This window comes from Phyllostomus hastatus, unplaced genomic scaffold (genome assembly GCF_019186645.2).
Source record: "Phyllostomus hastatus isolate PE091 unplaced genomic scaffold, TTU_PhHast_1.1 phas_contig_196, whole genome shotgun sequence".
NCBI lineage: Eukaryota > Metazoa > Chordata > Mammalia > Chiroptera > Phyllostomidae > Phyllostomus > Phyllostomus hastatus.
In genome coordinates this window covers 12,070,937-12,318,908 of record NW_025333709.1, presented here as the reverse complement: position 1 = coordinate 12,318,908, position 247,972 = coordinate 12,070,937, and the positions used below count along the sequence as shown (strand labels likewise).

The following is a 247,972-nucleotide window of genomic DNA, read 5'->3' as shown; positions in this document are numbered from 1 at the left end:
TCAGCTCTCCCAGGCTATCTGAAACGTCCATTTTATTGCTTTAGACTAAATTATACAAACTCATCGTGCTAATACCAGCTTCTCATGCATGAAAATGCACAAATGAATTAGTAATAACAATGCTCTTGGTTTCTTAGTAGACAACCTGTCAAAACATGAAGTTCAGAGAGTATACCAGTTAAAAAATTCACTTGTGAAAATTCTGACAACCGAGGGGCGTGTGTGTGTGTGTGTGTGTGTGGTGTGTGTGTGTGTGTGTGTGTGTGCACGCGCGCGCTGGGAGCAAGCCAGGGGGCAGCAGCAGGCACTAGTCTGGGCCCCCCCGGATTCAGCCAACTCTCAGAGTTCTCTTCATAGCACTGTGCTCTGCTCTGGGTGCCTGCCTTTCTCCGCTGCAGCTTATGGGCTTCCGGAGAGGCTGGCGCCGCACCCTGCCCCATAGTCAGTCCCCCATCCCCGTGGATCAGTGAGAGGCCGTCTCCGTATCTCATCTCACTTTTACAGGGACTGGATGAGAGGTGGCCTTGTGACCAGTTGAACAATGCAGCAAGAGAAAATGTACATTGGGCTTCTGAGACAGCCGCTTTCGCCCCCTTCAGTAGAAATGATCTAAAAAGGTAGACCCTTCCCACCACACAGGAGTGGGGAAGCTTGGGGCAGCCATTTCATAAATAGCTCTGGGATACAAAGGAAAAATGGAAGGAACTGAACATTTTAGAACCAGTAAATTTCCTTTATGGTTTAGGCCTATTTGGGTTGCTTTTCCTGTTACTTGCAACCCAAAAATTCATATATGGTATACACATATATTTGGGATATGTGTTTCTATATCTTTATATTTATATATGCATGTATATACGTGTATATGTATATATATAAGATATGTGTGTATGTTATGTCTATGTATTTATACAAGTGGCTGGATGCAGATAAATGACTACATACATAGACATATATGAAAGTAGATGTGTGTTATATGAGTATACACAGTTCATTCACCTGCATGTCTACATATCAAAAGCTCTGTCCAAACAAAGGAACTTTGCTGGGTATTTTTCTAGCTGACTTGAACGTTGTCCCATACCACCAGCCCGGAAATGAAGATATATGTGGGCTAATTAGTGGCAGGCTCAAGTGGATTCAATTAGATTATTTGCATTAATTTATTGAAGGCCATCTACCCCATAAGATTTATCATGAAAGCGATATAAAACAACACCAGTGCATCAGTCAATATTTCAAAAAGGCATATTGCTACACAAGTGAGGATTTACCATTGAGTAATTTTCAAAACAAACCCCAAAATGCTCCCCTTTCAAAGTGTCGACAGGCTGGTACTAACAAGGTCTCACAAGTAGTCACAGAAACCACTTGGTACCACTCAAAGGTCTAAGAATAAAAGGCAGTCAGCAAGCCCTGGCTGGAGTAGTAGCTCAGTGGATTGAGCGCAGGCTACGAACCAAAGTGTCACAGGTTCGATTCCCAGTCAGGATACATGTCTGGGTTGCAGGCCATGACCCCCAGCAACCACACATTGATGTTTCTCTCTCTCTCTCTATCTCCCTTCCGTCTCTAAAAATAAATAAATAAAATCTTTTTAAAAAAAGGGCAGTCAGCAGAGACAGAGCCCTCTGGAAGCCTTTTCTGGGGCCTCCCAGCAAATACCCACGGTGTGGTATCATGTTCCAATAACAACACATTTTGGGGCATTTTCCACAGTGCCGCTGCCAATGATTCCATCCACCTCATTCAGCCAATCAAAGCATCCTCTACCAATACAACCAAATACCAATACAACCTAAAGTACCTGTGTTTCTATGCAGTATTTGGAGAAGTGTTAAACTGAGCTGGAATTCGGTTGCAGCAAGTGATGCATGTAAGACACAAAATTCAAGGAGGTGATCTGACTCAGTCCCACCTCCTGATGTTAATGACCATCAACAGCACACTCAAGTTCAAAGGCCTGGATACAGACCCGAACTAGTTTTCCATCTAAACGTCTATGTCAATGCACAGGTGTGCCTTTTGCCTCAGGACTAGCCTGTAACTAATCCACTAAATCCCAGGAGTGTTTGCACATTTGAGAGCATCTTTGATTGCTAATCTCACTTCAGAGATTGGGTTTGGAACTTCAAAAGCATTTTCTCGCCACAGTGAATAAAGCAAGGTGTTGGAGGCCCCCAATCTGGAAAGAAAGCATGAAAGAGTGGAATGGAGCCAAAGAAAATATAAAACCAAAGTGAAAAAAAAAACAATTTCAGCGATCATAAAATTATTGTAGATGAACTATATTTGGAACAGTGAGCAATGCTTTCTGTATAGCACGTAACAATCGAGGAGAAGCTACCCTGAACTTTCTCTTTTGGGCCCTCAATCAAAGACCATTAAGCACCTAGCCTGGACACCCCTCTGAACCCTTCTCCTGTCCCCTCCTACTTCTGCCACAGCAGCCTACCGCCAGGCTCTGCCGACTCTACAGCCTGCACGTGTGTTACCTGCGTCAAGTGACATCCATCTCTGGGGCTTCTTCTCCGTGCAAAGGGAACAGAGATCCTCTCAAGACTGGAAAGTTCCACATGGATTCCCAACTTCCAGTTTTTTTTCTTCATCCAATAGATTTTATTGCAGCCTTATCCATCCTTCTAAAACAGAAATTGTTCAGAGATTGTGACCCTCAAGTTCAAACTAACTGACCTATACAAAGCCCCCACGACCTGCTTTCCACTTCCTTCTGTTCGTATCCCCACCAGTGTTCCTTTCATCAGCTCTTCTTTTTTCAGCTTTTCAAATACACCATGCTCCAGGGTCTTCCTCAACACTGATTCTTGACCAATGATGCACCTTTGCCTAGAAATCTCTCTCTGTTGTTCTGGACTATCTTCCTTACCATCCACTGGCCAGCTTAAGGTGACTTTTTAAAGACACATTCCCTAGGACAAGCTAAGTTTCCATTTTGTGTGCTCCTTATCATAACACTTGTGAGATTTTATTTTAAAATGTGTTCAGTTGTCTGACTTCCCCGTCAGTCTATAACTTTTCTGAGAGTAGGGGTTGTCTTAAACTGTCGAGCTAAATGTGAAAGGCTCATTGGGTCTATTTTCCCTATATTCACCAATTCATTTGCTAAATGAATATTGAGCAACTGCTATGAGCCAGGTACCATGCTAGACCCTAGGGAGAAAGTGCTCAGCCAATCCTACCAAGTCAGCCCCTGAATGAACCATAGGGGTTGGAATCACCTTCCAATCTCCTATTTCAAGTTCCCCAGCTTTGTTTTAGTAGCATCCTGTTTTACCCCAAGTGCCTCGGGGAAAACCCAAAGAGCAAGTGGAGTTACCTATAGTTTTCCTAATGTATTATTTACACTTCTTCCCCCAATACCTTACAGATTCAGGGTAGAAAAAGGACAAGGATAGGGAGGAGGAAAGAGTGTGCCAAAAACAAAGGAATGTTTCATTCTATTGGGCCATGTGATTGATGGAGAGAGAACCATCTGGAATCACTGCCTGAGGTGGGTTTAGGGTTTAAGCTAAGGGTGCTATGAAAAAGGATTCCCATATCCTAAAAGTTGTCTGTAAAGCTTTTCAGCCTTAGGGTGGCTGACATAGAGATCGTCTGCCCAGGGATGGTGTGGGCATCTCTCAGCCACTCTACCACACCAAGGAGCCTGCCCTCCCCGTCTCCCAGAGGGCAGCACTGTCGTGTACTCATATTCCATCTGGGGGCACCCCTGCATCGAACAATGACATGTTAGTACAGCACAAGCCCTCAACTTACATTTCTGTTCATACTATTTAGAGCTAACATATACTCTGCCCATTTTAGTGACTATAAAAGATGAGTACATTCTCATTTCATGTGTGAGTTTTATGTAGTTGCATTATGACTAATGATGTCTTGCACTGTAATTTTTATATATGACAATCAAAAGGCATAAAGAATGAGCAATATATTAATATGATTCATGAAGTCAAGGTGAGCCCATTCAAATATGCCAAGACAGTTCAAGTCAGTGGGAAGGAGCCTGTGCCAAATGAGAATTTTCCCTGGAAACTTTTCTGGATAACATGCACTTCATGTGCTTGGAGTTGCATTACACAGACTGACATTCTATACACAAACAAAAAGACCCCCACAAAAATCTACTTATAACAGTGGTAGAAACAGAAGCGCTGGCCTCTGATCATGGCAGAGCAGTCTGAGTCAGAGTTATCCTTTTGCCAGGTTCGATGGCAAACTTTAAGCATAACATCGAAGACAACTCTATGAAGGAACTGAAGGTGATGGAGAAGTGGGTGTACCCTGGGGAAGAACAAAGCCATGAAGAGGGCGGTGAACTAGAGTGCAGTCCCTTCGTGCAGGTGTGGCGCCTGGGGCCACTCCTCCTGGAACTCCAGCAGGAGACCTCTGAGGGGAGGGAGCGTGAGGGGTTTGAAGGAGGAGATGGGCCTGTACAGTGAGGGTGGAAATCCAAAAAAGGAGGAGCCAAAACTGAGTAAGATTGCCATGTTTTCACTATATATATATATATTTTGGAGGGTTACCTTTTACTTAAAACATGTAATACTAGTTCCACACATACCAGCATGAAATAAATTTTCTTTTATGAGTACATTTTTGATTAAAAAAGGTGAGTCAGAGAAAGTAAGTAGTAATGCAGGTGTCAGAAAGCTCTGGCAAAATTAACAGGTGGTACTCAGGTGTCTGCGACTTAAGAAGCTCCGCCTCAGGCTGTTGTTTTCACCCGTGTGAAGCCCAGGCCCCAGCCGATGGCCGCCTGGGACCTCGTGTGCCCTCCAGCAGTGAGGGTGACGTCTAGTTTCACTGGTCACTTCGACTGGGGAGGCAGCTGGAACATCGGCTGTTTTCAAACTGCAGGTGACACCTCTCTTCTGGAACAGGGAGCGGCAGAGGCGTGTGGCTGCTGCCGGTGGGCAGGTCCCAGGTGAGGCATACCTGCGCTGTTTCCTGCATACAAAAGCATGGACACACTTCTTGACATCTCTGAGAGTTTTCCCACCTGCGAACTAGAGGGCATGACGCCTAGTTCTGGGCATTGTTGTCAGGGTTAAACAAGACGATGTGTGTGAAGAACAGGGACAAATGCCAGGCCCACAGCTGACACGTCATCAGTCACAGGTCAGACACTGCCATCTCTACAAAGTCCTTCAACTTTCAGAGTGCTGTAAAGACAGTGATACGCTGGCATGGGCAGGGATCCTCTCCTGTGAAATATAACCAACATCCAAAAAAAACTAGTTCCCCGAGTCAATTTAATATGGTGGCAGGAGGGAGGCGAGTGGGCACCTCTTCGGTCTTAGAGTGTTCAAGCTCACCGTGATGACCTGTATCGGAACAACGTTTTCCCGTGGTTCTCACCACCCTCACTAGACACTGTTTCTCCGAAGGGGATTCTCCCACTTCTCCAGGCACCTGCTCCTGTTGGCACAGTCTGACCAAGGAGACGGGCCAGAAGTTGTGTGTGTGTTAGCAGTTCACTGCCAGTTCTCTCCCAACGACACTGTGGGTCATCAGGAGCACCCCCTTTTCCTGGACTTTGGGCCTCCTGCCACTTGTCAATCCAACCAAGTCCCAGTGCTATCCAGCAAACATGATGAAAATAAGTACCTCCGTTGTCTAGAAAAAACACACCACATGTTCCTTGACTCCCTCCCTCACAACACTTCTGGCGCCAGGTGTGCGGGGTTTTTCCACACCAACCTGCTCTCTGACACCAGCTAGGTGCCCTACCGTTGGATTCCATTCCCACACTGCCCGGAGTCAGTCCCCGATCCCACAAATTCAGCCTCGGTCCCACAAGGCTGCCCTCCACTGTACAGGCCAGTCTCAAGTCCCAGGTGGTCACCTATACTTCTGACCATCTAACTGTATAAATCGGGATTCCCTATACGCCCCCCTTATTTGATAATGTGTTTGAACAGCTAACAGAACTCCAAGAAACACTGTTACGTTCACGACCGTTCCATATCGTAAAAGACATGATACAGGATGCGGACGGAGAGCCGGATGAAGCGGTAGCAGAGTGAGGTCCAGCAGGAGCTCCGATGCAGATCTGTTCCCGTGGAGCCGGGGCCGCCTCTGTCCCGGCTGGGACGTGTTCACCGACCTGGAAGCTCTCTGAACCCTGTGCTCTTGGGATTTTTAGGGAGGCTTCATCATGAAGGCATGATCAATTATTAACTTCACTTTCAGTCCCTCTCCCCTCCCCTCCCCCCCCCTCCCTTCCCTCTCCAGAGAGCTGGGGATGGGGCTAACAGTCCAAGCTTCTAATCATGCCTTGGTCTTTCTGGTGACCAGCCCTCACCCAGATGCCCACCAAAAGTCACCTCACTGGAACAAAAGTTGTTCCTGCCACCCAGGAAATTATAAGGGTCTTAGAAACACTCTATTAGGAGCTGGGGAGATAATACATACATACATATATACATACATACATACATACATACACTTTTTAAAAAAGACACTGAATCTTTGGGCTCACTCATTTCCATATTCCAAGCAAGATCTGCTACACTTGCTACAATTACATTTTGGTGCAGTAATATAATTTGAGAAGTTCTTTATGTGGCTTTGTTATGGGGTTGACCTGAAATTCTTTGGTGTGGCAATCAAAAGCTCTAAAAATAAAAGAAGAAATGGGGGATATTCAGGAAGAGGTCCAGTCCCTCCTTTCTCAGTGTGCTTGGACATTACCTCGGCTAGGACAGACGCCGGTGTGCATTGCCCCCTCCATTTCTGGAGCTCGGTCCCCGTCCCGTCCTGCAGCTTGTGTGTTCCCCCTGTGTCTGTTCTCTAGAAGCCTGGAGACTTCGGCCAAACATGAGGACTTTATTTTATGGCATAACAGTTAATGCACAAGGCAAATGTTTAGTTTAGATTGGGTTTTTTCCCTCAAACTAATTGACCTCTTCATCAATAATTGTTTTATTTTTAAATTGGATTGCCAATCATTAAATGGCAACCATTGTTAAATTCCCTCAAATTGCCTTTATTTCCCTATAACGTTAATCTATTCCATTTTGCCTCTGGTCTGTTGAGCTATGCCTGTCCCAATTTTTTTTTCTCATTCCCTCTTGTGGTGCCCTTTTCTCTTCCTCTCATGTGTATAGATCTAAGCTTCCGAAAACTTTGGTGACTGGAATTTTGTGGCAATCCAAAGGAGGATACTTACCAAAGAGCTTTTTTTCCATATATATCCCCACTAAGAAAAAAAACAAACACCCATTTAAAGGAAGTGCAGTTCTTTATTTTACCTATATTTTTTTTTCATGCCTTAAGCACAACTGTCCATTTTGCAGGCTCTGGAAGAAAACATTTTTACTTGCAATAATTTCCACAAATATGGCTCTTACAGTTAAAAACGCATCATGTCCTCCAAGTGCAAATATTTTCTTGGGATAAGAAATCCTCTAAAACCACAGGTCCCTGGCCTTTGTGGTTGGTAAAAACAAGCTCTGTTTTCAGAGCTTTCCGTCTCAAGATGTGACAGCCACGGTTTTCTTCTAAAGGTTATTCTTAGCATTTAAAAAAAAACGTTTGCAAGATTTATTCATATGTGGTTCAATGTTTCCACATCTCTGAAGTCACCTGCTAGGGTCAGCCCCACTTTACATATGGGAAATCATTTATGGGAAGTGAACAATATTTCCTTTGTATCTACCACAAGCTGGCTCAGCCTTACCTTCACAATTAACTGAGTTTCCAAAATTATTTTCCTGGCATGCCCTGTGATTCTTTTCTTCTCTCAGACACGGAGGACAAAATTGCCTTATCCGAAGTCCTTGCTTTAGCTTTTGAATGTCAGCAATGCTTTCAGGCTTCTCACAGGTTCAGCCGAGCCCCTGCGGATGTGGGGCATGGGGCACAGGACGTGGGCTTGTCGCAAAGGTTCCTTGACTTCTCCAAGTCTGTTTCCACAGGCACATTGCCTGCCGCCCAGGTCCCTATGGCTTCTTGTTAATATGTTTCTTAGATGTTTTATTTGTAAAATGTGGTCATGTTTTAGTGCTGAGGTTCTGATATTTATCTTCACTGTCTTCTGCATTTTTTTACAAATGTTTGACAATAGCTATATTATCTATCAGGAGGAAGAAAGTGTTTTTCTTAAAATGAGACCACATGAGGAATAGATAAATTCTAACGAGCATCACCAGGCCCTGATTCTCGCCACTAACATTCTTCAAAGCAGGAGGTGTGTGAATTCCACTCTCCCACGTGGGAAGAGAGGAAAAATAGAGCTACACAGGCCCACTGTTCTCTCTCAAACACTTCCAACAACTGTTTTGAATGGCAACATGGATGCGTTGTGCAATAATGTCACAGCTGGCTGCCTATCATTTAGGGCTAAATAAAGCTAACATTCCAGAGGCTCCTGACCTTCCACTGCTTGGTCTTTCTTTGTCCACTTCAGCACATCGTTTTGAGGAGGAGAAATGCTTGTAGTGCAGCTGTTCTTTGTGGCACACGGCGAAGGAGTTAACTGCCCACAGCCCCTCTCTCCAGACCTCTCTTCTCCCTTTCTACCGCGGTCAAGTGGAGGCGAGACCTCCTTCCAAGAACTGTAAAACATAGAACTAAAGGACCCTGTTCGTGGAGTTTGGAGAGGAAACTTCAGTGAATATCATAGAGTCTTGTGAGCTAGAAGTGATGTCAAGGTCACTCAGTAAGGTGCAATCATTCGTGAAAAGGAAAAGGGCCAGAGAATTGCCTGGAAAAGCACTGTTACAAGTCAGAAAAGCCAGGACTCGAGTCCAAGTATTTCCATTCCAAGACCTGTCTCTCTTTCCAGCATTTTTATTCCATTCGAAGACACAGGCTGTTATTATTCTAGAAGGCTGGCCACATTTCTTCCCTCGTGCCCATGGAAAAGTGTTACCCAAATTTTCTTTGATTTTTTTTTAGCTTGCTAGGACATCAGAGAATTATATATTCCTTTTCGCAGGCACTTATCTTTACATGGTGGCTCTGCTTTGCAAAGGCCTGAAGCTCACAATGCCCAGAAGGATCGTGAATACTCCACGTGAATACTCCAGGCCAAAGTTCCTTCGCTCTGTGCCTTTTTCTCTCTCATTTTTTAAAAAATCGCCTTCTCTACCCTTTCCCTCTCTCTGCCTTACAGGAAGGTAAAAATGGCAAAGGTAGAAACAAATCTGGAAATGTGTGTTGATAGATGCTTGGCATGGGGCCCCTTTCACAGCACGAGAACAGAGGAAACTGATGAATTCATAGTACACGAAATGAATCCATAGCACATGGACTAGAAACCAGTGAACCAGGCCTCCAAACCAAGAGAAATATTTCAAGGAGTCGGCATATTTAGAACAGAGAGTTCTTGCCAGGATCAACATACAACCAGAATGCTGGCACTCCATTTTTTGTTGGATTGGCACTATACTTAAAAAAAAAATGTTTTTTAAAAAAAAATTCCCCAGATTACCAACATCCTATGAAAAAAAAGACAAAGAACCTACTTGGGTTAATTTATGTAAATTAGAATAATAGTTGCCTTTGACAGGATGGAAAATGTCAAGTTTCCCGGAACTGGTTGAGATCAACTCTAGCCCTTCAATTTTCCACTTCAGCGTGGACCTCATTTTCCAAAGCACAGCCTGATTCTAGAAAACTGTACTGTAAGATCATGTTTGAATAAGGGAGTTTTCCAAGCCAAGAGGTGACTGAAGAGTTTCAGAACAGGCCTCCTTAATATGTGCTACTTTGGAATGCGGATTATTTTGAGCTGTAGGCAATTGAGACCCCATAGGTTCAGGAGAAACGTCTGCTCCTTCCTTAACTACCCAGGAGAATCTCAAATGGGAGGCCTTTCCCATAATAAAAGTTATTATCAGAAATAACTTCTCATGGCCTTTCTATACGGCAAGGCAAACATCTAGCTACTGCACATCTGCTCTTTTTATTGTCTTGCAAATGACCTTCCTCCCCTCTGAAGCCCCAGGTACCTCCCTTCAGCCTTAGCTCATAATGTGATATACACCGGATTTTAGTTTTCTGTCTCTGAATCTCTCGTGTGTGTGTGGTCTTTGACTCTCTCATTGATGTGGGGTTCCCACGCATACATATATGAATTACATGTATTTATTTTCTCTTGTTAATCTGTTTCATGTAGATTTAACAATTAGACCAGACAAACAACTGTGAAGACTAAAGCACAATGTCTTGCTCCCAGACTTGAACACTTACCTTCCTTTTCCTTTCTCCCTTCGTAAATACCTAACGCAACGGCAAATGGTTGGTGAAGGCACTGCAGATGTTTGGGGGAAGGAAGAGAGATTGGAATAATAGACATTATTCTTTCAATGACGGTTGGTAATCTGTATGGGAATCATTCGCATTGCCGACAACTTGAACCACTCAGCTTGGCTTAAAGCTCTCCCCATTCTTCATAGGGAAACTGGGTGCACATGGGGAGGGTGAAGGAAATCAACGAGTGTAGACCAGGGGTCATCCTATCCACTTAGGCACGCAGACTCAGTTCACGTTAGTGCTGAAGGTAAAGAAGTCTTATTTCCTTTTTAAAGATTTAGAAACGGAGGGTTATCAAGGTTGAGCTACTTTGCTTAATCCAAACCTAGAGAGAAGAGTGGTATTGGGATTTAACAATAATGCTTAATAGCTTTGCCCCAAATCATGACACTCAAAGCTGATCGCCCGTGTATGAAGACCATATGAACACCTGAACTCTGCACTCCTAAGTGAGAAGATGAGCCCTGTGGCCACTCCGATTCTGCCTTTCTGTGAATCTGAATCCTAAAATGTCACTGTTTTCCATTTAGACAAAAGCTAGACTCTTCTAAACAAATGGTGGCTGGGAAGGAGGCTTAGACTCTGGAGTAGGATTGTGTGTTTATGTTGGTATGTGGGGGATGGGGCGGGGAGCCACATGGGGTGGGGACTCTGCCTAACTTACAGGCCAGGGTCACAGGAGACAGGACCCCCAGAAGGCCCTCTCCCCTTTTATTGGAAATCTGCTGTGGTACAGAGCATCTGTGTTTGGAGCTCTGAATCCCGACTCCTTGGATAATTACCACCTTAAGTGAAAAAGCTCTATCTCCCAGAGACTGCTTCCTTTGTATAACAGAGGCCTTGCCCTCTCTTTCCAGAGGTAGATGTTAGACCCCTTGACTATACTGGCCCTGTCTCAAGTATTCTGACATCTGCAAAGAACCTGAACTGGCACTCTGGTAGTGTTTTTGAACAAAGCAGCAAGGAAGGGAAAGAGGATCAGAGGGAAAGTGCTGAGGTTTTGCTAATGCAAAAAATAATAATAATAAAACTTGCCACTTTTCTCAGTTTTCCAAGCTCTACCATATTTTTTCAAATCCATTTCCGTGAATCACTTTGGTCATTCTCTTTCTCATCTTGATGCTTCCCTTTATCTTTTACAAACTATGAGATAGATAATCACTCACACATAACTCACATGTATTTCATTGGCAAAAACTCATTCTCTATTGGTTGACAGGCCTAGACCCTAAAGCCTCAGGGTGTGTGACCTGTTCACGAGGTGTGTAAGTCACTCTCATGAGGTGTGTAAGTCACTCCACTGGATGCAATGCCCGTGGCAAACACCACATCTGTGGGTGGATGTGCCTCCCAGTGCAATGGTGTGACGAGAAAGCAAAGAAGGGGAGAATACTGGTTGTTCTTACATGTGATGAGAAAGTTTCTTAGAAATTATCTCTGCTGCCCTGTTTTACGGGTGAGGAACTTAAGACACTTGCAGGAGCCACTAAGACCAATGGGAGTCAATCCCGTAACTTGTCACCTTCCACACGTGGTCACTGCTTGCGGCTCTAGGGAAGCGACGGGTGCCCATCAAAGGTTCAGAACGCCTCGGAGGTCATCTGAACAGCCACTGGGAAACCTATACATGTGAATTGTTACTCTCAAATAAGTCATGGCGTAGATTTATATACTGTGATTGTCATGACAAGGCATTGCTATGGATAGGTGGACAAGCCCAGGAATAATCCTGTTGAAAATGCTTCTTACTTTGCATTTGTGTCAACCAAATCCCTCCCAAAACTCTTGCTCTTAAAAAAATGTAGTAAAGTGTGGCTACCACAAGGCTACATGCATGTGCCCTGATCTAAGGGCTGAAATCCAGGCTCTGTCACTTAATGGCTGCAAGTACAGGGGGCAAACTGTGCTTCACCTTCCTTATGTATAAAATGGAAATGGTACCTATTTTGGATGGTTGCTATGAATAATTTATCTTGTTCACAGGGACCATTTAGGACTGTGCAAAATATATAGCAATCATTAATGTTAGCTATTACCATTTATGCTAATGAGACACCTCAGACTTTTATCAATTTCTTTGTGAGAAGAAAAACAAGATGGATGGTTTCAAGAAGAAAACAAAGAGTGTAAAATGCCAGGGCCTACCATGAGGATACTCAGAAAATTGTGAGCCTGGAGTCAGAAGATTCAGCGGCACCTGTAAGCACAGGGTGGGCTGGGGAAGGTCACCTAAAAACCCGTTTCTCAAGGTTTTCATCCGCCTGCATCCAAGATTAAGGATCAAATGAACCCTGAGCCAGAACCTGTTACAACCTGAGAAACGTGATACAAACATCAGTTTAGTTTTTTGTGTTAGTGTTGGTTTTTACCGAAATTATTCTGACATGAATTCTCACTAAAGTTTGCTGTAAGTTGATTCTGTGCCTTCTTAGAGCACAGTTTTGATCATGTCTCCCCATCAGTGGTTCCTACCAGTGAAATAGCATTTGCTCACAGACTGATTATTTTCCTGTTCCTTTCCTAACACCATCCCTGCCATGTGCAATGCTTCCCTCTCTCCATCTCCATCTGTCCAATCCTCGGTCATCCTTCCAGGTCCCAGTGTCACTCCTATGAGATCTCACCTAATTTCCCCAGAGTCAACATGATTTTCTTCCTTCCCTGCACTCCGTCGTCGCTTTATGTATAATGTCATGGGAAATCAGAGCTCATCCAGCATGCCGCTGCATGTCAACAGCCATGGCAAAGGACTCGCTCTTCCCCATATCGACTCTGCCCCTCTCTCCTGGGAATCCTTAGACATCCGGGCTCTGCAATCCGAGATGCCCTCCCTCCTCTCATGCACTCTGTGGACATCCAACCCTGCAAACCTCAGTCCAAGTGCGACCCTGTCAGCCAGGGCTCCCCTAGACAGAGCTGAGTCAACCCTTCCCACCATCTCACAGCACCGAACAGATTCTGAGCACCTCGGGAGCAGTAGGAGGCATCATTTCTGAAACTTGGCAACCCTGTGTCTGAATCCTAGCTCAGTCACTTGTCACTCTGGTGATTTTGATGAAGTAAATTAAACTTACACTAAACCCCAGTTTTCTCCACCAAAAATTGAGAAAATGATTGAAAGAGAGAAAGAATATTAATGTTGGGGAGGAACTGCTACAATAGCTTATAATGTCTTAAGAATTTTCAGTATTGGGAATAAAGTGTATGGCACATTTAGTACAAGTCAAATATTTTCAGATAACTCCATGTTAGTTCCCACTGCAATATATCACAATTTTTAAATTGATGTTCACCCGTGAGGCTCTGGAAAGCAGCTATCATGGAGCATTAGGGTCTTAGAGGCTGACAAACACCTGGACTTGAATATCAGCTCTGTTGCTTAAGAGCTGCAGTCATTGTAGCAAGATCCTCCATCTCTTCATACCTCAGCCTCACCACCTGGAGCATGCAGGTGGCATTTGCTATGGGGGAGCATGCAGGTAACGTTCACTATGAGGGAGGGCTGTTGTGAGGATCTGGTGGATATAAATAAGAAGGTCAGAAGAAAATACAGGACATAGTAATTTCTCAACACATGGCATTTATTTGTAACACCAGTAGCTAAATATAGAGCATAGTCAATACTAAATAAATGTCTTGCATAAAGAAATGAGAAGACTATAAAATATTGTATTGATATCAATATTATGACTATTGAGTTAGTAAATTATTTCAGCTCTAAAGCCAGTCCTCAGCTTTGTTGGGCAGGAAATTTGATTTCATCATTTACTCCAGTCCCAGTGAATTGAGCTCCAGGAGGCAGATAAAGCAGATTCAATCTTTTTTTTTTTTTAAGTGCACTAGAAATATACCGGGACCAATAGTCAACATTTATTTGTATGCAATGATATCATTTATCTAAGTATCTATGAGCAGGCTCTCTATGGGTCAAAACAAAGAATGTTGCATCTTACTTTCATCTGGAGATTTTTTTTGTAAGAACCTTCTAAATCCCTACAATAAACCATGCTATTTGTTGAGGGCCTCAAGTTTGGCATGAGTAATGTAAAAGCTTTTGAGTAACTAGCTTTTTTAACTCATTGAATTTATTGGGATGCCACTGGTTAATAAAATTATATAAGTTTCAGGTGTACAATTCTATAACACATCATCTGTATATTGTACTGTGTGTTCACCACTGCAAGTCGAGTCTTCTTCCACCACAATTGATCCCCCCTTTACCCTTTTCTCTTCCCCCACCTCACTCCTCTCTGGTAATCACCATACTGTTGTCTGTCTATAAGTTTTTTTCTTTGCCTAATCCCTTCCCCTCTTTCACCCCGCAAGCCCCCTCCCCTCTGACAGCCGACAGTCTGTTCTCTGTGTCCGTGAGTCTGTTCCTATCTTGTCTGTGAGTTTACTTTGCTCATTAGAGTCCACATATGGTATGAATACTTGTCTCTCTCTGACTGGCTTATTTCACTTAACGTGACACTCTCCGGGTCCATCCATGCTGTCGCAAATGGTAAGATTTCCTTCTTTTTAATGGCCGAGTATTATTCCATTGTGTAATCGTACCACTAGCCTTCAAGGTTCTTTCTGGGACGTGAAAGTGCTCAGAATTTCACTGGGATCCATGGAGAGATGACAAAACATGAGGCACGTTCCCTTCCTTCAAAGAGCACCTAGTTTTCAGTGTTAATATTTTTAGATAAAATAAATATAAGCAACTGACTGGAAGCAGAGCCCACTGGTTCTCAATTCAAGGCGAACAACATGGCCTGTTTCACTCCAGACTCCAGCATTGCAGTATCACCTGTGCCTTGTTAACACTGAGTTTCACAGGACAGGCGTTTTCAACGGCCGTGTCCTGCCAGCTCCCTGCTCATCTCCCGCGTGTTCCTGACGGCCGAGCAGGGTGCCGCCCTTCTGACATGGCTCGCTTCCTGTGGACTCTGATGTCTTTCTCAGCATCCACAGTGTCTCAGCTACTTGTCCCTTCACTTCAGTTATAGCCACATTACAGGTGGCAGTGAGTTTTGGTGTGAACAATAGGTAAATGAAGCACCATGTTATTACTTTTGACTTCATTGGAAAACTTTCCAGACACTTCATTTAGTTTTAAGTTTTTGAACTGTAAGAGTTACCTATGTTGTATGATTTATGTTACCGTGCACCTTTCTTGAAACTTTCTTAAATAACCGATTGATTTTTTGCAGCCATTTCATATTTATTATCTTTTACTTGCATAATTTTAATTTTATGCTAACAATTTAACTATTTGTATCTTTTCCCTACCTTTCCTGGAGAAAAGCCATTATTTTTAAGTACTTAATAGGCATCAGACACTATTCTATGAAATTTAGTCCCTACAACCACCATAGAAGAAAGGTATTGTTATTATTAGCCCATCTTATAGCCGAGAAATAGGCTTATTAAGGGCATATAATTTGCCCAAGAGCCTACAGCCAGGAAGCAGAAAAGCAAGAACAGAACAGTTTTTCTGACTCCAAATCCTGCATCTTTAATCACCATGTCTTAGCAGCTCCCAGACCATGCAGAACTTTTCTTTAGACCAGAAAGAGGTATTTCTCTGACCTCTATATCTCTTCCCAAGTCCTAGCACAGAGCCTTTCCCCTAGTAGCTTCTTAATAAATATCTGTGAAGAAGAAGAAAGAGGAAGAGGAGGAGAAGGAGAGAGGGGGAGGGGTGGAGGGAAGGGGTGGACGAGAGGAGGCAATAAATTCCAAGAATGGTGTAGCAACTGCACTGAGGTTTCTTCTCTCTTAAAGGTGTCCCCCAGGCTTCCCTCAACACCTTGGGCCCCAGCCAACCATGCCCACTCAGAGTGTGGGGGTGAGGATAGGAGGTGGGCAGGCAATGCATTTCTAATTTTCTGCACGGATGCCTTGGTTACTATTAAGATATTGTTAAAGGGAAGTAATTTCAAAGAGGAGAAGCTAGCCTGATTAAGAAGATCGATTAAAATTGACTTTTGAGAGAATATTAACAGCTCAAAGGAGAAAGAGAAGATTCAGATCAGGAGGCGTTAAAGGGAGCCCTCAGATATCGGGATGACAGAAGACAGCTGCTCATGGGCGCAGCAGAGCCTTTATACGGGCCCCGCCCCTCATCACAGCAATCCCAGCCCCAGTGCGCACCCAGTGCGCACGGTCAGCTGCCCGAGACCACCCAGGCCTGTGGCAGCTGTGGGTCTAAGCCTGCCCGGCTTCTTCCTCTTGCTGAGCAGATCAGGGCTTAGACCCTAGTGGTAGCACATGGCCTTTAACTTAACCCTGCTCCTTAGATTCTGTGACTATTGCTGTCTTCTCTTCTCAGAGATTAGCTGAAAGCAAAGTAACCATGCCAATGACCTCTCATTTAAGCAAGTGATACATTACTTTTACACAAGGGCATTACCACATGTCGAGCGCCTAGCTTGTGGAGTCCTTGGCACACCGACTGGATTCTTCTATACGCCCTTCCCTCCCGGCCAGGGCTGCCTCATGGTTGATGTTGTGGCACTGGGCCCCATGAGTGTAGCCAAGAAAGGACATCAATGACAAGTCACTAGGGGATCTCAGAGACAGATCCTCCTGGGACAGCTGACGGGGAGATCCACACTCCTGGACCTCTGCGAATCGTCCCTGTTTCCATGTCTGGGTTTTGTATTTTTAGCAGCGTTTGAAGGCTGTCATTCAAAATGGACTCTGGCCACTCAGGCTCCGGTCAGGCCAAATGTACTCCAATTAACTGCTCTTCACACAAACAAGTGAGGGGAGACCTGTCTGGTTGGCCAGTGCGGGAACTGCAGCCAGCGGCGAACGGCTGGGAACTCTGTTGCCATTAAAACACCCAGGAGGGACCGGGGCTAGGACATTGGACTTACCAGGAAACTAGAGGGTCTTTTAAAATTTTCTTTTCCTACTTTTTCTTTGGCGTAAGCAGCCAGTCCCTGAGTTCTGAAATCACACATTTCCCACAGAGAAAGGGGCTGGTGGTATTGCCACCCTCTAAGTTTGCAGTGACAAATGGACATGAGTTAATCGACTTTCAAAGGGTAGCTTTGCTGGTGAGGCGCAGCAGTAAGATTTCCCTCAGTTTACCTGGAGAAATGTGGGACTGCACCTGATGAGGGTGTGCACATTTCCACGGCCTCCACAGCCCTGTGATAAAACCCTGCTCTCAGAAGCCCAAAGAGTGAGCCTGTTTGAGAATGAGGGGGCAGGCCAGAGACACACAACTGGCCGTGAAATCAGGCATGAGAATCAGCTCATATTCTAATGTTACATCTGTCTCTCTCAACTCACGGAACCCCCACATCATTCTAGGTTAATGCTTTTTGATTTCTTTTGGATGTATCAACCTACAATAACTTTTACTTTCTTATTTCCAAAAAAATAAAAAATTGAGAATGATGGCAGATCCATTAGAAAGAATAGGGAAGCAAAAATAAGAAAAGAGCAATCCCACTCCCAAGAGGTAGCTAAGATGTAACATCGTAGAGCAAATACATCCTGTCAGCCGGGTGTTACACTTTGTTATTTTAAATATAAGAAACCCATTTCCTTACATATCTGCCTCCACAGTGCTCTTCAGTAAAACAAGAGATGACTGTCCTTAGACCCACTTTTAATATCGACAGAGGAGATCTGAGGGGGCAGATGGATGGAATGTAGCATCTGTTCGTATTTTCACGTGCACAGAGAATCGAAGAGAACATTTTAAAACTAAACTTCAAATTTGGTTTGACCCTGTTAGGCAGTAGGGAAATGACCCCTCTTTTTCCGCAGCTAACGAGCGGCTGCTGACTCTGTGAAGACACCCCAGACCCGTGAGACCAAGCACTGATAGCTGGCTGGAGAGGCCGCCCGGATATCTTGGCTCTTTTCCCTAGGAGCCTGGGACTTACACACAGGTCTGCTCCCTGCATTTGCAGAATGCAAGGCAAGAGCAAACGTGAAGGGCCACCTATGACATGGCTAAATATTTAAAGTTTAAAAAATAAACAGTTAATATACTCTTAAATTAAATTAAATATAGCCTGCCCTCTCACCTGGACAAGAATGTTTCTTTGTAACACTACAAAAGAGCATGCAAACTCACAAGTGTAAGATGCCATATCCTTCTGCTACAGGATGTGAAGATGGAGGGGCCGCAGGCCGGGGCCCCAGTGCCCAGCTGGCTCCATCCCCCGTGGAAAGGGCCTCCTCGTGCTCATGCGTGCAGACACCGCCGCCCACACATTCAAGCTCCCTGTGCACCCCATGAACAGCCACCCCAGGCCTTCCCCTCAGACCTCAACACTGAGAGACTGGCCATACAAACAGACAACCTCCAGAACAGATACAAAAATAAAACGTCGACCCGCAACCTGCGGCAAACTGCCCAGGAAACCAAGCCCTGTGTCTGCAGCAACCCAAGGAGCCAGCATGCCCTAAGTCACACTTGCAGCAAGCCACACGGCTATCTCTAGTGACACTGCAGGAAGCTAAATCAAAACGGCTGTAACGATTGGCCTTTAGGGGCCAGGGCAGCTTCCCTTAATTTTGTTCCTGCTTCCAACTTTGGAGACAGTTTCACAGGCAGTGCTGGCCAGTAACAAGAGTCAAGGCCAGGTCTGGACATGTGTCCAGCTGCAGGAGCCTGGGCTGTCAGAGCTGGGCTGTGGGTGTGCACAGTAGGGCTGTTTGAATGAGCCACAGACACGCACGTGGCGATGGGCTCTGCTGTGGTGGCCTGGGCAGGCCTTGTGCACACACCTGGCTGCAGAGTCTGGAGCTGGCTAGTGGCGAGAGCCTGAGTCCTGGGGCCCGGAGCTGGCGGCACCCCGGCCGCACAGGCTAAGGGAGGTCTGGCAGAGGGTGGAGGTGGAGAAGGACTCAGGCAACAAATGCCAAGAACCATGGAGCCCTCAGAGGAGAAATCTGCCCAGGTCTGGGTGGCGTTGCTGGCATTGGTGTCATCCGTGGGGAAAGCTGCTGCAGTCCTCTGCGGAGCAGTCCCCTGGGTCCTGCTTGATGGAGTGCACAGTGATAACACCTGCAAATGGTCCACTGTGTCTGCCAGGGCTGCTGAAGTCCTCAGTAGCAAAGAACACCGGGGTCCTCTGCAGAGCAGCCACTGGGACCTGCAGTCACTTCCACCTTGCAACTGACGCTGGTAGCCCCGGACTTTCTTCCTTGTTCCTATCTCTGTATGTCTCAGTTGTACCTGTCTCTGGGCGGCGTGGCAGCAAACAGGGCCCCTTCTGCAGAGCCTGAAGGCTGGGGAAGCTGGGAGTTCACCCTGGCGAGAGATGGTCTCTCTGGGGGGCAGTTCCTTCTTGGTGCTGAGCTGAGCCAGCCTGGGGGATGGATGGAAGGCCAGCAAAATGCACCCTGCAGAGCGTGGGGCCAAGCACAGGGCTTGGAGGCGGGGAGACCAGGGTTTGAATCTGGGCTTCGCTACTTAGAGCTGTAGGATCTTTTGCAAATTATCCTCGTTAAGGCATTTATCCTTATTTATACCATTTCCTCTCGTATACAATGGGTATACTACGTGATTGGAGTGATCAATGTTTACAACGGAGCTGGTTATGTCATGGTGTCTGGCATAGAGCGGCTGTTCTGTAAATATTTTCTGCTGCTGCTGCTGCTGCTACTGCTGTTGAGGTTACTGTCCACCCTTTCCCTCAGCGTTCTACTGGTTCTGTGTGATTTGGTTGAATGCTTAGTTCCTGTCAAATTTATCTAAACGAGTGTGTCAAATTGTGTATTTATGTAGCTAGGAGAGAATTCACACACATGCACACACACACACACACACACACACACATACACACACTGCATGTCACAAAACAAGCTTCCCTTGATGGGACAGAGGACAACCGCCAGCAGGTCTTCTCCACTTCTAACTTCAGTCACCCCATGGTCCTGCGATCACGATCACCAGCTAACCAACTAAACGTAATTACGCACAACTCCAAACACGTTATGCACGTAACGTAAAAATACGGCCTTTATTTTTCCTTGTGCCATTAATGCTTGCATCGTTAAAAACGTAAAAACAGAATTTAATTTGGGCCCACAGAATGGGAAGCCAAAGGAATGAAAGAGAAGATAAGACAGCCTGAGGCTTTGTTTCCCTTTTTAGCACTGAAATATATACACACATGCATCAAATTTTAAATGTGTGTTAATGCTCTCAAAGCTTCTAGATCATATGGGGGAATGCACCTTATTCAAGTCATATTGTAGTGATTTTATCCTGGAACCCTTTGAGATCACCTGTAAGTAAGTGTCAGTAGTCTCTGATGAAATGCAAATAATCCAAAATGTTCTGCAAAAACTCAGCACGCCTGTACCAAGGTCACCGGGACGTGTCTCAATCGTCCCACAACCTGGCAGACATGTCTAACTCCACAGCGTCCTAAGTCCGGACTGTGTGTCTAAATGGGAAAAAATAGTTTCAGAAGCACATTGCTGAAAAACGAGTCAGAGCACAGGCCTCTACACAGTAGTTATAACTCCAGTAGCATATCATTAAATGAAATAATGAACACCGCCCAGCTGTAACATCTATAACATAGTGGATTAAGTCTGAGCATTATTATCTCCAATGATGACACTTAATAAAATTCTCACAGTGAGAACAGAACTAAATCATACATCTTAGCCAGTGTCTTCCACACACGGCCCAGTATGTACTTTGTGGAGAGACCAAACAAAACATTGCATACACTTTCAAGACGAAAGGAACAGAAAGTCTCACCACTAATTGGGGAATTATTTGAACAGTTCTTTCTACACCAGAAGCTGGAATACGGTGGTACTGAGCTCTGTGTCCCAAAATGAACAAAACTACAGGTTCTTTTAAATTCTAGAGATGTTAGATCCCAGCTACCCTGCAACCTGCTCTAATTTTAATCAGCACAACAAAAATGTATCCCGTGTCCTCTCAGGCCTGTCTTTGTATTTGCTATTTAAATTTCCACGGAGAACCCTGAGCATACCTAACCACTCATCATTCTCTAGGCACAAACAAGGCATGAATATGGATTCCAAAGTCTGTCCCCTCAGTCTGCCCTATGTGGACATACATTAATTCTGACTAACTTCATGAGGTCCTGTCCTGAATGAGATAGGAAAAAAAAAATTAGAAGTGTTTACATCCAACTAGTTGGAGCTGATGTTTCAGGATCCAGGAAAGAAATACCTTGTATTTTTCCTCCATCTCTTTATTCTTATGTACTCCCGTTCTTCTAGAAGTTAGAAGAAGAATGTTGGACTTAACATAAAAGATATATTACTCTCAAATAGGAATATTTATCAGAGAAAATATTAATTGGTTGCTGGAAAGCAGAGCTACAAAAATTAAAGAATCTGGGTTGAAATGAGAGATAAAAGCTGGAAAATGTCGCTAACGAAGAATGGAATGTCCTTCTGTGCATGTGGGAGCTTGCGTGCCTGTGTTCGTTTTTCCCCCAAACATAAACTGTTGAGATGAGCAACGGCATGTCATTAGCTTCCCCAGGAGGGCTTTACCTTTGCTTCCCCTCTGTGATGGGAGACTTTCTCCCCCTTACCCTCCTGACACAGTGTCACAATTCTGCTCTGTGTTATAGAATTGCCTGTGTTGCTGCTGAGTCCCTGGCAACTGAAGCCGGGGATACAGAGGAACCACACCCCCACTTGCGATCTGAGCTAAGATGTACTGACAAGAAGCATGATACAAGGAGGCCCCTTTGTATCCGGACAGAACATGTAGGTGACTGAGAACCTGCCGTGTTTCAGCAGGGGGCCCGTGACTCCAATCCAACACATTGCAATCTCAGCACAGAGGCACCCACGTAAGAGTGGGTTTGGGAGGGAGTGCGTGAAGACAGCAAGGCAATGGCCTTCAGGGTTCTCAGGAACATGGAGCAGAAGATGAGTGCCAGCGATCCTTCTTGCTTATTAATTTCTTTGCCTAATAAAACCCCAGACAGGGATTAGGGGTCACAGAATACAGGACATAACAGGAGTGAGGGAGATAAGTGACTTTCTTTGCTGTACCCCAAACTTCAGATCACCCTTTCCTCCTGCCCTCTTCAACTCCCCACAAGACATACACACAATTATCGGGGTTGGGAGATATAAAAACCAACCTGAGAACTTATCCTTGCCTCTTCATCTTTCTGCTTTCCAGCACCACGTTCATCTGCAATCAATTCTAGAGCTTTCATGGCCCAAAGGTATTAGCCTCAATGTCAATAATCATATTGATAATTAATGTTTACTGAGCACATATTACATGTCAGGCACTATTCTTACTGTCCTTTATCCTTTCAGGTCACTCAAGCCTGGGACGCACATACTATCACCACCCTCATTTTATAGATGAGAAAACTGAGGCTGAGAGATTTCAAGTAGCATGCTTATGATAATAGAGCTTATACGGGATGGGGCGAAGATTTCAACCTTGATCTTCTGACTCTGGAGCCTGCACTTTTAATCACTGCTTGCAGTACCACTTTTCCCACCCCTTTTTCTCCTCATCAAAACGTAATGATCAATCAGCATCATCGTGAATGAAACTAAAGTTATGTAAAGTTCCTAGACAGTGGTCGGCTATCCTAGGGGCTATATTCATATCCCTTCCCCTCTTTTCAATAGTAAATGATGAACCAGCCAGACACCTTGTTCCACTGTAACTGTTCATCCCCAAATATCAATGCCTAAATCGCTAAGGAGCAAAAAGGATACTGAGACTCTCAGGCATCCTGGGAGATGAAAGGAGAACTCTTTCAGAGCCTCATGGGTTATAGATTTCAATGGAGGGGGGCACACTACAGCCGGGTGGGCGATACCAAAGGATATGGAGCTACTTATGGGTTAGGGAGGAGTGCCATTGCCCGGGTAGGGGCCTAATTCAGGGCCTTTATCTAATCATGACCAGGTGCTGGACACTGGGGTTTATGAATGAACAAGAGAGTGTCTGGACTCCAGCGAATGCTCAGGGTTGTTAGACAAGTGAAGAGGCCATTACTGAGTCACAATGATGAAGTGCAAAAAATGCCACTTCTCCTGACCTTTTGCTGTCTCAGCTCTGATGTCAATTTTATATGAATTAACATAAAGAACAAAGGAAATTGTTAGGAGTAGCCAAGTAAAGGGAAGAGGGAGGTTTTAGATTAGGAGGGAAAAATAGGTTCAAATGTCTTCAGGTGAGAGAAAGGATGGCACATCTAGAAACAAGAAAAAAACCCAAGTGGAAATATGGTTCAAGGAGTTCAGTGTTTTAGGTATTTGAATCCGTATCTCTTTATTTTCACAAGTCATACTTACTTGAGCTTAGTTATAAATGTGGCCCCAGCCTTGCATCTCACATGCATCTGGGCTGGTCCAAAGAACTCGTGACCAGTGTGTCTGAGAGGGGAAACATTTTTGACGAAAGAAGAATTTGCTAGAGGATCTGGCTCATGTGCTCAAAATGAAAGGAGGAGAAAAGGACGTTGCCGGATCTAACTTGGGCCTGTCCCCAGGATTCACGCTTAGAGAGAACAGCTCCAGCAGAAGCTAAGAAACTATTTATTAAAAGGACTCACGTATGGGCGCCCCAAACACACGCAGTTCTTGGTAAAGAAGTGACTCCAGGTATCAGAGCTAAAGTAACTTGGCTCCCCCATCTATGGGATACCCACGAGCAGACATCACGGGAAGAAAGATTGCTTTCTTTTTTCCCACTCATATTCTGGCAAATCCAATAATATATGGCCTTCTCCTCATGTGGAAAGTACATATGGATGGGAACAAGGGTTTGGAGGAGTTCCAAGAGCATGAGTCTCCTTTGAAAACTGTCGATAAATAGGGAAGACGGTGCAGGCTTAGACTGCAGTAAAAGGGATCTCTATCCTGGGTTTCACGCTTTCAAAGGGCCCCTCAGAGCCTAAACTCACCCTTGCAACAATGTCTGAACAACACATGGCTCATTAAAAGAAAAGGTTCTCTGAGTTATAAGATGTCACTAAGAAAATGAGAGCCCTGGCTGGCGTAGCTCAGTGGATTGAGCTCAGGCTGTGAACCAAAGTGTCGCAGGTTCGATTCCCAGTCAGGGCACATGCCTGGATTGCAGGCCATGACCCCCAGCAACTGCACATTGATGTTTCTCTCTCTGTCTCTATCTCCCTCCCTTCCCTCTCTAAAAAATAAATACATAAAATAAAAAAAAGAGAAAAAAAATGAAAAATGTCAGACTGGGAGAGAATGTGCGCAAGAGACATGGGCGTGGCCCAAAAGTGTGGTTGGATCTGTCAGATGGCTTCAGCAGCACCACCTGAACTAACTAACCGAAGTTAGTTGCCTTTAACTTCATTGGAAACAATTTTGTTAGACTGTATTGTGACAGCTGTCCTATCAGTGTGCATTTAAGAAAACTTATTGGAATTAGTGAATTTTTGTGTAGCCATTTTAATATTGAAAAAGAAAATAAGCAACATTTTTGGAAAATTATGCTTTATTATTTCAAGAAGGGTAACAATGCAACTGAAATGCAAAAGAGGGTTTGTGCAGTGTGTGGAGAAAGTGCTGTGACTGATCGAACATGTCAAAAGCGGTCTGAGAAGTTTCGTGCTGGAGATTCCTCACTGGATAATGCGCCATGGTCAGGTAGACCAGTTGAAGTTGACAGCAATCAAATGGGAACATTAATTGGGAACAATCGACATGATACCATGCAGGACATAGCTGACATACTCAAAATATCCAAATCAATAAAGTTATTGGCGAAAATGAAAACTGTGTCTTTTATTTAATAGAAAAAAAACTAAACAGACTTTTTTGGCCAACTCGATACATCAAACAAAGGACTTGTATCCAAAAATATATAAAGAATTCCTACAGATCAATAATAAAAGACAAATAGTTCAATTGTTTTTAAATGGGGAAAAGATACAAGTGAATACTTCACAAAAGAAGATACACAGATTACTGATAAGCACATGGTAAGGTCCTTAATGTCATTCATCATCAAGGAAATGACTATTAAAACCAAAATAAAACACTATTTCACAGCCAGGAAAATTGCAAAAAAGTCAAAGGGCTTGAAATGCCAAGTGTTGACAAAGATGAGGAGCAATTGCAACTCTCATACAAAATGATAAAACTTCTTTGAGAAATTGGAAGTTTTCTAAAATGGTAAATATATTCCTACTGTAGGACACCCCAAAATTCTACTCCTAGATATTTACTGAGGGGAAATGAAAACCTACATCCACACAAAGACTTGTATAAAGATGTCTGTAGCGGCTTTATTCATAACAGCCCCGAACTGGAAACAAAGTTCATCAACAAGAGAACAGATTAAAAAGTCTATATGTATCTATCTATCCATCCATCCATCCTTATGTTGTATATATACATATAAGTATGTATGTATTTATATAAATATAATTTCATTATACTATAACTAGTAAATGTATTTTAAATACAAATTCAGCAATAAAAATATCTACAAACTACCCCAGGTAAGGTGGATTAATCGCAAAAATATTACCTCGAGGAAAAGAAGTCAGACCCAAAAGAGTATGCAGCATACAACCTCATTTATACGAAGCACTCCAACAGGCAAAAGGGACCTATGGCGACAGAAACTGGAGTCCCGGCTGCCTCTGGTTCACACAAGGATTACCCGGGAAGGGCAGAGAAGACACTCTGCAGTGATGGGCTGTTTCATGTCTTGAATGAGGGGGCAGTTGAACGAGTGTATACACTTGCCATCATCTAAGTTTACACCTAGCATCTATAATTGTATGATGTAGTGAAGTATGCTACAATAAAAAAATAAGTTTGGAAAAAAAAGTATTTTCTAGGAAGAAAAAAAAATTATCCAAATTCAGATTTACTTTATTAAAAACATTTGTCTCCTAGCCCTGGCTGGCGTAGCTCAGTGGATTGAGCATGGGCTGCGAGCCAAAGTGTCACAGGTTCGATTCCCAGTCAGGGTATATGCCTGGGTTGCAGGCCTTGACCCCCAGCAACTGCACATTGATGTTTCTCTCTCTCTATCTCCCTCCATTCCCTCTCTAAAAATAAATAAATAAAATCTTTAAAAAAAAACACTTGTGTCCTAAAACAATGAGTGTGTCCATCACTCAGGAACTGGTGTTCAGCTCTGACAAGGTGAGTATACCACCCCTGTAGGGAAAGAAAACTTCTCTCCCCTCTTAGGTTTGGTGGCTGAGGCCTGCAAATGGAACTGATGAAAGACTAATGGGAGAAAAAATAATTTATTTGTGTACACTCAGAAGCCAATGAAAGAAGCAGCTCTCTCATTGAACGGCTGAAGTTAGAGGCTTATATACAATACACCTAACTCAGTGAGAAAAAGTTCATTTGCCTCATTACTGTCAAGAGCACACAAATTATCTGTAATTTTGATTACAACATTAGTGATTTCACTGAAATGCAGACAAGAAAAAGAAGTTTTATAGTCTATAAATCACATCTTTATTATTTATTCATAAATCTCTGCTCCATCAACAGAACATCCAGCCATGCCTAAAAATAACAAAGTCAGTCATCCTTACTGCATACGTATGTATATTCCCACATATTTTTCCATTCTGTCATCAGGAAGGCACATTTTTTCCGAGGTAGAAAACATTTCATATGTTATTTAATGATCTGTTATTGGATTTGTACCATTTGGATACCTAGGCAATAGTTTCGAAATCTCCATTTTACCGATGCCCAGGGCTGTGTGAACGGCAAGAGAGTGAAGACAAGCGCCCTCACAGGCCTGCGCCCCAAACCCTGCCTCTCTGCTGAAAGGACCACTTAGGTGGTGATTGGTGGGACAACCTCATGTTTGCTTTGACGGGAAAGGTCTTGGGCTCTTTGATGCCTCACCAGGATGGGGTGAGGCAACCTCTTCATTCTTCCTATGGTCTTCTGACATCCTGCTGAGAAATACATCGTCAGAGGGGGCGGACATGGGGCTTCTGAGAAGGGGACTTTTTTTTTCACTTTATGGGCTTTCTGTTCTCCATAAGGCAAGTAAACAAATCATTATGTATAAAGAGAATGACTTACAGAAACAAGTAAACCTCCAAGGCTTCCCAGCCTACAGAGAATTTCAGTTCTCATCGCTTCTTCCTTCTCCAACCTACTCACAGAGTTTGTCCTATGCGTAGAGAAATTGGAGCCTTTGCAATAATCTCCACCCTGCCCCTCCTCATCATTCTCCATTCTGTGAAGCCTCAACAGAAGCTTGGAAATCTGTTTTTTCTTCTGTCTTGGCCTAGGTCCAATTCCTAGTCAGGGTTTCTATCTACCAATATTCTTTGTAACCAGAAAAAAAATAGTACAAAGATTTTTTTCTCAATCTTTAGAGTAAGTCATTATGAATTTTCTCCAGTTATCCAGAATGTTATAACCTGATCAAGAATGAAGGACAGTTTTCTCTCTCTTGCAATCTACATCCCTACCACTCTGTGCCCACAGATTCCTGCTGCTGGCCGAACACTGTTGCAGACTGGCAGCTGCTCCACTCCTGGAGGACATCGCCAAGGAGAGTGTGGGTGTCGAACATGCTGGATTTGCTGCAAAGCTGGAGAAGCTCACTTCAGGACCCCTTGCTTGCCTAGGTCCGTTCAAAGCTCTAGAAGAGGCCCTTGTGATGTGTCCTTATGCTCATGGATTTTTGTGAAATTTGCAAAAGGGAGGCCACTGGGTACCCTCATGGTGACCTCTTCTCTGCACGAACCACTGTTTAGGTGATGCTGAAACAGCGAGAGGCATCTCTTTATCAGCTCCAGCGAGGAGAAAGCTGACTCGGGATCCTCTTCGTTTGTGTTGAGTGTGATAGAGTTACGTGATTTGGAATCGCTGTCATCTACAAGTAAGCTGTTGCTGCCTTTCCAGTGAACGAACCCTCCTTTCGCTCACCGTGCGGACTCAACCAGCACGACACGCTGAAGGTCAGGGCTGGAGACCGCCTCGCCTATGATCGTCTTGATTTGTTATGATTTTTTTCTCACTTACAATGAGTAGTTGTTTACATATATAAATTGGCATGGAGGAATTTGTATGCTTTATTTTAAAGAAGATCTCCGAAACATATAAGGTTCTGGTCCCGTGAAACCCAGATATGTCCGTAATGGAGGTTCTGTAAATGTTTGGTGCAGGAGTGAATGATCCTCCACGATCAGATAAATTGAAATTTATCTTATATAGCACCTTATTTGTATTTAAATAATTAAAAGCAGTAAATTAAATGCCTGAATCTTTAAATAGTTTAGTACATTGGGAAACGACTGAAAAAAATCATGCAATTTAGAGTCATACAGAAATGAGTTTCTATTCTTCATCCTTGCAGTTTAAACTTGATCGAGTTCTTTTCCTTGCTCCTCATTTCACCTACCTGCAAAAGGAGGACAGTAATACTAGTTGAATTATTCTGAGAATGAGAAGACATGAAATACGTATAGCCTCAAGTCAGACTGCTAACCATGTAAAAGTCACTTTAAAAATATTGGAGGTGTCTTGGCCAGTGTGACTCAGTTGTTTGGAGCATCCTCCCATAACCGAAAGGTTGTGGGTTCGATTCCTGGTCAGGGCACCAGCCTGGGTTGTGGGTTAGATCCCCAGTCCAGCCACGTACAGGCCCTGGTCCAGGACATATAATCCCTGGTCTGGGCATGCATGGGAGGCAACACATCAGTACTTCTCACATCCTCACTCTCTCTTTCTCTCTCTAAAAGCAATGAAACAAATGTCCTTGGGTAAGGATTAAAAACAATGTTGGAGGCATTCTGGAGAGTTTGAGCACAAACAATCCAGAACAAATTATTTTACATTGCTGTGCCTCTGTGTCCTCATCATTAAATTGGCAATAAAAGTGGTATTTTTATTATAAGGTGATTATGAAGATTAAATGATTAGTGTTTCTAAAGCCCTTAGAATGGTGACTTTGGCACAAGATGTGCTATATAAGCATATATTAAGTGGTCGGCTATTTATTTACTGAAAATCTTTATTCCACTGGACCACAACTGTTCCATTAGGGGCATGCTATAGAAGAATAATCATAACTATCTCTGAAAATGTGTGAAGTTTATTTTCATTAAATCCACAGCTCATTGTTCAGGTTTCTTGTAGTTGCAGAGTCATAGACAACCTTTTAAAAAGCCAAGGTTTTGAATTTATGGCAACATGTTCTGCCTTGTTATTCTACATAAAGACCCCAATTATACTACTTGGTTACTGCCTTCAAAAGTATTTTTGGTAACAGGTTTCAAAAAAAAAAAAGAGTTCCAACAAAAAAAACTATTGTTTTCTCTGGGATCCAAGAAAGTTTAATTAAAATGCCAACATGATCAAGCAGGCTAAGAATGTTTTCTCATTATTCCAATTAAGAGTCAGTAGGATTTGATTAATATTATTCTGACTGCTTTGGGCTCTGGCAGATCTGTATGTTTTCATTTAGTTATTCAATGCTAGTATATCCTATTAATTATCTCTCTTTCTCTCTGCCTTTCTCTTCTTCATTATAATCCTTTTTTTTTCTAATGGCCTCAGGAGTTTTTCTTAAAATAGTAAGAATTATTTAAAGAGCTACAGTTAATTTTAGTCAAAACTTTAAATATCATTTTGAGTTAATTCATATTTCAGATTCTTCATTTAAAAAGAAATTGTAAGTTTTAAAAGATGGAACTTATGCAGTCTTGATATAATTTACTGTGTGATTCAGTGTCTCCCAGAGAATTAAAATGATTATTTGTGTTCCCCAGACTCAGAGAATTAGGGAAATTCAACTGTGCTGACTTTCTAAACACAGTTGGAATTGTTTAGTAATGCTTCATTTGTATGCCAGCAGTCCAACACATTAAAACAGGGACACACTTCAGTGCTGGTTTCAAGAAAATGAACTTCAGCCAGTTTATCATCAAAACTTGTATATCCATATTCACTACCCTCCCCCAAATTATATAAATGCAGTGGCATGTTTGAAATATTAATTGATTAGAAGTCTAAAATCCAAAAGTATGGCTTCCAAGGAAATGATAACTCATTCTTTTATATATTTACAATATTAAATTCTTGACTTAGTATATAATTCTGAGTAGCCTGTGAAATAGTTTTCTATGGGGAAAATGCCGAGTGGGTGCTTTTGTTCAGTCTGGAAATTTTGCTGGTATTTTTAAATATGTTAGGATACCCGGAGGTTTTAGAAATCATCACAAGGTTTCTAAAAACATGAAGAAATGTGAGAGAATTATGCAGCAATTTCTGTGAAAACTGCAATTCTGAATTGAATGTGTTTCGTATTTTTAAACCTCACCTGCATAAACATGAAAATAAAATGTGAGTCTTAAAGGGAAAGTCATCTGTACTTATATTCTAGGTATTGTGTGTGTCCGTTTCCTGCCTTTGCATGTGTGTGCACACACATGTACATGCATTTTTGGCTTCTGTTCTATGAAAAAAATCCACCTAAAATTACATTGCTATCAAGACATAATGTATTATGCATGATAGCATCAAGAGTTTATGCTTGTTATATTTGGTTTAGTTTGTTTTTTTAATTTTATTTTTTGTTTTCTTACTTAAGAATTAGAAAAATATATATACTTACCCTTCCCCATTTGCCCACTGTCATCACAGCTGGAAGCTGTCACGCCTGGCTCATGTCATCCTCCAGATATGCATTTATGTCCCAGGAAGCTGGCATTCTTGATGGTGATTTTATACACAAAATGTTTTGTAACTTCATTTACGCAAGCTGCAGTAAGCAAAAAATGGAAAGAACTATTATGATTTTAATTATTATAATTTTACATGATAAAACAGTATTAATTTATCCAGCTCTTTAATGATGACAAAAGAAAAGAACTCTAAGTGAAGAAGTATGTCTTTCAAGAAAAATTAGCCCTGGCTGGGTAGTTCAGTCAGCTGGAGTGTCATCCCAATACACCAAGGGTGTAGGTTCGATTTCCGGTCAGGGCACATAAAAGAAGAAACCAATGAATGCATAAATAAGTGGAATAACAAATCAATGATTTTTTCTATCTCTCCCTTTCTCTTTTTCTCTAAAAATCAGTAAGTTAAAAAAATTAAAACTTAAAGCTCTTGAGAGACACTGGTGGCTAGGAAACTTTTCCTTGAAGGGACTGAAATGCAGCACCCTGACTCACACTTTGATGGCCAAGGGCAAAATACGATGTGATATGTTGGTCTTATGATTGTTTGATTTCAAAGTACATGCAAGCCAGTCATTAGTTGTATTACATCCTAATTCTTCCCCTTGCTGTGCATTTGTTTTAACCTCAGGTTTCAGATTTAATGTAAAATGAAGAAAATATACTGTTATCTGTGTTGATGACAGACCTCAGTAAAATAACTCAGATGAAGTAGTTAATGCCCGGTATAAAGGGGTACTTAGCAAGTGATAGGTCCCATTTCAACACCAGGTCACAGAAGTTTACCTTTAACAGCAGGTGTCTTTTCTCTGTAAAGCTCTTACATTACTCCTATGCTTATAATGCACAACAGTGTTATCTTAACAAAATATTTACCATCACTTTGTTATAATTCCTTTTATCTTACTATTTATTTCCTGTTAAATTTGTAATTGTAAAAAATCACACTTTTCTTTCAATTCCAAAATTGTATGTTTATATTTTTATTCACTACATATGTTTTGAAACCAAGTTCTTCTCCTTTGTGTATTAATGACAGAGAACATAAGAAGTTTCTTAATTTTCTTCACAGATTTTTCGATTTTGTTGATAAGAAATAAACAGTGGCACTCTTCTAGCCTCCTGAGCTCTCAACAATTAAGCTAAAACTCAGACTTAAACATTTTGGAAAGAAAATGAAATTGTGTTTAAGTTTCACAGTTAGTTGGAATTAAGACCGTGAGAAGGAAAAATTGAAAGTAAAAATTGTATACTACCCAACCATATGTTGTCTACAAGAAACCCACTTTAAATTTAAAGATACAAGCCCTGGCTGGCATAGCTCAGTGGATTGAGCACGGGCTGTGAACCAAAGTGTCGCAGATTTGATTCCCAGTCAGGGCACATGCCTGGGTTGTGGGCTATAACCCCCAGCAACCGCACATTGATGTTTCTCTCTCTCTCTATCTCCTTCCCTTCCCTCTCTAAAAATAAATAAATAAAATCTTTAAAAAAAATAAAATAAATTTAAAGATACATATAGATTAAAAGTGAAAGCACACAAAAAAATACACCACAAGAGAAACAACGTCTTATAGTTTAACTTAAAAGTGTCCCTTTCTGATGGGGCTTAATTTTAACTGCATAAATTGCATTCGGGATGCATGGCTCCCTCATCCAGTCAGAGGCCGCCAAGGCCCTGTTTAGGCAGTCACCTGGGTTAACATGCATATTATTGTTCTTCCCTTCAGAAAGTGAAGCTTCGCACAGAATCCATTATCTGTGTTTGCTGGTTTGCCTCAGGAATTGTTTCCAAAATGCTTATTAATTGTATTTTTGTTATTTTTAGCTCTGATATAACTAGATCTTTGTGCCCTGAGTCCTTGGATAAAAACAGCTGTGACAAGTTCTGGGAAACTGAGAAATGGGTCCCTGAGTGTCTCAGACTGTGTCACTCTCGGAGACCTTGACCATCCTGAGAGTCTCTCTTCCACCTGGCGAGGGACCCTGGGCAGCAATCACTGAAGACATTCCAAATGTCTCCTCATTATCCATAGTGAATCCCAAGAAACACTAGTCCCCCAACCGCCAAGAAATTAGTGGTCAAAAATTGGGAAAAGCGGTATACTGTAAACCCATGGAGAGCTGACTTCTACATTGCTGATCACCGTGAAGCTCTCAAAAGGCATTTAAAAGTCTTAATTAACTAAGATCTCCCCAAATTTGTCTGAGCATGGCACCCTTTAAACAGCCATAAGACTTCCTCTTTTTTACCTTTCCCTGTTTTCTGAGTTTTCTGCAATGAACAACTGAGACTAGAAGAGAAGGCAGCAAACGTGTGGAAAATGAAACAAAGTGGCCACACAAAGAAAGGATTGCTGGGAGCGGGTGTGGAATTCTCACTCTCCTCACCACCTTTCCCCGACCTGTAAAGCACAGCTGAAATCACATTCGCTGACCCAGTTTACTGTTTAGAGCAGCATTTCTCATGTCCTACAGACCATTAGTTCCAGGGATGTTAATGAATGCTTCACAAAAAAAAGAGTCTCAGGGTCAAAATCTTGAGATCAACAAAGTTGTGTTTGGGCTTCTCAGAAACTTTAGTCATCTAATGTACATCGTGCATTCCAAAAAAACTATGCAAATTCCTCAGAAAACTAAAAATGGATCTGCCTTTTGACCCAGCAATTCCACTGCTAGGATTATATCTTAAGAACCCTGAAACACCAATCCAAAAGAACCTATGCACCCCAATGTTCATGCAGCACAATTTACAATAGCCAAGTGCTGGAAGCAACCTAGGTGCCCATCAGTAAATGACTGGATCAAAAAACTGGTACATTTACACAATGGAATACTATGCAGCAGAAAGAAAGAAAGAGCTCCTGCCCTTTGCAACAGCATGGATGCAATGGGAGAGCATTATGCTAAGCGAAATAAGACAGGCAGTGAAAGACAAATACCATAGGATCTCACCTTTAATAGGAACCTAAACAAAACAAACAAACAAGCAAAATATAGCCAAAGACACTGAAATAGAGGAGAGGATGACAGCGACCAGAGGGGAGGGCAGAGGGAATTTCAGGGGAGAATGGGAAAGGTTTACAGGAACAAGTATAAAGGACACATGGGCAAAAACTAGGCGGGGCGTGGAAATGGGAGGGAGGTGGAGAGAGATGGGTGGGTGAGCTGGGATGGGAGTAAAGGACAGAAAAATGTGCTTGAACAATGATTAAAATAAAATTTAAAAAATATATAAAAGTAAGTGTCGCAGGTTCGATTCCCAGTCCAGACACATGCCTGGGTTGCAGGCCATGACCCCAGCAACCGCACATTGATGTTTCTCTCTCTCTCTCTCTCTCTCTCTCTCCCTCCCCTCCCTCTCTAAAAATAAATAAAAAAATAAAATCTTAAAAAAGTTGTTTTAAATATATATATATAATATATATATATATTTTATATATATATGTATATAAGAGATGGATTTGTCGTGTTCCACCAAATTCGCTTGGCCATAGATCGCCTTTTGGTGAGCACTATCCTGAAGGGCGTTTTTCTACCAAAGGTACTTTGGAGAGCACTGGCTTAAAAGTGTAGCCCAGGAAATGTTTGAAGACCCAAGAAGGCAAGGATTGAAATGGTTTTCAGCAGCTAATTTAAGTCGCTCTCTGAGCTCTGAGAGCCTTGCCTAACGACTGGCAGGAACAGCTTGGAAACCAAGGGACTCAGTTTTCATGCCAAGGAAAGAAAGATGATATTGACATACTGATGGTAATAAATGATATCTATACAAACTGTATTTCTCTAACGGAATGAAAGGATGTATGTGTATGTGTGTGTGCGTTATTTTCCTTTTACTGGGTCAACCAATTCAGTGCCAATTCCGCTCCAAAAGCAGGTAGAGTAATGAAGATCCGAAAGCACTTCGGTCTGAGTTCAGGACCTCTGAGTTTGCAGTTCTGTTGATGAGGCAGCCATGCAAATAAACCCAAAACTGTGGACACCTTAGGGACAACGGGACCTCTAGACAGGCGCAGGAGCAGAGAAAAGGGACAGAGAGAGCACATTTGCTTCAGGGAAGCTTTCCAGAAAGTCAGGTTACTGAGCTAAGACTCAGCCCTGCATTTCCCCATTCCCTAACACTGCTTCCACTTGAAGATCTTATAAAGCATGAAATTGCATGCTATAAAATTATCTTCTTTTTGTAGCTCTGACAACAGTGGCAATCTCCTTAAAATTTGAATTGAAAGCCATGTTTACCCAGTGGTAATGGAATAGTGGCATTGAGATAATAAATGTGACCTCCTATGCTTTATACAGAATAAGAAATTATCACTAACGAAGACAGAAAAATAGAATTGGCTCCAGGAATGAGGTGGCACTATCATTCAGATCATCCGTGTTGAAGAAATACTGAAAACCTTCTTTTTGCTGACTGCAATCTGCTGCTGAATTGAACCTATGAACCATTGAATCATCAATTTCAAAAAAATTGCTTTTCTCCAGTCAATTATTCAGCGTTCCGTGGCATGATCAATGATGTTAAAGGCTTTCAGTTCATTGTATTAATCAATTAAGCACAGAATATATACAAAAAACAACTGTCAGCTGATCCGGGTCTGCTGCTGATGAACTGCTGTTTAAAACAATTAATAATGAAATAATGCTGGGAAACTAAGGGCAAAGGCCTAATTGATTTTTCAAAAATAAGAACACTCTAAATGCTCAATTAGTTAATAACTTGCCTACTAATTGATTTCTTCAAGGTGTCTGGCTGGCAAAATTGAGAAAGTTTCCATAATCACTATCCTTCTACAAAAAGCTCATTTCTAGGCATCTCGGAAGGTTAGAAGATCAATTTCGACTCCCACTAATAGTGTAGGAAATTTTCTCCTGGGATGAAGAAAGCAACGATCAAAAACAAAGAAATGATCAACTAATAGAACTCTGGGGAGCATTTTACGAAATGAAGCAATTTCATGAAGAATATTAATAAATGAAATAGGGGGAAATAATAAAATCATGCAAATATCTATCCGAGATAACAGACATTTGCCAAATGTAAAAGGACAATTTAGGGACTGAGAGACATGTAATTACAGTACTTTTAATTGCAGATAATGGGTATATAAAAAGAAGTAAACATACAAGGATGCTAAGAATTCCTCTAATGATTTTTTACTCCCTAACTCTGTTTCCACTGTCCTGGGCAGGTAATGGAACTTTATGAATAGTATGTAAATGGTCTAAGAGATTATGTGTTAAAAAATCCAGATGCGCCCTGAGGGTGGATTATAATGCTCTCGGTGTGAATAGGAGTGGAGAGCAGTTATTGAACATTTACTGCGGGTCAGCCACTTTTCTAAGCATTTTACATAGATTAACTCCCTTAATCCTCATTAATTCCTATGAGAAGTTGTCTTTCCACAGGGTAAATGCTATTTCGAGAATCTGAATACAGACAATAGACAATCTTGAAGAGCTCACATCCTCATCTCCCTGTTCTCCTTGATCAAAGCAGGCACTATTTCAGTACTTCACACAGGTTTTCTTGTTTAAGCTCACAACAACCCTATCTGTTTGGTGCTAACTTACCTATATTTTACCAACTATGAAATTTTGATCAAGTAATTTTCCCAAGGGCCACGGGCCAATACACAGTGTCTTAGGAACTTAGAGGAGTAATATCAGAATACCCACCTGGTCTCTGCGCATGAGTACGGACAGAAAAGACAAGCATCTACAACGAAGTAACTGGGGCCCTTAGATTTTTACCTGAGGCGTTCTATTCAAACTCCTTACTGATTCTCTTTCTCCTCGCTTCCCAATTTTAATACAGCCCTCTGACTTTACTTCTTTTTGGGGGGATACTGTGAAAATATGTTTAACACACACAAACTGCGTGTAACATGATAAAATAGAAAGATATGTGTACGGGTAAGAATGCATGGGTTTATGCATATAAATAGTCTAAGTTCATTACTGTAAATCGCCTGAGATGATGATCATAAAACCAGGTTAGCTAAAGCATATGTTAGCTACTGAACTAATGGCCAGAAAATAATTTCACGCTTAAGAACCATCTGTCAAGGGAGGGAATGCGGAGGATCAAGAAACTGGAGGGAAAAAGCAGAGGAAATTCCGTCCAGAGTAGAGGGGCGGGACCTGGGACCCAGAGTCTCAGGCTTTGGTCTCTAACTTCATAGTCACCCACCATGGGGAGCGGCAGCCTCACCGGTTGCCACCAAATGATCTGAGGACCTAAAAAAAGGTTGAGTGCCACCCCCGCACCTCCCCACCCACATCCCTTCCTGCCTCTTTGTTTATCTTCTGGGTAAGTGGAGATGTCCATCCATGGGAGCAATGCCGTGCTTGGTTAAAGAACTGGCATGGCCACCTTTCATCTTGCTTCACTCCTGAACACCTTGGGTTGCAACTGTTTGTTGTATATAAAAGATAAGGGCCCTTTATTAGGGTGTTAAGATTCCAACCCAAGGTCTTCTTTTTCTTTATTTTGATATTGGACATCAGTTTTATTCTGTCTCATGTGCTTGTGAAGATTAATCTGAGTATTTATCAATGTACCTGGACATAGTTAGTTAGTGTTCAATGCATGTTATTCAACCTTCTTCTCTCTCTTTCGACACACATAGGCACACATACACACACCTCCTTCCCTGTCGCTTCCTCATTTCATGGAGGAGACAGTTGCTGTACCCAAGTGTTGGATTAGTCATTCTTTTCCAGCTTCGAGTTCCAGTCACCCAAGCCAAACCCTCCCAGCTGCACACTCTCGCCCCATCTCCGCTCCTCTCCCCACGGCTGCCTGTGGGGCTTCCTGGCCTGAGAGCAAACCTAGGATCCACTTCCCTTTTCCCCTTTGACCTGGACATACGCATTGTCTGAGGGCAGGGGTTACACGGAATGTAGAGAACAAAGAGATATCCTGGTTTTAGAGTTCCAAAATTTGCTCCTGAACCTCACAGCTTAAACAATAACCTTGAAATTATTTTAATTGATGAGTGTCAGGATTTTTTTCTTCTCTCTCTCCTTCTCTCTCTCTCTCTGCCTCTCAAAAACACAGAAGTTTGGTTTTGTATGTGGAAAGTCAAGCAACAAAGAAGGAATTAAGTCACAAATTATATGTGTAACACTAGATTAAAAAATAGGTAGTTGAGGACCAGAATACAATCTAGATAAGTAGATGAGCATTTTCTTCTGAGAGAAGAAAATAGCAACACCAGCTGGTCCGGGTTTCTAAGAAGGTGGGCAGGCAAGGTAGAAGGGAGGCATGGCAGAAACCACATAGCGGGGTGGGGGGGGGTGGTGCAGGGATCTCACCATGGAGGGAGCTCAGCCATTGAAGTGACCTTGGTGCAAGTTTTACAGAGGTTTCACCAGGACAACCAGCAGAGCACCCGGTGGTGAGGGGGCCAGAAATGGTGGCCATGTGTGTCCAGGTGGAGAGGGCCTGTGTCCCTCCACTGAGCTTTCTTCCATCCCAGAGAGCAGGAAGAAGCATCCAGAAGTGTCTCCTGATCTTGAGAGGGTAAGAGATGTCATGAGGCGGGACATCAAACCAGAGGAAACTTTCTTTAGGACAGGGCAGATCTTGAGTGAGTTCATTAACCTCTTACTAGCAACCAAATGGGAACCCCATGGGTGGTGATGCTAAGGACAGCCCTCACACATAGTTATTTCTTCCTTTAAAAATGTATAGTTTGTGCTCCAATACTATGATGCCCCCAGAATGGAAGGAGTTTATTTCAAGCGATGTCTAAGCAGCCTCTCCAGATGCATCAACATGTACTGGCAGTTTTGAAAAATGGGTATGTTGATTAAGAGTAACGCTGGTTGGTATTGTTTTTAATTTGCCACAGATTAAAAAAAAATACTTTATAGGGTACACCTATGTTCATGGCAGCATTATTCTCATAGCAAAAGGTGAAAACAACCCAACTCCATGGATGGATAAACAAATTGTGTTATATATATGCAGTGGAATATTATTCGGCCTTTAAAAGGAAGGGGATTCTGACACATGATACAGAGATAAACCTTGAGGATGTGATGCTAAAATAAACCAGTCAGTCATAAAAGGACATATACTGTATGATTTCATTTACATGAGATGTCTAGAAACATCAGATTTTAGAGACAAAAAAACCCCACAAAACAACTGAAGAGTGGTTACCAGGGCTGGGAAAAGGGGGAATGAGGAGTTATTGTTTAATGAATACAGAGCTTCAGTTTTTCAAGATAAAAGCAATTCTGTGAATGAATGATGGTGATGGTAGCCCAACAATGTGCTTAATGTCATTGAACAGTAGGACTGGGGACCACTTTGTGTTATCGGAAACTGTGGTCCCCGCAAGCAAAACCTTGCTTGGAAGTCTCTACTGAAACGCCAGGAATGCTGGAGGCAGTCCTGACCCAATACTAGCCTGGAGAGTTCCTGTGGGAGATCAGGCCTCAAGAATGCATTATACCCCTTGAGGCTTGCTTTGCCTTGTTTAGCCGGGTCGTATAAACCAGGTATTTATGTTCAAAGCTTAAGGGAGTGAACTCCTTATCTCATGAAACACGCCTTAATGACCCTCTGGTGCCAGCAAATCTAACAGACGCTGACCTGAGGCAGATCTCTCTGTTTCCTCAATTGTTATCTATAGATAATATCTGTTTTCTGTAACTATAGCCTTTGGACATTGATGAGTTTGGCATGCCTACTAGATACCTCTGCGCATACCGATCCCAGTAAAAGCCATTTTGGAGAAGGGCTCAGTGAATTCTCTACTAGAGGGAATCGCTGCCCCCTTTCCTGCTGGAACACAACAGATTATTTCCGGGATGACTTATTCTCATCCACAGCGGCTGGGAGAGCTCCTCGGGGTGGGAGCTCACAGTAGTACACTTAAAAGTAGTTCAGATGTTAAGTTTTACATTATGTGTATGTTAGCACAATTAAAAACCGTTTAAGATTAAGGTAAAAACAAAACATTTTGTGCACAAATGAGGAGCTTCTGACTGTATGCACACAGCTCCTCCCTGGAAATCTTTGCAGTATTAGCACTCCTCTCTACGAGACATTTTGTGACTACACAGCACTCTAACACTGCCAGTTTCACACTGAAGTCTCCTGGATCCAAATCTAGTAGTCCCTACATTAGCTCTAATAGAGGTACATTTGAGTATATTTGAGTAACGGCATACACACAACCATACGAATATGAGTATAATTGTGTGTGGTTCTTATTAGGAAACAAAAAAAAATGCATTTCGCTGAGCATTTTAATGTTACCTTTGATTTGTGAGTTTCAGACCAATTTATCTGGAAATAAAGAGTATTTTAGAAAGTCTTTGATGCCCCCAAATTCTACTAAATCTACTTAGAGACTTCGTTCTTTGAAACAGTAAATCAGGTTTACTAATTACTTAAATACTAAACGGTTCATTTTCATTGTCTCTAATTGAAAACCAACAAAAATTTATCCATGTCCACTCCTTTAAAAGTGTATCTAAATTTTGTGTGCTGCTTGTTCTTATTGAAATTCAGTAAAAAAATCTATTTATAGTATGTACGTGAAATAGGAAATAGATGGCTATCATTAAAATTGAGAATTATTTTCACATTATACAAAGTTTAGATGTCATAAAAAAGAACTCACAGGTTCCAACAGACTAAAAGATTATATTTAAAGTGGGAAAAAGAGCAAACATACCTTGTATGCTTAAAAGCTTATTTTATTACATTCTGCATGCATCTCAAGTTTCATTTTGATGTGGATTGAAAAGAAAATGTTGTTTTCTTTCACGGTCAAACTTGCAAGGGTCACAGAACTTTATGGTAGGAGACACTGGCAGGGGAATTGGGCATCCAAGCTCTGCTGCTGTGCTACCTTAAACAAGTAATTTCACCTCCCTTGAGCTCACCTTTCTCCCCAGTAAAGTAAGAGAGTGAGAATATTTGGACTCGAATATTGTTCCATCTTTATATTCCAAGACCTCATGCTTCTGAGATGTTGATGGGCACATCAGAAGTGTAGGCTGCACCCAGCACTCACGATGTGGTGAACCCGTGCTCCTTCCTTCTACCAAGTTAAACTAAACCAATTCAACTCAATGTATAATTACTGAGGGCCTTCAGTGACCATGATAATGACAGATGAGATTTACTGAGAGCTCACCGTGTGCCCAGCACTGACTATGGGAAACAGACTGTAAAGACAGCCTCGGTTCTTTCAGCCAACCTCATGTCCATGCCTCTTGTAATGCGACTCTGCAGCTCCACCTGTCATGAGATGGAGTACATCTCCTTGTCCTCTGAGTCTGGGCTGGCTTGTGACCTGCTTTGACCAATAGAATGTGATGAGCGTAATGACGTGACTGCTTTGAGCCTAGACTTCCACGCATGCTAGTGCAATTCTGCCACCACCAGTAGAGTAAGCCCAGGTCAGTGCGCCAGAGGATGGAAGAACACAGGAAGAAGACAATTCTCCTGGTCACGACTCCTGGCCCAGCAGAGAGCCCAGCCAAGGTAAGCAATATTTCCTAGCTGACTCACAGCTGGCCACAGACACAGTGAGCCCTCCAGAGCCCAGCTCAGCAAACCGCCAAGCTGCAATAATATGGGGTTATTGCTTTAAGTGAGCCACCAAGAGTTGGTGTGGTCTGCTACCCAGCGTCACTGTGGCAAGGGATGACTGTTACTCCACTCTAAACACGTCATATGGTTTTTCTCATTTACTCCTCTCAACAGCCTTAGACGAGAGGGATTACTATTATCCCACTCGAAAGATAAAAAGACTGAGGCACAGAGAAATTAATTTGGTCAAGATCACAAAACTATGACATGTTACATATTACAAAACACCATCAGTGGTAAGATGCACCATTATTGTATTTACCACAGATGAAGAAAGAGTACTACTTAAAATAAGAAGCATCCTAATTTCAGAGATGCCAAACAGGAAAAAGAATTTTTGTGGTTTCGTGTTTCAGTCGGTGCCGGGGGTTAAGTAGTGAGGGATGAATGGGGGAGCACAGAGGACTGCTAGAGCAGCGACACTACTCCCTGAAATGCACACCACCACGAGTAAACCCGAGTGTAAATGATGGCCTCTGGGTGACAGTGATGTGTCAATGTAGGTCTGTCCATTGTAACAAACATCCCATTCTGGGAGGGATGTTGATACGGGGGAGGCCGTGCGTGTGTGGGAACATAGGTTGTGAGGGAAATCCCTGCCCCTTCCTTTCAATGTTGCTATGAACCTGAAACTGCTCTAAATAATAAAGCCCATTTTTAAAAAACCCAAACAAGAAGAAATACAACTTAGGATTGATGAAACAAGGCAGTAAGTGGGGGCACCGGGACTTTGGACTGGGCACTTTGAGGTATTGAAATAATGTAAGGCAGTTGAGTGTTTAAGTGGTAGTTTGGGGACTGTATGAGTATTCCCAGTTCTCTGGAATGGCAGATGATGGGTAAGGGACCTGCTTCTGTTAAGAATCCTTTGTTAGTGCTCTGGGATTTAAATTTTTTCTCCGCCCTGTTCTATGAAGTGAGCTATACACCTTCTGCTCTAACCAAGACCCCTATTCCTTGCTGTATACTTCATTCCTGAATTATTCCATTAACATTTCCTCTTCCCAAATCCCTCTCTGGCTGGTTGGTCTCCTAAAAATTCCTCCAATTTATCTATGTCTCTTAAAAGAAATTAGATGCTCACTTACTAAATATAGTATTAATGAGACCTAATCACTACTGCTGAATTAGATTAATTACCTTGCTTGTTTGGAATGTGACACTCATCAATCAATTAATATTCCACATATGTGTGATTGCTTTATTGTATTCCCTAAGGCAGATTAGTATGACCTTGGCTTTGGGAGGTAGTAGCCTAAAATCATATATTGCTTATTTCTGCCACTTGATATTTATATAACCTTGGATAAAGAACTTAACATCTTTGAAATCCAGTGTCCTAATATACAAATATATATGAACATGTTCCAGACTGTTATCATTCCTATTTGTTCAAAGAAGCAGGATTAATGGAGGAAGATAATATAGATACACAGATGCTATAGATCCAGATCCAGATACACAGATGTAAATACAGATAGACATAGGTAGATGCAGTATACAGTGGAACTTCAGTTCTTAAACTTAATTTGTTCCGGAAGGCTGTTTAGGAAGTGATTTGTTCACAAACTGAATCCTTTTTTCCCCAGGTTGTTGGGTTGAGAACTGAAGTTTTGTTCGACAGCCAAGACATTTTTTTTTCCATGAACTACCCGGTCGAGAACCAAACTGCTGGAGATGGGAGACGTTTGAGAACCGAGGTTTGACCGTGTGATTCATTCCAGAGATTTGATCGTATACAGCTGAGGGAGCTGATGGTACCTGCCAGGGGAGGCTGCTGCTTTTCTGTCTGCTGCCGTAGCCCCGAATCTGCAGGGCCAGCAGAACATGAAGCAGGGAAGTAAGGACAAATAGGAACCTGTGAGGCTGAAGGATTCTATGAGAATGTTCTGAAACCCACATGGGTCTCTTACTGTTTCCAAGCTTCCAGCATCGGAGATGAGGGCCTGTTGCTTGACCAACTGACCCTTTCATCACTTTTTTAAGGCTACACACTCTTCTGTGGCATGCAGATGCCGCATTTTCTTTATCTGTTCATTACTGATGGACACCTGAATGGAATACGCATCTACAGGCAGCAAAACTGAGGGGGGAGACGTGCAGTTGCTGCAGGGGCTGCAGACCTGGTGGCCAGCAGCCCAGGCCAGAGGGTGAGCCCACACATCCTCTGCCGTGGGCAGGAGCCTCAGCAGGGCTGGGGTCCAGCCCTTAGAGCTGCCGGCTTCGGCAGATAAAAATACAGCACACCCAGCGAAATTTGAATTTTAGGTAACTAATAATTTTTACATATAAATCTGTGCCCAATATTGCACACAAACACTTTTTAACATAAATATGTCCCATGCGGCATTGGGCATACTTATATTAAAACACATTTTTGTTTGTGTGCAATTCTAACTTAATTGGGCCTCACGTGTCTTATCAGCAACTCTTCTTGCACTGGCCCTCAGAGTATATAAAGGTTATGATCACTATTTTTCTCTTACTTTTGAAATTACACGTAAAACATCTCCTGTGGGCAAGTCAAAACCACAGTGAGGTGTCACTTCAAACCCATTGAAAATGCCTCTATCAAAAAGGAAAATCACAGAAAAGGAGATCACATGGAGGGTTTCCAGCAGGGAGAGGGCAGGGGGAGAATAGGGGAAAAGGTACAAGAAATACAAGCATCAATGGTAGGTAGAAAATAGACAGGAGGAGATTAAGAATAGTATGGGAAATGGAGAAGCCAAAGAACTTATATGTACAGCCCAGGAACATGAACTAAGGTGGGGGAGGGGATGCAGGGCAGAGGAGAATAAAGGGGGGAATGGGACAACTGTAATAGCATAATCAATAAAATATATTTTAAAATAAAATAAAATAAATAAAAGAAGAAAAAATAAAAGGCTGATATCTCAAAAAAAAAACCAGACTATAACAAGTTTGTTGATGATACAGAGAACTTGAAATCCTTGTGCCCTGTTAGAAATGTAAGATGGTGGCAATGCTATGGAAACAGTCTGGAAGAGCCTTAAAAAATTAAAACTAGAATTGCCATATGATCCAACAATCTCCTCTGGTATATATTTTTAAAAAATCAAAACAGGGCCTCAAAGAGATACTGACACATGCATATTCACTGCAGCCAGGAGGTGGAAGAAACCCAAGTGTCCATCGAGGGTGAGTGGAGAGAGCAAATGTGCTCTGTGCACAGGATGGAATATTATGTGGTCGTGACAAAGGAAACCCTGCTACCTGCTACACCGTAGATGAAGCTTGAGGACAATAAGCTGGTCACAAAGGGGTGAACACTACAGGATGGCACTCGTGTGAGGTACGGAAAAACTGAGCAGGAAAAAGCAAAAATAAGCAACACTGGGAACTTAAAAGGGAACCCAACTATAGGTGCGTTACGGATAAAAACAGCACAAGGTTTTAGAAACCCCTGAAAGGTAATTTTTAAAACTTAAGAAGTGAGCCCTGGCTGGCGTAGCTCAGTGGATTGAGCGCAGGCTGCGAACCAAAGTGTTGCAGGTTTGATTCCCAGTCAGGGTACATGCCTGGGTTGCAGGCCATGACCCCCAGCAACCACACATTGATGTTTCTTTCTCTTTCTCCCTCCCTTCCCTCTCTAAAAATAAATAAATAAAATCTTAAAAAAAAAACTTAAGAAGTGAGAGAAAAATCTCTCAGAAAATACTAAATCATTAGAGCTGACTTAAAAAGAAATAGAAATCTAATTGACTCTAAAGCCAATAAATACAATCACTCATTTTAAATCCCTCCACAGAGAAACACTGTGTCAGTTTTACAGTCGTGGTCTGTCAACTTTCCGTTTCAGCCTCACACAGATTGTATGAAAGAGCAGAAACAGCAGGGAATTTCCAAGTCATTTTGTGAGGCTAATAGAACCTTAGCCCAAATGCTAGACAAGGACACTGTAAGAAACATCAGCTGTCTCATGTGTGAACCCACATATAAACCCCCCAAACAAAACAATGGCCAATCCAAATGCAGGAGCCAATTTAAACATTCGTGAAGACCAAGGTGGGTTTCTTATAGACAGGCCTTTGATACAACTTTGGAACTATCTTGGAATGCATTGTTTCTGGCAACAGGCAGGTTGGATTTGCACGCTGACGATGCCACTGAAACCAACTAAATATTCGAGATTGTTAAAAATCACCTTCCGAGCATCAAGGGACTTGATGACAAGTGAATCGTGCTCTGACCAGAGACAGAAGGGAGGTGAGCACCCCGAGAGCTATGGGACACAAAAGCCACCTTTCCACGTGAGAGCATTCACCGAGTCCTGGAAAATGCATCCTTGCTTCGCCACAGTTGCAAACGTATAGGAAACCAGGCCCAGCACCTAGGGAAACAAACACCCTCTTCCAAGGCTGGAACCCCAAAGGGGCCTCATTTTTTCAAAATAAGGATGAACTAGAAATAAAACTTTTACTCCATACCCGCAGAGGTCCACCAGAAAAATGTCCGTCTGAAGTCTGTCCCACCCGCAAAGGGGAAAAACCTCTCCTAAGAAATGTTAACCATAAGCAGTTCTCACGTTGGTTTGCAGCCTGAGCGGGTTGACACTGGGGGGTCCAAACAACCCCAAGTAGAGAATCTTACTTAAAACCAACCTGGGAATGGACAGAGAGGGATGGAATGGTCTTACACAGAGAAAAAGGACTCACTGGGGATTTCTATAACCAGGGGTGAGGAGGGAGATGTGGAAGGAGAAGGAAAAGTCACGCGAACCAGATGAAGTCGGACGGGGGGAATGTGAGAGGTGAAGCCCATAAGTAGAAAGGGTGTGTGATGACAAAAGCTGGAAAAAAAGAGGATATTAATTATGGTTGGGGGCAAACGCTGTAAAAAAGGCTCAGGATTTTAATTCGAGGCATGGCTCCTCACAAGCATTACATTGATGGAAGGGTGAAGAAGGGGCCTCCCCACACTGTGGCTGCAGTCTGCCACATGCCAATGTTTCAACACGTACAAAAGAAGGCTTTCATTTATGCTCATGTACGAGCCCCTCCAAGGTTGCCGGTGGTCAGCAGGGAAGGAAGGGCCTCTTGCCAATCAGACGGCAGATGAGGCACTTTGATGTTCAGCTGCGGAGAGAAGGATGCACTTTGAAAAGTCATGTAAAAAGCCACTGGAATGTGTTACGAATAATGTACACGATATTTATCAAGTAAAATATGTAGGCTCTCCAAAGGATTATGGTATTTGTGCAGAGGTATAAAATCAAGGATTTTCTTTATTATTGAGGTTTTATTTTCACCTTTAGAACGTGTGGCAAGAATTCCTAGCCCTGGTGGCATAGCTCAGTGGATTGAGCACCGGCCTGTGAACCAAAGTGTCACAGGTTCGATTCCCAGTCAGGGCACATGCCTGGGTTGCAGGCCATGGCCCCCAGCAACCACACATTGATGTTTCTCTCTCTCTCTCTCTTTCTCCCTCCCTTCCCTCTCTAAAAATAAATAAATAAAATCTTAAAAAAAAAAAAGAATTCCTGTTGCCTGGGGTGGGGTGAGTTCCATACCCACATGCCCCTTTCTGGATGAACAAATTGACCAATTTTCCCTTGGACATTTATCAGGCTATAAACCTGCCTTCTCAGTGTTGTAATTATGTGTTCACTATTTGTCCAAAGTTGCTCGTTATTTCTTTAAACGTCCCTGGAGGGTGGTGAATACAGTGAGAGCCAGGGAAGGGAGAGCCAGCCCAGGGGTTTTCCAGTTCGCAGCAGTGGTCCTGAGGTTACTGCCCTGCCATTTCCCAGACCTTCCATTGTTTGTTTTGTTGTGGTCTGCCCTCAGCCAGTGAGGAACGCCCCAAGATGATTGCCTTTTCCTATTTTAAGTCCAAGGCGGCCACAACATGGTGAAAATTAGGAGTTCCTTTTGGGATTTCCGAATCTTCAGGAGTATCTGTGATTTAAAGAAATCTACCCTTTTTTTTTGTGGTCATTTTGACATAGTTAAGACCTAGAGTCCACAGGTCTCTGGTACAGCACAGGGAGAGTCACGAGGAGGATGTGTGGATACACACGGGTGACCCCAAGCACAGTTCCGCCACAGAGGCGGTCAGGAGAATCTCACGGGGCACCATCCATCCAGGCGCAAGGTAGTTTTCAGTACAGGATTTCTTTACACAGATCCAGTCTCAGGTTGGAAAGAAGGTGTTGGTGTGGAGTGTTACTGACCTGGTAGCACACGTATTCGTAGGATAAGTCTTTGTAAATGACACATCCATGTTCCCTGCTTTGGGGCAAAGAGTTATAATATGAGCTGGATGGAGCCTTAGTGCACTCTTCATGACCGTTTCAGTGGCCTGAGACGGCAGATTGCAGATTGCAGCTCACACATCCGTTCCGTCACTAGAGGGTCACCGGCCACTTACACCCACATTCACCGAGAAGTTCCTTAGTCTTCCCGTAACGTCATATGTTTCCTTCGCTCCTTTGGAGGAAAAACAAAGTTTGATTTTGACACTTAGGATTTCACATACATGTGGAAACTGTGTTCCATGATTTGATCTAAAGGTAGGTGTGCGAGCCCCAGCAATAACCCTATTCCTAGAGTGAGTTATTTCTGATACTCACGGGAGGTTTGGGCTTATCAAAAGAGCAAGTAGAGAACAGCAGGACATGGACTTGGCCCCCCAGATAGAAAATTCAGTCATTTCCTAAGTGAGCTCGGGGCCCCCACCCACCCAATGGAACATTTTGTTGCATTTGTATTGGTTTCCCTGCTTTAGGAGTAACGTAAGTAGCAAAGATGGGACAGAGCGCACAGTGAGGTACCAGTCACTGGGAAACGAAGCTGTTGTGACTGTTATTGCTGCTGCTGTTCTATCATCCCAAGTGGGTCACTCAATGGAATACCTGTACTACGAGGACAAGGAGCCAGGGACCAGGCCAAGGGATGCTTCTGTGGGTACAGCTAAGGCCCGTGAACAGGGAAGAGTACGTAATCTGTATGCAAGTAGCCTTTTAACACGCAGGGTTCCAACCTGTAGCTTATGAGGCTAAGCAATTAAGTGTCAGGGAACAGAATATGGTGACAATGCAAAGGGATGATAGTCTGTGGTGGGAGGACATTTGCAGCTGAATCACCGTAAATGTTTCCCTTTTAAATACTTCAATTGGCTAATTCAAGGAATAGAACTTTGCTGGGTAGTTAATGATTCTCATAAATTAAATAAACAGAGATTACAAATATCTTAGATGAGATATAACTGTATGTGATTATTTCTTAAAAATCATACATCTAGATATACTATTTAAATAGTCATTTCAAGTTAAAGACTGTACTCCATGAGACCAAATTCTCCCTTTTATTATTATAGTGTATACAATATCAGATAGGCACAGCTTCTAACATAAAAATACTAACATAAGTACTATACATTACTAATCTACATATATGCATACACAATTTAATTTGAGTACTTCGTGTTCGATTTAAGATGAGAACTTAGTGGTATCATTCTACTCATATTCCCTTTGAGTCAGAAAATACATTTACCTGAAGCATTTGCATTTTTTTGTTTCTATACTTGTTAATAATACAATAAATTAGTCAACACCACCACCATGATTGAATAAGACTCAACACTTTAAGTGAGCTTTCCTCTTTTGTACAAAATGATCTAGTAGCTATTTTTTAGATTTACACAGTGCCGATTGACCAGAGCCATTATCCTCCTTTTGGTGCCCAAATTGTCTCAAGTACACTTTAAATTGGTTCCTGCAGTCTCTTGACATAACACCATTAATCTTCGAAAGCTTCCCAGCTTCCTGGCACAACTGGATGCTCCAGTCTCACACCGAACCTTCCGACCCAGACATGGAATCGACGATCTCTCCGAAAGGCCCCGTGCTCCTGGGCACAAGAGTGAGGCCCAGAGCAGCCTTGCTCCTGGGTCCTGTCACCGAACGGGGCTAAAAGTGATATATTTTCCCCCACAGAATGGCCTGAATTCATTTTTTTCAGCTTTATAGAGATAAAATTGACAAGTAAAAATTACGTGTGATTACAAGGCACATCTCAACGTTTTGACTTACATGTACATTGTAAAATCATCACTAAAATCAAGCTGATTAACAAACCCATCACCTCACAGTTACCATTTTCTTTCGTGTGTGTGTGTGTGTGTTGAGTAGGCTTCAGATCCACCCTCTTAGCAAATGTCAAGGATACAGTAAATACAGCACTGTTATCCACAGCCACCGGGCTGGACATCAGATCTCCAGAATCATCCATCTTACATAGCTTAACCTTTGACCAGCACCTCCCCCTTTCCTCTCCACCACGCCCCCCGTCACCACCATTTTACTCTCTGCTCCTACAAAGTGAGCTGTGTTAGATGCCACATATCAGTGAGATTGTGCAGTGTTCGTCCTTCTGTGTTTGACTGATGTCATTTAGAATAATGCTCTCCACGTGCATCCATGTTAATTCAATGGGCAGGATTTCCTTCTTTTTTAAGGCTGAAAAATATCCCATTGTAGATAGATGGATGGATGGATAGATAGATAGAGTGGTAGAAAGACATAAATATCTACACTCACATGGTCATTGCCACATTCTTCATAATAGCCAAGCTACAAAAACAACCTTAATGTCCCTGGATGGATGAATGTATACAAAAATGGAATACACAGTATAAATAGAAATGCTATGCCACTGGAAAGATTCACACGAATACATGCCATTCCACGATGCATGAAGAGAAGAACAGATTTTTGTGGACCCCTAACGGTCTCAGACACAGTACACCACATCTGAACAGTTATGGGTGAAATCATAACTGCTCCGTAACTTTTAACATGTTTTAACTTTTATGTATTGAGAGAGAAATAGAGACATTGATTTGTTGTTCCACTTATTTATGCATTCATTGGTTGTTTCTTGTATGTGCCCTGATGCTCTCTAATGAACTGAGCTACCGGCCAGGGCTAACTTTTCCTAATTTTTAAATAAATGATTCGTTATTTGGGACACACTGTATCCAAATATTGTTCTAAAAATATGACCATAAAGATAAGTTAAAAATTTCTGAAACGCCTTCATTTATACTTCTTTTACTAAAGTAAAATATGTCTCCCTGAAATGTTTATTGGACATGAGTGAAAATGAAACATCAATTGCAGACAGTTGTCACAAAATGGTCTCCTTTCATAACTATCAAAGCCAACAAAACTAAAAAAAAAATATTTTAAAACTTCATGCTGATGAAAACAATCACATCTTCTAATTGGCTGTATGTGGGTGATATAATGTCAATTGTTTAGAAAACCTCTGTGGCCTACCCATGCTAATTTTAGTGAACCGTTTCACAAAATGAAACTGTTGTCCCCAGGAGAGGAGCAGTGGTGCCACGGCATGACAGTGCAGGCTGGGGGCTGAGGACACCAATTCCCTGAGTGCCCTGAATGTGCCAGTTTAATCTAATTTCTGTTTCTGCAGCAACAAAAATAAGTAGAATTAGTGTAACAAATCAAAAACGGCTGCAAGATTGAGTCCAGTGACGTGGTAGATAAAATCGGGTCGGTGATCCTCCGGCAACCCTCCCACAGTCAGGAGGGCCCCGCCCCACTGGAATCCGAGTTGGGAAGAGGGCTCTTTGGCCAACAGCGCACGATGGGAGGGGCAGTGTGCTCGTTTCCAGAACCAGAGATCAGCGCTTTCCATTTCCTGGCCTCTCGGAACACTACTGGTTCTTGAAACCCTGAGCTAGCATGCACGCAGCGTGATGACTCAGCTAGGAGGATTATGAAAATAAGCCCTAAGATGAGGTGAAGAGAAAAGCCAACTGAGTCCAGACGGCCAGCTGTCCCCAACAGGGCACCAGACCAGAGCACAAAACCCTCTGTGGATTCTGCAGACTAGACTAGCCTCCGGCGAAAAACCTCTACGCAAACCCAGTGGGTACCACACAGAGTGGAAGGGGCACTCAGCGGGGCCCCGTGGAAACTCCCGACTCACGGATCACCAACATAATAAACTGCTTTTACAAACCACAAAGTCTGCTATATTTGTTCCACGGACATAGATAACCAGACAAAGTAGATAGAATTTCAGGCATTTAAAACGGGAACCCGGATGCAGCAAAGCAAATATTCTGAAATACCTCTCACGGCAGGATAATAAAATACTCGATAAAACACTTTAAACATTACTTCAAATGAAGAGCTAAGCTCCCCAGAGGATAAAAAAATACTCCGAAGTGAAGGCGCCCTGCACAAAGCTGGACCAGCTGGCAGGGCTAACCCGGCAGCTGCCCGAGGACCCCCGCTGGGACACGCAAGAGCCTGCGGTTTTCACGGGGGAGCGGAAGCGCCGGGCCTTCACGGGACAGAGCATGGGAATGAAGATGCGGAGTAAAGCCCAGAGCCTCGGACGGTCTCCCGAAGGAGAGACCGAATGGAAAAATATTGGCCCCGAAAAGGGAACTAACTGGGAACCGGTGTTTGGCCCTGAATGAAGCAGTTAAGAGAAGCAGCCTTCAAATGGAATTGCAGCTCCAATTCAAAACTACCCGCATGTTCAAAAAAAAAAAAAAAAAGCTAAGAAATTAATTTAAATTGTCCTGAAATAGACAACAGTGCCGGGTCCCTACCACAAGCAAAGACAAACCCCTGTAAGGACTGGGCCCTTGAGAGTTGTTGAGGGGAATGTCTACGGAGAACAGAAGGGAGCCCACAAGGGTCAACTTTCAAGAGACAATTACACTGTTTTCTTCCCAACCCCACACCCAGCAACACTGATCTGGTAGTTTAAACGGGCTATGGTGGGAGTATTTGCACCACAGAAATCGGGAGACACCACAAACTGGGGCTGAGTTTTTTAAAGGAGGCAGCTCGCCAGCATAGCACCAGATAAAGCCTGCATACACAAGCTCACTATGAGAAACTCCACAGCAAACCACAAACAAGAACAAATAGAACACAGCACCACTGAACTCCTAACAGCTCCACGAAATGGCATGATAAGATAGAGAACATAAAGGGAGAATCTTTCACGTGCTTATAGAAAAAAAAGAGAGTCAGAAACACGGGCACAGGGCAAGAGATTATTAAAAGTGATTAATAGATCTGATCAAGAATGTGAGATTGTAGAATAGTGAGATCAAGGGACTTGGGACATCGTCATCTTTAATTATTCAGTGATCTGGTGAGATTCTGTGCTACCAGCGGCAGAATACATCTAAAAGCAACAAACTCTCCGGTACGACCGACCCCCAGCTGCAACTCTGCCGCCGCCCGCCGCCGCTCACCCTCTAGGAAACAGGCTTCTGAATCCACTCTTTTTACGCGTAGTTCACAAGGAATCATTGCCATAGCTGATGAATTAAAACAGTTCCTGCTTTATTGGTATTTCTATAGTTCATGATGAAATGCATCATCCTCACAAATAGAGGGGTGAGCAAAAGCAGGTTTACAGTTGTTCATATGGAAAATAATATAATAATTAATAAATCACACAGGGAGAAACTCTGGCATACTCCCAACTGTAAACCACTTATGTCCCCCCTTGTATTGTAGACATTAATATAATGAACACCCAGGTATGGTAGTGTGATATAGTAAGCAATTCATATTTGGGCTTCATTGCCCATTCTTGGCCCAGAGCTCCTAAAAACCTTTGGAATTGATGAGTGACAAGAGTGACATGTCATTTGTAATCATGAGACTGCTCTTGGTGGGCCCTCGGCAGCTTCAGCAGGAGAGGCTAGTGGCCAGAAAGAACAAACCTTGGTTCAAAGCTCGGAACGTTCAGCCCCACAGCCCACGAATGAAATTGCTGGGTCCTACAGTAAATATGTGCATACCTTTTAGGAGAACTGGCAGTTTCTCACACTGTATTATTTTACATCCTCTGTAGCAATGTATGAAAGTAATAGCTGTTTCACATTCTCACTTACACTTGCTCTTGTTAGCCTATTTAATTTTAGCCACTCTGATGAATATAGTGAGTGGTCTCTCGTTGTGGTTTTAATTAGCATTTCCCTGATAACTAACAATGTTGAAAACCTTTCCATGGACTTAGTGACTTTTCTCTATCCTCTTTTGCAAAGTGTTTGTTCACATTTTTGGCCCACTGTATACCAGACATCTTTTACTGTTCAACTTCCTCTTGAATTATAATAGCTCTTTATATATTCTGGAGATATATATATATATATATATATACACACACACACACATATATATATGGAATATAATTGATACATATAGATATGGTAAAATACAGAGAATATTTTCTCTCCCACTCTATGGCTTGCCTTTTTATCTTAATAGTGTCTTTCCAAAAGCAAAAAGTTTAAACTTTTATGAAGTTCAATTTATCAGGTAGTTTTTCTTCTATACTACTCGATTTTTGTGTTCTACCTACCTAAACACACACACACACACACACACAGAGTTTACTTACATCCTTCAACCACTCCACCTGTGATAGACTGTTACCACTGCATTCACCTTCTGGAACACGAAGGACAAGCACGCACAGGCTCAGCACACGCCAAGTTCACATGACTAGTAAGCAGTGAGGTGGGGGTGCTAACTCAGGCAGTAAGTCATCTAGGATTCACATTTCTAATCACAACATTATGGTCACTTTCTCAAAGTGTCCCCGTATTAGTTTGCTAAGACTGCCCTAACAAAATACCAGAGCTGCCTCAAACAACAGAAATGCATTTCTCACAATTCTTGAAAGGGCTAGAGCAAAGTGTCTGCAGATTTGGTTTCTGCCGAGGCCTCCGTTAGATTGCGAATGATCACCTAGCCACGTGCTCACGGAGCTTGGACGCCGGGCACCTGGGCACTTGGTGGCGTCTTCTGAGGAGAACAGCTGCACTGGGTAAGACCCCACTCTTCCAACCTCATTTTACCTTCATCCCCTCTTTACAGGCACTATTTCCATATGGGAGGGGGACCCCCCCCAAAAAACCCTGATACACAAAAAATACACAATTTTTAATAAATAAATTGTGTATTTATTCCTCTGTGTTTACTTCAGTGCCGTTCAAAGTGCTCCCCATTTGATGCAATAAGCCTATCAAGACATTTCTTCCACTGCTCGAAACATTTTTTCAGCTTGTTGATTTTGTTGCCTTTTAGTACTTCTGCTGTTTTTTGTTTCACCTCTTCCACATTGGCAGAATGTTTCCCTTTAAGGATCATTTGCAACTGGGAAACACAAAAACAGTATCTCAGGGCAAGATCCGGTGAATAGGGAGGGTGGGGCATGGGGATTATGTCATTTTTTGGTCAAAAACTGGTGAACACTTAGTACAATGGGGGCAGCTGCACTTGTAAAGCACTCATCCTGAAATGGGCAAATGCGCTGAAAGACTCTTTAAAAAACAATTGCTGAAGCCAAACACAGCCCCTCACAACAACACCAGCTGGTCCACTGGTCCACTGATACAGATGTGTTCCTAGAACATCTACCTAGGGGGGAAGCCTGTACAACAAGGGGCCCGCCCTTCAGAAGATAATTCTGGGGTTTCTTTGGGTCCCCCTAGTACAGTCACAACAGGGATTATGAAATTAAGAACACAATTCAGTCCATAACAAATCTCTAAATCTTTAGATAGAAATCTCACCTCAGAAAACTGGGTTCATGATACCAGAGTAAATCACTTAGGTAAAACAAATGCAGAAAGTAGTGAAAAGCAAACACACAAAAAGTAAATGTTAGAGTAGCTAATTTTAGTTACATAAAAGGTAAGAGTATAAGCTGTAATGAGTGTATGTTCACAATATAGTCTTTTCTCTAAGCCAGCCTTCAGTCCCTGCTTAGATCATCTGATTTGGCTGTTAAGAACCGAAAATGCCTAGTTGCCCGTGTGACCACCAGGCCTACAGGTGACACTGGCACCCAGAAACATCAGGGAAACAACAGAAGTGACTATGCTAGTCCCTTGGTTTTCATTAACATAGGTTCACTCAGCTTTTATTAATCAGATTTAATCCTTAGACAATCCACACTAACCTAATAACAATACTAATCACTCAGAAACAATCCGTGCTAACATCTCACAAGAGAATTGGGGGATAACAAACCAAGTCCCAGAGTCTCAGTCTGCGGGTCTGGGAGACAGCACGGTGAACAGGGCAGCCATAAGGGTCTTACAAGGAAGGGTCTCTGGAGCTAGGTGGGCAGCAGGGCAGACCAGGTCCTGAGTCCATGAGGGCAGAGCCTCCGGCGGCCGATGCTGAGTGAGATCAGCACAGTGTGGAGCAGCACTCTCGTGTGTGGAGCTCGTACTGGTCTGGAACCTGCCTCTGTTATACCCTTGAGAATGATGCACTCCACCTTCCTGGGTCATTTTGATAAATGTCTTGACACCCCCGATAGCAAGTGGGGAATTTCCTCAGGAGCCTATCTGTGGGTGGTCCTGCTCAGCAGACACAGCTGTTCTGATCATGTGTGCAGATATCTTGTGTGTGTCTCCTGGTCAGATGTGTCTACTGTGACTTAGGTAGTCTCCCTCTTGAACCAAAGTGTCATGGCTGACTGGCAGCCATCTTGGTTGACATTAGTGACTCCACTTTTTTTTAATATACTTTATGCTCTCTTGACCAGACCAATGCCATTTTATTGGCCCTGCTCTCTACATAAGCATACTATATATGCACATATGCACGAATAACTTAGAATAGATTGGGGATCCTTGAGAACCTATAAACTAGACAAGCATCGTTGCTCTATTAACATCTCTGTGCTTTTGTGAAGATAAAAAACAACTAGCTAATACCTACCTAACACTATATGCCTTCCTTCATACTTTGCCCTCCAGTAAGAAGCAGTTACTGACTGGACACTCTTGCATGCCTATGAAAAGGGAGAAAATTAATTTAATGGTCTACAAGATTTATTGCATGAAAATTGAGTAACTTGTAAGATTAAAAAATTATAACAAGGATCATAATCCTATTACTACCCTGAGTTATTGCCCTCAAGTTTCAAATTTTATTTTCTAAAAATCTGTTAGGTATGAGGAACATTTTCAGGAACAACCTTACTTTGTTTACATATTTTTAAATGTATGTATTATACATATCTTAGCTTTACCTATTGTTTTGCAAATTAGTCATTTACACATTCGCAAAATGTGCATGCCTTCTGGGCTGAGCTTAGCAGCTGGACTTTGTGAACCTCTGAACAGTCATTTTCAATAGAGACATTCTTTTAAATAAATGTATGCTTCCCTATAATGAACAAATAATGTCAACTGCCCAAAAATGACAAGAAAAAAAATTCAATGCATATATTAAAAGCAAAGTATGAGAATATATTATTTCAAAATTATTTCAAGTAGCTGGTAAGTACATTTCTAAAATTAAGTAAATTTACATAGTCTAACACATTTTCATCTCTTAAAAGAGTTATATAAAGAAATTGACTCTTTGTAGAATGTCATGTTTTGGACAATTATTTAAATTAATGTTCCATAAATGATCATTAATCTCATTTAGCAGATTAGTTTACATAATTAGTTTACATACACATGATTGGAACAATAAAATTCTCTCAGTTATGTAATTGTTCATAATTAGAATATTAAGGTACTGCCTTGGTTTTTCAATTTCCAATCAAAATTTTCTAAATAATTATTTGGTGTTTTCTTATGTTTTTATTGCTAAACTTAGACATCTACTTGAAAAGCTCAAATATAACTTGTTTAATGGGGGAAGAAGATAAGACATTTAGGTTAATGTCAGAGTAGTTGAATATGTTAATCTTGAAAACAGATGCAGAAGATTTGACTCCTTTGCTGAGAGTAACCTAAAACCCCCAAATGAAATATATTCATATATATATATATAAAATCTCAAAAGCCTTATCCATGTGGAACACAGATATATTAGAGTTTTGTTTGAATCTGACTTTAAAATCTATGGTAATCCTTATCATCTGTCTCTGACAGACACATCACCAGGGAGGAATTAATCTATCAGAGTCAGGGTCTCTCTCTCCCTCTTCTTTCTCTCCTCTGTCCGCTGCAATTATTCTTTCTCCGTCTCTCCCCTTACTGTTCTACTTTCTTTGTGTCCCCTTTTCCCTCTCCTTTCCTAATGTCAAAAAAGCTTACTTAATTAAACCACAAATACTACACCTGGCATCCTAGAATTTCATAATTAAAGGCTTTGCTTTCATAGAAATTTCTGTCACAGCCACGGCAGAAAATAATGGGTTTTGGAATATATGATCATTAGGTTTAATCTAGAATTTCCCTAGCATCAAACAAGAAAAGTCAAATAAGCAAGAGTTAGTCATATTTCAACCTTATTTCATGAATAAGAATACTGCAATTATGGAGATGTCATTTTAAGTGTATTATTTTAAGGTCTATTTTAAGGCTCTACATGAAGGCCTTAGAGAACAGGTAGCTACTGTGGGTTCAATTATACCCCACCCCATTTCTGCCTTGAAGTCCGAACTTGCAGTTCCTTGGACAGTGACCTTACCTGAAGAGAGGGTCTTTGCAGCGGTACTCCGGTTAAACGAAGTCGTTTGAGCGGGCCCTAATCCCATGGAGATGGGCTCCTTATGAAAAGGAGAAACTGGAGGCAGACACCAGGCATATGGTAAGAACCCCATGTGAACATCGGGGTGATGCGTGTATACGCTAAAGAACCTCAGAGATTTCCAGCAAAACACCAAAAGGTGCAGTATAGATACAGAACAGATTCTTCCTCCCAAGTCCACAGATAGAGCAAACCCTGCCAACATCTTGTCTTGACTTGGAATTCCAGCCTCTGGAACTGCGAGACAACACATTTTTGTTGTTTAAGCCACTCAGTTTGTGGTGCCATTGTCACAGAAGCAAACCAAACTAACACAGTAGCTAACTTTCATGTTATTTCCATTTTTAATTTTGGGGTTTCTAGTTTGGATCATGTTTTCATTTGGGTTGAAGGTGCATTGCTACGAAGGATAAAAAAACAACAACAATTAGCAGGAGTAGGACTGCTACATTGTAATAGTCATTGGTATTACTGATATGCAGGGTCTGGCACAAATAATGCCCCTTTTTATTACAAAACCTTAAGCATGTAATTCTGTAACATAACACTATCACACTCAAGCACACCACATGACATTTCAGGTGAAATGCTCAAATTAAAACTATAAATTATGACACCCATATTATTACCCTACCAACCACACTCAGGCAGGCCTTACTTCTGTTAGACCCTGTGTTTCAGCATTTTCCTGTCAAAAAGCTCAGCATTCTAAAATAAGACTTTTCTAGGCTGCAAGGTTGATATAAAATCAGTTAATATGAGAGATAACATCATGGAAAAAAGGGACAAAACCGCATGATCATCTCCAAGGACATAGAAAAGTCATTTGACAAAAATCAATCATTTCTCAGGATGAATACAATCAACAAACTAAGACTGGGGCAGGGGCTTCCTCAATTCAATAAAGGACTCCTCCAGTAAAACCACAGGTAACACCATACAACACCACACTCAATGATGGAAGACTGCATGGCCACACTCACGCTTCTCACTCTCAGAAATCATTACAAAAGTACAGCGATCAAGACGATGTGCTACTGTAATGACAGGCATATAGGTTCTAGGGACACGCTAGAGAGTCCAGAAATATCTATCACGAATTAATTGTTGACCAGGTGCCAAGACAACTTGAGGGGTGGTAAATAGAATAGTCTCACATACAAATCTGGGATAACGGGACCATTTGTGATAACATGTAGAAGAATGAAGCTGGAACCATTCCTCACAGCATATACAAAAATTAACTCAAAATGGTCCACAGTCCTAAACAGAAGAGCTAATACTTCTTAGAAGACAATATAGGAGTACCTCTTCATGACCTTGGGTGAGGAAAAGCCTTTCTAGATATGAAAACAGAATTATATGCAATAAATAAATAAATTACAGTGCATTAGACAGGGTGCTCTAGAGAAACAAAACCAATAGCATGTATACATATATAGAAGGCAATTTCTATATGTATAAGGAACTCATCCCATATAAAAGGGGACTCATATAATTATGAAGACTGAACTGGACAGCCAGGAAGGCCAGTGATGTAAGTTCTAGTCCCATAGCCAGCAGGCTTGAGTACCCAGAAGAGTTGATGTTTCAGTTCAAGTTCAAAGGCAGAAAAAGACCAATGTGCCAGCTCAAGCAATCAGGCAGAAGGAGTTCCTCTAACTAAATGGAGGGTTAGCCTTTATATTCTATCCACGTCTTCAACTGATTAGCTAAGGGGCACCCACATTAGGGAGAGCAATCTGCTTTATCCAGTCCACTGATACAACTGTTAAGGTCATGCAAGAGCACCCACACAGACACACAACCATAACGTTTGACCAAATACCTGGGCCTTCCCCATGGCCCCATTAAGTTGATATAACATTAACTGTCTCATAGGCTTTATCAAAGTTTAAAACTTTCCTGTTATACACATATCAAGAAAGTGAAAGACAACACACAAAATGAGAGAAAATATTTGCAAACCGTATATCTGATCAAGAATTTATATCTGGTAAAGAGCTCTTATAACTCAAGAATAAAAAGATAAGTAACCTAAACTAAAATGAGCAAAGGATCTGAACAGGTGTTTTTCCAAAAGGTATGTCAGTGGCCAACAAGCACATGAAAAGATGGTCAACGCCATTAGCCACTAGGGAAATGCAAATCAAAGCCACCAGGAGATACTGTCTCACACCCACTAGGGTGGCCACAGTCAAAAAGAAAGACTGTTGGGAACCGCCCTGCCTGGTTTCAGAGGCTGTAACCCCCCATGACCAAGGCTGAATAAGAGACCTTGGGACCATAAGCCACTGAGGAGACAAAGTTTATCTCCCTGGCAGGGGCACCACCTCTGCCCCCTTTTACTTCACCACTCTTGGCCCCAAGCAGATGACCGGTTAGCCATTGATGGGTAAGATTCCTCAGGGGAGGGACGACCTAAGACAGGCATGGTCATGAAGGGGTCCTCAGGGAAGGACTTGGGGGGCTATAGAAAAAGGGGCTGATGGACCCTCACCCATCGGCTGTGACATAGCCTGAGTCCTCATTCTTTCTGCGAGAAGTCTCCTAATCTCTTGGCTGCCTCACTTCCCCTGACTGACTTAAGCCTGAAATAATGACAGAGGGCGGTGCAGCCCTGTGCTGGAAAGGGCAGGTTCCCTGGGGTGTTCAGGTTAAGGAAGAATGCATAAAATCCTGTGAAACCTGCTTTGCTAAGAATGTTCTCAGTTTTCTGATAAGGGTGCAAGCAGGAAATGAGTTTGTTCCCCAAAGTTTTATAGCCCTTTAGCTAACTGGCCCTGACTCAGAATAAGCCCTCATAGTTCTTTGTATGCTATCTATTGTTTGATCCTTACTGTCTGACAATGACTGATGAGCTTTACCTGTATTCCTGTGCAAATTGAACCCAATAAAAGCCCATTGAGGAAAAGGCTCCTGGTCCTTCTCCTTGGAGAGATCGGCCACCTTTCCTCCCCAAGCAGATCATGTCTTGGTGGACTTATTCTCATCTGCAGCAGATGTGGAGCGGTGCTCTGTGGGTGGAGCCCTCCCCACGAAAGACAATAACAAGAGTTGGAGAGGATATAAAGAAATCAGAGCACTTGTACCTTGCTGGTGGGAATGCAAACTGGTGAAATTTGGCATTCCTCAAAATTTAAAGTCCCTTCCAGTACTGCCCTGAGGCCTAGGCAGTGCAGACTCTCACCCTAGGTCCCTTGGTTTGGAAGATAACTGTACATCACAAAACTCTAATCTCCAAAGCACCGGAGAGCCCTGGGGCTCCTGCCTCACTTAGGACCACAGCCTCACTGCCGTAGGTGCTCCTGATGGTAACACTGTTCAGGGCCCAGGAAATCACATCCTACAGCTCTTCCTTTGTGTCTTTGCTAGTAGGGATAGAGAAGAACATCTGCTATTGTAAAGGTGATGATGTTGGAAGTGTCAGAGTGCAGTGAGGATCTGCTCTAAGAGAGTCAGCAAATTCCTCTATCAGATCCTTCTTCCAAGCGTGAAGCCACAGGCACTTGCAGGAGAAAGTATTGATTCTGGTCAGTGTTCCAGTTTGTGCTGCAAGAGGCGTTTAGGAATTAATTAGCACAGTATTTGCAACATTTCACATGGCAGCTGATGGACATTTTGTAATAGTAATTAATATTGTTCTCAAATATGCGTTATGTAATTCAAGATGTAATATATGTGAAGCTTGACAGCAATCCTTACATTAGCAATTTAATGGACAGCAAATTCGAGGAATGTGAGTAGTTTTATTTTTGTAAATGGGTTTAATATGACAATTATATTTTCAAAAATGAATAAATTGCAACTTTAATAATTTTAGTTAAAATATTTATTATTTGTATTTGTATTTTAGTTTTGAATAACTAGAATAAAAATAACTGAAAACTTGCAAAAGCTATTTTAAATTTTTGATATTTTATATTGGTTTTATGTAAAAATATATTGAAATGTATTCATTTTGAATACAATAGAATTGTTTAATCTTTTATATAATGGCTGCTAATAGAGTACAACTCAAGGAAAAAATGATTGATACTGCTGAAATGGAGGTAAGAAAAATAAATTTCATGGCATAAATATATAATAATTTATGTAATTTTATTTTATCAGTCATACTTCCATCAAGATAACATGTAGATATATCCAATTAATAATCAAATTGAGTTGTCTTCACTATTTTGCTTCCAAGCATATAAAAAACATAGTTTAAGTTATCTTTGAGTTTCTTATTGTAGTGGTGTATTTGTCCAGGTAGGCAATTAGTACATGTTTTACATAATAATTTGTGAGCTTAATTTATAACTTTTACATGTGGCAAAAGGCCTGTGTTTCTGCTTTTGCTTGGGGGCCCCCAAATGATAGGGGCAAGACTATTCCCTTCTAATCTTAGGCCTTAAAGGTCATTTTTTAAAGATTTCTTTTCCTATTTCTTAAAGATTTTATTTATTTATTTACAGAGGAGGAGAAGGGAGAGAGAAAGCAAGGGAGAGAAACATTGGTGTGTGATCGACTAGTTGCCTCTTGCACACCCCCAGCCTTCGACCTGGCCCACAGTACAGGAATGTGCCCTGAGTGGAATCGATCTTGTGACCTTTAGGTTTGCAGACCAGTGCTCAATCCACTAAGCCACACCAGCCAGGGCTTAAAGGTCATTTTTTATTTGCACCTTGTTTTGGCAGTGGCTGTAACATAATTTGCCTCTCTCTTTATTATGTATTTGTGTGTATGTGCATATATATGGAAAAAAGTAGGTTTGCAGTTAATAACACAAATAAATAATACAACAATACATTAATACAAGAATAAACCCTTTCACACACTCAACAACTGTTAAGCCTACTTGTGCCACCCTTGTGTGCGTGTATACTGCATATACATAATTTTCTATTCTTATTTTAATTAAAAATAAACCCAGTGTAGAACTCTGAAGCCATTATATATAAACAAATAGGTATTGTTTTAATGTCATACGAATTCATACTTGCCAACTAAGGATGTTATAAAATACTAACCAGAGTTTCTCAAGATGAAATCCAATTAAATACTCAAAAGCTGAACATCACGAGAGATTTCACACAAATAAATTCCCCCGTCGGACTGGACCGTGCTCTGCCAGAACGTGCGTGTGGAAACCCCGGCCCCGGCCCTCGCACTCTGACTACAAGTTTACTTGTTTTCTGTCCTGGAGCTTAATCCACATGTAGTTTTTAACACATAAAAGTTAAAAGGGTTTTGGTTGTTTGATTTGGGGGTTTACTTTTTATACCCAGCGCACCCAAGGATGCCCACTCCCTGGAAGCCTCATCTTAAGGATCAGCCCCGGAGGTCCCGTGGCGCTCGGGAAGGCTGAGATGCCTGGCACTCCACAAAGGACTGGAGGGCAGAATTTACTGTCGTGGGTCGGCAAACTTCAAAAGGTCATTTGAAAGGAGCATTGATGTCATTTTTAAGAAGACTTTATCTTATTAGGCAAAACATTTAGGATCTATAAAGAAGTTATAGTATCTGTCCCCCAAATAAAATACTGGTGATCTAGAACAGGGACAAGCTGGGACAAAGTTTTAAAGTCCAGGTGAGAGATACTCAGGTTTTAGATGAAGTCACAGCAAAGAGCTCAGAAAGGGGAGATTAGAAAGCAGAGACGCTGCTGAATTTACAGCTGAAAAGACTTGGTGAGCAAATGAAGAAGCAACAATGAACAATAGTAGAAAGAACACTGTAATTTGCAGGCTGGGAGAGCTGGGTAGACTCGAAGTGTTGCAGGTCATAGAGCATCCCATTTTCCTCTTGAGCTTGACTTTGCCACCTGAATTGGACCCAGTTAAAAGTCTTTGAACCCAGAGGCTTCCAGCATGGAAGCCTAAAACCCACACATGCAGGAATATTCAAACAACACATAACTTAACCCCGATGCAAGTGATACATCAGGTGCACTACACTGAGCCGTGTTCAGGAAAACTCTCAGCATCTTAACATTTAAAAATAATTTTGCTCTCCTCTTGAGGGGTCTGGCTCCTAGTTAAAAACACATGTGTGCTTTTTCAGGCCTGACCATAGCCAATTACAAAGGCTGCCCCCGGCAGGCCTCCCAGGGAAAGGTACCCCCCACCCCAGACTCGGGGCACAGCCAGGGCACTGCAGTCTCTGAAGGGAAATGCAGTCAGGGACACAGGCCCTTCACTGGTCATGATGCTCTTATGCTTATCTGCACTCCTAGCCCAAGCTCCTCTAGCCTGGGCTTCTTTATCTGAGGCCTTCCGCCGAGGTCCTCTTCAGGTGCTTCTGCCAAGGCTTTCTTATGTAGCCAAGGGGAAAACCTTGCAGACAGCTTCCCCCACTCTCAGCATCCAATACTTTTCCATTCCTAGCCCTTCTACCACTCGGGGTCCATAAAGATGCAAGAGCCTTTTGTTGGGGGATGTCCCCAATGTCTGCTTTGATCCACAGGACCCTGCACCAGTGCTCCAGTTCATGAAGAAAAATGGGACAGGGGAAGATAACATTTTCTCCAGTTTTAGCCTCTTGCTGACACCATCTCAGTAAATGATCAAAGGCTTCCCTCTTTTATTTTTGGCTTGCTACTTTAATCAGCTTTGCTGACATCTGGCAGCTAGCTCAGCTCTCTCGTTCCCAGCTCACTCAAGCTCCTGATATGTCTGTTGATGCATCCAGGTTATCATATATCCTAAGCAATATAATTAGGCCAACTTGGAAATCCCCTACTCTTGAACGGGGTGATTCTTTCCAACAAGGAAGCCAGAATGGACACTGAGCCAGAGAATCTGATGAGCAAACCTGGCTATGTAGTCTATACAACTGAGACTTTTTCTTTCTTTCTTTTTTTTTATTATTAAACTATTTTATTGTTGTTCAGTTACAGTTGTCTGCATTTCCCCCCCACAATTCCCCCCAACCCTAGCCAAACCCACCTCCCTCCCTTGCTTCCGCCTTCCCCCTTGGTTTTGTCCCTGTGTCCTGAAAACTGTCCCCTCCCACCTCCCCTCTGCTTACTGTCAGATTGTTCTTAATTTCAATGTCTCTGGTTATATTTTGCTTGCTTTTTCTTGTGTTGATTATGCTTCAGTTAAAGGTGAGGTCCTATGGTATTTGCCCCCCACTGCCTGGCTTATTTCACTTAGCATAATGCTCTCCAGTTCCATCCACGCTGTCACAAAGGGAGGAACTCCTTCTTTTTCTTCTAATGTGATCTCATTACTTACTTTTCAATACTATGGATCGTACATATTTGTATTCAAATATAAATATCAAAGCATATTTCTTGTAGTCAAAGAATCTTATCCCACTCTGTCACACATTGATACGAATATATGAGAATGTTTTTCAAGTAAAATAAAACTCAACACAAAGCGACTAAATTAATACAAAAATTTACTGGCTGCCCTCCATGACAGGCCAGGAAGGAAGGCAGGATTCAGGCATGGCTTGATTAAAATGTAACATCTTTACCTCAGTCTTGCTGTGATTCTCTCCTCCCTTTCTTTCTCTATGTTACCTCTTATCCATGAGCAGGTTTTACTAACAAAATAAAATAACTTCCAGAGTTCTGAACTCTGAGTTCCCATCAGTGGGTCATCCTAATCTGGAGCAAAATTAGGACTTGGCTTTCTCAGAGTTCCCTCTCTGGGATCATACCAGCTGTGGTCACATGCCAATTCCTGAACCAATCACGGCAGCTGGAGGGCAGCACTGTTCCAACTGGCTCGGCTTAGGTCACATGCCCTATTCCTAGAGCTAACAGATGTAGTTGTTATCTGCCCTAAAACCACATAAAATCCCAAATAGAAATCAAGGTCTACAGAAAAGAGCTAATTGGATACTGGGGAGGCAATACAAATGTCAAATAAATTGTGCAATAAAAAATTGACTATACCTTGTATTTGGTCCAAAATTAACATACAAACCACAAATTTTCTTACCACTCCTAGCTTGCTTAACTAACACAAATGCAATTTGCACAACCACAATTTCAAGGCCATATTAAAAGTAATGTCCATCAAAACTCTTTTTAAGGAGAATTTTTTTTTTGCCTTTTTAAATTGTAAAGCACATCATTATTTAACCACTTTCTGGGAAAAAATATTAAATATTTAAAGTACTACCGGATAAATTACCTCAGTAAGTATTACAACAACTTTAAAAGCATCTCGGTTGTGTCCATTTCTAAAAATAAGTTGGTGAAAAGATGACTCAAAACACTCTCCAGTCCAATGTGGAGTAGCTTCTGCACAGATTTGAACAAAATGAGTAGAAAGTGATATATTTGTAGTAAGTCAAAGGTAATAACAATGAAAAGGAGGACCTCGAGACCAACAGAATGTCTTCAACAGCCTGCCCTCGACACTGAGTACTTCATACAGGCGTAGGCTCTGCCAAATGAATGTATTAGCTACTTCTTACACTTACTGACGATGGTGTTACATTCTACCAATTTTAAATTGTCATTGGTGTAAAATATGCAAAATAATCATCACATTTCTCCAGTCTAATTCATTCATACTGAAAAGAGCAAACAGTATTCCCACCTTACGAAAAGTTTCAAAATATATCTCATGTACATAAACAAGACAGGCTAATGTCACCTTAACGAAATCTACAAAATGGACCCAAGAGATAATCCCTTTTCATGTGGAAACAGCTCATCTGTACGTTTTTAAAAATCTGAACTTCATATGTGGATGGTTTTATCATTTGTAAAAACAGATATTTATAGAATGTTTCAGTGTAGTAGCACTGGGGTTACGAAGGTAAACGAGAGAGTCTCTGTGTTCAAGGAGCTCACAGTCCACAGTTGGGGACACAAACAGGAGTGGAAGTTAGCTCCAAGAACCCAAGAGCTAGAGAGAGACTGGCTCTACCTAAATTTATAAAAGCTACACAGAGGAAGTAACATTTGAACTAGATCTTAAAGTATGGGTGAGACTTCTATAGTTAGAAGGAAGAAGGCAGAGCATTCTAAGGAGAAAGTCAAACACAGGCGAAGTAAAAGAAAAGTTTGAAATTTCTGCAACTGATATTAGACCAGAGTCTGAAAAAGACAGAATGTCAAAGTGTCAAGGCTTGATTTTATATGCAGTGAGCAATGAAGTATTTAGGCAGGAAACAGTACCATTGGTTTTGTTCTTTAGAAGGGTGACCCTGATACAGTATGACTGTAAACTGAACTAAGGATGGAAAGCAGTGGGATGAGGCTTCAAAGACCAGGTGAGAGATGCATGAGCTCTGGATGAAGTCCACGGCAAAGAGGTCCAGAAGGAGAGATCAGAATGCAGGAAGACTTGGTGAATGAATGAATGAAGAGACAACGTTAAATAGCACAAAGATTGGCTTTGCATCCTGAAAGAGTGGGATTGACCCCAGGTTCTGCCATTTATTTGCTCCTTAAGCTCGTAAGTTATTTTATCCCTATTATTTATAAGATTAAATATAACCATACCTATTCAATGGGTTATCGTGATGACTAGATATAATATTTATAAATCCCCTCCACATCATTAGTTTTATTATAATTATTATTCAGAGTATGAGGGGAAATCCTGGATGCCTCCCAGTGTTTCGACATAGGAGACTGGATGGGTGATGAAGCCTTGAACTTAAAAAAAAAAAAAAAGACAGAATTAGCTCTTAGAAATAAGCATGAATTCATTTCCAGTCTCCATGGGATTGCAGGTTGAGAGGCCCGGGTGACAATAGAAAATATGAACCAGAAACTTGTGAGAGTCTGAGGTTTAACATATAGACTTTAGAACTTGTCAGCATGTAAATGACTTTTGAAGCAAAAGTAGTGGATGAAATTGTCCAAAGAGAGAAAAAAGTGCTAGAAAAGAGCATTTAAAGACCTGAACTTATGTTAAATGCCTTTAAGCCCTGCCTTCCCCCCCAAAATTATCTCTCAAGTTCTTTTGTGAAAGATCTGTGATTTCCAAACTTCCATTTTGCATTAGTGTAGGCTTGATTTTATCTTTAAGGAATCCAGACTCTCAGTTTGGATATATATATGTTGGGTAGAAAAAAATGCAAAGTGCAATCAAAGTTCTATGGTGGAAGTTTGGGACCATGAGGAGCTGACGGATTTGCATAGTGTAAAATGTTGTTGCTGTTGTTGTTTTTGTTGGGGACAACTCGATGACTGCCAGGATCAATACAGTGTTAACTGGTCTTCATCCATGAGTCTCTCACAAACGCTTTCTTTCTGAGTTTAGCACAGTCTCTAGAACTTCCAGCACCCACTCTCGCTTAGTGACCTTAGCTAGTGTTATGGCTTTATTCACAATATAAATAGTGATGTCTTTCAAATTTGCATTTACAGCTTACACCTTTACCTTGAGCTCCAGAACCATACACACCACTGTCAAATCAACAGCTCCCCCCGGATGTCACTGAGGCACCTCAAAGTCAGTGTGTCCGAAACCTAACTCCTGGTTCCTTCCTCACCCTGAGAAAATCTTCTCTGCCCAGAGTCTTTCTAGTTCAGAAAACGGCAATTGCATCTTTCCAGTGGCTCACACCCCAAATCTCAGAGTAATCCTAGACTCTGATGTTTCTCTCATACTCCATATCCAATGCCTCAATAAATATTAGTTTGAACTTCAAAAATATATCCAGAATCTGCATAAGAAGCAGGGATTTGGGAACTATTTAGCACCCTACTCCATAAATCAACAAATAAGCACAGAGATATCAATAGCCATTAACAATATACCAGTGACATCCTAACTGATCTCGGTCCTTGTCTCTCATGGTTGGCTGCTTCTGACATGGGTCCCAGTGATCCCACCTCCTGGTAGCCATGCCCCCACAGAACTCCCCTCTCCTTGAATGTGGCCAGCCTTAATGATTTAATGAACCAAACACAGTGTTAGTGATGGGATGTTCCTTCCACGACTAAGTTACAAAAGATTGTGACTTTTATTTTGCTAAACTGTCTCTCTCTGGCTTCTCATGCTCACTTGCTCTGATGGAGAGGACTCCCTGGCGAGAAACTGAGGATGACCTCCGGTTATCAACTAACGAGGTCCTCAGTCCAACAGCTCAGAGGAACTGAGCTCTGCTGACAATTACAGAGCGAGTCTGGAGGCAGATCCTGCTGTAGTTGACCTTGAGATTACTGAGGACCCAGCCAACACCTTGACTGCAGCATTATGAGGCCTTCAGGCAGAGGCCCCAGCTAAGTTATGGCCAAATTCCTGGCCCATGGAAACTATGTGATAAAGAAAAAGTGTATGTTGCTTCGAGTTGCTACTTTGAGGCAATTTGCAACAAAGCAATAGATAACTAATGCATCTCACTTAAATCTGCCTTGAAACAGCAGCCAAAGTGACAGCCGAAGAAATCAGATCAAGGCATTCCTCCACTTATAAAGTCACCCAATGGCTTCCAGTGTCACATGGAGCAAAACCGCAAATCCTGCAACAGCCAGTGTGGTCCTAGTCAATCAGGCTCCTTCTTAATCCTCTGACTCCATCTCCTGTGAGTCTCTCTCTCATGCCTTTGTTCCACACCCGCCTCTGGGCTGTTTTTGAACCTGCAAGCATGCTTCTCTTTTCACAGTACTCCCGCTCACTGGGTCATCTGCCTGGAAGACCTTTCTCCACAGAGCCATGTGGTTCCTTCACTCCCTTTAGTCTCTGCTCACTTGTCCCCTTATCAGCAAAGGCTTCTAAAGCATCAACAATTTCCCTCCCTGGCACTTTCTAGCTTCCTTCCATACTTTAGTTCCCCGCCCCTTAGTTCTAGCATCTTACCTACAGCTTTACTAGTATACTTATGTGCTCTCCTCCTCCCCGGCTACAACAAAAGCTCCAGGAAGGACTGATGTATTCACAGCTCTATCCCCAGCACAACAACTCAGCTTAATACATAGTAAGCACTCAATTTGTTGAACAAACAAGCTTCTGGTACTTTTACGGTAAAATTGGCATATTTAAAGCTGTAAACATTGAATGGGAGAAAAATGAGGGTGGGAGAGGGCTCTAGTCACGAACTACGTTGCAAACAACACATAAATAGTCATAGACATATGAATTGCTATTAAAAATCGTTAGGATATGGAGCAAAATTATAATTGAATGCTATCGTACGCTAGTAATTTTTCACATGAAGAAAAAAAATCGGTTTCATAATCACAGACTGTACCCCTAACCTTGGCTAATCATCTTGCAAATGCACACGATTAGTCACAATGGGTAATGCGGGAGAGAGTGTCAGCGGCTCCGACAGCACAATCCATCACCTCCACGGGGGAAATGACTCAAATTTCGCGTCCCGCTAATGGCGGGTCAGCAGCATCAATTTGTGTTCAAAGGGCAACACAAACCAAATTGCCTAAAATCCACCAAAATTTTCATAACTACCCTCTGGTACCACTAATATTATCCAGCAAAAACAGCACTGAAAGAACTCGGAGCGGTTTAGAAAGCAACCGAATTAAAAGTATAAAAACAGATCCTGTAGGGCCATCTTGTTGGTTGTTTTGACAGAACATCCAAATGCATGGCTAGTTAAAAAAAAACAGCATTTCATCAAGATGTCAGAATATCTGACCCATTTTTTTATGGAAACTAACAATTTGATTCCAATTGCCCTTCAATGCAAACACCATATACTGAAAATGGGTCCAAAAGTATCGCATGGATTTGCATGGAATTGCACCTGCGTCAATTCTAGGATGTAATGTTTTAAGACTGACAGATGAATGTAAAGGCATAAGAAGAACCTGCAAGAATAGTCAGGAAGGTAAAAAGCTAAGTGAATTAGGCTATCTAAAGACATGAAAGCTGACAGGAAGGGATCTTTCAACTGTTGGTAGCAAGAGAAAATGACGGGGTAGACCTACTCTTTAAATACTATCATGTTAACAGGTGATACAACACTAAAATATTTCTATTTGGTCTTCTTCAAGTTGGAAAGGTCCAATTTAAAAAAAGGAATTATAGCCCAAGATAGTGGAGAAGATAGTGAGAAAGGCACATAGCCACTTTAAGTGACTTTAAGTCTCTAAGACCAAGCAAATTACATCCTCAGAAGCTAAAGGATTGGTAGATGGAATCTCAGCACCACTATTCAGAATGAAGACAGAGGTGGAAGTCAGAAAATTGAAGGAAGCTCTATGTTGCTCTGTTTCCTTTTTTTAATGGGAAATATATTATCTTTATTTTTTAAGTGGCAGGAAAATATAAGAGTGGATCTACTAACCACAAGCATTTGAATCATTGAGAAAACAATGTAGTGATGGCTATACAGCAGTAACAGCTTACCCAAGCTGAACTAACTTGCATTATTGTTGTTTTGCTTTGGGGTTGTTGTTAGTCTGTTTTCTTTACAGATCAGATAGTCCAGGTTTGCTAGAAAGACTCCATGAGCTTGGGAGGCAGGATCTGAACACAGATTTGAACCCTGGCCCTAACACTTTTTTCCTGAGAGTTCCTGGGGGGCACACAAGTCTCTCTCTCTCCCCCCCCCGCCCCTTCTCCTTTCTTGCTCTCTCATTTACTCACAGTACTGTCTCTAAGAGCTGTTGTAAAGATCTCGTAGGCTAATCAAAGTGAAGCACTGGCATACTTCCTGGCACACGGTTGACTCAGTACTGCGTGTTAGTGGAAATCCTCCATTCCTGGAGTTCTACATTCCCACAGAGAGAGGCTTCAGCAACAGCAACACACCCGAGTTCTTTTCCCGCTCTAATTTGCCTTATTTATGTACGTGGGAGAAGGCGGTGGTCTTGTCCAGATCAGACCCTTTTCTTTTCTCTTTGGAACCAGCTTCATGGAAGGACACATGTATTTGGGTTGTGTTTTCTGCCAAGCAGAAAGCATATGTGGGCAGGGTTGGTTTTTTTTTCGTGCAAAGGGAGACATAAAAAGTTGTCCAACATTGCATGTGACTGGATGTGTACAATGTGTGAATGCAGGAGGATATTTGGAAGCCCTGGGGGCCACAGATTAAAGCACATTCTTCAGTTTTCACAACAATAAAGCTGATATTCTGATCTGTGGTCTAAGTCTGACCCTTGTATCTCAGTCACTGGGGGTAAAACTGGGGGCTGAGTGTGGAGAAAAAGTGTTATTTATTAGCCAAATAGAACCCCAATTATATGCCAACAATAAAGATACAACTAGTAAATCAGGTATATACTCAGATATTTTACACTTAGAACTCAACTCCTTAATTGACAAAACCCACTGCACACTGATGAAGAAAATGGTTTAATGCATGCAAACTAGATAAGTAATAAATAATACAATATCAAGAAGATCATTTAATAATACTTAATAGTTTCTTGGCATTTAAAAAACCCTAGACACTTAGCTAAGTGCTTCACATGTATCATCGTATTCTTCTCAGTAGTCATATGAGGCAGGTAGTGTAATTCTCCATTTTATTTTATTTTTTTAAGTATATTTTATTGACTACTTCATTACAATTGTCCCATTTTCCTCCCCTTTGTCCCCCTCCACCCTGCAGCATCCCCCTCTTAGTTCATGTCCATGGATCATGCATATACGTAGAGTCAAAGGTTAAGTGATTTGCCCAAGGTCACACAGTTAACAAGTAGAAAAATAAGGTAACAGACTCAGCTCTGTCTAGTTCCGGAGCTCATATTCTGATCCAGGAGCTGGCAAACTACAGGACAAATTCGTCCTGTTGCCTGTTTTTGTGAATAAAGCTTTATTGCAATAGCCATGCCCATCTGCTCACATATTGCCTATGGTTGCCTTTACACTATAATGGCAGAGTTGAGCAGTTGTGACAGAAACCATATGGCTTGCAAAGCATACAATATTTACTATTTGTACCTGAACAGGAAAAGTTTGCAGACCTCTGCTTTAGTGTAAACCATTATTGCTGGAGGGCTCTCAATCCATGCCAAAAAAAGAAAAAAAAACACTCAAATTTGGTCCTTCCCTTAACACTGGGTGATAAGATAAAAGCTGGGACAATGTACACTACATTTTGCATCCAAAGCAGGGCCACTTGAAGAGAACGTGCTATTCAAAATCCATCATGGAAAGAGTGCAGAAACAGTGCATGTCATGTGTTATCAAGTGACCTCAATTACTCACCCAACAGTGAATCACCAGATGGTTAGACATAAGAGAAAGTTCTTATAATGAAAGAACATGGGGGCAAAAAAAAGATCATCCTGATCATGCCATGCCAACAAAAATAATAAATATACCACATGTGACAAATTATTGAAAGTTCCTCCACCAAACTTCCTGAAACTACTATATATATGTATCTCAAGACTACAATGAAGCTGTCTTTTAAGTGTGCCGGTAGAAGTTATAGTAATCTATCTTTTAAAGATGCCAGCACACATTGGTCTTCTGTCAATGTTCTTGAAAGCTAGAAGCATACTTTTCCTGTAGGCAAAGCAACTAAAATGGACCTTGTTGAAAGATGGCTTCTCAAATATTCCCAAACACAACCTGTGGATAAGACAAAGCTAAGTGTATCGCTTCCCATATTCATGCAGAACACATCTCCACAAAGCTTTGGTCATGTCTCAATAGGGAAACAAAGGCAGAATTCATTGAGAAGTCAAAGTTTAGTTCAAGGTGGGTTTTTCAGTGCAAGATGGCTTGAAGAGAACTGTATGAAGATTAAGATACCATCTGTCCAGGGTTGTTGAAAATAGTAAGACAAGGATTTTTGAGGCAAGACAGTCAAAGAATCTTAGGATTCAAACTGTATGTTGATGCTTTCCATGGAAGTCTGGATGGGTCTTATAGAAGCCACACCAATGAGGATAATGGACGAGTCAAGTCTTGTTAAGGTAAACCATTGCGGGGAGTGAAGGGAGTAGGGATTTTAATTGCTGAATGACCAAGCTGTGGGTGAGTGTTAGGGTTTCAGTTCTCAGCCTTAAGCTTCAAAGTAGAAAAGTTCTCTTCCAATAAGCTATAGGTAGGCAGATAAGTGACGTAACAGCAAATGGACAGACAGACTCTCTACCACATTCATGTTTTAACAGAACGTGCTCTGAAGGGGTTCGAAGCCAGCCTCCCCATGATATGCTACTTTGAAATGTGGATTGTTTTGAGCTAAAGGCAACTGAGACCCTGTGGCCTCAAGAGAAGTTTTTACCTGTCCTTAAGAAATATAAATTGGAGGCCTTGCTCATAATAAGAGTCATTACCAGAAATAACATTTTTGTGACCTAGCTATAGGGTACTACAAACATAGAACCATGGAATAGCTGCTCTTCTTATTGTCCTGTGAATGACCTTGACCCTCTGAAGCCCCAGGCACCTTATCTCATCCTTCGTTCATAGTGTCATATACAGCTCACTTTCCCTTTCTATTTTTGAACCTCTCATGGGCTGGGGGGGGGAGGTAGTCTCTCACTCACTGTCTGATGTATGTGGGGTTGCCATGTGTATGTATGTCATTAAATTTGGTTATTTTTCTCTTGCTAATCTGTCTCATGTTGACAAGCTGGAAGAACCTAGAAGGGCAGAGAAAATGTCTTCCTCTCCTCAAGTCCATGTAGTGTTTAATTAGTCTAGCAGATGGGGTTTAGATGACAGAAAAGAGACTCCGAGTATGATTCATTGGTGTCTTTCCTCTTCTTCACTTTAGTGTTTTGCCAATCTTTTTCTCTTGTGTCTCCTGAGGGGTGGCTCTGTTTAGTGCACAATATCCTTTGTCAGAGGCTTTCTACCAATTGCAGAGAACTTCCAGTCTCTGCATCTGTAATTGTTCAAAGTTCAGATGGTTAAAAAGTTCAGATATATCCATACTACCCAAAGCAATTTATAGATTCAATGCAATACTTATTAAAGTACCAATGGCATATTTCACAGACATAGAACAAACACTTCAAAAATTTATATGGAACCATAAATGACCCCAAATAGCTGCTGCAATTTTGAGAAAAAAAAAGTAAAGTAGGAGGGATCACAATACCTGATACCAAACTCTATTACAAGGCCACTGTAAGTAAAACAGCCTGGTACTGGCGTAAAAACCAGCACATGGACCAATGGAACAGAACAGAGAGCCCAGAAATAAACCCAAATCTCTGCGGTCAATTAATATTTGACAAAGGGGGCAGCAACATAAAATGGAGTAAAAACAGCCTCTTCAATGAATGGTGTTGGGAGAACTGGACAGCCACATGCAAAAAAATGAAACTCGAGCACCAACTTACACCATACACAAAAATAAATTCAAGCTGGATGAAAGACTTAAATATAAGGCATGTCACTATTAAAGTCCTAGAGGAGAACATAGGCAGGATAATCTCAGATATTTCATGCAGCAACATTTTTACTGATACGTCCCCCAGAGCAAGGGACATAAAGCAAAGAATAGACAAATGGGTTCTCATCAAAATAAAAAGCTTCTGCATGGCTAAAGAAAACAGTATTAAAGTAAAAAGAGAACTGACTGTATGGGAAAACATATTTGCCAATGATACCTCAGACAAGGGTCTGATCTCCAAAATCTATAAAGAACTTACATGACTCCACTCTAAGAAGACAAACAACCCAATTAAAAAATGGGCAAATGACTTGAACACACACTTCTCCAAGGAGGATGTACAGAGGATCCAGAGACACATGAAAAGATGCTCAATTCCGCTAGTTATCAGAGAGACGCAAATTAAAACCACAGTGAGATACCACTTCACACCAGTCAGAATGGCCATCATAAACAAAGCAACAAACAAAAAGTGTTGGAGAGGTTTTGGAGAAAAGGGGACCCTAGTGCACTGTTGGTGGGATTGCAAACTGGTACAACCACTATGAAACTTCTTCAGAAAACTAAAAATGGATCTGCCTTTTGACCCAGCAATTCCACTGCTAGGATTATATCCTAAGAACCCTGAAACACCAATCCAAAACAACCTATGCACCCCAATGTTCATAGTACCACAATTTATAATAGCCAAGTGCTGGAAGCAACCTAGGTGTCCATCAGTAAATGAGTGGATCAAAAAACTATGGTACATTTACACAATGGAATTCTATGCAGCAGAAAGAAAGAAGGAGCTCCTACCCTTTGCAACAGCATGGATGCAACTGGAAAGCATTATGCTAAATGAAATAAGCCAGGTGGTGAAAGAAAAATACCATAGGATCTCACCTTTAATAGGAACCTAAACAGCAAAACAAAGAAGCAAGCAAAATATAACCAAAGACACTGAAATAGAGAACAGACTGACAGTGTTCAGAAGGGAGAGGGGAGGGAATTTCAGGGGAAAAGGGGAAGGGTTTACAGGAACAAGTATAAAGGACACATGGATAAAAAACTAGGGGTGGGTGGAAATGGGAGGGAGGAGGGGAGGGCTGGGTGGGTGGGCTGGGATGGGAGTAAAAGACAGAAAATTGTACTGCAACAACAATTAAAATAAAATTTTTAAAAAAGTTCAGATATATACACCAACTGTAGTAAAATGTTAGGTGTTTCATCTAATTCTTTCAACCTAATGTAATGGTTGCTCCTAGTTAGTTAGAAACCAGATTTTTTTCCCTTTTGTGTTATGCAGCATTTCTGAGACGTGTCATGGATATTAGCACTATTAAACATCCCCCCAGTACAAGGCTTGGAGTTTAGTGCTTCTACGTCTCAGCTTGAAGCCCATTCATTGTTCTGCACCGTATTTCTGGTATCAACAGATGATGAATTACAGAGACCCTAAATCATGTTGCTGTATCAGTTATATGAGTGGGGAAATCCAAAAGGTTAAATTTCCAGTGTCATTTCCTTTTGTTGTTTTTTTTAAGATTTTATTTATTTTTAGAAAGAGGGGAAGGAACAGAGAAAGAGAGGGAGAGAAATATCAATGTGTGGTTGCCTTTCATGCGACCCCCTACTGGGGACCTGGCCCATAACCCAGGCATGTGCTCTGACTGGGACTGGAACAGTGACCCTTTGGTTTTCAGGCCGGCACTCAATCCACTGAGCCACACCAGCCAGGGCTCCAGTGTCACTACTTTAAGTGGTCATGTCAATACGGCTAGTGCTCACCCTCACTCAAGATAAGACTCTTGAAATATAGCTCTGCCTACCCTGGAAGTAGATGGAAAATTCCAAGCTTTCCTTAGGTGGCTGGCATTTCAGCTTAGAGTCTAAGCCATCTGGAATATCAGGTCTCTGGAATCATGGGAGAACTAACTCCTGAGAGGACACCCTAAGGGATTCCTGGACCAACTCAGCCTAGAGGCTCCAGTGAGGGAACACCCTACTGTGCGCATCGCTCACAGCCGCCTCTTTCAGTCGCCTCACCTGACTAACCCGGCTTTTAGCCTCGACAATCTTCCTCTGTTAATAGACCATAACTTCCCAATTATCTGACCATCTGTTCTGTATTTATCTTGCACAACCTCTCTGTCTCCCCAATAGTCAGAGTGTGCTTCCAAATCGCTGATTTTCCCCTGTTCATTGAACGCCTGCTCTTGACTTTCCTAAAAAAGCATGTTCCGTACAAGCAACCAGCAGCTCTGTTCTTGTCTTGTCTAAGAAAACCACTCTTAACTTTAATAAAATCAAAACTCAGCTCATCCCAAACTGGAAACTCGGAAAGACGACCTGATGAGGAGAGTTTTGTCCTTGTTTTGTTGGTAGGGTGGGGCAGAAAAGGACAAAGGGTACAAAGAGGGACAATATCTGCAGAGGAGAGCTTTAAGGTTTCCTTTGCCATGGCATGTAATCTTACAGAGCTGTGGGCTGAATTTCAGTCAAAGGACAAGGAGAGACCAGGCTGGGTGTCTGCAAAGCTCATCTGACCGGATACAAATCTATCCTGTTTCCAATTAGCCTTTTCGGCTTCAGGTGCTAGTGGTGATTACACCTTAAATTCCCTAAATAGAGTTTCTGTCACTAAGGGAGGTTCGGCAAAGGGGAGCAAGCAGTGGTTGAGGACGTTTTCTCGGGAAAAGACTATCCTCGTATATTTGTCCCCAAGGAGTTTTCTTTAGCTTCCAGAGTCTGGCTACAAGTCTGAGGTTCAGTTTTGAGAATTTTTCTTGGAAAGCCTAGGAATGACAGATTTTTGGTGTGTTCTCATTATCAAAGTCTGAGGGCCTCTAGCTGTTCATGTCTTTGAGATGATCTTATTACAGAATTACCTTTGTAGAATATCCTGTTTTTTCCTATGTCTCAAATCAGGTAAGCAGTAGGAATCTGAAATAAAGGCTTGATCTCAAGCCATCACCATGAGTTGGTTTTATGGAAAGGATGCATTTTATAGAGAAATAATACTGATTTTCCAAAAGGGGAGTCATCAGATTATCTTATAAAACCTTCCAGAGAAATCTGCATGACCTCATTGCTGAAAATCATGTCAGGTGGTCTGGATTGAATGCAGATAATAAGACTTGTACCACTTGTAGAAAGAGTGGTGCCCCATTCCAGCCTACTTGACATTGGTCCAAGGTCACATAGGTCCAAGGTCACATAGGCTGAGGGCTCAGGAAACATTCAAACTTTATTTCAAGAATTCGTTTTGATTTTTGCAGGCTGATACACAGAGAACTTCTTGGGTTAGGCTCCCTGCCCAAATGGCTCTAAGTGCTTATAATTACATTGCAAACATCTGCTTCCACAATCAGCTCCATGCTGGTTTCTGCAATACAGGGATTGACAGACACCATTCTTACTGACAATAGTTCTGATTCAGCTGCAGCTCGAGTGGTGAGAATTTGTAGTTGGAAGCCTTATCTGAGCTGTCACCATTAAGTCTTATCAACTCTGGGCAAACGGCCGTCCCCGGACGGAGCCAACTACGCAGATTGCCCTAAATAAGAATGTTGGGAGAACAGGACTCCAGTATTTGCCAGATTATTTTGTCCCTCAGGCTTTAACATCTTCATTTGCAATAGCAGGAATTGAATTTTCTGAACTCGTGGGTGTAGGGGGGAAGGGAGGTGGCAATTCAAGTCAAAACCTGCTCGGCGGGTCTCCTCTCGAGCAGCAGGCAGCGCACCATTTATGTTCATCGAGTCCATAGCTACGACAGTTTTTGCATTTTCAAAGGGATGGTGGGGGTGGGTAGAAGGGCATATGAGGACACATAAAAGTTATGTGAAATTCCCATTTCAGTGTTCCTAAAGTTTAGTTTTATCATCGTGACGCTGATTAATTAATGTATTATTATCACTACTTTCTCCGTAGGAGTTGTGCCAGCGACTGTACAGCCGGCAAAGGTGGAAGTGTTTACCCACTTGGCCCTCTGTTGAAAAAGTTTACTGACTTCTGCTTAGCATTCTAGAGACAAATGAAAGAAAGCAAAACAAAATAAAACACTTCCTCTGGAAGTCAGCCCCATATTTTTACCTATTTTGCCAAAAGACAACATTTTGCTGGAGACTTTGGAAAGGACTGGGTGAGGAATGTATCTTTAAAAGACATAAATGGGCAAAAGATGGGCCAAGTTCAATGACTAATTGAATAGGTATCCTTTCATTATGACTTGGTGACAACAAAATCTGTACAACTGCCTCTTCGGGTGCCATCTGGCATGGAACTTGAAGCCGTCTCCTAAAAATTGAGTAGAGACACAAAGAAAAGAAAACAACCACTCTCCCTGGAGCCCTGCAGCTGCTGAAGAGAAGTCAGCTGGAATGTCCGCGCTTATTAGTAAAACTCAGAAGCGATCTCCTGGAAAGCTTCGTCACCAGTGGCAGGGATTCCGTTAGCTCGCTGGTGAGGATGGGGCCGGAGGGTGGAACGTCGCTGGGTGTCCCACACTGGACGGGTGATTTTGTGCTTTTAGTGCTAGTGTTTTTTGTTCCTTTGGTGTTTAAACTGGGCTTCACTTCCTTTGGTGTTCCAGAGGCAATTTCAGAAGGGTAGCTTTAAGTCCTGGCTGGCATAGCTCAGGGGATTGAGCGCGGGCTACGAACCAAAGTGTCGCAGGTTCGATTCCCAGTCAGGGCACATGCCTGGGTTGCAGGCCACAGCCCCAGCAACCGAACATTGATGTTTCTCTCTTTCTCTCTCTTTCTCCCTCCCTTCCGTCTCTAAAAAATAAACAAATAAAATCTTAAAATAAAAGAAGGGTAGCTTTAAAACAGATATTTTTCTTGATAAAGAAAGATTTCTTTAAATCTTACTTGTCACTGAGTAATCTCATTAACCGTAAAACAAGGGGAAATTAAATGATCACAGAGCATCATCACCAGTCACGTATTGTTACAACATTCGATTTTTGGAATGCCACACTCAGGCTTCATTCCACTTTCTCTTGTTCCTCTTTCTCCGCTGCCAACTCCTTCTTGTACTCTGTCTGCTTCTGTCTCCTCTCTCAAAATTGAAAACTTCCATCTCTTTGGGACTGATGCTAGCCAATCCCTTCTCCTTTCTTACTTTAGTTGGTTATTATATATGTTTTTTACTTAGGAAATCTCACCCTCACTTATGCTTCAAACACAATTTATGTGCTCTGACAGAAAAAAGAAAAAAAAAAAAACCAACGTTATCCTGAGCCCTGCTGCAAACCCAGGACTGCAATAGTGCCTCTTCAGCGCATCACTTGAATGCTCCCAGTGGCCCCAGGTCTGAACGTGCCCCCGCAGACTCTCGATCCTCCCAGGCAGGCTGCTCTTCCTCCAGGGTTTCCCAGGTTGATAAGTGATATGTTCAGGCACCCAGGCAAGTAAAAAAACTAGGGGGCATCTTCGACATGCTCCCTCTCTCCGAACAACCAGAAAAAGGAGTCTTGCAGTTTCTTAAATATTGTATCATTCATATACACCCACTTCTCCTCATTCCTATTCCCATTATTTTAGCTTACGTTACCAGGACAATGTCTCATCTCTGGTTAGAGGCACCTAATTGTTTCATAGACTCTCTTCTTGCACAGTGCCCTCCAACTTCCACGGAAGAGCCCAAAGCACATAAAACTGCAACTTCTATTGTGTCTTCCCTCTGCTTTAAACCCTTCCGTAGCCTCCAACTGTTATTAAGGTGAAAAACAACATTCTTAAGGAACAAAGACACAACCCCTGCCAGATCTTACCTTTGTCTCCCTCACCAGTCTCAGTGGGTGGTGCGATTCCCTTCCCTTGGAGTCCCTGACCAATTGGTCTTTTCTCACTTTCCCAAATGTTCCATTTTCTTTCCAGCTGCAGGAGTCTCCTGCGGGCAGTTCTCTCTGAGCTCAGCTAAAACGTTACTTACAGCACAACTCCCTCAGGACCATTTAAGTCTATCAGAGAGAGAAAGCCACTGGACCTCAGCGGGGCCCTGGTCTTCAGTCTCCATCCCTAATTCCCAGGAATCTCCTCGGTCCCTCTGCAGATTTATCCACCTTTCCCCCAGTGACCTGCTCTGCATTTGAAAGAATACTAAAAACACAAACAAACAAACAAACAAACTTTTTTTTCCTCCCAATGGACTTCCTTAGGGCAATAGATACTTCTTTTGCTTTATAGTTTTTGCACTTCCATAATCATATTTTTTAAACTTATAAAATTAAGAGGCTTCCTTCAAGAGATTCTGCTTGGAACAATAGGACATACTCTGATGACCTGTCGACTCGTGGCGAATATTGAAAAACACATGTACAATTTTTGCTCTCAATCTATTTTTAAACCATTTGGTCTTCTTCTTAAAAAGTAAATACATGTATGTACAGAATTTAAAAAATCAAATATAAAAAAGGCGCACAATGAAATGTCTCACAGCTTGTGTCTCTCCCAAAGGTAAGCTATCAATCACCAGGTTTCTTTGCACCCCTCCAAAAGTACTCCATGCACACACAGCACAAACACAGCCCCACTGATTTATAGAAATGAGGATCACTATGTCTCTCTTTTCATTTGACTCGGAGATCACAGCACACCGAGATCCTCTTTCTCTCAGCTCTTCACTTGAAGTGGAGTGTCATCCCTTTGTGGTTTAACATAATTTATTGAATCCATCCTCTTTACCCAGCTTGTTAATAGACATATATGCAATTTCCAGCCCTTTGTCATCACAACACGCATGCACTGATGTTCCATGAAATTGCCGTATCAAAGGGTATTTGCTGTTAATCTTTTTGAAAGATGATTCCAAATTGTCCTGCCAAAAAGTTATGCCCTTAATTTACAGCATGGTGATTATAGCTAATAATAATATACCATGCTCTTTAATATTGCTGAGAGAGGAAGTTTTAACTCTTCTCACCACGAAAGAGAAATGGGAACTATGGGATAGGATGGAAGTGGTAACTAACAATTAGTGGTAATCGTTTTGCATTTTATATATGTATCAAATCAAATCTCTGTTCACTTTGAAGTTACACAATGTTATATGTTAATTATATCTCAATCAGGCTGGAAGGAAAAGCAAAGAAAAAAATGCACCCATTTGTGTTGCCTTCAAGTAGAAGGATGGCTTCTTTACCCCTGGAAATCACCAAATATAATGTAACTCTTTCATCTTTTTTTCCATTTTGATGAGTGAAAATTAGTATCTCAATTTTTGTTGGTGAGTTTGCTAGCTTCATTTCTTCAATTACTAGGGAGGCTGAACACCTTTTCATATTTCATACCTTTTATTTTTCTTTTTCTGTGAGCTAGCTATTCATACATCTCATGTATTGCATTTTTTTTACTGATTCATAAGGGTTTTTTATATATAATAAAGAAATTATTCCTCTTATTCCTTTACCCTATACACTGCAAAGTTGTTTTTTTTTCTTAGCAACTTGACTTGATTTTTTTACATTATTTGTTAAGGCAGAATATAGAATTTTATGAGATAAAATTGATCTATTTGCGTTCTGTGCCTCGTTGTGGTATGCACGTGTCCACAGACATACACACCCATATGGTTGTGTGTCTATACAACCATATATGCAAAGCATGCTTTTTCAAACATACACTATGATTTTTTTTACATTTAAATCTTTGATCTCTGCTATGAAAGAGGAAACTGCTGATAAGCAGTGAGTAATAACAGCCATTGTCCTTTGCTGAAAGAATCTGAAGACCTTCACGGTGGTCATTGAGTGAGTGGATGCTCAGTCTCCCCAGCCTGAAGGGAGTGCGAGCCTTTTTTACTCACTGCATCTGCTCTCCGCACCGAGAAGAGCACTTTACACACACTGAACGCAGTAACGCTATCCATTCATTTATTCAATAATTAAAGGGAATAAATTCTGAAAATAATCCGTATCTTTAACATTACATTAGTAACTTGTGTACATTCTAAAAAGTAGCAAACAACATAAAAAATACTTTAAAAAGCCATTAAAATTTACTGGTGAGCCTCTCACTCAGAAATAACTGTGATTAACATTTTGTGACTTCCTTTTTTTTGCTTCTCTGTGACATATGGTGCTATTAGAGGTAAAGAAAGCACAGTGGCCAGTTTTTTTGTTTGTTTTTCTGCCATCAAGTATGTATTTGGGGAACTCACCTTCTCCTACACTCATTCCAAGGGGAGTATTTTCAACCCAGACCAGGTCAGCAGAGGACTCCACTGCCCCCACTCCTCCTGCAGGGATGTGACCCCAGAGAGGCCAGTCCCAGCCCTCACTGGGAACACCCCAGGAAAGGGCTGTTGTTCTGCTGGGACTTTACAACTCAAAGGTGACGTAAGGGTGGAGCTGCCAGTGGCTCTTTAATTACTGGGTGAGTCCTTCTGGCCAGAGAACAAAGCCAACAAAGCTGGGAAGAGATGGAGAGAGAGAGAGACCTGGGGACATTTCTTCAGTTTCTAGATCCATCTGTGCCTGAAGTCACTTCCTCTTCACATGAACCAATACTGTATTCTTTTTCGTGATTAAACCAGTTGGAGTTGTGTTTCTGTCACTGTTACCTGGAAGTGTTTGACAAACAGGGAGTGTGTAATAGAATTTCCTGGTGTTATGGCAAGGGACCTAAGAAATGCGTGACTCTGGACTATCCTGTTTTCAGGGACTTACTGTGGGGAGGAGAGGAAGGGGCCGGATACACAAAGCAAAGGAGAGCAAAAGCAGAAAATAGTCTCAGCTGACTGAGTAACCAATAACCCCCGAGATTCTCCAGGGAAGGGTAGGGACAACGCCGTGAACAGAATCTCCCTCTCCCCTAAGACTCTGCACGGGGTGGGGCAAGAGTAGTTTACATCTGTGACTACACAAAACACAGAGTTTATTCTTTGATTATTATTTATAAACTATTGTATTATATTCCGTACGAACAGCCATAAACCTACTTTTGCCCCATCTTTTATATCGCCATATTAGTTGCCAGACAGGTTGTTTTGATTATATAGTGCCATGAGAAGAGACTGAGTTTTATATAATGAATATTAGAGAAGCTAATTAAGTGTATTTAGAAGGTAATATATGGAGCTTTAACAGCCAAACAAGCTTCAATTAGATGAGTAACACTGCCTGATAGGAGCAGGCTTTAGAGTCAGATGGCTGGGATTTTACCATTTATAATGTAGCAGTGAGAGCATCAAATATTCAAACAGTTTTAAGAGGTAAGTGCACAGTCAACCGAGCTGAGAGCTGACTTCATGAAGAAAAATTTTGCCTAAGTTACCATATAACAATTAGATTATAGTTATTTGGTAGTCACACACCGAAAACATAAATAAAGAAATATTGTCCATTCCTTGGCTCCTTCATTCATTTATTCTTTCATTCATCTACGCATTTGACAAACACTTATGGAGTGCTACTGCCAGGCACTGTTCAGGCGCTGGGGATACAGTAACGAACCAGACAAAAGCGTTCCCTTCAGGGACCACACCTCAGAAGCATCTCAGGTATATTGAACTGAACTTTGAATGCCCAGACATTCATCTGGGTAGCGATGAGTGTTCACTTCAAAAGGGATGAGAACGACTGAGTAATTACCCGAACAAACAGAACTGTAAAAGTCAGGCCCCGTGGAGACAATGGGCTTGCTTCCTCGTGAATTTTCTGCACAACTGCCTCCACTCTCCATTTTGCCTTGATGGTAGAGCTAAGAATTGGCTAAGGATGTTCACAGCACTTACTATGGAGGAATTTAGAAATCTACCAATGACAAGAGCTGGTATAAAATTGTAATGCAGTGTCACTAAAGATGAAATTGTAGTCTATAGTGTTTATAATAATATGTTAGGATCACACAGGGTGTTTTTCCCAGTGATTTATTCCATGCATTACTTCTGTACCTTTCCAATGTTACCAGGTTGTTGGGGGGCCATTATCAGTCCCTCAGTACTGCAGGTAGGGAAACAGATATTCAGTGAGTGACTTGTTCGAATCACACTCATGACCAGGTTTGTCAGAGAGTCAGATTACTGGTTTGCTAGGGAAACCAATTACACCTGCAACATTTTCCCAGCTCTCTGGCTCAGGTTTCTGCGGGAACCAAGGGTATGCCCTTACACACATTCATTTACCGTATTTTTTAGACTATAAGACGCACCCCCCCAAATTTGGGAGGAAAAGGGGGTGTATCTTATAGTCCAAATGTAGTTTACCTGACCTGCTGTGGTGGGGGTGTGTGGCAGTGGAGCAGGGTCACAGGAGGCAGGAGGAGGGTCACCGCTGCATCTTCCTCCCAAATTTGGGGTGGGGAGTGTCTTATAGTTCAAAAAATACGGTGACCTCAGGTTTCAGCTGCTTCATCTGAAATGCGAGATAATGAGTTAGACTCGGGTTCAGCTAACTTTCAGTAGATGCCTGTTATGGGTAAATCGTGTGTAAGATGCTTTTGAGGGTTATCATAGTAAACTGAATTAAGTTTAAATTAAAACTTATTACAAATGAAGAAACCTAGGCACCAAGAACTTAAGTAACTTGCCTAAGGTAACCCAGCTACAGTCAATATATTAATCCACATATTATGACTTAAAAAGTCAATGCTTTTTCCTCTCTACTTTATTACTTTTCTCCATATTTTAGCATTCTATAAAGTTACAGAAAACTATGCATGTATTTTGATTTGTTGGCATGCAAACACAACAATCCTATTATCCAAAGTACATGTAATCTGAGTAAATTATTAATATATCTAAATTAAAATTTTAAAGATTGATTAAGTTTATATAGCCATATTGTTTGATTTAATGATGTTTGAGGCTCCTGAGTGATATGAGGGTGTTAGAAGTATATTATAGAAATCCAACAAGATATTCAATGTTTTATTAACATACTGATTGAGAGATTGATTCAAAGTGCTAATTACTTTGTTGAGAAATGTATAATTTCAAATATATCTTCCATTCTGTTCAGCTCAACAAATGGATTTTTAAAATATATTTTATTGATTATGCTATTACAGTTGTCCCATTTTCCCCCTTCTCCTCCCCCACTGATAACCCTCCAGGTGATCTCCACTTCTGTGATTCTGTTCCTGTTTCAATTGTTTGCTTAGTTTGTTTCTGTTTTTTTTTTTTCTTTTAGGTTTGGTTGTTAATAGCTGTGAGTTTATTGTCATTTTCATGTTCATATTTTTTATCTTCTTTTTCTTAGGTAAGTCCCTTTAACGTTTCATAAAATAAGGGCTTGGTGATCATGAACTCCTTTAACTTGACCTTATCTGAGAAGCACTTTATCTGCCCTTCCATTCTAAATGAGAGCTTGGCTGGATAGAGTAATCTTGGATGCAGGTCCCTGCCTTTCATGACTTGGAATACTTCTTTACAGCCCCTTCTTTCCTGTGAGATTTCTTTTGAGAAATCAGCTGATAGTCTAATGGGAACTCCTTTGTAGGTAACTGTCTCCTTTTCTCTTGCTGCTTATAAGATTCTCTCCTTCTCTTTAATCTTGGCTAATGTAATTATGATGAGCCTTGGCGTGTTCCTCCCTGGGTCCAACTTCTTTGGGACTCTCTGAGCTTCCTGGACTTCCTGAAAGTCTATTTTCTTTGTCAGATTGGGGAAGTTCTCCTTCATTATTTGTTCAAATAAGTTTTCAATTTCTTCCTCTCCCTCTTCTCCTTCTGGCACCCATATGATTTGGATTTTTGTATCTTTAAAGATGTCCTGGAAGTTCCTAAGCCTCTCCTCACTTTTTTGAATTCTTGTTTCTTCATTTTGTTTTGGTTAAATGTTTCTTTCTTCCTTCTGCTCCAAACTGTTGGTTTGAGTCTGGTTTCCTTCCTATCACTGTTGGTTCCCTGTAGATTTTTCTTTATTTCATATAATGCAACCTTCATAGCTGCCTGGGTCTTTTTTTATGCTAGTACCCAGTGAGTTCCTGGAGCATCCTGATAACCAGTGTTTTGAACTCTGCATCTGAGAGGTTGGCTATCTCTTTGTCACTTAGTTGTGTTTGTCATGGAGCTTTGATCTGTTCTTTCATTTGGGCCATTTTTTTTTTTTTTTTTTTTTTGGTCTCAGCTTGCCTGTTATGTAGTAAGGGGCGGAGCCTTAGGTGTTCACCAGGGCGGGGCAACAGCATTGCTGCATTGTGATGCTGTATGTGGAGCAGGGGTTGGAGAGGGAACAATGGTGCTTCCTCTGCTCTCTGCCAGTTTTTTAGTCACTTCCCCACTTCCCACAAGCACGGTGGGCTCTTCTGGTCCTGATTCCTATGTGGGTGGGCTTGTGTACTTTCTAGGACCCTGTGGGTCTCTCCAATGAACTCACCTGTGAGGCTGGGAGTTTCTCCCGCAAACTCAGCCCACACAGGTGTTTTCGGTCACAGGTTTGAGGCTTTATTTCCCCGCACTGGAACCCTGGGTTGTGCGGTCTGTCCTGCTCCCAGTTTATCCACACACAGATGTGGGACCGCCCAGTTTTCCACCGCCACTTTGCCTCGTGTCCTCTCTGTCCTGGCTGCCCCCTGGCTGTCCATTTCTGCTCCTCCTGGTCTGGATGAATGTTTCTTCTTTAACTCCTTGGTTGTCAGGCTTCTGTACAATTTGGTTTTCTGTCAGTTCTGGTTGTTTTTTGTTTTTAAATTTGTTGCTGTCCTTGTTTTGGTTGTGCGAGGATGCACAGTATATCTGCTTGTACCTCCATCTTGGCCGGAAGTCCCTCAACAAATGGATTTTGATGTTAACTGACACTAAGGAAGAAAAGCTACTTTTTTAAAAAAAATTTGGATAGAAATTTCATGATTGACATATTTGCTAATATGCTTATCATTAAAAGTTATTAGTTGATAGATTTTAACCATTACAGTAGGTACATAGAACTAAAACATAATAACACAGATAGCTGATATAACACGATAGCTTCTATGCATTAATTATATTTGGGAAATAGATACTCAGGAAATACTGCTATTTGGGGAAGCTATCTACATCTCTGGTATGGATTATATTTCTATGGATTATATTTCTAAATTTCCCAAAAGTCTGTTGTTTCATCTGTCATGTAATGGTTTTTTTCCTGTATTCTTTTAAAATATTTAATTCTGCAATACACCAATAGAAAAAAGGCAGAATAGATGATATCAAGTAGAGAAGCAAACAGCTTGTGAGACATGGTAGACATAGACAATGAAAGAACACATGTGTGGTGAACAGGTAAAAATGATGGAACAAAGGTGAAAGTTACCTACCAGTAGAAAAGGATGAAAGGACGCTGTACACACAACATTTACAATCCTCCAAGCATGTGCCAGGCATCTGAGGCACTCGGTAATTACGGGGCTGAACATGAGCTATCCACAGGTGACATACAATCTGGCTCAGCACGTCCTCTGCCCAAGAAGCACAAATAACACCCAAAGGTGCTTATCAGGCATTAGGACCGTGGCCAGGCCCAACTGCCCCAGTGTCTCTCTAACAGAGCCTGTGAGGTATTGGCCCCAGAGATCCTAAATCTGTTGGGTCAACTTGTTCAAACTCTAAGTCTCGTCTTTATAACCACACCAGCAGCTGGGAAGTTTGCCGTGTCTGAGTCAGAAGAGAGACAGACAGATGGATCAGCTCTGATAGGTCATACGGACATTGTGTGACCCAATATTTAGGCGGTGTGATCTCTCATCTGTTTGCCTCTTACTCTTTATGGGTTAACCTACCTTATCACCTTTTCGTATTCTCACTGTATGTTTTAAATGGCTATAAAAAGCTGTGTGATTAGAGCACGTTAATTTGGATTGTGAGCCTTCCTGTTCTGAGACTTCCGTGCTGAAATGCTGGGTGGTGTACTGGGAGACAACAGTTACACCAGCGTAATTCCCCGTGTGGCAGTGCTGGCCAGTTTCTGCCTCGTTTCTCTTCTTTATTTTACAACCGATGATCATTGCATTGCAGTGGGTAAAGAATATGCCATTTCAGAGAGATATTCGGTCATCTAAGACAAGCATTTAACTGTCACAGGGCTACATTTCAGTAATTGTCTGGCTGCAGCGCACAAACAAGAGAAGAATTCATGGTTCAGCAGGATAAAATCAGAGCGCTTGAAAGCCGGTTCCAATTCCAGCTCTCCTTCTGAAAGGTGAGATTTAGAGACATGTCAAAGGCCACTCTTTCTACTCACTCGTCGGCCAGAACAGGAGCTGAGCTGTCTGAAGAGGCTTGGAGGTCATTTGAGATACTCTGGCTGCTCCCGCCTGGGCCCTGGGTAACGACCAAGCACACATTCTAGCACATGCTACGTAACGACTAAAAATATAAACTACAGCTGTTGCAATTAACAGATTAACATGAAACGATGCAAAAATAAACAGAGAACGTCTCTTTATTAACAGGGTTTATGCAAGTGTCACCGAGACATTTCAAGTGCTAAAAATTGCTGCTCTTTGTCCTATCGATTTCACCATAAAGATGAAATTAGCTTCTAGAAGACTAAACTTTAGTCAGTCATATATTTTTTTTTTTTTGCTTCTAGAAGACTAAACTTTAGTCAATCTTTTCCAGTTAGTTGATTTTAACTGGTAGTTTATGCCCAGTTATTCAAAATATTTAATTCAAAAAAGCTTTCACTCACCAGCCAATGTATATGAAGCAACATATTGGGTGTTAGGAACATAAGAACAAGTAAGATTTAAGTCACGTGAATCACCTTCCTTCCGTGTTCCAGGCACTGTTCTAGGCCCCAGAAAACTGCAGTAACCGAGGCTGAGCACAGAGGATATTCACTGTCAATAAAAATAAGCCCAGAGGCTCTGCTGGTAGCTCAGCTGGGACCTCAGTGATCCAAATGGCTGTTGTCTTCCCGTTTCTTCGTAATATTTTGGAATTTTCCTTTGAGCTTTTCGTTCCGTGGTCACAAAACACCTGTTTCAGCTTCAGGGATCATGTCCTCAGAATACCATCTCAAGGCAAGATGAACAAGGCTGGTGGAGAATTCTCTGGCACATCTTTTTGTCACACAAATGATTTCTGTCCCAAGGCTTCCCAGCAGACCTCCCCTCAGATCGGTGTTGGGGACAGAACTTCCCGGGATATCGAAACCATTCTGTGACCTGTGCTGTCCCAAAGAGCATCTGCCAGCCACGTAGAGGAGTCAGCGAGCCCCTGAATGGTGGTTCATGAGTCTATGGAACTGAATTTTTGGTTTTGTTTAATTGAAATTGAAAGTGAAATACTCACATGTATCTAGTGTGTACCATATTGAGCAATACAGTCTTGGATTCTTTTTGGCTGGAACTAGGTTATAGCGACCAGTAGCTGGAAGGGCGGCTGGGAAATGACCAGCTTTTTCAGTCTCTGAGGGAGAAGTTTAGGAAAGGCCCTTCAGCAACACCCAGCATTGTCTGCCATGGAAAATAAATACCATATTTTGTCGTGTATTATGCGCACTTTTTTTCCCAAATTTTTTAGGGAAAAATAACGATGTGCATTATATATGGGTCGTACTAATTCTAGATCTATATAAATGTTTGTCATTCTTTTATTTATGCTTATGAATTGAAAGCATAACTCTAGAAAGCAATCATGATATCTGTATGCAAAACAATACCCTGGCATAAGATCATTCATTTTGTTTCTAAATAAAAATACATAACAAATTGAATTAAAAAATTAAAAAAATAAGATTTTTTTTCCCCTGAAAGTTTCGGCCAAAGATGTGGGTATGCATTATACATGGCAAAATACGGTAAGACAGAGTGTCATAGAGCTGGTATTGTGGTGGGGAGGCCAACAACATATAAATGTAAACAAATATATTACAAAAGGTAGCTATCTTCAGGTCCCAACAAGCCACGTTATCTAAACTCAGTCTAGATAATTGCTCTAGATTCTAGAGTAATGTAAGAGGGAATGGCTGAAGGTGGGAGGGAGTAATTAAAGCAGGGGGTCGGGCAAAGCCTCTAGGAGCTCACAGCCTACTAGAGAAGAAAGAAGACTAGCATGGAAAAAGTGTTAATTACTAGGGTGGCATATGTGTATATCCACACACACACCTCTCTATTCATACTCACTCACATGCAAAATGAATACAGTGTCTATGTTAGGAGGACAATCAAAGCATCTTTGAGGGCTTCCCTGGTGTCTCCTGCAAGCCTCACGTGACACAGCAAGACGGGATCTGCAGCCTCGAAGCTCTGGAATGTCATCCACCCACCACCCCTGCGGCAACAGTCGGTGCAGCTGCATTTTTACTGGACTGTGTGCACACGAACCTGGTGAACGAGCAACTTCTCAAACGGTTTCTTCTCAAACAGGGTGTTTGCAAGTGGGACAGTCACAAACACAGCACAACTTTGAAAGGACCTGAGTAGTCCTACAATTTCAAATGGTCTGAGGTTCTTGATGCTTGAGGGGAGGATCAGCAGTAGATAGACCTGTCTTCCGAGAGGCTCTCAGGGCTGGGTAGCTTAATTAAAGTGAAGAGTTTGGGGTGACCTAGCATAAGTGACAGTAAGTTTCAGACAGTATCATCCTCTGAGATCTCTGCATGTGTGGAAAGGACTACTTGCCATGTCTTGGGAACTACGCTGTACAGAATGATAGTAACTGCGGGTTGTATGTGTTTTAGGATTACAGTGTTGAAAGATATACTTTCTAAAGCCTTTTCCAGCTTTAATATAGGACTATTTTGTGATTTATTTTATTTTTTTTAATTTTGTTTATTTATTTTTTGAGAGGGAAGGGAGGAAGATGGGGGGGGGAGAGAGAGAGAAACATCGATGTGCGGTTGCTGGGGGTTATGGCCTGCAACCCAGGCATGTACCCTGGCTGGGAATCGAACCTGGGACACTTTGGTTCCCAGCCCATGCTCAATCCACTGAGCTACGCCAGCCAGGGCCCTATTTTGTGATTTGTAATGATTTTAATTTCAAAGATGGTTTGAGTGATTTCTATACAAGAGAGACTGAAGTTATCCATATAATAAAACTTTTCCTTCATGTTTTTCCTTGGAGTCATGGCATCATTGAGATATCTCTTTTTTTTCCTGATAATTCTATATATAACTTTCTCATCTATACTGAAGTAGAATGAAGCTAGGTGCCAAACTGATGTCAGTATTTGTGGTAAACAAAGTTCAAAAGAGACGTGTGTTTATTTCAACTATAGGCTGAAATAGACCGTGTGGAAATATTCACGGATTCTAAGTTCACATGAGAATGTGTGGCTATGTCAATAGTGATACGGCTCTTAAAATCTGCCCTATTGCTAAAGTGAGAAGTTTTTATCTTGATAAGGAAAACAGATAATGATGTTAAAGATCTTGTTAGGGAACAGTAATTCTTTAAATAAATGCAAGAGGAATGTGGTCAATTTCATCCACTTAACACAGAAGTACCCCTTTGTTATCTATGGTTACAGAATAGATTTAAAGCTCCTTCCTGATTGTGACAGCCTCCCACTTTTTCTGTCCATCAATATTGAGACCCTCAGTGTTCAACATGGTAGCCACTAGGCACCTTGGGCTATTTCAATTAATGAGAATAAAATAAAATGAGAAATAATATTCTTACCTCATTCTAACTTCAAGTGTTAGACAGCTACCCGTAGTTGCCATATTGGACAGCACAAACCTAGAACGATTTTATCACAGGACATACTATCAAGTGAGGGAGGACACGGTTAGGATTACACAGATGAATCTAAAAAATGTCAGTCAAAGGAAGTGCTATTTAAATTTAACACAATAGAGTACATTAAGTGAAGGCCATTTACCCACTATTGAGAAAGTTCCAGTTATAGAAATGGATTCCTGGGAATTGGTCCCTAAGATAAATTCAGTAGGAGCCTTAGGCAGTACTGGCCTTGAACCCTTAGACCCAGGCAAGAAAAATCGTGTCCTGGGCTCTGCGTTTTAGAGGGAAGCATCCTGTTTTTCCTTTCCAAGGGGTGGAAAATCTCTGGGGCCAATGGGTATGTTTGCCAAGAGCCTGAGTCTCCTTCCTACTTCTAGACCTTGTCCAAGGTACCCAGGCCCCTGGAATTCACCGATGGAAAATTCCCAAGGCGACTTCCAAGCCCTGAGCAGGCCTCTTCCGGGAATTGCGCTCCCAAGTGGAGGTCCAAACCACTGCTCTGTGCACTCCTCGACCCAAGGGGTGGCCGAGGGGTGTAGACAGGGCTTGGTTGAGTGGGCTGGGTGTCCACGCATGCAGAAAGCCTCTCTTGTTCACGAATGGGACTGGCACAGGAAGCAAAGGAGTTGGAAGTGTGTAAGCCAAGGACTGGCGGTGTGGGGGTGGCTGTCTCCTCCCACGTTACAGGGTAGAACTTCAAGGTATCTGAGAGCTCTGTACACAGGCCTGGTCTTACAGGTTGTTACTAATGTATGTTTCTTAAGGCAGGAGATTAGAATATCTTGTTTACTTGTTAGCTTAATATACTCCTTGTAAATATTTAAACATAGGGTATGCAAGCTCTGGTCTTGCAAACCTTAAGGCAGGGACAGGCAGCCTTACACAGAGGAGTATGTAATCAATCCATCTGGCTTTTCTTGGTGAGCAATAGTTTGCTCACTATTGCTCTAACTAGTTATACATTGGATGTCACAGGGAAATTTCTTCTTTCAAAAGACTGTTGGTTCAGGGAAGCCCCAGCGCATCCTCTGCAGGGACCAAAGCCAGAGCTGCTGAAGGTCAGAAAGGTGTCTGAGTCCCCTTTTCTGGTGAGAAAACTGCTCCTAGATGTTGTGTATTTTAGACAAATGAGACTACTTAGGTGTGGCCTGAAAAAGCTTGAAATCCCTTCCTGGGGTGTGAGATGGGAAGGCGATCACTTTCAAGACAGTTGGTTTGGGACACTTGCCTTTCTTCTCCTTTCTCCCAGGAAACTCAGTACTATCCTGCTCCCTCACTCAGGCCAGGTCCTGGCTCCTCCCGCAGATTTCCAGGCGGCCCCCAGGGCCGCACAGGGCGGCTTTGTCTGGAAGGCTGCACCGAAGGAGGGGGTGTGTGTGTGAGGGCCACTCCGGCTGGAGTTTGGACTAGAACTTTCTCCTGTCCTTTACACGAGCTACCATAATCCCTCGTGGCCCCCACAACTCCGGCCCGGAGGCCGAGGCCTGAGGCCGAGGCCGGGGGTCGGGCCCCAGGGCAGGAGGGGAGGGCAGGTCTGGGAGCGCGCACCTCCTTCCTGGAGCCGCAGGCGGCGGGTTGCGCTAGGAGGGGAGGAGACCGGGCGGAGGCGGTGGCGAAGGAGGAGGTGGGTGGGGAGGGGCGCCGCGGGCTGCAGCCGGGGTTGGAGGCGGCTACGTTGGAGGAAGCAGCGATACCGCTGGGCTGTACAGCGGCGCTGGGACCCACGCTTCCGTGACCCTGCGGCTCCCCAGTGGCCGAGCGCGGCAGCAGCGGACAAAGGAACATGCCGGCGCCGAGGAGGGCGCGTCCTCCCGCCGCCATGAGGCTCCGGGCACCACCGGGCCCGCGCCTCGTCCCCGCCAACCCGGGCGCCGGGCCGGCCCGCTAGGCCGGCATGCCGCCGCTCGGCCCGCAGGCCCCGGCCCGCAGCATGGAGCCACCCCGGCGCCGTAGGGGTCGCCCGCAGCAGCCTCCGCCACCCATGCTCCTGCCGCTGGCGCTGCTGGTGCTGCTGGGAGGTGGCCGCGGCGCACTGGCACTGCCCCCGGGTTGCAAGCAGGACGGGCGGCCCCGAGCCGCGGGCAGGGCGGTGGGTGCCACGGAGGGCAAGGTGGTATGCAGCAGTCTGGAGCTCGCGCAGGTCCTGCCCCCGGACACACTGCCCAACCGCACGGTCACCCTGTGAGTAACCCTCGCTCCCGGGACTCTCCCTCCGGTGCTTTCTGATCGCGCCACGGCTCTCTACGCAAACTTTGGAGAGGGTCGTGCCGGCACCGTGCGCCTTTGTGTGAATGAAGCTTCAGGCAAGGGTGCTGCTGGGTGGAGGGCTTGGCTTGGGCGCATTTGGAGGAAGGCAAGTGAATCTGCCTTCGAGCTGCCTTCTGGCTCTGCTCGTTTGCAAAGTAAAAGTTTTCGGTTCCCCAGTGAGCCCTGCGCGGTCTGGGAGTAGCGCTTCTGTCGAGGCTCGGTGCCACGTGAGGATGCGAGTAAACATGCACAGTTGGCAGAATTACAGCTCATTCATCCAGCGCTCGGGCTTCCACAGAACTGCACTTCATTCCAAGTGCCTGCTCTTAACTCTGTGCACGTTAAGTTACACTCAGATGCTCGTTAGCAGCCTATCAAAACAATAACAAAACAACACCGAACTCAGAATGTCCCTTTGTGTGATTCTCCCAGCCCCTAGATTATTGATTTGCCTTTTGCTATCTTCATGTTATTACAGTTAAAGAGCACCGTTTAAAATTGAGTTGTTACGAAGGGCTGGAAACATATTTGAGATGAAGCCTAGCACTTGCCAGCTCCGTTTTCGTGTGTGAGCGCTCAGATTTAAAAGCCGAGAACTTTGGAATTGAACACTGTGGGTTTGTGAGCCTTCCAGTTCGAGGGATTGGTTTTCGGATGGAGTTGCCACCTGGAAGGAAAAAGTTTTTGGTCTCATAACTCAGTGTGTGCCGAGATCCACGGTCCAGTTTTGCAAGGGTGGTTCTGCGCATTCCAGCTGGACAGCCGGCCCCCGTGACTCTTGATTTTATTTTCTGAACCGTGAATTAGTTTGGAAAAGCTCTCAAGGGTTTCCTAATGGATCTTTTATTGAAATGAAATGTGAGTCCCTGGGCTCCCCATCCCCCATGTTGTTTTGGTTGGTTTTCTTAAAACAAAACAAAACAAAACAAACAAAAAACACCAAGCCTGCCACTATACTATAAAAACATGAAGGCCAGGGGAGCAGTGTGAAATTACTGAAATTATGAAAAACTGAAATAATGAAACCATGAAAAACTGAAATTATGGTTTTTAATCTAACCCAAATTAAGCAGGATATTGGGTATGATAAGTAAATCTCATTACTAACACCTTTGCACTTCATTTCCGTTTGTTTGAATTTGGAGATTTCACACTGGAAAGTGTGTGTGTGTGTGTGTGTGTGTGTGTGTGTGTGTTTCTGTTTATGGAGGGATAAAAATGGGTAAAATAGTTTTTGTTTTGTTTGACTCCTTTACCAACCAACACTTGACCATTTGGTAGTGGCAACAGCTGTATTTATTTATTCTTGGCTAGATTCTTTGAAGTGGAAATTCAGGGTATGGACCTTCATTTCAGTCTTGAGCCAACTGGAAGAAACCCCTGTGTTGGAGATGCACCCCCCTAACCCCCCCACCCCCCATGCTACTCTGTAGAAATTAGCCTCTGCCTTTTGGGTTCTGGGTCAGTGGCACTTAAGTTGATTCAAGTTTAGGCCGAGTTTTTCTGAAACATCAGCAGTTCCAGCTGGATTGATCAACTACTTGTAAATTGTTGATTTTGCTTTGTAGAAAGAAAAAAGATAATGTAGAAAATCGCTTTTCAGCATATTATCAATTAGGCTATTTTACTGAAATTCTCATGTGCTCACTAAAAGTAAGTGCCTTTAAAATGTCATTGGTACCAATTTTTTTTTGCACCTTGAAGTTCTTTAGATGAAATCAAAATTAATAAAATGTATTTAATTAATGGCAGGAACTTGTCATTTATTTCAGGATCAAATAGAGCTGATGTTCTGGATGAGGTTGGTCCAAGGTGTCTCAGAGCTAGCAGAGGGTCTTCTGGGCCAGTTCCTTCCTTCTCACAAGGGAATGAATCGGAGGGTCCCTGTCGGTAACGGACTTGCCCAAGTTGTCACAGTGAGTGAACAGTGGGAGGTTCACGCCCCAGATTCTTGCCCTGCAGCTCCAGCGCTCCCCCTCTTTCTCCCCATTGCCCTCCTTTTTCTTCTGAGCTCAACACAGTTTCTGTTGAGTGGTTCCGTAGGTAGCAGGCGGCAAGCATGTTGAGGTTTGGACGAGGTGTTAGTTTCTTTGAGCTGTGGCAAATTCGCACAAACCGGTAGCTGAACATACTTTTCTTCTCTCCCAGTTCTGGAGGTCTGAAGTCTGAAATCGAGGTGTCAGCGGGGCCACGATCCTTGCCAAAGTCCTAGGGGGACCCTTGCATCTGTCAGCTTCTGACCTCCTCGGACGGTAGCAGATCAGCTGCCTCTGTGTTCACGTGGCCTTCTTCCCTCTCTCTGTCTGAAATGCTCTCCTTTCTCTTACAAGGACAACCAGTTATTGAATTTCGGGTCCACCCTAAGTCCCAGATGATCCCATCTCGTGATTCGTAACTTAATTACATCTGCGATGACTCTTTCCAAATAAAATAAGGTCACTTTCAAACATACCAGAAGTTAGGACTTGGACATACTCTTTGGTATATACTATTCAAGCCAGTGCTGAATGTAATTATAAACATGGTCTTTCTTCACCAGGAACTTGGGGAGATGTTTGGGGAGAAAGATTCATGGATAAGTCTCAGAACATGGTCAATGCTCTAATATTGGGGTGCATGTGTAGCACAAGGGAACCTAGAGCAAGACATCCCAGACCTCCTTGGGGCGCAGTTGGTGGGATCGAGGATTGGAGGATCCTGATCCAACGTAAGAAGGTTGAGAAAGGTGATTGTGAAGGAAATGGTGAGGGGAAAGAAATGAGGGGGGTGGAAGGTGGGGACCCCAGCATGCCCGCCTGCGTGGAGGAGGGCAGTGTGGCTCGCAAGGCTGGGCAGTGGATGTTGCTGCAATGTCAATGGCAAGTGACCACTGGCCAGAGTGGTGAGAGGGCCGGCTGTAGGGACCAGCTGGAGAACAGGCAGGTGCTCCGGTTTGAGTTTTAATCTCTTAGGTGTGGCCAGCTGGGGATTGAGAGGATGGCAAAGGATGGGATAGGATTTGTTATTCTTATTTTTAACAATGAAGAAAGGCTAATTCTACATGGTGGATGAACTGGACTGAAACATAGCCTGAAGCTCAGGCTGTTCGGCCGTCTTCACGAGCAGCTCTCCCTTCCAGAGCCACGAGGAAGGAGAGGTCTAGCAGGAATTCTTGGCGTGACCGCACTTGTCCCTGCATCTCCTGCAGCCTTTTGGGTTACAGGATTAAATCGCATTGATGAGCTTTGCACACACATTGAGTAAAAACTTAACCACATTGAATGTTTTTGTTAGGCATGCAGTAAACAATTTAAATTTCCATGTTTTGTGTGAAACGCTGCTCAGTAGCTTAAGTTTTAAACCTTGTGAGGACTTCAGTGACAGAAAATGTTACAAATTTAGCCCTTGCTTTTCCAAACGTGGGTGTTTTCCTCACCATGCTACATGGTGGTTCTAGACACACTTTTTGTTGTTGTTGTTGTTGTTGTTGTTATTTATGATTTGTCAGGTAACCTAGGGACAAAGTCCGGATTTTTCTCAGACTGTTTGACAGACTAAAAACACTGCGTGAGTTTTGGTTTTTGCTTTATAAAATGTTACTGTGTGTTTGCTATCCACCCTGATAACTGGACATCACCGGTGTGTCCGGCTGCATGCTGGGCACACGAAGAGGAATGCTTGCATTGTTCAGAAGCAACCGAGTTGGGGGGAGTGGATTTCCACCAAAGCAGAAGGCATTGAGGGAACAACTACGGAATGCCCGTCACGAAGCAATAAATCCCGTACCGCTGCTGCCTGTTTAAATGTTTTAGGAGGCCTGGCAAGGGGAGAGACCAGTGGGGTTCGGAAGGCCCTGAAAGGTGGTTTGTTTTCCTGGAGGGAGGCCTGGAGCTGGGCTGGAGGGTGGGGGCTCTGGGATTGGGTTGGGGGGAGGGCAGTCCCGGGTCACAGTGAGGGCTGGTGACTGGCTGGCCCCACTGAAGTGGGCAGAGGGCAGATGGCTTCCGGAGCCAGTGGGCATACGTGGTATTTAAAACCTGCCTCTGGGTAAGATCCCTTTGGGGCAAGTGTGTGGCAGGGAGGAGCAGGTGGCGCCAGCAGAAGCACAGCGGGGCAGGGCAGGGCCCTAAGAAGGAGCCGCTGGCAAGGTGGGGAGCCACCTGAGTAAATCTGGTCATAAAAGCTAAGAGAAGTTCAAGTGTGAAGACAGGGATGAGCACCCCACGTAAGAGATGTTGAGAGATCAAGAACACGTAGACCAAGGAGCTGACCACCAGGGTTGACATCCTGGAGCCCTGGTGCCCGCCATGTGTAGTAGTCACGAACCGGAGGCCAGAGAAGGCAGGTTGGGGTGGCTTGAAGGGAGAATGGGATGAGGATGATGGTCCTAGCACCTGGGGGAGGACGAAGTTTGCTGTGATGGAAGAAGCAGGTTTCTTCGGAAAGAGCGAGTGTTGCAGCACGTATGAATTCTGAGTACAGTTGGCAGTACTGCAGGAGAGGAAGGAGTGGAGGACGGGAGGTGAGATGGGCCGGGAGCTGGTGCACTTGGAGGGTTGGGCTTTTGGGGACAGCAGGGACATTTCATCCCCCATGATAGGAGGGCGGGTGGTGAGCAGGAACGGAAAGGCAGGCGGGCAGGTGGGCAGGAGGGCCAGGGGAGTGCAGCTATGGGGAAGAGGGAGTTCCTGTGCCATGGCTGTTACTTTCTCAGAGCCGCGAAGGCTGGGGGAGGCAGGGAGGGGGCTGGTAGGTGGCAAAAGAACAGTGGAGCGGTCCTTTTGGAAAGTGGGACAACGAGCATCTTGGGATTGCAGAAATGTCAGCAGGGTGGTGATGTGACCACTTTTGGCGTGAGGTCAGATTCAAAGGGAGGCAGTCACCCAGGTATTTCCCTCCAGCTACATTCAGCCGAGGGGGCGAATCGTTGGGATCAGCCAGGCTGCGGCTTTGCCAGGTGAATGTAACAGAGGGAGAGAGGAGCAAGGTGATTTTCACGAATAGCCCGGCAAGGTGCTGTGACCAGAGTTTCTTCCCATGGTCAAGGGTAAGGTTTCTATATGTGAACTCAAAGTCTGAAGGTCTTACATACCTCTGTAGCCTTATTTCCCTTATTTCCAACAGTCAGCACAAAATATTATTTCTCCCCTGCACATCGATTGAGGTCCTATTACATAGTAGTGCCGAGTGCTAGGGGCTTGGGGGTGCTTCTCTCACTGAAGGATGAGGCTTAGCCACAGATTCTCTGCTTAACCAGAGTGTGCCTCATTGTCCCTGAGCAGAGTGTGTCCTTTGTATCATATGCACCTTGGCTGCTTTGGCCATTCTTGCCTCGAGTCCCTGCTCCAGAAAATTCTGGGTCCTTCACCATCCAACTCAACTGCTGTGAACGCTTCTGTCGCTCTTCCGGAGTTTTGATCCTTTGCTCCTCTGAACCCAGGCAGGGCTTTTCCTCTGTGCCCTTGCGTTCCTTCTGTGATGCTGACGTTCCATCCGTAACACCCATCCCCTGGGAGGGAAGGACTGTGAGGCCTATCTTAGTAGGTGCCTGCAGTACGTGTGGCAATGAACTTGATCTTGATTGACAGGCGTAATGCTAACGAAGATGTGGCCGGCCGTGTGGTGGGAGTGCAGGACAGGTGGAGGGCTGGAAGGATACAGATTCCAGTTTCTGCCCCACCATGGCAAAGGAGAACTTGGTTTATTGAGTTTAGGTCAGCAGTTTGTAGCCGTGGGGTCCCCGATTCTAAAATGGGTGTATTAACTCTACTCACCGTTACGTGTGACCCACGTGATCTTATGTGTGTGCTAAGCACACCCAGGAGACAGGACGCCAGCCAGTTGCTCAGAAACGGCGCGGAATTTTGGGCACACTCGGGCATTTGGGCGATGAATGCAAGCGCTAAGTTTTTCCGATGGGGATGAGAAAGTTTGCATGACTCCGCCTCGGGATCCTGTTGCTTCTTGCCTGCTCGCAGCCCTCCGGCACCGGCACCGGGAACGTCTGGGAGAAGTCGGTGGGTTTGGCAGCGGCCCAGCAATCCAAACACCAGAGGCAAATGGACACGGGAACACTTGGAAAGTGTTGCCCCAGTCTGGGTACAGCTTCTGTTTCCAGGAGGAGTCTGTAAAGATGGTTAAAAACAAAGCAAACAAAACGCAAAGAAACAGAAGTAAACACTCTTCAAAGGACCCACATTTTCCCGTGTATAATGTGCTCCCGTGTATAATGCGCAACCTGTGTTTTTGGCCCAGACTTTCAGGGGGGAAAACTTTTAATTTTTTAATTCAGTTATTTGTTTATAGTTAGATACTTGTCTGTTGCATTATAAAGGCATGTCAGCATTTAGTTTTGAACGTATTGTGGTACAAGAAACTTTATGTGACAAATAATGACAAAACCCAAGAACAGATACACGGTCTTTCAGGCCGTACCCATGTATAACATGCACCCTTATTTTTCGCTCAAAAATTTGGGCAAAAATATGTGCCTTATCCGTGGCAAAACACAGGAACTCAGGGAAGGACACAGCAATGTTTTCTTGAAGAGTATTCAGCGACCCTTTCCCCCACTCAGCTGCTTCTCCGGAGGTGCTTGTTTTCTCTGTCGGCTTGTTCCTGTGGCGGAGGAATCTTGAAAGGCCAGAGAACACCCCTAGTTATTTAATGTGTGAACACTTTTCTCAAACACACAAAAATTAGGATACAGAATTCTTTACCTTGTGGCACCTCATTCCCTCGGTTTTTGCGAAGACCAGGAAGCTGGAGGTGCAGACGTGCTCCGTGAGTTTTTGTGGCCCGGCTCCATTTATTTTGAAACTTCGCATCCTTTTAGTGGTTTAGGTATGGTTCCAATGCAGGCAGTTTTAGTCTGAAGAGGGAGTGTTAATAAAGCAAGCAGTGTATCTCCCAAGCTTGCTGCTTCTTCCGTAATGAAATGGTTTAGAAATTTTGCATGTCTGATAAGGGACTCTCCTGCCTGTTGTTGGCGTGGGGCGGGACAGAGACAGAGCAGGCACCTCACAGGAGGCACAGGTGTGTCTCGGCCACTTTCAGGACCACGGTGGACCCCTTGCAGGGAAGGAGCTTTTCACCCAGGGAAGCGTGCTGGTGCTCCGAGCCTTCCTGTCCAGGGAAGCCTTCCTGTCCAGGGAACAATGGGAGGTTTAAGGGAGATCGGTATAAGAAGAGTCCAGAACAACTTCCTCCCCCACGCAACACCCTGGTCTGCTCTTCCTCTGTCTGCAGCCACAAGCCCGGGTTGGAATCTGCCCTCCTCACGTGGGAGGGGCTGTCCACAGACCAGAGCGCACTTTTGACATTGACTCTTCTCCAGGGGTGTGCTTCCTAATTCATACCCTAGGTTTTGAAACTGCTTGCATTTGCGTTCATCCTGCAAATCATTACTACTGCCTGCTCTGCCTGTTGTAGACTCGGGTGAGCTTCTGTGACTTGTCGTCTCTGGGCGTGACTCTTTGTGGCGGAGGGTGGTTATTAAACCAGTTTTATCCTCGTCTTGTGTGCTAGTATCACTTTCAGGAACTCTGCCTCTTGCCTCCTGGCTATATAATATCCGTCGGGCGTCTCTCAGGTTAGACTTGACCATCCGGCTCTTTTTTTCCTTTAAGATTTTATTTATTTATTTTTAAGAGAGGGGAAGTGGGGGGGAAAGAAAGGGAGAGAAACACGATCAGTTGCCTTGCTCACACCCCCAACGGGGGACCTGGCCCACATCTCAAGCTTGTGCCCTGACTGAGAATCTAACAGGCAACCTTTTGGTTTGCAGACCGGTGCTCAGTCCACTGAGCAGCACCAGCCAGGGCCACCTGGCTCTTTTTGATGAGATTTAACTTGCATCTTCCTCCATTGTCCTCTGCTAAGACAGCAAGAGATAGGCGAGTAACTGGTGGGTTTTTAGAAATGAGTAAAGGCACTGGATTTCTAAAGGGAAATTCACAAAGACTGGTTAGGAACAAGCTTGCTGAAGGGACCCATAGACCTTTTTATTCAGTGACCCTCATTGCTTCCCGCTCCTGTCCATGGGCCCGGCAAAGAGCTGGCTGAGCAAAGAAGGTGAAGGGAGTAAGCAGCAAACAAACAAAAAAACCCTCGTAGACACACATAACAGTATAGGGATTACCTCTAACCCCGTAAGCTGGTTGGTGAATTTGCTGTGGGGGTTTTCAGTCTAGTGTTAGGAGTTCAGATGCCTGGACCCCCAACCTCATGCTCTCATTTCATTGTTTAAGGACGGGGCCTGGAAGTTGGTCTTTTTTTCAGAGCGCTGCAGATGATTCTGATGCCCCCTGGGTGGAGAAGCTGTTGTTTGGCAGCCCAGCGACCTGAAGGGTTCACCATCATCACCAGGGGTCATCAGACGCAGCCCGAAGAGGATAGAAGGAACAGCAGGGGAACACACTGGGGGCAGCTGCCTCACCTGGGAGGGAGGGACAGGCGGCTCCAAGTGGATGGAACAAAGAAGGATCACAGTCAAGAGGCATTTTTAGGACAGAGCTGAGTGCTTTAGCTTTGGCTCTTGTTTGTAGGAGACAGGAAAAGCGGCTCTTTGTGAAGTGGGGAGTGACATGCTGAAACTGGATTTAATATCAGCTCCTGGGGTTAAACGTGGTGTGGTGCTGAGTGAATTAACCGGAAGGGCCTACCGGCAGCCAGCGTTTGGCCAAACCAGCATGGGGGGGGGGGGGGGAGGCGCCCATCCTTGGGGAGCCGGCTGCAGACCACGTAAAATCCAGCCTTCGTGTGGCTTCCGTCTTTCATTTTAGATTTACAACTGAGACCCATTACCTGGTAAAAATGCACTCTTAATACGAAATCATAAAATAGTGTAGAGAGACAATGAGAGGCCCAGTGTTCCAAGGATGTACTTTTCCTGGGAAATTTTTTTTTTCAGCCTTTCCGAGTCTGATAAATAGAAAGAGCATATTTTAATTTGCATTCCAACTCTAAGCGATTAACATATTTTGATGTATTTACAAAAGGGTCATTTGTATTTGGCAATCTTTTCTGTAAACTGGGTTTCTAAAATCTTTTTTCCCCCCTCACTTGACACTCTTGAGATTTTTAGAGACAACTCATCATCCTAAAGTGTATTTTTTTTTTCATTGTTTCCTTGCTGCTTTGGTAAGAACTAAGAAGGCGGCCCTGTGGGCGTCCTTGTCGTGTTCTTGACTCGAAGATCGACAGGCGAGCTGGGCAGACCACACAAGAGGTTCCCTCTATGGGGCACATGACTTACTTGCCAGTCTTTGAGCCTGCATCAGCTGGTGGATGCGGCGTTTGCTAGTTGTTTTTAGCTCATTATCAGTTCAGATGACTTACATTCTTAGTTCTTAATTTAAATAAAACTACAAGCCGACATCTTTTGCTGTCTTCTTCCCATATTGTGCCTTCTCAAATTTGAATAATATAGTGTTTGTGAATAGTAGTGTGTATTGGAAATCTGTAGTTCCCGAGTAATGGGTGGGGGGCGGGGGGGTGGCAGGTCTGTGGAATTTAATTGTATGACCCCTACAAAGAATGCTGAATTGTCCATCACCTGCACAGTCTTTGCTTTAGCATTGTTATTACATCATAAGAACACATTGGTAGCTCTGTTTTGTAAGTGCTGCTCCCACCTAGTCAAGAATTGTTCTTGCAGGCTAACGTGGCTCCCTACAGAGGCTGGGGAGAAGAGGCTCCCTGGGGTCATCTAAGCTCCCCAATGCCTCCTCACCCCTCGTCCCCCCACCACAGGGCATATGGAACAGTAGGTGATTCTGAATTAAATTCACTCCTTTATGAAGACATGTCTGAAATGGAAAACAAGCTTCCAAACATGTGACGTGGCTTCATCCAGACTGTCAGTTCTGTGAGGTCAGAGCCTTTATTTTGCACCCACCTGCAATTATAGCACCCAGAATGGTGACAGGCATTCAACAGACACTTCTGTGGTGGCCTCACCTTGTGGCCAGCTGGAAAGCAGCTTGTAAATTGCACTGGGTGACAGTTGGGTCTAAGCCCACCTTAGATTCAACGGAAAGTCACTTCGAGTGGACTGAGAGGTGTAACATAACAGTAATACAGATTTTTTTAAATGCAATTGTTAAACGTTTCTTTCTTTAAGCCTGTTTGAATCTTAGTCTAATTAAATTGATTCACTTCCCATCAAGATAAGACTTAAAAGCATTCTTTGTTTTTATGGTGCAATTTTTCCCAACTCTTTTTGCATGAAAGAGGCAAGGAGAAACTGACTTGCCCCTCCAGTGGTGGAGTGTTCCTCTCCAGGACTATGTTTGTGACAGACGTGCTTCCTATTAGATTGATCCTCTTTTTAACCTGCCTGGTGTTTGTTTGCTCTAAACCAGACCAAGCGTTTAAAACTCTCCCTGTTTGGCCAGGACTCCAGTGCCAGGCTGACTCTTCATTCCTTGTGACCCTTCCTACCTGGTGTCTGCTTGCGTTACTGCAGCTGTCACCCTGTTGGAAGTTGTTTATTTACAGTGCTCACTCACTCACCAGATTGTGAATGCTTGATGGTGATAATTTATCTCTGTGTCCCCTGCATATGGCACATACGCACTCAGGAAGTCTTTGTGTAAAGAAGTCCCGTTTTCTCACTTTACCCCGTGCCCACCCCTCTTCAAATAAGACTAGGAGAAGAATTTTCCATTATTTTTAACAGAGGACGACTCTATCTGTCCTGGATAAGCCTGAGTCTCTTCAAAGCAGAAGACTCAACCTACAAGGTCAAGGCTTAAACTCCCACTCTTCATTTGATAGTGAAAAGTGTCTGTTTCTTACCCAGATACATTTATTTTTTTCCTGTTTTCTTGATCCCATTTTCTTTTACTTTTTGAAAAAGTATCTCTTATCTTTCCTACATTTTAAACTTTCCCCCTTGTTTGTGATGTTTCTCCTTGGCATACATAGTTGTACCCTGTTTTTCCCTGTTAAAAAACCTCTCCTCCCTGAAATACTCCCTTGTATTGTAGCACCTTATTGGGGTGGTTACTCTCCAGACTTTATAGTTAAACTTCTTGAAAAGTAGCTTGAGTCCGTGTTCACTTCCTTACCTGTTAGCTTTGACGCAATGCTGCCCACTGTCAGCCTGGATTCAAACACCTCTCATTCACCACTGCCTGTGTCCTCTTCTGGCCCTTTAGCTGATGGTCACTATATCTGCAGTCACACGCACTCAATTATTGCACTTCGGCCGTTTATGTAGTTTGGGCTCAGCAGCTCTTACCAGGAGAGGGCTGGCCTGACTGCATGGCCTCTCTGCCAGGACAGACCCTGGACATGCGGCCCCGCTCTTTGAGGGGAGGCTCTTGAGAATGGGTGTCACCCAGTCGTGTTGATTGCCTTCTTAAGGAACTCTGGTTCACTGTTCTACTGGGACCTGGTTTTTCAGGGTTCTTTGCTGTCCTTCTCTCAGGGATGAAGTCGGAAGACTTGTCCATCAGCTTAGCTAGAAGCAACCACAGATGGGAACTGTCTGTGACTGTGAAAACTTTGTCAGACTTTCTCTCCTTTTTCTTTTAAGATTTTATTTACTTAGTTTTTAGAGAGGGGAAGGGAAAGAGAAGGAGAGGGAGAGAAACATCAATCGGTGGTTGCCTCTTATACATCCCCCACCGGGGACCTGGATCGCAACCCAGGCATGTGCCCTGACTGAGAATCGAACCAGTGACCCTTTGATTCGCAGGCTGGCATTCAACCACTAAGACACACCAGCCAGGGCTCTTTCCTTTTTCCTTTAATGACTATTTGCAGTTTTATTTTTAATTTATTTTTTCTTCTTTATTTTTCAATTACAGCTGGCATTCAGTACTATTTTGTACCGGTGTCAGGTGTACAGCGTAGTAGTTACATATTTATGTTTACGTAGTGATCTCCCCAGTAAGTCTGGCACCTACCTGCACCACACGTAGTTATTACCGTATTATCGACTATATTCCCTGTGCTGCACGTTACGTCCCCGTGACTGTTTTGTGGCTGCCAAACTGTACTTTTCAGTCCCTTCACCTTGTTCACTCGGTCCCCTCACCCCGCTCCCTGCAGGCAGCCGCGAGTTTGTTCTCTGTGTCTCTGCGTCTGTTTCTGTTTTGCTTGTTCGCTTACTTTGTTTTTTAGATTCCACTTTGGTGTTCTCCGGGCTTTGTGTTAGTGTGTCCATCCTTTCCCAGCTTAGCGATTATAAGACCTTTTAAATTTCAGGAGTGCTGTGGCTGTGTGCTACTGCATGCAGCAAAGACAGGAGGGGGCGCTATGGAGACCTTCTGCTCTGTCTTACTGTGTCCCAAGGGGGAGTGGATGGTGGCCGCTTCTAAAAGTAAAGGGAAGTGCAGGGAGCCCTGGGCGTTCCCTCGGGGCTGGCAGGCTCCCTTTGTCCTGGAAAAGTATTTCTGGGAGGTGAGCATAACACGCTTCACTCAGCGTCTCTCTTGTTCTTTGTAAATTTCTTTGATGTACAGCTAGTTTATGAAAGTATGTAAGCCTTGTACTTGCATTTTATTCCAAGTTTACTTTCCAGTGATGCATTTATTTTTCTGTTGGGATGCTGCAGGATAGTAAAGAAAATCTAAAGATCCTAGTCTTCTTCTCAAGGTTTTCTTTTAAGAGAATATTTCAGAAAAGACTTCTTAGCTTTCTGATGGGATTAACTTGATTGACCGGCGGTTTCTAGTTTTGATGTGACCTTAATGGGACCATGATTGAGTTACACAGTTAAAAAGTGTGTCGTTCTGTCCTAGCCCAAGTGGCTTATGGTTGAAGTGTTGTGGGTTCAATTCCCAGTCAGGGCACATACTTAGGTTGTGGGTTCAGTCCCACTCTGGGTGTGTATGGGAGACAACCAATCACGATGTGTCTTTCTTGCATTGATGTTTCTCTCCCTTCCTCTCTGTCTCAAACAAGCAATGAAAAAAATGTCCTTGGGTGAGGAGATATATATATATATACACACACATATACATTATGTATATGTATATGTGTGTGTATATATAGTGTGTATATGTACACACAACACACACACATACACACATATTTATAAACGTGTATCTTTCCCATGTTAGTTTGACTTTCTCCTAAAATGGATCTCATAAGCATCTTGAACTACTATGAGGAAGGAAACCTAAGGTGTCCATAGAACTTTGTAGCCTTCAGAACTTTATATACAAGCACCCTTACTTGATTTAAATGTTCTAACAACAGTCAGCATTCAGACATTTGTCCGGTACTGTGCCAGATGCAGCATCACAGTTGTTGAAACAACTTCATGAGGTCGGTACTGCCCCCATTTTACAGGTGTGCCATCTGAGTGTGAACAGGTAAATCGATCCTCCCAGACTGTACGCTTTGAAGGCTTCTGACCCAGGATGGTGACCTCTTGGCCTGTAACTCTTACTGTCGTTATAGCCGTAAGGTCACAGACAACCTGAATGCTCACTGTGGCAGCCGAGTTGGGGCTGAGTCTTTGTAGAAGAAAAAATAAAGGGGACTTGTCTACACTGAACCATTTCTTTCAAGGTGGCTGCCTGGTGGGAAGACAGGGTCACTGAGGATTTTCACCTAGTGCATTTGCTGTCCTGGTAACTCACTGTTGAAGGCAAGAATTTTAACATCCCATTTTCCCATCGTCAAGTGGCCCTGGGAATGACCAGGGACAGTCACACTTAGATCTGTCTGCAGTATAGTATTATTAATTATTAAATAATCAGTCCTCTTCTTCTTTGTATCCTTGAGAAGGAAAATCTTTTCCTGAAGTAATAAATGACCGGATCTCAAACCTGGATGCCAGGTGAAGATGAAAGAAGTAAAACATCATCGGGAGGGTAGTTGCATTTTGGTTAGATCTTCATCTGGAGTGAAAAGAAGCCCTACCTCTCTCTGGTCTTAGGGAGGGTTCAGGTCCACCTGTCACAGTGGTGCTGGGTGAGCAGAGAACTGGCCTTCCTGCCCCTCACGTGATAAGGTGATCGGAAGGGAGGGTACCGGGGAAACAGCTGTGAGACTAGATGGGGGCGGGGCCTCAGGCTGGCTTTGGCAGCCAGCAGAACTGTGACCTGCAGGGAATCACACTTGATCCAGCCCTCACTTCCTGAATAGTGAAAGTGAAGTTTTAAATGAGATAATCTTTTTTTTAAAGATTTTATTTATTTATTTTTAGAGAGGGAAGGGAGGGAGATAGAGAGAGAAACATCAATGTGCGGTTGCTGGGGGCCGTGGCCTGCAACCCAGGCATGTACCCTGACTGGGAATCAAACCCGCGACACTTTGGTTCACAGCCCGAGCTCAATCCACTGAGCTATGCCAGCCAGGGCTTAAATGAGATAATCTTAAGATCTCTTTGCTGATATTCTATGATTTTACATATCCCACAAAACCAAACTAGACCTGATAAGATAACTGCGGTATTTTTAAAGAATCCACAGGCTTCACAGACTCCTTGAATGAAGCACGGGGCGTGTTACTGGACACTGGCCGTTGCACTGTGGCTGCAAGTCAGCGCAGGGGCTGCCTTCTCGGGAGAGCAGAGACGGGCGTGGGGTCTGTGGCCTGGGTGGGTCCTGAGCCCCACCCGCCTTTCTCACCAGGCTTATCCTAATGGCCCGCATTCTCCTGCAGCCACCTGCCCTCCGTGCCTCGGGCTAGTCCCTCCCGGCTGGGGGCCCTGCGCTCTGCTCCTGGTAACTGGATTTTTCTTTTTTTTTTTTTGTCCCTGCGTTCTTGTCTTGCAGATCTGAACACTTGAAGAGCTATTTTAGCCTCTGAACTCTAGTTGTCTCTTTGCATATCCCTCTTTCTTCCTCTGGAACAGATTTTTAGAACATATATTCATAGGAACATGGATTTTTAACCCCCAGCTCACAGAGTTGACCAGCCTGCTTATCGGAATTTCTGAGTATGAAAAGAATGTACAGTGTGTCCATGGTGTTTGGAAATACTTTTTTTTTTTTTTTTTTTGGTGCGAAGACACCCTTCGTGACTTTCTACACACATAATTCTTTTTCCTTTTATTTCCAGACTTTGTGGACATCTTGCAGATTCTATGTCCCACGGCAATTTTTCTTGCCTGCATCCCCTCCCCCCTCCCCCCACACCCCCTCCCCGCCCTGCATTGCCGGTATCATCGCCTATTTAGTGTGTACCCTTCAACACCAGTGTTCTGGCTGATTCTGTCTCACAGTGGTTCCCTGTCGGCTCTCTACCCCTGACTCCCTCCCTGTGGTGAACAGGTCAGGTCCTGGTCAAGGTCCGATTGGGGTCCTAGTTGGCTGTGACATCACTCCTGTAGTAGAACCAGTGTGGCAAATAGATTTCCTGAAGGCCTGCATGGCTGAGGTGGGAGTGGCCACCAGGAATGTCGTGTGAGCTCATCAGCCAGGAAAGTGTTGGGACTGAATAATGAGTGATGGGGCATGGGACAAGAAGGTGGTGCACGTGTCATTGTTTGCCAGTGGCCCTGGAAGCCCCAAACTCTGTTAATGACCTTTTATATGTACCAGGATTTTGCACTGAGAGTTTCACCAGCTGATTTTATTTCATTATTTTCAGAGAGAAGGGAAGGGAGAGAGGAAGAGAAACATCAATATGAGAAACATCAATCATTTGCCTCTCGCACACCCCTAACTGGGGACCTGGCCTGCAATGCAGCCATGTGCCCTGACCTGGAGTTGAACCGGCGACTTTTAGGGCTGCAGGCCTGCGCTCAGTCCACTGAACCACACCAGCCACTTTAAAGTAGTGGCTCAGCCACCTAAGTATACGGTTTCAAGAGATTTCTTACCATTAGAATTATTTAGATTCTATACGTAGTAGTAAGTTCTATCCTTGTAAAAATAATTGATTTCATTCCTCAGCGATAGTTTCCAAAATGTGCTCCCCGAGTATCTTCTAGTAGAGAGTGGCTCCCGGCATTTGACCGGCTGCTTACAGATCTCTGGGAGATTGCGTTGGAGGAAAATGCTGGTCCCCATATACTAGGAACTCCTACAAATTAGTAGGAAAACTCGGGCCCATTAGAAATATGGGCCAGTAGTAACAGGTAGTGTTTGCAGAGTGTGGGAGATCCTATCTGAAGTGTTTCAAGTCTTGCATTAGTTAATTCTCATAGTTCCCTAATGAGGTCATTATTAGTCACGTCCCTCTTTTGTGCCTGAGGGAGTAGGGGGTAGAAGCTCATCAGTCCCCTGAGGCCACCCAGGCAGTAAGTGTTGGAGTCAGGATTTTGACCCCTCCCTGCCCCGCAGCAGTTGGACTCCAGAGTCCGCGGACATTCCAGACCAGCCTAGGAAGGGAACACAAATTCACAGTGGGAAGTGCAAATAAATTAAAATTATGAGGACCCACTTTTCACAGTTCCGATTCCAGTGAGACTCTGACAAGAATTCTTCATAAGTGATGCACAACACTTCCATCTTCCCTCCGCTCCTGTTAGCTGAGGAGCATGCCCCCACCGGCAGTGACCAGTTCTCTGCAGCCGCTCCCCAGGCTGAGGACCCGCCCACTCGGTGCCTGGACCTCTGGCCTGCGGGACTGGGAGCCAGGACGTAGTGTTGATGTGAAGCACTCAGTTTATGGCAGTTTGTTAATAGCAATAGAAGACTCATACGGACTCTCGTGGGGTTATCTCTGTTGAAAAGAATTTTTCCCTTCCTGTCTGCCTTTTGCATTTCAACTTTTTGTTTTTAAACAAAGTTCAGAAACATTTTCCCTAATCCTTGCGCTGTTCAGCAACATTGGAACTCTGTTTACTCTGGATCAGTTCTGCATCCCTCTGGTAGCACCTGGCGCTTGGAAGCCCGTGTGCTGTTAGTCCTTCCTGTCTGTTTTTGTATCCTTAGTGTCACTCCCAGCACACAGTAGGTGCTCAGGTATATTCTCAGTCAACGAGTAGTTGGTCCATTATGCATTTCGGTTTCAAAATCAAAGGTCCTAGAAGAACCTCAGTATGGTCTCAGTAGAAAATTCTCCATTCATTTAAATGCCGAATAAATTTGCTTTTATTGCATCCATAAATATCAAGCATCTCGTGTTATTTATGATGTGTGCACACATTGAAAAATGGGCTCCCTGTTCTCTGGGAGCTGCTTTGTTCATAAGAGTAGATGAAGTATTATTTAATAAACAGCTTTTCATTTTTAGGCAGTTTTGAAAGATATCTAGTAGGGCATAAAAACCCTTTAGTTTTTCTTAACCACCCGAATGCCGTTTAATTACATGTACATGTACAGTTTAAAGCTAAAGCGGAAAAATAGATTTTTTCCTTTTTACTTATGAAACTGCTGAATAAAGAATCTGAAATAATTATAAGAATAACAGACCTTAAAAAAATGCCAGGTATTTAATAGAAAAGCCTGCAAACCTGAGAGGTTGCTTAGTGAACCATTTCAGGGGTTAAGGGTGGCCACAGGCCCAGGCTGGCACCTGTGCTCTTACTCTGCATGTTAATGGCCTCTCCTTTTATTCTCAGGTGTCTTTCTGATGATGAATTATGTCGTGACCCTCCAGTAGTATGTTAGTTGTTGATATCTTTGACTTGCTGTCTCATTTTAAATAATTGTTCACTTTCCGGAGATAGAGGTTAGAAGTACTGTTGCAGACAGCTTCAAGAAAGCAGGTGGAGTGTACTGAAATGTCCCCTGATTCACCAAATCTGCAGAAAATGCAGGGTGAGGAAAAGCAGGTTTACAGTTGTGAGTCCATGAAACACTGAGTTTATTTGTTGTATTATTATGTATCATATTTTCCATACCGACAACTGTGAACCTAGTTTTGCCCCACCCTGTATATTAAAATCGAATGATAAAAGCACCCATGTTCTCATATCTGTTTGGAAACATAGAGGATCTTTTTCTTTATCATGGAGTTTAGAAATTTTTTTAAAAGATTTTATTTATTTATTATTAGAGAGGGAAGGGAGGGAGAAAGAGAGAGAGAGAAACATCAATGTGCGGTTGCTGGGGGCCATGGCCTGCAACCCAGGCATGTACCCTGACTGGGAATCGAACCTGCGACACTTTGGTTCGCAGCCCGCGCTCAATCCACTGAGCTATGCCAGCCAGGGCTTGGAGTTTAGAAATTTTACTACAGTATTCTTGGGTGCCTGGCACATGGTTACTTTTTACAAGTCTGCCTTTAAACTGGAGACATTCCTTTCCTTTTTTTGGCTTCTGTACATTTCGTTATTAGACATTAGTTTTTTATTGTGGTAAAAAGGCATGTACATTTGCTATTGTGACTGTCAGTGTACAGTTCAGTGGCATTGAAGACACTCGCAGTGCGCGTGCCCCTCATCACTCCCTACACCCAAAGACTCCATCATCATCCCCAACGTGAACCCCGCACCCTCAAAATGTGCATCCCCACCCCCTCACCGGCCGCAGCTCTTCGGAACCTCTGTTCCGCTTTCCGCAATGGCATTTCCTTTGACTTCTTTTATTGTAGCCATTTTTGCCCCCTTGGAAGTCCCGTTATTTATGTGTACTCTTGGTTTCTTCATGATTTGCTTCTCAGTAATCACTGTCTTCATTTTATCTTCTGAGTTTTAAAAGTCAAGACCTGCTTTCCAAAATGTTAATTTTTATGTCCTTATCGCATCCCCTTAGGTTGTGCTAATTTTCTCTCTCTGTTTTTGTGCAGTGTTGGTATTATCTATGTCCCCTCTGACAGTTCCGTGTCATCACAGGCCGGCTTTGGGTCGCTCCCTCATTTCTCTGTCCCTGGAGGTGGTCACGGGTCGCTTTGCCTCCCGTGGCGTCTTCACAGGGCAGAGCCCTCCGTGCGCTGGGAACAGAGTGAACATGTGAGTGACCGGCGGGGGGCGCTGTGCTGCTCTCCGCCCCGCAGGCCGGTGACACAGGAACGGCAGAGCCCCCCTGGGACCTTAAGTGATGTCGGATCCCTGTGCCCTGTAATTTTGACTTACGGTCATTGGTGGGGGGCAGGCTTTGTTTTTTTTTTTTTTTAAGCTCCTAAAATGATTTAGGTTTGCAACCAGAGTTGAGAACCCGTGTTCTCCACCAGGCGTGGGCACACTGTTTCTGTAAAGGCCTCCATAGTAAGTCTTTTGGGTGTGCAGCTACTTAACTCAGCCATAACCCAGTTTATGAATGAGTGAACATGGCTGTGTGCCAATACAACTTTATTGATAACAACAGTTTGCAGCCAGAGTGTGCCGGGCCGGGCTCTAAACAAATCAGCACGGTCCCCCCATTTGCGGATCGCGACACGAAGGTGGGAGAGCGGCTCGCTTGGTAGTGTGTGACGTGAGTGGCGTGAGTGGCGGCGCTGGATCCCCCGCCCGGCGTCCCGACCCACAGCCGCAGCTTCGCGCACACATGCGGCGCAGCTCTCCGCAGAGTGGGCTTGGCAGGCTGTAGCATTATTATAGCATTAAACAGTTTATGGGTCACATCAGTTTGAGAATTGCTCAGGTAAATTTGAGTGTCTTCAATGCAGCGTGGTAGCGTCCACGCTGGATTTCTGAGAAGGGGGTTGGAGCTGGCAGGTAGTGTTTTCTGAATGCCGTTGGTCCGGCCGTCGGTAACAGGTCCTGTGCCTGAACTCTCCTGCCCTGTGACTCATTTGTTTCTGAAAATAGTAGTGCTTCCCAACGTTACACGTGTGCGCCGCTGTCCTAGTGTGTCATGGAGACCACTGGTACTGTTACTTACGTGGTCTCAGTTTTAAAATGCATATTTTAAACAGTGCCTGTGAAGTTACAGGTTTGAGGTAGTTTTATTTATTGTAACAGTGTGTTAAAAATAGGAAAAAAAAGCCTAGGAACAGTATTCATGAACCTCACCACAGTGAGCTAGCAGTTGGGTTGGTGGAGCAGACGCTGTTGATCTTGTGAGAAGGTAGCTCTTGTGAGTGGTGGGGGGTGGTTGGTCACCAGCAGACCCAGCTCAGTGGATCCGTAGAGGTCTCGGCTGCACCGTTTTCTGGGTGTGATGTTGTCCAGGGGCTTGGAATGCTCCAGCTTGTGCTTGAGGTGCTGTGCTGCGTACCCTCTTCACAAAAGGCCCATATTTTCTCTCAGCAACGCCCAGGGTGTCTTACAGATGAGTCACTAAGTGATCGAGAGGTTAAGGAACTTGTCCGAAGTCATGAAGCCAGATCCTGGAGTCAAGACTCACGCTCAGGTCCTTTATAATCTGGAACCCCCTCTCTGCCTCTGTCTCTCACACTCGCTCAGTGGTTATTGGAACGGAGCAGAGGCTGGAAAGTGACACCACACAGAAAAGGGGTTCAAGTTGCCGGGTCGGGGCACAGAACCTCACCTTCCTCCCGCAGGCCCAGCATCTGCCACCCTTGCTTCGCACTTGGCAGTCGGATGTTGGACCAGGATGCCAGCGGCTCTCAAGAATGGGTGTCACCCGATGTGTGCAGGGAACCTGGGGCTCCACCTTTGGTCGACATACGAAGTGTTCTGTTTTAACAGGCACCTTGTGATTAACAGTCATCATTCTGTCACGTGAAAGGGAGCTGAGGTTTTGGTAAAATTCATACAGGAAAACTTTAGCCAACCTGCACGAAGGGGAAGGGCTGGGCTAGAAACCAAGCCTGCCTCCAAAGCATTTAGCATCCAGAAAGGCAGTTGAAGAGGAAATAGTCCTCTTTTTTTTTTTTTTTTTTTTTTTTAGGAAAAGACCCCTTTACAGCCTCCCTAAGTGGATATACATTGAACCGTGTTTGTTTACTTTTTCTCCTTTCCTTCCAACATTCTGCTGAAAATGACAGAAGAAGAAAACCCCGTAAAAATATGAGCAGACCCATAACTAACGGGGCTGGAAAATGGGAAAGGTGCTCCAGGGGTCCCGAAGCATCGAGGCCGTTGTGGAATAAATAAAACATATGGGGCCAGATTGATGGTGACATTGCACAGCCCAGGAACTTACAGCCCAGTAGAGACGATAAGCGGGAATAGTGAGAAAGATGAATTTTCCTAACGGGATCCTGGAAGATTTCCAAGAATGAATCTATAGGGAGTGGCAACAAAAGTTGGGTAAGGTGAGCGCTCGGCCCCGAATTAATAAGCCTGAAGCAGCTGCTCTTACTCTGCTTTCAGTGAGTTTGGCTCGGTGGCGCGGTTTGCCTGTGCGAGAAAGCCGTTCAGCTTAGTTTTCAGTAAACTGGGAGATTCGCCAAGGCAGAGTACTGGTGGGGGCTTGCAGCTGGAAGGAGAAGTCGTAGGGGACCCCAGGTTTCCTTTGTGTCCCTGCCTTCCAAGGAGAGGTGACTTCTGAGCCTTGAAATAAACACACTTCAGTTCTACCTCCTTTTCCTGCGCATTTACTGTTATTCTCCGGTGTGCTAAAGAAACCCTCTGCTGTGCCCTGCTGGGGCAGCTCAGTTGGTTAGAGCGTTGCCCTGAAACACCGAAGTTGTTCGTTCGTTCAACCCCCCGCAGGTCAGGTCTCATACAAGCAGCAACCCAATGAACGCTTGGATGTGAAGAGCAACAAAATCAGTGCTTTCTTTCCCTCCTTCGTTTCCTCCCTCCCTCCTCCTTCCTCTGTCCCTGGAGAGGGAATTAAAAAAAAAAAAAACTAAAACAAAAACAAATCTCTGCTTGTTTTGGGGATCCCCACCAATCCAGACCCCATTCGTAAGAGTGAGCAAGCAGCCAAGGGTCATCAGACATTTGGGAGGAAGTCAGCAGAATGCGCAGGGAAAAGTTAAGACGGGGAAGTTGCAATTCCCAGTCTCAGATCCAAGGGAGCAGGCAGGAAAGCGAGACCGCCCGTGGGAAAGGAACGGTGAGGAGAGCAGGAGGCGGCCTGAGAAGGTCCCCGGAGGTGGTGAGGTTAAGGAAGCTCTGGCTGGTGCAGGAGGTGGAATCAAGAGTGAAACGGGACCTGCTTAGGTCTCAGGAAAAGTGGTCTGGAAAATTGAGCCGAGATGTCTTTCAAAATGCAAAGCAACAGGTTTAAGCTGAGAATTATGAAGAAGAATGAGAAGATGTGGAAAATGGGTCTAGGAGACAAGGACCCAACTAAGAAGCAGATGGAGAAGGAAAAGGAGGCCCATTATTTCTTTGATTCTAAGATGCCATTGAAGATCAGATGCCTATTTGCAAATAACTTGTCATCTAGGGAGATGAGAGACAGAACGTTTATGAGCTGGCTTTCCTAAACGTGTTTATTTTTTTCCCCCACACCATGGCATACCGGTTCTTCAGTACTTAAGTGGACACCCAGCCTTCTCATTTAGAGTTCTTCTGAGTCCCTTGACCATTCTTGTTAACACATGGTATCATTTTAACACAAGGGTGTTCCCATTGTTTATTGGAAAATAATATTAAACTTAGGTGAAGGTTAAAAGAATCAGGATAATAAGTTAGAAGGTCTGTATAGATTTTGCTGTTACTATCATTTTATGCCTTTGCTTTATCGGTTGCTTTTCTGCGTGTGAGTATATGATGAATATGTTTTAAGTCATTTGGCAGTAAGATGCATACGTCATAACCTGCTGAGCGTTTTATAAGTGCCTTTGACTTTTTTTTTTTACACCTTTAGTCTTGATAATATCTTTTAAATTTTTTAAATGTATCAATTTGGGACAAAAACACCAATTTTTGTTCCACTTAATTATGCTTTCATTGGTTGACTCTTGTGTGTGCCTGATGGGGGATCGAACCCGCAACCTTGGTGTATCAGGAGGATGTTGTAACCAATTGAGCTTCCTGGCCAGGACTTTAGTCTTGATAATATAATTTGGGTATCTGTGAAGACATGGTTTTGTTTGTACTGTTTACTCGGTTAACTTAACAAGCTTTTATTTTATTTTATTTTATTTTTTTCCAAATTCAAGCTAACCGTGCATCCCCGGAGGTTTAACGGCTTCCCTTATAAATTAACTGGCACCTGAGAGAAGGGAGCTGCTTGAGTGATAATTCTCCACGGCACATGAATGAATCCTGCCAGCCTCTCCTAAATGTTAAATTCTGAGGGATTTAACGTTTCTGCTACCTTTCATTATGCCGCTGCCATATAATGCGCAGTCTTCTGTTACACAACTTTTTATGTCAGAGCTGTGTCATATGAAACCTTAATGTATAAACATTAAGCCATAATTAGGGATCCTGACTTAAAATTCAACCACAGCTTGCGTCTGTGCCAACATAGACAACCACGGCTAAATTCATAACTTTCTTTCTCCTAGCAGCTGGAAATTTCTTTTGATGTCAGTGCTAAGAGGGTACTAATTTTAGGAGGGTTAAATGTAGAGGAAGTATCTTAGAATGCTCTCATTACAATATTAAAAAAAGAAAGCTAGACAAACTCTGGTACAATTTTTGATTCCTTCCCCCCCCCCCCCCCCCCAATTTTCCTATGCCTTAGAAGAAAGAATGAGAGGTGGCTGATATTTGTGCTTCTCATCTCCCCCTCTGGGTGCCAGGACATTGTAGATTTTGCATTAATTCCTTAGGGGGGATCTTTGACCATGCGTGGAACCTTACACCCAGCCATATTTTTATTTCACGCATTTACTGAAGAGATATTGTCAGCATCTTGTCAGGGGATCCTCCGGGAAGCACGTGCCAGGGTGAGGTTAGAAGGACAGCATTTTTCCTGGAGAGAGAACTGAAAAACAAGAGGGGATGAGGCAGAAGTGGGCATGGGGAGCCTTCGAACTGGGATGCAGGTCTGGCATGTCTGAAAGGAAAGAAGGAAGAAGGACCGCTGGGTAAGATGGTGCAGTGCAGCTACAAGAGGGTCTTGGCCAGCCCAGCAGGAAGCTGTGGTATAGATTGCCCATCCGGGAGTCTTTACTGGCCTCGCATGGAGAGCCTCTTACCACTGCCGTGCTCCGTCCTTGGCTGGCATCGCCTGCAAAGTGAGTGGCGTCTGCCTGCAAACTGAGACAGACCTTCTGGACAGCTGCGGGGGGATCTGAGCGGGGCACACTCTACAGCTGCAACGGTTACTTGAACTCTGCCACTTCGCCTGTGTGTGAACCTGAGCAAGTTACTTTAACTTGCAAATTTTTGTTGCTGTTGTTTTGGTAAAACAACATACCGCTGGGTTCTTGTGAGGCGTGATGGAGTAGTATATCCTCATAAAGAAGGGTGGCTGCACTGTGGCGTCCCTCAGACGTTCACCATTATGTCCTTCTTTCTGGGGTTGCGGTGATGGTCAAGGTGTCTATGCTTCACCGGTTTGACGTTGACATGGTTGACATGGGAAACATGGTAGATACACAAATACCTGACAAGAGTTATTTCCGATGATAAGTGGTGCTGTTAAAACAAGACGATGTGACAGAGTGAGGGCAAAACACTTTTTAACATCGAGAACTAAAACATGCCGCCCAGAATTTTTTCTGCCTGAAGGAATGAATGTATGAATGAATGAATGAATGATGCCATTAAGGGGAAGACATACTGGTGACCAAACTAACAGTACCGAGGACAAGATGTATGCCATTGCCAATGGCAGGTGGCGTTGAATGTGGTTTTGACATAAAGATTACTCGGATTGATGGGGAGTTCTGGAATCCTGGAGACACTCGCTTATTCCTTCCAGCCAGGAAGAATTAATTTAGAAATCAACACTTGATTTTCGTTTGCCTGAAAACAGAGGATAAACTGGGACAGGGTGTGCTAAAACAGGAGCTGACAGATTGTTTGCCTACGAAGGGCCGGATCGTAAATATTTGGGGCTCTGCTGGCCAGCCAACCTGTCAGTGCTTCTCAATGCAGTCATAGCGTGAGAGCCACCACACTTCGTATGTGTTCCAGGGAAACTTCCAGAACATTCAGATTTCAACTTCACACACTTTTCACGCATCATAAAATATTGTTTTTAAAATTTTCTTTTAACCATTTAAAGACATGAAAACCATGCTTAGAGCCCCAGGGTGTGTCAGGAGAAGAGGTGAGTATTGGGTTTGGCTGCCCCTGGATTATAGAAGTCGGAAGATTTGTGGAGGACCCAGTTTTCATTAGCGGATAAATGAAGCCAAGTGCTAAAATCTTTGCTTTTGAGGAGTTAGCATTCCTGATTTTAGCTGATCTCAGGGCGTTCTAAAGGTTTAGTCTCTCTGCCCGTTGAGGTTAGTGACTCAAAAGCATAGCCTAGCTGTATTGTCCATTTTTCTTGTACTTCATAAAGATGTAGCAATAACAGCTGTTAGTCTGCGTGATCAATATAATACACAGAATCAAACTGTAGCACTACAGTTTGCATTACCGGAGCAAATTATAAATGTCAAGGGGTGGAAACTTTTACTGTTTTACTATTTAAGGGCAGGGCTTTCCACCCTCAGTCTGTCACTGATCTTCCTGTGTGAATACCTGGGAGCCTCTGCTCCCCAGGTCTGCAGCCCCCCCATCTGCTTGGCTTCCCACGGTGCTGACGATGTTCACCAAGTCCATGTTCCCGGAACCAACCTCAGTACCCACTCATCAGCTTTAACAACCGCTAGCGTAGTGAATGGTTTTGTTATGTAAATACAGAATCAATCTCGCAACATTTAGCACATACCACGTGAGTCAAGTAAAATTTTTGGATGTATTTTCAAAAGGGGAATTAGTGGATCAAGTATTGTACTCATATATGCATTTGTAGTTTTACCCTCCGTAGTGATTGTACTGATTTATAGCGAAATACGAGCAGCTGTTTCCCTCTGGGAAAAAAATGGAGTGTACTTTTTTCACCCACCCCACTTGATTTATGGTGTCTTGTTTTAGCTTTAATTTCCATTTCTCTCATGATTGGAATTGTATATCCCCTCATGTGATTATGATCCATCAGTGTTTACTCTCACTGAACTCTCTGTTCGTGGCCTTTGTGAGGTTTTCTGTTGGGGATGTTTTAGAGAGCTCTTTGTATATTTGAAAACTTAGTGCTTTGTTTCTTGTTTAGGTTTTTTTTTTAATCCTCACCTGAGGCTATGCTTACTGATTTTAAAGAGGGGGGTGGGGGAGAAAGAGAAGCAGAACAGTTGCCTCCCACACGCACCCTGACAGGGTACTGAACCCACAACCGAGGTATGTAGGTATGTGCCCTGACAGGGAATCGAACCTGAACAATGCTCCAACTAACTGAGCCACCTGCCCAGAGCAGTTCCTTTGTTTTTTATAGTAGTTATAAATGTTTGTTTATCTTTTTTTTTTAAAGATTTTTACTTATTTATTTTTAGAGAGGGAAGGGAGGGAGAAAGAAAGAGAGAAACATCAATGTGTGGTTGCTGGGGGCCGTGGCCTGCAGCCAGGCATGTGCCCTGACTGAGAATCGAACCTGTGATGCTTTGGTTTGCAGCCCGCGTTCAATCCACTGAGCTACGCCAGCCAGGGCTTGTTATTTATCTTTTAACATTGCTAATGACTTTAAAACTTTCAAAACCAAGTTTTAAAAATGCCCTACGGTTTAAAGTGTAGTCCTGTTTGCTCCTTTCCTTGGGTCTTGAAAATCTTTACTTATTACGGCTTCGAAACCTGCCCAGCTTTTGTTTTTTCCTTTTTCTCTTTCCGAGTCTGCCTTGCTCTTCATCTGACCTTCTCTGAGTCTCCTGCCCCTCTCTTCTTCTAAGGACACTTATCCTTGAACTTAGGGCCCACCCTAATCCAGGGCAGTCTCATCTCGAAACCCTTAATTCCATCACAAATACGCTTTTCCCATTCACAGGTTCTGGGTGGATGTGTCTTTTGGAGGGCCACATTCCGGCCACCTACAGTCACCCCGTGTGATCCATTACCTGACTTTTCCCTCCAGTGCTTGACTTTAAGAATTATAGTCCTGACATTTGATCTGAATATTTAATGCTCTTGAAATACATTTCCATTTCTTCTCAAAAGGAGAATTATTCTCCGCCTTCTGCCACACAGAGTGTGGGTGCCGTTAACTCCATTCCATTCTGGGACTTGCAATAGCAAGCAACTGAGAACACGTAATACTTAATTTTTATTTCTTTCTGTCCCACACACTGATTTTATAAGGAAAAAAAAAACACGTATTTACATTGTCTTACTCCTTTCTCCATTGTCAGCGTAAATGACATACCGAGTTATAATGGCGGACACGAGACTTGTCTTCTGGTGTTAAAATTCAGGAGACGTGAGTCCGGAATAGCGTTCCCTAAGCGTGGTCCATAGATCATGCGTGTTGACACCATTAGTCTAGAACACAAATGCGTATATATAAGCCTTATAACTTTGGTCAAGTTTTATATTTTTTATTTAGCTATCTCCTAGAGAGTTTGAAATTTCAGAGATGTCAGTAAAAATATTGATTATGAATGGGTTTTTAGGCTTCTAATGATACAGGCTATTATGCATTTTTAGTTTCACAGTCCCTCGTCTCAAAGTTGAGTATAAAAACTGTCCACAGAGTAGATTTATTCCTACCGATCCTGTTTCCTTGCACAGAATCCTTAAACACGTCAAGTAATATGTAGTCTGAATATATTAACACGAGGTTGTAAACTATATTTTTAAGGTTACAGTTACAACTTTTTAAGTGTGATGAAATGTCTTTTTACTCCTCAATAAAATCTATCATTTATTGTAGTCAAGCCTTTATGGCTGAGCGGATGACGGTCCTTTCACTGAAGCACTGCCGAGCGTGGTGAGTGTGATATAGTCGCCACCCCAGCACTTGCTTGCAAGCTGCTCCCATATTTGGGTTTCATTCTTCATATGGAACCAGGACACTAATGTCACGGAGCTTAGGAAGTATTGTGTGGTTTTCCTTATTTTTGGTTTCTTGGTTATAAATTCTTGGTCACTGTAAACTTCATCAGCTTTGCTCATTAAGACATGAATAACTGTGAAAAATTACAAGAAGCTGGAAGAGATCTTGACGGTTATGCTGGCCTAATACTTTCCCTCTTCAAAATGAACTCTACCTAGAGAAGTGAGTGAGTGTCACAAACTAACCCATTTATTTTTGGTGGCGTATCTGCACCAGTGTTCTTTTAGTGCTGAGTAAGTTGCAAACAGTCACCACATAAACATTTTTCGAATATAAATCAATGTGAATCTTTAATCTCAAAGTATAAATAAAACATTTTCTATTGCTTGGATATAATTGTATTCAAAATTAACTCAATTTAAGCTATGCTTAGTTATTAAGGAGAAAATATCTTACCATCTAGAGAAAATATTTTAAAAATAAGAATCATAGGCTAGATATTTTAAAAGATACTGCAAGATTATAAAGAATAAAAGAAACTAACAGAAGATAGTGATCATTTTGATGTGTTTCTTCTCAATCTTTTTTTTTTTGGCTCCTTTTGGATTCTTCGCAGTCAGTGGTGGTAGTTTTGTTGTTTGCTTTGTAACTGATAGTGAGCGTTTTTCTTTTCGTCAAGTTGCATTTAAAAGAACCACTTTTAATGATGTGTAACCTTTTGGCATTCGGATGTATCACCATAAGTTTCTCTCTTCCTCCTACATCAGCTGACCTCCCCGGTAGTTTCTCGTTTTGTCTGTCATAAATCACACTAAAATAGGTCACTGAGTATACTTCTTGTCAGGCTCGCTGGCTTGTTAGCTCCGGGTGGATGCCTAAGCGGACACCTAAGTGGACGGCAGGCTGGAGGCTCCTGGGTGTGCCCCTCCTGGCTGCTCAGGGAGGCTGGCCCTGTGCCAGTTGGAGTTTGCGGTGGCCTGTGTCTCCCACCTCACTTTGAAAAAACCTTTGCCATTTTGGTTCAGGAACACAGTACTGTATTTTAATTGGAATACTTTTGATCACCGTGTTCTCTTGGTCCCCTTGTCACTGCTTTAGTCACAGCTTTGGGGGTGGGGGGGGCCGCACATGACACAGTAATACACTTTGATTGCAAGAAACATTGCAGTGAGGGAGGATGTGAGCCTTAGAACCAGGGAAACCGAATCTGACTTCTAACGAGTACGCACTTAGCCTGATGTACGTTTTCTCAGTTCCTTCTAGTGTTCATGAGGTAGGTATTATCCTTTCCGTTTTATGAATGAGGGGACTCTGTTATGGGGAGATAGAGTGACTGGCCCCAAATCAGTGTCACTTGAAATGATTTGAGAGCTGGGTTTCAAACACAGATACACTTGATCCCAGAAGCTCCTAGTAATCATCCCACGTTAGAGACTGCAATGTCAGTCTGCATGAGTAGGGATTTTTTTTTTTAAATTCTTCTTACATGAAAAGAAAATTAGATCTCAGATGGGTATTTTTGTTTTCATGTATTTTTCGTAGACAAAGTGAAAATGTACCTGAAAGTCTAGGACACAGAGGGATCGTGTTAACATTTATGTACACAGAGAATTGCGGGTTGTGCTGTCTCAGAGAGAGGTGGGGAGCCACTGGTGCCCCTGACATTGTGCCACACCGAGTGGGAAGGAGCAGTTTCTGCCCATGGCGGCCGCAGTGTCTCCTGACCACTGTGGGCGGAGATTGGAGAAGGTGGGGTCGGAGTAGGAGTGTCCTGGCTTCACCCTCTGGCTCTGTAGTTTGCTCGCTCGTGTAACCTTGTGTCATTGATGTAATAAGCCCTCTGGGCCTTGGTGTTCTTCTTTTCACGTCTTGGTGTCCCACTCCCCCAAGTCAGGTGGCTTTCGCATCTCACATCATTCATGGAATCTCTTCACTGGTATTCGATCTGCCGAAGGTGCCCAGTCCACCATAGAGCCTAGAGCGGAGCCAGGTTATGGGTGCGGCAAGTGGAGGCGGCTCGATCCTGACTCCCAGGACACTTTTGTTTTCAGTTTATTGTTTGAAGAACATTGTCTGGACACAGGAGGTGTAACATTGTGATGCAGCCACTCTCTAGGTGTGTATGTGAGTGCCTGTGGAAAGTGTGTTTTCGCACAGAAACATGGATTTGCGTGCTGTTAAATTACAAATAATAGTGTAATTGCAATGCTATCTAGAGGGTACTTTATTTCTTTGTCAGGTCAGTATTTTACAGAGCATCATGCACATTCTTCTGTTCAGTTTCCAATTTTTAAATAAGTATTCAAATTACAGAAGTTGGCTGATGGTGTAAATGTATGTGGCATTCTTCATTCTCCTGTTGAACTGAGAGCTGTTTTGTGTTGACTTCCCTATTATAAATGTTTGCTTCGGCACGATAGGAACAATCTGAGAGCTGACAGATGTGTCAGCTTTTGTAGGTGGTTTTTTTTTTAAAACATAAGCTCTTTTTTTTTTTGGTCAGGCATTTCAAAAATTTGGGTGGAAATAAATGACTTGGAATTCCTCATAGGTTTAAATATAATGAGCTAAGTTATTTTGATATTGATGGTGTACACATACTAGGCAACTTACATTTTATTTTGCTGTCATTTTTAGGATCCTGAGTAACAATAAAATATCTGAGCTGAAGAATGGTTCATTTTCTGGGCTAAGTCTCCTTGAAAGATTGTGAGTATTTTTTTTATTATCATGTCTTATTGTTATTTTACTTTATGCATTTTTATTGTAAATTTAGGACTAAACTCCCAACTTTTCAAAATAGAAAAATTGAGTTTTTCCAACGTTTTTATTAGGAGAAATTTCAAGAATTGAATTCTAGAAAACAACGAATTATGATTTCACTTACGCGAGGAATCCGAAAAACAAAAGGAAGGAACAAACTAAACAGAAAGAGACACAGAGATACAGAGAACACATGGGTGGTGGCCAGACTGGCGGTGGGAGCGGGGGTTGAGGGGTGAGAGAAAAGGGTGAGAGGGAGTCAGAAAGGACGAACTGCCAGTTGTGGACACAGTCACGGAGACGAAAAGTACAGCATAAGAAGCAAATGTGGTCAGTAATATTGTGACAACGATGTATGGTGTCAGATGGGTACCGGGCTTACTGGAGTGGTGACGTTGTAAGATATGTAAATGTAACTTTGCAAGGTATATCAGGTGCATACATTAGTTGTGCAATATAATATGTGAACTGTAACTGAAAAGTCCATTAAAAAAAGGAAAACTAGTTAAAGCAGAAGCCGGCAAACTTTCTGTACAGGGCCAGGTGGTCAGTATTTTAGGCTCTGCGGGCCATGTGACCTTGTCTCAGCGGGGCGACGCTGCCGTCGTGGTGGGAGAGTAGCAGCAGACAGGTGAGTGAGTGGCTGTGGAGGTGACTCTGTTCACCAAACAGGCCATGGACCTCGGCTGGCGGACCACTGGCTTGGGAAGTGGAGGTGCGCTTCTGAAGTTCTGTCACGACACGTGTATGCCTCATCAAATAGCCACACAGAATTTAAAGGGGGGGGGGCGCCTTTTGGATAAACTTTGATATTTTATCCCGATGTCTCTGGATGTGATCATTTTGCTTAGCAGTTAGGTCCAGTTTTGCTTCTGATCAGATGTGTTACAGGTAGTATGCATTTTTGGCCTTGGGGAGTTGTACACGGTAGATGTTTAGTTTGCTTGTTTTCCGAGCGCTGTTCTAGGATCGCGTTTCAAATTCCCATGTTACCCATACATTTCAGGCAACATTTCAGAGTACACCGGGGAGCCACACCGTGGCCATCTTTTCCACTGAATATCAGACGTTCCTCATTTTCTTGGCTTTCTTTGTCATGTTCCATTTTTCCTACTCCCAGGTGGCCCTTCCTTGGTCACGTCACCTGCTGGCTTCTCCCACAATTGAGCACCCACGGGACTTCATTGCTTCTGTCACTGCTGTGTTTTAAGCATATACCATTGATAGCATTTGACCCTGTCTCCAAACGCAGCCGCAGTTTGAGGTATTACGGATTAGGACTGCAACACAGGAATTTGGCAGGGACACAGTTCAGCCTAGAATTTCAAACCGTGTTGTTCAAGGGTGAACTGTATATTGTTTTGAAAAGAATTGTCTAAAACTTACACTGCCTATACGTTTTTCTCTCAATATTTTTGGTAAATGGTGGGGTTTTTTTTTTTTTGGTATTTTTTAGACTTTTTAGACTGTTTATAATTGAGAACTGCTGTTATTTATCCGTTCTTCCACACACTCATTCATCCCTCCTTCCACCCCTCTGTCTTCCCTCTTCATTGTATAGTCTTGTCATTCTCGTGCTGTGTTATGTATTTGTCAGAAATTAGTGTCACTTGCCTACACTCTCATTGCTGACTCCAGAATTGCATAGTGGTCAGTGTGTCTGACTCTTCAACGTTCACCCCCCCCCCCCCCGCCCCCGAACCCCTGGCCCCGCCAGATGATGGGTCTAGGTCACCAAAGCATAAAGCATCTCTTTCTCGAGAATGACAGAGCTGGTCCTAGCCAATAAGAGATGAAGGGTGGTTAGCTTTGAGGCTTCAGAGAAAGATTTCTCAGCTCCTGGACAGATAGAAGAAGCAAGCCTCTGTTCTTTTCATGACTTTGTGCTTGGAGGTGATTTTTGGACACGAGATACGGTGTCAGGACAACCCGAAGGCCAACTTGACTTTGTGAGAATGGGGATCTGAGAGAGGGGTGGGACCACCCACGAAGGCGGCCCTGCTTCCTGATTGCCTGTAATATCAGGGAATTATTTTCTTTCTCAAGGAAGCTGTTTCAAGTAGAGCTTTCTGATACATGCAGCTAAAAAGTGTCTTTTCTGATATACTTAGTATTCTGCCTAGATTAAGAGCTAGCTCTTTTTCCCCAGAGCCATTTAAACATTTCTTCAATTTTGTCAACTCAGTTTGTGTTCACCTTTTTTTGTTTATGTTTTAGTGACCCAACGTACTCGGATTCTGCCGCACATCCCACGTTAGACTTCTGTTTGCTAAGGAAGCTCTGGGTGGGTGAGGGAAATGTCAAATGAGAGAACCTGACCATAAATATCTTTTGGCAAAGCCTGATTAATACAACTATTAGTAAATATTACACAATATGTTGAGCATTTTTTCATAATTAAAGAAAAAGTGTCTCTTTAAATCATATTGCACTACTTACTTATTCACGAGAGGTCTTTTCTAAAGACACACACAGTACATCATTGACCACAGATTTATGTTGTGCTTTAGCTGAATTATTTCCTGTTGTAGATGTTTTTCAAACTCTGAAAAGGGAAACGCGGTTTTGAAAAAACGGAACTGACATTATGTGTATTTCTATTTGCAGAGATTTTTAGCTTATGCAATACTGGTCAAACACATGCTGATTGAATTTTCTCCAGAAACCTTCCCTTTGAGGTGTAGGGTTGGGGTCAGTTGGGGAGGGGGAGACAGGAAGTAATACATTGGGCCTGATGATGAAATAATTGTACTTCCTGGGACTTAAAAAGTTGGGGACAAAAACTAATGTTTATTATGAAACATTTCAGCCATACAGAAAAGTTGAAATACTAATGTAGTAATCTCCCATACCCCCAATTTACTTACCCAGACTCAATAAGTATTCACAATTCGCAGTCACTTTTTTAAATATTGGAATATGCCTGCACATACACACGTTTGCTGCATTGTTTGAAGGTCAGTTTCAGACATGACCCTCTACCTTTACCAGGTGTGAGTGTTGTGAGTGACATGCAGTAATCTCCCTGTTGTCTGACTTAATGAATATTCTGATGATTTCGTGGGTAACCATAATTTACTAAAACGACTTCTGTAGTAAAGCTTAGGTAAATGTAATTCTGTCTCTCAGCCATGGTTTCCTTTCTCATGCATTTATCATCTGTCTCAGTCTGTTCTGGCTTCTCTAACAAACTGCCAGAAACAGGGTAGTTTGTAACAACATTTATTTCTCATGGTTCTGGAGGCTGGAATGTCCAGGATGAAGGCACTGGCAGATTCGTGTCCCATGAGGGACCGCTTCCTGCTGGACCATCTTTTCGCCGAGACCTCACGTGGTGGAAGGGGGAGAGGGAGCTGTCTCAGTTTCCCTTTGGGAGCACATTAATTTCATTGACTAGGTCTCTGTTCTCATGACCTACTCACCTCCCAAAGGCTGCACCCCCTAGTTCTATCACTGTGGGAGTTAGGTTTTCAGTGTATGAATTTGGGTGAGAGGGGCAAACATTGATAGAGGTGTCCAACCTTTTGGCATCTCTGGGCCACACTGGAAGAAGAAGAGTTGTCTTGGGCCACACATTAAATACACAAACACTAACAAAAACGGATGAGCAAAAAGAAGGTTTTAAGTAAATTTACGACTTTGTGTTGGGTTGTATTCTTAGACATCCTGGGCCACATGAGGCCCGCAGGCCATGGGTTGGACACCCCCATACTGCTGTCCATCCGCCCCTCTCTGCATACGGAGCTCTCTCACTCTCGCTGAACAGTCATGAACTTGACCCTTGTGGAACTTCTGGTCTCGTGGGGAGATGGTTGAAGCACTCACACTTCAGTGGGATGAGGCCATGACAGGGGAAGCATGGGGCACTGCTGCTCACATGCATTTTTCCGGAGGAAGGAATGGTGTGGACTCTTAAGACCTAAGAAGGATGAGTAGGAGTCAGAAGACAGAAGCAGGACAGGATTGAGGCTCTGAGGTGGCAAAGACATAGGTGTGTGTCAAGGACAGGGAAACCACGTGCAGAGGTCTAGAGGTGAGAGAAACAGGACTCTTTCTCCCGGTGTGACTGGTATATATGAAGAAAGACAGACCGAGCGAGCGAATGTTAAAGAAAGGTGTTGGGCAGCATGGGATGTGAGAGTCAGGGTCGGAAGATGGGCAAGGGCAAGGTCAGGACCATGGGTAGCCCATAAGTCACCTCAAAGAGTCTGAACTCTCCTGTGAGGGGACCCTGACGTCTCTGGAGGGTTTAGCCAGATAGAGACTTTGCCAGATTTGTGCTTATGAAGATGTAAATGAGGAAGAGTGGAGAGAAGCGAGGACGCACGCCAGTCGGAGCTGTGTGGTGTGTTACCTGGGCTGGGGTGATGCCCGTGGGGAGGGAAGGGAAGTGGGTGGCTTCCACACGTGCTGTGCTTGGCTGTGTCTAATGTGCTCCCGTGTGTGATGTGCACCCACATTTTGTGTGCACTGTACACGGGATTATACCCAATATTATACCCATGGTAGGTGATCATTATACCCATGTATAATGTGCATCCTTATTTTTCCCTCAAAAACTTGGGCAAAAAAGTGCACATTATACAGAGCAAAATATGGCAGTTAGCAGGTGCATGATACCACATGGTATATTTTGTTCAACATGTGAGAACATTTTTCAAACATACAAAGATGTTGAAAGTAAATATCTCTAGCACCTTGATTTAATTATGGCCAGCTTTTTGGTATGTTTATCTGTCTCCCTCCTGCTCTAGGTATACATTTGCTCAGTTCCTTTAGTAAATGTTCACCGTGTCAGTAAGAAAGATGTGTTTGCATCCTGACATCTGGCTTGGCTACTTAGTGACACCAAGACCTTGGCCAGATTTCATCATCTTTCTGCACAGGAGTTTCCTTATCTGAAGCAACAGTAATACCTCCTAGGATTGATTGTGAGATCTCAATGGGATGATAAGTGACAGATACCAACTCACTGATTTGAGTGTAACTGAGGAGCCCAGAGTGAGAGCTGGACTTCAGGCTCGGCTGGACCCAGGGACTCAGCATTTATTTCCTTTTCTTGTCTATTGGCTTCATCAGGCAGGCTCTTCTATTGGGGTAGCAAGGAAGTCACTTACAGTTCCAGCCTTACATCTCGACTTCTTATCAAGTCAGTGGAAATAGTTACTCTGTGCCTCCCTCAAGGTCCTAGGTTTCGTTAGACCACGGTCATGTAATCATGCCAATTACTAGGGCCAGAGCATATGAAAAATCAGGACAGGAGTTGTCCAAGTGCCACGTCTGGAGGGGTGGTGTTGAGAATTCTAGGCACCGTCTGGTGTGTACCATATGCCATGTACCATATGGGAAGGTAGGGAAAATGAGGGAGAAGGCTGCGAAAACAAAAATGGTGCTTAGCACAGTGACTGAACATTAAATAATTGTCCTAGCAGTTATCGTTGCTAAATTCTGGAACCTTTTATAGTTATAATATTTTATACAACTGTAGTTCACTGCTAACCGCAGATTTGAATACTACTAGGATACATGTATCTTTTTTGACATACACCTTTATTCTTCTGTTGGCCAAAACAAATGGCTTTAGAGTCCGATTCCTTGCCTTTGGATTCTGGCTCTAGCACTTACTGCTGGGGCAGTCTTGGTTTAGTCTTTTGGGCTTCAGTTTCCTCACGTTATTTTTGTTACTGTTGTTCTCTGTATGGGAGTTAAGTGCAATGTGCCGAAACATTTGTTAACAGTGCTCACCTGTAAATAATTTGTTTTATTTTATTTTTAACAGGGACCTCCGAAATAACCTTATTAGTAGTATAGACCCAGGTGCCTTTTGGGGACTGTCGTCGCTAAAAAGATTGTAAGTGTTTGAAGTGCTTCTTATGAGTTTAAACCGTTTCTTTTCTAAGTAATTGTTTATCGACTTTAAGCTTTTACATGATAAAAAAAATTGGTTGTTAATAACTTTGAGACGTTCACCCGGCCAGGTCTGGGATAGAAAACAGAATGTTTCATATAAGTAGCATAGAAGGCACTTTGATTTGCTTGGTGGTGGTGTCCCTCTTATGCCAATCAAATTGTTGCTGCGTTGGCTTTGCCAGCTGTCATCAGTCAGGCTGTGAACGTGTTCAGATCCTACCTGTTGTAAATTCCACACCAGTTGAGGTCCCTCTCTATTAATGATACAAAGTCTTGTCATTTTCATGTATTCTGTATCTTATTTTATAATATTATTATTATTTCAAACCCTAAAGACTAGGTCTTTATTCTGAAGATGAAACCCCCCCCCACCCTCCCCTTAGGCTGTGCCCCAGTTGTCGAGAAGTAACCCTACACCCGAGCCATGTGTCCTGGCTGCCCCACCATCCTTTATTCCTTCTAAAGGCATTTTGTGCGTGCTGGCTGCTCGCCATCTCTGACTTCTCTGGAACAGCTCACCGTCTCTGGGGGTGGGGGGGCTAGGTGGATGATGAAAATACATCATGCCTATGTGCTACAACAGATAAAATAATAACCATCCGCCAGGGAAAGGAGGGATGACCTGAATGGGGGGTGGCCAGCCGCGGGAGCAGCGAACATTTAGACTTGACCTCATTCGTTGTGTGAAGAACAGAAGCTTGGGGGACATAGGCGTGACGACATGTGTCTTGGGACAGTGCCTCGGTTCCTTGGCCGCAGCCTAGAGTGGAAAGAGGGAGGAGAAGAGTGCTGGGCTGTTCTGGGCAGGAGTGGGCTTTTGTGGGCTTTGATGATCTCTCGCCATGCTGTGAGAATTCCACATCTGTTGTTTAGATCGGCGCGGGGGCGCAGGCAGAACTTTATCAATGATGTGGAAGGGACATAGTCAGATGTGTGTTTCAGCGTATTCCTGGCGACAGTAAGGAGAAACCGCTTACGTGCAGAGAATCAGGGACAAAAGGCACCCGGGAGAGAGTGGCCAGCTTCGTGCTTTTGTTCTTTATGGAGGTCACCCTTGAAACCCCTGTGTGTCTCTGTCTGTGTCTTTCTTTCAGTTCTATCACCCTTCAGTATTATTTATTTAATTTTCTAAAAAGAGCCCAAGGTGCCTGAGTATTATTTATGTCTTATTTGCTTTCCATAGTACAGTCTGTACTATGTCCTGCTTAAACGTTGACCCTGACCTTCCATCCTAATACTCTGGATATCTCGTAGCTCTTGTTTCTGTCATTCAAAACCCGCTCATTTTTGTAGTTACCTCCAGTTGTAAGAGTTGGCCATGCTAATCTTTCAGGGTTTTTTTTTTTTTAAATTACTTATGCTAGTAAAATTGTCTTTCATGTAAAACTGACTCTCTCCAGGTCTCTCAGTTCCCCGTCTTGGGCAGTTTTAAGATTCAGAATGATAGGAATTAAAAGACTCTGTGTTAGTCTTGTGGAATTTAAAATTGCAGTCAGGCTCTGTAGAGGGGAGTTTCTGACCATGTCCTTGTTGGGGGCGGCTCGTGGTGTTTGCTGGCTTCGGGTGCCCTCCGAGGAAGAGGCTCAGTGATGTGCGAGGAGGATCCGTTTTCTTCCTCCCCATTCACTCTGCTCTTCTCTGGTTTCCAGGGAAGGCTTTCTAATGAAACAGGTGAGAAGAACTGGCCCATCTGGGGCAGGTCAGTGGGGCACAGAAACCGGAATTCTAGAAAAGGAAGATAAGAGTTGGAGGTTGGTAGGCATGAGGGAGGCATCCGAGGTGCAGTGGGTCAAGGTTGAGTTCAGTAACGGTGTATCGACCAGGTTTAGCAACGTGAAGTGTGAGACAGAGCTCAGCATCAGTGCAGCTGCACACCCGTTCATTGAGTCTGTTCTGTGCCCAACAGTGAGCTGGGCTCCAGGGGTACCACAGTAACTTGGGGACTCCTTGAGGCTTTGCAGTGTAGTGGAACCGTGCACACTGACCAAGAGCCTAGGTATGAACTTGGAATCTACTTACAGAGGGGTAGAGCCGTGGCTCAAGTTTAGCTGCTAAGAGCCTTGACAGCTGCTAGGATTCGGCCAGATTGACGCAGGAAGGGGTGCGGGGCACAGCTGTCAACAGGCAGCACACCTCCCCAGACGCAGAGTCAGTAGGGAGCAGAGCGGAGGGGCTCAGTGAGCCGGATGTGTCTCAGCAACTCACGTCCTTGGTGCTTCTTACCAGGGGCAGACTGGCACCATGCGTGGGTGGGCCAGTTCAGACCTGTGCCTCAGCGGGGAGCGGGCCTGGAGGTGCTAGATCTGCCCTCCCAGAAACTCCGCAGCCCAGGTCAAATCATCTCTGGTTTAACCGTCCCTCCCAGTAATTCTGATGCTAACGTATCCAAACTCCTAGAGTATTGGAAGATTTTTCCCACCAACATTTTTCCCCAGGGGAAGCGGTGTGACATCCTACTGCCTGAGAAGATCACTTATGTTTGCCTCCCGTGATCCACGTGAACCACGTGATCCACAGATCCATGCCACTGTAGTCACAGCTTCTTGGGAAGGAAGCATTTCTCGCTCTCTTTTTTTTTTTTGAAGATTAATGCTAACAGTCTGTCCGTGTCAAGATAGAAATTGAAGGAAACTGGACTGTTAGTAAAAAGCAGTTTCAGGAGGATGTTTAAGGACACTGTAAAATATCTTCAGTTCTCCATCTAGTTCTCTATCCTTCAGTAAATAATTTCTCAATTACTGCCATCCAAAATAAATATATAGATTTCCTGTTCACTAGCATTTAATTTAATTACTAATATTGTGCCAGGCATTGCCTTAGCATTTTGCATTGCATTACACGTTAAGTAGTCTCTTGTGTTCTTGCCTAAAGATAATTGCCATTTATAATGTTCTTCCCGCTAGAAAATACAGTCTTAATTTCAAACCACTGACTTGTAATAGAATGTACAGTACACAGCTCGCAAGCTGAGAGAGTCTGAGATGTGAACTCAATGAGATATGAAGATGTTCTGCAGTAGTAACGTTTCACAGTTGCTTCCAGATACGGGCACTGCTTCTTCTGGGGCCTTAAATCATTCATTTCAATTGCACATCTCACTCGACAGCCGCTCCATGAGTGTTTTTGTAAGTGTACCATGCCTTTGCCTTTATTTTGTAGATAATTTGAATCAGGAAGATTGAGCGGTTTCTGCAGAATAAACTACCAGAAGTAGGTAAAACCTAGATCCACTCAGCGTCTCATTTTGCTTTATCAACAAATTCATGCCGATCTTCAATCTAAATGAACACTCATTATCAATACCTAAATACCATTTTAAATAGATATAGCCATAATGAAATTGTTTCCTGAAGAATCAATGGTAATTACACCATTTAAAGCTCAGAACTGAGACAAGAGAATGAATAGAGCCCAGAAATGCTTGTTTAAGCAACAACGCGCAAGATGATGCCTCATTTTCTTAAACAGTAAAACCTAGAAATAAAAGGAAAATCGGCTGGAATTTTTTAAAAAAAAGGCCCACACTATTAAATGCTTGGCTTTAATCGTCCGAGGAGCTGGAAAATAGCAAGTGCAGATAAAGACTTATATTGCTTAAGATTCTTTCATCAAAAGTTGACACAAGAAAGGAAAGGCAGAACCGTGAGATGACAGAACACCAGGATTACTCAAGCTGCAGCGTAGCTGAGGGAAAAGTTTGTAGTGAGTCCAAATGCCACGCTCTCAAAATTTCTCATCAGACGAAAGCATTTCCTTCCATTACCAGGTATACCATTTAAACTGCAGCAACTTTAGAAGTGGGTGGTGCAAGTCACTTCTCTAAAGAGGGCGACTCAGAATGTGCCTCAAAGGAGGTGTAAATTCTCCATGAAAGGGAATAATATGGACATTAAAGCAAATGTGATAAAAATACTTTCAAAAGTTTGGTTTAGAAAGTTTGTTCTCATTCTTTTTATCAGAATTTAAAGTGATGAATAGTTCCAAGTCTAACAACGGACAAAAATTAAGATTCATTGTTTCAGGGTTCTCTTGTGAAATTGTGTGCTAAATCCGCCAATAAATGATGACAGCCATGCCCTCTTATATGAAGGTTCTAGAAATTATCAATTCTTTTCTCCCATTTAAGATGTAATGGCCAGATGAAAATGTAAATTGCATTCACTGCCCTTGGTGTGAAAAAATATAGTGAAGAAACAATAAAATACAGGGATGGGCAAAAGCAGGCTTACAGTCATGAGCGCTTGAAACACAGAGTTTACTCTTGTGTTATTAGTTACTATATTATGACTGTGCACCTACTTTTGCCCGCCCCTGTCTTTACCAAATAATTTTACATAGATGAAAATGGAAACATGGATTGAGAAGAAAGAACATTGAGAAAGTAACATATGATGGAAACTGTAAGGGTTTAGGAGTGTTGGGGAAAGCCCTGGGCCATTACCTAGGTATTGTTCAAGGAGGGCTAGGCACTGGCCCCGTTACTTTGTGTGGGAACTAAGCGGTACATCTTAGAGAAGTAAAAGCTCACTTGGGTGTGTTTTATTTCCATTGAAAACTTCTGAGTATTTAATAAGGAGATGAAAGGTGGAGCGTTTTCTGTGATCGCCTGTCCACTAGTCCGCCGTGCTAGACGTTGGCTGAGGTGGGGCTCTGCTCCCTCATGTTTCCCTGCAGACCCCTGTGTAGGTCATCTGCGGACTGTGTCAGGGACAGGAAAGAGATGCGGTCTCACGTGTCCTCCTCCGCTGTGTCTTGAGTCATTTTACAGGGGTCAATGCCTGAAACACAGAGGGCACTCACTCTGCATAATTCATCAGCGTTTGGTCTGCATGCGTCGGAAGTAGGTGAGAGCAAGGGTTTGCGCCTCCTTAGTGCCCTCGCCGTGGTACCTCAGAGATGCTGAAAAGAAAGGCTGTGTGTGGTACCTGGCTGCTGCTCTCTTTGAATATTGAATGTGTGCAGCCTTCATTAACCAAGGGAACTAACTGAAGACATTTTCCCCCCCTTTACCCTTAGGGATCTGACAAATAATCGAATAGGATGTCTGAATGCAGACATATTTCGAGGACTCACCAATCTGGTTAGATTGTAAGTATGTCTTTCTTTCCTATTAAGAGATAAGGAAACATTTGAATCAGTCCCCTTATATTGATAAATACCTATGACATGTTTAATATTCATGTAACAGCTATAATAGCAACTAAAGTGGCACAGTGAGAGGGAGCTTGGAATTTATTTAGTCATGGAGATACTTACGGTGTTGTCAGAACGTGGCATTACCTTACTGTACACATTGAACAGTCTATGGCATCTACAGAAATGTACCTGGTTCACATCCTTTAAATGCGGTCCTAAAACAAATGTCAATTGAGGCAGCTTCTGAACCTTCAGCAGTGGGGGCGGGATGGGCAGAATGGGCGAAGGTGGCCCAAAGGGACACACTTCCCGTGACAAGGTAAAGAACTCCTGGGGACGTAACGCACAGTGTGGTGGATCCAGTTAACAAGACGTGTTGTGCATTTGAAAGTTGCTAAGTCAATCCATCTTAAAGGTCCCACTCCAGAAAAAAATCGTAACTGTGTGTGGTGATGGATGTTAACCAAAATTATCATGGTAATCATTTTGCCCTAGGTATATATGTATGTTGTATACCTAAAACTAGTACAGTGTTATATGTCCATTATATCTTAGTTTTTAAAAAAATTAAAAAGAACTAATTCTTTTTTTTTTTTAATTTTATTTTAATCATTGTTCAAGTAGAGTTTTCTTCCCTTTACTCCCATTAAAAAGAGCTGATTCTTTAACAGGAAAATAAAAGATAAGCAAAACCACCACCACAACCCCGCTCCAAAAGAAAACATTCAGGACTTTGTTGCGGTGGAGTTGCGGATACTACTTTGGGTCGACATGGCCCAGAGTTAGGGACCAAGGAAGTGTGGATGCCTGTTGTGTACCGGCTGCCGCGATCACCAGATTTCTGGGCTCTCCGAGCCCGGCAGTGTGCCTGTTGTGACGGCTGGTGATACTCTGTGCTTTAGACTTGGAGAATATACCCTTTTCTCAGCCTAACAGGTGGAAAACAGAATCTGATGACTAACAGCTTTTGGTCCATTTCTTAGACTGGGAATTGGAGAGTCCCCTTTTACCGCCTCCCACACAAGAAGTACACAGAGGAACACAGACTAGAGTGGACCCCTGCTCCAAGGTCTCCTAGGCTCCCTCTTCAGCCGGCCGTTCCGGGTCACCCAGGGGCGTGGGCTCTCAAGACTGCCCAGGCCCCTTCCCTAGGAGGCTGGCATGGACGCCTGTCGTGTTCTCGCCCAGACTCCTCCTCCTTTTGAAACAAGTGTTGGCTTTGGAGGTTTGGGTTAAATATTGAAAAATAAATGTGTCCGAGGCTTCAGTGGATGCAGGTGTGAGTTTTGGGGATGAGGGGTAGATGAATTCTATGCATTGACCTCTGCCTTTGCTGATGGGGAGACATGGGGGGAAGACGTGGCCCGGAGAGGTGCAGCCGTGCCTGAGAGGTTCCCGCCCACCCCTTTCCCACTGGAGGTGCCTGGCAGACCGCAGGCCTGGGAGCCAGCTGGGTCACCTGTCCTTCACGGAGGAAGTTCATTTATTAAGACATTCTCAGGGCATTACCCAACCAGAAGCTCTCCTGGTTTTTGCTTTTTAATGGATTAAAAACCTGTATTTTTTCCTAAGAATTATAACTTTAATATTTTTCTTTTAGAAATAGTTGGTGAATGATATTTATAAGAACTTCCTTTATACAATAAAAAAAATAAAAACCACTGGTGTCATTAAGCAGCAAAACCATACAGCGATGTGAGGGGAAAGTTAAATCTTCCCCGTCACGTCCCAGGCACCACTCCGAGAGAGCCTGCACTAACGATGTGGCGTATGTACTTTCAGGTTTTGTTGCCCCCACAAATATATAGGCATGCATGTGTGGCTTTAAAGATCTGCTATATTTGACAATTTACATTTTTTTAATTAGATTTCTTTTTTCATTGTTTTTGGCCTTTTTTTAAGATTTTATTTATTTATTTTTAGAGAGGGAGGGGAAGGAGAAAGAAACATCAATGTGCGGTTGCTGGGGGCTGTGGCCTGCAACCCAGGCATGTGCCCTGACTGGGAATTGAATCTGTGATGCCTGGTTCGCAGCCCGCGCTCAATCCACTGAGCTATGCCATCCAGGGCACAATTTACATTTTTAAAAAAGGTTTTATTTACTTAATTTTAGAGAGAGGGCAAGGGAGGGAGAATGAGAGGAAGAGAAACATTGATGTGTGAGAGATACATCGGTCAGTGGCCTCTCACACACCCCCAACTGGGGACCTGGCCTGCAACCCAGGCATGTGCCCGATGACCTTTCGGTTCACAGGCTGGTACTCAATCCACTGAGCTACACCAGCCAGGGCAGCGATTTACATTTTTTTTAAAAAAATTACCAACATATTAATCTTTGCAAGAGCATACATGTTGATTTAGTTTATGCTTGTTAACAGCTACAGAATATTTCCAGTATAAACATAATTTAGTCAGTTCTTTCTCTGTTACAAGAGATTTAACTGCATTTTCTCTTCCTTTAACAAATCTGCCCCCGTAAGCACTCTGGTATACACACAGACCGATACTCTACCATTTTCACTTCACTCGCAGGGATTCGGATATATCTGTTTCACAGAAAGGAAGCAAATAAAGAAAAGTTAAGCAAGAGGGTAACAAAAGCAGCCCGAAGGGTGGGAGTGGGTGGGCGGGGGGTGGGGGGTGGGGATGGAGTGTTCACCTGCCACTCCCTCCGGCGAGTTTCTGAGGACGCAGGAGCAGTGACTGTGCTGGCCGCTTGTCATCGCAGTTGCCTTTCGCTTTTTTGTGTGTAAGCATCTCCGAGCTGGAGTGTTTTCACATTTGTGTGAGTTTCAGTGGCCCCTCAACCCAAGCCAAACATCATTCGGTGTTCCGCCAAGCAAACAGCGGTCTGTTCCAACCCCGGAGGGGAAAATCGTTGTGCTTTGGGATTTACTGGGAAGATGGATGCGTGTCTCTCCAGTGTGATTCCTTCCCCTGGGATTAGTAAGGGAAAATATCGAACAATACCTAATAATGAGAATAAAAGGATAATTAGGATCCAGGGGTCCCAGTAAGATGTAATTACTTCATTTATGGTTAAGCTCTGTATTTGTAGGACAGATTTTATTTTCAAGTTACCATTGTGGAATCTTTCGGACATCTCAAGAAGGAATCAGTTTCAACACTTAGCCTCCCAGGGCCAGCCTTGTTTCCGTTTTACCTCCTATCACGTGTCTCGCCACCTACATTATTTTTAAACGAATCCCGTAGTCATAATTCCACATAGGATACCTTCATAAAGGTACAGTTGTTCATTTTAATTGCACCTAAGCTACTTTTTTGAAATGTTGCACAGTGATTTACACTGCCATCAGCAGCACCCTTTCCAAAATTCACATTCGGTATCCACTCCTATAGGCCAAAAAGGAAAAGGGCATCTCGTTTATCGTCCTTTTTATTTGCAAGTATTCTTTTTTATTTGTTTGCTTTTGAGTTCCAAGGCAATTCTGTGAGGAGCAGAGTCATTTTCCCCAGCTTTTTATAACAAAAGACTTATATAAAAAGTGACATTCTGATTGAAGTTCATTATATATCAGTCGGTGAAGGACTGGCATTTGTGTAAGATGGACATGGCAGGAATTCACGGCTGCGGCTGACGTGAGGACAGCCGATCTCCCCCAGCTCAGTCCTCCTTCCCTCCCGAGCTGGGGACCTGGGGCATCCGCCTGCCCGCCTGTCGCTTTCTCGCCCACGTGGAGCATTCAACCCAGACTCCGGAGGCCTCCCGGCAGGTCCGTGGGCTTCTTCCCATTTGTCATTATTGCATTTTTTCTTCTTTATACCTCCCTGCCCCCATAGTCACCACATTGTTGTCCATGACCATGAGTGCTTTTTCCTTTTTCCTCAGTCCCTCCACCCTTTACCCTCTTCCCCTTACTGTCATCCTGCTCTCCATCTGTGAGCGTGTCTCTGCTTTGCTTGTTGGTTCAGTGTGTCCATTAAATTCCACATATGCATGAAATCATGTGATACTTGTCTTTCTCTGACAGGCTGATTTCACTTAGCATAATGTTCTCCAGGTCCATCCATACTGTTGCAAAGGGTAAAATTGTCTTCTTTTTTTACAGCTGAGTAGTATTCCGTTGTGTAAATACCCTGTAATTGTTTTATCCATTCTTCTGCTGATGGACACTTGGGCTGCTTCCTTATCTTGACGATTGTAAATGATGCTGCAATGAACATAGGGGTGCTTATGTTCTTTTGAGTTAGTGTTTTGGGTTGCTTCAGATATATTCCCAGAAGTGGGATTACTGGGTCAAAAGGCAGATCCATCTGTAATTTTTTGAGGTACCTCCATACTGCTTCCCACAGTGGCTGCACCCATCTGCATTCCCACCCACGGGGCACGAGCGTTCCCCTTGATGCCACAGCAGACACAGCCCTGATCTTGTGGTGGGGGGATGATGCTGCCATTCTCCCAGAGCCCTCAGTCCCCTTGCATGGTAGAAGCCCCCCGAAGCTGGGCTCCACCACCACTGAGCACCTGCTGTATACCTCAGCATGTTAGTAGCTACCACATCTACCCCGAACTAAATGATGCACAGGTCCCTCCCCTGCTGGAGTTCATAGTCAAACGTGGAAGCAATCCTTCCGTGAAGTCATTGTGGGTGGAACAGACTACTCAAGTTGTAGCATGGGGTGTTTGGGGCTTTAATTCATACAACACTCTGTAAGGGTTTAGACAGGATGTCTTAAAGGCATCTCATACAGAGAAAATGAGAGGAAAGACAATACTGCATTATATCCCTGGTCTTTCACTTGAAACTCTGGACTCTTTCTACTCTGCCGATATTTTTACTCAGTTCCTGTGGGTTGCGCTGCTGATCATACAGGTCATCTTTTGTTCTCTCTTTCTTTATTTTTTTAATTTTGCTTTCTCAGATGATACTGAGTGAACACCCGAAGAGTAAATCTGGTTGCAGTGAGAACATGACTAAGATCTGGTTCAATGAGGCCGCTTCCAGGCTCATCCACTATTGGATAGGAAAATCCTTGTCTAGCAGAAATAATTTTTTTAAAGATTTTATTTATTTATTTTTAGAGAGGGAAGGGAGGGAGAAAGAGAGAGAGAGAGAAACATCAATGTGTGGTTGCTGGGGGTCATGGCCTGCAACCCAGGCATGTGCCCTGACTGGGAATCGAACCTGCGACACTTCGGTTCGCAGCCCGCGCTCAATCCACTGAGCTACGCCAGCCAGGGCAGAAATAATTTTTAAATAATTTTGTTTACTGCTTTATGTAAGGTTAAACATAATTTTGTTTTTCAGCCTCGGACAAATATTGACTACTTGTTCCCTCTTTATAAAAAGACCTAAAACAACTTTTATAAATTCTTTGTAATATTTAATGATTATAGTACTCTTTAGGAAATATGAATAATATAAAAAGATATATTTTGTTAGTCTTTTTCAAAGTGAAATCATTTTCTTTTCTTTCCCCAGAAACCTTTCCGGGAATTTGTTTTCTTCATTATCTCAAGGAACTTTTGATTATCTTGGCTCATTACGGTCTTTGTAAGTCAGAACTTCTTCTTGTTTCTATAAATGTATCTTTGGTTTTGAAAACTAATAGTAGTTATTATATGGTTTAACAGAGTTCATGGGGAAAATCCTGTAGTTTCACAGAAATTAGAATCTTTCATGCATTCACATTGAAAACCATACTGTAACCCTCAATATAACGCGTCTCCAATGGGGGTGCCATGTTCTCCTTAGAATATTGTATCTGTCAAATCTGTATTTCAAGTAAATACGTTGGTGATTCTTTCTCTTTGACTTTGTTTTCAAAGTGGAAAGTATTTTCTTCTTTGACTACTCAGATCCCTGAAGTGTAAAATGTTCCTCCCTCTGAAGAATTTGTGCTTAACAATTTTTCATACTTGAGGGATTTAGTTTTATCCTGGAACCTCTTTGGCAAACTCAATTCACAACTTACTACATTTCTAGGAATGTTTACGTAGGGTGTCTGCTGTGTAAAGTCAGTGTAAGATCACATTTACATAGTTCTCTGTAGGTTTAGAATTGGCTTGGGATTTTTTTTTTTTTTTCCTTCCAAAAACAGTTTTGTTAACTCTGAGTTTATACAGGTGTTACTTTTAAAAGTAACTGTATTTCCAGATAAATGTTAATATATTTCAAACATTGTTATATTGGGTTTTATTGGAATTACAGTAAAATATAATGTTTTTCAAGTTTTTATCATGTGTAACTCATGGGATTATGTCTGTTTTTCCAGGCAAAATTGTCTTCCCTACCAGATGCCTCTGTTCTGTGTACACTGACTTCTTTCCTCCTCTCCCTTCTCTTTTCCCTCCTCCTTTTCTTTCCCTCCCTCCTCTTGCCTTCCCTTCTCCTTACCTTTCCTTTTCTAAATCTGCCACTTAAATCTCATTAGCAGTTTCACTGGGGTGGAGCTCCTAGGTCAGGCGTCCATCTGGCTCCTGACCCCCATGCTGGCCACAGGTCTGGAGTCACACTGGATCAAACGCCATCTGGTCTCTCTTTTTGGTGCCACTCCTGTGGCATTCAAACACTCCTTTTTAGGGGGAAATCTCCTTTTGACGTATTTAGTGGGATCAAGTCAGTCATTGCTGTGATGTTTAGGAAAGAAAAAAGACTACAGAGAATAATCGGGCTTTGAGACCCTGAGTCACAGGAATGTGGGGAGTATCCCATGCCCAGATCGGGGGAAGTCGCCAGTGTGTTTACTTGGTAGTGCTAGAAAGTGACCAGAAGCTGGTGCTGGAGCAGTAGCAGTCAGTCTGGTCATCCCTTTGGTACTTTCTCTATAGTTACTTTCTATTTGCTGTATCTCATTTCACCTCTCCCCTCCCCCCGCATTGCCAGAACTGAGATGAGGCCTGTGCCAGTGGTCCAGTGGTCGGGCTGTGTCAGAAGCACATGTGGTTATATTTGCTCTTTGCACTTTGTCGGTTTATTTGTATAGACCATGTTGCATGCTATTTTTGTTGTATTTACGTTTCCTTCCCCTGTTACATAATGCCCTCCAGGTTGGCAGGGGGCAGCACCTGCCTTTGTTTTTATCAGCTGGACTTAGTGAAGTGCATGACACATGTATAGTTCGTGCTTTGTAAAACAAGTAGGCAAGAGATTGTTTTGCTTATATGGAAGCTACGTGTGTCTTCTCTTTGTTTCTCACACCCACGTGCCAAATTGTAACCCTTCTTGCCACATACTAAGATAATTCTCTATTCTCTTTCATATCAACTGTGAAATATTATATTTTTGTTTGGTTGAGCCTATATCTCTTAAGTTTGCAAACAATTGTGGCATCACTTGGCATATAACAAAGTGTCAAAAGTAGTCCCCATCTTTGAGGGACTTTTAACACTCCAGTCAGACAGATGAATTTGACCATGTGAAGTAGTCATATATTGCTTGATGTTGCCCAAATTAACAGGAGAGTTTGTGGGCATTGAAGCCAAGAACATGGCAGTGATGGCGGGGAGATTTGGAGAAAGCTTCAAGAGGCAGTAGTAGTGCTACACATTTTAAGATGGGTTGGGAAGCTTTTGGTAGACCAGAAGGATGGAGCTCCGGTATTCCAGAACCCTGGGGTTGAGGGGCTTGTTGCAGAGATGAGGGCTAATGAGTAGGTTTTGTTCACAACACAACTTGGGTTGGAAGCAGCGTGAGTCTGGGATCAGTGAGGGACCAAGTGGGAGTCAGACCCCTCTGGAGGGGAGACTGGACTTGTCAGTGGTGTCGGTCACTGGTGTGGTGAATGAAGGTGAGCAGCAGCATGAGTCCTGCATTAGCGAGGGACCGTGCTGGAGTGGGACCCCCTGCAGGTCACAGCACTGGCAAGGAGACCATTTCCAGTGTGGTGAAGGAGAGCACCAGTGTGCTCACCCTCCACAGCGTAAACAACGTGGGAGTGCTGTTTCATTTTATTCACCCTGGACTCTAATTTGTGTCGTGCACGCTGCAGAGAATTCCAGACTGAGTATCTCCTGTGCGACTGTAACATACTGTGGATGCACCGCTGGGTGAAGGAGAGGAACATCACCGTGCGGGACACGCGATGTGTTTACCCGAAGTCGCTGCAGGCGCAGCCGGTCACCGGGGTGAAGCAGGAGCTGCTGACGTGCGGTAAGGGAGAAGGAAAAACGGGGGAGCATTTACCGAGTTCTGCCTGCCCCCACGTTTTCCTCGACAAATGGTAACATTCTCTTTACACTTTGGTGGAACTGAATATGACCATTAATCTTTATGGACTCGATAATATTTAGTTTATGCCAACAAGTGAGTCAGCTCAATGAAAAAAAAAATTGTTTTTTCATTTGGTATTTACGGTTCCTAGGTTCTGAACAGCCTTATAAAAACCAAATTCAAATGGTAACAGAGACCTTTCCATTTTTATCAGTTGGCAAATTATCAATTTGTTGATAATCATAAAGTCTCAGGACGCAACCCCCATTTGTGGGAGAGTGAATTGATACAGCCTTTTTGAAGTAGTTTGGTAATATGTATCAGTGTTCTTAAGAAACGGATCCAATTTGATCCGGTAATTCTGTATGTAACGGTTTATCCTAGGAAGTGACCAGCTATGTGTGTGCATCTTCAGACTTTATATTTAAGCATATCTGAGATTCTCAAAAATAGGAGATGGGTTCACTTATTTATGACACATTTGTGCATACTACATAGCTGTTGAAAATGATTTTGAAGAATCCTGGAAGACTTGAGGGAAATGATACATATACCATGTGTTAAATGAAAACACATACACACACACACACAAACACAAAACAAAACAAAACCAGTCCTTAAGATGATAGGAGATGACAGCTTAATTTTTGTGCTTGGAAAGAAACAGTCCTAACATTTTTTTCTTTTTCTCTTTAAATTTTTATTGTTGTTTCACAGGTAAAATATGCTCAGTGGATAAAAATTAAAATTCATGAAAATAAATAATGTATATGTACATCAGATCATGATGTACACTTTAAATACTTTATAAATGTACTTGCTAATCATCATTCACAGTTAGCTAATGTCAGAGACACATGGGTGTATTATCTTTTGCACCTTTTTCCTATGTTTTGACCAAAATATTATATTCTCATGCTTTTGTAAGGTTTCTGAGTTTGAAATGAGGTATTTCTCACTTAACAATCAGTGCAAGGATTAATTTCTTTCTATACAATAATTTCCTCCTATACTTCTTTGCGTACTGTGCTATTGTTCTTTTGGGTAGACCACTAAAAGTAGAATTGTGTTAGACAATGAACTAAGTATTTTCAAGTCTTTAATGAGTCCATTATATTTGTATACATTTTTGCATATATACTTAAAATTTCTCTGTTTTGTTTCTCTGACTGAAAAAAAAGTCAGCTTTTAAAAAGTAATTAAAATATGTGCGGTCTTAAAAGATTTATCCCTGTTTTTCTTTAAACGTTCTAAATTTTCTGCAGCGGGTGTGCATTCCCTTTCTAACCAGAAAGCAGTGGTGTAAGCAAAGGTAATAAACTCTCCAAGTGCATTTTTAAGCTGTGTGTGCATCAGCACTTCCTTATCACCCCTCCCCTTCTCCAGGTCCAGGCATCCCTGTACAGTCGTTCTGTTAGTGTCGCTTCTGTGACCGTCGGGCAGCCTGTGACTCCCCCAGCAAGGAACAGCCCTTACCGCCACAACTCCTTACGGAATGATTTCCTTTTCATTTTTCCATCTTTGTTGTCTTGGAGACCCGCTGATCTCCATGGCAGCCTTGTTTGTGCCAGTGTTAGGATGCGCCTTACTGAGGCGTATTGGTGTTTCCCCGTTTAAAGTGTGAAGGAGGATTTCTAGACCCTTTAATTCTGGAGCGTGCGATGGGTGTCGTATGTGTTTACCGAGTGTGTCTCGCCGTCCCTAGATCCGCCCCTCGAACTGCCATCTTTCTACATGACGCCGTCGCATCGTCAGGTCGTGTTCGAAGGAGACAGCCTTCCCTTCCAGTGCATGGCCTCCTACATCGATCAGGACATGCAAGTCTTGTGGTACCAGGACGGGCGCATAGTCGAGACTGACGAGTCGCAGGGCATCTTCGTGGAAAAGAACATGATTCACAACTGCTCCTTGATCGCCAGGTAAGCTTGTGTAAGTGAAGGGGTGTCTCTGCGGACTGTAAACATTCGTCGCTGGAGGACTGTGAGGTGTCCTTGGGATTTGAATTAGTATTTTATCTTCTTGCGTTTAAAAATGTAAACATCTGGTTTCCTGATTGCTGCTCATCTTGTAAAATTAAATAGTCATCTTCTCCACCAGATTTTTTAGGGGGTGGGGAAGAAAGTGCAGGATAAAAAGGGAACTTGGTTAAAAAGTTGGAAAATTTTTGTTCAAAGTTTCAGGAGGAGAAATGTAAACTTTTAGTGCCAAAGTTAATTTCTAATCATTTCCTGCTGTTAAGCTCAGACTTTCACTTTTAGGAATCACCCAATTTTTGCAGTCTTATGATTAATGCTACATTTTAAGATACTTTCTCTACCCCACCGGCACAAAACAATGTAATACCCGTCTTGTTAATCCCATGACTGGTGTGAGCACCAAACTCTTTAATTCAAATGAACTTTATAAAGTGTAAAATGCAAAGTAAAAATATATCTATTATCACTCACCATATACTTTATTTTGGTAAAACCTTAATCTATAGGCATTGGATTGTCTGTCTTTGTGTCTCTTGGTCTCTCCATGTATCTCTTTCCTTCCTACCCATTCTTTCTTTTCTTAAGAAAGATTTTATTTATTTATTTGTAGACAGAGGTAAATGGTGGGAGAAAGGCAGGGAAAGAAGCATCAGTGTGTGGTTACCCTTTATGCACCCCCACTGGGGACCTGGCCCCTAACCCAGGCATGTGCCCTGATGGGGAATCGAACTGGTGACCGTTTGGTTCGCAGGCCGGCGCTCAATCCACTGAGTCACACCAGTCAGGGCTCCTTCCTACCAATTTCTTAAAGACAGAATTCTGCTTGAATTTTTGAGAGTATATCTATGGTTTCTAGACTCTGCTGGGGCACCTTAGAGTAGTATCACAGCAGACCCACAGAAGCGACGTGAAAATATTACTGGGGAACTGAAGGTTCTCAGAGTTGAAAATCACGTCTGGGAACTGTGGGGGTAGAATATTCTATTTTATAATTTGGTTCTCTGCTGTAATTTTCTCTCTGATTATTAGAAGCATATTTTCATTTATGTCTTTTAACATGTGTATAGTAGGCACTTTTAAATCCTTGCCAGCTAATTCAGACTTCTGTGTCATTGTGGGATCATCACCACTGGCTGCTTTTCTTTTGAACATGGCTTATGTTTGCCTGTTTTTTTCTAAAAAACATTATTTATGTGTCTAGTAATGTTGGATTATGTCCTGGACATTGCAGATGATTGATTATAGAGAAGTCCGCCAAGCACAGCCTATGGGCCAGATCTGGCCGGCTGGGCGGGGATCTGAGAACCTTTGCTAACGATTTTAAACAGTGGTGCTTCAGAGGGCTCCATAAGTACCTGTATAATATCCTCAGTGTTGCTTCTTGGCCTCTGAAGAAAAAGTCTGACTGCTGACTCTGGATTTTGTTCTGCTCACCTGAAAGGAGCTGGTTTTTGTTGCCTCGCGCTGTTAGCCCGACTAAACTCAGACTCTCAGCTCTGCCTTTTCTCACGTGGCTGCCTCCCAAATCCACCGCCGCCCCCCCCCCCCGCCCCCCGTCTGTGTGTACACTGGGGGTCAGTTAGCGAGATCTCCGTAGGTGTTACATGCAGACGTACGGGCTTACAGCCAGCCTCCTTTCTACCTGTGTCCTCTGATTTCTCAGCGAGTGAGACTGTGACTTTCTGTTTGAGTAAGGCATGTCCTCGAACAAAAGCCATGAAAAACAGTTTTCTGATTCCTCCCCAGGGCCACCCCCTTCTTCCTAGTGTCAGTGTCTGTCTGGTTTCCTCTTGCTTTGGGACCCTCCCAGTGCGTGCAGATAGCTGTCCCCGGGTGGTTTGGCCAGAGCTTGTGAATACCAACTGCAGGGAGGGCGGTGTGATAGGGACGCTGCTCTGCGGTTGCCGGAAGCAGGGTCCCTTCCTTAGCTCCTCTGAGATGGTCGGCGACAGCTTCGTGGGGCCCCGTGAGGAGACTCTGATGGTTACACTGTTTCTACCGCGGGGAGAATTTCCTGAGTCCGTATGTTATGTTAGCACTCATCAGCTGTGCATACCGTGCAGCTAGTATGTGAATAGACCAAAATTGGCACGTAATGCAAGAACAGAGCTTTAAAAATACACGGAACACTTTTCTGAATAAAATAGCTTTGATTAATTTAGAGCCTTTAATTCTGATGACTGTAAAGTAACTAGATGAATTGATTTGTATCTGGAAGTTGCACTTGAATCTAAATCCTTTATAGAAATACAAAACCTTCTCGGGATAGCAGCCTTGCCTAGTATTTTTGTTGGCGGGGACAGTTGCCCAAAGTGAAAATCTTTCCTGGGAAGACTGAGAAGTCCTTTACCCAGAGACATTGTAGAAAAGAAAAGACGGTTATTGAATTGCTACTGAGATACCTGTTGATTCTTCCTTGTCTCCTCATGTCATTGATCCTTGATTAGAAAGACTGAGAGTTTCTGGCTTTGCTCAAAAATTAAATCGGAGCTGCCTCTTTTTCCTTACATCCCCAAGTGTGCTGCCATGAGGATAATTTATTCCAATAAGTTATTCCTGAAAATTTTATTCCAATAATTTATTTTTTTTTGTTAAGACACTGGAGTTATCGCTAAAAGTTATCTTTTTTTTTTAAATTAGATTTTTTTTTAAAGATTTTATTTATGTATTTTTAGAGAGGGAAGGGAGGGAGAAAGAGAGAGAGAGAGAAACATCAATGTGCAGCTGCTGGGGGTCGTGGCCTGCAACCCAGGCATGTACCCTGACTGGGAATCGAACCTGCAACACTTTGGTTTGCAGCCCGCGCTCAATCCACTGAGCTACACCAGCCAGGCTAAAAGTTATCTTTAAAAAAGGTTTATAAAATATTTTAGGACCATAGGTCCCACTGGGTGTGTTGAGGTACCCAGGGCATCACCGTGAGCTTACCGAGGTGCTGCGGGGTGTCTTAGGTTTCGATGAAGAATAGCGATACTCAACCTCTGGCAGACCCCATGCGGCTGCTTGCTGCAGGTGGTTACGGTGTCACATTAGATCATGCTCCATCGGATTCCTTTCGCTGGGGTCATACTTCGGGATGCAGGGTTTTTGTCCATTACTTTGATACAAAGGGAGCACGTGTGAACAGTCCTTGTGGAACAAGAAATAGCGATACCATTATCTGATCTGTGTCTGATGTGTGATTAATTCTGTAGTGCTCAGCAGGCACACACAAGCCATTAAATGTAGTTACTGAAGAAGGAAATGCTTATTTCAAATTGATGTGTGCTATTCAAATGGCTACTGAATTGTTAGGACATAGCTACATAGCTTGGGGATTTAATTTGGTAATTAGCACCACCATAGGTATTTCCTTTGGTCCAGGGGCATCATGAAGGAGTTATCTGGTCAGTGATGGGGCTGTGAACCAAGAAAGTCTGGAAGTCTGTTAGAGTACAGAATGATTTCCATGACTATATATATGTGTGTGTATATATGTGTGTATATGTGTATATATATATATGCACATACACACAGACTTCTTCCTATTTCAGCAGAGTCATATGAGTAGAAAGTTTGATAACCTAACCTTTCTGGTTGTTTAAATTTAATGTCAGACTCTTGTATCACGCTGTCGTGGAATATATTTATTACAGTGTATTGGTTTTCTTACTGACTTAATAGAGATGATAAACATTTCCTTTGATTCAGTGTAATGGTGCCTCAAAGTCTTTGTTACAATATTTGTTGTGTAGCCATTGATGGCTTAGGAAACTGGGAAAATGTGTGTTAAATTTTAAGACATAATTTTGTAAGTTACTGACAATGGTACTTTATGTCTAATTACTTATCATTTGTATCTACTCAAAAGCAAAGTCTAATTTGTCCTGTGAGGGTGGGGAATAAAGGTTAATGAAATGTTCTGACATTTGCTCTTTAATTAATAGGCTTTATGTTAGACAATTATGACTTCCTCTTGCCAGTTATATTTACTGATAACTATTGAGAAATATGGCTGTTTTGTAAATTGAAGTATACCTTTACATGGAAACCCCTTTTGTTAAACCATTAATTAATTAGTAATTTACTACATCCTTTTGGAGACTTAACGAGTTGTTTCTTGTATAACCCTTCTTCCACAAAATATTTTACCTTCGATGTTTTCTTAATTACATGCTTTATAATATTAATCTCCCGTGTTCGTGCTTGACTGTTTTCCTTAGAATCGGTAAAAAGCTAGACGTAGCTCAGAAGCTTCTCCGTCGGTTTTGCCAAACAGTGTCCCGTGGTGTTCTCTGCCTTGGCACTCGCTGCCCCCCTCCCTGCTGTGCCCTGCCCTCCCTTTTCCGGGAAGGAGCTGTCTCAGGCATTATGTACCACTGCACTGTATTCATACGTCTACTGTTGCTCTTACAATTGTGAGAGCACATACCCAGGCATGTGCCCTGACTGGGGATTGAACCTGTGACACTTTGGTTCGCAGTATTTGGTTCTAGTATTGTGAGTGTCTTTACTGCATTGCTCGCCCTGCCTTGCTGCTGGAGCACTGAAATGCCGGGACATTTAAGTTCGTTTTTACCCAGCGAGCGCTTGGCCCACGGTGCGCGTTCAGACGTCTTTGCTAAATGTGTGGTGGGAGCCTGTGCTGTTTCCCTTTGTGCCTAACCGTATCTTCTCTCTTTTTAAAATCTCTCTTCATGCAGTGCCCTAACCATTTCTAATATTCAGGCTGGATCGACTGGAAACTGGGGCTGTCACGTGCAGACCAAGCGCGGGAACAACACGAGGACCGTGGACATCGTCGTGTTAGAGAGCTCGGCGCAGTACTGCCCGCCCGAGAGGGTGGTCAACAATAAAGGCGACTTCAGGTCGGTGGCGTGGACGGTGCTGGAAAACGTCTGATTTCCCCCGCGTCCCTTTTTACCTGCAAAAGCACCTGCTTGGTCTCCCTTCCTCCATAAGAATATTGGAGAAATGTATTTATATTTACATGTATCTTTATATATCTGAGGACTGTCCTTTAGAACAGTGATTTCAGAATCACTTATGGAGAATAAAAACAAGACAAACCATGTGGCTGAACTGTATCTCAGATCTGTTGACATAAGAGTCTCTGAAGGTAGAACAGAAGTGTTCGTTGTTTTTAAAAAAATTTTTTTAAAGATTTTTATTTATTTATTTATTTATTTATTTATTTATTTATTTATTTATTTATTTTTAGAGAGGGAAGGGAGGGAGATAGAGAGAGAGAGAGAGACATCAATGTGCGGTTGCTGGGGGTCATGGCCTGCAACCCAGGCATGTGCCCTGACTGGGAATTGAACCTGCAACACTTTGGTTCGCAGCCCGAGCTCAATCCACTGAGCTACGCCACCCAGGGAGAAATGTTCGTTTTTAATGGGCAGTTTTGTTCAAAAAGTTAAGAGGACACATTGGAAATTCTACTAAAATAGTATAGTATAGTATAGAACTCAGGCAGGCTAATGGGGTTTCCTGCTTTTGTTTGTTTGATTGATTTTTAAGGTTTTTTTTTATGGATGAACTTTGGAAGCTTTGTATTGCTCACTAGTCACTTTTAACTACTGACAGTAAGTAGACCCCTGATCAGGAGAACCACCTCCTATTTTCCTCCCCATTTGGTTCTTCCGTCAGTCAGAGTAAGAAGAACTGAAGGGGGTAAGAAATTGGATATACATGTTTACCTTTTGTTTTTATTTTTAATTCTCCTTCACATGAGTGTATGGAAATCGACGTTCATTATTGCCAATAGGTAAGTCTTCGGGCAGCGGAAGCTGTTGGGGGCCTGACCCTTGGGGGCCGTTGGTGCTGAACCGAGTTAACATAGCAGAACGAGTGATTTTTTTTTTTTGTAGGAAGTTGAGCATTTGTGAGAGGTAACACCTTTGACCTAGTCTCTCTTTAGTTTCAAAGGTGCTTTAAAACATCTTTTAATGTATTATTTACTTAATGTTTTGTGTTCCGGATTTCAATCCTGAGTGTGTGGTTGACTTTATAAAGGAGGGGGGTACGGTGCTCTGAAGAGCGGTGTGCGGGCTGCGGAATACCAGTCCGTCCGTCTGTGTGCCATGGGTGCCCTGGCTGCCATCGCTGCCCCAGTACATCCTGGCTGTCAGCTGGGTTTTAAGGATAAGGAACTCCTTTGGCGTTAGTCTCTCAAGTCCAAGGTGAAGGAGCAATAACAGCATCTTTAGCTCAGCTACTTCTTCATTGTTTTTTAAGAAATTATCTTTTTTAAGTTTTCCTTGACATGGATGTGGAAGTCAGCATTTATTATTGCTGGTAGATATCTTTTTTAAAAAGATTTTACTTATTTTTTTTAGAGAGATGGAAAAGGAGGGCACAAGAGAAACATCGATGTCAGAGAGAAACAATGATCATTTGCCTCTCACATGCCCCCTACTGGGGCCTGGACTGAAACCCAGGCATGTGCCCTGACCTGGAATCAAACAGGCAACCTTTTGGTTCGCAGGTGGACACTCAGTCCACTGAGCCACAGCAGCCAGGGTGTGGCTTGGCTAAACTTTTTATACAGATTAATGGTTAATCTGTAACACCTATATTGTGTACCTAAAATTGAAAAAGATGATGTTTGTTAATTTTTTATGTTCAAAATCTTTTATCATATAATCAGAATATGGTGTGTTCTGTTTATGACATTTTCTATTTTTACTTATAGTGTTTGAGTGTTACACATTTTTCAAAACAGAAGAGGCATCTACTTCATTAATGAATTACTCATCTTTTGACATGCCTTAAGTTCTTCAGTTTAACTTCCACTGCGTTGATAAGAATTCCACTGAGTGTGGCTTGGTTTGTTTACACAAATTTTGGTCTTTTGAAAAAAATGTGTTCCAATCCTGGATTTTCCTCCACTATTGCTGCTTCTCACGCCACTTTGCCCCGCCGTGTGCAGGTGGCCCAGGACGCTGGCGGGCATCACTGCCTACCTGCAGTGCACGCGGAACACCCACGGCAGCGGGATCTACCCCGGAAACCCCCAGGACGAGAGGAAGGCTTGGCGCCGCTGCGACCGCGGCGGCTTTTGGGCGGATGACGACTACTCCCGCTGCCAGTACGCAAACGATGTCACTCGAGTTCTCTACATGTTCAATCAGGTAACTGGAACGAACGTCTTCAGACGCACTGAGGTGGTCAGGAAACCATGGTCTTCACACCCGATACGCAAGATCGTGTTTTAAATATCAGTCCAGCATATGTATGGGTTTGGTGTTCATGCTTCACCTGGTAGGTGGTCTGTCTTCGGAACGGGGTCTTGTCTTCTTGACTGGTGTTCCGGGCTGTCGGTGGTGTCACCCTTTCCTGTCATTGCCTGGCATTGTGCCTTTGTTCCAATGCCTTTACTATCTGTATCCACCAGACGAAATTCCAGCCACCCTTCCCATCCACCTGGGAGCCACTCCTTGGGTTCCTTTTTATAATCCCTTTGTCACAGGTGACCCCTTGTCATACCTGTGTCCGTCAGATGCCTTTCGCTCTCTTTGCTTTTACGTGTCTTTCATAAACCATACCAGGTGACAACCAGATGGAAGGCACGTTTCTGTGTTACACATTTTCTTAGGATTTCTGGCACGGAGCACACCCTTTTTGCAGTGCTTGGTGCCGAGTCATGTTCAAGTCAATGAAGAAACAAATGTAAAACATTGCTGGCAGTGCTTGGTGATACAGATAAGTGCTAAATAAGTGGTTCACACCCCTGCGCAGGGAGCTATTGATTCCTCCCAGCTGGAACACTCAGGGAAGGCTTTACCAAGCAATTGGGATTGGGTTTGTGTGGAATGTGGATGAGCAAAGAGGAAGAGACAGTGTGGCCTGTTGATATGATGTCGTTTGATGTGTTATCATTCATTCCAAGTTTTAAAAACATTCTCTAAAAACATTCAGGTTAGCTTCCATTAAAATTTTATTTTTTCTTGGTCCTGGCTGGCGTAGCTCAGTGGATTGAGCTCGGGCTTCGAACCAAAGTGTTGCAGGTTTGGTTCCCAGTCAGGGTACATGCATCGGTTGCAGGTCATGACCCCCAGCAACCGCACATTGATGTTTCTCTCTCTCTCTCTCTCTATCTCCCTCCCCTCTCTATAAATAAATAAAAATCTTTAAAAAAAAATTTATTTTTTCTCAGGTTCGAAAAAGCATTTTAGGAGGCCATGGTGAATAAAATGTTAAGACTTTGAATTCATTGCAGTGTTTTGAAATGCAAAGAAAAGATGTCAAGAATTTTGTTGGTCAATTTGCTAAGTGCTGCTTTTGGTGTTTTCATTGTAGATGCCTCTCAATCTCACCAACGCTGTGGCCACAGCCAGGCAATTGCTGGCGTACACCGTGGAAGCGGCCAACTTTTCTGACAAGATGGATGTTATCTTTGTGGCCGAAATGATAGAAAAATTTGGAAGATTTACCAAAGAGGAAAAATCAAAAGAGGTATTTTTCTGGTTCCAAGGGGGTTGCATATCGCAAGTCAACAGAGGGTCACGTGGTCGTCTTGCATCTTTATTTTTAGAGCCTGTGTATGTTTGCTATAGTTGAGCTAAATCAAGACACTTTTCGCCTCAAAAAAATTGCCATTGGGGAGAAACTCATAATCTGTTAGTGACCTTGTGTTGGGAGGCCTGAAGGTGACCTATCAGATCTTGGAAATTGAGGTGCCTCGATACAATGTAGGCGGCCGGGAGAAAGCAGGTTTGCTGCACGCGGGGCAGGGATCGGTCAGCCAGGGCTGCCTGTGCGGGGCTTCCCCGGTGTCTCTTCTCCACGCAGCCCTCCCCTCGCTCTTCCTAATCAGGTTTGGTCGCCCAGATTGTGTGTGTGGCATTGCTTCATTCCTTTTGTAATGTCCTGGAGAAATGCAAGTCTGTTTCCGGAACTTCCTTGGAATTTCAAATGAGTGGAATATACAAGCTATGGAAATTGAGTGGCTTTGCGAAGTCGTGCATTTTAACAGGCTCTTTTTGAAACTGATGACTTGGTGCCCACGCGATACCCTGTAGGGGAAAACATGGACAACAGCCGTTTCCAGAATGAATGGGCAGCAAATCGTGCTTTGAATGAGTTTCAAGACGGAGATGAACGCATTCTTAAGATTCAAGTTCCCAGCTATGGGAGAACATTATATATACTATTGCTTTTGTGATGTCATTATTTCTATAGAAATGAATTTTAGAGGTAGAAGAAACCTAGGTCAAGTCATACACCGAAGTCTAAATAAAATGAAAGAAATGATTTTTTCCAGGGTTATACTGCTAGGGCAGGGCAGGGCTGGAAACAGAATCAGGGACCTTGGCTGTCTAAGCCAGGTTTCCCGCAGTTTCCCACGAACCTTCTCGTATGGTGCTGCCCTGCCGTGCTGTTCCGAAAGTACTCCGCGTCCGTCTGGGGGGAAAGTACCGTGCTAAACAAACTCTGTGTGTAGGACACCTCAGATGCGTGAATATGTTAAAACATAACAAAAAAAGAAACTGAGCCTTGTTTTCCTTTGTCATTGAAGCGAGGAATTTTTGGGGTACAATTTCTTGCATTTCGGAGGCAAGTTTTGGAAGTGCAGCCCGAGTACATTAGGTGCTGTACTTGATACGATGTCACTGTTACAGGAAGGAAACCAGATACAGGTAGGCACAGAGGACTCAGGCAAACGCACCACGTGGTAATGAGATAAGGTTTCAGTGTTGTTATCTGAACTTCAGATCACAATGTTGTGTTGAGCTCTCCTGCTTTCTGATCGCGTCTCCGGGCCACCGCCTGCTCCCTGTGGTGAGTTTTCCCCGCCGTGGGAGAAGCTGCCTGGATTCTGGCTCCGGGGTAATTCTGCTCTCCGTCGTTGAGTCTAATCACAGGTCTGCTGCCCACATGATTACAAGTCATTCGTGGAAGTGGGATGTTCTGAGTCACTGAAGTAATTGGAATGAGATTTGGAATGTGCACACTGAAACAGACGTTGCCACCATGCAGTATATATTTAGCCCCAGGCCTACCGGTTTTGGGGTGAGGGCCTTTGCTCACCCTCCAGGTCGTGAAGAGCAGTGTGGTGCCCTGTGTTTGCGAGTGTGTGGTGTGCCCAGCCTGCTGCTTTGGAATGTGCTTCCGGGACAGTGTCTATGTCGATGACTGAAAGTAGATTTGGTTTCATGGGTCATTCATTAACCTTAGGCCCTTTACTTTAAACGTGGGAATGACACTTGCCCTGCCTAACTAGCAAAATGAGTGCACACCTGAGAAAATACAGGTGAGACTGTTTTTATACAGTAGATGCAAAGCCAGGACATAATTTTATAGGGTCAGGAAATTTAACATTCTGATGATCTCAGAAGCCAAGAATGAGGTCCTTAAAAAAATCAGTGTTCTAGTTACTGCTCTAAAAACTTACAGTTTGCTGTAGAGTTCTATCACTTTCACTGGTGGACATGGAAGGTAAAGCTTGAATCACAGTATCTTTGGAGACAAATGGCGGCAACTAATTATTAAGTATACACAGGAGAAACGGAGGAAAATGTTCAGGATTGGGAACTGAGGTATGGAGGCAGTTTTACTCGTGACGCAGTGACGGACATCCTGCCTGGTTCTTTGGGAAGTTACACGAAGGCCAGGCCTTTCACCGTTTATTAGGACTGTGAAATGAAATGGGGAGGGTTAAGGAAGGCCATCACTACAGCATGAAGCTAGGCTCAGGTATCCTACAATGCACACAGCTCACTTGCACAAATAATTAAACTGATTTTTGTTTTATGTCCAAAAAGCGACTCTCCCGTGGATAACATCATGGGTGAAATATTGTTAACAGTTGCCTTTTAGCCCGGGATCGAAATGCACCCACACAAGCTGGTATTTCAGCGGGTCGGGGTGGGGGGCGGGTACCGAGAGCTACCACACTGCCAGGCCTAAGTGGTGCGTTTAGTGGGGTCTGAAAAAATAGCTGAAGGTTGTCTGTCAGGCAGCACCAGCATCTGTTCCGTATTTTGCAGGGTGATGAAAACATTATGCCTCCATTTCAGTAGATGAGAAAGCATTAGGGATGCCATTAGGTTGTATTGGAGTCCCCTTCCTGTGCTCCAGGTGAGAAATGGCGGCGAGGCACGCACCTGACACCAGTTTGCTGCAGAGGTCATTTGGCGCGTTTGTATGTGCAGACTTAAAAAGATGTATCAAGTTCCTTTATTCATTTTAAAATGTAACAACTTCTGTATTGGCTGGTACGTTTCTTGTTTATTTTCCACGTTTCTGATTTTTTTTCTTCATCATGTCAGACTTTTCTGTTTCATTCAGCTTTTCAAAGACCCAGCTTGCTGGCTTTGTGGATCCATTCCTGAACACTCTTTCTCAGCTTTGACCCTGCAACTTTATCACCTGGAGGGTTGGCTGAACAAAGTTTGCAGGGGGCCTGAGAATTCACGTGGCTAGTGAAACCCCAGGGGCCGCTGGGGCGATATGTCTGTGAGAAAGGCAGAGGTTTTGAGAACCACTGTAGAATCTTCATGTTCTATAGTTACCTAGTTTAAGTTTTTTTCCTTTGGGTTTAACTTTTTAACAGCTTTTTAGAATTTTTTATTGGAAAATTGTACAAGTATAAGAGAGAGCATGTTTTTGTTAATATCTGTTATACCTTTCACCTTCAACAATTTTCAGTATTTACCAGTCTAACTTCATTTATCCATTTATTTCCTTTACCCTCCACGCCTCCTTCATCTCCCTTCCTCCCTCCCTTCCTCTTTCTCTCCCTTCCTCCCTCCACCCTCCTCCTCCTTTTTCTTTCTTTCTTCCCCTGGATCATTTAATAGTGAATTCTGTATGTCATATTTTATCCATAATTTTCTGCAATATAAGGAACTTTAAAATAGAACCATGGTATTGTTATTATGGCACGAAAGTGAACCTCTCTGTCTGTGTCCTTACTTAGTATCATCACCTCTTTTAGTCCATGTTCAATTTTCCTTGACTATTTTTTTTTAATTTTTAATTTTTTTTACTGTAGACCCTATTCCTGATTGCCTTATTTGGTATGTGGGATTTTGTAGACAGACAGTTAATGTCACCAGAAAAGAACAATCGGTTTTTCTGCTCTTGTCTAAAATGGCTTTAGTTTTTGTTCTGGTTATGCATGGGTGGCAACAGATATTAATGTGAATGGTCTAGTGTGTCATTATCAGGGGTGACACTTGTTTGATTCGCCCGTCGCTGAGGGTCAGTACCAAGGTAACAGGTTGCTTTGACCTGAGTTCCCAGCTGGAAGTTTTTCGGACCATGGAAGTCACGTGAAGTCTGACCGCAGGCAGGCCTGTGTGAAGGTCCATTGGAGTTTACCAGCTGTCGGGAAGTGACTTTCTACCTCCTCCTCCCCTGGGCCGAGGTCGAGACAGGCACATTTCAGGTTTCCTCGCTGCCCTCCTTTCTCTGCGGGGCGGATGGCACGGCGGTTTGCCCTGACCCTGAGGCATCCTGTTCGGTTATTGGCTCCATGCACCGGTCTTCTCCCATAGGCTGCTGGCAGGTCCCTGGCCCTGTGCGGGCGTCACTGCACAGTCACAGCATGGTCCCTGGTCAGCCGGGTTCCCCACCAAGGGTTCCCACACTGGCCTCTGGAGGAGTCTTTGTTTGCTGCCTGGTCATCGGTGCACTTAAAAAGAATGGGGGTAGTGGGTGGAGGTGGGTAAAGGAGACAAAAAAATGAGACAACCATAATAGTGTAATCAATAAAATATATTTTAAAATGTTAAGTGAAAAAAAAAAGATAACTCTTTCTCTTCAGCATTTCTCTCTTTTAGCAGAATTGTCTAGAGTACTGAGTTTGCTATTCTTCCGGAAAGGGAGATGCACGTACATTTTTGTAAACAGAAAAAAAAAACAAACCCAGAACCTGCTTCCAGGGGAGAAGCGGAGGAACCCTGGGCGCTGAGCTTTCCCAGGCGTTGGGAAGGTACGGCTGGGGCGGCGCCCGTGCCATCCTGCCTCTCCTCACTGGTGAACCTCACGTGATTTGTGACTTCACCACAAAAGCTACTTCATCTACCTGGAGGAAATGGTCCCCATTCTGTTGGTAATTATAACATTGCCTTCACTGCCTTGATGAGAAACATATCAAGAACCAACTGTTCCCAGTCACTGCGGCTCTGCCACTGATACATATTTTTAACTTATCTGTGTCTCTTTTCTCTCTCTCTCTCCTTCTCTCCCTTTTAAACCGTTACCTGAGGACACATGTATTGAGTTTAGAGAGGGAGGAATATATAGAGACAGACAGACAGACAGGCAGACAGAAACAGGGATAGGCTGGGGGACTGGGGGTCAAACCTGCAGGACGTACAGGATGATGCTCCAACCAATTGAGCCACCTGGCTGAGGCTCTTTTTCTTCTCTCATGTCTGTGTTTCCCACTCTTTATGTATGTGTTCCTAATTAAAAAATAATTATTTTTAAACTTTTGCTAGGCTCCCTCGAGTCCTTTCTGGAAGGTAATGAAGAATAAATGCAACATTATTCTCAGCATCTCATCTTCCCCTCTCTCCTGTTTCTCCACTTCCACCATCATCTTCCTCCTCCTCTTTACCTCTGTGCCTCAGCAAAACCAGAGGTTTACTGTTTGCCATGGGTCCCGATGGTTAGCCTCTCATTGACTATTGGCCGCTCACCCGAGCCAGCAGCCGAGAAGCCAGTAGTGGAACCCCCAAACCCTCGGGACCCTGGTGCTTGTTCAGAGTGACACACATACACTTCTACCACTTGACTTTCACAAAAGAGCAGTTTCTTCATTAAAAGTAATCAAGATAACGTACCATAAGATAGGTGCCATCTCAACATGCTAATTTGTAACTAGGAGACAATAGTGAGGAATCTTGAACTCTCGTAGTATCAGCTGCTACTGTTGTTATTATTTATAATAGTCGAGTTGGGACTACGTGTCAATCCCTGTGGTTCCCGTTCCTGTCTCAGCGGTTCCAGAGCAGCCACCTGGCTTGCTGCCACACACACACTTGTGCCTGCAGTTCTTGCTTTCCTGGTCGTTAGAATCAACGGGCACCTACCCCTTGCTGCTTCAGGCGTGAAAGGGGAAGTGTGGGGAGGGGTCTAAAGAGGTCCTTGTTTTTTCTCAAAACAAAAAAAAAAGACATGGATTGCTTAATGAAGATGTTTGTCTTCTGCTTTCTCTTTTTTTTTTCCCCTCCTAATTTACTGTGGAATGAGATGTTCCAACCACCTTTCGCAGGGTCCTGGATCTCATCTTACAGAGGAGCAGACTGAGTCTCGGGGAGGTGGATGATCTGCTCGTGGGCATCTGCCCCAGGACAGAGTGGAGATCCTAACCCGGGAATATTCAACTCCCACACACGCAGACATCCTGCCTTCACTGTTACACTACTGTGCTCCTGCTACTTTAAAACGAAATACGGTCAAGTTCAGTTCATGCAGCATCTTATGCGTTTCCTATGCTAGCCTATCAAATTCATGAAAGGTACAGATGAGTTTGGTCTAACTGCGATCAGAATTCCACACCTGTCTATAAAGGTGGGCAACAGTAGTAGGTTTACAGTTGTGACTATGTGAAACACAGTTTATTCAGCTATTGTAGTTGTCATAACCTGCGTGTGTTTTTCTGCGTGAATAACTCGTGCTCACGCCTGTCCTGAGAAGAACAAGAACTATTCTGTCTCTTAAAACAGATGACATTTAACATTTCCATTGTTATTAATGTGGCCTTTTCATCCTTTACCCTTTATCTTTGGTCAAGCATGTTCACACGTATGTTCACTTCATCCTGACCGTTCCGTGGGACAGGTGGCCGAGCAGGTGCGCGATTCCTTCTGACCTTCTGTGGCCGGCGTGGCTTTCCGGGAATGAGGTCAAGGGGACGCACACGCTTTGGAATGCCGGCTGCAGTTTCTGTGCTCTCTTTGTCAGGTTTCAGGAATACTTTTCTAGTCCAGTGTAATTTTTCATGCACCGTTACTCCTTTTGTGTCCTTTTTGTCACTCTGACGGATTCGGAGTTGCTTCCGTAACCCAGCTCCACAAGCATGCAGCATCTTATGATCACCTGCTCTAGGGAGGTAGTTGGCATCAAATCTTTTTCCTTAGTTCTTGGCCGTTTACAATGAAATAATGAGAAACGTTGCTTCTTCCCAGCTAAGACCATCTCTCTAGTCAGCTGCATACCTTCTTAGAGATATTTCTTTTCTGTATAATTTTTAACACCTTAAATACATACCATTACGGGAGTTCCATCATCGAGCGAGCCACAGGAGTTCTTTGATCATGTAATAATCATCATTTTTTCAGTAGAGATGCTGTATCCATCAGGTGTTTCCTGTTACGTCTCCATGAAGTTTGTACATTTAAAACCTCAAGTCTATTAGTAATTGTGCTAATCTGTAAATGCTTCCTTAAGAGCAGAATCAGTATTTTCCTGCAGTTTTTCTTTTAAGTCTTTGCAGCCAATGGGGATTTCTTTTTTTGAGAGCCAGAGAGCCTGTTTTACCCTATTCATTATTGTATAAAAGTTTGAAATAACAATGGGTAAAAATAATAAAGACTTAGCCACATTATTTCAGTTGCTCTGAATTCCTGTTGGGAGGTGGTGGTGATGTTTCTAATTGCTGTGTAGAGACAGCTGACTGATAGATGTAGTGATTGACATTGGAGACCCTACCCTTCTTCGTAACTTCAGAAGTAAGGACTCCATCGGAGTGAAATTCAACCCCATGCCTGTGTGTTAGGATCGGTACTGGGATGCTGGTGTCTCATGGGTAGTGCAGACAGGCTGGGGAGTCCGCAGAGCTTCATTATGGGCACTTCCCAATTCTCTGTCCGTTGATGCTGCTCATTTCTTGGGTTTGGGGGAAATGCCCTTTGCCAGTGTGTGAGTCCGCTAAAATAAAGTGTTTAAATTACATTTCATTGCTCTTCATCATACATTCCTCTGCTTATTTCCTTTGTTGCACTTATAATGTAAATACATCGCTTTTTAAAAATGCATTTGTTTCGTATTTTCCTCACTAGATCGTAAGCTCCAAAATAGAGCTTGCACGTTTTTTTTCCACTGTTCAGGACACTGTCTGTCTCACCTGGGCCCTCGGTAAATATTTAGTCAGTGAGTGAGTGAATGTTGTATACCATCGGCTTTCCTACCAGGGTTATACTAAGAGTGAGGGTATAAATATAAGTAGGGCATTGAGTTGCCCCAGCCCACAAGGTGTTTACATTGAAAGTAAGGAAAGAATTGTGATATACTTTGTAAAGGGCAGTGCAAAGGCAGTAAACTGATTTTTTAATTGGATGAGGTGGTGGTGGGGTGAGGAGGAAGAGGCAGTTTTGCTGGACGCATTGGTCCAGTTTAAATACGAACACAGAATTTAAAAATGCCCCCTTCCTAACACTTCTAGAGCCTGCAATTTTCAAAGAGGGCCTACACTGTGATTCAAGTGGTTAAAAAAAAAAAACCAGAGCAATAAAATTACAAGGCGTGCTCACATTTTTTGAGTGCTTGCCACATGCCAGGCATGGTTTCAGGAGCCTTATGTGTGCTAATGGAACTTAATCTGCACAATATTCAGAACAGACAGGAGTGTTACTATCCACATTATACAAATAAAGGCAGGTACCAGAGGTTAATTGGCCAGCGCAGCTGGGAATCAGGGTTTGAAGTCCTGTTCTTCACCCTGGTTGTTACAATAGTTATTTCACCCCGTGGTTCCAGGGTTGGTATCTGGTGCGGATTCCACAGGCCTGTCTTTGTGAAGGACTCTGGGTGGGATAGACTGAATTTTTTCCAGACCCACCTCAGCCCTCGTAATTATACATCCTGGGAAGGCGAGGGGATGCAGAACAGGTTGGGAAGCCCGCCTGGGATCTTCTGCTGATGATCAAAAGACTTCCGCTCAAACAGCCTTGGCTTCCTGGCTCTGCTCTGGGGCCTCACACCTTTGATGCGCACGTCTTGATTAGAGAACCAGCCAGCTTCAAAATCCTCTGATCCCACCCCTGGAATGCTTTTGTTGTTCTTTCTGCTGTAGATCTCCCTCTCCCCGAACATTTTGCTCAATACCAACCCCCCTTGACACCCGTCGGTCTCATTAGCCCTGCGTGTTTCAGTGCATCTCTCTGACGCAGGGCATACAAGTCAGGTCAACAACAGTCCATGGACTTTTCACTGGCGCTGCTGACAGATGCTTACATCTGTCAGTTATGAGCTGAGCTGATGAAAGGGATTCAGTAAATGAGTTCTTTTCATTAAGTCAGTTTGTCACTTAATAAAACAAGCAATGCCAACGTGAGCACCTCTTTGGATCCATTCATTTCATGGTCCTGGGTCCTAAAGGGGAGCGCAGGTGCATTCGAGGTGGAGGAAGTTGCGTGTGCAAAGACACACAAGGCCCTGCATAGATGGGGAGCTTCCGGAGGTTAGACGCGTGTAGAGTTTTGAGTAGCACCAGTTGATAAAGAACTGGGCGGTGGATATTTCTTAATAATAACACTAAGCTAACACACACAAAGAAGTGTTCCTTGGTGGTTTGCCGCACAAGGAGTTTAGATCTTTGTGTTTAGGGATCATGTGATGTCTTTGCCCCCCTCTCGATTGGAGTGCCGCATCCCAGTCTTTTCACGAATGATTTGGGGGTTACTTAAATACACTGTTTGGCCCTAAAAATTACCAGAAGGCCACAGCCGAATGTGCTGTTCTTGTCCGCAGAGGGTTTCATGGAAGCAAGTACAGTGGCTGTTGGGTTTTCATTGAGTGATCGAGGCTGCGGGCCTGTCTCGGGGTCCCGTGAGGATTTGCACGGTGCAGAACAGCCTGCATTACCTGCTTCTTTTCTCCCCCCTGCCTGCCAGCTCGGGGACGTGATGGTGGACATCGCGAGCAACATCATGCTGGCCGACGAGCGCGTGCTGTGGCTGGCGCAGCGGGAGGCGAAAGCCTGCAGCCGGGTGGTCCAGTGCCTCCAGCGGATCGCGACCCACCGACTAGCCAACGGCGCACATGTTTATTCCACAGTAAGTGCGACGCTATTCTAGAACTCTGAGAAAAGAAGTCCTAGGCTTAAAAAAAAGAAACTAAGGCGACTTGGTGCATATGTGCTACTTAGAATAGTGCCTTGCCTGTGGAGTAGGCACAGATTTAACCATCCTTAAAAACGGAAAGAGATGTTGTGTGGCCCTTAGACATTACAGTGAGTTATGCACCCTCCTGCATGTGAAAGGATGTCCCTTCCTGTCACCTCTCTGGCGTGGTTCAGATGGCGGAGTGACGCCGGCCGTCCTGCGGACGTGGGTGCGGCAGCGGTGGCAACGTGTCCTGCATTTGGCGGACTCCTGAGTTTAGTCTCATTCTTGAGTTTCTTCAAATTGTTGGGCAGGGGCCATCTTTTCGAGATGATTTTCCAGCTTAATTTGCACAGCTGTTCCTCTACTACTATTTTGACTAGTACCTCCTTTCCTTTTCTTTATTTTTATTTTTTAATAGAATTTATTGGGTGACATTGGCTAATACAATTATGTAGGTTTCAGTATGCAAGTCCATATTACATCATCTGTAGATGGTATTTGTGTGTTCACCACCCTAAGTCATGTCTCCTTTTATCACCATTTTTTGCCCCTGGGCCCTCTTCTACCCCCGCCCCACCCCCTTTCTCTCTGGTAATCACCATACTCGTGACTGTGTACACTGTATACTATGTATATGGGATTTTTTTTTTTGGTTTGCTTAATCCCTTTACCTCTTTCATGCAGCCCCCCTACCTCACCTCTGACAGCGCCAGCCTCATCTAAGTGTCTGTTTTTATTTTGTTTCTTAGTTTATTTTGTTCAGTAGATTTCACATATAAGTGAAATCATGTGGTATTTGTCTTTCTCTGACTGGCTTATTTCACTTAGCAGAATGTTCTCCAGGTCCATCTATGATGTTGCAAAGGGTAAGATTTCTTTCGTTGTTATGACTGAGTGGTTATCCATTGTGTAAACGTACCAGGGCTTTTTTATCCACTCACGTTCTGATCGGCACTGGGGTTGCTTCCATATCTTGGCTATTCTAAGCAATGCTGCCACAAACATAGGGGTGCATCATATTCTTTCAAGATAGTTGTTCAGGTTTCTCTGGATATGTTCCCAGAAGTGACATCGCTGGGCCATAGGCAGTTCCATTTTTAATTTTTTGAGGTATCTCTGCACTTTATTCCACAGTGGCTGCACCAGTCTGCAGTCCCACCAACAGTGCACGAGGGTTCCCTTTTCTCCACATCCTCACCGGCACTTGTTGTTTGCTAATTTATTAATGACGGCCATTCTGACAAGTGTGAGGTGACACCTCATTGTGGTTTTAGTGTGCATGCCTCTGGTGATTAGCAACACTGGATATCATTTCATTTGCGTATTGGCCATCTGCGTGTCTATTCAGTGCCTTTGCCAATTTTTAAATTTGATTAGTTTTTTTGGTATTGAATTGTATAAGTTCTTTTTTTTTTAAGATTTTATTTATTTATTTTTAGAGAGGGAAGGGAGGGAGATAGAGAGAGAAACATCAGTGTGCAGTTGCTGGGGATCATGGCCTGCAACCCAGGCATGTACCCTGACTGGGAATCGAATCTGCGACATTTTGGTTCTCAGCCCGCGCTCAATCCACTGAGCTACGCCAGCCAGGGCATATAAGTTCTTTATAAATCTTGAATAGTAACGTCTTATCAGATATATCATTGCAAATATGTTCTCCCACTCAGTCTCTTAAAAATTTCTGAGTTCAGGTCTTTTACATCCTTGATGTTTTTCCTGGGTATTTTTTGGGGGGTGCAATTGTACATGGAATTGTTTTCTTAGTTTCCCTTTCTGGTAGTTCATTATTAGTGTATATAAATGCAACTGACTTCTGTATATTTATTTTGTATACGGCTTCTTTTCTGAATTTATTTATCAATCTTAGTTTTTGGGTGGAATTTTAGGGCTCACTAAATAGAGCATAATGACAGAAGCACCTGTGGAGTGAGTCTGCATAAAATGTTTATCTGTGCAGCTTAACGTGAAGAGTTAACCAGATCATCCTGTGAAAGGAAGAAGTGAACATGCTGTGGGGTGCTGGACCAGGTGCCCCCCGGGGGCATCTCGTGAGCCCCTCTTGCTCTCCCTGCACTGTGACCAGTGACGGGGGTGTGCTGACATCTCTAGCTGAGTTTTTCTGTAGCACCCCTTCATTTTTAGCTCCCAGTTTTCCGCAAAGTGCTCTTCAAATTATTCTTAATTGACTTTGCATTTGTCTGATTCTCCACACTTTACGACCTGTTCTTTTCTTCTTCACTGATGTCTTTCTATTTTGGGGTGTCCTTTTGTTTCCAGCATCTTTTTTTTTTTTTTTTTAATTCTGCCATCGATGGGCCATAGGGTCTTTGTTTCGTAAGAGCCTGAGTTCTCTTTGAATGTGTGTGCTGTGTCTCCTGTTTGAAAATTCTTTGAAAGGGCTTTTCTTTCCATTTGATAAATTCTTCTGTAATTTCTGCTTGGTCAACATTTGCAGTATTCGCCCAACATCGCCCTGGAAGCGTATGTCATCAAGGCCACCGGCTTCTCCGGGATGACGTGCACCGTGTTCCAGAAAGTGGCCGCCTCTGACCGCACAGGCCTTTCCGACTACGGGAGGCGGGATCCGGACGGAAGCCTGGACAAGCAGCTGAGCTTTAAGTGCAACGTGTCAAATACGTTTTCCAGCCTGGCACTGAAGGTACGTGGTGGCCTGTGATCATTTAAGACCTTCTGCAGTTAGACCAGAATACTCAAAATGTGTTGCTCTGCAAAATCACATTAAGATTTCCATGGAACGAGGCATTTTTGCCCTTTGGACTCCGCTCTCGACACAAAAATATCCAAGTTCTATTTTACCATTGCAGTGGTAAGAAGATGAATATATTAATGTTACACATTAAAACATTTTCTTTGACCTTAAACTTCATTTTTATTGCTCCTGATTTTCAAGACGTGGAAGTATTCGGTGCCCTTGGCTTTGTGCCTACTGGACCTAATGGAAAATTGGCCTTGAGACAGGGCAGTTAATCAGGCAGCCTGTATATCAAGAATTTTGGCAAGGAAGTCAAACATGATATGTCTTCAGAAAACGTGTATTTTATTGCAGTGAGCAAAATTAAAAGCATTGTTACTGATTTTTAAAATTTGGGGTTTAGAAATGTTTCATTAGAGTACATTGAAGCAAACAGTGGAGGTATAATCCAGCCCCTAATAGAACCACATTTTCTCCGTTCGCTTGGTGTGGCCGTGGGTCACTGTGTGCTCTGTGGATTTTAATTACTAAGTGGTGTCTTTGTTTCTGTTGTATTTGAAGTATATCACAAACAGGATTATGGTCACTTGGATGGCTGCATAATAATTGATCAACTAGGTGTTAGGTGTTGATGCATTGTGGGACTCAGTAAATATTGAATGAATGAAAAATTAATATATTTTGCAATACATTGCCTGGTGATCTCCAAAGGAAAAGCCAGTTGGCTAAATTTAGAAAGAGCCCATTCCTGTCACCACGCATGACAATCTCAACCAGGTTGGAATGTCTCGTGATCATATATTTACTTGGTTCCATATGCTCAGAGGAAAAGTGTCAGGATGTGTTTGATGATATTCTTCTCTCTGTGAGAGTACTCGAAGCACCCAGCAGTGATGCTGTAGACCTGCTCCTTTCCTCACTACGTTTTTTATTGGTGAAAACATACCCCAAAGGGAGTAGAGACAGCATCACACACAAGCCCTTGAGAGAAAGGTGTGTGTCTTTGAGGAGCACTTAAAATTGATGAATCCTCGATCGGAGGGCATTGTAGTTGGTAGAAAGGAATTTAAAAAATGGCTAGACCCTATACATTTAATCAATCTCACAAAGCTGCCCCTCTGGGTAAGAAAAGTTTCTACTTTCTCAAGTAGAAAGCTTTAAATGAGCACTCACATTTGTCAATCTTGTACGGTTCTACCCTTCTGATTATCCTGTGGCTAGAAGCCAAGGACGCATTATACTAACATTCATGCTTTGTATACGGACGTGATTAAACCGAGCAAAAGAGGAATGTGACACAAAATTAGTTAAAATATTTTAATGTCAACAGCTCAAAATGCTTTAGCACGTTAACAGAAAACTCTGTATTTTAAACTTTATACTGGGATAATTTATATGCTGTGTGTGTGAATGCCTTGAAGACAGCACTTACTACACAACTCGAACATGCAATAACCGATATACTTTCCTTCAGTGGGAGAATATGCTAGCATAGGACGTTACACCCATAAAAACGCAGTCCTTAGCAAACCAGGAGCCTTACTTGGATTGCTTTCTACGTGCTTCTTGCATCCTTCTCTGCTTACTCTCCATCACAGCCTGGTTTGGAGGGACTTCCATCCTGTGTTGACCAAACCATTGTTACCTATTGAGTCTCTGTGTGTCCGGGGCTGTTCCTTAAAAAATTCATCCTTCTCATATAGATTAGCCTGTCTAGGGCTGCTGTTTGGCCAACAAGTACCGATGCAACCAGGCCAGGTGGTAAATTATTGAAATACTTCCTGACTTCTACAAGTAGCTGCTGCCACCGTCTCCTGAGCGCCTCTGCAGCCCTGCTGTGGCCCTTCTGCTGGGGACACTGCCCAGACGTGTTGGGTGCCTGGGGAGGAGAGGGCTCTCGGAGCACCCGCCCCCCCCCCCAGCAGAGGTCATTCTGATGGTCAGTGTGTACATCACTTCAGGGTGTTCATAGTGTCAGCGTTATCTTACATCTACCCAATGTGGAATTGACCTCCTACCTCCCCTGTAAATGCTTCCTGTCTCTCTGCAGGCTGGCTTTCAGGTGGGTCCATCATTTGGCCTTTATCCCTTTGTTCCATGTCTCTTCCCACCTCCTCTTCCTTTTGTCCACTGACAGCAAGTGTCCCTTGCCTTCTCTCCTAGTCCCTGGCCTTTCTCAGGCCAGGCTCCTGTTCATTCATCTGCTAGAATTTCTTCCTCCTCTCCTTCCCTCCCCAGCTCCGTGGTTGTGTGTTAACACCCAGCAGAAATGTCACCTTCAAGGAGTCTCAGCTGATGACATCCTGTCTGTCCTTACCTCTCCCATCCTGTGTCCTGTATTTCTCTACCTCACTCTGCCCCTACCCCTCTGCTCATCTCTCCGCCCTTACACATGGGACCGGGCGGGTTTCCCACCCCCCACACTGGACTGAGGACAGAGCTAGTGCTGAAGTCACTGATGACTCCAGCTCCTGGCCCCAGGCGTCTGGCCAGTTTTTGTCATCTGACTCTGGAAGCTCCAAATAAAATATTTTTCATAACAAATGCTTCCTTCCATCATCGGCACCATAATTCAGATGTATTAACATCACAGTATGTTACCTGTTTCCGATGTATTCCTAGAAGCTTTTAGACGTTTTTTGTGTCTTGAATTTGGCTATGTTGTATCCAGAAAGAACCAGTTCTTTAAACCTGGCTTGACTGTGATTTAGAAATTAGTTTTTCTCTACATATCTCCTATTTCCCTCATGTCAGATATTGAGGGCTTTAGCCCACATGAAGTCCTTTTAATTTTCCAGACCAGTTCTGTACATCCTTTGGCTTTCTGCCCTTTTCCCAGCCCGCGGGACCACCGCTGCCTGGGGACGTCCAGCTGCCCTCCCTGTAGGAGCTCTTCCTCCGAGTTCATCACGGCCTGTTAGTCCCACGGTGCTTCGCTCATCCTCCAGGGTAGTCACAGGCTGATGTGTTGGTGAGCTGAGTTATGGGGGGAGAGGCCACAGGAGAGGGTGACTGAGAGTGGGGCCTCTCTGCAGCAACACGGCCTAGGTTCACATTCTGCTGCCCCAGGGGACTGCTGTGCAGACTTGGGCAAGTCCTTAACCTCTCTGATGTCCGTTCCTCCTCTGTTCCGTAGGAATCATGACGTGGCACTCAGAGGGTTATTAAGAGGATTAAGTGAGGCACATGTATAGGCATTTACAACAGCGCCTGGCCCAGAGTAAGCATGTAATAAGTGTTAGCTCTTTTTATCACTGGTTTTTTTTTTTGTTTTTTTTTTTATCATTGCGGTCTCTCACTTGTTAAATGGTGAATATTTGAGGGCAGGCACATGGCTCATTTCATCAGATGTTTAGTTTCTGCTCAGGGCTGACACAGGAATGAAACATTCAGTGAATGTTGTTGGATAAAAATTAACAGTCATACTTAATTAGTAAAGAAAGTCAGTTAAAAATTAATTCTAAAGGCAAACATAATCCCTGTTAATCTATAGCAGTGAGATAATCAGAAGGTGGTCTGCAGTTCAAAACTAATTGTACATAAGAAAATGATTAGGATGTGTCATTATATCTTTCTGTTTAAACCTGAGTGTGTAGATGGTCAAGAAAACATGGAGAAATTGGTATTTTATTCTTTTAAATCAGGTGGCTCTTTGACTCTACTTTTATTGTCAGAATTCCATTAACTTAAACAAATTAGGATTTTAGGAAAATTTAATTTATTAATTACATGGGGGTAGAACTCCAGGTTGTTTTGTAAGGAATGATGTTAAAATGTAGAGGTATTTGTGTTACCATTACCTACAAGACTTAACATTTTCTTCTTAGCTTAATGTCATTGTAAATAGAGACATGTGCATGAATTGAGCGAACACATTTGTAAGATCTCTGTGATAACATTGATTTCATGTGTGTTTATCCTTTGTCAGTTTTCGGTATTGAGATTAAGACTAGAATTGTAGCAGAAGCCTGTGATGAGGTTCTGGATCACCATATGGGCAGTCAGGGACGTCCTTGTCTGTGTCCCCAGCCCCCAGATGACCGCCCGCCACACGGGGCAGTGACGATAATAAAAATACTCCTCCCCCCCACCCGGTTCCATAGCCTTTGGTTCCTGCCGCGGTGATGATTCCCTTGGTCCTACACACGTTTGTTGGGAGGACCAGGAGCTGTGTTTGGTGGGTGAGGCCCCGAGAGGGAAACCAGACTGGGCAGGGCGTTAGGCAGCCACGAAGTGGTGACGCGGGGACCCCAGTCCCGGTTCCTTGTTTCAAGTCCCCTGTTCCTTTCCTCGTGGGTGGCCTGTGAGCTTCCACGAGTAAATATTAGACACTAAAAACGTGTCCTTCCCAGAGGATTTTCAGAGAACATTTCCTCATTGATTGGCTATCATTCATGCATTTCTGTCTGTTTCCACTGCTGTAATCCATACTCTAAAAACAAATACATGTTTGAATGAAATTATAAACTCTGTGGTTCTTCACTTGAGGCCAAGTGGCAAAAGGCATCCTCATGATGAATGTAAAAAAGTTAAATGAGCTTTTCTCAGGGATTTTTTTTTTAAATGAGATTTTAACCTTTTCCTAATAAATGACCAACGCTTCTTTCAAAAACTTAAATATATCACATTCTTACTGTAAAACTCAAAACATTATTGATACAGCTGAAGTTTGCTTCTCTGGCACCCCTAGGCTACCCTCCCTCTGTCAGTCACGGGAAGTTAACCCGTGTTCTCTGTTGCACTCGGAAGGCTGGTGTGGAAGCAGAGGTACGGAGCAGCCTGCATGCGAGCTCTCATGTCTCCGTGTGCTGTCCGCACACCTGGGTTTTTGTAAACTGTTGTTGTTCTTTAGTTAGTTTTACATGTTTAAACTTGGGAAGCAAAAGTTTTTGGACTTCTGGAAATTGCAGATGTCACTTCCTTTTTCAGCTGTCTTTTAGGAAATATTACTATGATGTGTTAAAACTGTGATTTATTCTAAGTGATACCTTTCGACTCATTTTATATTCAAGAACTTTAAAATACTGAAGTTTTAATAGATACCTAGTATGTGATGCTTTGTCAGGTTTTCCCCCTTTAGTTGGTCTTGTTGGTGTTTTTCCTTTTTTGAATGCCTCACTATACACAAAATAAATTTGTACACTTAATAGAAATTTACTATATTAGCGAATGAGTCTATAATACCCCTTTCCCCCACCAGATTGTATTTGTGAGAATAGTAGAAACCTCTTTATGCATTTTCTTAGGTGAAACATTTCTTTTTTTAAAAAAAATATTTTATTTATTTATTTTTAGAGAGGGAAGGGAGGGAGAAAGAGAGAAAGAGAGAGAGAGAGAGAGAGAGAGAGCAAGAGCGCACCATCAATGTGTGGTTGCTGGGGGCCGTGGCCTGCAACCCAGGCATGTGCCCTGACTGGGAATCGAACCTGCGACAGAAACATTTCTGATATTTTCTTGGCATCTTCAAACTGTAAGCATTCAGATTTCCAGGATGCTTTCATTTACCTGCTGGGATCCAGCATTGTTCTAAGCACAGCAGTCAGAGACTAATTCTAAAAATTATTCACTTGCTTAAGTAGAACCTCTTTTTTCTTAAAGATTTTATGTATTTACTTTTAGAGAGAGGGGAAGGGAGGGAGAAGGAGAGGGAGAGAAACATCAATGTGTTACCCCTCACACACCCCTAACTAGAGACCTGGCCCACAACCGAGGCATGTGCCCTGACTGGGAATCGAACCAGTGACCCTAAGTAGAACCTCTTTTTAAAAAATAAACATGTCACACAGACTCACTGATTTTTATAAGCAATGGTCTACCTTTATCAAATATGACTGCCAGGGAGTATTAGTAACATGAGGAGGGGGCTAGAAAAGGAAGCGAAATTATCGGGTTGGAGGGGCAGTGAGTCACACTGTGATACTGCAAATACTAGTTTTGCTAGAGATATGTGCAGAATGTCGTAAGTCCAGAGGAGGGAGCAACCAATTCTTAAAGCAATATACTGAGGACTGATAAGATTAATCATCCACAAAATAAATAAAAATAAAAAGCCCTATTTAAAAAGGACTTTGTAAAGTCCTTCTGTTGGCTGCAAACAGCCTTTCTTATCCTGACCTGTCCTTTACCTTGCCAGCAGAAGGGTCTTGGCAAACATCAAATCTGCCTCGTTGGAGTTTGCCAGACAGAAGAGTAGTAGAGCATTTCACCCAAGGACACTGGCGTGCGCAGTATCTGCAGTGGCGTAAAAACGAGAGGATGCTCAAAAACGGAGAAATCCGATGTGGTTGGATTAGAGGTTGTAGTAAGGTGGGGGGGTGTTAAAAGCTGAATTTGAGACAGATTTTTATCCAAATAATGTGGTGTACTTTAGGATGTGGGGACAGTATTCTCTAACTGTTCGAGAAACAAGGCGTCATTTAAAATGAAATCACATGATCCCTTCTGTTTCTTAAGATGAAACTCCCCTGGCAGCATGAACATTGGATCGGAGAGAGCGGGGTTGGTTGGTGCCAAAGGGAAGACTGTGATAAATTCTTGAAATAGAGAATTTTGTTTGAGATAGTTAATTATTTGCCTCCTGGGTTTATAGATTTATTTTTTTATTGAACGTTGAATAATTTATAATGTTAAAATTCCTAATAAAGAAGTCTGAAAAACATTCAGTAATCAGCCAGCGTCTTCTGGTGTTCCTGTTTGTTGCTGTTTTTCTAAACATAATGTGTTCCTTAGTCTCAGAGAAACTTATAAAAGAAGAATTTGCTGAATCTACCCTTCTATTATGTTTGCATAATTTCTTCTTTGGCTGTTTGACAGTCTGAATCCATCATAAATCAACTTAAAGTTCCATAAGCCCAAATTAATTATACTCACATTTGTGATATGCTACATTTGTACTTATTTACCAAATTTTATCATCATAAAATCGACATAAAGAGTGATCAGAGATTCCTGATCTGTTTAATGCTATCTGCTTCAGCAATATATGTTATCATGGGTAAATTCACTCTGATTTGAAGTTATCTTTTTATTTACTTCTTTAACTTTGAAACAGAGTTGCATTTCTCTTTATTTTATACTTTGCTTCTCTGCTTTTATGTGGTGTTCAGACATCTCACTGAACTGATAAATTGTTTTAGCTATTAAATTTTATGTACACATTTAAAAAAGTATTCACCATATAATTAGAAAGCATTTGTAGTTGTCTAAAATATTCTTTCCGGTTTCCACATACTCAGACTAATACGGCACCCCATTCTTGTTGTTTTTTACATGTTTTCAGAATACTATAGTAGAAGCGTCCATTCAGCTTCCACCCTCGCTGTTCTCGCCAAAGCAGAAAAGGGAAGTCAGGCCGGCGGACGACTCGCTGTACAAGCTCCAGCTCATCGCCTTCCGCAACGGAAAGCTGTTTCCAGCCACAGGGAACTCCACCAACTTGGCCGATGATGGAAAACGGCGTACGGTGGTCACCCCCGTGATTCTCACCAAAATAGGTTTGCATGTGGCGTGTGTTGTTATCCGTGCTCAGCGGGCCGTGCGTCTTCAGCATTCACCACTGTCCCTTGAACTGCCGACTGTTGCTTTTTTTTCTTGTTTTAATGAGTGACTACTACAGAGGAGAGGGATTGCGCGTTACTGTAGGTTGGCGTTCAGTTGCTCGTGAAGTTGGTTTCAGACACCCTCGTGTCCCCCCTTTTTGTCCAGACGGCGTGAATGTGGACGGCCACCACGTCCCCGTGAATGTGACGCTGCGGCGGATCGCGCACGGGGCCGATGCCGTGGCCGCGCAGTGGGACTTCGACCTGCTGAACGGACAAGGCGGCTGGAAGTCCGACGGGTGCCACATCCTCTACTCGGACGAGAATATCACTACCATCCAGTGCTACTCCCTCAGCAACTACGCGGTGTTAATGGTATGGCCGTTGTCCTCTTCGTTCATAAAGACAGAGCCTTCTCATTTTTCACGTGTGCCTCGTTAAACTCAGACTGAGATGAAAAAAAAACAAACAACCCAACAAACTTTTAACATAGATTGCTTCCTTTAAGTAGGAGGTGATTTTTGTTGTAATTCTGATTGTAGAGAGAAATTGGGTTCTGACCAAGTGAAATACTTGGGATTGAATTTGGAATAGGGATTTTCAGTAAACTTTGTAAGTGAATCCGTTCATCGAGACTTTGACCTTCAGACTGGGGGACATCTTGGGTGTACACAGTCCAGCTCTCAACCCAGGAAGTGACTCATTTGCCCAAAGACAAACAGTGAACAGTGATTTTTCTTTAGTGTCCTTTCACGTTAAGAGTACTGGTGGTAATTTCAGTTTATTCACTGTGAGCAGCATATAGACACAGATGTCTTTTCCATTTTAATGCTAATCAAACAATATTTTCTGTTATTTGTCATTACTAATATTTGGTAAAGTAACCAGTCATTAATGTATAGGGGCAGGTCTTTTCATGAATCAATTATTTCTGTGAATCCAATCCCTGAATTAACAATTGTGAAATCAGCCATGCTAATTTTTATTTCATACTGCAGTTATTATAAGATACTAACATCCTAGAGCATCTGTACACGTACTTAGAGTATAGTGGAAGGAATTCCTAATGAGTCTGAAAGACAGTTCAGAAATGGCTTGAGGCTAGCCTGGGAGTCAGGACGCCTACGTTTCATTTCTGCCTTCAGCTCTGAGTCTGTTATCTAGACCATATTTCACGAAAGCCTTAACTAGTCTTGAAATAGGATACATTTTGCTTTTTGTGATTTATTCTTTTCTTGAAAAAAAATTAAAGAGCCTTTACCACCAGAAATGGTCTTAAAACAAGCATGAATTAGAATAGATTTCCTCAACTTTTGCTTTTCCCTTTGCTCCTCATTTTCATACACCTCCCCTGGCATACCTGACCAGCAGGAAGAGAGAACAACAGGTTGTTTAGCAGGTGAAAGGCTTGTCTATGCAATGGCATCCATTCACGTGTGCTGTGCATCCCAGGGGACAGTGGACGCAGTCATACTGTTTAGGCTCAGCCGTGTTTATAGAAGTCATTTATCAATTTGGGTTTAAAGTTTGTGTTGATAGTTTAGGAATCTCCTCACAAATAGAACATGTTTGACTTCTGTTAAGTGTGAGTCTGGTTTCTGAACGTTCACATTTTATTAATTTGTAGTAACCTTTCTGATTGAAGCATGAAGCATTAATGAAAACATGAAGCATTTTCTCTTTCAGTTTAAAGGTATTTTCTCATTCAGGTTTTTGTTACAAAATAACCAGAAACTATGAAGTACTGAAGGAGAAATAATAGAGATACAGCATTGTCTGAAATGTATATAATAGTTGACTAGAAAAAGTTGGGGAAATAATTGAAGCACAAAACACACATAGAAAAGGCATTTTATAAGCTTCACTGGTAATGACATGATACTCTACCGTGTGAAACTTTTGTTTTTATTTAATCGAATACCAGTTTAAAGCATCTATTTTTGAATTTCTTGGCTGTTCTTCTAAACTATTTAAATTAGTATAATCCCTTTCCAGAAGAAATAAGTTACTCTTTTATCTTTCATACTTTAATCTTTTAAAAAATGCAATATACAATTCTTATAAGCTAAAAGATAGTACTAAGATTTTTTTAAAATTTATTTTTAAAGAATATACCTTCTTTTGCTTTTCTTAAATATAACTGTGCCACCTAGAGGCAACAATGTGAAATGTACCTAATATTATTGACAAATGTATAATAAAATTAGTGTGTGGGATTTTTAGAATTGCTAATTAAACATTAAGGGCAGTTAAATGAAGTCATACCTACTCTTAAATAATGTCTAAAATACAAGAAATGTCTTTTAAAAATTTGGAAATCAACATTTTTTTCCTTACCTGACACTATTTTGAGTAATAAATAAAAACCCTGTATCTTAACATATGGTTTTATATGGCAAGTCTTAAATTTCTGTTTGTTTTTTTTTCAGGTGGCTCATAAATCTTTTCCTGATCTGGTTTTAAAGAATTTTGTATTAAAAGTTGAGACAAAAGAATATATTTGTTTGTAAATCTCAAACAGATACCGTAGTTTGGTGCAATAGACAGACTGCTAAGGTGTCTGTGGGAGCCATAGACCAAGTTTAAAGTTACGCTGAAACTGGGTCTGTTTGAATTGGATGATCAGAGGTAGCCAGTTCTGTGGGGAAGAATTCTAGGAGCTGGGCCAGTAAGAAAAAGAAGAAATATAAATAGCAAGAAAGTAATGATTAGGGTCAAACCATTTATGTAGTGCTTAATGCATTAATGGTGATGGTAGTGAAGGTAAGATAATCTCTATATTTTGATTCCCATTTGTTGTTGTATCCACCTTAGAAATATCTAAAACTAGGGAGTGCTCATTTGTCTTTACATCTTGCTAAGGTTGCTTTTAAATATTGTTTATCTAAAACTTGCTGAATGAAAGCAAACTTTGGTTCCCTTTGCTCTTTAATTGAACATGAGTTCCGGTCATGTTTCTGTTAAATAGGTACTCCATTCAGATAGAGCAAACATTTTAATTATTTCCACACAGTGATGTATAGTGAAGACTGAACTCCCACCTCTCTCTCCCGTCACATTCTTTACAAAAGTAGGTAGCCACTAATGCTAGCTTCTTGAATACTGTTGGAGAGAGTTTCAGGTTTAGTGAAACAAAATGAATACATTTCCTTCCATTTTTGCAGGAAGGCGGCATGCTACAAACATTGTTGCAAACTATGCTTTTTTTTTAATGAAACTACGTTTTATGATAATTATGGTTCCATGGAACGATAGATTTTTGATGATGAGACCTGATGGTAGTAGAAACGGCAGGGGCGAATTTTCACTCAGTGCATGTGCTAGGCACTCTTCTGAAGTCTTGATATGCATTAAATTTATATGCATTTAACTTATTAAATTATTTTGTTCACGTAATTACCTCGTGAACTGTAGTAACTGTTATCACCCCCCCCAACCTCGTCTATGGGTGGAGAAACTGAGGCATAGAGAGCTTAAGCAACCTGTCCTAGTTTACAGATTTAGTTAGCGTTGGAGTTGAGATTTGAATGCAAATTTCAGAAATTTGTGTTCTTCATCTCTTTGCTAAATCTCCGTTCTAAAATCTTTTCACATCAGTATGATAGAGCTTCCTCATTTGCTTTCACCTCATTTTATTTTCATAAAAATGTTACTTTATGTCCCTCCCATAATTGATTGACATATTCCTGTATTTTGTTTCCAGTAATTTGCTTATACTGTATTATTTTGCACATTTAATAGGAAATCGCCAAGAGAAATTCTTAAGTGGAATTGGTAGTCACAGGGGATCCACGAACACTTTTTCTTTCCTTTTTTTGTTGTTAAGTTGAGATATTGAACAATGTGCACAGATTATAAATGTATGTCTTGCCGATATTTTTCCATTGAAAACACATTTTGCTGCCATCAGAATCGAGATTCTCACTCTGAGCACTTGGTAGCTCCCCTGGGTTTCTTTTTAGTTAATTCCCATCATCACGTCAAGAGATGTGCACCCTTCCAGTGCCAGTCACAAACAGTGAGTTTGCGTACATCGTTAGAATTGCACAGTATGAACTGTTTTGTGTCTGGGGTCTTTTCCATTACTTAGGTCTGGGAGATGTATCATTTTTGCATGCAGCAGCATTCCTACCTAGTCATCCATTGTATGAAAATACCCAAACTTGAGCCTTCTACTGTGGGTGGACATTTGGGATGTTGCTGGATTCTGGCTCTTAAGAAAATGCTGCTGTTATTCATGTACGTATTTTTTGATGGAATAAAATTGTTGGATTGTAGGCTATCCCTATCTTTAGCTTTAGTAGATAATACCTCACAGTTGACCAAAGTGGCCATAATGGTTTTACGGTCTAACCCATAATGAGAGTTTTAGTTGCTTCACATCCTTCCCAGTGCTTGGTGTTCTAAGTCTTTAATTTTAGTCTTGGGTGCTGGAATTATGATATATCGTTGTGGTTTTGATTTGCCTCCCTCTGGTGACCAATGATGCTGAGCACCTCTTCAGTTTCTTATTTGTCAGTCTGGGTATCCTTTTTCTGTGCCATTCTTGCTCAAGTCTTAACCTTTTTAAAATTATCTTTGGCCCTTTTTTTTCTTTTGACATACAGCTCTGTATGCATTGAAGGTGTATAGCATAATGACTTAACTTACATATATGGTGAAATGATAACCACAATAAGTTTACTGAATATCCATGATCTCTTATGGATTTAAAGAAAGAAAACTCTTTTTCTTGTAATGAGAACTTTTAGGATTTACTTCCATTGACTTCCAAACGTACTGTATGTAGCCATGTCATCATGTTGTGCTTTACATCCCATGTTGGGATTTACTCATTTTATAACTGGAAGTTCGTGCCTTTTGACCACCAGTTCCTCCGCCCTCCCAACCCTCTGCCTTTGGTGTCTTTTTCTATGAGGGTGTTTTGTTCTGTGAAGATTTCACATGTAGGCTTTTGTCTGTTTCAATTTGGTTGTCTACTGTTTACTTATTGACTTACAGGGATTCTTGCTGTGAATTGTGAACAGGAGCTTTTTGTTGGATTGTTGTGTTGCACGTATCTCCTCCCAGTCCGTATCTGTCTTAATCCATTCAGGCTGCTGTAACAGAATTCCACAGACTAGGAAGCTTGTAAACCCCAGAAATTTAGTTCTCAAAGCCCCTGGAGGCTGGAAGTCCAAGATCAAGGTTTCAGTGCCTAATGACAGCCCACTTTTTTCCCTCACATGTTGGAAGGGACTAGGGGGTTCTTTTGGGGTCTCCTGTAAGGGCAACATCCCATTTGGGAGGACTTCCTTCTCATGACCCAGTCCCCTCCCAGAGGCCCCACCCCCTAATACATCACATTGGCAAATAGATTTTAATACATATGAAATGGGAGGGGCACAGACATTTAGCCTATAGAAATTCCTTTATCCTTTTTCTCTAATTTTTTTGCATGGGCAGAGTTTCTTCATTTTCCTGAAGTTTTCTTTTTTAATAGTGAGTGCTTTTTATCTTCTGTTTGAGCGTTTTATCTTTCACATTCAGACCCCTGAGTGGGCTGGAAGTGACTTGGTGTACGGTGGGATGTCGGGGGAGCGCAGTGTTTAATCTTTGTGTCTTAGGGGGACTGTGAAAAGCAACATAGACGTCAGGGTCTTTTTCGTATTTCTGATTTCAGATCTATTTTTCCATTTTAATTTATTGGTAAGCTCTTTTTGTAATTCTTTATGTTCTGATGGAGAGTACCTTTATATATATATATATATATATATATATATATATATATATATATATATATAGTTTGTTTGTTTGTTTGTTTGTTTTTACTTTCTTCAGATCCTGGCAAGATTAGAGAGAATTTACTGATTTATAATTATCCTTGTTATTGATGGGATGCTAATGAATTCTTTAAAACTGCCAGTGATTTTATATGTAGTAATTCTCAGGCCGGAAATAACTTGAAAAGGTGTGAACCTTTGTCAAGGAATCACATATTGTCAGTTCGTCTTTCCCTTACTGGGGCCCTCAATAATAATCATCCCTGTGATTTTTAACACATTTTCAAGTGTTCTGATACTGCGCAGGGTTTCTGGACAGCTTGGCTTCTCAGTGCCTACCTAGCTCCGTGATCTGCCCAGACTTCACCATGTAGAAGAGTAACTGGGTCACCATTTAGTTAGTGCCGGACTGTGTAGACACTGGCGGCAGAGGCTTTCTGCCTTAACACCGTTTGTCTGTGAATGAGTCTTACTTTCTCTTCTTGTGGGCATCTCCTAGTGGGCATTTTTGGACGGTGCATCTAGTAATGTTCTGGTTAATAGGATCACGAAACCTCTGTCTGTTTACTAGTACAATTAAAAATGATTTTGATTCAGATTTCTGCTTCATCTCTTTTGTTTGGATCTTTAACATCTTTCCTATCCTCATTTTCTCAACTGCCTTAAATAGTCTTATATTCGCAAGAATTCGTGGCCCTCAAGATAGGTGTTTCGTATCTTATTTGTTCTCCCTGAACCCGGGGGGGGGGGCTGTAAATGCTGGCAGACATTTGACCCACAGGCTCAATTTAGCCACTGCTGGTTTGTTTGTTTTATTTAGTGCTGGAAAGCTAAGAGTGATTTGAAAATTGTTTAATGGTTCGTGGTTAATAAGTACCTACATAATAGCCTCGGTTTGCTTGTTGGCACGCGGAGCCTGAAACATTTACTCTCTGGCAGGGGTTCTCTTGCACTTGGGCAGGTCAGCGTGTTGTGACAGCCCGGACTGGCCCTGGGGAAGCGGGGCCCTCTGTGACCACGGACGTGTCCTATAGTGCTTTTCTCCAGTCGTGACTTTGAATTAGGAGTCACTGGCCTCTGTTTCAAAACCCGCTTTCTTTCCCATACGACGTCACATTCCTTTGGCTTTGGAGAAATGCTGATTTCTTTTAAACGTAGACATTACATAGACTATTATAATATATTTTGGGAACTGTATGGGCACTTGGATGTCTTATTAGATAATATCCAGGGACCTCTTGCATTACTCTCTGCCGAGGTCTGTGGAAGGCACACACCCTCCTCTGACCCTTACCCCAAACCTGACAGGTGGGTGTTGTCCCCAGTTGTAACTGTCCCAAAATTATACAACTCGCAAGGAAGTGGCCACCTGTCACTGGGCAGTTCCCAGAGGAATGCAAAGCAGGCAGTGCGTGGAACTGGCCCGGAGGCTGAATCCTAGGTATTGAAAGTTTATTCTGTTATTCACTCTGCACAGGAATAGTCGCTTCTCATAGGAATTGGGGGACAATGTGTCTACTCTTAACTTTCTCTCTTAACTAGTCTCTCACTGGTTCTCATTGTACCAATTTTTTTTTCCATTTTCCCACTAACAGTCTGGACCGTTACCAGAATGCAAATGCATCGAGACCACATACCACAGACTAATCTTGTAGGCATCTCCTCACAAGGGCCAGTTGTTCCAAATTCCTGGTGATAGGCTTCCGTTCGCCCTCTGTCAGCCCTCAAGGGCTGTGACTGCATCCTGCGTTTTCCTGAGGATCCGGTGCTTGGCGTGGCGCCCGGTCACAGTGGGCACTCACTCAGCACTTGTCCAAGGCGTAGCTGCGCTCCAGGTTTGAGACTCGCCGTGGCACGGTGGAGCATGAGTTTTCCATGATGTGCCGTCCATTTCCCACTCACCGTGATGTTTGTCAGGCTCTGGGGGTCTCCATTCATCATTTGGTACAGTGAGGGGCTCATTATGGTGTTCTGGTGTGATCCGTGTAGATCTGTAATCGTGTATTGTGAACTTCTGGTTCTCTCAGGGGATGACATGCCCCTTCTTTCCTGCATCGTCGAGGCCGTCTTCAGTTTTCCTGCCTGTCGTCTGCTCACATCCTGTTTTTCATCCTGCCTTTCTCCTTTCAGGTATTATCTCAAGCTTTTGGAGTCCGTTTGCAAAGATAATTTAGTGGTGGGGTGTGGTGAGTGGACAGCTTCCCCTCCTGCCACCCCAGTTCTCTGCACGGCGGCCGGTCCTGGGTTGGTGGCTTCTCCCCGGCCTGTGCTGGTCCTTTACAAGGAAGGAAGCCTTCAGATGTCTGTTGTTTCCTCTTTTGGAAGTGCTGTCTACACTGTGGGGGGGAGTGGCGCAGAGTTGGCAGCCACCCTCCTCCGGATCTCATCCTTGAGCAGTTCACCTCTTCGTGCCTCAGTTTTTTAGGCTATAAAATGGGGCTAATCCTGTGATTTAGCTCCCGGGGTTACTCTGCAAAGTGCTTGCACAGCGCCCAGATTATGGTACATGCCATGTAAGTGACTTGCTGTTACTGTTCACGCCAACTGATTTTTGAACCTTCTTCCCACAACCATGCTGCCCTTACCGTCCTCAGACATTGTTGCCATCTCATTGCGCCCCTGTCTCCCCCGTGACTTTCAGCTCTTCAAGGATAGGAACCACGTCTTACCATTACGTCCCCAGTGCCTCACAGTGTTGGGTCCATTCATATTTGTTGAACTTGACTGCAGGTGGTTAGTGAGGTCTGGTTAGGCTCTGTTGACCTAGAGATATTGCTGCCTTTTGCTCTATCACCTGGTGAGTGGGATGAAAGGACATGAAGTCTGTAGTTGGCCCTTCTAATCACCCACACGCAGGCTCCTGTTCTCTCTCCATCGGCCTCACGGCATTTGTATGGAGCAGCTGTAGGGTAATAGTAGCATAGTGTAGAATGTAAGTGTGTCTACACACACACCCCCTATACATAAATGTATAGGTATGTGTGTGTATATATGTAAGTAGTTAACACAGTGGAAGTTAGAAAGGCAAAGTAAGGTGTGAGGGAAAAAGCACAACACATTAGTCCTTGAATAAAATGAAGAGTTGTAAGGGCTGGAGTTTTGTTTATCCATGTGTTTTAGTTACTAGAGAAAATCGCAGTAGTTCTGTGTCCAGAAACATGCAGCTACAATGATGCTTTTTTTTTCACCTCCACTCAGGATTTAACAGGGTCCGAACTCTACACCCAGGCCTCCAGCCTCCTGCACCCTGTGGTTTACACCACGGCCATCATTCTTCTCTTGTGCCTCTTGGCGGTCATCGTCAGTTACCTGTACCACCACAGGTAAGCACTAAAGCTTGATACGTGTGGGACTTTGATTTAGAGGAGTTTATTTCACATTTAAATAGGATAACTCCTGAGTTGTATAGCAATGCCATCTTTCCCAAGCAAGAACAGTTACTTTAGAATACAGACAAGCTTTGTTCATTCCGTGAAGTTTGAGGCATAAATAATTAATACATGAGACGGTCAGTTCATCGTTTACAGCACCCAGTCAGCCTTCTGGGTGGGTATCAGGGAGAGGACGTGGGACGTGTGTGGGGGAGGCTGGGAGGTCAGGCGGGGAGCAGCCAGGGGGTGAGGTCACGTGGAGGCTTGTTACCTGGAGAGGCGCCTTCCAGGTCTGGACTGTGATATTATTTCTGGTTTATGACTTTTCCCTGGGTGTGATCTTCTTTATGTTATAGGTGGCATTTTTAAGTAAGTTTGTGGCATTTAAGCATGGGATATGGTTTTTGTTAATTGCAGGCAGAACTACAGAAACTTCTATTTTATGGTAGGAAATAGTGAACTGAGGGAATTCACTGAGCAGAAACTTTATAAGAGGTTTTGCCAGAATGTATTTTCCTAGAATGGGTTGAAGCTGAACCTGTATGGCATTTCTTGACATTTAGTTAAGAAACAAGAGGAGATTTTGATATTACAATATAAGAAAGAAAGAAAGAAAGAAAGACTTCAACATGTTATTAGGAAAGGCCACGAAGAAAGGCACTGGGAAGTAGCAGGTCAGGGAAATAGAGATCAGCACCTCGCAGAAATCTCTGGGAAGCAGACAAGTCATTCATCTGTCATGAGACTTCGTAACTAACAAAAGCTCACATGTTTCTTATTATGGAGAATTGCTTTAGCCTTTAGTGGGGGCAGGAGTTCCATATAATACTTGTCTTTTCCCGTGCGTCAAGTTAAACGTCAAGAATCTGTCTTGAGTTAAATGATTTCTCAAAATGTGCATGTGTCTGTCTGATAGTATTTGTTTTTTTAGATGTGTAAGCATTGAAATTTGGCATTTTGTGCTATTGGAATAGTTGACTTGAAGGCAAGTAGGATAGTGTCTGGCTCCAAATTACTAGCCTGAATGTAAATATTTTCCTTTTTCTTTTAACAGTTTGATTCGGATCAGTCTCAAGGGCTGGCACATGCTTGTGAACTTGTGCTTCCACATTTTCCTGACTTGTGTGGTCTTTGTGGGAGGCATAACCCAAACCAGAAATGCCAGCGTTTGCCAAGCGGTAAGTCCTAGCGAGAAACCGAAATGGAAGAAAGGACTGATATGGGAAAGTAAGTTCATATGTTGCATAAACTACAAAAGGAAAATTGTTTCCTTAAAAGTTTTTTTTTTTTCTTTCAGTTGAACTGAATGTCACTTAAACAGTTTGCCGGTATACTCTAGGTTTTGCATTGTCAATTCATAAGGGAACTTATGACTTACAGAGCTGGTCTCTTTGTCTGCAGGAGTTCAGTGCTACTTGTTATGTCTACTATAATGCTGAGCATTTAATTTAAAAATTTTACCAAATCCTGACTTTGGCTGCAGGGGAAGCAGCATTTTCTGACAGTAGGATTTTAGAAATTGTTTCATTTGTTGATGAAAACAATAAAAAGAAGCTTCGTAGGTGTGGTAAATATGAAGAATTAAAAATAGTAAATTTTTAATTTTAAATGTGTTATTATGTATGTAGCCTTAGTGACTAGTATTCTTGTTGAATAAGCATAAAAATGGAAGCTATTTAACATATGAATAGAAAATATGTAAATTTCATGCCCGTATTTGCATATTGTCTTGATATGCATGATAGTGAGCCACATGGTAATTAAGAGTTCAGACTGCCTAGATTTGGATCTCAGTTCTGTTTACTAACTGTTTTTATGAGCAATTTATTCATTCTTTTTTTAATTGTAAGAAACCTATAACAAGATGCAAATTAACGTCTTAACAGATTTTTCAGTGTACAGTAGTGTATTCGCTGTAACCATAGCAGATCCCTCGAACTTCTTCATCTTGCACGATTACAACTCGACCGCCATGGTCGAGCACCTCCCTGGTGCCCTCTCCTCCCAGGGCCTGGCAGCCTCCCTCCTCCCTCCTGTCTCCCCGTCACCATCACCACATGGATAACCTCCTTTCAGTGGAACCACGGAGTATTTGTCCTTCCGTGACTGCCTTACTTCACTTAGCATAATGTCCTCAAAGTTCATTCATGTTGTTGTGTGTGTCAGGATTTCCTTCTTTTTACATAGTCAAATAACAAGCCATTGCGTGCATAGGCCGCATTTCTTTATCCATTCGGCCTGTCAGTAGACGTGGGGGTTGTTTCCACCTCTTGGCTCTGTGAATAATGCTGCAGGGCACACAGGAGTCCGGGTATCTCACTGAAGCCTCCATTTCAATACTTAACTTTTCTGTGTCTCCGTATTCTCACCGGTACTTGGGGAATAATAATTGAGTTGTTGTCAGGTGGTGTGATTATTTATATAAAAAAGACCCTAAAGTAATTCACAGGAAAATTATTTGAAAGAATAGGAAAGTATAGCACAGAGTGAATATACGTTTATTATTTAAAAAGTTTCTGCTATTATGCAGGACTGCAATTAGGAGAAAACATAATAATGAAAAGATACTGTTTATATGGTACCAAAGAATATCAAGTACTTAGAAATGAGGAAAGATGTTCAAGAGACTTACAGGTTAAATTTTAATATGTAATAAGAAGACACACATGGAAAGATACACTAGGCCCAGCCCTGGCTGGCATAGCTCAGTGGATTGAGCGCGGGCTGCAAACCAAAGTGTCGCAGGTTCGATTCCCAGTCAGGGCACATGCCTGGGTTGCAGGCCACGGCCCCCAGCCACCGCACATTGATGTTTCTCTCTCTCTCTTTCTCCCTCCCTTCCCTAAAAATAAATAAATAAAATCTAAAAAAAAAAAAGATACACTAGGCCCAAAGATAGGAAGAGTTACTATCAGAAAGGGACAAGTTCTGCTAAGATGACTTGAATACCCTCCACTCTGCTTGGCAGGCACCAAAGTATTGCATAGAAGCAGGCAGATCGGACAGCGTTACTGGCATGTGACCAGTCCCAGGTCCAGGAAAGTGCCTCACATGCTTGACCAGGTCTGGACAATGTCCTGTTCCAGGAACCAGCACACCATGGGACATGGGAAAGGATTGGGTTATGTCAGCAGGCAAGCACCCAGTGTGGATAGATCTGTCCTGAGCGAGGGGGTGACAGGAAGTAATCTCCGTCGTGGCCCCAGTCTGGCTCATGGGTCCAGCAGCGACCACAGTCTTCTCTCTTCCACAGATGGTTCTCAGATTTATGTAAAAGTAAAGGACCCAAGGTAGCCAGGACACTTCTGAAAAAGCAGTATAGAGTGGGGAGGTAGTCCTTCTAGTCCTCAGGACGAATCAAGCTGCTGTGATTGAAACGGGAACATTTGGCCTAGGGATTGCAGATTGGCCGATGCAGTGGAATAGACAGGTCAGGAGCGGACCCAGGTGGAACTTGGGTGTGAGACCGAGGCTGGGTACAGAGAGCCCACTGTACGCTCAAGGGAGCCGGGAAGGTCCATTTGGAGAAAATGAAAGTGGACCTGTACCTTGTGCCATATTTAAAAATAAAGAAGAAGAAGAGGACAAAAAGATGTCAATTCTGAGTGTATTAGAACTGACAGGGCCAAAACAAAATGTTAAAATTTCTGTTCAATGATGTTACAGTTCTTGGGGGCAAGGAGAGGTTTCTTTTTTATATAATTAAACTGATGATGTATTAGGTATGAAATTCTTTTTTTGTTGTTGTTCAGTTGCAGTTGCTTCAATTTTACCACGTGGTATTTGTGTCGTATTTAAGAAAACCCTCCTCAACAAAGTGAAAAGGAGGGGTTTCTTAAATGTGACACCACATGACACATTGATTAGAACAGAGATAAAATTTGATTGAATTAAAAATAAGAGCTTTTGTTTGTTAAGATTCCTTAACAAAAGGGAAAGCACAAGATGATGTTCTCCATATATACCACTGATAACATTAGTATAAAAATATATTAGAAATGCAATAAATGAGAAGGCCACTGAAAATGCAGTGAAAAAACAAATGACATCCAAGGAAATACACAGGGTCCATATCCATGTACATAGATGTGCTGCATCAGCGGTGGTCACGGAAATGCACACGAAGACCACCGATAGTTACCATTCTAAGCCTCCTCTGTGGGCAGAACTCTAACCTGGCAGTGCCGGGCGTTGAGCAGGCTGGCCCACAGGCTCTTTGTATACGTGTGTGTGGGAACGTCCGTGGATGACCGTGGGGGGCCGTATCTTCTCCAGGTTAAGCATCCGCATACCCTGGGACCTGGCACTCCCACTCCTGGGCTCGGAGAGTCAGCGTGCCCTTATGTAACAGCGGTGTGCCTATGCGTATGCATGTGCATATGAATATTCATCGCAGCACTATACACAGTAGCAAAATCCTGGAAGCAACCCAAATGCCTATCACTGGGAGAGTGAATGAATAAACTGTGATATTATACAAGAGTCAAAACTAATGAATTACAACAGTGCATAACTATGAATATGTCTTAGTGTCATAAATTACATTTCCCGTTATCTTTTTTTTATAACAATAAAAGTAACTAAAAGGAAATGGTACACTCTTAATGTAGTGTGCAATAAAACTGTCACGAAAGGAGAGCAAGGGGATGATAAACACAGGATAAAAGGTGATGTTTACCTGGGGCGGAGGGGGTCACGTGTGTCGACGTGGGTTTCGTCAGGGTCTTTTGTCTTGCTGGTGGATTCTTGATACACATTGTTAAAAATAGCTAAGTAAATAACAAATTAAAGGCAGGCCATCCTCGGCCCAATCATCAACCCATCCCATGAACCTAAGGCAGATGATTTATCCAGTATTGTATATCTGAGATATAACTTAAAATGTCAGTGTGTATACGAATTTTGGGGAGGGCTCAATGACTGGACAGCACCTGGCTTACAGTAAGTGCTCAATAGATGTTAGCTCTTCCTCCTCCTTTTTTTTTTTTTTAAGATTTTATGTATTTATTTTTAGAGAGGGAAGGGAGGGAGAAAGAGAGAGAGAAACATCAATGTGCGGTTGCTGGGGGCCATGGCCTGCAACCCAGGCGTGTGCCCTGACTGGGAATCGAACCTGCGACACTTTGGTTCGCAGCCCGCACTCAATCCACTGAGCTACGCCAGCCAGGGCCACTCCTCCTGTTCTTATTGACGAAGCTACCTTTCAGTTGTGTGGAACATTTCCCTGTCTCAGACTATTACTGTACACTGGAAAACAACCTCATTTGGAGGCTCCAAGAAGTTAGGTGCTAGATCTCTCTCTGGTCGATTCAGCACCTGTACCAAAAGGAGATGGAGCTTCTGTTTTCTGGTTCTCCCCTCTTCACACCGCTGACGCCCACTTATGGGCCCCAGCTCACTGGTACTGTTCCAGAGATACTGCCCTTCATGTCCCCTCATTATCCTGTGGTCTTATTAAAATTCCACGGTGCCTACAAAACTTTGTAACTGATTGGTGTTTACTTGCTTATTGTCTCTGGGCTCCCAGCTCTGCAGGGGCAGGAATTACATTGATTTGATTTAAGGGTCAGCACGGGACCTGACTGAGGAGGTGTTTAGCAAATATTTGTGGGTGAATGGACAAAAAGGCCTCTGTTTGCAAACAGTAGAAATCGTTCACCCCTGGAGCCATGTGGAGCATAAACGATTAGGAGAGTACTCAGCACACCACGGCGGTAATAGTCTCAGTTGTATCGGAAAATATTCATTGACTTCTTCAGGGAGGCACACGGGTGCATTTCACTGAGGCCTTGAGTAGAAAAAAACCGTTGTAAAGATGGCTGCCTCGCATTGTCCTGAATGGTATTTTGTACCCTTTCTAGGAAGGAAAGGAGAACCGCGGGGAGTTTTCAGGGGCTGGAACAAATGCCCGTTTGTTAAAGATCGACGTGAAAAGGCAAAGTGGGAGTCTTCACGTGTGTGCCCCGTCCTTTCCTTCAGTTTTCACCATGTCCTCGCCTCCTGCAAAAGATAGGGCGTCACCTTGTTACTTCTGACTCAGACACGACTCACAGCAGCGCGAGTCACTTGACCTCATGGGGGCTCAGCATTCGGATCTAAAATAATGGGTTGGGCTGGGGAAGTGGTCAGGAAGGTTCTCCCGTCTCTGGGACTGAACCCCGAAGTGCACCTGTTTTACACACAGTTTTCTACATGCCCGTAATCGGTGTGGTCTCGTCTTTCTTGTCTCCGTTGTAGAACAACTCCCGTATTTTATGAACAGTGCACCCAGGGCCTGGCGTAGTGTTCTCCCCACGGTGACTGGGTGAGGTGATGAAAGGAGCCACCAGCCACGTGTTTCCCACTGCAGTTCTTAAGTCAGTCCTCCCAGGTGGTTCCCTTGGGTGTTTTCTAGAACTTTTCACTCTCTTTCACCAAAGGAGCCGAGGGAGGGACGACACAGGTGCAGGGGCTATGGACTCCGGGTCGGAAGGGATCTGGGGTCCCGGTCATGATGCGCCGCCAAAGAATTGCTTGGTCGTTAATTTTCTGGTCCCTGGTTTCCGTAGCTATGCAGCGAAGGGATTTGGCTGGATCTCATCTTAGTGACCTTGTGGCTCTACCACTCCATGATTTCATCAACTAAATATAGTACCAGCTGACCTTCCGAGGTGTCCTCTTCTATCTGTTATCTCGCAGACTGCCGCAGCGGCATGCGAGGTGCGCTGGGGAAAGTTCAATCAGGGAACAGTGTGCGCTTTCTACTTGCCAATGACTGCAAACGTGTTATCTTAACATGCATATTAACCCCAGAATGCACTTGTTCCTCATGTAAGTACAGAAGTGGCATCTAACAGACTGAACTCACTCGCCCCCAGTCGCTGGGCCCGTTGGCGGCAGAGGCATGATGTGAACGGCAGTCTCTGGCTCGGAGCATCCCTCGCGCCCCATCGCTGGGCGTCACTCCTCAGTGAGGACCAGCGTGGCTAATCGAAGGGGCGTGGGCTTGGGAAACCAAAGATACCGAAGCCGTTTGGTTAAACAGTTGTTACCGATACTGGAATTTTCGGCGTCTGATGTCATCAGCCACATAAGGAAATTACCAAATACTCCACAATAACCAGATTAAAGGAGGCTGATGTTCTGAGTTGTGGTCCTGCCGCCAACCATGTGACCTCTGGCAGAGGACAACTTCTTTCAGCCTCAGTCTCCTTGTCCGTAACTTGAGGTTATCAACACTAACTGAATGATGATGCTAGGAAGATAGAGTGGAAGCACACACAAAACTATCTAATACATTTTGGGGCACGTATCAGGCATTCAGTAGAGGCAGCTGTTAGTATTTTAGTTTTGTATGCATTCATATGTGGTCATATGACTATTAGAAATCATATTTTGCACACTTGCTATGCATCCTGCACTATCTTACGTTTTTTGATGGTTAAAAATACAATTGCTATAATTTATGGTTGCCAGTAGAGGAGAGTTTATGGTTACAGACCTATATGGAAAACACAGTCCTTTAGGATAATTAATTTATATCCATTTTCAGCTTTGGAAATCTATGTCCCAAGGTAGGTGACTTAAGTAATAATCTCTTGCATTTGATGAATTATTTACATGCCCTGTGAATGAGACTAACTATTGCCAAACCATTTATAAACTTTCCACATGTATTTCTGATTTATTTGGCAAAGACTGTGATAAGGAAGTTGTATTTGAAGTGTAGCTCAAGTATCTGATCGCTAATACAATAGGCAGTATCTCATTCCAAAATATAGGAATACCCTCTGTACGACATCTAACTTCCTCCTTTACTCTGGTTCTTGTGGGATATTTGGTGATTTGCTTATGTGGCTGATGACATCAGCCCCCTAAAATTCCACTGTTGGCAATTGTTTAATTGAAAGGCTTCAGTGTCTTTTAAGTGAGAACAATTCTCTGGAAACTTTGAATTGCCTTAGGAAACACTTCAAAATTTAAGGTTGAGTTTTCCCTCTTAGATCTAAAACACGAAAATTCTCCTGTATCTGTGAGCCTGTTTCTGTTTTGTTTGTTTGTTTTATTTTTTAGATTCCACATGTAAGTGAAACCATACAGTATTTGTCTTTCTCTGCATGACTGATTTTACTTACCGGTAGCTCTGTCCATGTTGCGGCAGATGGCAAGATTTCCGCTCTTTTCTATGGCTGAGTAATATTCTATGTATCACATTGTGTACATTTCAATTACTAGAATGCAATACTGTTCACACACACACATACACAGACAAATCTTTCTCTGTTTACTGGTTGATGGACACTTGGGTTGCTTCCATATCTTGGCGGTTCTAAATAATGCTGAAGTGGACACAGGGTGTCCAAATCTCTTCAAATTCATGTTTTCATTTTCTTTGGATAAATACCCAGGAGTGGAATGTTGGGTCCTGTGGTGGTTTCCCACAGTGGCTGCAGCAGTCTGCATTCCCACCGACAGTGCATGAAGGTTTCCTTTCTCCACATCCTCAGTAGCACTTGTTCTCTTGTTTGTTGTTTGTTTGTTTTGTCTCTTTGATAATAGCTGTTTTCACAGGTGTGAAATGGCATCTCACTGTGTTTTTGATTTACATTTTCCTGATGATCAGCGATGTCGAGCATCTTTTCCCGTGGGCCATCGGCCTATTTTCATTGGAGAAATATCAGTTCAAGTCCTTTGCCCATTTTTTACAGTTGTTTATGTATACATATTACATAGTGTAAGTGCTTTACGTAGTTTGGAAATGAACCCCAGATTGGATGCAGGCTCTGCAGATTCTGTCTCCCATTCCATGGGTTGCCTTCTGTGCTGCTGGGGTCCTTCCCTGGGCAAAGGCTTTTGAGTTTGGTGTCGTGTCATTGGTGCTCTCGCCTGGGGAGGCTGGTTGCTGAGATCGATGCCACACTGTGTGCAGCCTTTTCTCTTAGGAGGTTTGTGGGTTCAGGTCTTACATTCAGGTCTGCAGTCCATTTTGAAGTTTTGTGTGTGGTTTAAGATAATGACCCAGTTTCATTCTTTTGCATGTAGCTGTTCAGTGTTCCTAACACCCCTTGTAGAAGAGATGGTCTTGACCCCATAGTGTATTTTTGCCTTTTTTTGTCATAGATTAATTGACCATATAGACTGAATTTCTTCCTGGTGCTCTGTTCAGTTCCATTGATTTATGTGTCGGTTTTCATCCTAGTTACCATCTTACCAAATGGCAGTGATTACTCTAGCCCTGTAGGGTATAGTCTGAAATCAGGGTGCATGCTACCCCCAGTTTTGCTCCTCTTTCTCGAGGTGTCTTCTACAGTTCCATACAGACTTTTGGAATTTTGGGGACAGCGGTAGTTACCAGAGAGGGGAGGGATTTAGGGGCAGTCAGAGTAGGGGCAGGGGATGAAGAAGTATACACTTCCAGTTATAAAAATAAATCAATCACAGGGGTGTCATATACAGAATGAGCAGTAAAGTCAGTACGATCACAACTTCCTATGGTAGATGGTGATAACCAGACTTATTATGGGGATCACTTGGTAATGTATATAAATACCAGATCACTATGATGTACACCCAACCCTAATACAGTATTGCATGTCAGTTACACATCAATAAAACGCATTTTCTATCTCGCGCCTCCTGGGTTGGAAATGTTTTTAACTTCTATTTTTAAACCTGTTTACTTTACAGCCCTGTCTCATTCTTTTGACCTGGGCATCAAAGGAAAAAACACCAGCGGTAGTGGAGCCTGACATTTTCAGTCAGTGTCAGCACTTTGTCTCGGCTGTTTCTGTTCCTAGGAGCCAAATCCACTCACACTATTTTTACGTGCAGCATTCGGGGCGACTCCAGATAATGCGACGTGTTATTTCTGCCTTTTGTTCCACTTCTGTCTGTAAATTCTGCTTTTACGGTGCAGTCAGGGAAATGCACGGGAGCCAGCCAGCCACTTCTCTCCCTGAGAAGAATGTGACTCAACTTTCCTCCTTCCAGCCCTCCGAATCTGCCCTCTCAGCGCTTCGGGGTCCTTGCAAGGACAATGACCTCCCTCAATTTTTGTCCCGAGCAATAGCACTTGCGCCTTCCTGTCGCCCAGTTTCACCTGCAGACTGGTTCTAATTAAAGTGAACTTTGAGCTGTGACTAAATGCTACTGTTATTAACCTAGGTTTGATAATGTCTGTCAGGTTGATTTTCTTGAGATTGGAGAGCCATCCTTTTAGAATGAAAAGCTTTTTCTTGGAGATTGTTATTAATAGGATTTTACCTATAATAATTACATAAGAAATGATCAAAGAGATAGGAAGTAATTAGTCAGATAAGAAAGCTGAATTATGTCCTTAATGCTTCAATGAGACGTACGTTTATTTTTTAAAAAAATGGATTTTAAAGCTCTCTTAGCCTCGCCTACACCTTCATCTAGAATGGTCTTCTTAACTAGGCTTGTTTCAAACACAGGTCAGCCCTCTCAAAGAAGCTCCGTTAGTGTAATCATTTACATGTGTTAAAGTTATTCACTATTTATTGAACACTTACTATGTTCCAGATGCTGCCCATTCAACCCCTACAACAACCCTAGAGGTGGTTTTCAGAATCCCCCCACTGTTCACACTCCTAATAAATTGTAATAAAAACCTACATCTTTTTTACCAATTGCTTTTCATGTACCAGGCAGTGTGCTGAATGCTTTATAGTACTGAACGGAACCTCGCAGGACTTTCGTGTTACTCGCAGTTTACCGATGAGGAGAACAATGCTCGAGGTTTTAGTAGGTGTGCTAAGGTGCCATAGCAGGTGAGGGGTGGGACAGGCAGAACTTTCTGACTCCAGGTCTCTGCCTCCTAACCACCAGGATGTGATGTTGCCCTCTTACCACTGTTGTACATGAAAGCTCTGAGTTAGAACTCGGGTCTCTTACGCTAAAGCTTATTTTGTGTGCCGTAACTTTTGCCTTCTAGTTCGTTACCTTGCCCTGCATGTTACTCCTTAAAATGGGGTTTAGAAGCTGAACTCTAAGGTACAGTGTTGCATGGCTGAGAAACGTGCCTGTGGTTCATTGTTGTCCAGGAGCCAGTTCCGTGGTGTATTGAGGGTCATCTTGGTATCAGTTGTAGTCTGTGGGCCTCCTAAATGCAACTGTTGGTTTGCTTTTAGAAGACACAGTCCTCTCTTATTTGTTGGTTACGGTACTTTGTTCATTAGCAGGCAAAGGAGTTTATCATTAGAATATACCTTCCTGCTGGTTTTGAATCTACTGTTTGAAAGTTACTCATCAATCTTGGTGATAAACCTTACTAGCAGCTACTACACTTGGTGATGGAAAAGGAGAATTTTTACTCGCCTTTTTTCGTTTATGGTTTTTTTTTTTAATCTTCTTTCCAGGTTGGAATACTTCTGCATTACTCCACTCTTGCCACAGTGCTGTGGGTGGGGGTGACAGCCCGAAATATCTACAAGCAAGTCACGAAGAAAGCCAAAAGATGCCAGGATCCTGACGAACTGCCCCCTCCACCCCGACCAATGCTCAGGTGCCTAGTAGCTCTGTGTCGTGCATCACATTACCTCTCACATTTACTGAAGCATCGTGGTAACAAAACTGCTGACTCCGGAGGGGATTTTGGGAAGTAAAAGAGTGGACTTGGACGCTGGGCTTCCTGGCTTTGAATACTGGCTACATCTCTTCCAGCCGGGAGTCCTCCTTGAAGTTCTGACCCTCCGTGTGCCTTTCTCTCTCTGTACCGTGGGAATGATTCTCCCTGACAGAGGGGCTGCGAGAAGAAACGAGTTAACCCGTAGAGCAGTGGAGAAGGTGCCGACTGTAGACTAGGCTCTGTGAAAACGTCAGCTGTCTTTATTTTCCCGGGTCAAGTCGTAGATTTTAATCTGCTCAGTTATGCATGAGTTTTACTATTCTCTGCAAAAGATAAAATAGTTTTGGAGTTAGGCCCTTTTTTACCCATTATCACTCAGAAATTGTCAGGGGGTTACGGTGCTTGAGGAGTAAAAATTGGTGAATGTCTCTGAGTTTATCGAATGCTGAATATGAGCGTGCCTTAAAGAAACCCTCCCTTCCTGGAGGAGTTTAGTCTTTGAGGAGACGGAGACAGGTGTGTGAAGAACTGACCAATGACAGTTGAAGAACTAGGGGAGATACGTTTCTTGAAAGTGCAAACAAAGCAGCCGTCAATGGGAGGCGGGGGCCTGTGGCTCATCGTTTGACCTCTGGCACAAACCTCCGCGGGTGCTGAGAGCAAAGGGTAGACATGGCAGGATTTTAATACAGGATTGCGTGGTGAGCTGAGGAACTTTGAGAAATGCACTTTGGCTGGAACGGAGGTGGAAGACGTAAGACACACAGTAGCATGAATTCAGGGTGAGGGCAGACTTTCAGACCCGTGGGAGTTAAAATGGGGGCAGCGCTTGAAGAATTTTAACTCTAAGGGATTATAACCCGACTAGGTGGCTTTTTAGAAGGACAGCCATGCCTTGGCCTGGACAGTGAATTGGGATGCCTGAGAGTAAAGAACTCCACTGAGGGCATTTGGGAGCCCCATGAGGGCTGAAACCAGAACAGTGGCATAGAGAATAGAGGCGCACATGTTCGGGAGACTTGGGGCAGCTTCTCCGGGGTTGACGGCCACCTGGATTGAAGAGGTGAGTGAGGGAGAGAAATACGAAGCTGCCTGTGGACTGTCTGCTCCAGGGAGCTGGGTGGCCTCAGCCGAAGGTGCTTCTAACCAGTGAGAAGATCCTACAAGAAAAGTAAATGGCAGGGGGATGGGTAGGCACAGGGGAAGTAGGCTCAGTGCTGCCGTCTCGGGGAAAGGTGACGTTTTTGGAAGCCTGGTGCTCAGCAGAGAAGACGAGCTGGACATACTGTAGATGGGACAGGAGCCGTCTATGTGTGGTCCCGTGAACAAGGTCCCCAGGGAGCGGTGGTTAAGAGAAGAATGGTTCCTGGGCTGTGTGTGTGTGTCTAGTAGTTGGGCCATGGAAAATAAACGGGAGAACCATGAATCATAGAAATGTACACTCGAAACCTACATAATCTCATTGCATAGGGTCACCCCAATAAATTTAATTAAAAATGAGATGAAATAAAATTTAAAAAATATTCTGATTATAAAAAATAACACTCGCAGGAGAACATTTAAGATCCAAGCGGAACAACAAGGGGCAGCAGCGGTGCCTGGCCGGACTCAGATTATAGAGTGTGAGAGACTTGGCATGTCGGTGACTTGCACTGTAAGAACTGGGAGATGGTGTTTGGCTAAGAGACTTGGGAATCCTGTCCTCAGGCAGCTGTTCCTGTCTGTCGGGTTCTCAGAAAAAAACACAAACGGTTAAGTAAAACACGGCTTGGACCCCAAACCCTATGCAGTCCCTGAGAGACCCACAAGTACCCCTTCTAGCTTTAAGACAGTACAAGCTACTCCCTCTAGGATGTCCTTCATCCCATGACCTTGAACTTGCGGAAGCCCCAGCAACCTGGCCCCTAGAGGGTGGGCAGAGGGAGCCTGTGTCTCCCTTATCCCCATGGAGGGCAATTTCAGTAGCACTATGTGGAAACAGCCTCACAATAAGGTGATGAAGGTGAAGCAGAGGATGGTATTATTTCCAGCAGTTTGTCACAGAAGGGAGAGAGTAAGAAGGTGGTAGGTCAAGGCAAAGTTCAGAAGAGAGGAGAAAACTCGGACAGAGTCTAGGCTGAAAGTTAAGAGGCAGTGGAGAAGATTTCTAAGCTGCCAAATGAGGGTTAATTGCTAACAGGAGGTCCTGGCAGTGGGAGAGGTAAGAGGGGCAGAAAGAGATGCAGAACCTGAGGTTAATTTGGGAAACGACACCTCTGGAAGAAGCCCACGGGAAGCAGTTTAGCAGGAAGGGTCGCGGACGTTAACCTCCCTCAATGTGTGAAATAGAAGACAGGGTTATGGTTTTATAGCATAATTCACAGTCTTTTTTTCAGCAACACTAATTAATACCACATTTAAGAATTTCAGTACCTGTGAACATGACTAAGAAACAATCTATGGAAAAAATGTATTTGAATACTGCCTTTATCCAGCCAGTTCAGGATTTGGGCTATGCCCCAAGAAGTAGCAAATGCAGAATTAAGATTCCAGCCAGACCCAGCGGACCCAGCCAGGGTGCAAAGTTGCCTCTTTCTCTTTTCAGAGAGCTCAAAGAAAAAGCCAGAAAAAGAAGTTTTTGTACCTAGGACCAGCCACCACTCTGTCTCCCTCCATGCTTAGCGCCCCCTCATTTGTCTTGCTTTTCTCAGCAAGTCCGTGGGAAAGGGGCCGGGGAGGTGCAGCTCTGTGGGAGGCTGCCGGGATCCTGGTATCTCAGCTGACTGGGAATAAATGCATGCTTAGCTGAACATTAATAGTAATTACTGTGTCATTATGTATTTTGTCTGGACTATGGCACAGTGGGATCTGAAAGTCCATTTTGTAATGAACTAACTTTCCAGTTCAAGTAAATCCAAAAAAAAAAAATCAAAAACAAAAAAACAAGTTCCCCCTAAAAGAAAAAGTATCAGCTAAAACCCTACCTGCTGGAGCTGAGTGTTACTTTGCTTGTCCACAGGGTGGCAGAAGAGGACCAGCTTTCCTCAGCTTGGAAACTTGGTAGACCTTGTGCTTTGGGGGAAAAAAAAGAAATCGAAACAAAAATTTAATAAAAATTTAAAAAACGTGTTTGCTAAAACAGCAGCCTCTGAAAGCTAACCTTCCAGTTACTACTGGAATAGGAATAATAATCTTTACGGAATACTCTTTTGCGGTAAGGAGATGCACACACGGTAACTAAGTGGACAGTGAGTTGTTCTTTTATTTCCCCTGCTAGGTTTTACCTGATTGGAGGCGGTATACCCATCATTGTTTGTGGCATAACAGCGGCAGCAAACATCAAGAATTACGGCAGTCGGCCAAGTGCGCCTTAGTGAGTAGTTGGCATTCTCTGTGTGTGCCTGACCCAGTTGCTTCCCTTGTAACCTTTTTGCAGGCAGTAAAGCGTCCTGCAGCTCCATAAACGGCCTGTTGACCTACGTAGCCTCTGAGCTGGCTCACCGTTTTCTCTCTATCTCTCGTAGTTGCTGGATGGCGTGGGAACCCTCCTTGGGAGCCTTCTACGGGCCCGCCAGCTTCATCACTTTTGTAAACTGTATGTACTTCCTGAGCATATTTATTCAGCTGAAAAGACACCCTGAGCGCAAGTACGAGCTGAAGGAGCCCACCGAGGAGCAACAGAGGCTGGCGGCCACCGAAAATGGCGAAGTCAACCAGCAGGATTCCTTGTCTTTGTCTCTGATTTCCACGTCGGCGCTGGAGAACGAGCACACTTTCCGTGCTCAGCTTCTGGGGGCCAGCCTCACTTTGCTCCTGTATGTCACTTTGTGGATGTTTGGGGCCTTGGCCGTCTCTTTGTATTACCCTCTGGACTTGGTTTTCAGCTTCTTTTTCGGAGCCACGTGTCTGAGCCTCAGTGCGTTCGTCGTGGTTCACCACTGTGTCAATCGGGAGGACGTCAGACTTGCGTGGATCATGACGTGCTGCCCAGGCCGGAGCTCGTACTCGGTGCAGGTCAACGTGCAGCCTCCCAACGCCGCCGGGACGAACGGCGAGGCCCCGAAGTGCACCAACAGCAGCGCGGAGTCTTCGTGCACCAACAAGAGTGCGTCGAGCTTCAAAAATTCCTCCCAGGGCTGCAAACTGACCAACCTGCAGGCCGCGGCCGCCCAGTGCCATACCAATTCTCTCCCTTTGAACGCCACGCCTCAGCTGGACAACAGTCTGACGGAACACTCGATGGACAACGACATTAAGATGCACGTGGCGCCGCTCGAAGTTCAGTTTCGCGCGAACGTGCACCCGAGCCGCCACCATAAGAACAGGAGTAAAGGACACCGGGCGAGCCGGCTGACGGTCCTCCGAGAATACGCCTACGACGTGCCCACGAGCGTGGAAGGCAGCGTGCAGAACGGCGCACCGAAAAGTCGGCCGGGCGCCAGCGAGGGCCACGCGAGGAGTCGGAGGGCGTACTTGGCCTTCAGAGAGAGGCAGTACAACCCGCCCCAACAGGACAGCAGCGATGCGTGTAGCACGCTCCCCAAAAGCAGCAGAAACGTGGAAAAGCCAGTTTCAGCCAGTAGCAAAAAGGATGCCGTACGGAAGCCAGCTGCAGTGGAACCCGAAAGTCAGCAGAAGTCTTATGGCCTCAACTTGGCCATTCAGAACGGACCAATCAAAAGCAACGGGCAGGACGGGGCCTTGCTGGGTGCGGACGGCACTGGCAACGTGAGGACTGGGTTGTGGAAACACGAAACGACTGTGTAGCCAGTGTGGCGGTGGCGGGCGGCCCGGGCAGAGCCCCGTGCGGTGCCCTCTGCGGTGCTCTGTGGTCACATTCCTTTAAGCTATGAACACGTCAGAACAAACTGTTTACAGCCCCCTTAGGGACTCAAGAGAGTTTTGAGTAAACTTCAAAGTTGTGGGTTTTACTTATTTTCTATCTCCCCGTTGTTGCCGTTTTTATGAATTAAAAAAAGGAAGAAGGAGAACCCCTAAAGCATTGTTTTAGTTGTCAAAGCACCAGCAGACCATTTTGGGAATCTGAAACGCGATGTTTTGAAATCTGTAATAGCGACTTAACATTTCAGACTTGTATTTAATACAATAAATAGGTGTTTGTCATTGTGTCAATCTTATGTTTTTTATGTGTTACAGTGGAAGCATCTAGTTCTATTTCACTGATGTTTATACATTGGGATAGTTTAATGAGATGTACTCATAAGTCAGTTATCAGGTTTTTACATGATTAGCTCCCTGATTATGACATATAAATCAAGGGTTCTTGGATTGATGTATTTTATAAATATAATTTTAAATGCTACAAGTTTTTTAAATAAGATGCTTATTAAAGCATCACAGAATGCTTTTTGAAAATGTAAATGCTTGAAAAGCTCTTCCTAAATTTCTTTACTTTTCCCGTATCAATTAGATCCTATTGATACTATTTTTACCACTCCTGTAGCTTTTCAGTGGTTTATTTTGGGGTTTAACTTTCTTATTTAATCTTTTCCCCCCCAGCACATTATTTTTTAATGTAAATGAAGAGCTACCATGTAAAGTTCACATTCACTTATTCCTGGATTCTTCAGCACTGCTCTTACGTTGGCTATTCATTTGTTCTTAAAGAGAGGAAGTTCGTTCGGTTCATGCTAAAGTACTGATTTTTAAATTCTGTTGCAAAGGTCAAAGCAGGTCTAATCCAAAAGTTAACACTGGTCATCTGCGTACATGTGCCACAGTTCTTTTCTGTCCGCAGTGCCAGTCTGGCCAGGCCCGGTCCTGGGGCCCCTGAGGGTGAGACAGGGCCTGCCCCGACACCTTCGGCATTCAGTCCCTCAGACACGCAAGACGTGTCTGAAAAGATCAGCACAGCTTTGGTCTGGGTGTGTTTTTTTAACTTATTGGGGTGAAACTGGTTAATAAAATTATATAGTTCCAAGTATACACTCTGGAATACCTCATGTACATTGCATTGTGTGTGTATCCATTTTGACAGCAGTCTGAAGGTTTAAGTAAGATCAGATTTAAACGTTTACATCAAAGCAATGCTCAGAGTCGAGCGTACCTGGGTAAGCCTCAAAATCTGGTCTGCTTATTTTCACACAGTAGTTATCACAGACACCACGAGATCACCCGATAGAGTACAAATGTTCTTTTCCGTGGTTACTGCATTAGGAAGAAGTAAATCATTTTACTTTGCAGTAATAAAACTGGGAGCTCTAGTTAAGACTTTCATCAGGTGTTAGAGGCATTCTTTTTGGTGGGGGGAGCAAGGCCTCCAGATGGATAGATGTGCCCTTGACATTGAATCACTGCCTGGCCCAGGGTCTCCTAGTGAGTTGATGCATATGTACAGGATGATGTTTAGAAATGACAAGGATAAACTAATAAGAAGTGGAGTGAGTAATTATTTTTATTGCTATTTAAGTTTGCTCTGTAATTTTGCAATTCATTCATTTTTCCAATGTTTAACCTGTTTCTCTGACCCATAAGCCAATACTACATAGGGAGAGAATGTCTTTCTCTTTTTTTTTTCTTACCTCTCCATGGGGAGTAATGAATTTCCCTTCCTGAGAATGTTCACCATTCAGTAAGCACTTGTGCTAATTTAAACATAACTTCCTGTAGGTAACAGAAGGAATTGAAGCTTGGGCCAGGGGGTGGTGGCCTGGGGACAAAATCAAATATTTGGAATGCAATGAAGAGTCCACAAAATATTCAGAGTGTTTTGATACTCAGAGCATACAAAGTGGTGAGTGAGGACCTTATGTGTTGTGGTCTTAGCGTGTGATTGAATCACACTGTGGCGTTCGCCTGCAGGAGGTGGGTAACACGTTGCATCCCCTGTGTCTTTGTCGTTTATGATTTAGGGTTTGTTGCTGGTTGAGGTTTCTCTGTTTTTCAAAAAGAATCATAAACTCCTAAGAGATGTTTCTGTTTTCTTAGAGATTGGTGTATGCATTTTCCTCATTTAAAATCTTTGGCAACTGAGGTCCAAAGTCTGATGAGCTGGATGTGCCGGCAGGCCACGCTGCAGCTGGGGCCAGGACCGTTTCCAGGAGGCTGTTTCTCTGGAGGCGCCCGTGGGTGCTCTTCAGTGTTTATTCGCTGTGATTTTCTAAACTTCGTTCTCATCCCAGTGGCATTGTTGAGTTTTAACTTCATAGTGAGGCATATCTATTTAAGGACACACATGTGATTTATTCTTTTATTCCATGAAAGCGTTCTTAATCATGCCGTTATAGACTATAAGATGTATATGATATACACACATCACATCCATAACTGCGTGTTACATGCTAACCTCTGTTTTAGGTGATAATTAGAAATCAGGTTTGTATATGACCATTTTTATAAGTAGATTTATATACGTGTGTCAATGTGTGTTATTCTTTCAGGTTACTATAATAGGCAGCAAGAAATTTCTAAATCTCAGCACATGTAATTTAATGTAATTTTATCCATGTTCACCATATTTATATAAATGGATGTAATTCTCTAAACAGATGGCCCCTTATACATAGATGCTGATATTTAGATTGTGCTCATTATTGAGAAATAACAATGTTAAAACATGTAGACCTGTGTGTTTCAGGCATTGAGTTCAGAATGCTTAAACTAGAGTTGGTTAAAAATCATAAAAATTGAGGAAGTAAAAAAATGAACTGAAAGCATTTAATGTAGGAATTAAACTAATCACATCAAGGAAAGTGGTTCATGCAACCACAATCCAAAATTTAAAGCAAATGTTAATTTAGTTCTTTTCAGATTCGCAGAATCATTTAATTATTTTAGTATTCACTTCAGCCCCTGATCTAAGAGATGATTTGATAATTCTTAACCACTTATGATAATGTTTCCCAGATTTGAGTCGTTCCAGCACTCCGTCAACTTTGCCATATTTTCCCTAACATTTATATTAATAGTGTCGTGTGGGTCAACTCGCTCTTTTTCCCTGAAGTATAAGTGGTAATGAATCCCACTGATTTATTTGTGTAAGTGAAGCAAACTCTTCGAGGACAAATTTGTAACTGCTTACAGTCTGTCAATACTAAAAGCCTCTGATTACGTGGTGCTTGGCTTTTAGACAAATGAGGTTGCAATCAGTAAGATTCTGATTTTTCAGTTTCGGTATTAACTGTTTTGAGTCTTCTTCCCAACCTCTACCCTGGGGCCTCTAGTCTAGAACCACGTCTCATATTGGTCGCTAAAGCTCCTGGCCAGTCATGATATTGCGCTACAGGAGGCATTGATGAATGCAACTCACACAACGGGGATTACGTCCACTTAGTCACTGGGTACTGATCGGTCCTGGTCCTGTCTTTCTGCCTCCTTGGTGCACCCAGCTCGCGGTGCAGGGAAGCCCCTGGAAGCCTTTGGTCATAGCTGTTTTGGGGCCTTCCTCACTGGGGCTGCCCTAGCCTCACAGATGGACACTCAGTGTGGTATTAAGAAGCCCCCATTTATCTATCCATGATGGACCGCTACCTTCACTAAACTTCTGGCCAAAACTCATTAGATTTTTGTGAACTTTTGTTTCATGGTGTTTGAAAAACATACTGTCCTAATTGTGTTGTGTTTACAAAATGGTAAAAGATGAGAGGGAGGGAGGAAGTTTAATCCATTTTCTGCTGTTGCTATTTTGTTGGAGAAGGTACTGATGAAGACTTTTGTGAAATGTTGTTAAGTAGTTCTAAAATACTCAAAATATTTTCAGAGTGCTCTTCAGGTACACTTCTAACTGGGTTATTCCAATAGTGTAAGGAAGCCAGCTAATCACATCTTCAGTTTTGCAATCTTGTTTTCAACTCTGTCTTGGCATATAATGTTTTTGTTTTTAAAGATTTTATTTATTTTTAGAGAGGGAAGGGAGGGAGAAAGAGAGAGAGAGAAACATCAGTGTGTGGTTGCTGGGGGCCGTGGCCTGCAACCCAGGCATGTGCCCTGACTGGGAATCGAACCTGCGACACTTTAGTTCGCAGCCCGAGCTCAATCCACTGAGCTAAGCCAGCCCGGGCCCGGCATATAATGTTTTAATGAAGGTTTGCTCATATGGGTAAATGTGGAGTGGTCCAGTATGTATGTTAGATACGGCAGCTCGCGGAGCCACGTGTCCTCAGGGGCCTCGGCTCGGGTTGCAGGCTGCGGCTGGGAAGACTTCCCGTGTGAAAGGAGTGAACTCCCGCACTCACCAGGGCGCTTGTCCTGTTATTAATGTCCATTCCTTTGTAAAACTGAGTGAAAGTATTAATTTGGTGGTCAACTATGAACGGTTTTATTGCTTAGTTGTTTTTTTCTAGAAAATCTTGAGTCTTCGTAAACGAACAATTTTTAAATGTTCAGGGCCTTAGCACAAAGTTTCTTACTGAAGTAAGGGTCTGACCTGCGTTCCTAGCCTGACAGCGTTTGCCAGGGGTTCTCACCCGGCTCTCCACTCTTCTCAGTGCCCTTCCTCTGAGCGTGCAAGCCAGCACCTTGGGAGATGTGTATGGGTGATGCCTAGAGATGGCGCCTATCATCTCTACCCACAATGCATATCCAGAGCACATTTGTGGCCATACCCGCTGCAAAGGATGCTGGGAAGTGCAATCTGGCTGTGTACACAGGAAAGGAAAGAAAGATAGTTTGGCAAACAAATAACCAGACTGCAAATAACCAGACTCCCTACTTGTGCAACAGTGAGCCTGTTCCCACCTAGTCTTCATTACACTGTGAAAATCCTAGTTTTAAGCACTGGTGCATTATGGGTTCCAAACAAAAAATACTAAGATTTCATGTCAGTTTAAATTTTGGATGGTCAACATTTTGAAAAGAATTCAGCAAATACATGGAAACTCATTATTCTTTCTACTGAATTCCTTAGAGTGTAATGAGAAACTGCTTTATTGTTTAAAGTTTATTCATTATGATTTTTTATTTTGAACCCTTACCTGCTTAAATCTCGTAACTGCTCATTTTGATAGTTGTTTTTTTTCCCCCTTGCATGCCATTAGAAGTTTCTGGGGTGAATTTTATGTGGTCATGAGGCCCGAATGTGCTCTCGTTTGAGGAGACGTTGCACGACAGATCCCCTCAGTGTGGGCAGAACGCTAAGAGAATATTGGGCTGTCCTTGCATAATAACCGTGTCTCTAGAGACATACTGGTCACTCTTCCCTGAAATGGTTTAGCTTGATGAAACACTGAAGAAAACCCTCTAGCTTTAGAATTACAATCAACAGCAACAGGAAACTTTGAAAAGACTGAATGGTTTGAGTCAGATAGGTTTTTTCATTACAACTTAAAAGATCCTAACCTTGAATGCAAACCATGTTTGATAAGTGGTTTTGATAAGGGATTTCATCCGTTTTGCTGATTTCAGGGTTAAACTGGTGCGCCAACACTGTGACAGCCACAGACTTGGCTGTTGACCCATACCAGAACAGGACAGATGCCTTGGTGCCCAGGGAGGCAAGGATTTGCAGGCAATGTCCCCACACAAGCTGTCCTTGCACAGGATCCATTTACAGGAACCCCTCCCCCACACACACACACATTCAGGGATAGAAAACAAGGAAGGTTACCAGTCGTGGTCTGGGCTCTGGTCTATCTCTGCAAGTTTATAACCACATGGGTTTGGTCTTTCATTTTTCACTGCTGGCATCCTTTTATAATGATCCCCGAGTAGAGGTGATAACTTCAAGTGTGGCCTCACTAGGTGCCACTTCTGTGGACGGAACAAGCAAACAAAATGCAAAATGCAACCCTGAAAATACACACCCTCAATGACCTGTAGGATTTCAGTGCCCAGAAGTGGAGAGCCTCTTAGGTGTTCAGCATTACCCTGTCCAGTCACTGGTGGGGTGACTTGCTGGTTGTCTTTCCGCACCCTCCGTCTGCCCCCCCCCCAACCTACAAGGACACCGTTTCTCTGCTGTGTGTTCTCTTGGCCATAGTTAATCCTTCCAGGAATGGGTACGTGACCCAAGCTGGGGCAGGCGAACTTTTCTCTGGGAATTTGAAAGAAGAAGTTTATTTTAGTCACTTGACTGATCATTTAAAGACTTGGGATCCTTAAACCGGTCGTATTTTCTGCCATGCAACCCTGCAGCTGGAAAGAAGGGTGTAGAAAACCAGAGGGAGTTGGAGACAAGCAACAGTCCCAAATGCTTCTGAGTGCCTGGGTTTAGAAATTTCCTGAAGTCTAGCTGTGTTTTCTCCCTGTGAATTCTGTGACGTATACAAGATCATTCAATCTTTCCCAACCACTACTTTTTTTTTGTGGTTGTGAAAGCTGCTGTTTCCTGTTGCTTCTATCCCAGGAATTCAAAGAAATATACTGGTGGAGATCTCATCCCATTTTGTCCTGCTCACGTTCAGTTTGGATGGAAGAAGTACTCAGATCTGACAGTTAAATGCTGCTCTTCCAGTATTGGATAAACACTCTTAATTCATTCCCATCGTTTGCGTAGAAATGTCTAGTAATGATGTGAGTATAATTGTTGGCACCATTATTTTGTGGGTTTTATAAATGATGTTAGCCGTTACTGGAGTTATAAGAATGAAAAAAGACATTTCTTTAGTGAATAAAGAGTATGCCAACATCACATACCACTTTTAACATTTTGCAGGTGAGGTTTGCTCTTCAACCACAATTACTCTTTTTCATATGAACAGAAGATTGGTTGAGTGATAGTTATTAATTCAAGAAGCAACAGTATAACTGACTGAAAAAGCTTTTCAGATGCAAAAATTACTCTCCTAAAAATATCTTTGTATTCTGTAGAATGCTATTCAGTTATAGTCACCTTTGAATAGTGAAATTATTTTTGACTCATCAAACATATTTTTTTTCTGTCACAAAATAGAAGACATGTAAGAAGTAAACAATTCACCATCTATTTATAATTTTATATTTCTACTTTAAGCAAATTGTTGTAGACGAGATGTTAGAATGGAACCCCAGTGCCTCAATTTCAACTAAGGTGCCGAGTCTGAATATTAGGAAAGCAAACAGAGTGAAAGCATCATGTGCAAACTTGATAAAAGGAATGTAGCGGACTCTGTTCCGCCAGTCTGTTCCTGCCTGGCACACTCTAAGGATCACGGAAGAGCTCGGGTAGACTTGTGAAGGAGACGGAAGGAGAGAGAGTTTAGGCGGAGCTGTTGCCATCTTTGGGAAGGGCAAGGTGTGAGCCTCCACTTCCTCCATAACAAATTGGGGTCCAACTCACCCTCACCCTCAAGAAATGAGGGAAAAAAAGAGGATGTGGTAGGTAAAACAATGGTCCTCCAAACGCCTGCATCCTAACCCCTGGCACCAGGGAGTATGGTACCTCACATGCAAGCAGGACTTGGCCAGTGGGATTAGTCAAGGACCCTGAGATGGGGAGGTTGTCCTGGGTAAACCGTATGGGCCCAGTGAAATCACAGGGTCCTCTGAGAAGGGCCGCAGGAGGGTTGGAGTCAGGTGTGATGATGGAGGCAGAGGTCAGAGCGGTGTGGCGTGTCGCAGGGAATCTTCCTTCAGAACCTGGAAAAGGCAAGAACGGGTTCTCCCTATTTCTCCAGAGCCTTCAGAAGTAACACAGCCCTGCCAGAACCTTGAGTTGAACCCAGGGAAATAATTTGGACCTGTGACCTCCATGACTGTAAAACACTAAATGTGTGCGATTTGTTGTGATGCTAATTAACTAGTGCGTAGGCGGGTGCTTTGGTGACAGAGCTCAGAGTGTTGCTACAGTGATGTAGGTGGACCAGAATAGGATGTGGGGGGAGAGAAACCGGTGAGTATTTTCCATGGACCAGGTAGGAACCTCGCCGGAGAGAGTTGGCAAGTTTTCTGAGAGGCCGATTCAACAGCGCCCTCTGTAGGAGCAAGGCGGTCTCACCAGAAAGAGCCTGGAGGTATGCCATTGACTTGCCGTGAAGAATGGAATCATTTCTAAATGACCTTAAGCATCCATCTAGGTTAGGGAAACTGGAGCAGAGTAGGACCCAGAGAGCTCAAAGCCAACATGTGAGTTCTAATTCAAGCAAAACGTCTTGCCTCTTTCCCGAAGTGCCCATTCGGCTAGAAGCGAAAGCCACCTTCAGATCGATGGGGGAGACAAGATGCAGAAACGGAGAGCTGACCCACCACCCCTTTTCCCATTGCAGGCGCTAAAGTGTGGCGGCTCCAACAGCCTGGAAGAGAGTAGAAGACTGGACGGTGAAGCAAGCTTACAGCTTTACGATCTTGAACTGGACTTTCTAATTACTTAAGAAATTTTAATGATGTAAAGGGACCATAGAACCTTCCAGAATTTTCTTCTAGGGAGTACATTCTCATTGAATAAAGTATAAACAGTAGGGGACAAAAGACTCATACATTTAGAGCTATAAATGTTCTAAATTCTGCTTTGGTTGCATCTCCCCAATTTTTTTCACTTTCAGTCATTTAAAAAAACATTTCTTAATTTTTCTTTGACCCATGTATTGCTTAGAAGTGTGTTAGTTTTTCCCATATATCTTTGTTATTGATTTCTAGTTTAATTTTTTTATCAGAGAACAAACTTTGTAAGTCTTCAGTCCTTTCAAATTGGAGACCTACTTTGTGCTCTGCATAGGATCTATCTTGCTGAATGTTTTAGGAACACGTATAAAGAATGTGCATTATGCTGTTGTTGAGTAGAATGTTACACTTATAGAATGTTCTATAAGTGTAAATCACATTAATTAGATTGATGTGTTTTTTTTTTTCCAAAATGCTGTTCTTACTGATTTCTCTCTGCTTCTGTTAGCATCTGTTGAGAGATGGGTACTTATTTCCCAAATATAATTTTGAATCTGTCTATTCTTTCTGTTCTGTCATTTTTTCCCTTCATGTATCTGGAACTGTAATTATGTACATAAGAACTTAGGACTATAATGTCTGTTAATAAATGAATAATTTTATGATAAAGTGTTTTCTTTTACTCTGGTTTTAGGATTTTTCTCTTTATTACTAATTTTAGCAATTTCATTATGGCTTGCTGTGTTCTTTATGTATTTCTTGGCATTCATTGTTTTTTATCAAATTATAAAATTTGCAGCCTTATTTCTTTTAATATTTCCTCTTTTTTAATATTTTTCAGCTTGATATTATCTAACAATCACTGAAGTTCTGTTCATTTTTTGTCTGTTTTTCTCTCTGTGCTTTAGTTTGGGTAATTCCTGTTGCTATATTTGGAAGTTCACTAATCTTTTCTTCTGCAGAGTCTAATCTCTATTAAGGCCATCCAGTGAATTTTTCATTTCAGATCATTGTATTTTTCATCTGTAGAACCTATTTTGGCTCTTCTTTGCATATTCTATTATGTGTATATTTTTCTTTAAAATAAAATATTGATCATCTTTATAATAGCACTTTCTACATTTCTGTCTGCCAATTCCATTAAATAAGTTATTTTTAGTGTTCTTTCCTATTGACTGATTTTTTTCCCACCTAGTAACTAGATCCCATTTTTCAGCTTCTTAGTTTATTAGTAATTTTAATTGAAGGCTGTGCATTGTGATTCTATGGTGTTGAGTGTTTGTTGTCTTTCTTATGGAGTTTTTATTTGTTTGTTTGTTTGTTTGTTTCCCCTGGAGGGCAGTTAAGTTGCTTGTGGATTTGCTTGAGTTATAATAGATTTGCTTTTAAGGGCTTGTCTTGTGTAGCCTTTGTTATTAGGCCAGTTTCCACCTACTTCTCTGCAATAATACTTCTCAGGTCTCTACACTGGGTGGGCACCACAGCCTGTCCTCACTGGCTGGTTAAAATTCAAACATCTCAAGCCCTGGCTGGCGTAGCTCAGTGGATTGAGCACGGGCTGGGAACCAAAGTGTTCCAGGTTCGATTCCCAGTCAGGGTACATTCCTGGGTTGCAGGCCATAGCCCCCAGCAACCGCACATTGATCTCTCTCTCTCTCTCCCACTCCCTCCTTTCCCTCCCTAAAAATAAATAAATAAAATATTTTTTTAAAAATTCAAACATCTCTCAGTCCTATGCGAGCTTTTATAATTTCTCAATTTTCCTTCCTGACTCTGTGAAATGTTACCCTATGCGTGCACAAGCTAGTATTCAGTCTAGTCTGGAGCAGATCCCTGTGCAGGTTCCTGAAACTCTTTTTAATATAAGCTTCTCATCTCTGATTCTTTCCTACGAATTCCAGCCTCACGGGCATCCCTGATTTTCAGCCCTCCCTCCATGGACTCCGGGTCATGCCCAGGCGCTGCGTGCGTCCTCTCTTGCAGCCTCGTCTGCACGGTGCCTCCGAGCAGAAAGCTGTGGTGACTGTATTGCTACTTTGTTTCTCCTCTCTTAGGGACAATAGTTCTTTGCTGCATCTTCTCCAGTATCCACACAAACAGTTGTTTCACACATGTTGTCCATTTGTACAGTTCTCTGTGCTGGGTGGGCAAGTCCGATCCAGATACTGGATGTGGAGTCCTCCATTCCATTATATTTTAAGATAACGTATAATGTGGTTTATTAATTTGCTCCACATATAACCAAGTATATCAAACTGCTCTAAATATATTTTCTATTCATAAAATAAAAATTTTATCAACTCATGAAAATTAGAGGAGCTAGGTTGTGATAACTACTGATCTTAAGGTAAAAATGGAAGTGTCAGTTGCTATTAAGCATGTTTCTCAGTTAACAGGGCAAAGTCACATAATTAAGCACCATTAGATGGACTGAGGAAGCATCGTTATTGAGGATCTGTGCTCTTATGCCTTAATGTCATTGATTTTCATCATTTTTTGAAGTCTGAGCTTGATTATATTTGGGGCACCATTAATTCTTGGTTCACGTGGCTTTTAGAAACCCTTATTTTTCTGGACCAACTTGTGTAATTTGAAATGATATACATTTCTTTTCTTTCTTTAGCCTTATTTAAAGGACCTGAGGGAACATTAATTTGGAATTACTCATTCATTTAGAGAAATCAAAGAGAGCCTGCTATAGATTTGGGTTCCTTTCTTTTCATCTTTAGTTTGGAAATTCCATTTTCAGAGGTTTTTAAAATATTAGACACATAATAAGTGAAAATATAAAAGGCTAGACAGTTTTGGATGAAGCAAGGAGACTCTTTCAAGTTAAAGGGGTCCATTTTTGTATAAATACAAAGCAAATACAAACAAAAAAACAAAAAGGCTACTAAGTGTACCACATTCTGTATTTGCTGTCATAACCATTCTGAACATCTTAAACCTAATATAAATCTCTAAATCTAGTGACCTTAATAATAAAACCCAGCTTTTACACTGCTGCTACTAGTGTAGACACAGTCATCCAGGAATAGCAAAAATCAGAACCAGAAACAAATCTACCCAAGTGTCAGATTTAGCACTGGTATTGCTCAAGTAGTTCACATGGGGTCCAATATACAGAATCCTCTCTAGAATAATTGCGGATGTGGCTTTTAGGGTATGGAATAATTTTCATAGGACATGCACCTAATTTGTAAGGGAATTATGCTAGGAGAAGAACTGTCAGCTAGGACTGAAAAGGACAAAGTTGAAATAAGCCAGGCAGTGAGGAAAAAATACCATATGATCTCACCTTTAATTAGAACCTAACCAACAAAACAAACAAGTAAAATATACTCAAAGACATTGAAATTAAGAACAATCTGACAGCAACCAGCCGAGAAGTGGGAGGGAATAATTGGGGGAAGGGTCTTCAGGAACAACTATAAAGGACACGTGGACAAAACCAAGGGTGGGGTGGAAGCAGAGGAGGGAGGTGGGGATGGCTGGGGTGGTGATGATCGGGTAAATGCAGACAAATGTAATTGAACCACAATAAAGTATTTTTTTTTAAAAAATGAAGAAAGGTCTCTGGGATTTCCATTTTCTATAGTCAGGAAGAAGCCTAAAAACCATCCTCTATAAACATAAAGTATTTCTCATTGAAGAGTAACATTTCAGAGGGAGAAGACAAGAATTCGGAGGCAGGAAGAAAGAGCAACCACTGCCAGGGAGAAGCGCTGGCCCCTGTTTCCTGCCCCGGGATCAGGGTGTGCCTGGCTGCGTTCCAGCACTGGTACATGGACAGCAGTGACTGCTCTGTCTCCTCATTTCCCTCTTTTGAATGGGAATGTCCTGACTCCCATCATTGGTCATCCTGTCCTTTTCTCACCCATGACTGTTCATTGACAGGAGGCCCTAACTTCTCTTTTTAGTTTATCAGGTCTCTGGATCAAGAGACGTGCTCTTTTTCTTAATTCATTTTTTAATTTTAATTGTTGTTCAAGTACAGTGTTTTGCCTTTTCTCCCCATCCCAGCCCACCCCCCAGCCATCCCCACCTCCCTCCCATTTCCACCCTGCCCCATTATTGTCCATGTGTCCTTTGTACTTTTTCCTGCAAACCATTTGCCCTTTTTTGCCCTGAAATTCCCTCCCCTCTCCCCTCTGGTCACTGTCAGCCTGTTCTCAATTTCAGTGTCTTTGGTTATATTTTGCTTGCTTGTTTTGTTGATTAGGTTCCTGTTCTTGATCCTTTGCATCCAAGTGGTCTCATCTGCATCTGGACTCAAAATAGGTCTTGAGATTCATGGCCTTGAACCTAATGCCATAACTGATTGAGACTTTGAGGGTCCTGAAGATGTGGGTTTACTTATTTTCCAGTGGGGAAGCTTTGAAATGATTTTGGCTAGAGGGTAAACAGTGGCAGACTGCAAAAGAGCCATGATGCTTTAAAGCTTTTTCCATCCAAACATGGAGTTATTTTTCTACCTCTTGAATTTCAGCTTAACCATGTGACTCACTGGGAAACTCGCAAAAGTGATCAGTCGCAGAAGCATCCTTCTGAATCATTGCTGAAGGGGCCCAGGACTTGAGATTTCAGTAATCAACACGAGGATGAGTTTAGAAGGGTGGAACCTGGAGCACAGAGCAAAGTCTATGCCATGCATTGATTCAGTAGCTAATGTGAGCACACACACAGTACTGGGCATTCAGGCAGGGCCTGGTCTGAAGAGTCCGCAGAGCCAGGTGACCAGCCTTCTGTCCAGGTGCAACCTGCATCTGCCTCAGAATCCTCAGGGGAGCTCGTTTAAAATACGGACTCTCGAGCCCTGCTCAGACTGAATGAGTCAGACTCCTCGGAGGTGTCCAGGAATCTGTCTTCTAAAGACACGATGAGCTTCTTTGAATGCATAAGCTAGAGGCTGAGAATTACAGTTTCAGCGACTGCCTACATGAAGGGGAATGATTCTGTAGAGAAATTCTGTGGGAAACCAGGAAATAATTACCAGTGTTTAGTATTACCTCAGTAGCTCTTGTATTTTTATCCATGGAAGGTTCTCTCAGGAAGACTTCACGGATGTTGAGATGGTTATAGCACACTTGTGGAGGTAGCTGTGATCACCCACCTGAGAACCCAGGCGGCGTAACCAGGTTCTACGTCTGCAGGTGATTTGCACATTCCTCATGGACTGTGTGAAGCATTTATTTAAAATCTCTATTGAAATGATACAACGGAGACAAATCTATTTAGTCTGTTTCCGCATTTCTCCGCATATCTAACAACCACCCAGACACTTACACAGCCAGTTATAGGCGGTTTGGTGAATCAGGGTACTTGGTGCAACCAGTTACCACTGCACCACTCAGAACCTAACAGCAGTATTCTCAGAATGACTGCATTCACTAGACATCAACAGCTATACTTTATGCTTGTGTAGCCGGAAAAATATAGGAGCCAAAGAATCTTGATTTTTAAAGTAATGCCTGTTTTTGAAATAGCACCCAGAACTATTGTGATTAGGAGAAGCAGTATTTCAGTAAAACTAAGACCATTGTATCCCTGTAGTGTGGCATGGTGATGAAGAATGTTGACTCTGGAACCTGGACAGTCTAGATTCAACATTCCAGCTCTCAGCTTCTTAGCTGAGTAACCTACGGCAGAATATTTAACATTCCCATGCTTCAGTTTTGTTATCTGTAAAATGGCAAAAATAAAATGAATAACTGCACCTTGCTTGTGGGTTTGTTGTGATGCATACACACACACACACACACACACACACACACACACACTGAGACCAATGTCTAGCACACAGTAAGCCCTCTGTAAAGTTAGCCATTATTATTTCTTTTTAAAAATATTTTATTTCTTTTTAGAGAGAGGGGAAGAGAGAGAGAAAGAGAGGGAGAGAAACGTCAATGTGTGGTTGCCTCTCATATGCCCCCTACTAGGGACCCGGCCTGCAACCCAGGCATGTGTCCTGACTGGGAATCGAACCTGTGACCCTTTGGTTCACAGACCAGTTTTCAATCCACTGAGCTACCCCAGCCAGGGCCATTATTATTTCTTAGGTCATTAATATACTTGGTTTCAGTATATTTTCCTACCCCTTTTTTCTCTTAATAGTATCTTGAGGTTTCTTTTTTTTAATTGAGACCTAACTGTCATAACACTGTATTGGTTTCAGGTGTACAATGTAATTCGAGATTTGTATATATCATGAAATGATCACCCAGTAAGTCCTGGTGACATGTCACCACACATTGTTGCAGAACTTTTTCTTGTGATGAGGACTTGAAGGGTGTGCTCACCCAGCTGCTCTCACACACGCAATCCGGGATCAGCTGCAGTCATCGTGCTGCACACGACACCCCCGTGACTTAGGCACTAGGAGCAGAACATTGACGTTTCCTTTCCTCATTTCCCAGCATTTCATTTCCTCCAGCAGGACCGTGGAGAAGCAGATCATTCCACATTTAGCACCTTGGAAATGTCTCATGTTTAAATCATACATATTTTTATGGGTTTTGTGCCTTCTGCTAAATATATCCCGCATTTTGTCTCAGGTAACATTCTGAATGACAGCTGTTTCTTCTGCATCCACACCAGGGACAGGGTTGAACAAATAGCCAGGTCATGAATATGTCTTGTATTCTTTTCAATAGAGTTCATGAGCCTTGTGATTTGTAAACTGACTGGCCCCTCCTGTCCTGGCCACCTTCCTTAGATTGTAAGTGGTTCATGTGACTCCATCAGCATCCTGATCCTACTTACATGACTGACTACTGCTGGCATGCAATGGGGCTACCTGACCTGGAAATTGTCCTTGAACTTGTAGGGAAAGCAGACATAGGGAGGGGGGATCTTAGTTGAAGAGAAATTATACTTTCATTCTTAACCCGTTTGAAATACATGGTATTAGACACTTCCTGTGACTTGGGGGTTACATTTTGAATCCTGGTGATAATAGTTCTATAGCCTTACTGTGGAGTAGATGTTCTTGTACTGTATTGATTGTGAGCTGATCCCCTGGTATAGAAGCCCAGGGAGTGCCCATGCAAAGAAACTGTCATAAGATGGGGAGAAAGATAAAAGAGAACTGACACCCCAAAATGACCAAGGAGGACTCTGTCATCAAGTTCTAGGGCTTCTTGGGTGCTGGGCATGAGAGATGAAACGAAAAGGCAGGAGACTGAGCACAGGCAGGGAGGAGGGGAGGCGGGGGGAGGAGCAGGCATGAGGCAGGAAGCCTGGGGACTTTCACAGCGTTCTCAGCTGAGATAGTTGCAGCTCCCTCGTGATGCCTTGGTCGTTTGGTCCATGTTTAAACTGCAGGATCGGGCGAGTACCGTATGAAAACCCTGCCATGTAATACTTAAGAATGATTCACTCTCTCTAATTGAGGGGCACTGCATTAGGCATTAGGGTTACAAATAATAATGTAATCATAATGATCATCAGTGTGACAATAATTGTCATAAAATAGTTGGCACTTACACAGGACATCCTTGCACAGTATGTATTTTGTGCCAGATGCTTTTCTGAGGCTTTGCGGTGACTAACGCCTTACAGTCTGTGAAGCATCACCACTTGCTTGTTTGTTATTGTTTTTGTTTTTCAGGAGCTACCCTTCTAATGCCCATCTTACGGAGGACAAATCAGAAGTGCAAAAAGGGGAAATGCTTGGCTCAGTGTCGCTCAGCAGGTAGGCGATGGAGTCAAGATTCAAACCCGGGAAGTCTGGCTTCAGGGCCTGCAGTAAACCTGAGATAATCCGCGCTTAGGTGCGGAGGCAGGAAGTGTACGTGACCAGATAAATGACCGAATAACCCACTTTGTCTTGAATATTGAACGAGTGTTACACAGACAGGCTAGAGGCCTCAGAGGTGTGCAGCTGGGAGGGCACGCATTGGAGGGGGCTGTTTGTAGGGGTTCTATGACTTTAGGGATTGAAAAATCAATCTCAAATGTATAAGCAAAGGAAATTGATCAGTGATATAACCAAAAAACCCAGGAGTTTGCCTTCTGGAATGGTGTATCCGAGGACATAAATGATGTTACCCAGAATGTGTTTCCTTCCTGACCCTGGCATTTGTTCTTCTGTTGACTTAATTCTCAGTGTGGTCCTCTGTGTGGGGTCCCGATTGTCCTCACTTGGTTCCGAATTACGTTGTGCCCACGTATCACCGCCAGTAAGGAGCTTATCCTGCTCCATGTCACCAGAACTAGTTTGGGAACTGAGGCTCACTGATTCTAATTTCCATGCCTTTCGGGACAGATTTGCTTCCCTGGCTAATTATTGTGTGTTTACCTGGGTTCATATGCATCCCCTCACACTAGAAGGGCGTCTCTTCCAAAATTACATGGAGTAAAAGTCCAGGAGAGGTGGTTTCCAAGTGAAAATTTAAGTGCAGATGCTAGGGGAAAGGGAGATGAACTCTGGGCCGGTTGGGGGGGGGCGGACAAAGCAAAACAAGAGATCCCCAGTCCCTGCATTATCCTGTGATGTATTGAGGAACCAACAAGGCAGGTACACGTAACTAGAATAAAGGCAGCAGCGTGTACAAGTGCCTAATTTTGCCCTGACTGGGTGGCTCAGTTGGTAGGAGTGTCGTCCTGTACACCAAAAGATTGTAGGTTCAATTTTTGGTCAGGGCTCATACCCAGGTTGTGGGTACGCATGAGAGGCAACCAACGTCTCTCTCACATTGATGTTCCTCTGTTTCTCCCTCCCTCTTTCTCTAAGTTCAACAAACATGTCCTTGAATGAGGATTTAAAAAAAATGAAAGTGCCCAAACTTCTTGGGAAAGCAGAGGAGAGCTTCATTGAGAAGTTGGGATAGAATTGGATTTTTAAAATTTTTTTTTATTTTAATCATTGTTCAAGTACAGTTTTCTCCCTTTTACTCCCAATCCAGCCCACCCACCCTTCCCTCCCCACTGCCCTCCCATTACCACCCTCCCCCTAGTTTTTGTCCATGTGCCCTTTAAATTTGTTCCTGTAAACCCTTCCCATTCTCCCCTGAAATTCCCTCTTCTCTCCCCTCTGGTCACTGTCAGCCTGTCCTTCATTTCAGTGTCTTTGGTTATATTTTGCTTGTTTCTTTGTTTTGTTGATTAGGATTGGATTTAAGGACGGTTTTGAGAGGTAAGGCTGGGGAGCATACAGGAAAGTAGAAGTTCTCTTCAGTGTATGGAAAGGCAGCATCAAAGCCATGTAAAGAATGATAGAATATGCTTTGACAATGACAGGTAGTTCAATGTGACAGGAAGGAAAGGGTATAGGAAAGGTAGAGCTGGAATATTTTAAGTTTGGCCTGATTGTGGAGAGATCTTGAATGCGAAGCCAAGAGATATTTAGATTTTATTTTGTAAACAATCGCTAGATAACCACTGTCCATATTTCTGCAGAGAAGTAAAGTAAATCAAACATCAACTTAAGATGATTAGTCTAAAAAGGATGGCTAGCTGATCATGGATTCTCATATCATTTACTAATTTCATGATTGACAGTATCCAGGCACCTGCGAATTGTCTGAGAAAATCACACTATTGGGCAAATAGATATATTGATACATTTAGGGTCATTAACCTCTAGTGGGTACACAACATTGCTGGACAATCCTAATAGCGTTCTTTAGTACCTTACTTCTGAGGTACTAAACTCAGTCCGAACTCTGACCCTTCCTCCCGCCCCGAGGCCTCTCCCCCATGCTCACTGCCACCACGCCTGTCCCAGCTCCCTTCCACTTTACCTGGACTTGCCACACCTGTTCAGGGACCGTTGATTCCACCCTTGTTCTGTCTGCACCCCATCCCTCGGCTCTAGCCCAAGTGCAAAGTACTACAAGGTGGTGTGGTGTTGGTGTCATTAAAAATCATCGAATGAAGTCCCAGAATTAGGAAAGAAACATAAAGGTAGATGGAAGGATATGAACGTGTTTCTGGGCCAGAGAGATGAAGCCAATAGGGAGATTATCATGCAAACACAAAAGGGGGGGTGATTAATGGAGTGAGACCCCAGAGCAGGGAAATGTTACGGTACTGCAGTAACGGCCCCTGTCCCCCGTAAGCAGAGGAAAGGGGCAGAGACTTGCTGAGTGTTGTAGCTGACAAGATGGCAGATTTCCTTGGGCCACAGACTTCCCACCCCGGACTCAACTCTGAAGTTGCTGTGGATTGAGTAGGACTGGAGAAGCTTATTCAGTACTCTGTCTAATTGCCTTCTAGGTCTTTCTGTGCCTATTGGAGCTTGACTCTGGCTCAGTGAATGTGAACCCTTGTAGAACATACGCTGTGTTGAGGACTGAGGAACTAATGTAAAAACTGTAAGAATCTTCTGGGAGATAGAAGGCAAAGTACAGAGTGATGTGCATGGGAAAGAGATTGGGGAATCTTCCTAATTTCTGCTTTTAACTTGGTGCCTTGTGGTTTACCCCTGAACCATTGTGCAGCCCCAAACCCACAGGTCCAGCTCAGTGCTGGCTAGAGTTCATGGGGTCAAGTTTAAGGGGGGCTAAGATTCAGCTTTGTTTGAGAGCATTGACCACCAGAGGCAGGCAAAGGGGTCAGTTCTGACAGCAACATTGCATAGAGGAAGGTGAGTAATATTTTAGCTCATGTTTCTTAGAAATGTATTGATCAAACAGACATTAAACAAAATAAAATAACGTAATTAAATAATATCCCCAGGAGAATGGATTTATGCAGGAATAGATATGTAAAGTATACATAGAAAAATTTGAATATTGTTGAATGCTCATAAAATATTCACAAAAGTGTACAAATACTCTGTGATAAAGAAGTTTCAGTAAATAAAAAGAATCAACATTCACATAGATTAATTCAATAAAATTAGAAATCAAGGACAAAAGGAAAGAAAACTAGAACATATTTGGAAACAAAAATCTTACTATTAAAAACCATGTGGGTAAAACCACAAATAATGCTAAAATTAGATAATAATTAGAACTGATATAGGAAATTATTACATAAAATTTATGAAATATAACTAAGTCAGTATTCAGTGAAATATATAGCTTTAAAGACATTTACTCTAATAAAACTGAGGTCAAATGAACTGATTGTTCAATTAAGAAAAGAATAATGTACAAAAGAGTTAAGAGCAAACAAAAAATAAAGAAAAAAATTAAAATATATGTAATAATTACTGACCTAGGCATTGTTAATACTTAACTCACTTGATTCACAATAATAAAGATAAATGCAGAAATCCATGAAATTGAGTAAAAATAATAGAGTACATTAATCAAACCAAAATTTAAAATAATTATTTTAAAATAATAAATCAACATAGGACATTTTTTCTAAGTTCTATCAAATTATTATAAAACAGATAATTCCTACCATGATAATTTGAATGTGTCATCTGAACTGAAGCAGAAAATTCATTTGATAGCACCCGATTCCTGTTTATGATTATATATATATATATATATATATATATATATATATATAAAAAACTAGGAATAAATGGAAAATTACTTAACTTGATAAAAACCAAGTATGAACATTACTTAATGCCATTTAATAATAAAAGCATCTGCAATCCTATCATTATTTTTAATCAGTGATTTTCAGTCTTTTGCATCTCATGGCACATGTGAACTAATTACTGAAATTCCACAGCACACCAAAAAATATAGTTTTTGCTGATCTGACAAAAAAGTTGGTATAATTTTTTTTCTTTCACACTGGATGACTATTGCTGTGTTTCTTGTCATTTGTTTAAAATTTGACAATCTAAGAGAAAAAGAGGTCAGTGCCCCTGACTAAATAATATTTTATTGCATGTTTTAAAAATTCTTACAGCACACTCATTGGAAATTGCTGTTCTTAATTATCATACTGGAAGTCCTGACCAAGGCAACCAGATAAGAAGAACAAATAGGGAACATATCAGTCAGGATGGGCTAGATTTCGCTGCAGTTCATAAAAACTAAACATTTTAGTTGCTCAACCATGAGAATTTATGTCCTGCTCCTGCTAAACTCTGTCCATGGTTTGGCAGAGGGACTGGGCTCATCACTCACAGAGCAGGCTGGTGGAACAACCTCCGTTTTCAGCACTGCCAGTTACTGTATGTAAGGGAAAATAGCACGCTGGGAGGGCCTGGCATCTGCAGCTTCCAAGGTGACACCTGTCACTTGGCTCAAGACTCCATTGGCTGAAATGGTCACATAGCCCCACCCAAACACAGGGGAGCTAGGAAGTAAAACCTTAATCTGGACCCAGGAAGGGAAAGGTGTGGAAATATCAGTGGGCATAACTAATGACTACTACAGAGGCATATTAATTGGATAAGAAAATAAGATACAAAACTGTTCTCCCTTGTAGATGCATGAGTGTTTCCATAAATGAACAAGACTGCAAGAAAAGCAGCAGCCAAATTAGTATAACTAATACGATCTTGTGGTGATATTGGGGAATACACGATCAGTTTACAAAAACAAACAGGAGTACCAAGCATCACCTGTGTCATGTCCATTGCCTTCTCTCGTGTTATTATGGGTGAAATAGTTGTGCTTCTTGTCACTGCAGAACCAAATTCTAATCTCTCTCGCGTAATCAAGAAGATTGCAATTCTCCATTTTTATTCATTCTCATCAGCACGCAGACATTTTATAAATTCTCAGATCTTAGGAATAATCCTCTCTTTATTGATGGCACATCCACCTTTAGCTTCCACCCCACTGTCTTGTCACTCTTAAAGGCAAAGCTCCTCGAAAGAGTGTCTTTTCTCATTTCCAATGACTTTTCTTTCTTTGCCTCTCAAACCCACAATCTTTCACCATTCTTTCTGTGGTGACTGGTGACTTCCAGTAATTTGTTCTAGAGTCTTTTCTGTCTTGACCCTGTCATTGATTTGGTAAAGTAGCTTAAATCTTCCTCTGAACCTCTGTTTTCTTGGCTTCTGTACAACTGCAGCCTCCTGGTTTTACTACACCCTCACGGGCTCTTCTTCCACATCCTTTTCTGTTCATTTCCTCTGCATCTCTGGAGAAATGTTGGAGCATACCAGAATCAGTCCCTGAACCACTTTTCCCCCCATTCTCTTTTTCTTGGTGATTTACTCCAGTCTTTTAAGTTTATATGGTAATATTGCTCAAATTTACATCTCCAGGGCAATCTTGCTTCTGCACTCCAGATTGACACATGTAAGTGTCTATTCAAATCCCGCTTAAGTGTCTAATGACGTCTAAAAGATTTAAGGAGTTTTCTCCCCCTAATTTATTCTTTAGGTAGTCTCCGCCTTTCGGTCATGGGCAATTCCATTCTTCAAGCCATTCAAGATAAAATCTCTGGAGTCATCAATGATCCTTTTTTCTCCCATATTCCACTGCCCATTTGTTTGTCAACAAATCCAGAATCTGACTCCTTATCTCCTCCGTTGCTACTTATTAGTCCAAATCACCATGATCTCTTGTTCAGACTATTGAAATAGTCCCTAAGGTCTTGCTCTCTTTTTTTTAACTCTTGCCCTCCCTACAGCCTAATTACAATATAGCTGCCTTAGTAAACCTAACATCTGGGTAAATCCTGTTACTTCTGCGGTGGTTTCCCATCTCACTCAGAGGCAGTACAGGGCAGTGTGTGTGAGCACAGGCCCCAGAACCAGACTGACTGGGTTTGAATCCCAGCCTCATCACTCACCACCTGTATGATCTTGGGCAGGGGGCTTACGCTAGCTGTGTCATGCATGGTTTCTTCATCTGTAAGACAGGCTTGATAGTGGTAAGTATCTCAAAGCATTATTCAGAGGATTCCAGAAATTAATATGTGTAAACCCCTTAGAACAGTGCCTAGCAAAAAGCAGTACAAAATATGTGTCAGCTATTATTGTTATTTTAGGGAAAAAAAATCCCTATAGTGGCCTTTAATGTTCTACGCTATTCACTCCTACAGTAAGCTCTGTAGTAGTCAGGAAATTGTGTCTGTTTCCATCACATAAAACAATGTCTAGTTGTAATAGTTGCTCAATAAATATTTGTTAAATAAATCAATTGATAATAGAATAAAGCAATTTAAAAGGACCAATGAAATATAATGGAGAACTCAGAATCTAGTTTTTATTAAATGATACAAGTTGCACCAAAAATCATGAGGAAAAGGAAGAACTTTTTAGTTATTTGTGGAAGAAATTGGCTTTTTATGTGGGAAAAAATAAATTTGGAATTTTAAAGTCTACACCCATTAGAAATCTAAATTTTAAAAATATTATTTTTTGGACAAAACCCTTAAAGTGCATACCCTAAAAGTCAAAAGTAGGTTGGGCAAAGCTAGCAGAAGGAAAAAATCATAAAGATAAAGCAGAGGTAGGTGCAACAAAGAATAAAAGACAGTGGGGAAAAAAATGAACAAAATCAGGAGTTGGTTCTGTGTGAAGATCAGTAAGGCTGAAGTTGGGGAATATCACTGAGGAATCTCGAGGCAGAAGTCCCACGAAGAAAAACTGAATTTTCTGCTCAACTAAGTGGAATAGGATTGGGGTGGTTATAATTTGAACAGTAAGGGAAACATGACTTAATTTTATACACAAGCCCATAGAGAGGGCATATCTTATGAGTCATTTTACATTAAATAAGAGCATAGTATACATGCTGTCTTATAACTTGCTTCTTTTCCTTAATAATATGTCGTGGATATCTTTCCATGATGTAAATTCATAAATGTAGAAAATGAAAAAGATATCTCACTTTAGAAAGTGAGTTAGATTTTGACTACACAAAATTAGAGATTGTTGCCAATGAAGGACATGGAGGTTAAAAAACAACTGGCAAACTGGGAACCATATTTGCAACATTAAAAACCAAGGGCTTATTACCTAGAACATAATAGAAATATGTGTTAATCTGCAATTAAAATAAAACAATAGAAAATAATCAACAGATGTGAATTTGCAATTCACCAACAGGGAAACCAAAATGTCTTATCCATATGAGAGTTTCTTACCCTCAATAATAATCAGAGAAATGTAAGTCTAAAAAGTAATGAGATAATTCTTTATATTGCTCAGCTTGGAAAGTGTTAGAAATTAGGATAATAGCAGACATTGGTAATGGTAATGAACTTGGAAGCCTCAGACTCTGCTGGAGAAAGTGCAAACTGGCAGAAACACTGGGGAGAGAAATCTGGCAATACCTCATGAAGTGATATACGTGTGCACCCCCAAAACCCCATAACCCTGCTCTGGGTTATAACCCTCCTCTTTGACAATCCTAGGATATTCATGGCATCACCGCCTGCGGTAATGAGGAACTGGAGGGACTCGCACTGGGGAAAGAATGGGCGAAGCGAGGCAGATGCACACAAAGGCCTATTATGTAGCATTCAGAAGCAGTCATCAGAGTGCTACCTGCAGCTAACTCTGTACATCTTGAAAGTGTGTCATTGAGTGCAAAATAATACAGAAATAGAACCGGATTTATGGGTCAATGCAATTCATAAGAAATAATAAAGTAAGACCATATGTTTGCATACAACAACCTCTATAAAGTTACAAGGGTGCATATATACATAGCCAAGGGCACGCAGAGTTTAGAGATGCAGGGGCCAGAGGCGGAGGAGGGGAGGGGAAAATCCAGTTGAGAAGGGCCTTGTGGAGCCTTAGGATTATGATGAGGTAAACATCCGATGTGGGGGAGAGGGGGGTGAGGAAGATCAGCTTGCAGTTACACTTCTGAGTCCGCTTCAGTCGTTCTGCCTCTGACCGGTTCTCCGTGTGGGGCGCCTCCAGCTCCAGGACCGGGTGGCAAGGGCAGTATCTGACGTGTTCCTTAGGGCTGGAGATTTGAGGACCGGTGAGAAAACCTCTTCTCTTTAGTGCAAACAACACGCCTGGGAAAACCTCATAGGCACCCTCAGAGTCGCTTAGCATGCGGTCCCTTTAGAAATGTGGAGGAGAGGTACAACATTCATAGGAGACCCCCAGCTAGGACCAAAAAAAAAGATGGAAAGCATAGAGAAAAAAATACACCCAAGTTACCAAAAGGGGCAACCATATGCAATCTTCATAAAATACAGTTCCTAAATCCGCCATGATGGTGTCTTAGGTTTTCAGACAACAACCATAGTCTGGGGCCTTTGGTCTCCTTAAACGGTAGCTATTATTGCCAGAGCTCTTACTAGGAACTGGCAAACACAGGCTGTCACCTCCATCTGCTGCCCCGATTCCAATAAAACCAATGTAAACTGTTCATAAATTGCCTTGTATACCTCTCAGAACATGCCTTTTGCCAGTATAAATCTGCGATTAGCCTTGTGTTGGAAATTTTAAATCTCTGGTATTATAGGCAAGTGCCAAATTATAAACCAATTTCATTTCAAAATGTATTTTGTGACCTTATTGTTTGGAAATGAGAATGTTTTTCACATCAAAAGAAAGTTATAAATGGTTTAGCCCACTTGCCTGGGCACTGGGCCCACTCAGAGTAGAAGTTTGAAAAGTCTGACATTTTTCCCTGGCAGTTTCTCTGTGACAGTCACGGGCTGTGCTTCATACGCCTGACACACCTACTCACGGCTGCTCACTAGCTCCTGGGGACACTCTGCGGATTCTCAGGCTCAGGAGACACGGGGCGGGGGGGGTGCAGGCAAAGTAAAGAATGGGGATGTATTGTTTTGCTAAAACACTGGATCTCAGTCCTTTCTGGGCATGGAAACTGTGCCTAAACATTCTCCAAAGGAGGAAACCAGAATCCCAGCAGGGGAGGTTCCAGGTGCAGACCAGCACGACGGGACTCCTCGTTCTCTGCTCTCGTGCCTGTCTGCGATGTCAACCGATGCCTTGGGAGCAGCCAGCAGCAGTGCCAGGTGGCTTCTGGCATCTAAAGTCCATCCTGCAGGTGATTTGAAGACCCTATCCTTGTCCTGGCTGTGTACCTATATGCCAGTGTTGTGGGTTTGATCCCCAGTCAGGGCACACACAAGAAGCAACCAATGAATGCATAAATGAGTGAAACACAAAACTCTCTCTCCCTCTCTCTCTCTTCCTCTCTCTCTCCCCCCCCACCCCTGCACATACAACCCCCTTGCTAGTTTATTGAACCTGTCATACCTGCACACTGACACCCCCTTATCTTTGCCTGGTGTGTCTAGTGTAGCACTGAGATTCTTATGAAAGTGACACCTCATTTTGTTTTAGTAATAAGTGATCAGGGTGTTTACTTTTGCTCTGGTGAACATAAAAAAGTGAAACCGCAGTGTCTGAAGGGTGAGAGGACAGGTCGAATCCTGAAACAGCTTCCATCCGTAGCCAGGCTGTTATCTGCGTTCATTCAAGCTTTCTGTCCACAAAAACTTGGAGTCTGTTCTGGTCAGCCGCTTCTCCGGGCCCTGGGGCTTTCGTGGGGGGAAGCAAAGCAGATGAAAGTCTGCTTATAAGGAAGTAAAATGTATAAAAATATATGTTAGATGGCAGATAAAGAGAAAAATAAGGAAAGGCCGAGGGAGTTTTGGGAGGTGGGGAGGTACAGAGAAAACCCTGCAGGGAAGGGGCATGTGGGAAATGCCCCGACGGGCTGAGGGGACAGCTGTGCAGTGATCCGTTGCAAAGGCAGGTGACATGCCTGGGACAGGGCAGGGATGTCGGGGGGCGGGGGGTGGTAAACTTGGGTGGAGTGAGAGCAGGAGACCCTGAGTGGAGATGATGAGAAATGAAGTTTATTCGACTTTGAAAATTCCCCTCTCTCAAGCCCTCTCCAATGTTTAGAGCCTCCTCACCAAGTCTACAATGGTCTGGGTCCCTATATATGGGCCTTATTAGATTTATCTAGGACTTCTTCAACTTTCTTTCTCACATTCCCCGTGTCCTCTAAAATAATTTTCCCTCTGTCTCAAACACTACTCCTTGCTTCCATGAAGGTAAGAATAGCCACGTGTTCGAAGGAACCAGTCAAAGTTCTCACCGAGATGCGTGGCAGAGACTGAATCTCTAGCTGATGTAAGGAGCCTAGCATGGTTTTCAAAAGAACCCTTCCCAGAATGCAATCTCACAGAAACTGTGTTGGTACGAACATATATACACAGGTGCTAAATGCTTCAGGTATTTACAGTTTAGGGGGGCGGGGGAGGAAGAATAGTTTTACCTGTTGTAAAGTGCAGCACCCTTGGGTAGCAATGTACGCTGTTTTCCTAACACCTTCTTGAGGGGTCCTGCTTACTGTGGCCCCTCTGGGAGTGGAGCCCTGACTGCCACAGTCAGATGGGCTAGCTCACCAGGTGTGTTTCTCAGTGATACCCCAATGGTGGTGCGCTTGGTACACTAGAAAGAAGCTGTGTATACTCAATAAGTTAATGAAACAATGAGTATTCTGTCGAATGCTTCTTCTCAGTGTGCTATCCTTCTTGGGTTAAATCAATTCCTTCTCTCTAGGAACCGGCAGCACCTTTGCCAGATGCAGCTAGGGGAGTGTTTCCGTCTGATTCTTGTCCGTGTCTTCAGGTGTCACCTGTGTCCCCATCATTCGCTGGTTCAGGGTGGGTGGGTTTTTTTTCAGACTTGAAATGACAAGGCTTATTTACTGTAAGTATTTCAACAATAAAGATTTTTTTGTTTGTTTTTTAAAGATTTTACTTATTTATTTCAAGAGAGGGAAGGGAGGGGGAGAGAGAGAGAGAGAGAGAAACATCAGTGTGCGGTTGCTGGGGGTGGTGGCCTGCAACCCAGGCATGTGCCCCGACCGGGAATCGAACCTGTGATGCTTTGGTTTGCAGCCTGCACTCAATCCACTGAGCTACGCCAGCCAGGGCAGATGGTTTTATAATGATAAATGAATACATATGAATTTCAACATCATCAAGCAAATCCGGATTCAATTATTTCTTTCCCTTATTACTTACGACCTTTTTTCCTTTTTATTATCCGTGAACCTTTAACTAGCAGGAGGCTTCTCAGACATTCCTAATCACCTTTGATACTGCGGATATTTCTGATAAATAGCAAAGTGCTTTCTCCCAAGCAATGTGCTAGTTCTACTTTTGGATAAGTTGTAACTTTGTGATCTACAAAAGAAGAAACATTAATAAACCTACACTCTCAGCCAGGACCAAATTCACACCCCACGTACTTGGGGGGCAGCTGCTAAACGCCGGGAATATTGTGCAGGACGAAGTACAAGGTTCGGTGAGGTTGTCTGCAGCAAGCTGTCTCGGGGAAAGTACAGGGTTTGCCCAAACGGGCCAGGCCAGGCGCACCGGCCTGGAGCAGGAGGGGCAGTTGCCTGGGTGGGCTCCGCAGGGTTTCCTGGGTGCTCCTTGCCGCCAGAGTGGCAGCAGGGTGGGGCTCTGGATCCAGACGTACTTGGGTGTGGGTTCAGGCCTGCTTCCTACTAGAACAGTGTTGAGTAAGTTTCTCAACCATTTTTGAGTTGCAGTTTCTTCAGCTAAAAGCGAAGACAGTAAGCCTGCCTTATGGGAGGACTGCGGGAATTAGGGCAAATGTAAAGCTTCTGGTGCTGGGCGTGCCACAGAGATCGTGTTTGCTAAAAGGTCGAATGAATAGCGCTGTTGTTTATTACTGTTGTCGTTCTTTGTATTATTATCCTTCTCTGTGTCCCACCCTCCTCTGTGTCAGATCTGACAGATCGATGAGGTCCCGCTAGACAGGAAACGTGGAATTCACAGCCTGCCTCGGCTCCCCTTTCTAGCTAGAAACCACAGAGTTTGCATCAGCCCTGTTCCCCCATCTTAAACCTTGTGTTTCTACAGTTTCTGGTATATTGGCTGCTGTGATGCTGACACTGAAGGAAGATCAGCATGTTTGCCAGTGGATTCTTTAATGCGATCAGAGAATTATTTCCGTGCGTTTGGTGGTGGTTGTGGGGGCGGGAATCATATAGAACACTCGAGACTGCACGGTACATCAAAACTTCTCTTCCCATCAATCAAAACCTAACCTGGGTGTTTTATTTCAGTATCACGTTTCTTTTTACACCTGTGGGCTGAACGATCTGGGTTTTTGTGGTTCAAACATTTTATTTCCCTGTGAGCATGAGCTACAGTGAAGCAACAAACAACAGAAACAGTGAGTTATATGGAGGGAATGCTGTACTGAAATGGCAAAGGCTGTACAGTCCCTAAAGGTTCAATCTCCAGTGGTCAATTGTTATATAAAAAGTGACTGATTTGTTACTAGGACCTTTAAATATCAATGGCTTTCTCTCCCAAGATGTTAAATTTAAGTCCTCCCAAGATGTTAATAGTTTATGCCAAAGTACTCTTCTCATATATATTTTATGGACCAATGAAGGCACGTAGGTAAAATGCTCTGTCACATTCAATTCCATTTATTAAATAAAAATCTATGGAACCTCCACTAAATTCAGAGGGACAAAGCTAAGCACTGGAGGGACTCCAAAGATTTTCAGTTCATGAATAACTTATTTGCTCTCTTGCCTACATAAAATATCATCTGTTTTACATATATAGGGTTTTTTTTAAATTATGGTGTATCCAAACGGCAATCATAGCTCTTTTCATCTTATGTGGCGTGTGTTTACCAATGTCAATAAAATAGTTCATATATCAAGGTGGAAGGATGTGCTGTTCTCAGTTTTGCAAAATGAGTAGTTCGGAAACTACTTTTCTAAAAAGACAAGTCAATGGACTTGAAACATTTTAATTCAATTTGTGCATTATTGAATAAGTACCTCTTCGGCACCAACTATGTACTGGACACTTTGGTAGTATCTGAGATATTAATAAAGCAAGATCTTTATTTTCCTGGGACCCAAAATCCGTTAAACGTATAGATTACAAAGACTATGGCATATCCAGCAATGGGGGTGTGTTTCAGATGGGAAAGAGGCTACTCTTGGTGTAGAGGAAAGAGCTGGGGAGGGACAGATCTCTTGGTTCTCAGCTCTAGCTCTCCACGAACAACTCGTCCTCCCTTTGTAGTCTCAGTGGGTGAAGCCAGAAACCTACGCGTCATCCACGGACGGGCCCTTTCCTTGCACTCCCACATGCAGCCCATCACCTGGTCTAGCCAAAGCCTTCTGGAGTCAAAACCCCTCAAGTCTCCTCTCTCCCTGGTCATTGTTTCCCACATTCAAGCTCCCAGCATGTCTGCTCTGGTCCTATTCAACAATCATTTCCCCTGGTCTCCCCACTTGCATTTTCACCTCTCCGTAATATATTCCCCACACAGCAGTAAAAGCGATCTTTCAAAAACATAAATCAAACTCTGTCATTTTACAGCCTAAAGTCTTTCCGTGCCTTCCCGTTACACATCTAAGACGTGTAAGGTCCAACATGCTCTGTCCCATGCCTTTCCCTCATCGTCTCCCCTTCCCCTATCAGTCCCACTTCATAAAAGTTGGTACGTATGCAATTACTGTACCATCCTAGTCGCTATGGGTTACTGCAACTCTGTGCGCACTCACCACCCTTCTGTTTGGAAATGTGTCTGCCTTCCTCTCACCTTCAATTTTCTGAATGAAATTCTCTTCCTACAAATAGTCCCATGAATGGCTCCTTGTTTTCTTGCAGGTCTTAGCTCAGAAGTCATCTCTTAACAGTGACTTGTTTTTTCTTGTCCCGAATGAGTAGCATTTAACCAATACCTGAAATTGTCCTGGCCCGTCATTTGTTTATTTTCGTCTTCCCAATGCCTCCTCACCTCTGCCCCCTGCACGTGCACCAACACACACTCACACACTCACAGATGTAAAGCTTTGTAGGATCCAGGATGACCTCTTCCGTCTTGCTCATATCCATGCACCCAGAACTGATCTGTATTGACTGGATACATGAAGACTCTCAGAGGGAAGATGACACCGGAACTAAGTAAGAGCTAGTCAGACCGAGTGGGTGGTGAGCAATAACAATAAACTATTATTTGTTCCCACATTGCCTCGTGAGAGAGAATTTTAAAGATAAGGGACGAGCAACACCCTGGCTAATATTCCCGCTGGGGCTAGCTTCCTGGTAAGCAGGCGCATTATGGATTGAAATAAGCTTCACTCGGCGCGGCCAGACTAAGGTCGCACGTTAACACTTAGAACATGTTTTGATTTTTCAAACGTTTAGAATTCCAGACAGAACTGGTATCTACATTCAGAAGTTATCACATGGATTACATCTTTCCAATTATACTTCCATTGCATGGTATTTTTTTAAAAAATAATTTCCATTTGGAACTTAAATAGTTTTGTGGGCTGTTTTGCGGCTGGGAAGAGGAGCACTGAGTGTTCATTGGCAAATGCTACGTTGGTCTGTCCGGGATGTACTCAATGACAAGTTCACAAATCGTCTGCAAGAGGCTCGGAAATAAAAGCTCATCTAATTGCCTGTCACTAAAGCTTTTAACCCAGGGGGCCTCAAATGAACAGTGACAAAATCTACAAAAGGAAAAAAAAAAAAGTATCTTTATTGAATCGTCTGGGGGCCATTTCTGTTCTTAATTGAATCTTTCTGATTTTCATATGATTTATGGAGCTACTGAAAAGAAATGGGCTTGCATCTCCTCATTATCTTTGTGGGGGGTTTTCCGCTTTCCTAGGCATCATGGGAATCTGTCAGGTCATTACAGAAGCTGGGCTCCTCCAAGCCGACAGTGTCATCCTCTCTGGAACCACAAAATTAGAACATGGATGACTGAATACAGAGGTTTTTATTCAGGCTAGCATTTATATTTCCCCAGATATTTTATAACCCTAGCAAATGTCTGATGTCAATGGAATAAACGTTTTATCATCTGAAGTCTAGTTATTTTATTTTCTTATTTCTAGCAGGTAATTAGCCATTGCTGACATTCTTTGCTTTGTCCCTGCATCTGCTCCGGCCAGAGAGCTCAGCTGTTTTCAATCGCTTCTCTTCCAATGACGCCTTGACCTCCGCGCTAGACTCCTTATCCGAGCACCAGGCCCACGGTTTTAAAAGACCCCCGGGCAATTCCCTGCAAAAGCTCCACCACCAAATAGAATTCAACAAACCCCCAACTTAACCAAGACTCCTCTGCTCTCCACTTCTGGCTTTCACTCCCTCATCTGCCACAGTCCCTCCCCTGTATTTCCTTCCTTCATTCTCTTGTCCGTTCTGCTCAGATTGTAGCAGAGGTTTGTGTATATACACATGCCTGTCGGGTCCATTCCCTTCAGTCCCATTGGGGACACACTTGTACAGACATCATTGCCTCTAAATCAAGTCAATGATGTCCGCGTCTGTCTCCCTGCCTCTGTATCTCTTTGCCTTTCAAATCCACGTAGATTTAAAAAAAATAGCCTTTGCAGCATAAAACTGATTAGGAAGGGATTCAACAACTCTTCACTTACTAAGAAAAGAAGAGCTTTGCATTATCTGGTAGGGCAACTCTTCATAATTTAATTCTCCATCTTCTCTGATCACTGAGATCCTTTGTGATCTAGATGATTCTCTCCCTCTGCTGTCCTCTCGTATTGGGTCCTCTGTCATTCTCACCGTGGATGGCCTCATCACTTCTAATCACTCATCCGATTTAACTTTTCCTTCAAGGCGCCTTGGAATCCTCATCTCCTCCAAGAAGCCTTCCCTGGACACTACTCCTTACCCATGTCCCTTTCGGACACTGCACACTGTTGTGCTGTTTGAGCGCCGGATCTCGTCCCCCTCACAGGACATGAGCTGTGCAAGGGCTGCCATGCTGGGCTTTGCCTCTGCATGTTCACAATGCTAAGCAATTTTTTTAAATCTTGGTAAATATTTGAGGACTCCTATAGCAACAAAGAATCGGTCTAGTAAGTTCCATGAGACATGCGTCAGGCTTGTTTTATTCCCAGCCAAGTATCCAGTAGGTAACAAAACCTGGCACGTAATTGGTGTCTAAAATATATTGTGTGATTGAGAAAACGAATCAATTAGAGCTAAGAGACAGAATCACAAGGAACAATAAAACCCTCCCGTGTCAGTTTTTACGGCACCCATTTAACAAGTAGATAAGCAAATGAAAGAAAGAGGTACCGAAGACCATCTCGAATCCAGCATCACCTGTCCAGGTTAAAAACAGAAGCCACAGCACACAGATGCTAAGGAGCTAGCACTGGAGAACACATCATGACAATCTGAATCCAGGCACTTCCTGAACCCTCAAGAGCATTGAGACTGCTGTAGCCTTCGGTCTGGTGCGGGGGACCTGGTGTCATAGACTGAGAGTGTCCCGTGGCTTCAGGCAGTCAGAAAGCAAGGGGGAGGGAACCAGCTCTCTCCTGGTGGATCTGCCCACAGAGGGAGCAGGGTGATATGCTCCTAATTAAGATGATATTTTAGTTCTCTTCTGCTTGGTATTAGGGCGAGGGCCCCATGTTAGGAGCTCTCATTTCATACTCTCTGTTCTATGTTCTACTGTAGCATTTGTCACAAGTGTAATACAATTATTTTTTGTTTGAAATACTTCTTTAATATCTGTTACCCTCCAAAATGCCAGCTTCATGTATTCCTCGTGCCTGGATTAGGGGCTGGAGAGTAGTAGGTGCTCCATATGTGTTTGTTGAATGAGTGAGGAATTTTAGGCCTATACTCAAATAGGTGTGTGTATGGGGGGGTATGTGTACACCCATGCATTCCAGAGACAGACAGACGCACAGACAGATATTAAATTACTGGATACACCTGAAGCCTCTAAGAAGGTCTCTGAGGAAAACACTCACACCCATCAAGGAATGGAAAATAAGTGCTAAGAAATGTGAGTTGACGTGGCAAAATTTAGAGATAAAAATGTTGTACAGTGAGGCAGCTCTGTGAAGTGAAAAGCATCTATTCTTAGCTGCCTTATTTTATTTGTACCATAAAATGGGGATAATAGCAACTTTCTCTTCCATGAGGGTTAATTGGGGTTTTCTATGTAATGTGTTGAACCCTATCTCTGGTTTCCAAACAAGAAATTGCTTACCCTCTTGCTAATTTTCTTTTAGTTCATGGCTTCATAAGCTACTTTTTCTTTAGGGAATACGATGAAATAGACTTCAGGGGAAAAATAGAACAGGAAGTAACAAAACACGGTGTAATAGGATGGATTGCACATGTTCAAAAACTATTCAAAGCTTTGCCAACCCTGCCCCCTCCTCTGCCAAACTAGAAAATGCTTCCTCTGATTTCATCCCATTCTAAGTGGGTGGTTGTGGCTCTGTCTATGTATCTCTCTATCCACAGCTCAGACTGCATTGGTCCATGCATTTTAATCAGTAATACATTTTTAGCATTGATATATAAATATGTATAAAATAAAATTCTATAAAACAAAAAAATTGAAATCTTTTCCTCTTCCTTATTTTCCTTTCTTCCTCCTTCTCTCTCTCTTTCTTTTTTTTTTCTTTAAACTGATCATACCAAAACAAATACCAGAATAGTTTTTTCCTGTTACTTTGGAATATCTTACATCATTTTGATGAGCTGAAGTTGTTCTTTTAGATACTGAAGGCCAGACTGGAGTTTCTATAGTAAGTGCCGTGGTAACGCCTGCTGACCTCTACATCTGGCGAGTGTTGGGCGCTCTCCTCCGTTCACAGGCTGGGGGGTGGCACTACGTGTAAAGGGGTTCCTCCATGCATTGCGTGCCCCCTGTGCTGGCGTGACACCTGTGCACGCCTGACCAGCTCCATGCCAATAGGAAGATGGACAGCATTCACCGAGTCTTGGGCTGGGGACTTTTCCAGAAATAGAAAGGCTGGGACTTGAGATCTCTCTCTGGAAGTTAAATTATTTTTTAAAACCAGTAGGATTATAATGATCTCAGTGGTAAAACTGACCACACCAGTCCACACCCCTTTCAGCCAAGATCCCAAAGGAAGCTCCCCTATGCTAAAGGAACAATAGTTAGAGGTATGGTTAGGAGGGAGGTGAAAAATGAGAAAACCTTATAAGAGCACTTTCCTCTGAATAGATTCTGTTAGATTTTGTCACTTAACAACTAGAAAGCTGGTATTACCACTTACTGGACATTTAACATGGGCCAGGAACTTTTGCATATGTTATTTAGGCTTTGCAGCAACTCTGAGTAAATCTTATTATTATGTTTAGTATATTCTTCTCCTGCAGATGAGCACCCTGAGGTACTGAGAGGTCAAGGCCGCACAGCCAGTAAGTGGCTGAGCCAGGGTTTCAGTCCAGGCAAACGGAGCCCCAAGGCCATGAGCTATGCACCGCACCGTTGTTAGCTCATGTCTGTAACAATCACAGTCCGTCCTTCAGACAGGGGCGACCAGTGGGCAGATCGTATACGATTGGGTGATTTTTTACGACCCAGACAAAGGGTTGATAAGTCTTTGTTCACTTCTGATGGAAAACAGGTGCATGTCTCCCACCACAGAATGAAAAACCCTAACCTCAATAAGGGCTTGGCTACCCGGTGATAATTTACCTTATTTGCAGTTCACCTGCCACTGACCTGAAACTGTGGCATCTGGCTTGGCTTACCAAGAAGCAGGCACTCATGACTCACTGCTTCTTTTCCCACGGCTGTTCGCAGCTGCTATGCTTTGCGACTGGAATTTCCAAAGCAGCTCCTCCTGATAGAAAGATTAGGTTTCGTGCAAACAGGAGTTTCATGTCAAAAAGGAAAATGAGTGGAGGTTGTTATAACTTTGTGGTCGATGTTCAGTGAAGAAGGGCCTCTAACAACACGTGGACTAAATCTGTTTAGACAAAACACCTAAAAAAAAGCAACAACAACAGTATTTTAACAGGTGAAATTGCTTTCCTTTTCTGGTTCCCTGAATATTTGAGTACAGACCACCCCTCCAGAATGTGTTTGAGCTCGTGGGAAGTACCTTAAGAAAGTCAGGAAAATTGCCCTGGCTGGCATAGCTCAGTGGATTGCGCGTGGGCTGTGAACCAAAGTGTCGCAGATTCGATTCCCAGTCAGGGTACATGCCTGGGTTGCTAGGCCATGACCCCCAGCAACTGCACATTGATGTTTCTCTATCTCTCTCTTTCTCCCTCCCTTCCCTCTCTAAAAAATAAATAAAAATAAAATCTTTAAAAAAAGTCAGGAAAATCTTCCTAAAGGAGTTTTGAAGGGAAGGAATTTGTCAAAGCTAGAGTGTGGGAGGGGCAATGTGTTTTAAACAGAGGAAGAACAGGAACAAAAGAATGAAGATGAGGGAGGAAACAAAGAGATTGGAAAAGGCTGGAATGCTAAGTGTGAACGTGGCTGGCCAGGCAGGTGGGAAGCAGATGTGGAACAGTCTTGTGCATTTTGCAAAGGAATCTGATTTTATTCCACAGGCAAGAGAGAGAGCCATGAAAAGATGTTGGTAGCATGATTAACTTCAGATTTCAGAAAGGTCTCCAGAAGAATGGTGGTCCCTGGAATGGGAAGAATTAAGGATGGCACAAGAGAGGGCTAGTCAGAAGGCTACTGGAATGACCCTTGTAAGAAAGGATTCTGGCTCGAACTGAGGCATGGGCAATGAATGAGTTGAGACAAGGGTGTGAATATAAAAGGTCTCTAGGAGTTTGAATCTATAAGTATGGTGACTGCTTGTATGCAGAGGTAGAGAGAGGGGTCAAGGATGAATATTAAGTTTCTGACTTGGCTATCCGGAGGATGAGAGAGAATTACATGTTTGTCTACTCACAGCAAAAAGCAGGGATGGTGGAAAATAATGGAAGGGCTGGATAGATGGAGGTTATTCCAGGACACAAGGTCTTATAAAAACAAGGGGACATGGGCCCTGGCTGGATGGCTCAGTTGGTTGGAGCATCTTTCCATACACTAAAAGGCTGCAGGTTCAATTTCTGGTCAGAGGGGCACATGCCTAGGTTGTGGTTTTGATCCTCCCTTAGGGCACTTACAGGAGGCAACCAATTGATATTTCTCTCTCTCTCCCTTCCTCTCTAAAATCAATGAAAACATATTTTCAGATGAGGTTTAAGAAAAAGAGAGGAAGAACTCATGGACATGAACAACAGTCCATGGCGATTGTGGGGTAGGGGTGGTTGGAGGCGAAAGAGGGTGTACGGGGAGAGATGGTAACGGGGAAAGTACAACAAATATAGTTTGATTTTTGCCCTATTAATCAATAACATTCATAGAATAAGTTTTGAATGAATAAATGTTAAGACAAAGAAAGCAAGGGGGCATGGGATAGCAACGGGAGGAGAAATACTGCTCTTACTGAGCTGAGAGAGAGCAGAGGACGAAGAGGGAAGGTGAGGCAGATGGGTGTGTGCTGGTGCACTGAGTGGGGCAGCAGTGTTCAGAAGGTTGAGGGACTTCTGGAACTTTCTCTAAAAGGTAACAGATAAGGTCTTTGGACCAAGGTATAAGGTGGAAGATTTGAAGAGAGTGGTGAAGGTTTGAACTTTGTGGACAGTAGAAAGGAACATTGCCTACGAAGAGGCAGAGAGGTGTCCAGAAAGGTTAGTGGCTTTGGAAGGGCTGAAGGAACCCATAAACTACTGGTTCTACCACTTTCCTCAGTGTGTGCCACATGACCTTACCCTTACAGTGTCCTATCACTCACTTTTCTTAAAACCACAGCGATGGAAGAGACTGTGTTTCATTAAACCAGGAGAATCCTCAGCATTCAGAACAGGACATGGCCTGTATTGGATGCTCAATATACTTTTGTTTACCTGAAATTTGAGGAGCTACAAGGCAACTGACATGAAATGCGATTAGCATAGATAACTTTTTTTTTCCAGTGCATTAAATGGCAGAGCTTTGGAGAATACTGAAAGTAGAACAGTCAATATTTGAGGAGTGTTCTCCCAGGAGTGACATTCTCTGTGTGAACAGAGGTATCTGAAAAGACCAATTTTCTGCCAATAGTCACTTTCCTGCTGCAGACGCAGGCAGGGGTGCATGACATAAGGCAAGCAGAGCACCTGGCATTGTTTACAGTGCTCTTGCCTCACAGTGACAACCTAGGATTCTGCACAGGGATTTCAGGGAGAAAAAGGAAGGGAGCTGACACAAGTAATAGAAGGGAGATAACAAAGAAGTATGAGCTGAAGCCAACCACCAATGAAAGTTGTTGATTGACCCTTAGTATGTGTTATAAGGCAAAGAGCACAGAGTGGGACTGGGGGGAAAAAAAGCAAACACCTAGGTTGTAAAGGTCAGCCTCTAATTGTATGACTTTTGACCTGTGACCTTTGAGCAATTTGTTGAGACTTGAGTTCTTTGTTATCAAAAGGGAATAATACTTCTTGTATCAGATGATTATTTATTAGTCTTTAAAATTTTTAAATTGAGATCTAACTGATATACCATTTATTAGTTTCAGGTGTACAACATAATGACTTGATATTTGTGTATATTGGGAAATGATTCTCCCAATAAGTCTAGTCAACATCCATCAACATACATAGTCACAAATTTTTTTCCTTGTGATGAGAAATTTTAAGATCTACTTTCTTAGCAAATTTCTGTATACATAATAGTTTTATTAACTGTAGTCACCATGCTGTGTGTTACTTCCCCACGACATTTACTTTACAGCTAGAAGGTCATACCTTGGGTGATTTTGTTGATAAACATTTTGTGAACTTCCCAGACTTCTAAAGATGTATTTGTTAATGTCAAGGGCTAGAAATAAGCACTTGGATCCAAAGCAAACTCACACTGAACGCATGGAATGCCTGTATCTTTCCTCACGCTTTTGCTTTGCTCCTGCCCAGCCCAGCCCACACTTTCTCTGTTCCTCTTTCTTCAATCTCTTCAGAATTTTATCTGCAGAAAAATCCTTACATACAAGTTGAAACTTAAATCTCATTTAGTATTTACTTTCCAAAGTACCCTTTTTAGTGCATCCTGTCTGATCATGGACACACCATCCTTCTAGTCTCTAAAACTTGGCAAAAATGAGGTCATTTGTGAATGCAATCCAGCCAGTGGTTATTGAGCCGCTGTTACTTGCCCAGCTCTGTATTAGGTGCAGGGAATACAGGCATGGGGTATAATAGGGAAGAGGAACACAACTTATTCTACTCAAATAGTTGCTAAATGTTCATATTAAATTATAAAATACTAGCCCTGGCTGGCGTAGCTCAGTGGATTGAGCACGGGCTGGGAACCAAAGTGTCCCAGGTTCGATTCCCAGCCCGGGTGCATTCCTGGGTTGCAGGCCATAACCTCCAGCAACCGCACATTGATGTTTCTCTCTCTCTCTCTCTCTCTCTCTCTCTCTCTCCTCTCTCTCTCTCTCTCTCCCTGCCTTCCGTCCCTAAAAATAAATAAAATCTTAAAAAAATTATAAAATACTAAGAGAAACATAGAAAAAGGGATTGATTAATTCTATATGGGATGTTTAGAGAATGCTTTCTAGATGCTGCGGTATGTGACCCTGGCCATGAAGAAGGAACAAAGGCAACACAATTGCACCAGATGGAAAAGGGGTAACAGACATTTCAGGCAGAGAAACCAGCACGGAAAAGGCTTAGAGCTAGCAAAGAGGGCAGCGTGTGGGGAGGGACGACAGGTGGTGCAGCTACTGCATTGCTCATTCTCCAATGTTAAATTCTTACTAGAAGTGTAAAACCATCAAATATGGACACAAGGACCTCAAAAATGGTTACTTCCATTGTTTTTGGAGGGTTATGTCTACCAGAGACTCTGAACTATGACACAGAAGGGTCGTGATAATTGCTGTTAAATATACAAAAGACACGGTCACTAGGGAAAACAGTGGCATAGAAGGGCAGTGATAATACCTGCTGAACACACAGTAAGAGCTGTCACCAGCAGAGGTTAACTAGTGCTATTGTGGTGATCATTTTCAATATATACAGATATGTAATCATTATGTTATATATATCAAACTCATATTGTATAATGTGTCCATTATACCTGAATTCAAAATAAGAAAACCAGCTCTCACCAGGGACAGCCTATAGAGACCTGTGGACTAAGCTTCATCTTCTATGGAAGGGCCCAAAGATGGCCAAAGATTTGCTGTGATTTAAGAAATAACTAACAATGGAGAAGAAAAGGAGTATGCATGTTGGTGTTTAACTAACACACACACACACACACACATATGTACACCTACATACCCCTAATCACTTGAGATATTCAGATACCTGTAGGGTATCTAAATTCTAAATCTCATGACAATCGCATATGTATAGCTTCTTTATAAGAGCTAGTGGCAAAGCTGGCTTTAATTGCAGGCACTTCTACTTGTTATATGTGGGATCTTGGCCAGACTACTTGACCTCTGTAAATCTCAGCTGGCTCATCTGTTTTAAAAGGTGGGAATAGGAATAGTTACTATTCGTGATGGCAATGAGGATTTACAATGATGTATTTAAAGCAACCTCAGAATACCTCACATTCGCAATGTGCCTATTATAATCTTGTCTTAATTCTATTGCTTTTCCCCTATATTTAATAATCACAATGGTTTAATTTGCAAATTTCACCACCAGGCCTCAAAATGTATTTTAAAAGCTCTTATTGCCACCTAATTGGCCTTGCAAGAGCCAGAGCTCCTGAATAGGAATTCATGTGGGTAATAATTTCCTTGTGAGAAGACAGGTGAACAGTCATGCTTTACCTGTCTCGTACATGCCCACACTGAGGCAGAAACCTTGGATGTAGTCCAAGAAATTCAGACTGTGAACAAAAACTATAATTAAATGCCTTTACCTCCAGCCCGTAGACATTCTGCAATGTCGTCCACACACCATATGCCAGCAAGGTGCGGAAAGGAACCACTCTCATGAAGCTCTCCGGGCACCAGGCCGCATTGCTATGGCATTGCACAAAGAACAAGTCCTTTGGAAAAATCCAATTTGGAGAGCAGTGAGAGTGATACCAATGCCAGGGACTGTTTTTAATCATATCAAACAAAATATATATATATGTTCCATCTATATGTATTTGGTAATGGTCAGAAGCAACAGTAATTCATTTTTTTGTGGTTTGAAAATTGGATTTTCCCAAAGATCAAAACAGAGCTCAGTTCTTTGGACTCCAGTTGGTGACAATGTTGCTAACAGAGAACGCAGAGAATGCTGGGAGCAAGAACTAAGCCCGAGCACATTGAATGGCTTCCTCAAAATTTATTGTCCCATTTATGTTTTGAAAAATCTGAATTGTAAGAGGAATGATATGTGTCTCAGCTAGGTATGGCCTTTTATAAGACTTTTCATTTTTGAAATGTATTAATATTCCCTAGTCAATTCTTTCTTCAAGAGAAAGGCAGCGGTGGCCTGACATTTAATATGTTTGCAGCCACATTAAGTCCATTGATCTGAATTAGTTTATCTGCCTTTTGCTTTGAGAGTTTATTGCTGTGATTCACAGGTAGCAGGATGCATAGGTAGCCGGTTTCCATCGACTATGCTAGAAAATGTATTACATGTCACTGAATATATTGCAAGTCTCAGGGATAATTTACACAGTGTATTTTGGTTTTGTATATTAAATTCTTTTATCTTGACATAAATGTCAGTACATAAACACATAAACAACACTCAGTGAACACTGAGTGAGTAAATGAGTAATGGATCTTGTACAACATCAAAGAAAATAAGTGGTAGATTCAACATTCCAGTTTTTATACTCGAGAATGTTCAAGTGTGCTGGTCAAGGAGAACCAGGTGGGTTGGTTAGGCCAGGGCTAGGCCCAATAGCTCATTATTCAGATTTCGATGTACTATTTTGACTGCATAGTCTAATACTTTCTTAGTGTAGGTTGAGCTGATGAAATTGATCTGAGTCGGATTCCCTGGGGCCACATTAGGATCTAGAGACACGAAAGTGATGGAACATGATCATCAAATAGGAATTAGATTGATAATCTGGGACATGGGCAAGGCAGACTCAGGAACTGGTTGGCTATGATTTAGGAAAGTCCTAGGAAATTGTTGAGTATGCATCCTAGGAGGTCGCTGTATGTGTTTTCGGTCCGCCTTACATGTTCGTATATACATGGGTGTGTCCTATTGGCTGAAGGTTTATCAGGTCTGGATAGACTGGCGGAGCTTTAGAGTTTGGTTTCAGTCTGTAATAAAAATGGCAATTACTATACACCAGGCAGAGTTCTAGGCTTTCCTCTGGATCATTTTACTTAAACCTGATATGTTATTCTCATTTTATAAATGGGGCACCAAGGCCCAGAGAGTTTATTTTTCATGCACAAGAAAGTGGTAGCTACAGACTTGAAACAGGAAGTTGAATGCAGCGTTTGGGGCTCTAAAGAAACAGTCTCCAAAAGTAGGGTACACCCAGGCCTGGTGGGGGAACAGCTTCCTGATTTTTTCCTACCCAATATACCTGGTTCCCCAGAGTTACTGACAGTCATTTCTGTGACAAAAAACAAAACAAAACACAAAACAACAAAACAAATCAAAGATATTTTACCCTAAACAAACCAGCAGAAAAAAAAATCATTCTCTGAACATAATTCTACCATTCACCATTTCTTTATGTCAAGACCTTCCACACTTGGCCTTTCGTGCTGACTTTTACACTCATTCATTTATTCATTAAATATTTACTGAGCACTCACAATGTGACGGACATTGTTTTGGTCATTTGGATTCCACCATGAGTAAACTGATCAAGATCCCTAACCTCATGGATCTTATGTTCTAGCAGAGGAAGTAGAAAACAGAAAAGAATAGAATATATATGTGAATCATAGGGTTTGTTAGAAGCAGACTATTACTGTAGATGAAAGAAAAAGGAAAGGGGAGTAAGGAACGTCAGGTGTGCCTCGGTGGGGTGAAGGGTCACTTCAAATAGTTGCTTGAAGGCGTGCAGGAGAAACGGGAGTGGGCCAGGTGTGTTTAGGTGCAGCAATGGCCATTGTGGCCAGGACAACCATTGATCCTGGGTGCCTGGCGGAGGACACTAAGGTTAGCCCTGCAGTCATGGGTGAAGTCAGAGCTAAGGTTCCGTGTGGATTGGTCCCATATCTCTGTCCTTCTCAGACCCTTGAGAAAATGAAAGGCCTAAGCTGTCATTTCTCAGCTGACACACTGGCTTGGCTCACAAGCTTCCTCCTGAAAGTGCCGAAGCCCCGCAGTCAGCATGGCCATCCCTATGGGCTCTCCTCCAGAATGACATCCAATCTGCCTCTTACGGTGGTTTTCCGTCTGCAAACCCCAGGTGGGAGGGGCCAGCCTCTAGAGGGAGCTCAAGAGTTGCTCTCCCTACCACTTCCTCTGCTCCCCAAGCCTTCCCACCCCCGGTATCCTCACTTCCTCATCCTTTGAGATGTTAAGGTTCAGGATCGTATCCGATCTTAGGACTCAGAGTGGCAGCTTTTTGGATACAAGTACATGAACTCAGCATGAAAACATGGATGAATTCCTATTAAATAATATCTATAGCATTTACCCAGATCTAAAATTAATAAAAAGGACATGATGAATTATTACTTTGCAAAGGTGATACAGAGGACTGAATATTTTAAAACCTGGTCTCCATGGAGGGAATACCTCTTTGCCATATGAGGCAAAAGAGGTTTTCAGCTTACAGGTTTTTTTGTTTTGTTTGTTTGTGTTTTGTTTTGTTTTGTTTTTTACTATTCTTTCTTTTCTTACTGCAGCTTTGGCTTTCGACTAGGGTTGGCTATGTTGTCTGCCAAACCACAAAATCAGGATAAAAGTCAGCATTGACAAGAAAAGAGTTATAACAGGGTCACTGCCTTGTTAAATTTGCATTGATGGTCCAAGAGAAGGGATGTTTCCTTTGCGTAAACTTTTATACCAGCCTAGTCTTCTTGACAGTGGGTTTGTTCGGCTGAAAGCAGTTGTCAGACACCAGCAAGTCCTCTGAGCAGTGCTGACGCAGGCCCTCCAGGCCCTGTCAGTGCTTAGCCGAGGAGATGAAACCAATTTTTTAATTTTTTTACAGAATATTTTGTGGAGGGAGGAAGAAAGAGAGAGAGTGAGAGAGAGAGGTAGGAAGGGACCTAGGGAGAGAGAGAGATTTTGAGTTTGGATCTCTGATGAAACCCTGTGTTAGAGTAACTCGGGATAAAAGGGAGCACTTCCTGTCCCCATTATCACTGATGAGATGGGTGACGGCGGGTAGTGGAAAGGAGAGGTTTCAGCCTGGCAAAGACTGGGTTCAAGTACCAGACTATGCCTCAGGCTGACCTACTTTTTTTGTGATCTTGGGAAAATTGCTTAATCATATTAAATTGCAGTTTCCTGGTTTCTGAGAATCAGTATCGCCTCATTTCCCACCTTGAAGGCTTCTTATAAAGACTAAATGAGAGAAGATACGGGTAATGAGGTAAAGAAACCCATGAGTTTATGCAAGGCCCTCGATTTACATAAAGGGAAACTGTTTAATAAGCTGCAAACCCATGGCTCCATCCTCATACGCTTAACTCTGAGCACAGTGGTCTTTCCCCTGCAACACGCTGAAGGGAGGAAAAATACTTCTAAAGAGCACAGGCTATGTAATGTAACTGCATGTAGTTATGAACATGAGAGCCCACATTCTCTGATTCTAACTCTATGGAGCCGGATCCAAAGGCTAAGAGGATGCAGAAGGTGGCTTCAGCCAGTTGGGTTTCTAAACGATGCATGATGGGTAGAATGGGACAGTGGCTTGAGTTGTGGTCTCCAAAACGACATGTCTGTGACGAGTCCCAGATTTTGTGCATGTGACCACATTTGGAAAAAGGGTCTTTGCAGACATAATTGAGGATCTTGAAGAGGTTATCCTAGATTGTTCAATGACAAGGGTCCTTATGAGAGACACACGAGGGAGCACCACACAAAGAAAAGGAGGGGCAATGTGGCCACGGGGGGCAGAGATGGGAGTCACACCGTCTTCAAGCCCAAAGTGCCCTCAGCCACAGAAGCTGGAGAAGGCAAGGACCTGATTCTTCCCACTGGAACGGCCTCTGGAGAGAACACCGCCCTGCCTACATCTTGCCTTTGGCCCTGGGATTCTGATTTCAGATGTGGAGTCTCTGGAACCATGAAAGAAAAAGTGGCTGTTGATTTAAAACACCAAGATTGTTGAATTTTAGGGAAGGTCACAGCAGCCCCACAAACCTGACACAGGTGGCTAAAACTTCTGAGACAAAGAACTGAAAAGAAGTTGTGAGCTCATGAGGATGTAATTCACACGCAAGTATTGGTGCATAGGGAGGGCTGGGAGGCCCTGCTTTTGAACTCTCTGCTTGCCTACAGGCGACAGGCAGTTGAAAGGTTTTACTGCAGCTCCATGTCTTGGCGCAGTAGTAGTTCGGCCAGTACTTGAGAAATACGGGTTGGTTGCCTTGCCTTTATGTTACTTACATCACTGACTGGTGGACGAGTCAACAGATACATCAGTTATAATACGACATGCTGAGAGTTATGATAGAGGAGGTATATGAGTGCTGTGGGTCACTTAGAGGTGGGATGCCCAAGCTCCCTGGTGGGGACAAGGAAGCCATCAGAACAGGTTTCTGAAAGGAAGTGATTTCCGAGCTGGTGCGCGCACTTGCTGGCTAAGGGAAAGGAGACTGGGGTGACAGATGGAGCAGGGGGTGCTATTGTCCCCAACCTGGACACACACACAGGTCCTGAAGGCCAGATTTCTATTTGTTATCGTGTCTACTCCCCTCTTTTCCATGACCTGGCATGTCTGTAGGAGGACCACTGTAGCTGCTTGCTGGGTTAGGATGAATATTAGACAAGGAAGTGTGTCTGACTAACGCATGGGAGCCAAGTGTTTTGGAAAGATAAGCTCAGAAGTGGACAAGGGCAAAGTCATGGGCACGGAGGACCGAAAGCTTCTGTCGGCCAGGTGGAGCTGGTCCAGCTCTCCAGCCGGCCGCTCTGCCTGTAGGTTCCTTGTTTCTGCCCCAGAGGCCCTGCTGACGGTGCTCCCTGCCCTTTAGCTCATCACGCTAAGGACTGTTCTGGACGATGGAACTGAGAAGGAAGCGAGGAACGAATCTCTTGTGATGGGTGACAAGCACTGTGCTAGGGACACAGGTGACCGACTTCGCCCTTACAACATTCCCCGCAGAAAGTGGGGCTACCCCATTGTTCAATAGGGGAAGCATTTTCCAGGAGCCAAAGGACCTCTGAGGGTCTGGCTACTGCTTACTTCTCATCTCTGACTCCAGTCACATCTGTCTCATTATTTACACACCAGCTTTGCCGACCTGCCTCAAGTTCTTTTTTCCGTGCTTCGTGTAGTGATCCTGTCTCAGCTGGGGGCAAATTTGTCCTCCGGGGTTAAAATTTGACAATGTCTGGGGGCATTTATGATTGCTGTAACTAAGGGAGGAGATGTGACTGTCACTGAGTGAAGAGAAGCCAGGATGCTGTTCAAAATCTTGCAAGAAATGCACAGACAGCCCCCTTCTGCTGAACAGAAGACTGGCCTGGGCCAAAATGTTAGTAATTCCTAGACTGGAAAATGCCGCATTAGTGCCTGTCATTCCCTCTGCCAGGTCTGTCCCTGTCTCTCCTTTCCCTTACTCATTGAAGACCCAGCCTAGGTGTCACTTCCTCTAGGAAGTCCCCCTCTGGTTTCTCCAGGCTCAGCCCTGTGCTCCCCCTTGGGGCTCCCATTCACAGCCCCCCTAGTGATGTCTTCTTACTGGTTCTACACTGTCCCCTTCATGATTCTGAGGCTCCTCCTGGGCAAGGAACCATATTCCACCCACCTTTACATCTCTAGAAGCTGGTGAGGAGCCTGGCAGGTGCTTAGTGTATTTGTTGGATGAATGAAGGGTAATTTGGGATTTATACACCATCTGGAAGGGACAGTGGGAAGAAATGATATAGTTGTTTTCAGTGCAGAATGTTTGGCATAAGAAAAGAATGCCAGCAATTGCTGCTTTGGAGATTCTGACCCATTTCCTGCTGGGTTTAGCTCTGGTTTCCTGAACCAAGAAAGGGAAGAGAGAGTCCCAGAGGAAGGAAAAGGTGGCAGAATATAGTGGATACACGTCCTTTTCTTCTTAATTACCGCTTCCTCCCCATGGTGTGATCATTAAAGGAATGACAAAGCCTGCTAACAAAGGTTGGGACTGGCTGTTACAGCTTGAACAGCGATCAGATCCAGCAGAGGAGGTGTGCAGAAATGGCAATGTTTGTGCAAGGACACGGGTTCAAGAACACCTCGTTGGCCCTTTCCCTGCTTCTGTCAGAGAAATGCAAGTGACAGTAGCACTTGTGTCAGCTGCCAAAGGAATTGGCTGAAAGCAGGAGCTCTCTGGGGCACTTGACATGCTATTTCTTCACACAGAGAGTCTGTGACAGTCTTCTAGCTCCCTGGCTCCCTTTGGCACCTGGAAGGACTGGCAGTCAAAGGGACTTTGAGGGCCCGTCCTCTGCACAGTCTCGGGGTTTTAGAATAGCCCAGGCATGGAGGAAAGGTGCACGCCACTGTTTCAGCTAAGCCCGTCTACCTGTAGCAGAGGGGGGTCGGACGATAAGGAAATGGGACTTGGCTAAACATGAAGACCCAGGAGCCCGCACGGGCATAGGCTACATTGAAATCTGGCTCCAGGAGTTCTTACAGGATCTTGGGTGCATGAATCTATGCATACTATCTTTTCTATTTTAAATGCATTTCTGTTTGTAAACAGGAGCTTGAACCTTGCACATGACATGATTGTTGAGAACTGCAGAGCAGTTAGTGTCAGAGCAGCCCGGTTGGAAAGGTGCCTGAGAGTGGGCCTCTTTTTCTCACGCTGATTTTTTCCTTCTGACTCCAAATACCCCGGCTTTCCACTACTCAGCCAAGCATTTGTCATCTGGAAGGGAAAATATAGTTAGGAAAATTATTACAAGATTAGCCAAAGCAGTTCCTTCATGGATGGTGTGCTCCAGGGAGTAGATACTGGCCAGCAGTCCTGATAATTTGATGATAATGCAGTCAGACTCTGAGTTCCTCCCATCGGGGAGGATGTTGGATGCTGTTGTCCGGGAAGTGCATGCTGTCCACCTCCTTAGCTGTGGACCATCTGTCTTTATCGTACAGCCAAACCCACACTCATTACCTCCAGGAGGACAGCACTGGTCATGCTCCTCCCGCTCCTGCAGTGTTGACAGAGAGGCCTGACGGACAGGGGGCGTGGGCTGGCTATGGGTAGATATAGCCCAGCGGAAG

At 43.1% G+C, this 247,972-nt stretch overlaps 1 protein-coding gene across 2 annotated transcripts; it reads left to right on the top strand.

Annotated features, from left to right (window-relative positions):
* Positions 1-94,532: 94,532 nt before the first annotated feature.
* On the top strand, positions 94,533-200,838 carry ADGRA3 (adhesion G protein-coupled receptor A3). Of its 2 annotated transcripts, none has more exons than XM_045834602.1 (19): positions 94,533-95,087; positions 125,411-125,482; positions 131,316-131,387; positions 136,463-136,534; positions 142,027-142,098; positions 144,536-144,696; positions 146,462-146,675; positions 151,415-151,579; positions 153,646-153,847; positions 155,016-155,171; positions 164,564-164,725; positions 167,232-167,435; positions 174,769-174,946; positions 175,194-175,402; positions 183,988-184,112; positions 185,215-185,338; positions 195,518-195,663; positions 198,983-199,078; positions 199,230-200,838. In XM_045834602.1, exons 1-19 carry the CDS (start codon positions 94,801-94,803, stop codon positions 200,470-200,472), a joined length of 3,960 nt encoding a protein of 1,319 aa, XP_045690558.1. In that variant the 5' UTR covers positions 94,533-94,800; the 3' UTR covers positions 200,473-200,838. The 2 variants fall into 2 exon arrangements, with proteins under 2 accessions (XP_045690558.1, XP_045690557.1); XM_045834601.1 differs by having other exon boundaries at positions 174,769-174,982.
* The last annotated feature ends 47,134 nt before the right edge of the window (positions 200,839-247,972 follow it).

Coding starts and splice junctions, on each gene's coding strand:
- ADGRA3 (XM_045834601.1), top strand. CDS start 94,801: ATGCCGCCGCTCGGCCCGCAGGCCCCGGCCCGCAGCATGGAGCCACCC. Junction 125,483..131,315: donor CTAAGTCTCCTTGAAAGATT/GTGAGTATTTTT, acceptor TATTTTTAACAG/GGACCTCCGAAATAACCTTA. Junction 142,099..144,535: donor CTTGGCTCATTACGGTCTTT/GTAAGTCAGAAC, acceptor TGCACGCTGCAG/AGAATTCCAGACTGAGTATC.